The 243,793-nt window shown below is 39.3% G+C and overlaps 2 protein-coding genes and 1 long non-coding RNA gene across 3 annotated transcripts; 1 reads left to right on the forward strand and 2 right to left on the reverse strand.

Annotated features, from left to right (window-relative positions):
* The first annotated feature begins 51,707 nt into the window (after nt 1–51,707).
* Nucleotides 51,708–157,730, forward strand: LOC127635279 (vesicular, overexpressed in cancer, prosurvival protein 1-like). Its single transcript, XM_052115189.1, has 5 exons — nt 51,708–51,877; nt 74,501–74,559; nt 135,197–135,274; nt 140,850–140,983; nt 153,768–157,730. Exons 1-5 carry the CDS (start codon nt 51,815–51,817, stop codon nt 153,974–153,976), a joined length of 543 nt encoding a protein of 180 aa, XP_051971149.1. The 5' UTR covers nt 51,708–51,814; the 3' UTR covers nt 153,977–157,730.
* Nucleotides 125,765–126,590, reverse strand: LOC127635280 (uncharacterized). The gene is made up of 3 exons (XR_007969458.1): nt 126,528–126,590; nt 126,380–126,442; nt 125,765–125,948 (listed from the first exon to the last, which is right to left on the reverse strand). It is a non-coding gene; the product is annotated as an uncharacterized LOC127635280 (long non-coding RNA).
* Nucleotides 157,731–158,676: 946 nt separating the features above from the next.
* On the reverse strand, nt 158,677–231,565 carry LOC127635277 (lanC-like protein 2). Its single transcript, XM_052115185.1, has 10 exons — nt 231,136–231,565; nt 229,633–229,943; nt 210,717–210,834; nt 210,313–210,520; nt 202,508–202,655; nt 177,432–177,578; nt 170,387–170,569; nt 168,250–168,426; nt 162,605–162,677; nt 158,677–159,816 (listed from the first exon to the last, which is right to left on the reverse strand). The coding sequence occupies exons 2-10, from the start codon at nt 229,795–229,797 to the stop codon at nt 159,740–159,742; spliced, it is 1,296 nt and encodes a 431-aa protein (XP_051971145.1). The 5' UTR covers nt 229,798–229,943; nt 231,136–231,565; the 3' UTR covers nt 158,677–159,739.
* Between the last annotated feature and the right edge of the window lie 12,228 nt (nt 231,566–243,793).

Consider the following 243,793-nt stretch of genomic DNA (forward strand, 5'->3'; position numbering starts at 1 on the left):
GAGAGGGATAAAGGCCGTCTGCGGACGGTGGTGTGACAGAGAGAGAATGTTTATGGGCAGCTCTCCGTCCTATGTGTGTGTTTGTGTCTTTTGGTTTCAATTTTACATCAAAATATGATTTATATTTATATAAATCTCGCCTCCACCTTTCCATTGTTCGCTTTACAAATACTTTATTGGCTTATTGGCTATTATTTGTGTGTGTGTGTGTGTGTGTGTGTGTGTGTGTGTGTGTGTGTGTGTGTGTGTGTGTGTGTGTGTGTGTGTCCATCAGGCTCACGTGTAGACCTATTTTTATTGTGCATTGAGTTATATTACAAGTGTCCCGAGACACTTGGTCATGGAGTGAGAGGCAAAACTCAAGCTGAAAATATTCAATACTCGTTCTTCAGCGCAAATTATGGGGGACACTGAGCTAAATTGGTGTACTGAAAAACAGGTAAGACACTAAACCGGTCCCAGCATATAATGGGGGAACAACGTGTAGTACTTGAGACAAAGTGCTTTTGCCCTCCGGATAGAACATTTAGTTGAGAAAACATTTTTTTTTTTTTACTTCATTCACTCGATACATGTTTATTCACACGATACATGTTTCCTTACCTTCCAATGACAATTTCTCTCATACAGCATTTTTTGATGGTGACGTTCACATGCACATGGTCTCTTGCACGCGTTGCCTGCAGAGCTAGGCCTCAGATCATGTGACTCATGCTTTTGCTCAGGGGGAGGGCGACAAATATGAGGATGATTCCACTCCTATCTTCTCAGACACAAAGCCGAAATTCCAAACGGCTCCAGCACAGGGAGCTCCAAATCTGGAGGCCATAGAACTGGAAAAAGTGGGGATAACACATCATGGTGAGAAATTGCAAGCCTCGACAAAGCACTGTTGTCCTCATCAGTCCCTTGTAATGTTTGGAAAAAACACACTGAAATTGCTCTAAAATTCATGCAGTGCCACTCAAAAGGGAGAAATAATAATCCTCACATCAACATGAGTCACTAGAAACAAAATCAGGCTTAGACAATTTGTGCACTGAAGAACAGAAAATCTGACTTGATGGCACAAAAGCGAGCAACTTTATAGAGCCTGTGACTTAGCTCCCTAGGGGGTGTCACTTAAGTGCCAGGCTTCATAAGGGCTTCAGATCATGTAACACTCAGACAGTGTCCCATAGTGATCATATGCAGCTAGAGTTCTCTGAAAGGGAACTGTTTTTATTCAAATACATTTCTGGCAGATTTTTGGACATTAACCTCAATGCCTTGTGCATCAAAAGTAATTATCTGTTCCTCATTAAGCATGTTGGTGGTAGTGATGCTGACAGACTTGTACTGTCCACTTAGTGTGACAGTTGCCTGAACATGTTCATCTTTAGACAGCTCTCTCCACAAGTCAAACCTTTCCCTGCTCGCCGGACCTTTCAAGCTTGTCGACACAAACACATAGGAGGGAGGAAGGCTTACTAGAAAAATGTCCCTTTAAAACATATTTGAAATAAATCCATTATTTGGATGGATTTACATTGTATAGTAACACAACTAGACTTAGATTTGCCAAGTAAAGAAAACATCAACTTAAAATACTATCAGCCCAAAAAGCTCTTAAAGTGCTGATTTTCTACTGACTGCCAAATGGCCAATAATTACAAATTAAATCACTCTGCTTTTAGTAAAATCTTTATAATTAACAAATCAGTGTTGGATTTAAAACCAGCCTTGTGTTTTCAGTAATGCCAATGCTCTTGTATAGCAGATAGGCTGCCTCTGACACTAATAAGACTTGTATCTTCTAAGCCTTCTTATTCTTCATCCCCAGCATCATCTCAAAGACTTTCTCATCACGCGATGCCATAGTGGGGCATACTGATTCTGTGGGAGAACAAATATTGTATTTAAAGCTGATGTTATCTCTATGCCACTAGCGTCAATAGATGAAATAATGAAATGATTATTATCAAACGGGATTCCCAGCATATTCCTTAGCCTGCAATTTGGTCAAATAAACAGATAGCCCCACCCAAAACTCATACCATTTGTTGAGCCAATGTAAAAATTTTAGGCTGGTCAGGATGCTTAAACAAACATGTCAAACACTTCTTCGCTAAAAGCTAGAAAGAAGGGCAAAACAGCTGAGCAACCAGTATCTTTTGTATTCTGACAATTTACTGTTTGCAAACTTTTGGACACTGGCCTGTGGCTGAGCATTTAAATATGAAACATGCATTGTCCTTATAACAGACTACGTGTAAAACCAATGTGATATTAAATTATGTTATCAATTACTACATGCCTCATTCTATGAATAGAATACACATGAGATCAGTAAAGAAGCTGTTGAACCACTTGATGATTTAAAATTGTTTTATAAACTAGGATCGGGAGGAGCAAGGTAATTTAATCCAACCAGTCACATTACCAGAGTAATCGTATATGAACAGCCGCTTACCTCTACATGGCGTTGAGTCCTCCGGCATTCAGCCCTGCCCATTGCCTATGAACAGACCCATGCAATTGACTCAGACCGTCGGATGCAACTTCACTGCAAAGCATTCGCCTTCACAAGAACAGCTCTTCCATCCAAACAATCACAGCAGCTCATTTGCTTTCGCAGAACTGACTGCCACCACATTAAGTGTTACATTTTTACTCTTTCTTTCTTTCTTTCTTTCTTTCTTTCTATGCTCCATTCACCAAAGCAGATTATAGCGTCAAGTTGCTTCCGCAAACTGGCTGCTTTGGCATCGTATACATGTGAAACAGCTTTCTACGATGGCTTACGTGTTCATTATCTAAATTTCCCACCCAGAGCGGCCAGATGCATGAAGTTGCTGCATGAAGCTCATTCTGCAAACTGGCTGCTTTGGCACTGTATACATGTAAAACAGCTCTCCAAGACTGCTCAAATGTTCTTTTATCTAAAATTTTCACCCGGTGTGGTCCATTGTGTGAGCTGCCTCCGCAAATGGGTGCTGCTCCGGCTCATGCCTCTCGAATTCTATCGCAGCTCCATTTGAACAGGAGGGGAACAAAGTTTCATCATCATTCAGCAATCCATTCAGCGATTCTGTTTGTCTACTTCTAACATGAATATCACTATCGTTCTCCCTTCAAAATGACATACGGAGCGCGATTTATCCCATTTGCAACACAGAGGCAATCAGGCAATGGCAAATTCCTTTTAATCGACCTATACTCTAATTTCATCTCCTTTTCAAACCAATGCAGACATTTTCATTTAATTTAGCAAACAATTACGTTCAGGCATCCGCAGACGCTATGTTTTCCACGTTACCATGTTTTCTATTCACTCAACATATCCTTAAGCAGCACAAATGTCATACGGCTTACAAATTTAGTCGCATGGCATCTTTCAGGCCGTACAACTAAATCTCCCATTACACTGTAAACAGTGCAAGTGTCCAAGCACAGCAACTGTGGCATATTTCCGACCATGCAACAAACCCCCACTACACTTCAAACAGCACACATGCTTTCCATGCACTGCAACTGGTCACATGCCACAACCGCAACAAGTCTTTCAGACCATTGCTCTGTAACCCATAGTATGCCACTCAAACAAAATTAACCATCCCCCACATAGCAACTGACAACAATCTGGCTGTTTCAGGTCTTACCTAAACAGCTCACCATAAGCCTGCATCTGCACACCAATCAATGTCATTCGAACATAGTCTATCATATGCCCTCACATCGAATGCCATGCTCAACCCATTTGTACACCAGAGTTTTTTGCTTATTTGCAGCATAAACATTTAACACAAAAGCAAGGACTGTTCCTGTGAATCGCTGCATTTGAGGATTCATCCCATTCATCCAACCATTGTACACCGTGTGGGTCACGCCTGTGGATCCAGCCGCTCACAGCTTCAAGGGAGCTCATTATATTCAGTATAAGCATTCTCACACAAATCATGTGCTCTCCCATTGAACGCAATGCGATCCCGCACCCGAGTCTGTTCATATCACAAATGCCATGCAAGCACGTATCCTGACATGCCTCACATATGTTCCAAATGTCATATGCTCTCTGATGGTTTCAAATTGTTCTACTTTGCACAATTTTGCAAGATAAGTTATATGACATTTTGTTGATCACTTAGTTTCTATTTATGAGTCATTACGGTAGCTCCAGCTGCTGAAAACTCTAATTGGTTTAGAGTTCCACTCCTCTTAACTGTATATAAACTGTATATATAGGTACAACAAAAGTTCAGATTAAATATGACAACTTTTTTCTGAATTGTGCATCTCAGGCATAATTTACAACATTTGCTGCTAATTTTTATGTAGAAAGTGTACTCCTGTCATTGCTAACATATTAACAATGATGGCTGGTACTAGGTATATGAAATCTGGTTCCTGTTACCACTACCCTTGTGTTCCACCCTACCAAAGCCAAGGTTTGGTCCATGAGCTTTGTGGCTTTCCTTCTCACTGGGCATGAATGGAGAAACAAGTTCCCTATTCTTTATCAGGGAGCCCAGATGAGGGATGGTCAAGCCAAAAACGTGTTTTAATGTAATTAATCTCTTGTGCACGAACCTCAACACTAGCATCCACTGCAATGTAAAGATGCAAAGACATGGTCTACAGCAAACTTGATGGCGCAGCCAGACTGTGTGTTGCCACCTAAATTGTTGATGCCTTCAATTGCTTTAATGAGATTATTAGTAGTCTTGTGAAGACCACGAGGGATTTCCAACCTGGGGGTGTCACTGTATTATACTACGCCCACTTGCGAGTAGTGTGAGCTCACATCGAAGCCTCTGGTAACATTTACCAACCAGTGCTTGGCTGGTTCAATATCTTCATCTCTAACACTCCAAGAGCCATCAATGATGTATACCAAGTAATTAACATCTGTACTGCAACCTGCACAACGTGGTAATTAAGCCTCCGAAAGGGAAAAAGGCTGACTGCGGAAGATGGTGCGGGAGAGAGGGAGAGATCGTTTACGGGCATGTCCATCATGTGTGTGATTGTGTCTTTTGTTTCAGTTTATCATTAAAATATTATTTATATTGCCAAGCCGGTTCTCGTCTCCTCCTTTCCATTGAAATGCGTTACACTGGTGCCGAAATCCGGGAAGGAGGAGGGATGCCCGTTGCAGAGTCCTCAACACTGCCGTCGACCCAGGGGAGCGCCGCTGCCATCCGCCGGGGGATGGAGTAGCCCGACCGGTAAACCTCCACCGTTCCACGAGGCGAGTGGGGACTGGACTCCCCAACCGCCTGGCGCAATGGAGCCGCTGCCAGGGCCGGAGGAGTGCCCTGCCGTCCCCTAGAAACGTGGAGGGGTCGAAAGAAGACCGCCGTCCTCGAGGGGAGGAGGGAAGTGACTCCCCGACCACCTGGAGCAGTAGGGTCGCTGCCAGGGGCGGAGGAGTGTCCCCATGAGTCGCTGGGAACGCGGAGGGGCGTTCTGTCCACCGGGGGTCGTGGGTCTGACTCCGGTCCGCTCAGCAAGGAGTGGCTGTCGTCCGCCTGAGAGGGTGGAGGAGTGATCAAGGACCTGAAATAATATGCACTTATTAAGGGTTTGTCATTCATGCATTGTAAAGTTTGGCTTCTTAACTCTAAAACAACTTTAGCTTGGTCAAGTGAGTAGTTATTAATAATTAGATTTTGTATTTATTATTTATTTTTAAAATGTGACAAAATGGGTCAAAATGTGGCAAAATCATATTTATTAATAATTAGTTACTCAATCAAGAATTTATTTTCTCTCTATGTGGCAAACAATATGAATAATAATACTTAAATCTCAACATGTTCATATAAATAGATGCACTTGGTTTTAGTACTACTATAAATTAATAAATACTTTTTAATCCACATTGTTTTTGTTTATTTATGTTATTATTAAATGTATAGTGTGACAGGGCGGAGGGCGGGGCCGGGTCATGATTATACACACCCGGTCCCTTATCAGGCTAATTAAGCCTCCGAGAGAGATAAAGGCCGATTGCGGACAGTGGTGCGACGAGAGAGAGATCGTTTACGGACATGTACGTCGTGTGTGTGTGTGTGCGTGTGTGTGTGTGTTTGTCTTTTGTTTAAGTTAATCATTAAAATATTGTTTATATCGGCAGGCCGGTTCTCGCCTCCTCCTTTCCATTGAACTGCTTTACATATAGTTATTTTAGAAATGAAGGCATTTTCTCTGCATATATCAGCAGCAATACACTGCATTTTGATTGTGTGTAGTTGCAGAATGATGAAGAAACACCAATGCAGACTCAAGTGCAATTCAAACAACCACATAGACCACAACAGAAGCTATGCCATAGGTTCAAGGCAGAAGTATATTTTGGTTTTTAGGCATCATCCAAACTGAAATGAAACCTCTTAGGTAACCGATAAGGAATGCTGTTTATAGGTAGCAACTCTGTACACCATACCAGCGCACTTCATGCGAATGTGACATGTAAAAGTGGACTAGAGTCACAACTGATTTCAACAGAATACGGTGTTAGCATGTTGCTAAGCTAACAACATGATACTTAAATAAGCATTCAAATATAAAGCACACAAATATGTTTTTTGTCAGTACATTTTGATATCGCATCCATTTCTCTCAACTCATCCAGTATGATTTTATTTCACCGAGCTCATTGTATTTCCTTTTCCAAAAAAGGGTAGATGCAATGTTATGTTGTATTTGGCCAAAAATGTAGTTTAGAAAGCAGCTGCCTACCTTTTGAAACTGCCTTCATATTAGGAGCATATCAATGACACCTAAAAATGCTGACCAGGTAGGCAACTCGCTAGGTTTTGGAGCTAAATGTGACTTATTCAACAGAACATAAATACAACAACAAAGGACTAGTCAAAGATAAAAAACTGCCAATACCAGCTCAAATATTATCATCCTCTCCTGCTTGTAAATATACAAGGAAGAACAATGCTGGTAAGGAACTCGAAATCCACAACATTCTGAATAGATGTTTCAGTCCTTTACGAAAAGTACCAATCTTCAGAGGCCTGGTAAATCAGGTTAAGATTATGCTTGTGGTGCATGCCAAATAACATTGCAGTCTATAATTATTGTAAATGTTTGCTTATATAATTACATAAAGATGGCTGATTAATTTGATTATAACTTTGATGTGACACAATCACTTAAGCTAATCAGATCAGTGTGCACATTTGCGCACAGATGTCCGCAGGGGTGTTAAGATGGCTTCTCAGAATCAATCAAGTAATTACTTTGGCGATTAAACATCTACAGTATAAATTGTATGGTAATGGAAAGGCAAATTATGTGAGGCCTTCAACTCATATTCCATAAACCAACATTGCTACATTTCATAAATGCATCCTTCAGCACCGTTTGTGCTATTGACATGAATGATACTTTAAATCATGAAGCTTTTCTTCTGAAAAACAATTTTTAAATAAAAAAATCTCTGCACTTGCTCATTCACATTGCTGACATCTTTTGCTTATTTTTAACTAACAACTGTACCCCAAAAAAAATAATTTATGCATGCTTGTTTAAATTATATGCCAACCAGATGCACCCTTAAAAATCTGCATAAAAATTCTATATATAAAACAACATGTGTCGGATATTTTGCTAACAAATCATTGGCAGATCAACAGGCCCTCTTTAACTTTGTCAACTATGACAATTGGCCATTATATTCAACCTTATAAAAGTTATGTTGGTAAAAGAAACATTTTGCTGTGACATGTGGTCTGAATTTCCTCACTTTACTTCAGTGATGTCTATGTGCTTTTATTTAGCATAGAAGGCTGTAGCAAAGAAATATAAAAACATAGGTATGTGGACTGGACACACCCTTTTAATTAACAGATTCGGCTATTTCTGCTACACCTTTTACTAGTAGGTGCCTAAAATCAAGTATAAAGCCACACAATCTCCATAGATGACAATTTAAGTACAATGGGGAGCCTCCAGTAAACTTTTCACAGTCTGGTGTGGGAGGACTAAACTGGCCTGTTCAACGCCCAAATCTGAGCCCAGTTTGAACACATTTGGCATGAATTGGAAAGGCTCCATTGCCCAACATCAGTGCCTGACCCCAACGATGCTCTTGTGTATGAGAAAATCCCCACAGCCATGTTCCAACATCTAGTGGACAGTCTTTCCAGAGTGGAAGCTGTACAAAGGGAGGACCAAATACCTGTTAATGCCCATAGTTTTGTTAAATGTTCAACAAGCACATATAAAAGTAGTGCTCATGTGTCCGTATAATTTTTGCCATGTAGTGTATGGATTTGCCTTAGATTCAATTGCAAAGAAGGTTAAAATAGAAATAGAAATATTGATGTGAAACCTCTCATCAATTAAAGAAAATTAAAGTAGTACTACTGCACTAAAAGTCCACTTTACAAGGGTTATTTTGAGGTAAAGCCATGGCATTGTCCATGGCAAACAGAATTGAAGGATTCGGCCTTGCTCACACTTCTATAACCTGTGGTGGAGCACTGTCCCATAAAAACATAATGAAATGTTAGAGGCATTGATGACATTTCTTATGAGGGGCACCAAGCTTGGGAACTCTTCGTTTGACCATAGTTTCAATAGCAAAAACCATGATGACACATTGTGGTACATTTCAAACAGTACTTGTGACATTTAAAGAAACTTCATGAGTAGGTGAGGAATACTAATATTAACTAAACCAACAAAACCAGCAGAAGTGCAGATCCCAAAGTCGAGATCTTTGACTTGAGTTCACATAGAACAGAGGGATGCGGTGCATTAAACCTAGGGCTGTAACGATACACCAAACCCACGATTCGGTTCGTATCACGATTTTTGACCCACGATACGATACAAACCTCGATATGGGATGGCGGGGCGGGGCGGGGCAGCGGAGGGGTGGGGACAAAACAGTTCAAAAGATATTTTGAGGAAAAATATATATTTTTATTAAATAACATTTGAAAAACCTGTATAAACTGAACACCAAATAACAATATTAACTATGCAAATTATTAACAATATACCTAAGTAAAATAAATTATATAGCCAAAGCTATAACACTTCTGTTTTCTTTGTAACAAAATACTGTTGAAAAACAAACAGAACTAAAGTCCATAGAGGAGATGATACAAGCATGTTGAAAAGTCTTCTTCAATCAATCTTACATTTACAAAGAAAATGAAATGGTTTCTGTTTTTTCACACTGAGGTAACTGAGGCTTACTGTCTGTGCTGTAAACCACAAATCAAGTAAGTAAACATTAAACAAATAAACAACTTTTTTCTCTTAAGAAAACCAAACTCGTTGTGGATTTGATTTAAGGGAGTTGAAAATTCTTCTTCAGAAACACCATCATGTCCACATTGTCTGGTGAGAGGCTTGCTCTCTGTGCTGTGACAATGTCCCCTGCAGTGGAAAACACTCTCTCACTGGGGACAGATGTGGCTGGGATTCCAAGGTACATTTTAGCCAACTTGGCTAAATGGGGGAACTGATTCTGGTTGTCCTTCCACCACATAAGTGGATTTGACTCCAATGAGAGGCTCTGCACTGCTCTGTAATGCTGCACCTCCTCATCCACCACTGCAGACAAAGGCTTGGATGATGACGATGCCTGTTCCATTGGAAAGAAGTCTCCAAACAGTTCAGCCATCATTGGCGCTCTTTTGGGTGGAGGAGGACAGTTACTGCAGCTTGAGGCTGTCTCTGATTGCTCTTCCGTTGAAATCTGGGCCTAACAGACAAAATCCATTACACAATTGCAACATAATGTTAGATACAATGGAGGATATGAAATCCAGGACAATTACACAAATAAAGTTAGTTTAATAAAGTTAAGTATTTATTATCTGACTATATTTAAATACTGACTTTAATTAAATAAGCCTAACTGATTTACACAGCACTTTTTTTTTAATATATTAATATTAAAACAATCAAATACCTGAACAGTCTGTGAACAATTGCAACATAATGTTAGATACAATGGAGGATATGAAATCCAGGACAATTACATGAATAAAGTTAGTTTAATAAAGTTAAGTATTTTTTATCTGACTATATTTAAATACTGACTTTAAAATAAATACTGACTTTAATTAAATAGGCCTAACTGATTTACACAGCACTTTATTTAATATATTAATATTTAAACAATCAAATACCTGAACAGTCTGTGAACAATCTTCCAGAATTCTCTCAGTCAGACTCTTGAAGATTGTGTCATGGGTGGTCTCATCAAGGAAAGGTAGAGATTTGAAACGGGGGTCAAGTACAGTGCTCATATGAAGAAACTGAATTAGTGCCCTATCCGAATCAGGGTATCTGTCCTCAAAGTCATGTGCAATAGCAGCTTTGATGTCTTTCACTACTGTTGAGTCAGAGACACTGTGCTTCATGGAGGCCAGGATTCTGTGTTTCAATGGCACGATCATTGAAATAGTTGGCATCTGCTCAGTGCTCATGAGGGTAGTCACAGTTTTCAAAGGTTTAAGAACCTGCACCAACCACGTCCTCAGCTAGTTTCACATCATCATCAGACAGAGTGACGATGTCTTTAATGTTCTTCTTGACACTCTTGTCTGTTAATGTAGAGAAAACAGCAGCCTGCTGCTCAAGGTAGCGTTCGAGCATGTCGTGGCTTGAGTTCCACCTAGTAGCCACATCCTGGACCAGCTTGTGTAAGGGCAGCTGTAGCATCACCTGTTTCTCCTTCAACACAGCTGCAGCTGTTGTGCTGCGTTGGAAAAACGTGACCACTTTCCTCACTCTGCCGAGGAGTCGGGACATGTGGTGAACGCCCATCCCTCTCTGCGCAGCCAGATTAACAGTGTGAGCAAAGCATCGTATATGCGGTGAAAATCCGTCCGCTTCGACAGCATTGGCAATATTTCTGGCGTTGTCTGTTGTCACAGGAAAGGGGATGTTTTTTTCTGCTGATTTTCCAGTCTATCACAGCCTCTTTAAGTATTTCCGATAAATGGTCGCTTGTATGGCTCTCATACACAGCGCGTGTTTGGAGGACGGGGTTTGCTATTTGCCAATCGGCCGTAATATAGTGTGCGGTTATGGTCATATAGCTGTCTGTGGCACGGGACATCCATCCATCGGTGGTGACTGCGATGGATTCAGCAGTACTCAACCCTTCCTCCACCTTAGCCTTTGTTTTCTCCAGAAGTTTTGGTAGCACATTTTGAGAGAAATGCGCCCGGCTTGGTAATGCATAACGGGGCTCGAGCACACTAAGTAAATACTTGAATCCCTCGTTTTCAACTACCGAAAAGGGGCGCATATCCAGTGACATCAAAATTCCAATTGCATCAGTAATTTTTTGTGCTCGATCTGAATTGGCTGGAAGCTTTGCTTGGAATAAACTAGGCAGTGTAGGCTGCTGCTGTTGGGTTGTTGTCGGCCAGTTGGGGAAGCTTCTTGAAACACTTACGGCAAATTGTGTGGGTCTTGTCGACAACACGATTGCCATCCTTGTTCTCCACCGGGTAGCCGAAATGTTGCCATACTGCTGACTTAAAAGTATTAGGAGGGTCCGTGATGTCTGGGTTTGTTGCCATGTTTCCTCACGTTCTTCAACTAGCTCGCATGACGCGTCACATGAAAAAGGTTAAGGTAGCACATGCAATTGGAGGACGCTTACAGATAAAATTAAATTTATTAAATTTATACATTTTTAATTTATCCTCAACTAGTTTTGTGGTGTAGGTCTACGTATTTTATAATGTTAACTTCAAATAATACTAATAGTAATTTAAAGATGTGGTAGCATTGGATCTGGACAGGAAGGATAAATCTGGGAGTTGGAAGGGGTGTGTCGATCGCGATTCTGCCTTCTCACATCACGATACAGGATCGTGGACCTGCGTATCGCGATTTCGATTTCATATTGCATATCGTTACAGCCTTAATTAAACCTGTCATGCAGTGGTACCAAGTCAAAGTACCAAGGTACTCGGTGGTCTAAATCAAGCTTCTCAAATATATTTACAGTGTGGTTTCAAGACTGGTAAGCCAATTATCTCCTGCAAATTTCCCATTCCCTGCACAAAGTTCCCTTGTTCATGAGTTCCCACTATTAAACTGGCATTAAAGATTGGGGGAAAAGTCTTGTTTTGAGACAACCCTCCCTCAAATACACCCAAAGACCCTTATTTGGTTCTGATGTGCAGTCCATCAATTCCATTGCCTGATTTTTGGCAAAACAGTTTCTAAAGCTACCGGATTGGCATTCAAATGAATCAGAAATCTAATTCCCACCAAATTACATCAGTGGGCTAAACACTACATCAGCGATAGTTACCTGATTGCTTAAGGAGCACTTGTTTTCATGTAGCTTAGATCACATTCTGTGGTTACAGCCTCTCCTGTGCCCACTGATGAGTCCCTTCATCAGTTAAGAGCTTGTGATTGTGCCACAGATTGGATAGTCCTGATGTTTGCCCCTACCAGATGTGCTGTGGTATAACAGATCCTTTTATGTTCTGCATTGTAGATTAATGCGATTTGAACAAGATTGCTTTAATAAGAATGATGCATTATCTCTTTGATAAGGGGCCTATGTTAGGTTTTTCTCAAAAGTTTAGGTTCCAAACTCACCAAACTTGTAATTTTCCTCTGTTTTCACTGGGTTGGTGGTCTTTTAACATAGTATCTTATTATAAGGAAGGTATTTTAGTGTCAGCCATTAAGTATTCATATGAGAGAAAATCACAAATTAGATTTCTTTACGATCTCAAATGTTTCTCCAAGACATCAGTGAGAATAAATGGAGATCAGATGGAGAATTGCTTCTCAGATTTGTGTTGTTATATATATTTATTTTAGATAAATACAGCTAGTAGTCTTTCATGTGTCTCCTCTAGAGTTTCAAATATATCAGTTATGTCCCAAAATGTGCTCAGATTTGCCAAGATAGCTAAGTCAATTTAGAGATCCAATGATTTTAATATGAACACACACATATTTCTTATTCATTTCTTTCAAGACCAAAAACAGTTTTGCAATCCACATTATGTTGATAATGATTTGTAGTTTATTTTATATATTTATTTTATTTTTTAGTTGGCAATAAACAAACCACTTGACCACATGCTCACTCACCCTAGGGATTACCGCAGCAGTACTGTATGTACTCGGATGCAACGGTTATGTCTATCTTTGGCTGGCATCTAAGAACAACATCCAAATAGATGATTCTCACAAGGCCAGTTCAAAAAAGAGCCAATCTAATTACATAGACAGTTAAAATCTTCTTAAAATTAGGCATTATTCAACCTGAACTGCGTAAGCAAAAAACCTACAAAGAACATAAAACCGAGGCCACACAAGTACACTGTCAGAAAAAAATTTGCTAAATTTGTACCTTTAGGGGTACAACGGCTTGTCACTGGGGCAGTACCCTCAAGGGTACACCCGTTGTACCTTTTAACATGAGTACATATCAGTACCCTTGCAGTATGTACCTTTCAAAGACAAATAAGTACCTCTGGTGACTAAATTGTACCTTATGAGGTGCAATTTGTCCTTTTAAGGGTACTGCCCCAGTGACAAGCATTTTGTACCTTATGATGGCAAATTTGTACCCCATACTGTTGTGACTGAGCAGCGAAGGCAGACGAGGAGATGCGGATCCAAGTGCAGTTCAACTTTATTAATGAAACAAATAAGGCAGGTACACGGAAAACACGGGAACAAGGAAAAACCCTCAATGGGGAAATAAACACAAGACTGAGAAAACGGGCAGGGAACACATACCAGGCTAACAACATTCAACGATAGACCCCGATTGAACAAACAGACAGGGTTTAAATACACTGACAAGGGAAGACAGGAACCAATGAACAACAAAACTCAAAACAAGATAACAAGGTGAATAAACAGAAACCAATGGTAGACTAATGAGGACAGGTGAAAACAATGACAGAGAACACAAACGCTAACAGGGAGACTGTGGAGCTAAACAAGGGACAAAAGTGAAAACTACGGAATTACAAAAGTGACAAAAATGATAAACAAAGGGTAACAGTGAGAACAAGACGAGGTAACCCTAACACATACAGCACATTACAAAGGCCAGAATGCTCTTTATCATTTATTAAACATTCAAAATTATTACATTCTCACATTTTTCGAAGCATGAATATTTTAAGCACTATCACAATGTGTCATAACAGGATGAATATATTGAGCAATTTTTCTTCAAGTTTTTACTCTAAAAAAATTGTAAACAGTAAGAATATTAAGCTAAATATTATAAGCTTTTTTCAAAATCAGTACAATACATTTCATTAACCTTTTTTTACCATGCAATAAAACATGTTAACATCAAGAATCACAAAGAAATTTCATTTAAAAAAATAATAAAATAAATCAGTACTAGATCTCATTTTAAGACATTTTTGTGTCATAACAGGATGTATATATTGAGTAATTTTTACTTCAACTTTTTATACTCTAAAAAAAATTTTAAACAGTTTTTTGTAAAAAATAAAACCATGTGTAGGGTTTCTTGGTTCAGGTTTGGGGAATGTACAATTAATATTAATGATTGTAATCAATGATTAATCATACGGTTTGAACCAGATACCAATACATTCTAAATTGCCCCAAAACAGGGGTTATATAGCCCAAAAGTCTGCTTCAGATATATATAGATAATTAAACACAACGAATTATAATAAATTAGGAATATACATCGTATGCAGACAGGCTGTATTAATTTTCAGAACACCTTAATGGAATTAACCCGTACTGCAACTAACCAGTTCGTCCAGCAAACCACTTTGCTAGATACTCGTGATCAATTCTCCAGAAGGTTTATTCTTAGTATAAGCCTACTTAATCAAAGCACGTTAACTTACTTTGATAATATCAGCTCGTAGCTTTAGATCGCACATTAAAGAGGCTTTGCTTTATGACCAACAAACACAGACAATCAAGCGTATAATTGGGTTTAATACAAGGAACTAGGATATATCACTACACTTAAACAAACATAGAACACATTTAACAACAAACATTTAACATAGAACAAAGAAAGTAAAACAGTAAGGAAAATAAGAGATTTGTTACAACAGTTAAACCTTAAGAGCCAGCAAGGGACTTACACACTTTAACGCATTTGAATTTAGATGGGATAATACTTGCAAAATGGACCTTTGTGTCGCTGAACAAGACTGCGTGTGTGCGTGAATGTCCTCGTTGGTCAGGATATCTGTTGGTACTTCCGGAGCGTGGATCGCTCGAGGGAAGTGCAAAGCGTCTTAGGAGTAATGGTTGAAACTGAGAGAGAGTCCTTTCACCCGGAGGATATCGGACTGCTCCAAAAACGTAGAGTGTTGAGCTTTGTCCGAATACAAGAAACAGACTGAGATAAACGCCAAATAAAACAAAAGACATGTCTGACGAGAGTAACACAAAAAGGGAAGAAAAAGCAAGAGAGCTTGAAGAGAGATAAAAGAACAAGAGGGCAAGAGGACAAAAGAGGACAAAAGAGAGTGATTCCACATCAAATCCTGACTTTTAAGGTAGGGAGGTCACACCTCCTTTGGGAGGAATGACCCAATGAGGCTCCTCAGTTTTGGCGTGAGAAGGTTCCCTTTGTCTTGTCAAGGCTGGTCATTTGCCTAATTTATGACAGTGTCCTGGATGTGGTTTGAATCACTCAAAAGATGGTAAAACATAGCAGAATACATTTTAATGTAACCTTATATATATATATATATATATATTCAGCTAGGGCGAGTCGTAAGGTTTAATTTGATACCAAGAAACTTGTATTTGGTACACTTAAAAGTGAATATATATTTTAAGACCCTTTATATAAGGCCTCAGAGTTTAACTACACAACTAAACAATCTTAACTAGTTTGATATAACAGCAGAGATACCCAAGCATACGGGAATAAAACATATTTCCTTAAAATAAGCCATTTCTTTGGTTTTAAATGGTATGAACGTGTATAGATTTTCAGTGTGTAGATGGCGATATCACTAGTGTCTCTGGAGAGGCTCTTTGGGTTGTAAAAACGTCAAGAAGCATTCTAACTCCCAGACTTGCTGGCGTTACCTGGTGATTTAGATGGAGAGTCACAGGGTGTGGGGGTTTTAGAACCCTTAGTAAAAATGTGTGCCTTACATTCAGAATTAATGAGTTCATGATTTTCTGTTCATACTCTACACATGCAATAAAACATGTTAACATCAAGAATCACAAAGAAATTTCATTTAAAAAAATAATAAAATAAATCAGTACTAGATCTCATTTTAAGAATTTTTTTCTACTTTTAAAACAGTTTTGTACATCAAGAATGACAAAGCAATCTTTCTAGCAGTACACATTTCATAAATTTTAACTTTATACCCTTAAATCATTTGATCAGAAAAACACATTTCACCAAACACAGTACTGCATATTTAATTTTAACTTTTTAAACATTCTTGAGGATTACAAACAATTTATCTTCAGCAGAGTACGTGTCAAGGGCCTGAAAGTCCATCTCTTGCCCTGGTTTCATAATACTCCATTCAAAGTCAACTTTGAATGTATATGCATGGAAGTGTAAATCATACAACACTGGTATTAAAAACTTGCCACACAGAAACCACACAGTATTGACATTTAAAATGTACTTAATTTGGAAAAATAGAGGAATTTCTTCTGCATGGACGTAGTCAACTATGAATACATCTTTTAAAGCATACTTCACACTGTCAACAGTCACTTCTGAAACACGCTGTATGTCTTTGCACAAATCTTCATTTTCATGAACATTTTTAAGAATTTTCTGTAGGTCTAATGGTAGCGATGACAACAGAGTCTCTATACTCCTACCTACTACCATCTCAAATTCATCAAGGATATTGGGAGTGGAAAATTCCCAGCATTGTTTCATCTGGTGCCTTTCGCTTAAAGTTTTGGCAATATTTATGAAGTTTCTACAGCTACTTGCAATGATTTTAAAATACTGATGCTTCACCTCGAAACGCATGCACCAAAGTAAACGCAAAGGTCCATACATTGTTGTTAGTCTTGAGTAGCGAGTCAAATAATGACACTTGGGTGTTACAACATCCCCAAAAACATCACTTAGCTGTGTCAAAAACTCACAAACTAGTATATCTAACATTGCTAGGTTTTCGCTTTTCACCTTTGGGGCAATTACAATGTCAACAATGTCACGACACAACAGATAAACATTCCAATGTTTGCTATTGGGAGGAATACGGTGTGCCATTAAAAATGGAAAAATCCTAAACAGAAACCACTTTTGTGAAGCTGATCCAACAATTCCAGATTTGTGTAAAGTTCGCTCTGACAACTGTACTGGTGTGTTTTTCTTGTCATTTTGACCAATGGAAAGTTGCCTAAGTTCATCGTTTAACTCTTGAATAGTAATATGTTTTTCTTTGTGAGCCCAGCTCAGAACTAGCTTAATTATAAGAGGAATGACTCCCTCCAATAAATCATGCATTATATCAGGCGGAAATGCCTTTGTCACATCAAAATAGTTCAGTTCATTAAATGGTGAAGGATAATTTACACCATACATTCTTTTATCCTCAGTGTTTTCAATACACGCTAGATGGTACTGATGTACCTCTGGGGTTCTTAAAACAAAATCACTCTCTCTGAATTTCTCTTTTATTTCATTGTGGGTTGCCATGCAATAGCGACAAATTCTAGCAGAGTTAAACGACATTGTAAACCCAGCTAACATATGTGCTGAAAGATTGTCTGCTGAAAATGTTGCTAGTGCAGCGTGAATAGTCTGCTCAATCCCACCTACAGTTACCATGAACCCTTCACTTTCAAGTTTTTTAAGATCGTCTAACATTGGTTTTAAGATAGTCGCTCAACCACAGAGTTTTACAAATGTTTGTCATACTAATAAAGCCAGATGAATGTGCTTCAGTTTTGAGCAATGTTTTAGGTTGCCTACCGTATAATAAAAAGCGCAAAGCTTGTGCTTGGTTTTCTTTGAACCTAAGGGGTTCACAACTTCAAATTTGTCTTCATAAAAATGAAGGCGTAAGGCATGCAGATTGACTTTAAAGAAGGGATGTTCCTTGAAATATGTACCATCTGAGTAGTCACTTAAATAATCTGGATCTCTGTCTAAATAGTTGTTTGCTTGAATTTCATCAAATATGTCCTCAACCCAGCAATAGTTACTTAAAACCTCAGTGATGGGTACATATGAATATGTGCCTATTTTGTGTCCACTAGGTCACCTCAAAATATGATGTACCGGTTCGACCAACCTAAGGTTACATTTACAATGTTCTTTTAACATGTATGGAGAGCTCACAATTTTGGAAGCTTCTTCAAAAAAATCCCTTGACTGTACCATTTCTCTTATTTCAGGACATTCTAAAATGTTGAACCCATTTTTTGAAGATGGTAAGTAATAAAAGAGTCGTAATTCTCTTTAAAATAACAAAATAAAAAATTAATGTCATTCACTATTTCCTGCTGGACAGTCTGTGGAATGTGATTTTTTTCTCTACATTTAAGAATGAAGCTGAAGAGATTTCTTTAAAGTTTGTCAAAAGCTCATTCCTACTAGGTGGATGCATTTCATCTGTTCTAGGCTGTAGCTCATTGGTATGCTCCAGATCATTGTGACAGTCCATTTCCTCAAAATCATTGTCCATGTATTCAGTAGCATGCAGATCATCATGACGTAGAACAAGCTTCCTATGTTTTCGATAGACATGACGCCTGAAAGACTCGTAAATTGTAAAAGATGACTTGCAGTTATTCAGTCCACAAGTGATGCTGAAATTGGGTTCATGGTTGTGAACCAGACCAACATGTTGAACTAGTTTCATTATGGTGAAGGTTTTTCTCCTACACCTTGTGCATCGATATGGTTGTGGCATTTTCAGCACAGGATATTAATTATTTGGGTGACAGTTATTGGAAGGGGCTTGCCACTCACCTCCGTAATCTTTGCTATGGCATGCTGCAGGAAGGTCAATGTATTCTTCAAGTAGGGTGGATAAGACAAGTTGAAAACGTAGTAAGCACTGAATGCTGCAACTATCCCTTCTTCAACTCCTATTCCCCTGCACACCTCCACACCATCCACTTTGACAAGGACTTGAAGCCTCTTGGAGAAAGCCAGTTTCTACCAATTGTATGGTTGGGTATGGTGTATCAGCATCAAACTGTGAGAAGAAAAGAAAATGTTAAAGGGGTCATATGATGGTTCTAAAAATAACATTATTTTTGGTATTTGGATATAAAGGAACACGCCGACTTTTTGGGACTTTAGCTTATTCACTGTATCCCTCAGAGTTAGATAAGTCCATACATACCCTTTTTATCTCAGTGCGTGCTGTAACACTGTCTGACGCACCCACCGCTAGCTTAGCTTAGCACAAAGCCTGGAAGTAAATGGCTCCAGCTAGCATACTGCTCCCAATAAGTGACAAAATAACGCCAACATTTTCCTATTTATATGTTGTGATTTGTATAGTCACAGTGTGTACAAATAACAAGGTCATATGAGACACAGGCATCTTTTAACCGTATACATACTGGGAACTATATACTCAGAAGGCGAAGCACTGCTACTTCTGCGGAGGGATTTGCTCGTAGCACCTGAGAAGCGCTGTGGTGAGGAGCAGAGTTCCCTCAGAGTGTTGCGCTAATCACTCCGCCCAAGTAGCAGTGCTTCGCCTCAGTAAATATACATCCATGACATTTAATATTTTGGCTTTCTTCATTTATGTATTTCTTTAACCAGAATAAAAATAAATAAATTCAAAATCAAAATCTAAAATTTTAGCCAGGGACCTCTGGTTGAGATGACAGAGATGCACTACCCAACAAACTCATTCTATCCCTAATCATTTTAGAATGATTAATATAGTCATTCAAGTCATCTGGTGAAAATTCCTGTAGTCTTAGTCAATATATACTGCAGAAAAACTAAATATTGTAATGTTAGTTTTTTTGTTTGTCATGCAGACCTAAAGAGACACTGGTGAAATTGCAACCATTAACTTGAGGACCATAGCAACATTTTGCAGTCTTTTGGCAGTGAACAAGAAAAATGGATCCTATAGTTTAACCCATTTAGTGTTTAACTTTAGTAATGGCAATTATGATTTGTCAATTGTGCAGCCCTAATTCAATTACTGTACAGTTGTAAAATTTTATTGGGATCTTGACTAATAAACCTGTTGAACTACAGGAATACGCTTACCCTTGACAGGCTGTTGGAGATTGTTCAGAGAGTCTCACTCTTGTGTGGCCAAACTTCTGCTTACTCTTTCTTACCTCATCTTCATGGATGAGAGGTGCACGCGCAGCTTTAAATTTGCATTTGAGGGACTGGTGCCAAGTGTGCTAACATATGCGGGGAAAAATATAGTAGCAGATCAGGGAATACAGCCGAGAGATTTTGATTTCCCTTTTTTTTTTAACGCATATAAACAGCATCCACCAACTTCTGTCAATTAAAATCGAGAACATATCATTCATGGAACAATGTCATTATGTAACTCCTATTCACACTGGTAAAGTCCTTTCACATAATGTAAAGTCTACCATTCCTTGTAACTTACATAGCCATTCCCTTCAAGATCCTTTAGGAAAGGGTATTTTACAATTAGTGCTTTTGCCACCTGCACATATTCTGCATTGGTTGGATACCTGAAAGATTCAATTAAAACCAATTGGCCCCTTGGAAACTCCTATTATAAAAAAATAATTATATTTTATTTTTATTAATTTTAAGTAAAATATAATACTTTAAATGCATGTGAACGAAGCATTGCTTCATTGATATGTATCAAAGTATTTATGTTGCTTTTCAAGTTGCTGACTTACATTGTGTGTTCTATCATTGCTTCATGAAGAACTCTAATGATTCTGTGTCTATCCTTAGAGGACTTCTGGCATGGTTCTTTGTCATCAAGCTTGGCCTTAAGATCTCTAGGAAAGGGTGGAATGGCAAACCCAGAAGGCAGTCTACCACTTGTTGCATTTCTGCAGTGAAGATGGGGTAGTAGTTAAGAACTTGCATTAGTAGTAATACTGATAATTACTGGCAGTAACCGATTCCCTAGTTATTTTTTGTTATTGACGTTTTAATCGGGCTACTTATCTGGGCGGACTATTTCACTTGCCCCATCAAAAAACTAACTCTTTCTCTCTTCAGCTCTTTAAATTTTACGCGCTAGTTAGACCAGAGGAAAAAAATCTATATCGGTCGACCACTAAACATAGGACAAATATAATACAAAATAGTCAATGTAATACTTGCATTTCTGTAGTCGAAGTCTGTTGGTGGGATTCTGCTGGCACTGGCTCCAGAGTTAGTGTTATCACCTCCTTCATCTCATGTACAAATTTGTTGAACTTGGACTGTTTTTTAAAGGAGTCTTGAAATAAATATGAGATCATGTTCTCTGTGAGGCCACACTCTATTGTTTCCCCATCCACCTCATTTTCTGAAAAAAAGAAAGATCAACGTGAGCTTGAGGTTTTAAGAACAGAAATAAAATCAATGTCTTTTTTTAAAACAACTTTTAAACTTACAATGGAAATTCATCAGTATACAATATACAATATGACTTTAATTTAGAAAAACACACTATAATAACTCTGTACACACTCTTAAGTGTATATTTTTTACCCTTAAAAAAGGTACAAAGCTGTCACTGGGGCAGTACCCTAAGGTACAAAAGCTAAAAGGTACCAATATGTACTTAAAGTACTAACGTTAGGCCTAATATGTACAGGGAGGGTAAACATACCTTTTTTCTGAGTGTATGATTATAAGCAAACTCATTTAAATTAGCAGCTCAAAGACTAGAAACTTATTTCACGAGTTTTGCTTAACTTACATACGCAGTTTGCTCGTGATGACTGACAGGACTAAATGATCACTCTCATGGACTAACGTTTAGAACATTATTTAATATACAACGTTACCCATTAAAACTGATATAAATCAACTCACACGGATGATATTCGTAAATTATTTAATTCCAGACTGACTAGAAGCGTTAAAATAGAAGCAGGCCATGCGTTCGCTCGCGTCCGGGGTGAACACGGGTAACGTTAGGTTAGAGTTGTAAGAAAATTCTGGGGAAACTGAATTTATAAACTGTTGGTTTATATAGTTTTTTTTTTTTACACAAAATGCGATGGGTTTGGTTTGAACTGTTTCTAAGGCCGTTTCATCACTGACAGCGTCTCAAGCACTGTCTCGCGGTAGAGTAACGTTGTAAATGATGCTAACAGTTATATCTTAATTTAAGGCTAAAAAATACAAATAAGTGTAATAACAATAAGTTTAAAACTTAATAACAATACGTTGGTTTTGTCAGGCCAGTATTTTCGAAGAAAGGTTTTCCCTCACACGTCAGTAACGTTAAGTTAGGCCTAACGCTACAGACGCTATTTCAAGTGCACATAACTCGAAAGGGAACCAACGGATTTTCACAATACTTAAAACTAAACATACCTCTGAATTTTTGTGCTTCGTCTTCGGTGATATTTATTCCAGCTTCTTTCAATTTCTGAAGAAGATCCTCCATCGACAGCGTCAGGAGTGAGACTGTCGTTTTTTGTGCACAGTCCCTCCCAACTTCCTCTTCGCGCGCATAAAGTCGTGCACTGTGCGGGCTACAATCCCATTAGATGGACAAATGCGTATATTTGTACTTTGATGCAAAGTAAAAGTACCCCATATAATTTTAAATAAACGTTGAATAGTTTTCGTCTACATTGCTTTTAAAAATTGCTTTTGCTAAAAAAGATTAGCATGTGTATTTATTTTAACTCTAAATTAGGTAGGCTATCTTAAGTTAAAACAGGTATTATATTACACAGTTTAGCATTACAATAAAAAATACAGACCTACTTTATTACATTTGCTTTATGTTTAAAACTTATCATCTTGATGCTCTGCATAATCAATAGAAGGTCATGTGCCAGCCTGTGTACTGTTCAGAACCAGTGACATCCAGTAAAGATGTGGGCTATTCAATATATTTGGTTAATTTCTGCATCTCTTCTCATAACCAACAACTCATGAACATGGATTTCTTATGTTTAATCTATTCTGGATGATTGAAAATGATGTGTTCACTGAATTGTTGAGATCACTGTGGATGCAGAGCCTAATAAGCTTTTACCACACTTTGGCTTTCTATGTCACAGATTGTACCCTTGTTTGGGGATTAAATGGTCCAAACATGGACCCTCTGACAGTTGAAAACATATTTGTACCTTTTTTACCACTAAATGGTACATATTAGTACCCTAAGGTGTAAATATTACCCATTGAGGGTACAACTTCACCATTTGTACCCTAAGTGTTCACTAATGTACCTCAACCGTAACCTTTTTTCTGACAGTGTATGTTGCTAATACTTGGGCTTGCTTTGGATATGTTCTACCTTTAGATCAGCTAAAATAGCATTGTATCATCATTCTAAGGAGAAGCTTCTGTCATCGAGCTATTTTTTAATAGAACAAAAGTTTTCCAGAATGTTTTTTTTACAGTGTGTCATACTTTTCATAACTTTTACACATTCTTTCATCGTGTGAGCCATCACATGCAAAATGATCCATTCAATTATCAAAATTTGTCAGACATACATGTATATTCCATAAATATATATGAAATGGAATTTTTGTGATGTCTGCTAAATCTCTGTCCAGACCAACAAGAGCGACAGGATGTCCACCAAGATGGGAATTTGTAGTGTTACATACTGTGAGTAGGTTTTTTGTGTACATTTTTTGTTCACTATATATGACTTCACACATAAGAAATGTGTATAAACTTGACATTTTCTGTTTAAATGTAACACATTGCTACATAAATAAATGTACTGTACACATACAAATGTGCATTTGTGTGTGTGTGTGTGTGTGGTGGTGGGGGGGGGGTATATTTATTGTTTAAAGTGTGTTCATATTTATTCTGTTGGTTCATGTTTTCATGTCTTTTATTTTGAAAAGTTAAGTTCATTGTTTGATTACTTTGTTATAAGTTCTAGTTTGTCATTGGTTTTAGGTTATTAGTCTTGTTATCTTGTTTAGTGTTCAGTTTGATAATTGGTTTATGTTCCCCATGTCATGTATTTAAGCCCTCATGTTTACCATTGTCCTTTGTCTAGTATTGTGTGTAAGTGTAACTTTGTTGTTTTGTTTAAACCATGCAGAGTCTAGTTTATGTCAAGCCTCATTTATGTTTAGCCAAGTTTTAGTCATGTTTATGTCTAGTTTATTTCTCCTTTATAGTTAGGGTTTTGGTTTCATGTTTATTTAATAAAACTGCACTTGGGTTCTTCACTCCTTTGTCATTGTCTTAGTCCTTGCCAGCATCATTACAATTGTACAGTATTGACATTTCCCAGTAAACTTTTACCTACTGTTGAAATCAGTATCTAAATAGCTCAGTGTCATACACAATAGCATTCAGCTAGACAAAACTGACATTCTTGTATATTACAGTAAGCAGTCAGTGTCAACAAAAATGTAGAACAACATTTTTATTTGTATATAACAAACATTTCCAAACAATTTGACCAGTACGGCTCACACAATGACAAAAAAAAACTTTTAAATTTGAAGGCATTGGCCGATTTACTGACATAATAACGTCTAGGTTACGGATGTAACCTCCATTCCCTGATGGAGGGAATGAGACGTTGTGTCGAAGAAGTGACACTAGGGGTCTATCTTGACAGCCTTTTGAATCTCTGATCTGTGCGAAAAGGCCAATGAGAAATTGGCAGACAGAATTTGCATGTCCTGCCCACGGACATACGGGTATAAAGGGAGGGAAATGCCTCTGTTTCATTCAGGATTTTTCTGAGGAGCCGACAATGAGGTTCGGCCGCAACAGTGGCTCGGTTTAGCAACGTGGCCGAGAGGACACAACGTCTCGTTCCCTCCATCTGTTGCACACTTCGACGTTGTGTTGAAGAAGCGACACTAGGGGTCCAATTTAAATCACGCCATGCGTTGAGCCGTGTACATGTACTGCTGACATAGGAGCTGGCAAGTATTTTAAGTGCCAAAGCAACCAGCTGTGCCAGGCTGCACGTACCCTTCCCCAATGCGACTTGAGTCGCTGCTGGCTCAAGGGGGGCAAGCTGAATTGCATAACCGAGTCGAATGGTCCTGGCCAGCCAGCTTGACGGATTGGGAAGCGAGAGCCATGCATCCAAGCTTCGTGCTAGGGGCACTAAAGGGACGATTATTTTTTATGTACCCAGTGGTGCTTTGCAGCGGGGCGGAGTAGGTAATGCGGCGTCGGAGGCAAAAATGTGTCTCGAGGCTCTGGTGCTGAGAGAAGACTCGAAGCACTTACCTTGCTCCGAACACCCGGCAGGGGGCAGGTTAGTGACTGAGGAGGAGGTCCTACGGAGGCGTCCCCTAGACTCGTCAGAACCAGCCAGCTGGGGGACAACAGTCGAGGGGCTGGAGGCGAGAGGTCTGCATCCAATGTGCCAGGACTGTTAAAGTGTGGCGGCAGAGTGCCGTGAGAACGGCATTTGCGGGCCAGGTGACTCAGAGACAAAGGGAATTGCTCTTTTATTGAGAATGTGGGTACCGCAGCCCAAAGGGGGTGCGGCAATGTAAGAAAACTTAACTGAAAATTCTCTGCAGAGGGAAATGAAACTCAGAAAGTTCCCAAAAGTCCTTGAAAATATGCTGGAACTAAAATGGATCATGCTATGTTAAATTACAGATCCACACTCTGCACCCTTTGTAACTGCATGTTTGTTCCCTCCATAAGAGTGCTCACTGCTCATAAAATGTATTGCAATGCTTTACTTGTCTATAGTAAGTGAAATTCCTTTGTCATTTAAGTCAAGTCATTTTTATTTGAATTGCGCCTTTCACAACAAACATCGTTTCAAAGAAACTTTACAGAAGATCAGACATGAACAGAAGATAAAACTGTAATATCTATAATGTCTTAGAGTTATCATTGTGATGTTTGATAAAATATGATTGTGAATTGTGTTTAAAAATGAGTAATGGAATAATAATTGTATTTATAACCCCAGTTGCAAGCCGAATGCGACTATGGCAAGGAACACAAAACTCCATAAGATGTTGATTAATGGAGAAAAATAACCTTGGGAGAAACCAGACTCACATTGGAGGCCAGTTCCCCTCTGGCTAACATCATGAATATAATGCCAATACTACTTATGTGTAGTGCAAGTCATGGTTTAAAATGATTAAACTAAGAAAGTGTAAAGGGTCAATGTTTAAACAAAGATATGTATGGACTGTATGAACTGTATGATGAATGATTAATGTCTTTGAAGTCCATCCTGGATTAACTGCAGAAGTTCACATAGATGCAATTGTCCTTGTTAGTTGGCTGATGAAGGCTTATGTTGACAATTAATTGATTGCCTATGTATTCCATTTCAAGAGTGTAGTCCATTATTAGACCGAGGTGATGCAGGCAGAGATCAATAAGGTGCATCGCAGTTCAACCTAGCCAGTAATTTCGGTGAGGTCTATCCTAAGCAATGGCAAATGAAGTATCCTATGTCTTATGGTTGGACTTGGCATCAGTTCATCCTCTGAAGTCCATCGTAACAGACTGAAGTGATGTTTGGCTGGCACCGGCTGCTATTAGTCATCATCACATAGCGACACGTAGAAGTGGAGTCCAACACGAAGCAGGAATGGAGCTGGATCCAGCCGGTTCTGGTGACCTCAGGATAGGAGTCCCGAGGTTGTGACAGGGAAACAAATAAAATAATATTAGCATAGATGCTATTACATTTATTCTAGAGATATAAATCATGATCACTGTTTCTGGTGAAAAAGGTACACTATAGCAGCCACATTTTTTTTTTCTACCAACATATAAATCTGATTGAACAATAATAATACTGGAAAAGACAGGACAAAGGAGAGCACAAAAGAATAAGAAAGGTATGTTAATGAACTCTCTGTATAAACAGACTTCTCACCTGTCCCATAGAGGGTGATAGATAGACAGACAGACAGACGGATGGACGGACAGATCTATCTACAATGTAGAATAATTTTGAGGGTTTTGTGCTAATAAATTAGGTTACAGTTTGTTAAATTATGTTTATACATAATTTTTCAACTAATCATTAGTTTTATTATGAAACTTGCATATGAAAATGTATGAAAGATTTGTGCTCTACTATTGGAAAGGTTCTGCTCTTTTAAAATAGCCTTCAGAAAAGTGAGGACTTGAATTGTGAATGTATCTTCATAAACTACATTACCCAGATAAAGACTTGCTGTCTAAACTGGAGGAGCCATAGCACTTGTCACCTACGAGTCCTTATACAGTCAGTGCTGGTGATGTCAGCAAGACACACCCATAGCTAGTAACTGTTCAAATTAACTTTAACTGGATGCATATTCTTGTAGATGCGCCTACAGTACATACACTGTTTGATCTCCTTTGTTGCTATTTTTTAGAAACCCAAATGTTTATTATCAATAGTATTATTATTTTTGATTGATTTATATTACAGCTGAATATGAATTACAAAAACCTATGCTAAACTTATCACCAAATCTACGTATTATGCATGGCACAAGAGCAATGTTTTATTCCATTGCACTCTTAATGAGTTTATGCTTAAAATATTTGTCTTCTTCAAACCCTACACCATATAGCATGCCTAATAATTAATATTTCAGCCTTATATTTCTCTTTCCTTTTCCTTTTGTATATAATTAGGAAAAACATTTGCAAGTAATTATTAATATCAAAAAGGCTAAAACAAACTCTGTTTTTAATGTTTCAGAGTTGTAATACAGGCATAGGATGATAATTAAAGGGATCGTTCACACAAAAATGAAATTGATGTCATCATTCACAAAAAATTTGATGTTTGTCAGAATGTTAGCCTCAAACCCCATTCACTTTTATTGTATGGGGAAAAGATGCATACAATGAAATTGAATGGTGACTGAAGCTAACATTCTGCATTGCGCAACATCTGTGCACAACACCTTATCCAATTTTTGTAAACTCTGTAATTCTAAGCACTATTTGACATGCCAGTGGGTGTGGGTTTGTGCTATCTGTATGTGTACCATATGCTCGCAAATATTTGGTGTTAATTTGTAAGTTAATAAAGTGGCACAAAGTGCAATTTCCTATTTTACTGAGAGATTAGTAATTACGCTATAGGACGTTTCAAAACCTTTTTGGGGGGGGGGGGGGGCAAAATTTTGCCAAACCCACTTGTGCCTAGACTTAGTGTACCAAAACTTCATGTCCATGTCCGTTGACTTTGGCCTTGTGATTTAAAGCAGAGCACTGCACTTAGCGCTAGTGCTCTTAAAATAGGGCCCAGAGGGTGACTGAATGATGAGATAATTGTTATTTTTAGGGTGAACTATCCCTTTAAACCCCACAGTAACAATGATAACTGAAGGCTTTAAGCTGAACATAAAAAGTATAAGAGAAGAAGACCGCTTCAAATCCCAAATCTCAAATCTGATCAAATCTGCCACGACAACAGTCAGTCTCTGCCATTTGATTGAAGATTGTAATAACGTCTTATATAACCCTCCCTAGATGCATTAACATGGTGGGTGGGCTGTCATTACTGAGGAGTTAGTATTTAAGCATTATTCATGTACAGATTTCAATATTCTGATACTCTAATTAAAATGTTCTGCTTCGTCAAAATGAGTGTTCTTCAAAGAACTGATAAACCCTAGTCTCTTTATCTCAAAATGACCAATCATGGCTCTGCAACATCCAGAACAATAGACACTCAGTACAGAGTTAAACTAGTCTATGTCAGGACCACACATTTAGATGGGATAATGTGCTGTGCCTCGCAATGTGCTACAGAAGTAAAGCAGTTTGATGGTGCTTTACTGCCTCCTACTGACTTGGATTACAATCAGCTGGCAAATCCTCACATTGTAAATGTATGACAATGCATTTTCCAAACAACTCTCAAAATGAATATAAATACTGTGAAAATATCTTAATGATCATTTAATGGTCATTTAATCATCACTCAGAAAGTAATTTATATTTCATTAATATTTGCAGTTTCACTGAAAGTACAATCACCTTCTCCATCTTCTAAGAACGGGGAGGAGAGGGGTGAAAGTGTAAGACTAAACAACATTATATCCAGAACGTTGTAAATTAAGGCAATTTGTAGAGTGAAAATTTTGCACAAAAGTTTAATAGCAAAGCAGAAGTCAATGACCGCACGCTTAACTTGTTTATATTATTCTAATGGTCAAGAACGTTTGCAGTGCAGCTTGTTTATATTACTTTCAAATGGCTTCGGGATGAGAGTGCATATGCAATATTTCCCCAAGATTGATAATTCAGGGGATACTTTAAGGTCCTCAGCAAAACACTTCCCACCCCAAATACTGTACATTTGTCATACTTCATCTCTCCACTGTGGACATCTTGGTGGAAAAACTTTAGGGCGCTTTTCTCAGCTAAGGATGTCCCACTCTTAGCACACTTGATATGTTTCTATCTTTTCCTACTAGTTAAATGCCATTTTGAAAAGGGAAAACATGTGAGATTACTGCATTCTTTTTCTCTCAAAGAAAGATTTGAGAAGCATTGCAAAAAAATGTGTATTTGTCTTGTTTTCCTGTAAAATTATCAAACATTCTTAAAACATGATTTATTCACTTGTCATGCAAAATGGCATAAGATATTAAGTCTTGTTTTAAGAGAAATCTGACAAAATTGAGTGAACTTTAGACTTAAAACAAGAAAAAAATATCTGCCAGTGGGGTAAGAAAAATAAACTTGTTTTCCCCTTGAATTAAGCTTATTTTTCTTGCCCCATTGTTAAACAGTTTAGTCTTATTTAAGCATACATCTCACTAAATTCAGTTAGATTTCTCTCAAAACAATACTTAAAATACTATGCCAAATTTCTTGTCAGGTAAATAATCAAATTTTAAGAATGTTTAGAAATTTTTACAGGAAAACAAGACAAAAATATTTTTTTTTTGTTGCATCAAAAATGTCCTGCATTTGCAGATATTAGATATGTCTAGTTTGTGATTTTTCTATCTTATGGAAAACACTGGTTTCAGAGAGTGTTTGAATAATTATTAAGTATTAAATTACAACATATTTATATAATTAAATAATAATAATAATTATTATTATTATTATTATTGTTATTGTTATTATTATTAATGTTATTATTATTATTATTATTATTATTATCATTAGAATACTCTCTCAAACCAGTGTTTTCCATAGGAAAGAAAAATCACAAATTAGAACATTATAATATATATTAGACAGCATTGCAGTTGAATAGAGAACAAATGCATAATAATAAATAATGATAATAATAATAATAATAATGATAACAATTATACAAGGTTTTGGAACTATTTCAAAATGAGTATAAGAGCTCTAGTTGCATTAAGATTTAAGGTACAGTAGAGTGTTATCATCTTTTCAAATAGGTTACAGGCACTGCACATTATTTGGTCTATCTTCCTTTGTTCATACAAAGTCCAACAAAGTTGTTAACAAGTCCTCTGGTCTCACCCTTGCATGCTCTGCTAGTGTGTTTATTACAATTAGGGTCAGGGTTTAAGAATCGTGTTTCAGTGTCTAAACATGAAAAACATGAAGCATGTCACTGGGTAATGATGAGGGCAAAAGTGAGGAAAGACATTAGTTCAACCATGAAGTTGAATGTATTTCAAATGCAAGCCATTGAACAGAATAATAATAATATTAATAATAATATTTATATGATGCTGACATTAGTGTTAGATTAGCTATGTTTTGATAGGGCAGCATTACCTTGTTTGTTTTCTTACTGAGTTGTTATACGACTCCAACTAGCCTTTATTCAGATGTCTATAAAGGTTTTAGGAGGACTAAAAGTGTTCTTCATAATGGCCATTCATTATGTTCAGTATTTGACAACTGGACATCCTTACTGTATAAGGAATGTAAACGTAAAGCAAAGGTGGCAAAGTGTAATGCACTGACTATAAGAAGGAAAATATTACTCACTTTCATCTGCTTTGCTAATTGGTGCACGATATCTCAATTCACATCACTTTATGCTCAGTGATAGTACATTTAGGAGAAATGAAATGAATTAAAATGGTAACACATCACAATGAGGTTCTATTTTATTACATTAGTCAACTACATTAGTTACCATGAACTAACAATTAACAATATATTTTTTACAGCATTTATTAATCTTAGTTAATGTTAATTTCAACATATACTTATACTTAGTAATACATTTTTAAAAGCAAAAGTTGTATATTCTAACATTAGTTAATGCACTATAAACTAACAATGAACTATTGTATTTGTATTAATAAACATTAACATAGATTAACAAATGCAGTAAAAAGAAATTGTTCATTATTTGTTCATGATACCCAATGAATTCACTAATTTTAACATATGGAACCTTATTATGAAGTGTTATCATTAAACGTAACAACTTATATATATATTTTTTTTTTATTTTATTTTATTTTATTTTTTTATGTTTTTCGATGTTAATGTCGTTTTCTGTGTGTCTGTCTATCGTTAGTATTTATCTATTAATCATTGTTATTGAAAGGCCAATGCATTTATTAACTATCACTACTGCTTCAGGTCTGTTCTTATCTGATTGTAGAATAGCACTCCCATCATTGTCATTATTGCTGTAATAACTTGTCATGAGAGACCATTGCCATTTGCCAAAGAAATTGGCAGAAAAACCTTCTAAAAAGGCACTTTGTTGTACCTCCGATTTTTACCAACAGAGGGTATTGGTACACATCTCTTTCAATATATAAGCTTAAGACTTGGAGTTTGCCATGTGCTGTGACTTGTTGCAAGGGAATGATGCAACTGATTCTTAGCATATAAAAATATATGATATACAGATACCAGCTCTGTGCTTGCCAGTGTTTGACTCAATGTCCATGTAATTCAAACATATAGTTAAAACATACTTTATGACACAAAATACTTGTCTGTGCACCAATAATTGGCCCATCTAATTATGATAAAATGCATGCAATAGTAAAGACAATAATGTCATTAAAATTAAAATGCCTTTAGTCAGAAATTAGCACAAAATAAAAATGTGTTGCCTGAAGACTTTCAGTCTTCACTCTTTACCAGAATTTCACTGAATTTTAAATCTAAGAAACAAAAGGAAAACATTTAATCAAATATTTTGACTTTGACATTTTCTAGAATGAGGTAGTTGTCTCTCCTTAACACACTGAGCAAAGACTAATGCTTTTCCACATGATCAGTAGTATTTGCATAACAACAATGGTCTCTGGGACCAAGAGAATATCCTCCGCATAAAAAGCAGGTAAAAGTGAAGACAAATCTGACTTTTGAGATAGAGGGGATTATGTTCAATAGCAGACTTTTATGCAGCCATGATCTTCTGAGATTTCACCCTACATTAGTGTTCCAAAATGTTTGGACTTGCGCTGAATTAATCTGATCTAATTCAGCTTTTAGCAAAAAACATTTATTCTGACTTGCATTCTCTATCTCTTTATTCAATCACCATGACAACCGGAATATCAGTGTGAATGTAATTGCCAATGAAGGCTTCATGTTTCTGCAAAGAACATTTAGATTTATTCTCAATATGCTGTTTTGTGGTTTTTGTTACTTAAAGAGATAGTTCAGCCAAAAATGCCATTTATTTACCTTTCATGTCACTTCCTCATTAAGAGGAAGCTACAGCTAAAGCTTCACAAATTGTCTTCAGATAATATGCATTATTTATATAGTTTATGTGGTAACTTATCAAAGAACAGACCAGAGGGGAATGTAGTTTATGCTTTTTTTACTGGTCACTTGTTTCATTACAGGGTACAAACACAACAGCTCTACTTCACAGGAACACGAAGGTAAGTTATTTTTACTTTGTATAACCAAGTAGAGCCATTTAGTGGCATTTCTTAGAACTACCAATCTATCACATTCATTCTGGACACCCCTGTGTGGGTCTGGTGAAGCAGTTTTAACAGCTGGATTCACCCTTGTACAGGAATGACATCTCTTGCTCCCCACAGTACACAACCATCTCTGATCACTTAATTCAGTGTTCCTCTGATGGTAATGTTGGAACTCAGGATCTACCTCTTTTGGCCATCGTTGCTGGACATATTTACATACTCTGGACAATGTCACATCTCGCGAAGTCCAACGTCTGGTTTGGTTGGTATCCATAGGTGCATCCTCCAGCACATCCAACTTCGGAACTTGTTCGGATTTTTGACTTCCTATATATCCTCCTTAATGGGCAATATACTCAGTGCATCTGCATTGGAATGGGTTGCACCAGGTTTGTAGACTATGGTGTATTTATAGGCACTCACTAGTATGGCCCACCGCTGCAATCTTTGTGAGCCCATCTGAGGTATGGGTTTCTTCTCGTTATAGAACGAAATTAAAGGTTTGTGATCTGTACAGTAAAGGGCCTTCTATACAAGTATTTGTGGAACTTCTGCACTCCAAACACTACAGCATGTCCTTCTTTATCCAGCTGAGAGTACTTTCTCTCTGCAGGCGTGAGTGTGCGGGAGAAATAATTTTTCATTTCATGAGATAACACAACCCACACTCCATACAGTGATGCATCACATACTAGTATGAGATCTATGCTCTAAGGATGCGGCTCTATTTACAGTCAATTTATAGTCACCACATGGACTAATGGACCTGTCAGCTTTCAGAATCAGAAACACTGGGGCAGCCCAGTCAGAGTACTTTACCGGCTTGATTATGTTCTCTCTTTGTAGTCAGCTTATTTCCTCATCTACTTTTGTGCACACAGCATATGGTACAGCATCAGAGACTATATGAATTTTAACTTGCACTCCTCTCAGTGTACCCAATTTCTCTTTAGAGACTACACTGTTTTTTTGTTAATACTCTCTGTAACAAGCCTTTTTCTTTTTGTACTTGAAGCACTTTCAAGACATGCTTAATCTGATCACATGATAATTTCAGCTCTGCAAGCCATTCTCTTCTGAGTAGATTTTGACCATCTCCTGTCACTACCACTACAGGCAGCTTTTTCTTTTGCATTTGGTATTCCACTTCAACCTTGGCAGCACCCAGAAAATGAATTGTTTGTCCAGCATATGTTTCCAGTTTAATTTCAGTCGAAATAAGTGCTGGGCTTTCATATTGTTTTTTCATTTGTTTGAATGTCTTTACACTCAAAACAGTCAGACTGCACCCTTTATCTATATCAAGCATCACTTGAATGTGATCACTTGAACGTAGCCTTCAATTTGCATATCCACACTATACAGCTGTATTTTCCTCGGAATATGACTGTGCACTTTTTCTATGCAATCCCGAGTGCTGACATTAATTTAGTTCATAGCTGACATTTTTTTTGTTGTTGTTGGTTTTACGTTATTCAGTTGTGGACATCGGATCCACACAATGAAAATAAGTTAATTTTATAGTTTATATTAATAACTTAATATAAAATGTAAATGTCTCGGTTACTGTCGTAACCTCCGTTCCCTGATGGAGGGAACTAGACATTAGTTGATGTAGTGACACTAGGGGTCGCTCTTGGGAGCCCCGAAAAGCCAATGATTGGTGAGTGCAATTTTCATACCATTCCCCGGACATATGGGTATAAAAGGAGCTGGAATATCCACACAATACATCCATTTATTCAGGTTTTGTGCTGAGGAGCCGAGACAAGGTCCCGGACATTTCAGCAGGTAGTACAGCTCTCCTATTAATTCAAGGGTAAAAGACCCCAATGAGACCAGATCCAGCCCCAAAGGGGGGGTTAACATGTGGCAAATACGTCACATGGTCTCATGTACGCACATGGAAGAAGAGCGGTGGACAGGAACAGGCCGAAAGGGAGGACCTTGTACTGATACGCTCGGCCGTCGAACGAGAACTGTAGGAAGGGTCTTAGGACTGCTCCATTCTCGCACGTAAAGTGAACGCCACGGAACTGGGATGGTCGCTTGGCGAACAGAATCGCATAGCCGAGTAGGAAGGTTCTGGCCAAGCAGCGCAACGGTTTGGAGAGCGTTAGCCACGTGTCCAAACTCTGGTGGAGGTGGGGCCTCGTGCCGAAGGGGAGCAGGAAAAGCCACATCGAGGAGCCACACTGAGGCCCTCGTAGCACTTAGTTTTGTTGTCATTTGTAGTTTTATTTCTTGATTGGTTTTCCCCTGATTGTTTCCCCAGGGGTTCCTCATTCTCTTGTTTTTCCTCGTGTATTTAAGCCCTTGTTTCCCCTGGTTTCTTTGTCAGTCTTCATGTGTGTTGTTATGCTCTGTACTTGGTTCCCTGTGTTTTGTTCCTGTGTTTTGTTTCTTTATATTCTTTAGTTTATTTTAGTTATATTTTGTTTATATATTGAGTATTTAGTTTATATTTTGTTTAATTAAAGATCCTCTTTCCTCACCTGCCTCATTACAGAGGGTCAATGATTAAACACCGTTATTTTGTATGAACTATACGTTTTAGTTTTAAAGAATTAACTGAGGAAATGCTCAAAACTTTTTTCTATTTTTTATGTATGTTTTCTTGTTTTTTGTATGAAATGATGATTCAGTGTTTTGAATTAAACAATGGATCAACAAAGACATTGATTGGGCTGATTATTTATATAGACTGATTGCTTTATTTATGTTTAATGAAGTATAAATGTATGAATATGTAAATATAAATATTATTTAAATGAAAAAGTAGCTGGGTTGCTACTTTCTCTTAAGTGTAGCTTTTAGCTTAGTTTAACTAATGTATTTGTCTAGTAGTTAGTAGCTTGGCTTGCAAAATTGGTGGGCAGCTCTTGGCCAGAATGTCCAGTGCCACTTTTTAGTCCCAGTCTGCCCCTGTCCATTCTGCTGTTGGCTTTGCTGTCCAACTTGTGACAAGATGCTGCTACAATTTTATTCTGCAGATCAAGTGCATTTTTATTTGAGCATCCATAGAGAGTGCAATTTGCAAAGCATTATCAAAGGTCAAATTATGCTCCGATAACAAATGTTTTTGGATCCGTGCATCATTAATCCTGCACAAAATTCTGCCCCTCAGCATCTGTTTGTAATGTTTCTTCATAATTACAAGCCTTTGTGAGTTTTCATTACTCTGCAACAAACTAATATAAAGCTGTTTCACATGGGACACAGTCACCATGCTTTCCTTATTCATATTCAATGAGAGCTGGCATAACAGAGGCGGCAGTCGAAGCGGGTCCGCTTTCCAAGCTCGTTCACGAGAAACCTGCCACTTTGTGGTGCACGACTGCTTGAGGCGCACACCGCGCAAGATATTTGTGTATGTATTCTATATTAGCATTATATATAGTGACGTCATTACGTGATGACGTAAATTAACTGGTGAATTAATGAAAACAAATACACTATTTATTTATATTCAATATTCATTTATATTTATTGCTAACTGAGCTGAAGAAGGAGGGAGCATTATTGCACTTCTACTGGTGCGTTTCGCATCACTTCTCGTGTGAATGGAAAACGCTTGTACAAATGAGAAAATCACAAGTAAAGCCTGCCGTACACCGCGTCCTGCGTAAAACCACTTTTACAGTCTCAGTGGGCTTTTGGGAACATGAGTTGAAATTAAAGTGCTGAACTATCTCACTCAGCTTCAGATTTAAAAAAAAAAATTTAACAAATAAACAAGTTGTGCATATGATTTAGGCTTATCAGCACTCAAATTATGTATCAAACTGTAAGTCTTGGGTCCAATCACACTCAGCAGTATCGTCCTCTGTTTCTCGGCATTGTAAATGTCAATTGCTTCAAAAAACTGCTCCAAAATTTCACAGTATTCTTCCCATGTCTGGGTTTTTTCATTGAATGCTGCCACAGTCCCAACAGTAGCAATTTTCCCACTTACTCAGATGGCAGTAAATTTTTCCGCTTTATTTTTTACTCACGCTTTCAAACCACAAACTTATTTATTCACAACAGCCACTGACAACATTTGTTTTCTCGTTGCCAAAAAATATGAAAAAAAACTGTGCTCTTTTACTGATCACTTGTTTCTTTTACATATTACAAACACAACAGCTCTGCTTCACAGGAACTCAAAGGTAAGTTATTTTTACTTTGTATAACCAATCAGTGCCATGTAATTTCCTAGAACTACCATTTTAATCATTCTATCAAAGTGTATATACAGTATGTTGTATGCTTCACACATAAAATGCATTATGTGTTCTCCCAGTCTGCAAGTGTTCTTTGCTGCAGTGTGCTAGGAAACTGGTGGAGTATTATACATGCAGAAGAATTGCAGCAACATGATTTGAATCCAAATCATCAACGAAAATGAACTTTCGACCAAGAGCCAAGAACCAAGCAACACAAAGACACGCAAGTACATCTCTACAATTTGCTCGAAGTGCTGGTGTATTAGTTGAATACTTTGGGTATCAGATAGCAAATTGATGTAGACTCAAAGAAGGATAAATGGTTCTTAAGGCATTGTCAACAGACTCCATAAAGTACATTTTTACTGTATTGATCATTTATTTCACATTCTGGCACTAATCTCACCAACCTGTCTTATGTATATATGTGTTAGATTATATTTATGTTTAGAATAGCAATAAAGTTTGTCTGTATTCAAAGATGATTTGGCTGTGGTATATTTTGATAAATAATCTCATCCCTGTTTCGCTTCAAAGCTGTACCTAAATACGTGTGATATTATTTTAAATAAGTCATGAGAATAATATTACTCCAATAAGTGAATTAATCATAATTCCCTTATTAAAGCTAATTCCTTACAGTAGAAATTGTGAGCAGCAACAACGAGACGTTGTATTACGTTTTTAATGGTGGAGAATTTTATTCAGACAAATAATCAAGTTATTTGTCATTTATCTAATTTATAATGGTTGTCGAACATGACTAATTTCATTATACATTGCATTACCTTATAATAAGGACAGTTTAATTTAGTTCATAGCTCACATATTTCGAGACCCTAAATTCCCTTACATATAATGGTGTGAGAATGAGGACACTTTATTGGTTCCCTTCTAAATTTAGCATACCCTACACTGGGATTTCAGTTACGGATGCCAACAGTTTAAACAAGCTCATCAGCAAAGCAGGTTCTGTCCATGGATAGACATGGAGGTTGTGGCTGAGAAGAAAATTATGTTTAAATTATTGATCAACATTGACAATGTAACCCACAACAATGAAATCATTGTTCACAGAAGCATGCATATACATATATTGTCACATTCCCTGTTGTCTTTTGTTTTTGTGCTTTCGTGTTGAAATTCTTGTTTAGTTCCTGTTTCCTGTTTGTACTCCTTTGTAGTTTCATTTTATGATTGGATTCCCCTGATTGTTCCTCATTCCCTTGTTTGTTCCTTTGTATATTTAAGCCCTTGTTTGTCAGTTCTTACACGTGTTGTCATGTTCTGTGCCTGGTTTCGGGCATTTTCTTATATTCTGAGTTACATTGTTTCATTAAAGCTGCACTTAGATCCTCATTCTTTGCCTGCCTCGTCACAGAAGAACTGACCGAAGATGGATCTAGCAGCGGTCTTCATCCGGTTGAGCTGAGTGAACCTCCATATAATTGAATTCTCTCGTCTGTTCAGCACCATTGCCAGATGCACTGGATTTGCTGATGCCCACTTGAAGTCTCTGTACCAGATCGGCCTCCTTGCTCATGAGTGGAAGGAATTACCGGAGACAGGTGACTACACATGGGAAGAGTGCGTGGATTTAATTTTAGAGATGTTCGCTTCTGAGAATCCTCTTAAAGAGTCAGCACCCACGCCTGCCACAGCCAACGAGCCAACGTCCACGCCTGCCACAGCCAACGAGCTGGAAGCCTTGTCTGTCCCAGAGCCAGCATTGCCAACTTCGGCCATCTGGAGGAGGAGAAAATGAGGAAAGGCTTCTGTTTCCCAGTTTCTGCCTGTACTCTCTTCCATGGCTCTGCCCTCAGAGTCTTCATGGCTCCGCCCCCAGAGCCTTCCACGGCTCCGCCTTCCACGGCTCTGCCCCCAGTGACTATTCCTCCCACGGCTTCGCCCAATTCCCCAGAGACTAATTCCCCCGTGGCGCCGCCCGCTCCACTAGAGACTGCTCCTCCCGCGGCTCTGCACGCTCCCCCAGATACTATTCCTCACGTGGCTCTGCCCTATCCAAAAGAGACTACTCCTTCAGCGGTTCCGTCCGCCTTACTAGTGATTCCTCCTACAGCAACTCCATCACCTGATCCACCCCTTGAACTGCCTGTTTGCCCCTGGTTCCCTCTTGAACTGCCTGTTTGCCCTTTGTGCCACCCTGAACCACATGTTTTCCCTTTCACTCCATGGACAATTAGCCTTTTTTTTTATCCGCTTCTTAAAGGGGGGCACTGTCTCATTACCTGTTGTCTATTGTTTTTGTGCTTTTATGTTGAAATTCTTTAGTTCCTGTTAGTTTTTTAGTCCTTTGTAGTTTAATTTTATGATTGGTTTCCCTTAATTGTTTCCACAGGTGTTCCTCATTCCCTTGTTTGTTCCCTTGTATTTTTAAGCCCTTGTTTCCCCCGGTTAGTTTGTCAGTTCTTACATGTGTTGTCGTGTTCTGTGCCTGGTTTCCTGCATTTTGTTATATTCTGAGTTACCTTGTTTATCTTTTGTTTCATTAAAGCTGCACTTAGATCCTCATTCTTTGCCTGCCTCATCACATATATAGCATATACAGTACATATGGGGAAGAATATACAGTATATGGGCAAAGGTTTCTAGGCCTGAATCCACACTTGGTTAATTCAAGGTTTTCAAAACATTTCTGAGTGTACATGCATTCATTATGCTCACTGTGTTGTGCATTTTATAATGAATTTGTTTGTGGACACAGGACAAGTTGTAAAAGGGGAAGTTGTCATAAGAGTTACAGTATATTTCTGTAACTATGAAGTCAAATGTCAAATTGCACAAATGCGTGTTTTCCCATTCTTGGCAACAGGCTGTTGCATATTCCTTTGAGAAGGAGAAGGCCAAAACTGACAACCAGGACAGCAGCTGTCAATTATCTGCCCTGCTTTTTTTTTACCATTTTTTGCATGGTTTAAAGGCAGAAATGTCCCCTCCGCTCCACACTCCTCCTGGCATTACCTCAGGCCGGGGTGCCACTGGCATGACATACCCCCCCCCCCCTTCCCTGGGGAGGGGCGTGCTTTGCGCCTCGTTGCCTCAGCGGACAGAACGCCCCTCCGCTTTTCTGGCGGCACGTGGGGACACTCCTCCGCCCCTGGCAGCGACCCTACCGCTCCAGGCAGTCGGGGAGTTGCTTCCCTCCTCCCCTCATGGACGGCGGTCTTCCCTCGATGGCAAGGCACTCCTCCGGCACCGGCTCCCTCGCTCCAGGCGGTCGGGGAATCCAGTCCCCACTCGCCCCGCGGACGGCAGCCGTTCCCTGCATCCGGGCGGTCGGGCTACTCCGTCACATGGAAGCGGCGCTCCCCTGGGTGGACGGCAGTGTCGAGGACTCTGCGACGGGCATCCCTCCTCCTTCCCGGGTTTCAGCACCAATGTAACACTCTTGGGTCTGAATGGAGGAGTCAGGAGACAACAAAGCAGTGCAGGCAAGACTTTTTATTTCTCTGTCTCCGGTTTCTTAATACAGTCTGTTCACGAAGATTCAATCACATAACAAAAGAAATGGTTTAAACACTGAGTCAGATCATAACTCAGCAAGTGTTGTGTTTGTGCCCTCTCTCTCTGGGTACTCTGCGTTCCTTTTATGTCTCTCTCTGCATCACTATAACAAGACACAGGTGTTATTGTTGATTATAAACCAGGTGACAAGCCTTACCGCTCTCTCTCTCTCCCGCAGACCGACACATGACCACGCCCTCATGCCACAGTGATTTTATCACACTGAAATCATGTTTACATTTATTGTATTCATATTGTGGCTATACCTTTAACATTTACTGATTGGCTCCATTTACTATACTTCCATTGTAAGTGCCTCACTGTAACCCAGATTTTTGAAATTATTTTTGTATAATCAATATTATGCTACAAACAGTGTTGATTGAGCTTGGCTTGAGCTCAACATTCACACTTTTGATAAAAAAAAATATCTGCTTTCTGTTAATTCTAGAACACACATTCGTATTACTTGCCAGGCCTGAAAAATAGCGTTTCTTTGAAAAAGATATATATGTGGCAGTGCGGAGGGCGGGGCCGGGTGGTGATTCTACACACCCGGTCCCTTATCAGGCTAATCAAGCCTCCGAGAGGGATAAAGGCCGACTGCGGAAGATGGTGCGAGAGAGAGAGATAATTTACGGGCATGTCTGTCGTGTGTGCTTGTGTATTTTGTTTAAGTTACTCATTAAACTATTATTTATATTGTCAAGCCGGTTCTCGCCTCCTCCTTGCCCATCTAAATCCCATTATACTATATTTATATATAATTAATGATCATACTGTTGTCAGATTGTTTTGCTGATCTGAAATTTGCTATACACTCCTCAAAAGAACGTATTAATACTCTTTCTAAACCAGAACAACTGATCAGCTAACAGAGAATTTCACAGTGTAGGTGAAAACATGGTGCATCTATATAGTTCTATTGATTTTTAAATGTCCCTACCTATTTTAACATGAAATCTACATCCTTGCTCTGAGGTCCGTGCTGTTGTGATGTATAGTAAGCTACTCCATATGTAAATTTTCTAAGAATCAAGATGTTTAGATGGGGGCTTTTGAATTGAATTGCACTCGTGACTTCATATACCAGACAAAGTTATAAAACCACACATCAATGGATCTTGGCTTTGCTGAGCTGAATGTGTACTTATCTTTGTGTGCAATCAGTGATATTTCTGTCATTTCTAGATGAATGAACCTCTTCTGTACCAGATGAAGCAAAAACTAAATTCATGCACTCATTTCAGTTTGGATGAAAACCCTGCAAGAAGCACAAACTGAAAAAAAATTAAAAATAATTTATTTTGATTTTTCCTTCATATTTTCTAAGCTTTTTTTGACATCCTTCTAAAGTCATCTTTGAAAATCTTGCACCACTCTGGGGTGCAAATAAATGCTTTGATAAATGTGAATTATGAATACAGATTCAGCATGTAGTAAGAAAAAGAAATGTTCTTGAATATTCAAGAAAGATTTTGATTGCATTGTAAAAATGGCAGAAATAATCAAGGGAACTTGTTTAAAAAACATTTACATTTACGCATTTGGCAGACGCTTTTATCCATAGCGACTTACAGAGCACTTATTACAAGGACAATCCCCCCAGAGCAACCAGGAGTTAAGTGCCTTAATCAAGGACACAATGGTGGTGGCTGTGGGGATCGAACCAGCAACATTGTGCTTAACAGTTTAGTGCTTTAGCCCACTACGCCACCACCACTCCTTGCACTCATTTATTAATTTATTACATGACATGGCGTGAAACATTTCTTTATAAATCAAAATTGCTATACTGCACCCAATGGTAGGCTATGTGTTGTTTTTAAACAAGCTCTGAATAATAATCTATACACCTTGACAGAGAGTGAACAAGTAATGTGATGCCTAATATAGAAACTCTTAGGCTTAATATTGTTGCCAGCCTTAAAGTCAAGCTTGGTTGGGTGATTGTATCTTTCTGCATGCTGAGAGAATATATCATATCATTTATTTTGACTACTATGAAAACATCATTACATTAGCATGGGACATGAATCTTCGCTGCTTATATGAGTGGAGACAGATAACTCCTGATGTTCACATTGTTTTAGAACAAAAAGAAAATTATAGTAGTTTTAGAGTAAGTTACAGATTAGGTTACGAGTCAGGAATTTCTTTGTGTATAAAATAGGCCTCTTCATTCTATATGATAAGCTTTATATTTAATTTTATTAAGCTTTAAAAGTAATTCATAAGACTCCATGTGTTCTGAAGAATTATGATAGTTGTGGGTGAGAGAGATAACATTTAGTTCCTTAAAGTATTCTCCTCCTTGTACAGTAGGTGGCGAAAAGCACGAATAATGTGAATTGCCAAAAACAAAAGAACAATGAAAATGGAGATTTGTTGTAAAGAAAATTAATGACGTACAGTAAATATTGATCTGTTTCTCACCCACACCTATCATCCAACTACCACAATTTTAGATGTTGTTTTGGACCTCCAAAGTTCTGACCACCATTCATTTGGTGAATGTTTGTTTGTAGAACAGCATTCTTCCACCTGAGAAATATTGCTGAGTTGCGACACATGCTCTCTGTTGCTGATGCATGACCTCAAGACTAGATCATTGCATTACTGAGAGGATGACCAGCAAGTTCAATAAATAAACTTAAATTTGTTCAAAATGCAGCTGCCAGAGTGCTGAACAGAACCAAGAAATATGATAATATTAGCGCAATTTTACATTGGCTACCTGTTCAATTTAGTATTAATTTAAAAATTCTGTTAACTATATACAAAGCTTTGAATGGTCTAGCTCCGCAGTACTTAAGTTACCTTCTACCATGCTATATTCCATCATGTTCACTACGATCGCAAAATTCTGACTTGTTAATCAGAGGATGAACTGATGCCAATTCCAAATGTTAGACATGGGATACTTCATCTACTACTGCCTGAACCTTGGACTTAGGATGGACCCCATCAAACCTCACCAAAATGATATAAAGGTTGAACTGCGATGCACCTCATTAATCTCTGCCTGCATCACCTTTGTCTATTGATGGACTAAACTCTTGAAATGGAATACATAGACTATCATTTAATTGCCAAAAAAAGCCTTCATCAGCCAACTAACAAAGGACAATGCATCTATATGAACTTCTGCAGTTAATATAGACCGAATAGACTTCAAAGACATTAGTCATTAATCTTAAAGTTAAAAAAAAGGATGAATCACATCTGCCTCCATGTCTGAGACCATCAACCTGTGCATTTTATCACCTGGCTTATTGAGCGCATTGTCATGGAGACATCCACGCTCAACTCACCACACGTCCCACCGAGAAATAATCACATTCTAACAACCACAAGGAGGTTAGCCCATGCGACTCTACCCTCCCTAGCAACCGGGCCAATTTGGATGCTTAGGAGACCTGGCTGGAGTCACTCAGCAGGCCCTGGGATTCAGGTTAACTAACCTGTTAAAAAGAAACAATGTAAAAGAAAGCTCATCAAACATGTTTTGAAAGTCTGAAAATATGTCTTGCTATTCAACCATGGTCACATTTGTGTTGCATAAAGAGGACTTTTTTTGAATGAGCCACTACAGAACAAAGGCACTTTAAACCTATGAAGGAATAAAGACTTCTTTCATTATGTTGAATGCCATACATCATGTTGGAGATAAATTAGCACCCACAGGTTGCAGGACAGGTTGTTCCTTTCCCTGTGAAAGGGGATTGGAAATAGATTTCTGTTTTCACTAATGGCTTTTTAGTTGTAACTTGCAGCAACAGCACGCTGCATCAGCTTCAATGCATGCAGTCGCAATATTCTGCATCCCTGAGGAGACTGAGTCATCACACTACAGGAAGGCATTATAGAATGTCCACTGCATTCCCTTTCGGAAATAGAAGCATGTGTGCAATTATATTAGGTAGGCTATTAGACTCCTTTTAAAAGTGATTTGTTTAGTTTTCTTTTGTGAATAGACAGGGGGCAACATTTTAACCTTAACTTTTTTAACTACAACATATCTACTTGCCATCTTTTGGTTTAAGAAACATACATTTGCCTAAACAGTAGTATTACCATTACAATATTTACATTTAGAAACACTTTGTTATAATACAGTACATACTTTCCATTGACCATTATCTGTATTTGCAGATCTCTTCATTGTTCTGTAATGTCTTTCCTCTCCCATAAGGGATTTCCAGGTCAATAACCAGGCCTGTTAACAGTCTATACCATTATTCAAAGCTTCATGGAAACATTATTTAATTTAACTTTATTAGATTCATGAGATGCTTTATTGGTGTTTTTCCCCATTTGAATACATCTGTGCCTTCAGTAATTACATTCAAAATGAGATAATGTAGCATTAAGCAACATATATGAATAATATATTTTACTCAACATTTTTGAGCATGCCAGTTCAAGCATGTGACATCACAATGCAGAGGCTAAAGCATCTTTTACCCATCAAAGTGGAATTATTCACTTGTTCAGTGAATAACTGGTGATTATGTGGCACAGTTGTGCGTAGCATTTCACCATGAATGTCACCAAAGGAAGGAACAGAGACATTGGCATGCTGCAGGCCAACCAGACAGTACCTGTCCACAATGCCCTGACTGCAGAGAGGGATACAACAGACTGGCTGGACAGATGACCAATATCCAGCTGCCCTTGAGTGACAACAGCAAAGTAAAGCCAACACATCTGATTGGTGTGTACACGCACTGTCTACAAATGCAACAGTAGATTATTAGACTCATGGACTCTAGATGGTGCAAATCAGTGGTAACTACTTGCAGGGTTGGGAGGGTTACTTTTTAAAAGTATTCCACTACAGATTACAGAATACATGCTGTAAAATGTAATTATTAATGTATTCCATTAGATTTCTCAAGGTCAGTAACAGATTTTTTCACTTGTTTTGATTATAAAAACTCTGCCAGTACAGTAAGACAAAATACATATGTAAAAAATAAATTCTCTGAAAAACCTAAATATCTTATGCAGTGTTGTTTCTAAAACAAGATTAATCAAATTGATCGTGTTTTAAGGATTTTTAGATATTTTTACAGGAAAACAATACAAAAATGATTATCAAGAATATGATTTTTGCCCTAATATCAAAGGATCATACTAGAAAAAGATTAATTATGATCTAACGTGAATTTTCTTGAAAAAAAATATGATCGTGCCTGGTAACATGCATGTAAAATGGCTAGAAATATCATTTTAGCTGAGAGTAAACCTGACAATTTACAGAAGCTTTATTTCTATTTCTTCTGCTCCAAACTTACTTCAAACTTACTTCTCTGTCTGCTCATATGAATGTAACACATCATAAGAAAGTGCTTCAACGATGTTCAAATGCACTTTGGATCACGTCATTTATATGTATAAATGTTTTGCAGATGAAAGGACTGAATATTAAATCAAACAAATGACAATACAATGTAAAGTAATCTGTTCAGTAATCTAAATACTTTTTGAATATAACTGTATTCTAAATACCAATGATTTAAATTGTAACTGTAGTGGAATACAGTTACTTACATTTTGTATTTTAAATACGTATTCCCGCTACATGTATTACATTATTCCCCGTTTAGACAAAAAACCTATCAACGATTATCCCTTGAAATCAGTCTGTATTTTCTTGTTGTCTTCATGATAAGTGCCTCTGTGCTTTTATTCCCAGCTTCCCAACTTCAGCCAGGCTATGGTACATCCTATTGCATTATTATGAGGAGTTTGCTGGTCATTTCCTCTCAGGACAGATTACAATGGTAACTGGGTACATATTTGCATTGACAACAATTCAGTAATTATTCTTTAATAAATCTGGTCATGATTCAGTTTGATTTAATTATTGTGGCATGTTTCACTATATATATGTATACTGTATATATAGAGGCCCTCCTCCTTTTACGTCTCGGTTCTACCTCGACACAGACCCTTCTTACAGTTTGCTTTCGACGACCAGGCATATCAGTTCAAGGTCCTCCTCTTTGGCCTGTCCCTGTCCCCTCGAGTCTTCACGAAAGTCATAGAGGCAGCTCTTGCCCCGTTAAGGGAAGTGAGCATCCGCATACTCAGCTACCTCGATGTCTGGCTGATTCTAGCACACTCTTGAGAGTTGCTGTGTGCACACAGGGATTTGGTGCTCAGGCACCTCAGCTGTCTAGGGCTTCGGGTCAACCGGGAAAAGAGCAAGCTCTCCCCGGTTCAAAGCAGCTCTTTTCAAGCTGTCCTCCTCCACCATGACGTTATATGTAGCCGCTATAGCCCCACACCACGACGCAGTGGATGGTAAGTCCCTAGGGAAACACGACCTGATCATCAGGTCCCTCAGAGGCACCCGGAGGCTGAATCCTCCCAGGCCATTCCATCTCTCCATGGTCCTCCTGGGCCTTCGGAGAGCCCATTTAAGCCGCTAGAGTCAGTCGAGCTGAAGCCCTCTCCTTAAAGATGGCCCTCCTGATCACCTCCATCAAGAGGGTAAGGGACTTTCAAGCATTCTCTGTCAGCGACACTTGCCTGGAGTTCTCACATGATCCTGTGTCCCCGACTGGGCTATGTGTCCAAGCTTCCCACGACCCCCTTCAGGGATCAGGTGGTGAACCTGCAAGCACTGCCCTGGGAGGAGGCAGACCCAGCCCTGTTGTTGCTGTGTCCGGTGCGTGCTTTGCGCATCTACTTGGATCACACGCATAGCTTTATGTGCTCTGAGCAGCTCTTTGTCTGCTTTGGTGGACAGTGGAAAGGGAATGCTGTCTCCAAACAGAGGCTTGCCCATTGGATCGTGGCCACCATTGTATTGTTCTACCAGACCCAGGCCGTGCTCACCCCTTGCGAGTCTGAGCACAATCTAGGAGTGTGGCGTCCTCGTGGGCACTTGCCAATGGCACCTCTCTAGCAGACATCTGCAGAGCAGCGGGTTGGGCAACACCCAATACCCAAGATTTTACAATCTCTGGGTTTAGCCGGTTGAGTCCTGTGTTCTTTCAGGTACGAACAGGTATAGTTCAGTGATACGGAACAGCCGGCTGGGTGTATCGCTTGCGTAAAGCGCCTTTCCCCTTCCCTGAGGTGAAAACTTGTGCTTTTACCCCCAGTCGAGTTTACGAAGTCGTTGACCCAGGATGTCCTTCCTCCATAGCCCTATGGTTTGTGATCTCGGAGGAGGAGTTCGCAGCCAGCTCCACTATGGGGTCTAATATGCCTTGTACTGGGATAGGTGCTCCACAGGTGCCAATTACTCTGGTAACCCCTGTGATGTATATTCTGTGGTACGGTCTCCCTGTCGGCGGACCCACGTCTCCCCTGGTCGCTGTCTTTTTCGTGGTGGGACTTACCACCGCACCTCTTCCATGTGCAGCCGCTGAGCCCATGTGTTGTATTGCCACATGTTGACCTCACCTTTTGGGCAGAATGTGGCGTTTGCGGCGTCCAAATGATAGCATTAGATGGCATTAGAAGGAATCTAATACTCTGTGGAGAGAAAACATAGAGAGAAAATGGCGCGGCCTGCTCCCATGCTAGTTACTTCGCTCCCCCCCTCAGGGATTTGGGGAACTACATGTTGTCTTTTGGGGTGTTGGAGGAGGTTACGTGCTGTCTGATGCACCTGCTGTTATTCACCCAGCAGCTTGCTTGCACCTGCATCGGCAGTTCACATAACACGGTTCAGCTGTTGTGACATTTTTCCATAGGGACCCCTATTGTCACTACAGCGACACAGCGTCGAGTGAGTGACAGAAGGGGAACATCTCAGTTCCGTTCCCTGATGGAGGGAACAAGACATTGTGTCCCTCTTGCCACAAAGCTTTAATAGCCTCTGAAATGTGACGTGTCTCAGCTCCTCAGCACAAAACCTGAATGGATTCACATTCCAGCTCCCTTTTATACCCGTATGTCCAGTGGAGTGGCATGCAAATTCCACTCGGCAATTTTCATTGGCCTTTCCTCAAAGATCTGAGGTGACTGAAGCTCTCAAGATCGACCCCTAGTGTCAATACATTGTCACAAAGCCATCAGGGAACAGAGGTTACGACAGTAATCGAGACGATATATATATATATATATATATATATATATATATATATATATATATATATATTGGGGTTGTATATATGTATATATATATATATACAACCCCAATTATGAAAACGTTGGGACAGTATGAAAAATGCGGTTTTGTAATTATTTTCACCCTTTGCTATTTTGAAAGCACCACAACTACACATAATATGATGTTTTACCTTGTGAATTTTTATTTTTTTTAAATGTACGGTAATTTCAGACAGGGGCAATTTAAGACTAAAAACAATTTGACAAGTTGAAATAGGAAGGTGATGTGAAATAGGAGATGTTACACAGGTGAGGCAATCGTGTCATAATACTGTATATTGTATAAGGTGCCTCCAAAAATAACCTAGTACTTCAAGAGCAAGGATCATTCGAGACTTGTCAATTTGCCAACAGATGCTTCAGCAAATAATCCAGCACTTTGAGAACAATGTTCCCCAAAGATAAATTGGAAGGACTTTGGGCATTTCACCCTCAACAGTGCGCAATATAGTCAAAAGGTTCAAGGAATCTGGTCAAATCCTGGGGCGTAAAGGGCAAGACGAAAACCACTTCACATCTCTGATCCCTCAGACGTCACTGTCTTAAAAATCTGCATTATATGTCATGGATATCATGAACATGGGCTTGGGATAACGTCAGTAATGTCAGTAAACCTTTGTTATACGTCAGTACTATATATTAGTGACGTCGTGCCGACGTCTCTGAACTTGGTCTGTGGTGGTGGTATAGTGGGCTAAGCGCATAACTTGTAACCAGACGGTCGCTGGTTCGATCCCCTCAGCCACCACCATTGTGTCCTTGAGCAAGGCACTTAACTCCAGGTTGCTCTGGGGGTACTGTCCCTGTAATAAGTGCACTGTAAGTCGCTTTGGATTAAAGTATCTGCCAAATGAATAAATGTAAATGCAAATGTAGATGGAAATTTAGATGGAAAATAGAACAGTGGAACAGTGATTTTTGGTCTGAAGAGTCAACATTTCATGTTATCCAGGACAAAGAGGAAATGGATCATCAAAGATGTTACTAGCATCAGGTCCAAAGGCCAGTGTCTGTATGGGACAGGGGTGTGTCAGTGCCATGGCATATGTAACAGGAACATCTGTGAGAACACCATGAATGCAGACAGATATATAAATATTTTGGACCAACATATACTGCCATCCAGCACCGTCCTTTCCAGGGACATCCCTGCATTTTCCAGCAGGACAATTTCCAATCACATACAAGTGCATGACTGTGTGAGCAGAGAGTGTGGGTGCTAGATTGGCCTGTCTGCAGTCCTGACCATTTCCAACTGAGAATATGTGGTGCATTATGAAGCACACCATATGGCAACAAAGACCCTTTACAATTGTGCAGCTCGAATGTCCCAACTTTTTAGAATCAAGTTGCAATCATCTGATTTGAAATTACTGTACATTTCAAAAATAATAATTTATTCACTGGGTAAACCATATAATGTGTAACTATATGTGTAGTGCTCAGCAAAGGGTGATTATAATTCGCATATCACTCCTTTTTGTTTTTAAAAAAATTTTCATCCTGTCCCAACTTTTCGGAAATTGTAGATTCTATAATCAAAACAAGCAAGTAAAATGCATTTTTACCTGAATAAACTTTCTGTATTGTCTTCAGGTAGCTTTAGTAACATTTATCAAGAGTTTAGGGCTCTCACTGGGTAATTTTAGCTTTGTTTTGAAAGACAGCATTACACAAACCAATCCTTGGCATTACATCATCACTTCAGTGACCAAAACCAAGGAATGTTAGATTGGGTTTCATACACAGAGTATGACAGACAGTGAGGACATTCAGCGCAAGTCAAAGCCCACAGAACTAATTGGATTCTCCCCGCCTCTCTTCAAAAACTCATTGCAACATAACACGACAGTAGAGCTGGACTTCAATTCATCATGGCAAATTATCTCAACTCATTAGAGCCTCGGTCATTAGTGAAGCTGCCCAATTAAGTGAAAAAATATCACCAGGAAACAAACACTAGCTAACTCTCTCTCTCTCTCTCTCTCTCTCTCTCTCTCTCTCTCTCTCTCTCTCTCTCTCTCTCTCTCTCTCTCTCTCTCTCTCTTTCTTTGTTTTGATAAAAACTGCTGCCATGACAGTGGACAGGTAAATACACAGGGGATACAGCAATAACGTTGTTCTCATCTTTGTTGCGTGTTACCTCAGATATTAAATTTTTTCATTGCCATTTTGTTCAAAATCATCCTAGATGGTCTCCCTAGATGCACATTGACAAGAATACATTCAAACAGGTGGAACTGTTCCTAAAAGGTTAACTTATGAGGCAAAATGACTACTTAAGGATACAGCTAAAAAGACCTGTCTTGTGTATTATCATTATTGTTGTTGTTGTTGTTGTTAAATTGCACTTCAAGAGCACTTTACAAAAAAAAAAGGTAAATTTCTATATATCATGTTTATATATATATATATATATATATATTATTTTTTATTTAGTTTTTTCACAATTTTACATACTTTTTTGTACATTTATGATTCTTTAAAATAAATGCCACATGGATTGATGTTTTGTTATATAAAGTTTAATGTTATATAATATAATGACTATATAGTATATATAGCCTGTAGATGAGGTTTATTGATTCTGTACATTCCTATCCAGTGAAAATTACTTTTTAAATCAATAAATGATTTTTCTTTTATATCAAGTAACCAATTAACCCCAAAGGGCTGTGGTCTGTAAATCTGTATTATTCCAATAAGATCTTTAAATATACAGTATGGGTGGATAAGTCAGAAGCCTTCAGCTGTTTGTGGGTGGTAATATCTTGTGCTAGAGAGAGAGAGAGAGAGAGAGAGAGAGAGAGAGAGAGAGAGAGAGAGAGAGGAGAAACCCACAGTTGAAATACTGGCGCTGTTCCCCTGCACGGACACACAGACAGCGCTTGCCATACTTGCAGGAGGAGCGTTTGTCCTTTGAAAAGGGTTTCATTTTAAAAGTTTAATGCAATGAATCCGCAGCGCTGACAGCTTTTATCATCACTCTGTGCCTCGGCGCCCAAATGCAGGAGAGAATGAAGCGACACGAAGCGAGTGTGTTGTTGACACTGTGGATGATTTTAGAGGTGAGTTGCTCGGTCGGATGCTGTCAAACAGCACAGTAAGCGATTTTGCTTTAATATTTTATGATGTACGCTGGGGATGAGCTTTGTTATTTCCGATTAAATCGGTGAAAGGTTGGTCTATCCTTAATCAAAAGCTGCATTACAACGATACTGTATTTTATATGTTTATAGTCTAATGTCGTGCCGTTAGGTGAGTCTTTGTCTCTGTTCGCTCCTCCGAACAATACAAGCTCAGCTGTGCGAGATCATTACAGCAGATGGAGGATATACTGTAAATATCATGTTGTGTCGTTTCGAGTCGGATCAGCTGTAAAGTCAATGCAAATGTCCGATTCCTTGTTTGTGGAGCTTTTCTAACTTTATTATTTGGATTGTTTTACTCTGCTTCATCTTTTCTTCCTTGTGTTAAACATCACCAATATACAGGTGAAACTCGAAAAATTAGAATATCGTGCAAAAGTTCATTAATTTCAGTAATTCAACTTAAAAGGTGAAACTAATATATTATATAGACTCATTACAAGCAAAGTAATATATTTCAAGCCTTTATTTGATATAATTTTTATGATTATGGCTTACAGCTTATGAAAACCCCAAATTCAGAATCTCAGAAAATTAGAATATTGTGAAAAGGTTCAGTATTGTAGGCTCAAAGTGTCACAATCTAATCAGCTAAACACCTGCAAAGGGTTCCTGAGCCTTTAAATTGTCTCTCAGTCTGGTTCAGTTGAATTCACAATCATGGGGAAGACTGCTGACCTGACAGTTGTGCAGAAAACCATCACTGACACCCTCCACAACGAGGGAAAGCCTCAAAAGGTAATTGCAAAAGAAGTTGGATGTTCTCAAAGTGCTGTATCAAAGCACATTAAAAGAAAGTTAAGTGGAAGGGAAAAGTGTGGAAGAAAAAGTTGCACAAGCAGCAGGGATGACCGTAGCCTGGAGAGGATTGTCAGGAAAAGGCCATTCAAATGTGTGGGGAGCTTCACAAGGAGTGGACTGAGGCTGGAGTTACTGCATCAAGAGCCACCACACACAGACGGGTCCTGGACATGGGCTTCAAATGTCAAACGTCTTACCTGGGCTAAAGAAAAAAGAACTGGTCTGTTGCTCAGTGGTCCAAAGTCCTCTTTTCTGATGAGAGCAAATTTTGCATCTCATTTGGAAACCAAGGTCCCAGAGTCTGGAGGAAGAATGGAGAGGCACACAATCCAAGATGCTTGAAGTCCAGTGTGAAGTTTCCACAGTCTGTGTTGGTTTGGGGAGCCATGTCATCGGCTGGTGTTGGTCCACTGTGCTTTATTAAGTCCAGAGTCAATGCAGCCGTCTACCGGGACATTTTAGAGCACTTCATGCTTCCTTCAGCAGACAAGCTTTATGGAGATGCTGACTTCATTTTCCAGCAGGACTTGGCACCTGCCCACACTGCCAAAAGTACCAAAACCTGGTTCAATGACCATGGTATTACTGTGCTTGATTGGCCAGCAAACTCGCCTGACCTGAACCCCATAGAGAATCTATGGGGCATTGCCAAGAGAAAGATGAGAGACATGAGACCAAACAATGCAGAAGAGCTGAAGGCCGCTATTGAAGCATCTTGGTCTTCCATAACACCTCAGCAGTGCCACAGGCTGATAGCATCCATGCCACGCCGCATTGAGGCAGTAATTAATGCAAAAGGGGCCCAAACCAAGTACTGAGTACATATGCATGATTATACTTTTCAGAGGGCCGACATTTCTGTATTTAAAATCCTTTTTTTATTATTGATTTCATGTAATATTCAAATTTTCTGAGATTCTGAATTTGGGGTTTTCATAAGCTGTAAGCCATAATCATCAAAATTATATCAAATAAAGGCTTGAAATATCTTACTTTGCTTGTAATGAGTCTATATAATATATTAGTTTCACCTTTTAAGTTGAATTACTGAAATTAATGAACTTTTGCACGATATTCTAATTTTTCGAGTTTCACCTGTAGATGGAAATCTTATGAAATATGAAATAAAATATTTGTTAAAAGTGTTACACAGGCCTTTTAAACAGTGCATGCCACTGGAAATTCTTGGAAGTTCGGGAGTTGTTGTGGTGACTTTTTTATATTATTTATCAATTTGTTTGTTTTTTATGTTTTGTGCTCTTAGATACTTCTTATGTTCCTAACGGAATAATGCAAATGGAATTTCTATAATAATTTACCACTAATCCATGATATAGAACATTAATCCACAAAGAATACTCAAAGGATCTTGGATAAACTGAAATGCCTTTGATTTATTTATTTATTTATTCATTCATTCATTCATTCATTAATGTATTTATTTATTCAATCATTATTTATTTCTTTCATTAAGAATTTCAGTTTATCCAGGATATAATTCTTATTTCATTCTATGATGATTCTGTTGATTTATTTGTTATGATAATACTTATGAGTTTTTGACCATTTCAGCAGGTTTGATCTGCTCTAATTTGCCTTTATTTAAATGTGTTTTATATTGTGGTTTATCTATTAACTAAACATTGGGCTCTTTAATCTGCTATTTCATGTTTACAAATGACTTCCCAACCTTCAATATGTAAAATGTTTAAATTTCAAAGGCATTTGCTAAATTAAGGCACTAAGCAACAGCTGACCTTCTTAAAATAACAACTGTGCAGTTACTCATGATATTTGACCTGATCAGTGCCTCATCAAGATAGTAAAATACTGCCCTGTTAGAAAAGAGAGACATACTTTTCCACAAGCACTTAGATAGGGATAAATCAATATGCCATCTTATTCTCTCACAAATCTTTATGCATAAAGTCAATAAATATCAGACTCTGATCTTATAGCTCAAATGCATCTTGTTTATCAGTGTAATTATGTGCTCATTAGTGCATAGGTGAATAACTAAAAAAAGTAGGACACATCCAAACCTGTAGGAAGCCTGAATCTCCATTCACAAGTGTAATTTCTGTTTCACTACTATATTTTCAGTTTCATAGTGTTGAAATTAGGTCTTCTGATTTACGGAATGAATTTAGTGCAATTGATTATATGACAAATACATATAATCGCTGACGCTTACGCAAATTCCGTAATTAGGAATGTTCCTACCATCAGAGCAATTCAAGCTTGGCGTACCACCTTGATGTTTTTGCGAGTATGGGGCAGTCAGCGCTCCAGCTGGACAGGCAGCAACACCTCTTCAAACAAACAAGAGCAGACAGCACACCCTTCCACTGATGGAAGGGTTCAACCAAGCACAAAAGAATACAGGGTACTTGAGATGCATTTTTCAAAGTTTCAAACTATGGTTAGCCTGACACAGCATCCTAAACTATGATTAGAGATGCTGAAAACTAGTGAGGCTCAATGCAACCAAAGTGAGACACTCCAAACTAACAATTAAAGATGGAGTTAGGCCAATTATAGAGATATTTTCAATTACATGTACATTAAACAAACAATATTTTAACTTTTAAAGGCACTTTTTTGATTAACCTACATTCTTCTTAAATAATTATCCCTATACAATCATTAAAGTATATCCTACAGAACATGTGCTTCACTTGTGCCATGAATGCATCAGTTTGTGAAGCTCCACAGGTATAGAATGGAACTATTAATGCAAATATCATGGATTCAGATCCCAGGGAGCATACTGTATATACTGATTAAATGTATGCTTTGAATGAAAGTATCTTTTGAGTAAATTAAAACCTAGGAATCTTATTTGTAGCTTCATAACTGTGTTGGATCAAGCAAGGTATTGCCTTAAGTAGGATATTTGTATTCCATAACCATCAATTCATTGTGCACAGGGGAACATTTGTATCCATCTAATGAGTATCATATTGTTGTATTTGTTTGTGACAATTACCCCAGTGCCAAGCTTTGTGTTGTGGTTCTGGCTCTATAAAGGAACTGTTAACCGTATTGATTCAAGCCAGCTCTTTCTGTGACAATGAGAAAAGGCAGTTCTGACTGCCGAATCAGTCAGAAGTTGACGAAAAGCAGCAGGGAGTTTGATTCAGCAATGTGCATGTCTTGCAGCATTGATACAGGGATTTTCTCACTTTGTCCTGTGAATCTATATTTACCAGAGACAAATGTATTAACCTAATGCCTCTGGTTAATGCTCAGTTAATGCCAGCTCTGTCCATGTAGATTACCCCTCTCTCAATGTTGTTTCTTGAACAGAAGCCATTGTTAAACAAGGGCTTATGTAAAAAGAGTAAAGCATGGTGAGTTGTCCTCCAACATTGCTGGCATTTGGATTGACGTGTGTTGTGGAAGACTATAACAAAGAAGGTCTGCAGGGAGCCATCAAACTCCTACTCAGTAAACAACCATTAACTTTCAATCAGAAAAGGACTAGTTCTTGGCTATGTTCAAAAGCATTGTTTATGTCTATAGTGTCAGGTTTTGTGTTTGGGTAAGGGATGATATTATTGAAGCATGACATTATTAGCGTGCAAAACTTTGTAGAGACGTATCATTTATAGTCTGTGCTTTCGGCCATTGAAAAAACGTAGCCAAAATTGATCTGCAAGCAGCAATTATAGGGCAAAGCATACAACAATGGCAACAATAGAAATTATATTTGATAGACTTGCAATTTGATTTTACTGCCCTCAGCAGCTTTATATCTCTATAGAACAGACATGACAAATCAGAAATAAATTTAATTCAGTTCTTGTTAAAGGCATGTTTGCACACATTTTAGATGCGAAAATGTAATCCAGTAACTGATCCCAAATAAAGATTAAATACAAAATCTGTACAAACAAGAAATGTGATAATATATTTCATTCATTTATTATTTTATAAAGTTCCCACTGATTACATCAACACTAATGTGTATCTTTAACTATATATTGTCATATAAACAACCAGTCAGTAACTGCAATGCTAGACTAAAGTCTCACAGGTCTGAAGTACAACATTACAAAACAGTAACAGTTTAGACTTTTTAATGTAGCCTAATATTGTAGTTCATGCTTGTGAGACTTATTTTTTTTCCATTTTGTGTTGGGCATTCGTAAATTGTACCTTTAGTATAAGATTATTTCTGTAACTGCTCTGACTTGTGAATAAGATTCACTAAAAACCACTAATAAGATTCATTTGTTCAGGTATCGGACTACACCATAAGCGCCGGATGTTCCTGCAACCCTGTCAGTGATATATCCAAAGGTTCATTAAAGCATTGCTGAGCCTCAGCTTCCAACCTCCACATGAACTATTTCCACTGTATGCTTTAAGACAACAGAGAGATTCAGTCAGTTATTAGAGAGGTGAAATTGGGACACAACACAGGCCGAAATCTAACCTAACCTAGACTATTTTCTCCTGAACCAGTAACGAAGTTTCTGTATGCTCCCAATGGAAAAACCTCCCTGTTGGCCTCTTACCAAGCTGTTACTGTTTCCCTAGATGTGAAGTATCAAGCAAATATCATGTCCCCACAAAAAGTGTCTGTGATCAACACTGCTTCTTTACACAAAATGCATTATTCAAGCCCTGAGCATTCGTATTAACTCAAGTGACAGATTGTGAAAATTATTCTGCTTCTTCCCACCAGATTTCCCTGGTGAGAAAGGCTTGAGATTTGATTGGTTTTAGGCTTGGAGCTAGTATCATTATGCGTCCATGCAACACAACTTCTAGGAAAAATAAATCTTTAGGCAAGCATCCTTAGTCATAGCTTGTTGACACCCTAAATTGCAACCTTTTGGATCTTGAACACAAATTTATGCTCATTATGCACTGTTGATCTCAGCTTTTTATTTGACCCATTTCACCCATAGTTGAATAATGTGTTGTATTTATTACAGGATTGGGCGGAAGTTTTGTTCACACATTTAAACAGTTGGATTTTGGTTGGGTGATTATTGGTGAAATTGTTACACAGCAAGCTAACTTCTGAGTGTAAGAACATTTGTCTTACTTCATGAGCATGCAGATAAGTCATACTTTGTGAAGTGTAAAATTTGAAAGTGAAGACTGAAGGTGGTTACAATCTTTTGGCCACAAGTTTCTATATATATACATTGGCATTAATTCTCTCTTTAGTTCACTATTCTCACAAAGCCAGACACTTGACTTAATGGCAAAAGGCCTTGTTCATATTTCAGCTTATTCTGGCCAAGTACAGTCCTTTTAGACAAGGAGACTGTATGACTTACAAGGAAATTGATCAATCACAGATTGTATTGATTTTAGTGCTGGGAAATTCTTCCGATAGTAGAAAGGTGTCCCAAGTTGTTCCTGACAGGCTACTCAGCCTTACAGGCTCAGATTAGGGTGGGGACGTGGATGGAGCATCTTAGCCAGGCGTGGGAGAGATACGGGCTGGCTGCTGTATCTCTTCGCATCTGTAACATTGAGGCAGGCTGAAGAGGAAGAGATGACATAGATGATGTTAGAACACAAGAACGATTTATTTACAAAGTTCATTAAATCCAACAAATGTGAAACCAAAATGTAATGATGAGAACTAGACTTGACTATAAGCAAAAAAAAAATCATGAACAAGAATAACAATATATTTGATGATCGGAGAGATTTGCCAGTTGCAGTCTGGGGAGGAGTTGAAAGGAGAGCGGTCATGCTGAACCCATGTTTGCTTTCTTTATTGCAGACGTGGAATTCAGAAAGGTAGATGTTTGCATTTTACATAATATAACCAAACATTGTTCATTTGAAAAGTTTATGTTCTGCTTAATACAGTGATTGTTCACTGTATTATGTTTTTAAAAGAAAGTCCAATAAAGGCCTATATAAGTTTGATATCTATAAAGGAGTCAGTATTTTTAATAATCTTTTTTGTTTTATGAATAATCAAGATATTAGTATTACAAACATCATATAGCATGATATAAACATGATGTGCATGAGTCGTGAGAGTCTTTGCCAAACGCGAGGTGTCAGAATAAACACCATGGTAATGGCATACTACCGCACTACTCTTATATTTACATGTGAATGTGAAGTATGCAATTGTGAAAGCAGCCCATGAAACGTGTGTAACCGTTGTCATATTGTGAGTCTGTCCAATTATGAATAATTTGTTGTCATCAGTGCTTGTGCAGCTCCTCTGGAGCAACAGCAGCAGCTGCACCAGCCGGCTGCTCTTGAATTTCTCTCACAGTACTTTAATGGCATACATAACGGTGACTCGGTGGAGGGGCCGTTTCAAGTCGGACAAAATGTATAACCGATATGCACTGCTTAATGTCCAGCGCCAATTGGTCTGTGCAGTGCTGCATGAAGTTGAACACACCTAATGAAAAGACAAGACTAATAAACCAAGAACCAACAGGAACAAAACACATAAAACATGATGGAAACAGGAAACCTCATGACTAAGACACATGACTAGACCTGGAAGTAAACTAATTTCAAAACAAGACAAAGTCATAAACATTATTCAAAACATGAACAAAAACACATAAATGTTACAGATCCCTCCCTCCACGGGCAGCTCCCAATGCCCAATAAACAAACAAAAAACAGGAGTTCAATATGGAGCTGGGTTGGGACGGCTTCAGGAACTAGATGGGGCTGCAGACCAAGGGGGTCCAGATGGGGCTGGAGACCACAGGGAACAGACAAGGCTGGAGACCACGGAGGACCGGGGGACCAGGGCGGAGCAGGCAGAAGTCCAAAAGACCATGGCGGTCCATGCGACCAGGGCAGAACTGGCAGAGGACCCGGAGACCGGGATGGACCAGGCGACCAGGGCAGAGCTGGCAGAGGATGCGGCGACCAGGGCAGACCAGGCAACCAGGGTGGATGGTCTGGTGACCAGTGTGGATCATGTCAAGTCAAGTCAATTTTATTTGCATAGCGCCTTTCACAACACACATCGTTTCAAAGCAGCTTTACAGAAGATCAACATTAACAGATGATAAAACTGTAATGTCTATCAAGTCGATGAATCATCATTGTGTAATTTTGATAAAATACGATTCTTAATCGTGTTTAAAAATAATTTAATAATAATTGTATTAATAACCCCAGTGAGCAAGCTGTAGGCGACTGTGCAAGGAACACAAAACTCCATAAGATGTAGATTAATGGAGAAAAATAACCTTGGGAGAAACCAGACTCACTGGATCAGGTGACCAGGGCAGAGCTGGCGGAGACCTAGGAGACCAGGGTGGAACTGGCGGGTGGCCAGGAGCATAGCCTGATGAGACAGATGCTGGCTGAGGAGCAGGGCCTGGTGAGACCGATGTTGGCTGAGGAGCAATGCTTGATGAGGCATTATTGCATGCTGGACTCTCAGAGGGCAGAGGCACTGGTGACTCAGGGAGTGCCGCCTCTGGAGACTCAGGCGGCGGAGGCTCAGAGTGCGGAGCATAACTTGAAAAGCTTTGAGGTGCTAGCTCTGGGACAGTTGAGGCTTCAGGCGCTAGCTCATGGAAGGGTTAACTGAGGCTTAAGGAGCTGGCTCACGGAAGGGTTGAGGCTTCATGCGCTGGCTCTTTGACTGTGGCAGGCATGGTTGTTGGCTTGTTGACCGTGGCAGGCGTGGGAGCTCACTCGTTGACCATGGCAGGCGTGGGCGCTGGCTCGTGGACCATGGCAGGTGTGGAGGCCATGATGAGGAACTCGGACATGGTGTCCATGATGGTGAACAACTCTGGCATGATGGCCATGGTGGTGGTGATGTAATTCTATGTAGGAGTGCAGACTTTCTCTTCTGCAACTATCTATATCTACTGCCCACCCCGCGCTGCAGCCGCATCACGAAATTTAGAGGCTAATTTAATAAAAAAAAGAGTCTTTGAAGGCGACCTCATTGAAGTTTACCAGTATATATAGTCCACAAAAGTCTTAAACATAATCCTCAATGGAACAATTTTCCTGACGGAGACAAATTAGGACTGCTGGGTCCATCTATGTAGGTCAGGTATTCTGTAACATTGAGGCAGGCTGAAAATGAAAATGAGACGATGAAAATAATGTGAGAATCCAAGTGCAGATAAATTACAAGGTGCAATAAATCCAAAAATGTGAATCCAAAATTAAACAAAACATAAACTATAACGTGAACTAGACTTGGCTTAACTATAAGAAAAAAAAACATGAACTAGAATAAACGGCAACATTACACAAAAAATTCCTGACAAAGGTCAGTGAGGGATTAAATACACAGACAAGGGTAAACTATTTAACAAGACAACCAATGACAGACCAGAACTAATAACATAAGAACCAGTGACAGAACAGAACTGATAAACAAGATAACAAGACAAATAAACATGAAACAATAGGTGTGTTCGACTTGAACCACATCTTGATTTGCCGATTGGCGAGATTTGTCGGTTACAGTCAGGGGAAGAGTTGAAAAGAGAGCTGTCGAGCCAGACATTTTGCACTTCCAGTCGCATTCTGAACTCATGCCAGTCACGGAAGATCACATGGAGTTTGCTTTCTTTATTGCAGACGTGGACTTCAGATAGACAGATGTTTGAATTTTACATAAAATAACCAGACAATAATCAAACATTTGTCATTTGAAATGTTTATGTGCTGCTTAACACAGTGCCTGTTGTCCAATAAATACAATTAAAGCCTGTATTATTTTAATATCAATAAAGGAGTATTTTTAATCATTTATGAATAAACATGATATTGCCAAGACAAACATAATATAGCATGAAATAATCATGATGTACAGTTATAAAAACTGAGTTGTAAGAGTTTTCGCCAAACTGGAGGTGTCAGAATAAACACCATGGTAATGGCATACTACCACACTACACTTATTTCTGCCATAGTCTGACATTGAAAAAGTAGTAAGAGTATTATGGGAAGTATGCAATTGTGAAAGCAGCCCATGAAACACGTGTCTGGCCAATTGTGAATAAGCTTTGTCATCATTAGAGCTTGTGCAGCTCCTCTCTGAAGCAACTGCAGCAGCTGCGCCAGCTGGCTGCTCTCCAATTGCTCTTGCAGTGCTTTGATATAGATGATTACGTAACAGTGATGCGGTGGTACCGCCAGTTCAAGTTGGGCAAATTATCTTACCAACATGCACTGCTTCAAGCTGATTGGTCTGCTCAACACTGCATGTAGTCGAACACACCTATAGAAAAAGCAAGACTAATACACCAATAAGAACAAAACACATCAAACAGGAGGGAAACAGGAAACCACATGATTAGAGAGGAAGGACAGTAAGGTGAAAGTTCTGCTCTGGGCTTACCAAAATTTTAACCACTGCTCCCAGTGGCCAAAGCTTGAAGTGTTATTGACCCTTTTTCGGGTGAAATGTCCATAGGGTGTCACCAGTGATTTTCTATTTTTAGTTCTAAAGGATGTAAAAAAACATGAATGCATGTTTTGTTAATCCTATCCACAAACCCCATCCCAAAACCTAACAGTCAGTGGAATCAAAATATAATTTTAGAGCCAAAATGCAGCCTCCGACTCTGTTGTTTTTAGTGAACATCTCATATTGCAACAACCCAGAATAGCCTAAGAGCAAATTACAAAATGTTTCGACTGACAGGTAGGGTTAATTGTCTGTCTCTGACCTTTCTCTCACTGTCAGATCCCTCTCATTTCTTCTATTTCTATATGGAGTGAAAGGAGAGATGTTTGGTTTCTAGATAATTCCAACCACACACATTGATCCCTCCAACAAATGAAGCAATTCCTCTTATTGATAGATACTGTATTTTGTCTGCCCTAAAACTGAGAGCCTGCTCTGATTTGCCAGTTCTCAGCCTAAGATGACACTGACTACCCGTTTACTGAATATCTAATGCATATTGCTCAGAGAAATGGCATGCTCTTCCTTGATTTGGCAAGCTCTTTAATGGCTGGCTTGATGCAACTTCCAGGGGAAGCTTTTATCAGTCTGCCTGGAAATAAATAGTTTGTAATTAAAGAAAACGAGCTTAATCAGCATGCAGTTCCCATGCTGGTCCAAGCTGGTTAATGTTGGTAAGTGCTGGTTTGGTGCTAGTCTAGTTGGTGGACCAGCATAGCCATGCTTTTCACAAGCAAAACCTAGCTGGTGAAGTTGGTTTACCAGCATGTTCTTTCTGGTGAAGCTGGTTAAGCACGTTATGAAGCCTGGTGGGGACTCCAGCACACCAGCTTCCCATGATGGGGGATCAGCGCACAAAAAAAACATAAGCTGGTGATCAGCATTGTTGGCCTTTGCAACTGGGAAAATACCAAGCAAAGACAATGAGTTCTTCTGATGATGAACTTAAATCTGGAGTTGCAGAAGTTTCTGGAGTGTGTTGCATAAAATATTTGAACGATATTCAAAGTTATGTCTGAGGCATTTAGCAAGTAGCAGTAGCAAGTACACCATATATCCATAACTGTATATTTCTCTGTTTTTATTTGTGTAACATAATGAGTAATTATTTCTTTTGGACAGACAGCATTTCTATACATACACTTTCAACTGATTTCTAGACTTGATATCGGTTTCCTGCACAACTGTTCCCAGGGACTGCTGTTTTTTTTTTTTTTTTTAATGTATTTTTATTGTGATTCCATCCATTTCAGATGTATTAGCCCCTAAACAGCACATAAGAATTGAACAAACTTTGGTGGTTTTACTCACATGTTGGAAGGATATTTACTGTACTTTCTGTCCATTATAAACTACAAATTGGACCTGACTTCATGCCAACAGTCTAGCTCTGCAAGACTATTTGATTACTTTTCTAATGAATGATCTTCAGCCGTCTGTATTACCATAAGCAGCATTAAAGGGATAGTTCACCCAAAAATGAAATTCTCTCATTTACTCTCATTTAGTCTTTCTTCAGCAGAACAAAAATTTATATTTTTAGAAGAATATCTCAGCTCTGTAGGTCCATACAATGCAAGCAAATAGTTGCCAAAAACACATAAAGGCATCATAAAAGAAATCCATATGACTCCAGATGTTTAATGCATATCTTCAGAAGACATTGATAAAACACTGGAGTCGTATGGATCACTTTCATCTTGCCTTTATGTGATATTTGGACTTTCAGAGTTCTGGCCACCATTCACATTGTATGGACCTACAGAGCTGAAATATTCTTTTGAAAATCTTCATTTGTGTTCTGCAGAAGAAAAAAAGCCATACACATCTGGGATGTCATGAGGGTGACAAAATGATGAGAGAATACATTTTTTTGGGAGAACTATAACTTTAAGATCAAATCAGCGGTAAACAAATAACATTGTTATAGTGCTAAGCGGGACAAAAAATGGTAGGTTATGGATTTGTTATTATTTTTGTATCTTATTTTGCATTGCTTGGCAAACTCTCATGTGTATGGTGCAGTTCAAATCAGCACTGTAAACAGTTGAGAAAGATGATTTTTCTTTTTTTCATAGTATTAGTCACTTGCTAACTGACTAACTTTTCCCGTTGTGGATTATAAAAAACCCCATCCATCCATTCTTTCGTCTGTCTGACCATTTATTTGTCTACGGCCATGTACGAGTGACAACCGCCTTTTGAATGCATGAGTGAATCCTCTAAATCATCGTTCCATGTGTGTATGGAATACAGGACTGACTCCCACCAATTGCATTGCTTGACAAGTGTAGCCATAGCAGCGTTGCAGTGTCTCGCGTCTGTGAAACAATGTCACCAGTTTAACTCGTTTTTTGTTCGCTGTTTTTGTGCAAGAGATAATCCACCACAGATGTACAGTATTATCATCTGACAATGTTGAGTTAGCTACCGTAGACCTAAGCACTGTGTTTTATATATGCATGTCTAAACTGCTGTTGTTAAACAGCATGCTAATGCTGGACTCGAAGTTACCCGAGACGCCAGGACTGATGAGAGAAACTACACAGAGAGACAGACTGGAATATATGAATGAATGAAGAAACATTCCTCTGTTTGTGTTATTTAAACCTGGAGAAGAAGCACACCTCTCACATGCACCATTGATCACATCATTAACAACACTTTGCGGAAATATGGGTTTTTAATGTCACGAGTGTAGAGAATGATGAGGCTCAGGACCCAAGCACAGAGTTTAAAAATAAAGGAATTTATTAATTTAAAAAACAAAGGCAAAAACTAACACAAACTCCCACAAGAGGAAAAACTAATATAAACTATCCCATAGGGGAAAAGGGAATCCAAGATGTGGCAGAGGTAGGGATGAGGGAAACAGGACTGACCGGACTGAGTGGAGACCATCAAAAACGGGACCAACCTGAACCGACCAACAAACGGACTGAATGGAAACAAGACAAACTGGCACTGGACAGCAAACATGAGGAGATTAAAATAGGGATAGAAATCAACAGGTTAATAAGATAGGGCAGGTGTGATGCAATGATACAAAAACAAAACAGTCAAGTGCTCTCACAAGACAGAATGGCATGAGTGCACATCGCCAAGAAAATGAGGCAATGCCAACCAACAATAGGGCTGCAACTAATGATTATTTTGAGAATCGATTAATCTAACGATTATTAGAACGATTATTCAACTATTCGGCAATTATTGAAGTTATTATTAATTAGCTCTTAACTGATTATTCAGCTTGTGCCACAACTTAAAATGTTGTAATAAACGTGCTTACTAAGAATAAAGAGGACAAAATAATCTTTTAAAAATACCTCTAAATGACATTCACTGAATTAAAGGAAAAAAAATATTTCATTCAGTAAAGAAATTCACTGCAAAAAACCCCCATTGTTATCGAGTGTTTTTGTCTTGTTTTCCATTTAAAATTGTCTAAAAATTAAAACAAGATACATTTACTTGAGAAGCAACATATAAGATATTTAGACTTGCTTAAAGAGAATGTATCTTAAATATAAGTGTTACAAGTATATTTTGTAATACCATACATTTTTTTTCACTTGGTTATAATTCTGCGAGTGCAGTAAAGACAAAATATACACATATTCAAGATCTATTCTCTAAAAGCAAGTATAAATATCGTATATGCTGCTGCACCTGTTTTTAAAGGATTTTTAGATATTTTAAAATATTTTTATTTTTAATATTATATTCAACATTCTCAATAATATTTCTTTCTTCTGCAGTATAGCTGCTGAAGAAAATGCACATTGTTTTAAATATTTTATTGTAAAACAAGCCAAAACAAATCAAAAACATAGGGCAAAGACTACCCTCTCTCACCTTTCTGTTCACTTTAATCCATCTTTGTTTTTTTTAGTTTTTTTTTTAGTTAATCTCGTATTGCCAATGTTCTTCATGATAAGAAATGCACAGTGACATATATTATGATTCAATAAGTAACGAGCCATCACATTCTAATCTAGCTGCTTTAAGCATGCACACTCGAAGGACGATCATCCCCATGCCAGAGTGTGCATAAGCCGGATGCAGTTCCAATCTCTCCCCCTTAGATCGGGACATTCGTGCAACTCATAGAAGAGGCGCTGACCACACAGAAAAATGCCAGTTTCGGAGTTTGTAGTTATTTACATGACCTGCTTCCGTATTATTTGAACTTTAATAAAGCTATAACACATTAAATATAACTGCATTTAAGATGTAACACCGGAGTGTTTCCTTTAAAGAGCTACGACTCTCACTTATTCTACAATGAGAGTGCTTCTGTATTTACTTATTTGGTATTTCTGTATATATCCCTCATACTTTGCGATCTACATCACCTGAAGCTTTTTGGAAGGTTTAGAGTGCATCTGTGATCTGTGTAATTCTTCCTCTCCTCAATCAGTCATGAACTGCAGTGCTGCTCTTGCGTGTCATCGTTAAAGTTTAATGTGATCTCATGTTGTGTTAAATGAGATCAAACGACTATTCGACAATTAACATTTTTGTAGACATTTTTTTATTGTCGACGTTGCCGATAACATCGAATAATCGTTTCAGCCTTAACCGACAAACAAGACGAGAGAATGTGTATTCTCACACTAAACGAGACCTGAGCGTACATCACGGGGCAAATGCCACATGATGCACGCAGCAGGCGACAGAAACAAGCCAGGACACGTGTGCGAGAGTTCAGGCACAAACACACCCGGCACCTTAGATAGAAATGATCGAACCTCAGCACAACATGAAGACCGCGCACGACCCCGTGTTCATGAGAGACAGACAAACTATTGATGCGAGTGCATGCTGTCGAGATGACATAAGCATAATGCAGCCACGTCAATAACGGACAGACATGGAGCACGAATGTCCGGATCTCGACACAGACCGAAACCGAACCAGACAGGAAGTCAGAAACCAGACACCGTGCTCCAAACAAGTTGGATCGAAGAGTGCACGGCAGGGAATGCAACCAAAATCACATGCTCACACAAAGACAGACAGACATGGGATGATAATGTCATGGTCCTGTCAGACAAAAACTCATACTGACAGAGTGACAGGACCATGACAGAAATACCATATGCAAAAGTTGCACAACTGTTTAGTGAATCTGCACAATGTCTTGAAATTAACCTATATAATTTTTTTGTTTCAGTTGAGAGCAAGCCTGTATCTCGTGCCTCACTTGACAGCTGCCCACAGGTGTACTAACTCCTGTTCTAATGCACACCTCATTCATGAACGGAGAGCTCTCTTAATGCTACTTTATTCTCCTAATTTTTACTTTATTCTCGAAATATTACGACTTTAATCTCATAATGTTACAACTTTATTCTCAAAATGTTTACTTTATTCTCAATGTTATGACTTTATTCATGAAATGTTAATAAAAAAAAAAAGTATTTATTTTTTACGTGGCACTAAATGCTGTTGTACTTTCTAGGAAGTGGCAAGTGTTTGTTTGTTTTTTTTTGGGGCGGGGGGAGTTTTGTCCAAATTGTGCAGACCGGTTATAATAATAATAATAATATATGTTCTCAAAGGAATTAATAATCATGTTTAATATTAGTGATACAATTTTTGAGCAAAATAATTGTGATTATCATTTTCACCATTATAGTACACTCTCATCCCTCTGACTGGATGCTGTGGAACAAATACAGCATCTTCCTCTCTGGCAGATACACCTTTTTAATGGTATGGTTGAAGTCAAAGGCATCCATCCCTAACTGTGTAATGAAGATGCCCCTTCATCAGCTGCCTAATGGCAGGCGTTTGACATCAGCCATATTGTTTATTGAACTGACAGGCTGAGCTGAACTCTGTCATAATGAATGAAGGAGTCGGAGTGTAATGGGATACTGGAGATTTCTAGCCCTCCTGGAAGCAGAGGCAGAGAGCTGTTTAGAATTGACTCTTTATCCAGTTAGATGGAGAAAACTACATCTAAAGCTTCTAAGCAAGCAAATGCTGCCAAAACACGGCTAAACAGGAGAGCTCTGACAGCTATGGTGGTAAAAGCCAGCCAGCTGTTATACAGCAAATAATGATGATAAACCGATACAAATGTTGAAAGATACTCTCTGAATGAAAAGAATATTGTCAAGTAATGTTTAACACCTCCATTGTATTTGTGTCTTATTGGAGACTCAATGGAATGGACACAACCAATTCTTTAAAAGAAAATAAGTTATTTCCCCCTCTGAAAGTAATGTATTTATTGTTTTATTGTTACACAATATAGCTTTACACAATACATCTCAAGTGCATTTTTGAATTTTCTGAAAAAAAAAAAAAAAGTGAGTGGCGCTTGAATGTGCAAATGTTACTACCACAAATTGTTCTGGATACGTGTACTGTATATGGTTGCTAGGGTGTTCTTGGTAGTTGCTAGGTGGCTGCTAACCGGCCCAAGTCAAAAGAGCCCACCCTTAATATTCTGGTCTCCAAATATGGCTCAAGACCTTCAGTCTGTCGAATATATATTTTCACCAGTTTTAATTTACTGTCGCTTAGAAAAGTAGCACACCTCTCCTCAGCTGACATGATTTGAGGGATGATTTGTATCTGTTGCAAATAATGCATAAAGTTGAATATTTAGGGTTAGGGGTATGTTACGGTTATAAAACAAATAAATAAAAATAGGTCCTTAGCACCAATAAATAAAACAATTTCATGGCTAGATTATTTTGGCCACTCCAATATATTGTTTAGTGGGTTAGCATAACAGTAGATTTAACTAAACCTGTATCGTGTTTCTACCTCAAAAGTGTGAATCAATAACAACAACAAAAAAGTTTTCCCTGAGCCATTATAATTAAGACATTCCGATCATGCATTTCAGAAAAATTTCATCATTGTAAGTTGAGGCTTTGTGGCCTGGGACTTCTCATAGATCTTTGTAAAGTTTTAGATGTCTTGGGGATTTGGTTAATTCAACATACATCAAAAGAAGCAAAAGCACCAAAATATTTGGAAGTAATACTGATACACGTTGTTCTTTTCACTGCTGTGAAAGAGCCTCTTGCTAATTTTCTTTTGATTTCCCATGTTATTTTCTTTTATTTGTGCTCCAATAGAAGAAACTGGAAACTGGATAGAAACTGGAGCCAAATTCTAAACAAATTTAGTTGGCAACATCTGCAAACTAAGAACACAATCAAGCAATCACCTCAGGTCCTTTTATCTGCATATTATTTCAAATGTTTGTGAAGTGCTTTTGACCTATGAGGCAATTCTTCTTTGATGACTGACCCTATAGGTCAGAAGAATCTGTATTCTCTTTGGATACTGAGAGTGCTTGCCTCAAATGTCTTGACTGTACAGATGCAAAATAGGTGACGATGCCCTAAATCACAGCGTGCAGCATGTGTTTCAAAATTTTCAGAGGTGCTTGATTTAGCAAGGCACCACTTTTAATATTGGGGCAGTAAGGCAAGTTTAGAGACACCCTGGCAACCACCCACAACACCCTTGAAACCTCCTATCAATACCCTAGCAACCACACAGAACACTGTATCTCTGCACCAGAATATTTTAGAGACATGGGGGTGGGGTATTTTGACTTGGGGTGGTATACTGAAGTCCTTGGTAGGCCATCTTGGGAGAATGCTTGGGAAATGCAAGAAGCTTCAACACCAGAACATTGTAGAGGCATAGGACTGGGCTATTTTGACTTGGGAAAGTGTACCAAGGCCCTTGGCGGAAAAATGTCGAAGTAAGTTTTGCCTCAAAGTCCAATTTGTTTGTTTTTGCTTTTTTATTTCATTGTCATATTTGATTTAATTACATTATGCTATGGCTATTTATTCATTTTAATCATTGGGACTGTAATTGAATCTGTTTTCTGACCAATGGCAGATGGGAGTATTTGAGAAACCAGTTTGACCAGTTTGCAAATCCGTTTGTTGATGCTAAAATTGCAAAATGTAATAAATGTTTGTGCTTATATTATTTATGAACATACTTTATAGGCTTGTTGTGATTATTAAAAAAGCGTCTGATCACAGTTATTTGATCTACTCGCAGTTATTTGAGATAACTGTGATTATTGTGCACTTCAAATTCCAATCACATTTTAATGCTCAATTTGGGACTTTTTAAACGAATATATAAAATGCTCGCAACTGCGCATTTGTGTGTCATTCAGTTGAACTCAGAGCGTCACTGAGCCGCACCGCAGACATCATCCAGAGCAGCTCCTGTCCGGAAGATGCTCTGATGGGCGTGTCGCCAAACTCCGGCGAAAATATAAATGATCAAATATTAACTTGGATAGGAAATGCAAAACGCCCCGACTTCACTTTAAACGATCCTAGAAATGTTTCTGATCATAGAGGGCTCATACATGCAATGTTAATGACACACAATGACATGGAGGAGGAGACGCAAGCTTAATATACATTTTATTTCAATTCTGGCTTCAGTACAATACCAGCCCTGGTTCCTCGGTATCAATATTACATCAATACTATAATCAACAAATAAAAAGCCTCATATTTTTTTGACATTATGCAGTTCTTTTAATCAATAATATTTTTCTGTGTAAAGTCTCACAGATGCAAATTTTACATTTACATTCTTCTGGATTACATATTCAATTTTTTATTAAATGTTATGATCAAATAGTGTTTTTGTTTTTTTTGTTTTTTTTGTTTTTACAAAAAATAGCTTTTTTTTTTGGTAAAATAAAATGCTGTGCAGTATTAATGAAAACCTTAATGAAAAAAAAATCAGATTACCTGTGGCACAAGGCTACTATGGCTGAATCACAACATGCTGATAATAAACTGGCATTTGTGATATTGCTTACAGAATAATAATAATACCATTTAATATTATATAATTATTATACAGTAGATATATTTTTCTGTCTTCAGTTTCATGCATCCAGTTGAATAGAGATTTCATTTTAGCGACTTTTATTTTGACAGACTTTTGAGTTCTTCCTGTTTTTGACGGGTTAGTTATATCAAGGTTTTCATTACTGCTGGGATACTCCCATCGCGATTCTCGAGCTTCACTGGAAGAGTTCAGACCTGTTCACATTCGTTTATACTTTAAACACGTTGCATGAAAATTAAGCACCAAGGGCTGGTTGTGCCAGCTATATGCAAGTTACAACTTAGCCTAGTTGTGGTGTAAATGTGCAGGAAGTCATAATTTAAGCATTACTAAATCAGAGGTGGAAAGTAACAAATTAAAACTACTCTCGTTGCAGTACTTGAGTACAGTTTTCAAATGTTTCTACTTTAAGTATAAATAAATAATATTACTTTTAAGTATTCAACTTAATATTTTTCACCACAATTATAAAGTACAAAAAATACATAATATTCCTGAATTTTTGGGAAATTTTTGGGGACGAAGAGATCAATAAGTTATAAGCGCTAAATCTGTTTATAAACTAAAACATGCTTTGCGCGGCATGACGGAAGCCTGCAGGGCACAGCTTCATGAGCACAGCAGCTTGCATAAACTGCCGCCGGCGTCCTCTCTTCTCTAGCTTCTTCAAGACTTTCTACCCTGTCACACAAGGGGCGGCTGTGACTCAGGTGGTAGAGTGGGTCGACCGCTAATCGGTTCGATTCCTGGCCCATGCCGAAGTGTCCTTGGGCAAGACACTGAACCCCAAGTTGCTCCCAATGGCAGGCTAGTGCCTTGCATGGCAGCTCTGCCTCCATTGATGTATGAGTGTGAATGGGTGAATGGGACACAGTGTAAAGCGCTTTGGTAACCTATAAGGTTAAAAAAAGGCGCTATATAAGTGCAGACCATTTTATTCTTGAAAGGAATTGTTCATTCAGGTACAAGGGAACCGTGTGAACATGTTTAACCACTGATCAAACTTCACTTGTTTTTAAAGGTAGGCAATATTTTAACTGTTTTAACCAATGTTACCCTCCTGGGTATTGGCACCGCTATTACAGTTAGAGGACAGGCATGGAGGAGGCCAGAACTGTATTGTGATTTCCGCATGGTAGCACAACAATTTTCATTCGTTCTAATAATAAGAAAAGGCTCTTGAGTACCAAATTAGCACTTCAGAATGCTTTTGTAAGGAATAGGTGACAGTATATGTTTGCCATCATGGCTATAGTAACAAATGGATTAAATACCACTTAAAACAATTATTTCAAACTGTAATATTAATTTGCAATTAAAGATTTTGGCAGTATTTCCGATCAATTTAATGCATCCTTGGTGAAAGGAAGCATACATTTCTTTCAAGAACAAAAATGTCTCCGTGTTCTAAAAAATTTCATAAAGTAACTTGTAACGTAATTACTCAAGTAGATTTTTTGGCAAACTACTTATTAACTTTTACTAGAGTCATAATATTTCTCAGTTCTTCTACTTGTACTCAAGTGAATTATTTCTTTAGTAGCAGAACTTTTACTTAACACTCTTTCCACCACTGTACTAAATATGTAAGCATTGCACCATTAAACTTTGGTAGAACGAACGTAATAAAAATGCAGACTAATTTAATGACATCAATGAGCTCATGTTTTGTTTGAGAGGCTTCAGTCCTTTCGACATATATGATGATGTTGCCACTTTTTTACATGGAGAAAACATTATGTAAAAAACTTCTTAAGCATGAAACCCATTTAATGGTGCAGTTTCTTGTGTACGCTGCCTGGTGTCAAGTTTCAAAATATACTAAATATATACGGTATTAAAAGGAATAAATGTCTATTTTTCCAGCCTGTTGTATTAGTATTGTATGTATTTATTGCCCTTTATTCACTTTATTGAATGTTGTTATTTACATAGGCTAAATATACCATTAATGAAATCTTTTTATTACATGTCGTATTTCGTTGGGGATATAAATTATTACACCTTACAGTTATACAAGCAAACAAGGTTTGAACAAGCTCAAACTGAAATTCACAGCTGTTTAACACTTCTGTGTACACATTTGAAGGCTGCTTATTGGATCAATACAAGTAAAAGTAATATTATGTTACTACGCATTACTTACGGAGAGCTTTACAACCTACTAGTTAAGTCTTGCCTTAAGAACAGGTGGTGCAACCAAATTAAGCAGACTTAGATACAAACTAACTAGTAGTTATTAAGCCCTTAGCATGACCTTTGCATCTCAACTTAAGTGAGACCTTACACACAGCTGGTGCAACCCTACCCAGTAGTGATTAGGGGTTCTGAGCACATGTACAATCAAGCAAAGTCATACTTACAAGTGGAAAACTTGGAATTCTAGATTATACACATGTTGCCGACATGGGATGTTGGAAGGGGCGTGTCGACAGGAAAGATGATGGAAATTAATGATTTTGCTAAAATATTTCAACTTCTGTACTTTATTTTAATAATATGAATTTGTTATATATGACAGTCAACTAATGACTCCATAATGCATTGTGTATACTATATAGCAAATTAATTAATTAATCTGTTAGATACCATGCATTTATAAATCATATATGTCGTGAATAAGTGATGCAAGTGTATTATTTTATGCTTATTCACTTGTACAAGAGAAAAAGAGCTTTTGCCATCATTAATTGTGTATTTCTTCTTCCGTATTTTGTTTCCCACTTGAATGCGTGACATGTCATTGTAGGTCCACTTGAAGCACGTGTGTGTGGATCATATGACAGAGCACAGCAGCACCTCTCGTTCGTTCTGTAGCATGCAGTGCATTTGACTGTATATATTTAATCAAATTACATCCTTCTGCAGTTTAATGATCACTCTTGGCCATATCCAGAGGGTTTTTTAATTTTATTTTCAAATTGTCATTGATTTAATGGGCTCAAGGGTTTAATCAAAGAGCATTAAAATAATGAGTGAAAGTGACGAAATTAGGACAAATATTTTACTATTGCATAATATAATATTACATAATAAATAATATAAAAGTTTATATTTTATTTTTTATAAAGAAAATACATACAATATGAGTCACTAAAACAACAGTATAAATGTTGAGCAAAAAGAGACATATTTTAAGTACAATATAAATAGATATTTTAATATTTAAATTCGTTCATAAGTTTTTAAAGCCCTAAAAGGAAATCATATATCCTACTTTATTATTTAATGTATATATTTGTAGTTAAACATGCAAAAATTATTTCGTAAGGTATATGAAGCACACAAATTACAATTTATATGACAATTAATCTTAAAAGATACAAATAATCATTATAGGTCTAAAACAGACAATTAATTGTCATAATCACAATTATTAATTTGACAATTAATCGTCAGACACATTTCATAATCGTGACCGTCCTAATACTTTATATGTATCACAATTCTCATCCGTTTCATCTTTTCTTTTATTTCAGTGTATAGAAGCAAAGAAGCATTGCTGGTATTTCGAAGGAGGATCCCCAATCTATTTCATGTAAGTGCAGTCACCTTTTTTGTTGCAAACTGTCTTGCTCATCCAGCCTAATTAATCATCCGAAGACAGTGATTACCTCTAAAATTCACTCAACCATGCCCACATCCACAATTACAATGCATTAAATTAACAGATCTCATGCAGTGTACTGTCACGACTAGCCTTGTTGGCTTGACCCAAGGAAATCTAACATTACCTTCACTAAACCTGCCATCTGTCAAGCTTTCTTCATTAACACTGCACTTGCTTGTGGATGAAAAGATAACAGTGAAGTTAATGTAGAAGTTGGGCATAGAGGAAAATTGTGGAATGAAAATGGAATGCTCACTAGCACTGTGTGAGATGGCATAATCATCATGCAACCTAAGCCAAGACTCTGACAGAGAAATTGGACCAGATTTTTTATATTTTCCCCTTTATGTTTCTTCTATCCAGGATGTTAATTTTCTGTTGAATGATTGGCACCAGCTGACAGTCAAAACTTGTGTCTTGTTCTTAAAACTTGACCTAAAGTAGCTGTCAAAGGACGTTTGGCTGGATAATGTCTTCATGCTGGCTGGACATTTTTGTTCAGATTAGTAATGCTATGTTTGTTCTGCACTCAGATAAACTCTCTTTGTTTCTGATACATTTAGCTTTTACATCTGAACATGTTATGGATGTTATATGTGCCTTGTTTATGTTTTAGATACTGTCAATACTGTATGTCTTTATTGTACATTTAAGCATCTATACAAACTTAAAAAATATATATTTTTAAATGTATAAATAGCTATGAATAATAATAAGATCTGTGGTGTGCTTCCCGTAGAATGACATAACTCACTGCTTAAGCACCATTGCACGATGCATCGTTGGAGAAATTAACTATCTAGTCATAAGTCTCGACTGTTTCTGAGAACCGTAGTAACTATTTCATACATCCATCGTTCGAACCATGTTCATTACACAAAGTAGAGCTGTTGTTAATTAAATTACACAGGGGTTGGAGTAATAAATTCTACGGATATCAATTTATAATAGCTTATGTACACATAAACCAGAAAGCCATTTAATGCAAGAAAGCTGCTGAAGACACAAAAGCTGTGTGTACTGTGCCATGTGACAGATGCTTTGCGCTGTAATAGTGGAGTTTCACTCTACATCAGACTTTGGTGTCCTCCTGACACACTTGAGCATATACACAGATGCGCACTCTTCAAAAGCATATAAACGTCACTTATGCATTAACATAAACATAAAAAAGCTGTGTTTGTCACGGCTCCGGTAAGTTAGCCGGTTTGTTTTGTTTGTGTTTTTTTCCTCTCCCTCATGTCTCGCATGTGCAGCTGACATGCATGATCAGCATTTCCATGGGAACATTGATTGTTCCTGGGGGAACACCAATCATGCCACTGATTAGCGTGTGGAGCAACACCTGTTCTCCTGTAATTCACTCCCTTCTTAATCCCTTAGATTTTTCAGTATCTTTGCTAGATTTTTGTTTGACGTTGAGTACTAGCCTCACTCTCTCTGCCTAGTTGGTCCTGTCTTGTGCATCTGTTGGTTGAACGAGTGTCAGGTGTATGGTTGCCTTCCGGTTTTTGCTGCATGTCAGCTGGTCTTCCACCAAGGATACCTCGTCTCTGCCCGTGTGTCAGGAGTAAGATTGCCCATCTCAGCTGGACTTTGTTCTGCACCTCACTAAGCTTCAACTGAGGATTCTATAAATATATTCCTGACACTCTTCACTGATTGCTCCTTATTTATATAAACTGCTCATATTTGTTGTTTATAAATCATTTGAACTGTTCCTCTGCTCTTGGGTCTGTTTGTCTCACTATGGCTCATTACAGAACAATCAAGCCAAGTATGGACCCAGCGGAGAAATCGACTCTTTTCTCCGCCCTCTTTTAGCAGGGAGCTTTGCTGGGACATCAGCAGGATTAAATCTCTGCTTTGAACCAGTCTCTGGAGATGATTGCTTCGCAGCCTGCCGAGCTGATCATTGTTGGTCATTGTGCAGCAGCTTCTCCTATCTCCTGATGCTAGCCCATCTCAGGAAGCTCCTTTACTGGCTCCGATGGTTCCCCTGGTTCCTGGACACGTTGAAGCCTGCATTTCCCTTCCAGCCCCATATGACATTGAGGCTAAATCCTGTAGCATATTTCTTTCGCAATGTTCCCTGTTCTTCACGTTACAGCCTTCCACTTTCACGTCAGATACTATGAAGGTGGCTTGTGTAATGATGCTCCTCATTGGAAGGGCTGGCGAATGGGGGACATGCGGGAAAACTGCCATGCGGGACAACAGACATCCCTGCGGGGCTTCCTATCATGCCTTTACCACGGAGCTCCGCCTAGTGTTTGCTCGCTCGGCTTAATGTCGAGAGGCAGCAAGGGTCTTATCTGGACTGTCTCAAGGACATCGAGGAGTCTCAAAATTAAATTATTATTAATAATAATTTAATTTTGCAATCTAGCTGCTTCTTGGGATTGGAATGACCATGCTATGTGGGATCGATTTCTGCATGGTCTTTCCGACAACATTCTGGATGAGATTTTAATTGGCCGCTGCTTTTTGATGACTTGATGGATCTGGCTATCCGAGTCAATCAATGCCTGACTCGTCACCACCGTCGATGCTGCTTTCCACCTACCCTTGCAGCTGATCCTCCTACTTGGTCTGTTCTTCAGACAGCTCACTATTATTACGGCCTGAAACTGTGCCAATGCAAGTTGCTGGAACCTAAATCTCACGTAGGGAAAAACTGTGACATCTCATTAATGGACTTTGTTTTTATTTTGCTCATTCTGATCATCTTTCTGCTTCCTGTCTGGTAAAAGACTTTCCTCGCCTGTAGGAAAGGGGTTTCTGGTGAGCGCTACACCATTGGAAGAAACCCCTGGACTTCGGACACTTCTCCTGGTCTGGCTGCAGTGCGGATCTGCCTGTCACACATTGTGGCATGGGGGCGTGGTCATGTGTCCCTCTGTGGGAGAGGGACAGTGGATTGCTCGTCACCTGGGCTGTAATTACTCTAAAACCTGTCTCTCATTATAATGAACGCAGAGGGAGACCTGATGCTCGCCAGAGCATCAGAGATGGGGTAGAGAGAGTCAGTCAGAAGTGAGGCTCAGAGCCACTCAGAAGTGGTGTCTGAAGGACCAGCAGCAAAACAGAAACTGTTTTTAATGAGAGCCCTTTTTGAGTTGGCCACAAAGAGCCATTTCTTTGAAGTGTGTGAATAAATACTCAACTGTTTGCTGTCTCCACTGCCCATGAACTTGGATCATTCACACACTGTTTCTGCCTTGGTTGTTTCCGGAGCTGAAGGAAACTTAATGGATTTCAAATTGACTTTTAAATGCTGACTTCCTATGGTCCAGTTGGATAAACCATCATTGCACACACTCTAAGTGGCACACTGCTGTCCGTCTTCACTCAATCCACAAAGCCAGTCACCTTCATCTATAGGAATCATACAGAACAGTTGTCCTTCTATCTGAACCAGTCTCCATTGGCACTGGTAGTGTTAGGGCATCCTTGGTTGGTAATGCACAACCCACACATAGACTACCAACCAACACTGTTCTTGCTTGGAGTCCTTATTTTTTTCGCACTGTCTCTACTGTTTCCCCTGTCCAGTGTTGTGTTTTGTTACAGGACGAACCAGCGGATTTATTTGGAGTACCATTGACATACCATGACTTGAGGGCAGTGTTCAGCCGGTTCAGCGCTGCGACCCTTCCTCCTCATTACCCATAGGACTGTGTGATTGAACTGCTTCCTGGCACCTCGCCACCTCAGGGATGGCTGTATTCGCTCTCGGCTCCCGAGAGGGAGGCCATAAACAGGTACAGTTGAAGTCAGAAGTTTGCATACACCTTAGCCAAATACATTTCAACTCAGTTTTTCACAATTCCTGTCTTATGTCAGTTAGGATCACCATTTTAAGAATGTGAAATGTCAGCTTTTTTATTTCAGCTTTTATTTCTTTCATCACATTCCTTGTGGGTCAGATGTTTACATACACTTTGTTAGTATTTGGTATCATTGCCTTTAAATTGTTTAACTTGGGTCAAACATATTTGGTAGCCTTCATCATGCTTCTCTCAATAAATTGCTGGAACTTTGTTTCATTCTTCCAGAATGGTGTAACAGGTTTGTAGGCCTCCTTGCTCTCACACGCTTTTTCAGTTCTGCCCACAAATGTTTGGATTGAGGTCAGGGCTTTGTGACGGCGACTCCAATACCTTGACTTTGTTGTCCATAAGCCATTTTGACACAACTTTGGAGGTATGCTTTGGGTCATTGTCTATTTGACAGACCCATTTGTGACCGAGCTTTAATTTCCTGGCTGATGTCTTCAAATGTTGCTTTAATATATCTACAATATTTTTTCATCCTCATGATGCCATCTATTTTGTGAAGTGCACCAGTCCCTCCTGCAGCAAAGCACCCCCACAACATGATGTGCCATGCCCATGCTTCACGGTTGGGATGGTACTCTTCGGCTTGCAGGCCTCACTCCAAACATAACAATGGTCATTAAGGCCAAAGAGTTACATTTTTGTTTTATTAGACCAGAGGACATTTCTCCAAAAAATAAGATTTTTGTCCCCATGTGCACTTGCAAACTATAGTCTGACTTTTTTATGGGGATTTTTGAGCAGTGGCAATGACGATATAGGACTTGTTTTACTGTGGATATAGATACTTGACTACCTGTTTCCTACAGCATCTTCACAAGGTCGTATGCTGTTATTCTGGGATTGATTTGCACTTTTCACACCAAACTACGTTAATCTCTAGGAGACAGAATGCATCTCCTTCCTGAGCGGTCTGTTGGCTGCATGGTCCCATGGTGTTTATACTTGCATATTATTGTTTGTACAGATGAACGTGGTACTTTCAGTCATTTGTAAATTGCTCCCAAGGATGAACCAGACTTTTGGAGATAAATAATTTTTTTCTGAGGTCTTGGCTGATTTCTTTTCATTTTCCCATGATGTCAAGCAAAGAGAAACTGAGAATTTGTAACTTGGAATTTTCCAAGCTTTTTAAAGGCACAGTTAACTTAGTGTATGTAAACTTATGACCCACTGGAATTGTGATATAGTCAATTAAAAATGAAACAATCTGTCTTGTGTCATACACAAAGTAGATGTCCTTTACGACATGACAAAACTATAGTTTGCTAATATTTAATCTGTGGAGTGGTTAAAAAATGAGTTTTAATGACTTCAACCTAAGTGAATGTAACCTTCTGTCTTCAACTGTATATCAATTAAACTCTGACAGCCGGTCTCATCCTCCCTTCTTCTTTGCTGGCAGGGGAGAGGTTTTTTTGTGGAGAAGAAAGCTGGCTCACTTAGACCCTGCATAGATTATCGGGGGCTGAATGACATCACTGTGAAGAATCGATATCATTTGCTGTTGATGTCCTCAGCCGTTGAACTCTTGTTCCTCTTCCAGGAGCATGTGCAGCATGTCAGGCAGGTGCTTCAGCGACTGCTGGAGAATTGGCTGTTTGTCAAGGCAGAGAAGTGTACTTTTTATGCACAGCAGGTTCTGTTCATAGTTTCGTCCAAGAGAGTGCACACGGACCCAGTTAAGGTTAGAGCTGTCTCAGATTGGCCAACCACAGATTCTCGCAAGGTATTGCAGAGGTTTCTGGAGTTTGCAAATTTTGATCTGAGATTTATTAGGAACTACAGTCAACTCGCTGCACCTCTGACGGACCTCACCTCCACATGCACTAACTCTTGTTAGTCCCTGTGGACTGATGCTGCGTTTTCTAAATTAAAGGAGCGGTTTTCTACCGCACCCATCCTCGTAACCCCGACCAGTCAGATCATGGTGGATGTGAATGCATCTGAGGTTGGTGTCGGAGCGGTCCTGTCGCAGTGCTCTCCCTCGGATGGAAAGATGCATCCGTGAGTCTTTTCACACCGTTTAACACCAGCTGAACGGAATTACATAAGCAGCTGAGAATTATTGTCTGTCCAGTTGGCCTTGGGCGATTGGCATCATTTGTTAGAGTGTTTGGGGGTAACTTTCGTGGTCTGGATAGATAATAAGAACCTAGAGTATATTCATAGCACCAAACACCTTATCTCACCTCAACAAGGTATTGTACTGTACAATAGGCTTGCTGGGCACTATTTTTCATGCGATTGAATTTCATTCTGTCTTACTACCTGAGCTCTAAAAACATCAAGTCCAACTCTCAATGTTTTGAGGTTGAGAGCTCCACCACCCCACTGGATACCATTCTACCTGCCACTCGCATGTTGGGCAGGGTATTCTGGGAGGTGTAGGCTGGGAAGTCTGCGCTGCGCTACGAAACACATTTTTTTCAGGGGTGGCCAGGTAAGACCTAGTGATTTTATTGAAAAAAATGCACTATTGAGTGTGACATGCTGTACCAAAAGCAAATTCTACAACAGAAATCCTGTAAATTCTAGGCTGATAATTTCAGAATAAAAAAGCTTAAAGTTGGCAAACAAAAAATCTTATGGGACTCTCATTAAACAAAATGAATAGTAGACAGTCTTCCCCCTGCTTACTCTGTCTATATTATTCTCAAACATTTTTATGAGACTCTAAAATACAAGATCATATACAGTTTTACAACATGAATGCTGCTCAGGTTGCATTGTTTGTTGAAGAATGATGACGAAGGGTAATTTGTTCAGGCGAGATCTAATGTAAACATTGGAGAATATATCAATATTTCTCAGCTTTATCACTTTTATGGACAAAAAGTGTGATTGTATGTTTTTCAATGAACGCTTGTCATGGACAACTGACCCAAGTGTGACGAACTGGATTCACCTGGCGATCGCGTTTTCATAACAAAGGTATGAAGTCCCGTTTTGATATTGCATGTTTTCATTTGTAATCCTGGCACAAATAACAAAATTTCTGTTTCTGGAGCATTGCTATCGTGAAACAGAGATCGGATATCAATGTTGAACCCTTAGACCTTTGAAAAGATGTATAATTTGTTAACATTAATTACATTTATAGACAGTAAAATGCTTTCATATTGCTGACGTGTTACACTTTTCTCCAAGTATTTTCTGCTTATTAATTTATTCAAACTTTTTATATAAAATGAAAAGAAAAAACATTGAAAGTGCTTGAGTAGAGTGACAACTGGGCACAAATGTTGCTATGGTGGTGCAAACACGAAGCAGGTTTCTTTCCAAGTGAATTGGGGTGCGAGAGAGGAGCGGAATATCTCATCTGGCCATCATAATAGCAGTCACACTATACGGCTATGATGTTAAATATCTGCCCAAACACTGCCCAAACTTCGTCGGATGCTGAAGATCATTGCAAAGGCTATTAATCAGCCATCTGCGAACATGTCACACTGAACGTTTTAAGATTGCATATTTCACCCTGCGACGAGAGAAAACCTTTAGGATTTCCGAAATTTGTCTCAGACTGCAGAATCATGGCCAAAATCGTACAGTGTGCACCCGCCTTAAAGAATTCCTGGAAAACATCCTTACGCCCGTTTCACACATACTCCGTTTGCAGTGCGTATGTGGTGCGTATGCAGTGCGTATTTTTTTCCGTTCCCTTGTTAACAGGTTAGAGCTTTTACACTGCACGCGGATGCAGTCCGTCGATCCGTTCCAGTTGCGGTGCGTATACAGCAGTGCAGCGATCGTTTTAGGACCGAGTCTATTTTTGCTGTGCTGCACCGCAGTGAATTAAAGTGACAGCGCATTGTTCACATTAAAATAGACATATATTGTCAAGAAACTGTAATAATTTCATCATATACGCATAATTTCAGTTAATGTGTTCTACAGTTACTAAATTACAGGGTCAAGAAAAACAAAAAAGTATGATTATAGTCCCAAAAGTTGCAAAATGGCATCATATATGATTCGATGGACGCACGATACGTTGTGGTTTGCCTTGTGATTTGCCTTGTGATGTCTGCTCCAACCAGAGAAAAAACATTATCCATCTGTTCGGCACTCATCCGAAAGTACTTTAGGTGCCGGTCACTGTAAAGTCGAAGTTCTGAGACAAGCACCAAACTGTCTCCTGCCTCGTTTGACTGAGTGAACCCAAATGCATCTCGTTCTTCTCCTTCTTAGCAAAAGATATAGCGCGATAGTTTTTCTTCTGTCAACAACTCGAACTACATGTAAAACAAAGAATAACAATGATTAAAATTAATTTTCATACTGTTTCAATGTCTTAAACAATGTCAAAGTTAACGTTTGGATTTAAAATCAAAATTACTAATACATTTTTGATTTTGTGGCACACAGAATCTGCGGATCAGTAGCGCACTGCAAACGCAGCATATGTGAAAGCACTATAGCACGTGCTGCTCCTGTACCGCATACTCACCGCATACTGACCGCATACTCACCGCATACGCACCGCATATGCACCGCAAACGGAGTATGTGTGAAACGGGCGTTATTTGGCTCAACAAAACCAGCTAGGTCTAATATACTGGATGGTTTCTGTATCCCCTGTTTTACCTATCATTCAAAAATTCTATTTACTTGGTATAGATTGTGTACAAGGTCTTCAAGATCAGACCCATACATCCTATCAAATGGAAACAGAACATCCTTTTCACAGAATGTTTCACTAGATGGATTTAGAGCTTGGACATCCATCATTATGTCACAGTTTTGTTCTGAAAATCTAGTCCCATTATCAGCAATACCCAAAACTGATGTCTAGACATCATCAAATACCTGCTCATTCCTATAATGTTCAAATGTGCAAATGAGTGACTCCACTATGTCTACTGATTTTGCCAAATCAAGACATGATTCACAAATAGTTGCAAATGTAGGGACTGTCTCTAAAGATGCAGGCAACATTGGAGCATACATATCCAAAACATTTACAAACATTTCCATAACAGAGAATACAACTTCAGTAACATTTGAAGCAAATTACTTACAGGCATACAACCAATTCCAAAGTGCGCATGTAGGTGTCAGCAATAAGTTAGAATGCTGCTTTCTGCAAAACCCCAGAATAAGCTGTTTTCTTAAATCCATGTTCACGTCTCTTGCTTGGTTTAAATCTCATCTCTCTGGTCGCACTCAGTTCATTAAATTGAAAAATTTTCATTCACAGTGCTCTCCAGTTACTGCTGGTGTTCCACAGGGATCTGTCTTGGGACCATTATTATTTATAATATATCTTCTACCTCTTGGCAGTATTTTTAGGAAATTTGGAATTCACTTTCACTGCTATGCTGATGACACCCAGCTCTATATTTCCACCAAACCAAATTTTTCTCTCCCACTGTCTTCCCTTCATAACTGTTTACTTGAAATACAATCATGGTTTTCTTGTAACTCTCTCAAACTCAATAGTAATAAAACTGAGGTTCTTCTTGTAGGTACTAAGTCGAATCTTGCCAAATCAAAAAGTTTTGCTCTGACCATTGACAATTCGACTGTACTTCCCTGTTTGAAAGTTAAGAGTCTGGGTATCATTCTGGATAGCACTCTTTCTTTTGAAGCACATGTAAATAATATTACCCGGTCTGCTTATTTCCACTTGCGCAACATAAATCGTCTTCGCCCCTCCCTCTCAATTCACAGCACTACAACTCTCATACATGCTCTGGTCACGTCCCGCTTGGATTATTGTAATTCCCTTTTATTTGGTCTACCACAAAAACTTCAGTATAAATTACAGCTGGTACAAAACTCTGCTGCACGGATTATTTCACAAACTTCTAACTCTACACATGTAACTCTTATTCTTCAACTTCCCTGTTAAACTTTGTATTGATTACAAGATTCTGTTATTGACCTTCAAGGCTTCCATAGCCTAGCACCTTCCTATCTTCTAGATTTTATTCATATATTCTCCTACCCACACTCTTAGATCCTGTTTGATGATAAATGCCAAGTATTAATAATAATAATAATAATAATAATAATAATAATAACTTTATTTTGTATAGCGCTTTTAAAAGTTAATTCTCAGAGCGCTTTACATAAGCAGAATTAAAAGTAAAAAAAACACATAAAAAGGCATGATCACACAATACAAAATATTTCACACATGATTACAAACCTAAAAACAAATTATAAATAAATATCAAGACAGATTAAGACCATAATATACATCTCATTAACAGCCACCAATATCACCTCTACCCAAATGCTTCCATAAAATGAGTTTTAAGGGATGTTTTAAACCTTTTCAAAGATGGTGCAAATCTTATTTCGGAAGGCAAGGAGTTCCATAACTTTGGGGCGACTGAAGAGAATGCCCTATCAGCCATTGTTTTTAGCTTCGTTACCGGAACAGCTAAAAGACCGGCATCAGCAGAGCGAAGATTACGTGTTGGGATGTAGGGCATTAAAAGCTCGGCGAGATATTTAGGAGCGAGTCCATTCAATGCCTTGTATGTCAACATCAGAATCTTAAAATCAACACGAAATTTAACCGGTAACCAATGCAAGATCTCTAAAATGGGTTTTATATGATCTCTTTGTCTTGTCCTAGTCAGAATACGTGCGGCAGAGTTTTGTACCCACTGAAGTTTGTTCAGAATAGATTTTGATGCTCCTGCTAACAAGGCATTACAATAATCAATTCGAGAAAAATTTATTTTTCAGCTACAGGAAAGGATAGCATGGTCCGTAATCTGGATATATTTCTAAGATGAAAAAAAGAAACTCTAACAGTATTACATACGTGAAGATCGAATGTTAAATTAGAATCGAAAATTACTCCCAAGTTTTTTAATTTTGATTGGAACTGGATTACAGAGCCGTCCACTTGTAACGCTACAGGTTGCACTCTGCGTAACTGGTGGGGCGAACCAATAAGCATCACCTCAGTCTTATCACTATTTAAGCATAAAAAATTAGCAGACATCCAATTTTTAATAACTGTGATACAGTTAGAGAGATGTAATACGGCCTCATTTACATCAGATTTTGAGTGAACATATATCTGGGTGTCGTCCGCATAAAAATGAAAATCAAGCCTTAGAGACCTCAAGGGTTGGCCAAGAGGAAAAATATAAAGAGTGAAAAGTAAGGGACCCAAAATTGAACCCTGAGGAACACCAAATTTTACCATACCAGCCTCAGATCTGCAGCCACCCAGCACAACAAATTGTTTGCGATCTGAAAAATAAGACTTAAACCAGCTCAGAGCTGAGTCAGATACACCAAAGACAGACTCTAAGCGCAAGAGTAAAGTGCTATGATCAATAGTGTCGAAAGCAGCACTGAGATCAAGCAGAATCAGTATTGATAAGCAACCAGCATCGGAAGCCATCAATAAGTCATTTGTGACTTTGACTAATGCTGTCTCAGTGCTATGCATTTTTCGAAAGCCAGATTGAAGAGGCTCAAAAAGGTTATTTGCAGACAAATGAGAAAGCAGTTGTGAAGCAACAATACGTTCCAGGATTTTAGCAATAAAATGGAGACCAGAGATGGGACGAAAATTTGCTAGATTCTCACAGTCACGGCTATTTGTTGGGACAGGGGTTACAGCAGCAATTTTAAGTGCAGATGGCATGACACCAGAAGACAGTGAGTCATTTATAATACTCAATACAGCCGGACACAAAGAAGAAAAGCATGACTGAAACAACCCAGCTGGTATGGGATCAACACTTGAGGTGGCAGCCCTCATTTTTAGAACCACATTACACAGGGATTGAGAATCTAACATGGAGAATTCTGAAAAACAAACACCAGAAAATTCCATGTATTAATATTGAAATCTCTAGTTAATGACTTCTGATTGCAGACTTTTAAATCTATGTTCTCACAGTTTGACACATTGTTGAGATCTCTCTGAAATTCTAGAGGAAACATGTGATATCTAGTGTCATTTGCTGGAGGTTTCAACAAATGTCTCCATTTGCTCTGTTTAAACTCATTGTCTGGGAGGAACAACTGAGATCATAAAAAGTGATTTTTCTCTTCAATGGTTTGTCCTTTAACTATTAACCTTTATCAGATATTGTGCATGGCTGGTCCTTTGCAGAGGTTTTCAAGTCAGTGCATTTGTTCTTTAGATGTTTGCAGTCATCTTATTTTTGATGATTCTGCTCTCTTTCACTGTCTCCATCCTTTTAGACCCATCTGTTTTAACATATTAAATGCTTACATTAAAGGCTAAGAAACCCATCTCAGATCTGCTCTCGGACAGTTTCATACGAGTATGGCAATGCTGTGCGTCAGTACATAATCACAGCAGTACAGTGCCATATATGCAAGTATTTGTATAAGATTCTATCATGTGGCCATCGTGGGGAGATATGAGAGATTACTGACTCCTTGATGTTTGAGTCACAGCATTTTGAAGCATTATTTATCGTCATGCCAAGCGCATCCTTTCAGAAATGTCTTTACTAGAGCATGATATTGAGCACAAATGTCTTGTGAAGGAGGGCAAACGAGAAATTTTATGTCAACTTGATATATGTTCATGTTTCTTTCTTGGACTTAAAATTCATTCATATGTTTCTGGTAGTCTTGTTTATTTTTGACTTTGACAGGAAGAGACAATCGGGCCAACATGGTAATCAATCAACCACAATTTGTTTTGTTTTGATGCTGTTTAGGGATGGGTTTATCTGAAATAGATTAAATCAAAATAATAGACAGATTACATTACATTTTTGGATTAAATTGTTATATATTGATTGCATTAAATTATTAGTGTTATTGTTTAATGAAATGAGTGTAAATTGGTACTTACTTACACCCCATCAACATCGACTGTGAGCATTATGTTGCATCAAAAGCAGATAAAAGCTCCCATTATAGCCGACAGTAAACAGATGCCCCGTTACTGCCGACACACTGCAGAGCTATTGCAGTGATTTTACTTACCAAATGTCATATGTGGAATCTTTCTGCCATAAATTTTACTCGTTAAATATAAATAAATTCTGTCTGTTACATTAAAGCCAGCTTGTGATGTATCAGGTCTCTGATATGCTAAATGAAATCATCTTTGGTTTCTAAACACACATATAAAAGATTTTTCTCTCCAATGAGTTACACCATAAACTATTAAACTGTGTATGGCTGCTTTAAATACTAGTTTTATCTTGTTTTTCAAGTCACAGCATGTCTGTTTTCATGAAAACGTGCAATAAGTAATCCAAAAGTAATATAAAAATAGTCAGAGTAGATGACCTGAAACTGTAATCTAAAAGATTATGTTACTGATTACAAAATTAGCTGTGTAATTTGAATTTGAAAGAAATTCGGATTGGACAATAAAGTAGAAGGCACAGTTCTGCTCATGTATACTTAATACTAATGCCTTAAACAAAACTCTGAATGTCTTCAAAGATTTTATTCCACTAACCTGGTAAACTCTGGCAAATCCAGTAAGTGCAAGTGTTATATCGTCTGACGGGGGTGGTTGGTGGGTGCGAGTGTTATATCATCTGACCGAGGAGGAACCCCCCCTGTAGAACCACCCTTGGCCACAGGTGAACCATTACACATAACATCTCGGGAAGTCCGCCTTTCCCTTCCCAATGATGCCGCGGTTTCATCTTAACTTTCTGCCCTGCATCAAACCTAGGTGTCATAAACGATCAGCAAACCCTGATCTTCATCCATATTTCAATCACGTAGGAGACCACCCTCATCTACCGCAACTGGAATGCACAACCCGGTGTGGAGGGAGCGTGTTCCTTGCCACAAGGCAGCAGTTGAATCCCATCAGAAATAAGTTAAGTTCTCAATCATATCCATCAAATGCATTCAGAGGATGGGTTATGGGTCTAGGCTTTCTGTTGCTTTTATGTTTTCTGTACATCATAACCATCATCTGCATCAATATCAAAATGAAGAAGTAATATTTCATTTCAATAGAAAATTTTTCTCTCATATTAATGGACGGCGATAGTCATCGCCATGAGGGTTACTCCGTTAAGGTTGGTTGCCCTGTCGCCATAAAATCACATAATGGCTGTGTCTTGTTTGGAAGGATGCGTCCTCCGGAGGTCGCATTTCCCGGCCGCATCCGTCATCGAGGCTGTCTCACTTCAGAAAAGCAGTTTAGACACTTCAAATGCAGCCTTCAAATACGACCTTCTTTCATGAGAATTCGGAGGATGTGTGAGGTGTATCCTTCATGGCCACTCACAACCCACAATGCTTTGCTTCAACGGAAATGTCTAAAAAGAAATGATGCCAATTTGCCGTAAATATGATGTTCAAACGCAAAGAATGTTAATTCCCAATTTGAAGTACCTCAGTAGATTGGTGCAAAGTATATAATATGTATAATCATATAAATATATAATTAAAATAAAGTATTACACTAAAACTACACCTGTAAAATCTATTTCCTTTTCTCTTTACATCATTATAACTCTCCTAAAATGTACCTCATACATTCCCATCTAAAGGGACTGTTTTACTGTCTCACTTGAAGCGCTCGTGCTTGTTAAAGTTTGTTTCCGTTTGTACTACAAAGGCCGTATCGTTTAAACGAGACTTGTTTAAAGGAGGACGCTCAGTATACTGCAGCCTTCAAAGGACGCATCCTACCTAGCATTAATCATTTGAAACGAGACACAGCCACTGTTTCTCTTAATCTATACATTTACTCCCACGTTCTCTATAAGAACACCAAGCGGTAGGCCATTGCATTCCTTATTTCATCAGATAATTTCATTACCAGCGTAATGCATTTTGCTGCCTTATATGATCAAGTCATACATTTACATTTGACATTTTTATGCATTTGCCAGACGCTTTTATCCAAAGCAACTTACAGAGCCCTTGTTACAGGGACAATCCTCCCACAGCAACCTGGAGTTAAGTGCCTTGCTCAAAGACACAATGTTGGTGGCTGTGGGGATCGAACTGACAACCTTCTGCTTAACAGTTTAGTGCTTTAGCCCACTACGCCACCACCACTCCATACAGGGGCATGATTCCTATTTCATAGTATATTTAGACTTTATTACTCATTCAGGCATCATCACAGTGCAGAAATTTGTATTATATTTCTCTCCGTAAATAATGTATTCTTTTATCACTGTTCGGACCATGTTTTAATCAGTGGGGACTTTCAAGCATTGGGGCTTTATCAATGTTCTAAATTTCAAAGCTCGTTATGAGTTTTACAACTATGTCAGCCTAACTATATCACATTTTGATTTACGTTTCAATGCATTTCAGTATTTGCTACATTCACTTTTAATGCGCTCGTGGTTGGGGCTGTTACATTTAGTAGCACTTATGTAAGGTTTTGTTTAATCATTGGATAAAACCTGCCAGATTCGTTTTTCACAACTTTTGAAATTTCAAAATCACATTATTTTCTATTTCACTACTGTCAGGATTGAGGAGTAATGGAATACATGTAACGGGATTACGTATTTAAAATACAAAATTAAAAGTAACTCTTCCACCTACAGTTACAGTTTAAATCATTGGTAATTAGAATACAGTTTCATTAAAATGTATTTGATTACTGAAGAGATTACTTTGTATTTTATGGTCATTTGTTTCATTTAATATTTAGTCCTTTCAGATGGAAAACATTTATACATACAAATTATGCAATCTAAAGTGCATTTGAACAGCGGTGAAACACTTTCTCATGATGTGTTACATTCATACGAGCAGACAGAGAAGTACGTTTAAAGTAAGTTTGGAGCAGAAGAAATCAAAATAAACCTTGTGTAAATTGTCAGATTTACGCTATTTCTAGCCATTTAACTTTCACATGTTAAAAGGCACGATCATATTTTTTTATCAAGAAAATTCATGTTGGATCATTATTTCTATTTTTCTAGTAAGACCTTTGATATTAGAGCAAACATTTTAGTTTTTGTATTGTTTCCCTGTAAAAATATCAAAAAATGCTTAAAACAAGATCAATTTGATTTATCTTGGTTTAGAAACAACATTACATAAGATATTTAGGTTTTTCAGAGAATCTATTTTTAACATGTGTATTTTGTCTTAATGTACTGACAGAGTTTTTATAATCACATTAAGACGTAATCCAAAGTATTTAGAATACATTACTGACCTTGAGAAATCTAACAGAATACATTACAAATTACATTTTACAGCATGTATTCTGCAATCTGAATTGGAATACATTCCAAAAGTAACCCTTCCAACCTTGGCTACTGTAAATATTCTGTTCATGCTGGTAAATCATAAGCTCCCTCTTAAAGGGGTCATGACATGAGAAACCAAATTTGCCTTGATCTTTTGGTATATAAGAGGTCTTTGTATCATTAAAACGTCCTGCAAGTTTAATATTTTAAGACGTCCTCCCCATTCTAAACGAATCATTTATTTAATCAAGCTCAAAATACAGCTCGTTCTGGATTCATGGTTAGAAGTGACGTGTTGGTTAGAAGTGACGTAACAGCGTTTGCATATGACCGCCTCCAGCACAACATAACTACGCTATAAGCGCAAGACAACTACGCTCATTTCATATCGCCGTGCGCCTCACAAGTGTTCAGTCGATGGATATGGACAGCGAGCTCTGACAGAGACTACTTGTGCACAGGAAAATTACGATGCCACACAGATGTGCTGTTCCTGGCTGTGGTCAAACAAAACCTCTGAATAAGCTGCCGAAAGATCCAGACGTCAGGGAAAAATGGATGCAGTTTATTTTTTGCGGACGACCCAGTCACGGCAGTGTTAACTTAAGCGTTTGTTCTGTACATTTTAAGGATGACTGTTTTGAGAACAAATCTCAATATGATGCTGGCTTTGCCAGAAAACTGTTGCTCAAAGATAAGTCCGTGCCGACTATTCTGGGAACAATGACGACGCAAACTGTAAGTAATCTATTTTAAACTTTAAACTACTTTTTAAAGCGCAATTTCATTCATTATGAATAATCACTGTGTTTTTACTTAGTTTACTTGCATATTGTTCTGGCTGGGGGCGTCAATATTTGATACATAGGCACTGACGTTAGCCAATCATAACAGTGGGCGTTAACACTGAAGTCTTAAATGGAAAACGCCCCCAAAACAGACTGTTTGAATCAGAGGATGAGAAACAGGGTGGGAAAAGGTCATAAATCACTAGATTTTAAAAGTTTTTCTTAAAAAAAAATATATTAATACTATAATTGCACCTAAGGGAACATAATAATACAATAAAAAAAACCATGTCATGACCCCTTTAATGCTTTCTACGTTAATTCTACAACTATGTCACTAAGTGATTTAGTGATTTAGTGATTTTTAAAGTTACCAATGTTTTTACTTTTCACTCTGATTACTGTAAATATATTTGCTGTCAGGGCAGCTTACATTTAGGTAGTAAGATTCATTCACTCTTGGATAAAACCTTGCCAGATTAGCATTACCCAAGCAGATACCAAATATCATTCAACTGAAGCTTTACATATCATAATCCATGCATCGTGCTGCTGGTATTACAGGCTTTATCAGGAGCTTAATACCCATTTTCAATGATGCTCATTTCAGCATCATATAGCAAATTGTACTTCACTGTACATCTCACAAATTAAAGTAGTAGTAGTGTACACATTTAAAACACTAGGTGAAGGCTCATGCCAGATCATTCCAATATTTTAAGCTCCCGTCCATATGTACCCGCTCCTATTCTCTGCTCCTCTATTCCCATGCCACTTGAAGCTCCACCTGGATGTTCAAATTGTTTTTTTCACAAACTGGGCATTCCCTCTCCGGTGGAAAAACCATAACCTTTCTACGTTTCTCAATTTCTGCCATCATGATCTCCCATGCCCCCAAGTGCAAGCTTCCCCGGCTCTCTATTAATTAGACAGATCATTAGTTCACATTTCCTTCCTCCCTGCGCAGTATAATTTTCTATATTTAATCTCCTGTCCCATTGGGTCACCTTATTTCACCATGTGCATCATTCATCAAGGCCGCTCCATCTCTCGCCTCCTCATGCAGCTATTTCTTCGATAACACTCTGACAAAGTCAATCTATTGACGAACGTTGTCGATCGGACCTCAAATTTGGTCCCCTTTGCTAATCACCGGAACTGATTTTCCCGTTTCCATAACAAAATTCAAACTCAGACAGCATGTCCTTTTTCATGGACGCCCTCTGAAGGTCTTGAGGCAACTGTATAGGAACGTGATTCGCAGGTAAATGGTCAGACACATTTTTCCCTTGCACCAGCTCCCCTTCATCCGCATATTTGAAATTCACCCCATCATCATCACCAGCATATTATGGGGTCCCCCCTGGGCATGCAAACGTATCAATGTTTTTTGCGACATCACCGCCTTCGTGATCATCATTCTCAGCCGCTGGTCTTCCTCATCCTACCAGAAATATATTCAACCCAACCCTCAAATAAACACACATGCTCAACTCTCCATCAGCCATAAGTTTTCATATCTATCTGGTGGCGGTCGGGTGCTCTCGTTGCTTATCCACATCTTTTCCCATACTATTATGAAATTCAAGCACGTATTGTTCTGCAAGGACACCGCATAACCATATCCACCCTCACCAGGGCTTCCACAATCCCAAGTATGGTTTTTCCTTTACATAGGTACTGCACAAGCCTAGGTCGCCCTCATTGGAAGGCTCATAATCAATAAATAAAGGGTATTACATGACAACATTGCCATTATCGTATGGCTTTATGCATGTTGTTCACTTTTTGGCAAATATAACCATCAAACAACACTCACCCTCGTCAGAGACTCATAATCATCATGGGATATCTTTCAACTAAGGGTATTGCATGCAATGTCGCCATTATTGTATGGCTTTATGCTACGTTGTTCATCTTCCGGCAAAGATAACCATCAAACCATGTCTGCCCTCGTTGGAGGGTTCATAACCAAATGTTGTTTTCTTTCAAAGAAGGATATTGCATGCAACATTGACATTATCGTATGGCTTTACACTACATGGTTCATCTTTCGGCAAAGATATTCCAAACAACGTCCACCTTCGTCGGAGGGTTCATTATTAAATGCTGTTTTCTTTCAACAAATCTATTGCACGCAATGTCGCAATTATTGTATGGCTTTATGCTACGTTGTTCATCTTTCGGCACATATAACCATCAAACAATGTCCATCCTCGTTGGAGGGTTCATAAACAAATGTTGTTTTATTCAACAAAGGGTCACCTTCTATATAATTTTGGCACACAACGTCACCATTATCGTTTGGCTTTACACTACATTGTTCATTTTTCAGCAAAGATTTTCCAAACAGCATCACCCTAGTCGGAGGGTTCATAATCAAATGTTGTTTATCATTCAACAAAAGATACTGCACAACAACGTCAGCCTTACGGTAGGGCCTCATATCACGCTGTTCATCTTTTGACAAAGATTCTGCACAACAACGGGCTCCTCGACAGAGGGCCCAAAATCAAACTCTACAAGGACAAATCAAAACCCAGCAAGGACAATCCTCCAGCCAGGATATAAAAAAAGCCATCAGTTAAATCTTCCTGATAGAAATGTAAGCACAGTGTAGTTCTAGTGGGAATACTTGCAGATGTACCTCATCGCACCATTGGCTTGGTAACTCCTAGCCAATCATGCATCAGCCATTGCTTTATGAGTCTGCTTACAATCTATCACATAGCTGTTAAAGTGTGCCAACATGGCAACCTCCATCACCCCAGCGCCACCAATTGAGTGCCATCCAGCACGGTTTGGTAGGCTCCTCGCCCCTGCCTCCTACCTCTGGCAGAATCTGACAGTTCCGAGTACAGTTCTTCGGGCCGCCAGATGGGGCTTATGCCAAAGAGAGACGTTACATTCTTGTTTCATGTTCATCAAATAAATGACATCTTAAACTTTACTCAAGTCTGCGAGTCTTCCTGATAATTTCAGACAGCGCATGCCATTTTGTATGCAATATGGATAAGACCGTCATAAAAGGATTGTGGGCTATCTGAGGCTAAGACTATGTTCCTGCCAACTGTCTGCTCAAGCATAGAATATTTGACCACAACCCTAGCTTTTACCTAATCTATTATCAATAAATAATTCTCACAGATCACAATACAAACAAAGCAATATGTTATGATTATAATTGCACAATAGGATAACCATTGTACAAAATAATGTTTGCTGCCAAAGAGGGCACATTTTAACTTGTTGGCAAATACCACCTTTTTTAAACCTTTCTGTGAGTTGCTTTGTTTGTGCACAATTAGATAAAGCCATTAATCTTTGAATGGGAACACCTACTTAAATCCATTTGTTTTATATTGTGTGCAATCTCTTTTTTTCCTCTTACAGAGAGGCGAATGTTAACTGTCATCCGTTTTTGATCACATGGGGTTTATGTGGTGCATGATGTAACTTTTTAAATATAGATTATTACTTCGTTTTGAACTACTGTATGTATGGATATGCCCTTCCCCTTTCATTTATGAAAGATTACTCTGTGCTTGGCTACAGCATTGCATTTTTCAATTGGTACAATAAAATATGTTCCTTCTAATTATAGGATGGACGTACATATTTAGACCTACTATTGATTAAATTGTGTAACTAATGGATGTGCCATTCATACTCTGAAGTCAGAACTTTCCATCTTACAAATAATGCTGTGTAGAGGCATAATCCATACAAGCTCTGCAGTTTGAAAAAAAAAAAAAAGGCACTTTACACTTGATGGCAGCCAAAAACACTCTCTTCACTTCAGTGGGCACATTGACCTTTGCCGGCTCTTAACTATGGAGGCAGGAGTGCCATCCTTGAGGCTAAACTTTGCTCATCCTCTGTATCAGTTGATTGAATTTGAAAAATGGGATATGAAGCCCAGTCTGAACACTTGATCTGGTCCATTGACCATCCCTGCTTTGACTGTTGCTCTACATGAGACAATGGCTTAAGAGTTGTTTCCTCTTGGCTGTTTCTCTCATTCTCACTTGACTCTTGGTTTTCCAACTCTCTGTAGATTAAAAATAGTTTAAATTATTGACATCAGTGTGTTTGATAAATTGCTCTGTTTTTCAGTGCAGTGTGTTCTACAGAATCTAGTAATAAAATGTAGGGTTCTTATTCTAAAAAGGTCAGAATCATTTGACAATAATTGTAACACACATTCCTATTGTTTTAAGAATGCCATTTAATACAACAAAATTCTGTTGTGAATGTGTACATTTAACTACATGTTGTCATGTGAACAACCAGTCACATATATCACAGTACAGGTGTCAGTTCTTTTTGAGTCGGAGATGACCAAAAGTGATGACATTTTGTGGTTCACTGAGTTTCACACACTCTGACAATTTAATTGTTAATAGCTAAGATGGTAACCCTTGTTATGTGAAAATCTCGAAAGAGCTCATTTGCTCTTACCAAGAGCGAGGGGTCATTCAGACCAAATGTTTTCTTGTGCTAAATAAAGCTAGATGCAACGCAATGAAAAACAGAATGTAGGTGTCTTGAGATGTGCTTTTAAAAGTAGGGTACAATGGGGCACATGTCACAGGTAGTCACGATTTTGTTCAAAGGACTCTTATTTTGAAATGTTTTTTGTCTTATGTCATCAGTTTGCCATACACTACATTTCCCATGTTGCACTGCCCTCATCACTGCCATCTGTTCCCCATCTAACTCACCTGTTCTCCATTCCCTCATCAAAACCAGTATACCCTCATGTTTTGTTCACTCTTTGTCAATTCTTGTATGTTGTTACATGTGTTAATTTTATTAGAGACGACTGTTCTGTTTTGTAACATTCATCATCATCATCATCATCATCATCTTCATCGTTTTCCATGTATTCTTGTCTTCTTGATTGTGGATTATACTAAAGCTATGAACAGATCCTGCTCTCTTGCCTCATCTCTACAACACGTGACAGCACAACTAAAGGAAATTGTACTTTTTTCTGGTCACAAAGTGTATAAAGTTTCAAGAAATACATACATATTTATTGAGTATTGGAGCAAAATAATTTGTGTTCAAATAAATAACAACAGAAGATTGTTTTGAATATAATTCAAAAACAATGTGTGTCAAAGGAGCCTTTAGCCCCTGCAACAGGGGGGCTTTTTACACCAAAAACGGACCTTTCACTTCATACATGGTTATTGACATATATATATATATACGCAATGTATAGTAATAAACAGGTGTTTAGAAAAGTCCTGTGGTAGTTTTTTCATAATTGCATTTTAGGTCCTTTTTCATAATTGCATTTTTACTAGTAGGATTTCCAATTACAGAGCTCTATAATAAAAAAATTTACTAGTAAGAATACCAATTAGAGAGCTCTCTATCTGAATGTTTACTTTATGTTAGTAAGACAGGAGTAGAGTGTGTGTGTTTTCAGGGGGGGCAAACTGGCAGGTTGTCACTCCAGAAGATCGAGGGAATATGCAGGAACTCGGAGAACGCGGATACGGGATTCTCGGGAGAGAATATAGCTTCTCTAGGGAAGTCCGAAGAGTAGGTGAGTCTATCAGATCCTTTTGGGAGACTAGACAAGGATGGAGTGGCGGGATCGAGTATTTATAGCGATGAGGTGATGTGAGATTAATTGGGATCAGGTGTGGGTGATTAATAGTCAGGAGAGAGGGAGCGGAGTGTGGAGTGAGAGAGGGGATCCGATGTGGATGTGTCAGAGTCAACTATATGTAAGTTGTATGTATATGTATTTTGAAAAAAGTATATTCACTGCGGTTCTATCTGACCGGTCAGACATAGCAATATTAGCTCAACAAATGGAACGAGTATAGGGTTGGACAATCTGTTTTCCTGACCAATGGCAGATTTTTGATTTTTTTTTTGTGTGTGTGTGTGTTCAAATTCAAACAATTTGCCTGCCGATCATGACACTTGTTAGAACCCAATTTTCTATGTGTTTATCTGCTATATCGATGACCGCCCCATCTCCTAAAATACAGAGTCTGGGGCAAAATGAGATTTGAGGGCCCAATACATCACACATAAAACTCTGAACATTTAAACAAAATTCTTGGGTCTTAACACACCACCAAAAAACATGGGTTGTGTCTCGATATTTTGATTGGCATCGCCAGCAGGTGGGTGTGTCTTTAAGACCAAGCCTATACAATCTATCCAATAAAAGTATTCTCAAACCAAAATCTAAAAAAATAGAATCCCATTCTACCTTGTCAAACACCTTTTCGGCATCAAGTGAGATGGCAGCGGCAGGGATCGTTCGCCACTTACCACATGATATTTATGAAATGCCTAATATTATCAGAAGAGCTACGGCTCTGAAAAAAAAAACCCATTTGATCAATATGTATAAGAGATGTCATAACTTTACTTAATTGGTTAGCCAAAATTTTGACAATATTTTAACATCTAGCTGGATAAGGGAAATTGGATGGTAACTCTTATACTCACTTGGATCTTTCTCCTTTTTAAGAATCAGACTGATTCGGGCTTGTGTAATGGTTGGCTGAAGCTTTCCATTCTTTAATGATTCCGTATAAACCTCTAGCAAAAGTGGAGCCAGGTCTGTTGCATAACATCTAAAAAATTAAGTGGCAAAACCATCTGGGCCCAGAGCCTTGCCTGTAGGCAAGGTCTTAATTACCTCGCCAAGCTCCTCCAAGGTAATCTCAGAATCAAGAGAACCTTTTTGCTCAGTCATCAGTTTAGGAAGTTCTAATGGTTCCACAAAGTGTCTAATATCTTCATCTGTAGATGAAGACGTGGAACTATAGAGATCATGATAGAATTCCTTATAAAATTACTTTTTCAAATAGTGATGGTGCTGTTTTTTTTACATCAGTAATGTTCTGACTATACTTTGTGATCAGTAGAATGCCACTTTGGTTAATTAAATTAACAATTTCTTTCCAAAACAACAAATTATTTACATTATTGTAAACTTTTGGCTACCATTGTATGTCCGGTTCATTTTTGTAACATGTTTGCATTTTAGAGTTTAATTGGAAACCCTTTATAAAAGGATTAATGCAAAGGAGGAGGCGAGAACCGGCTTGACGATATAAATAATAGTTTAATGAAAAGCTAAATAAAGAGACAAACATATAAAGGTGTAGGACAGCTGCCCGTAAATCTCTCTCTCACACTACAGCTTCCTGTCGGCCTTTATCCCTCTCTGAGGCTTGATTAGCACGACCCGGCACCGCCCTCTGCCTTGTCACATTCCTCCCTCATTCCCTCAGGCCGTGGAGCCCCCAGCCTGACGTACACCCACCCACCCTTTCTTTCCTGGGGGGGGTTGCCTTCCAGCCCGTCTGCCTGCAGGTCATCCCAGCCTTCCTGGATCTGGGAGGGGACAGGGGGAGGGAAACAACAATAATTAAAAACACATGGGGTACTCCCTGTAACAGTGCAGTACCCCCTAAAAATCTAAGTAAAATTTAAAAGAGAGGGAAAGGCCAATGCGCAGCGAGAGAGAGAGAGAGAGAGAGAGAGAGAGAGAGAGAGAGAGAGAGAGAGAGAGAGAGAGAGAGAGAGAGAGAGAGAGAGAGAGAGAGAGACACTTAATCGCCGCTTCTCTGATATTCTGATAGCTTGGTCCACGGCCACTCCTCCACCCTCTAGCGGATGACAGCCACTCCTCCCAGGGTGGATCGGAGGTAGCCCTGCAACCCAGGCAGACGGAATGCTCCGCCGCATTTTTGGTGGACGGTAGGGGTCTCCCCCACCACTGGCAGCCTTTTTTTAATGTTCCCTCTGTTAAGAGTTTATTGGGGTTCATTAATGACTAATAAATATTTTACAAATCATTATAAATCAATAATGTGCAGTTATATTAACATGCAAAAAAGGGTGACTTTCATGCCTGCCAAAACCTAAATGTAAAATTGACCCATATTGAAGAATTTATAAAGGAGTTGCCAACATTAAAAACCTGTGTACATAAGGTTTATTATGGTCATTAGGCTTTATTATATAATCTATGCTGTGAATGAGCACGAAGACCTGAAAAGTGTTTTTGCAGAGGACTTTAGGTAACTAGGGGGCACCACTCGGAGTAGGTGAGTCAAGACATTACAGTAATTAATGTAGCAAAATGAAACAATCCCTCTTTTAATCTCACTATAATAGTCTATTTTTGCTGCATTGTGGACATAAATAATGAAAACACGCAAATTATCATTATTTAGTAAGTATTACATGAATGTAACCCTCTAAATTAATTGAGTTATAATGACCTATCAAACATTTATATTGCATTTGTAAATGACATACTAGTCATTAATGAACCCCTTTATAAACCCTTAGCAATGGGAACATTAATGTAGTGTTACCGTTAAATCCTTTATATTTGTCAAATATGATTACAGCTGGTTCATTTTAGAGGCCAGTGAAGGCATTCTTCAATTGGATAGCCCTCGCAGCATTCTACATTACTGACATCTTGACACTTGCTCTCCCAGATATGAAACGCCTTAGAAGAAAGTGCACTACCACCCCACTGTTAAAATCACCTTGTGTCAGAATTGTTTGTCAACCTGTACATGTACTTTAAGTTCAAAACCTAAAATATTCTGACTTGCATGTCTGTTACCATTACTTCCAGGTAAAGGTATTTGTCAGAACAGAAGAACAGAGTTTCCCCCACTCAGTAGATAATTGGATTTTTACACCCTTCTTTTTTTATTGTGAACATGTGGAAAAGTGCTGTCTCAATTTGATTCTTGCTGAGATAGTTCTAGAATTATGTGAATCACAACCTATTCTATTCCATTAGGCCCTGAGTGAATTCATTGTTAAAGATGTTTTTAAGAGGTTTGATTTATTTTAAATTGATGCTTTCACCAGGAAGCCAGGAAGTTTCATCTGTAAATATCTACTTTACATTAGCAAATTTTTTATCTTTAGGTGTACAACAGCTTGTCACTGGGGCAGTACCTGGGGCAATAATCTGACTAAATTGCACCTTTAATAACAAAAAAAACTCAGCTCTACCTCACAAGTACAGCAAAGCAGACTGTTTATATAATATATGGTGGTTTGCAGGTTTTTAAGTTAATATCTTACTTTAGTTAATCTAACTCCAATTTTAGCATGTGTTCCTCTGGCAGCTAACAATTTTAGGTGCAGAAAACTTGAACAGTGCAATAAGTGTTTGGCAACTTCAGTGGACTCTATTTGCATTACACTGTAAACCCTAATGCTCAAAATAATTAAATGTTTTCATACAAATTAGTTCAAATAAATTAACCTTGATGAGTATTTATAACTTTCTCTTTCTTTTGAGTTCACGAAATGTACACCTATTAAGTTACCTGATTTGTTTCATGTTTTGAGTTTAATTAACCTTAAATTTACAGGAACTTACATTTGACTGAAACTGGGAAGGGGATTTTTATTTCCCAGCTTGCTTTACATGGCACTCGACAGGAAAGTGTTACATAGTGTGTTTTTGTGCAAGATGAATGTAAAGGGGGATACATGTTAATGTTTAATATGTTGTTGTGTTGTTTAGAAGAGTTCCTGTCATGTTTAAGCTAGTACTAGCTAGTTAGGTTCTCTCTACTTGACATATTAAAGGTGAGCCTACATGGTAATTTCAGCCAAAGAGCTAAATTTAAAGATAAGTACATTAAAATGCATGAGGTAGCTTATTCAATATTTCAATTTAAGAAAAAAATGCATGAGTAGTACAAAATTAAAATCTGACATTTTTGCGTAATCAACTGTTTATTAGATGTATTAACTTAAAAAAAATTAATTATGTGACTGATTACCTCAAATAGTTTGAGTTCTGCTTATTCAGGTTTACAGTGTATCTGTCCTGCTGTGTGGATATCAAAACTGGTTTGAGTGCTTCTGGGCCCAATCAGTAATCTGTCTGTTCATTCCACCTGAGAGAGGAGACTGGCCCAAAGGCGGCATGCTTTGAATTCTGAACATGTTCCTGATGCTTGTGATATTATAATATATTACTATACAGTAGACCTTGACAGAATATGTTGACTTTTGGTTGCATCTTCTGCTGGGATTTTGAAGGAAAATATGTGGGATTCTGCAGAATGATTTAAACATATAGATGTGTTAACTAGATCTATAATACAACACTCAAAATAGCCAAAATTATATTAAATGAACATGTAAGATGCAAGGAATGAGTAAAGGTGCTGCGGATGCAGATTAATTAATTAGTTACAAATTAGGCAATAACTAATATGGAACAGCAAAGATGAAACATTATTTCACTCCAACTGCTAGCTTCTATCATGATTTTCATATTATATAAAGAGTCAAGTTTCTGGTGTTTACAGCAGTCTTTTCTTAAGAATGTTAATGCACAATAGCTGGACAAGCTGGAGAAAAAAAAGCTTTTAGCTTGATTCAAGCAAAATCAGCTAAATTCATGATTCTATTTAGCATGAAAATTTACACATTTCAGCTTTAAATCAATTAATAGATGAAAATTGTCCTGCTAACTCGTTGACATATTTGTTTACATGTTGCTGATTTATTTCAATCTGTAAGTTGCAGAGTGCATTGGGTCTGTGACAGGGCGGAGGGCGGGGCCTGCTTTCAAAATTGCATAGAGTAGCCTAAAACTAGGGATGGGAGGGTTACTTTTGGAAAACAATTCCAAAATTATTATCAAGAATACGATTTTTGTCCTAATATCAAAAGTCTTACCAGAAGAAAATTAATTATGATCCAATGTGGATTTTCTTGATGAAAAAATATGATCGTGTCTGGTAACGTGCATGTTAAATGGTTAGAAATAGCATTTTAGCTTAGCATAAAGCTGACAATTTACACAAGGTTTATTTCTATTTCTTCTGCTCCAATCTTACTTTAAACTTACTTCTCTGTCTGCTCGTATGAATGTAACACATCATAAGAAAGTGTTTCACTGCTGTTCAAATGCACTTTGGATCACATCATTTATATGTATAAATGTTCTCCAGATGAAAGGACTAAATATTAAAAGAAACAAATGGCAATAACATGCAAAGAAATCTCTTTAGAAATCAAAATACATTTTGAATATAACTGTATTCTAATTACCAATTATTTCAACTGTAGTGGAATATAGTTACTTATATTTTGTATTTTAAATATGTAATCCCATTACATGTATTCCATTACTCCCCAATCCTGCCTAAAACATTAAATATAAAATGTTGTTCCTGCCAGCATATACAGTTTGGAGCTGTCTTAAAGCTAATATGTGTAATTTTTTTAATTTCCCAGTGAGGTTAATTTAGTAATTGCTCCACTCTTAAGAATAATTCCTTTGAAAATGGAAAGTGCTTGTTTTGGAAGTTGAATTGCTCTTCTACATCCAGCTTTCCTCTTACACATGTTGAGTGTTTAGGTTTTGTGATTCCTCAAAAAGTGAGCTTTATTTCTGTCTTCCCCTCTTTGTGTACCTCTTTGATTATCAAGTCTTAGTCATTAGCAAGCTGCTGTTGAGGTAAAGCTCCCAGGCAAAACATCCTTTGCTGCAGCCTCCTTGTCATTTTGTCATGCTGAACAGCTCACCCGGGAGGGGAATGATTCTGCCGCTAATCCCCGTTTTATCCTTGAATATGCACTCTGCTTGTCTGCAGTGTCGCCTGTCATAGGGCAGAATACCTAATGAAGAAACGTTCATTAAATATGAAATCAGTACAATTCTGAGGCCATCGAGGTTATAGATGTTATATACTGTATGTCTTTAATTGGGTTTTAGACTTGAAAAGAATGTGCCAGGCACGTGCTGTGGGCTTTAAGGCTGGGCAAGCATAAACGATTTTTAATACATATTATTAAACGCCGTGCCCAAAACACATTATACGGGTGAGTGTAATGTCACGGAAATCTCATTGACATAAACTGTTGCCTTACAATCCACCAGTCAATGAAAAAATGATGTCACAATGGCGAACTTCTTGACCAAATTGTATCGATTCAGGACAGTAATATTGCTCATATTGGACAAATTAAAGATTGTCATATATTGAGCAGAGCGTGTTTATGTCCATTAAATCATGCAATGAACCTTAGTGCCAGAACAGCTTGTTTTGACATACAACAAAAATAAAATATTACCAGTTACTAGTTTCAAATCCTTTACTGGAACGCAAAATTAATGCGTCTCTCCTTGCGAATGAATATCTCTGTCACCTTGTTGTAAAAGTCGCCTGCTTCTTGAAGATTCGATAGCCTCTCTTTCTCGGTTTTTAGTTGAAATTAACTTTGCCAAATCCACTTAAGTCTTCGATGCTTATAAAGCAGATATCCATTTTAGTGCTTAATAATGCATTAGTTATGTGAATTTGAATGTGTTGACACAAAACTGAATTTTAGCCCATCAGATTGTGACTGAAGGAAAAAGCTTCTGATTGGCTTACTCATTATGGTAATCATGCATACCTTGACCATTTGTAGTAGCGGGCGAGATTCAATTTGAATGAACTTAGTGATGAATAAAAGGGCAGTAAACAATGGAATCAGAGAAAGCATAAAATAAAGTGCTTATACCTGAGGGTGGTGCTAAAGTGAATACAGGAATAACTGTTTGTGCTGCTCAGCTGAGATTAAAGTTGAAGAATTTGAAAGAAAACAGTTGTTTATATTAACAATTATATTTAAATATATCATAGTGTCATTTTCCTTTTAACCCTTCTGTAGGTAAGCACTACTTACCTTGCTTATCTGGACGGCATGTCCCTGGAATGTGCATATTATATTTATAATAGCTTGTGCCTATTATAGTCCTTTAAAGAAAATATAATGTCCAAAAGACTTTCAGAGTGCAAGATCAGAGTAAGTTTGCTTATGTTTTGCTGGCCAATACAATATGCTCTTGGAGAACTGACACGTATCGACATGCATTGGCCCAAATCAATCTGATCAAAAGATTTGACTCTTGATTCATTTAATTTACATTTGTAGCTGTATTATTTTTCAGTAGCAAAATTTACAAACTGTGTGTAGAAATGTATCGGAGCAAAATGATACATTTTCTCCTTAAAATACAGTGAAGTAAGTAAAAGTCAACATCTTTATACTTAAGTACAGTTTTTGAATATTTGTATTTATTTAAGTACAGTAATGAAGTAGGCTAGTTTTACTTTTTTACTATACACCTCTGCCATTGTAGAAATACCCTATTCATTGGCACATCTGCAACCAAAGATAAAAGGAATATTCAGGGATATTTAAGGTTTATAATAATAATAATAATAATTCCTTACATTTATCTAGCACTTTTCTAGGTGCTCAAAGAGCTTTACATAGCATAGGGATGATGCGACAGCAGCCATAGTGCGCCAGAACACCCACCACACACCAGCTATTGGTGGGGAGGAGAGAGTAGAGTGATGTAGCCAATTCAGGGATGGAGATTAATACAAGGCCATGATAGATAGGGGCCTATGGGGGGAATTGGGCCAGGACACCAGGGTTACACCCCTACTCTTTACGAGAAGTGTAATGACCACAGAGAGTCAGGACCACAGTTTAACATCTCATCTGAAGGACGGTGCGTTTTTACAGTGCCTAATTTGTTGCATTAGGACCCACAAAGCCGCAGGGTGAGCACCCCCTGCTGGCCTCCCTAATACTACTAAACCTTGGTTTTCCCCAGGAGGTCTCCCATCCAGGTACTGGCCAGGCTCAACCCTGCTTAGCTGTAGTGAAAGTTTAATCTCTTCATGACAAGCAGCCAACAAGGTATTTGTTTTAATTGTGGAATGTGAATGAAAGTGTTCATACTAACGCTAATTGCCATTTTTGTTTTCAAGCTGTGTACTGTATAATTTGCTGATGTGTTTTGTATTATGTTCATTTACAAATATAGTTCTCTCAGCTTGAGCAAGGCATGTAAAAGGTGTGACTAATGTGTGGATACATCAGAGAGATAAGACGTGCCCAAGCATTAAATGCCCATTTCATAGAACCAACCTATGTCTGTGTTGTTGTGAAGAGAGCTACAGGCCCAATTCACTTCCATTGTAAGTGTCTCTCTGTAACCTCGACTTTTGCTTTATATTAAAAGAAGAGAGGGACGAGTCAAAATAATTTTTTGGTGGTAATTTACATTATGTGCCAAATGCCGTCATTTGATCTTAACTTGTATTGGAGCCGGAATATTCCTTCAATTTATAACGCAAATGAAAGTGATGCAGTGTCTAATAGAATGTTATCAGGATTAAGTTAGTAGCATTTGACATGTCATGTGATCTCAACATGGGGATCATACCATGAGGGGTGACACACATTATTGTAGAAAAACATGGCTTTCTCTAACCTAGAGCACTGGTATGAGAAAAATTATGATTTCAGATACAGATATTGTGTTGTATGTCTGAAGTATGGTTGATAAGCAGAGTGTAGACTCCATAACATAAAACTGTGATGACTCCTTCCAAGTCTGTCCTCTGGACACTACATGACTGCCTTTAACAGTTTTGGACCACTGGCCAGCTTATCTTTCACTTGCATTCAAGACAGTAAGGTCTGATAGGGTCAAACCCCAGGACTTTAAGGACAACATCATAGCCACCCTTAAATCTCCCATTTGTAAGTCAGCAACCATACCTCAGCACGCAAGCTCATGCTAATGAGATTGTAGTCCTCCCCTAGCATTGCAGATACATTTATAGAGCTCTTAATAAGAGTTAATTAAGAGATTCATTGAATATCTTTAATGGTATTACATTTTATTTAACTCTTAAGCACATTAATTTGACATTACACATTTTCTGTTCTGTTCTGTGGAATTTATGTGCAGAGCAGAAATCAAAATGGGACTAACTAAGCCTAGCAGGAAAAATCTTTAGCTGCGCCCCAAATGGTGTACTTCTGCACTATACTATGCCATGTTGTAGTGTAAACAGTGTGAGTATTGTTTTCACAGTAAAATGCAAGGAAAAGAAGAATACTACTTGTACTTGGATGATATACTTCTTTATCCAAAAAAATAAATAAATAAAAAAATGAGGAATTTTGGACACTTCATGCACTCTGAACCTCTGTAGCTGAAGGGGTAGGGTTACCTGGCTGCCATGGTGGCCATACAAAACAATTGTAATTATGACATAATTTTTTATCCATAACTGTACTCATCCAGGTTTAATGAGGATGGGAGTTTCACATCATCTCAGAATGAGAAATTGCTTTTTCAGTTACATAAATCATCTCTTAATGACAAAACCCTGTGATTGCAGCACAACTTCAAATCAAACATCCGGTTCCCAGCAGTAATCTTTTGAGTGGGAACTCTAGGGAGCTTCCACAAATAAACCTGTGCTTGTAATAATCATTATAAGGGACACCACAAAGTGTTCTGTTGTGCATCATCTTTCCAAACTAGGCAGATGCCAATATGGACAGTCTGGGGGCAGGGGTAGTTCTAGAGTTAGTGGGTATTTGAGGCTTAAGGCTTGTTCACACCAAATCCGTGACAATTTTGTGAGACTAACATCCAATGGAAGGTCTGATCACACAGTCTATAAAATATTAAACAAAAAATGATTTAACTCCAGTACAGTACATATAAATACATGTGGATAAATGTACATTTAAGTGGTATGTTATAAAATATAATGCATAATAGTAAAAGAATATAAAAGAATACCCCGTCTCACTGTCTTTTCTTTATTAAAATTAGTGCAAAACTTGCACTTGCAATAAAAATAGCAGTGTGGTTCTGCAATTCATTTGACTACAGTAAAATAAAACGTAAAGAGTCTTCCAAAGGGATTTTACTGAAAACGAACAGGCCTTTAGCCCTGGCCTTTGTAAATATGTGTCTATTATTTGATGAAATATCAATATATCAGCCCAGTTCTTGCAAAGCCCATGTCTGAAGGGAACGTTTCCAATTTTTCCAATTGTGGTTGGTGTCGCTAGTGGCGCAGAAATTATATACGATGAACAATTAATATCAGCAATAGATGGATTAGAGTTCGGTGCTGATTGTCTAAGAGCCAGTAGGGCTCACTGTAGGGCTGATCATGATCAGTGTTGGGGTAATGTGATAAGTGTAATGAGCATTATGTAATCAGATTACTTTTCAGGGTAACGAGTTAAGTAATATGTTTTAATTTTAAACCATAATATCAGAGTTACTTTTTAAATAAAGTAACACATTGTTTTTGTACACCTCTACTGTCCCTGTATTGTGAGAAATAAGTAATAAAAATGTACAAACATCGGGTAGGGGAAACATTGGCACTGTAGTTCTATAGCGTGTGAGGCCAGAGACTATTTAGCAGAGACAAGTCACCTTAAATGAATGGGTGAAATTGGAATGCCTAACCAAGAAGCTCTAGTACCAACAGTCAATAGATGTATAAAGGAAGTCCCGCCTTGCAGGTAAAAGAGCCAATCATCTTTTAGATACAGACATCGCCTGTCAATCGACTCGCTAACATGCATGCGCATTTCCTGTTTTAACGTAATATAAGGTCAACATTTGGTTTAGTGAAACACGTTTGAGTCATATGTTAATACACACTATTAAAAAATCAGTGTAAAGGGTTTTGAAGGAGAACACGGAAGGCGAGTTGCTCCTCTCAGGTAAGGATTTTTAATCGACCCACTGCAGTGCTCACGGCTTCACAACAGTGACTCTTCAGCTGCACAATAATACTTTACAGTCTCACAATAACACTCTTATATATATATACAGCTTCACAATCGTTCAGGCCCCAGACTCTCTCCCGACAGCTGGTGGCGTGGGTTGTTTTATCCACTCTCCCCGTGCTCGCTGGAATTAGAGACAGGTGTTAGACATAATTTAGCTCAGGTGTAAGTGCCCTTACCTCTTCTCTCTTTCCGGACGGGCACTTGACCATGCCCCCGCTGCCACAATCAGTAAATGCATTTAGGCAGAGGGATTATAAGACTAATCTTCCACTGGACAAAACATGATACACTGGGTAAAATACTAGTCCTCTGAATGTGGACAAAACAAAAGAGATGGTTGTTGACTTTAGGAGAGCACAAAGTTACCGCTCTCCGCTGAACATCGACGGCTCCTCTGTGGAGATTGTCAAGAGCACCAAATACTTGGTGTTCACCTGGAGGAGAACCTCACCTGGTCCCTCAACACCAGCTATATTACCAAGAAAGCCCAGCAGCATCTCTACTTTCTTCGAAGGCTGAGGAAAGCACATCTAACACCCCCCATCCTCACTAAATTCTATAGCAGGACTATTGAGAGCATCCTGAGCAGCTGCATCACTGCCTGGTTTGGGACTTGCACTGTTTCGGACTGCAAAGCCCTGCAGAGGATAGTGGTCGGCACTGCACTGTCTCTCACTGTGCCTATTGTCCTGTTAATTTTTTGTCATTTATTGTACTGTCCCGTACTTTTTGCACACGTTTGCACGTGCACTTTATATAGGTATGTTATTTAGTCTTTGTAGTCTCATGTGGTTCTGTGTTTGTCCTATGTTGTTTTATGTAGCACCATGGTCCTGGAGGAACGTTGTCTCGTTTCACTGTGTTCTGTACTAACTATATGGTTGAACGACAATAAAAACCACTTGACTTGACTTGACATATTTCTTAAGATGGGCTTTTATCTGCATGTGTGCTTTATACACCTTAAGAAGTCATTTTTACATATTTAACTTCAAATATCTAAATTATGATTTTCTTTTAAGGCTTTAAAATATTTCTCCCTTTTTGGTAAACTTTAGTTTTGGTCAATTTTACATTTACACCTGTTTTTTAAACTCATATATTTTATTATTTTTTAATAATAAAAATAAATGAATATATATATATATATATATATATATATATATTTTATTATTATTATTATTTTATGCAATAGTAAAATATTTCTTTCCTAATTTCTTCACTTTCATACATTATTAAACTCATGAGCTTAATATCATTTGTCTTAATATCATTTGAGCTTAATATCTCATTTGTCATGAAACAAAACCCTTGAGATTTCATTTCATCATTTTATCACTCCAGAGAAATAAAGAAGCCTAAGCATGCATCACCTCCTCTGTCACTGTATGTCATTAACACCATGTTATAATTGCCGAATTCAGTTGATTGACACACAAACACCTCATTCATGGCATTTATACACTATATTCACTTAAAATTCCCTTATTTGGGCATTAAAATGTGATTGGAATTTGAATGCCTAATAATCGGTTACATCAGCTAACCAAGATCAGACAGTTATTTAATAAAGGTGTCAAGCCTACCTCACTATGTAATATAATGGGGTTAACTCTATTGTCCTGGAAACCGTAAATTGGATGGCTTGTCCTTTAATAGCATGAAAGTGTAACGGGTATTTGGGCCTTGCTAACCAATAATAATACTTCATTAATATTAACTATAATGAATTAAATAGGTAGCTATAGAAATAAACAGTATAGGCTAATTAGGTCACAGAAGTCTAAATTCGACTACAGGAGCTGGTGGTCAGTAACAACACAGAAACATAAATGTTAAACTTGGTGCAGGTACCATATATTGATAAGTGATTAAACAAAATATTTACTGACAAAAATAATAAAGGACAAAAAAATAGAAAAAACCCAAAATATTGACAGACTACAGTTGAACTGGTTATAGTTAAGTGCACTTTGTGGTTATTGTTCAAGTAAAGTATGATAATGAAAATTACAACAAATGCCATACACAAAAACCAAAAACCAAAATAACTGTCCCAGCGATGTTTGGTTTCTTCAAGACCAACGCGACAACCCACAAGGGTTTTATGAGAGTTTATGTTAATAAGTCCATACGTTAATGTTCGTCAAAGGGAAGAATGTGCATGTGGGACTGAAGCGCTGGTCTATGGAGAAGTGTGTGGGGGCAAGCTACAGACAACCTTCCTACCAGACCAGTAAAGCGGCTATTCAGTGGATGCTGCGCAGATGGTAGGCTCCCAGCCATAGTAATTCAGCTCACCATCATTCATCTCCAAACAGAGAGAGAGAACCTGGCCTATAGTGCAACAACAGGGCCAGTAAATAATAAAGCTGAGTTGGAACTAGGTTTGCATTAAACTTTAGCTAATTCCACACTCAGGTGGTGTCCAGGTATACCCAAATCTAAATCATTACAAAATAATCAATAAAAAAGTACAACATACAAATAATAAACATTAAATGCAATATTAAATTAATACAATCAAACGTGAAATATTAAAGTTGCATTACCCACACAAAATTCAAATAAATAATCAAACAGTACTGCATGTAAACACACCTAGTGCAAACAAATCTATCTGTAATCTGTAAACCAAAAGAAATTGGCAGACTTCACAACAGCATAAAATGAATCAAAACCATTTGTTTAGAACAGCCAATATCAATGCTAACGTTCTTAATGACTTAACATATTAGCATGTAGTTCATTCATTCAGATTACTCACCAGTTCCTCTATACAAACATACCCTGATGGCAGCGACGGCTTCCCTACAGCCAGTAAGTTGTTCTAAAAAGTGATATTACAACGATATGCTTAACTTATAAGCATGAATAGAGCACAAGAGTGAATAGTTTGTAAAACACAAACCTACCCACAGCTGTCGATCGGCTTCCCCACACCTCTGAATGAGGAAGACGCCGCGGCCCAATTAAACACTCGTGCTCCAAAGCGCGATTGGCTGAGCACAATCACGTGACTGGAGTTACGTGCGGTCGCAGGGCACGTACTCACGCGCAGATATATTAATATATAGGGACAAGGACAGCCAAACCAATATACAAACATTTAATTTAATATTTTAACCTGGGTTACACCCTCCCCCCTTAAACCCATGCACGTCCCGTTGCATGTTAAACCACATGAATAACTGAACTGGTGGTAGGCGCAGGATTTAAGCGTCCGATATACTGTGTAAAAGAGTTTGAACCACAGATATCAGAGGATTACCAAGCAAACTGTATTGCAACCTTTTAGGTGGTAATCGTTGACGCTATCAGAACGTCTTAAACCGTGTTCTGGTTCTACCGAATCAAAAGTTAAATCAAAGTTTAAGGGCTCAGAAACACTAGAAACTGACGTCTCAAGATCGACAAACTCTTCTTCCTCGGGTTCAGACTCAGGTAGATGTTCAGATAAGTCGGTTTCAACAGGTACTTCAAATTCTTCAGCTTCAGGTAAGTGGTCAGGTATGACAAGTAACGTCTCTTCTTCAGGTAAGAACCCACTTTCTGACCCTACATCAACAACGGCTGGCTCACTCACAGATGGAGAAAGATGGTCATTGGCAACACTTGCAGGTGAAGCTCTTTTGGAAAACTTCTCCACAGTGAACTTCATTGGATTTGGGTCCAAACAGAGAACTGTTGGTTCAAGTGAAGAGTCTTCCTCTTCAGAGACCTCAGAGTCAGGAGGAATCTCACGCTGCTGCTGCGTTCTTGACCTTGAGACTGGACTGACCTCAGTGAACGGCTCTTCAACAGCAGGTAGAAACCCACACGGTAATAAAAGATCTCTATGAAGAGTACGTTTAGGACCATCACGACGCTCTGGCTTCAATGTATAGACTGGTAGGTCTCCAGTTTGATCCACCACAACGTAGATGTCCTGCTCCCACTTATCACTGAGCTTGTGTTTCCCTCTCAAGTGAACACTACGCACAAGCACTCGGTCCCCTGGCTCCAACTTTTAAGGGGTGACCCTCTGATCAAAGCGGACCTTGTTCTTTTCAGATGCTTTGGCGGCATTCTTCGAGGCAATATCGTAGCTCTCTTTCAACCGGGACTTTAAATTTTGAACATACTGTGAATGAGGTTGGTGGGTTTTCCCACTCAGCGGTAACCCAAACGCCAGATCGACCGGAAGACGAGGAGAACGTCCAAACATCAGTTCATATGGTGTATATCCTGTAGTCTCATTCCTTGTACAATTGTAAGCGTGTACCAAGGGTTTGACAAAGTCTTTCCATTTAGTTTTCTGGTTTGCTTCCAGAGTCCCCAACATGTTGAGCAGGGTGCGGTTGAATCTTTCTACCAGATTTCCTCGCGGATGGTATGGTGTAGTCTGACACTTCTTAATTACAGCCAGTTCACATAATTCCTTGATCAGTTTGGACTCAAAGTCCCGCCCTTGGTCTGTATGCAGTCGTTCTGGTATTCCATAATAGACTATAAAATTGTCCCACAGACATTTGGCCACTGTCCTAGCCTTCTGATTTGGAGTGGGAAAGGCTAATGCGAATTTGGTGAAGTGGTCTGTTAACATGAGGATGTCTTTGGTGTTGCTGGTATCTGGTTCCAGGCTGAGAAAATCTATGCAGATGAGTTCAAGTGGCCTGGAAGTGTAAATACTAATGAGAGGAGCAGCTCTCTCAGGAAGAGCTTTACGACGAACGCACCGTCCACAAGTCTTTATCTTGTGCTCTACATCAACAGACATTTTTGGCCAATAGAAGCGAGTGCGCACGAGATCTAATGTGCGCTCTATCTCCATATGACCCATATCATCATGGAGACTCTGCAAAACAGTGGAACGAAGTTCTTCAGGCAGAACGAGTTGATATGAAGTCTGTTCATTGTCCTGTCGTGTTCTATAGAGAATATCTTCTACCAGTTTAAGCTTGTTGAGCTCCCTCAGCAGCAAGGAGATCTCAGGCAGCCCCTCCCTAACAGTAGGAGGAACTTTCTTACCTGTCTCTATCTGGTGTATGACTTCCCGGAGATTTGGGTCAACCCTCTGTTTGTCCCGAAGCTCAAGATGGGACAGAGTCGGAACCACAGGCAATCCAGGATCTTCTGCATAGCTCTCAGGAAGAACACCTGCCATGATGGACAGGGACTCAATCCAAGGGCTTGCTGCTTCCGCTCGGATGAGGCAACTCTGACAAATAGCATTAACAACCTCAGATGGAATTGAAGGGGCACCAGAATCGGGAAGATGTTGCCTGGTGAACTGATTGAGGAGTTCTTGATCGGATTCGCCACAGGGCAAGTATTCCTGTGGTCGGCGGGAAAGTGCATCCGCATCCAGATTCTGTTGTCCAGCTCTATATTGCAACTTGAAGGAAAACGTGGAGAGCGCAGCCAACCACCGATGGCTCATTGCATCCAACTTGGCTGATGTCAGGATGTAAGTAAGAGGATTACTGTCGGTAATCACGGTAAAATTGGTCCCGTACAGATAGTCCTGAAATTTTTCTCTCACGCTCCACTTTAATGCTAAAAACTCAAGTTTATGAGCCGGATAACGACTCTCGCTTAAAGAGAGTCCTCGGCTTGCGAAAGCAATAGCCCGAAGCTTAGAATCTTGCTCTTGATAAAGCGCTGCACCCAGCCCAATGGTGCTCGCATCCGTATGCAGAATGTAAGGGCATTTTGGATCAGCGAACCCCAGGACTGGTGCACTGATAAGTTTCTCAATCAAGGTAGTAAAAGCAAGTTGACAATGAGGACTCCACCAAGAACCAGAGGGTTGCTTTGGATCAAACTGGGAGACCTTTAAGCCAAGAGGTTTTAAGTTCTTTCTTGTGGAAGAATATCCACGAGTCAGGTCGTTGAGAGGCTTTGCAATGGCTGAAAACCCCTTAATGAAACGGGAGTAATAGCCTGCAAATCCCAGGAAGGATCTTAAGGTCTTGAGATTAGTGGGAACTGGCCAGGATTTTAGTGCAGATACCTTCTCTGGGTCGGTCTCAACACCATTTTCAGAAACAATGTGTCCTAGATATTTGACTGATGTCTGGAAAAATTTACACTTTTCAGGCGATAATTTCAATCCGTACTCTCGTAGACGACTCAGCACTCTTAGCAACCGGCTCTCGTGCTCCTCAAGTGTCTCGGAAAAGATGATCAGATCATCCAAAAACACAAGGACCTCTTCCAAATGGAGGTCACCCATACACTTTTCCATTAACCTTTGGAAGGTTGAAGGTGCGTTGGTTACTCCCTGGGGCATTCTGTTGAATTCCCAGAATCCAAGAGGTGTGACAAAGGCTGTCTTTGGCTTATCTGCTTCATTCATTGCAATTTGGTAATAACCCGACTTGAGGTGTAGCACCAAAAACCACTTGGATCCAGTGCAGAAAATGATTCCTCCAAGTTTGGCAATGCATATGCGTCCTTTACAGTCTGCAAATTGAGCTTACGGTAATCAATACATAGTCGAATATCTCCATTTTTCTTCTTGACAACAACTATAGGCGACGAGAATGGTGACTCTGATTCTCTAATAACACCGGCATCTAGAAGCTCTCTCAAATGTTTGCGAACCGCTTCTATATCCTGAGGATGAATTGGTCTTGCTCTGTGTTTGAATGGAGTGTAGTCATGGAGATTAATATGGTGTTTCACCTGACTAGCGCAGCCAACATCCATGTCATGCTGGGAAAAGACATTGGACATTGCATTCAACTTGGTGGTGATTCTTTCCTTCCATTCCAGGGGTAATGGCGATTCCCCAAAGTTAAAAACTAATGGAGAGCCGTTAGTCCCAGGGGCTGAGGAACTGGTCACACGCTGCTCTGAAACGATGCATTCATACGCTCCCAGCTCTGCTATGATGGTCGAAGGTGGTATGTAGATGTCTTTCTCTGATTCGTTTCTCACCATAACAGGTACTTGGTGAGGGAATGTGTTGGCATGTCGACAAGACAGCTGCTAACGCACAGACCACCCGGCAGGCCTGAATCCGGATGTTGGACGACAGCATACGGACTTGCTAGAGCAGAGACTTTAGCAGAGCCTTTCAGCAATACGGTGTGGCCAACAGGAACGAGCACAGAGACTTTACTGAGCAGAATTACAACTCCAAGATGGCCGCTGCAGCTTTGTTGATAGGTCACTTGGAGAGTTTGTAGTACAGCTCGGTAACTGGATGCATTTGGTTGGAAAGAAGAATTGTTGCTTTGCCGAAACAGGTCGTAGAGCATTTCGAGAGTGTTCATGCTAATCAGGATTGAGGTAAGAAATCCTGGTCTGACGTCAGGAACAATGAGTGCAAGAGTTGGAACAGTAATGATGCTTCCCACAAAGTCTTTAGGGAAAGTCACTGTAGTTTCAATGTAGCCAAGATATGGAACATTTTGGCCTGCCGCTCCTTCGACGTGGAATAGCTCGTGCAGAGGTTGAATTGGTTGATCGGAGAGACGTTCATTGTAGAAGGAAACCGGAATGGTCGTAACTTGGGACCCGGTATCCAGAAGACCAGAACCGTGATGACCGGCGACTTTGACATCAGCAGTACATCTGGATCCTATAAGTCCTTTTGGTACTCTCCTTGATGTAGACTGCAGCTCAAAACAGTTGACAGGAAGCTCACTCTTGGCGGGACAAATTTGGTCCTGCTCAGCCCCTGGGTGTCCCACACCAGGAACTAGAGCTAGTTTAAATGCTTCTTTGCAGATGGATTTAGTCTCTGCCACTTCTGCTGCCTGTCCTGAAACTGCTTTCGCTTGGCACTAACCAGTGCTGAGTTCGGATCAGAATCACACTGAGGCTTAATGTGGCCATCCTCCCCACAGCGAAAGCAAAACCCAGGTTTCGAATTGAAAGAAGCTAATTTGGCATTTCTCCCCATCTTCCCGGTTTCAGACTGCTTTGAGGCAGAATACGTAGCTGCTGGCTGATACCTGTGGGTCCGACCGGCATTGAGAGCAGCAAGCTGTTGTTGAATGACTGTCATCTGTTGTGAAAGCTCCTTGGTGAAATTTGTTATCGCAGTGCACAGATTTGGTTCTTCATCCTGCTTGTTTACAAATTGAGCATGAGTGGTTACCTTTTGTTTGGTTCCTCCAAGGTGCTGTTTCATTCTTTGCTCCTTTGCTGCTTCTCTGTCCTCCTCTGTTCGCAGGAGTAATAAAAGTTCAGCAAAAGATGGTGGACTTGATTTCCTTTGTTTGAGTTGAAGTTCTGAAATCAGTCCATTATCCCAACACCCTCTGCAGAATTGAGCCAATAAGCGTTTATCCATATCTCTCTCAAATACTCCTCCCCTCCTCACAGCATGTTGCAGTGCCACCTGGAGTCTCTGTAGGTACTCAGATGGCTTCTCTCCATGGTTTTGGTAAGTATCCATGAACTTGGCGTAAAGTTCTTCACCATCCTGGACAGTGCCATACGCCGACTCCAACTGCCGCAAATACACATCAGGCAGCGCATCAGGGCTTAGATGTTTCACCATATCACAGGCAGGGGATAGCAGGCTGTCACGAATTAGTCTGGTGCGTTGGAGATCAGAGATGGCTGGATCACGCAACACTAATTCGACGCCAGACCGCCAGGTGTCGTAGTCCATTTCATGGGTTGATCTGGGCACTTTACCAGAGAACAGTCTCAACCGGTGGCTAACATGCATGGATGTATCACTGCTCCGGACCACATGCTCCACAACATAGCGCTGCACCTCAGGAGGGTTAAGATCACCAGGTGCAATCGATCGTCCCCCAGCACTGTTCATATCGGCACTGTTAGAGGCAGAAACAGGTGGGGTGAGAGAGTTTTGTAAAGGAGCATACCCGGAGCCAAAAGTTCGACTTGGTACAGAAGGAGGTACAGATGGCTCTGGAGGTTTTTTCTGTTGGTCAGATATCTTTTGTTCTATTTTTGAGACATTTACAGCAATGGGATGAAGTTGTGCTATAGCTTGTTGTATCTGGAACATCATTTCACCAATGTAGCGAATCAGCTCTATATTCTTCCACCATTAGGTAGCGAATCAGCTCTATGAAATATTAATAATCAATCATAACTTGTTATAATCGATTATGAATATTTGGATCAGTTAATCGGGTTAACTTGATGTAGCTACATTAACATTACAACCAAATACTCGGTTCATCCCGTGAACACTCAATTTTGGTTATTAATTAATTAATTAATAGAAATGTACATTTCGGGGCAAGGGAAATGTCTTTCTTACTAAGTATTAAGAGCAAGTAGTCAAAATCTATGATTAGTGACTTTAGATATGAGCTTGAGACACAGACAACTTTACATGTGACATGAACAAGACTTTATTAACTAGACTAAACATTTAAACTACTCTAACATACATATACATACATTCATACAGTTTACCAAGGGAAAGAGGGCTGAAGCAGAATACAGGAAGGCAAGAAGTTATAGCATTGTTTGAAGTTCAGCAGATCAACAGCCTGAGCAAACCATCATATTAGTTCTGACACGCCCTTTTTAGAAAGGGGTTAAGGATACTTAATGTATCAAATAATGAGACTAAGTTTGATACTTGCATGTCCCATTTGAATTAAACTGTCCTGATACAATTTGTTGAGGCTCCAGTTGATCTTTGATGATGTTGTCTTGATGAGAGAGAACCAGTGAGAGTCAGAGGATCTTGGTGAATGGAAAGTCAAGGCCGTAGCCTGGCACACGCTTGGGAGTCCTTGGGGCCTTCTAGTTTGGCATCATTCAGCGAGAGAGTGAGAGAGCACAAGGCTCAGAGAACCAGAAAGCAAGAGATAAGAGATAAGAGCTAAGAGAGAGGGCTAAGAGCGAGGGCTAAGAGAGCGAAGATAAGAGAGAGGGCTAAGAGGCGAGAGCTAAGAGCATTTATAACCTTATAAAACATGTCCCACCTCTCATTGGCTCGACCAATGAGAAGGGTTTGGGTTCCAGGCAGGAATTTGGTTTATTGCTCTTTGTTCTCACATTTCTCATTGCATGAGCAAGAAAGAAACTAGGAAATATACTTGTAATACTAATATGTTGTTGTTATCGACATATCATGTACACAGTCATTTCGATCTTCAAAATACCAAGTTATAGAGACCAAATATGCCACACATATGATTTTGGTTAACCATAGTATGCAAAGTCTGAAACATTAACCCATTAGTTTGCAAGAAAACATAGATCAAGCACATTTAAGGGAAAATGTGAGATGGCACATTAGATACATGTCAATATTTATCACATGGATATATAGAATATATATATAGGATTAACAGGGTTCATTTCTCTTTCTCAGTAAGAGAATGAAGTGAGGGTCAGCACTTCTCTGAACATTCCTTTGGAGGTCGTAAAATTCTCCTTCCATTGGGACAGGAGAATGATTCCTTTGTCAAGGCTCATTTGCATGTTTATGACAGTAAGAGATTTTGGGCTGAATGACTCAAAAGATAGTAAAACATCGCGTAATATCATTCTACAGAGATCTTATATTCGAATTCAGCTCGGACAAATCGTAAGGTTTAATTTGATACCAAGAAAGGTATATTTGGTACCTTTAAAAGTGGGTTTAACATTCTTACACTCAGGCTTATTAAATATAAAGCCTCTTATTAGATATAATGAGTTCTCCTACACTACTAAACAATTCTACTAATTTTGATCTACACCAAAATACATAGCACACAGGGATTACAACATATTTCATTAAAACTAAGCCCTTTTAGGCTTTATAAGAAAGACACACATTTTTACGTTCAAAAGTTTCCCCCTTCCTGTCCACACGATAAGCACGTGGTGAGCATGCGGATGTCACATGCGGTTCTCTGTCAGTAGTTCATTGTCTCTTTGTCAATACATTTATTGTGCTGGTGGAGACTGGTTGGCGCTATTTCAGTAATTAGGGAGTTTTTAACAGTAAGTTCTTGTTTGTTCGTGAATCTGTTAAGGCCACTGATCCTCCGCCATACCTTACAGTCCCCCTTTTTCGCCAGGTGGTGTCCCTGTTGGAGACATCATCGGACGACAATCATCACAATGGCGGATGGCAGGTGAATCATGAGGGTTTTGTAGCAGGTGGTTGTTCCACGGTGGGTGATGTAGACAGTAGCCACATCCAGGTCTCTGCAGCAGGTGCAGAGGCAGCAGGTGCAGAGGCAGCAGGTGCTTTGACAGTGTGTCACCTGTCATGATGAAGTCAGTCCGTTTGAGGCAGGTGCTTGTTTGTGGCTGCAGGGAGTGGTTATGGGCATTGTGTAGTGTGGAGAGAGTTTCAGACTGACCTAGTACTGGTAGCAAAAGGGCAGCAGGTGGCCGTTCGCCCTTGGTTCGGCACCCAGTCACCAGGTGTCTGAAGTCTGCAGTGTTACTCTGCTCTGGCAGCAGTGCTGACTTGAGCTTGCCTGAGTGGTGTTGGGCAAGAGTCAGAGGTTTGTTCTTCCCAGTACTCCTCAGGGGAGTTCTGTTCCAGGAGCTCTTTTGCTAGTGCTAGCAGCTCTTGTAACTCAGAAACAGGCGTTTCTAGCTGTCTTTGTGCAGCCTCTGTTTGGCACCTGTTTGAAAGGTGTACAGGAGGATGTTGTTGTAGACTGCTGTGGGACGTCCTGTGGTGTTTGCTGGGTGAGGCCTTGTGTTTGTTAAAGGCCTTCTGTGTCAGGTCACGCAGTTGTTGGATAGGCATTGTGTGGGGGCAGGCCATAATGCCTAAATGGTGACTTACCATAGGATGGAGGTTTTGGAGGAAAAGGCTCTTGAAGCTGGTGTCCTCCTCCATCCCAGGTTTGTTGCGAGCTCCGAAGTAAGCTCGTCTGAGTCTGTGGTAGTAAACATAGGGAGTTTCATGCCGACCCTGTTTGGTGTCTAGGGCAGCGATCAGTCCGTTGTTAGACTCTGAGAATTCCCTTATGATGGCTTGTTTCAGCTGCTGGTAGTTAGACTGGATGTTTTCTGGCTGTCGAGCCAGAAAGCGTCGCAACTCTGGGCTGGACGTGATCCAGATCAGATGGAGTCTATCTTGATGGTTCACACTCATCAAAGACTGCAGGTGAAAGTCAATGTCTCGCAGGTAAGCGTGGACGTCGTGGTCTCCTGCAAGCTCTGGTGTAAATGCAGGGATATGTCTGGCCATTCGGTTGAGGTCTTTGAGTGTCGCTACACGTGTCGTTTCAAGATTCGTCTGAATCAATCCTTTTCCTTCCGCGGCTGCAGAAGCTTTAAGGAAACTGTCCGATGACGTGTTAAGCATAGGGGTTTGTCTCCCCTTTGTAAATCTGTGCTTGGCTGGGGAGGTTTCTCTGCTGATTGCAAGTGGGGGAGTGAGATGTCTCTCCTGCTGTGGTTCCTTTTGCAGCAGGTAAGAGTGTCTCAGTTCTCGTTGGACCATGTCAAGTTCATCTTTGGTGTTGTCCAGCTGCTGAGTCAGCACTTTAACTCCAGCTCTGGACACATTCAGTTGACCTTCACAGGCCATGATTCTGGCATCTTTGTCCAAGAGTTCAGAATTTGCTGTTTTTAACAGTGAATCTTTGTGAAAGAGTACCTTTTCCAGGTGCTCTCTGGCTGTCTTTTCCAACTGCTCTTGTTGTTTAGCAGCTGTCAGAGCCGTTTGAAGTCTGTGGATTACCTCCTGTGACTCCCTTCTGCCAGGGTCCTTGTGTCTGTCCTGAGCCTCCATCTCTAGCTGGTCTATGCGGCTTTTAGCATGTGTCAGCTCCGTTTGGGACTCAGTGATCTGGCGTTGGAGGTTGTTTACCTCCTGTTTCAAACCTGTGAGGTTGTGGGCCAGGACGATAACCTCAGTCAGATATTTGTGCTCATACCTCTGGTTTGAGTCGTCTGTCATTAGTTCTTTTCCCTCGTTTTCCAGTTGCTTTTTGTTCTGTTGCTGAAGGTCGTCAGCAGCCATGGATAAAAGGGTGTTCCTCAAAACACCTAGCCAGTCCTTTTGGCCTGCCATCTGGGCAGTTAGGCTAAGCATCTGCAACATTTTGGCACACTTCTGGTGAGAGTAAGGGCAAGAGACTAATGCAAGATCAAACAGAATTTGGAGCTAAAGGCAAAGTGAGACAGCAAGGTGTATAATGTACAGCTAGGTTTTGCTAGGTGTGGTTAACAATTGAAATGTGTTCCTGATTATTACTATCTTAGCTGCAAATAGCAGGGTGCTCAGATTTGTGTGGATCTGAGTGGCTTTGCTAAAAGAGCGTAAGCCTAGATTTAATAAATGACTTAAGATGTTTCTTTGGGTCAAATTATTTATCAGCACTTACTGATAGCATACAACAGGCTTGATCTTTGAACACATGAAGAAGAGAAAGAAAGAGGAAGAAAAGAGCTTTCCTATTAGATTGTGTCTATTAGTGGTGCTCAAAATTATGCCATAGAAATCGTCTAGATTACTAGTGTAGCTGGCTCATAAAATTTAAGCAACTTGTTGCAAATAAACACAAAATCGAGAAGAAAAGTATGTCTAGTTACTTTTGCAGTTTTATGGGGAAATAAACTACACTAGACCAAGAGGGTTAAATGGGAAAATGAATAGCTGACTTCTATTATTAGTAAAAATAATAAAAAGACTTGAAGAAGTGATTAAAATAGCAGAATAACCTTGTATTGGGAATAATCAATAGCACTGATGATTAACAATTAGATTTGCTTTGGACATCATTCTATAGTTGGTCACAGCTGTTGCGTGTTCAAGACCACACAATGTGTTTGTCCCTCTATAAAGTTTAGTCAACGTGCCATTGAAAGTTCCCAATAACTATAAAAATTATTCTCTATCTAAACAGTTTACATGTAATTAAGTTTTTAGATTTAATTAACAAAGTAACTGCAAATTTAGCTGAACAGCGTTCAGTAAGGGATGCACCTGAAAGGTGCAGGTGAAGTTAGATGAGAAGAATTAAAGTTAAGGAAAGAGAAAGTGAGAATTCAGAAACCAGAAATGGGGTTAAAGGAAAATGGTTTAGATCACTTCACTCTGCATGCACACAAGCTGTAGATAAAGGCTTCATGTAAATTATGCTAGCAGCTAACTGTTGAAGCTATTAGTTAGCTTAGCCTAAGCTAAGGGGCTGCTAAGTTGGGTTAGCTTAGCCACCTAGGCTGGTTTGTTTACAAAATGGCGTCGGAAGGAAACACATGTGCTATCTGGAGTGAGCACTTCCTGTGACAAGTCGTTGTCATGGGAACCAATGCACTTCAGAGTTTCAGTGAGTGAAACACAGTTTTGATCACCAGGAAGCTAAGCCTTTTAGATGCACAGATAAAGTTTAGATGAAGGACATCAATCTAACTATAATTTGTAAGGCCTTTATACTGTGAAAAGGGGAGCATCGCCCAAATCTACATTTATATAACACTGTACTGAGATTTCTTCATCAGAAACAGGTTAAGCAATCAATTCTGGTACAGTTTACATGCCGCTGAGCTGAGATTCCTTCATCAAAACAGACTTACACTTTAATACTGAAATTAGGGTTTCTTCGCTAAAATCATATTACTCGTACACTGATACCTTTTGAAAATATGCTTAAATGTGTTAAGACTCTTTCAATTACAGTAGAGATGTCAATTCAAGCCATCACTTTATCCGCATCCAAACAAGCCAGCAACTAGTGAAGCAAATGCCGTTTCGCATGTCATGTCCTATTCTGACCGGAATTATTCAATGCACACTTTTAGGTTGACAGTGGTTCAAGCTCATAACCTTTGTTTAATCATGCCCGCATTCTCCACCATTATGTAGCGAATCAGCTCTATATTCTTCCACCATTAGGTAGCGAATCAGCTCTATGAAATATTAATAATCAATCATAACTTGTTATAATCGATTATGAATATTTGGATCAGTTAATCGGGTTAACTTGATGTAGCTACATTAACATTACAACCAAATACTCGGTTCATCCCGTGAACACTCAATTTTGGTTATTAATTAATTAATTAATAGAAATGTACATTTCGGGGCAAGGGAAATGTCTTTCTTACTAAGTATTAAGAGCAAGTAGTCAAAATCTATGATTAGTGACTTTAGATATGAGCTTGAGACACAGACAACTTTACATGTGACATGAACAAGACTTTATTAACTAGACTAAACATTTAAACTACTCTAACATACATATACATACATTCATACAGTTTACCAAGGGAAAGAGGGCTGAAGCAGAATACAGGAAGGCAAGAAGTTATAGCATTGTTTGAAGTTCAGCAGATCAACAGCCTGAGCAAACCATCATATTAGTTCTGACACGCCCTTTTTAGAAAGGGGTTAAGGATACTTAATGTATCAAATAATGAGACTAAGTTTGATACTTGCATGTCCCATTTGAATTAAACTGTCCTGATGCAATTTGTTGAGGCTCCAGTTGATCTTTGATGATGTTGTCTTGATGAGAGAGAACCAGTGAGAGTCAGAGGATCTTGGTGAATGGAAAGTCAAGGCCGTAGCCTGGCACACGCTTGGGAGTCCTTGGGGCCTTCTAGTTTGGCATCATTCAGCGAGAGAGTGAGAGAGCACAAGGCTCAGAGAACCAGAAAGCAAGAGATAAGAGCTAAGAGAGAGGGCTAAGAGCGAGGGCTAAGAGAGCGAAGATAAGAGAGAGGGCTAAGAGGCGAGAGCTAAGAGCATTTATAACCTTATAAAACATGTCCCACCTCTCATTGGCTCGACCAATGAGAAGGGTTTGGGTTCCAGGCGGGAATTTGGTTTATTGCTCTTTGTTCTCACATTTCTCATTGCATGAGCAAGAAAGAAATTAGGAAATATACTTGTAATACTAATATGTTGTTGTTATCGACATATCATGTACACAGTCATTTCGATCTTCAAAATACCAAGTTATAGAGACCAAATATGCCACACATATGATTTCGGTTGACCATAGTATGCAAAGTCTGAAACATTAACCCATTAGTTTGCAAGAAAACATAGATCAAGCACATTTAAGGGAAAATGTGAGATGGCACATTAGATACATGTCAATATTTATCACATGGATATATAGAATATATATATAGGATTAACAGGGTTCATTTCTCTTTCTCAGTAAGAGAATGAAGTGAGGGTCAGCACTTCTCTGAACATTCCTTTGGAGGTCGTAAAATTCTCCTTCCATTGGGACAGGAGAATGATTCCTTTGTCAAGGCTCATTTGCATGTTTATGACCGTAAGAGATTTTGGGCTGAATGACTCAAAAGATAGTAAAACATCGCGTAATATCATTCTACAGAGATCGTATATTCGAATTCAGCTCGGACAAATCGTAAGGTTTAATTTGATACCAAGAAAGGTATATTTGGTACCTTTAAAAGTGGGTTTAACATTGTTACACTCAGGCTTATTAAATATAAAGCCTCTTATTAGATATAATGAGTTCTCCTACACTACTAAACAATTCTACTAAATTTGATCTACACCAAAATACATAGCACAGAGGGATTACAACATATTTCATTAAAACTAAGCCCTTTTAGGCTTTATAAGAAAGACACACATTTTTATGTTCAAAAGTTTCCCCCTTCCTGTCCACACGATAAGCACTTGGTGAGCATGCGGATGTCACATGCGGTTCTCTGTCAATAGTTCATTGTCTCTTTGTCAATACATTTATTGTGCTGGTGGAGACTGGTTGGCGCTATTTCAGTAATTAGGGGAGTTTTTAACAGTAAGTTCTTGTTTGTTCGTGAATCTGTTAAGGCCACTGATCCTCCGCCATACCTTACACCAAGAACCATCGAATAATCTTTTCCAGACATTTTAGCAATTTCTTTCAGGTCAGATAGATAGGTGTCAGTTTTTGAACCCCCCAACTTTGAAGTGTAAATTTGGGATAAATTCTTAATATGGAATTCATTATTTTCATCAGAAATAAATGTATATGGCAATAGTGACGACAGTTTTGCTACTGATGCTCCCGACGCGAATTCAACAACGAGCATATGATGAAATTCGGATTCGCTATCATCAATAATGTTATCATAATTAATATCGCCGTATTGATCAAGAAAATCTATAACTTCAGAGGAACTCTCTTCAACCGGCCCATCCACTAAGACGGCATTAGGAATTTTTATCCCGAGATTTCCAAAAACTTCCATCACAGAAACCAAAGCGGACTGGTGAGTCTGAATGCACTGTTTCTGTTGTTAAAAATGTTAATTACTGTACAAACCGGCTCCTGGCTGGCTCGCCAATATGTAACGGGTATTTGGGCCTTGCTAACCAATAATAATACTTCATTAATATTAACTATAATGAATTAAATAGGTAGCTATAGAAATAAACAGTATAGGCTAATTAGGTCACAGAAGTCTAAATTTGACTACAGGAGCTGGTGGTCAGTAACAACACAGAAACATAAATGTTAAACTTGGTGCAGGTACCATATATTGATAAGTGATTAAACAAAATATTTACGACAAAAATAATAAAGGACAAAAAAATAGAAAAAACCCAAAATATTGACAGACTACAGTTGAACTGGTTATAGTTAAGTGCACTTTGTGGTTATTGTTCAAGTAAAGTATGATAATGAAAATTACAACAAATGCCATACACAAAAACCAAAAACAAAAATAACTGTCCCAGCGATGTTTGGTTTCTTCAAGACCAACGTGACAACCCACAAGGGTTTTATGAGAGTTTATGTTAATAAGTCCATATGTTAATGTTCGTCAAAGGGAAGAATGTGCATGTGGGACTGAAGCGCTGGTCTATGGAGAAGTGTGTGGGGGCAAGCTACAGACAACCTTCCTACCAGACCAGTAGAGCGGCTATTCAGTGGATGCTGCGCAGATGGTAGGCTCCCAGCCGTAGTAATTCAGCTCGCCATCATTCATCTCCAAACAGAGAGAGAGAACCTGGCCTATAGTGCAACAACAGGGCCAGTAAATAATAAAGCTGAGTTGGAACTAGGTTTGCATTAAACTTTAGCTAATTCCACACTCAGGTGGTGTCCAGGTATACCCAAATCTAAATCATTACAAAATAATCAATAAAAAAAGTACAACATACAAATAATAAACATTAAATGCAATATTAAATTAATACAATCAAACGTGAAATATTAAAGTTGCATTACCCACACAAAATTCAAATAAATAATCAAACAGTACTGCATGTAAACACACCTAGTGCAAACAAATCTATCTGTAATCTGTAAACCAAAAGAAATTGGCAGACTTCACAACAGCATAAAATGAATCAAAACCATTTGTTTAGAACAGCCAATATCAATGCTAACGTTCTTAATGACTTAACATATTAGCATGTAGTTCATTCATTCAGATTACTCACCAGTTCCTCTATACAAACATACCCTGATGGCAGCGACGGCTTCCCTACAGCCAGTAAGTTGTTCTAAAAAGTGATATTACAACGATATGCTTAACTTAAAAGCATGAATAGAGCACAAGAGTGAATAGTTTGTAAAACACAAACCTACCCACAGCTGTCGATCGGCTTCCCCACACCTCTGAATGAGGAAGACGCCGCGGCCCGATTAAACACTCGTGCTCCAAAGCGCGATTGGCTAAGCACAATCACGTGACTGGAGTTACGTGCGGTCGCAGGGCACATACTCACGCGCAGATATATTAAAGGGACAAGGACAGCCAAACCAATATACAAACATTTAATTTAATATTTTAACCTGGGTTACACCAGCACTGTGTCCATTTTGCTCTGTGAGGGAAATAAATATGCTCTGTGATCTTTTTCAAGACCTCAATAGCCCATTCTAATAAGAGAGATCTAGATAAGCCACTGCAACCTCAATATATGCTGCAGTTCCTGCATCTCATTCACGTTTTAGTGCAACCTTTGCCAGTGCTAGGCTTGTTATTTCTCCTGATCAGATATACAATGCAATATGTGGATAGCTTAATTGAGAAAAGCTGAATAATGAATGCTTTTTGGCATGTTTCATCAGTTCCCTTAAACCAGGTAATATCAGCATGCAATCAGTTACATGTCCTTAAATAAATAATGCATGGCAGAGAAGTGCAATTCCAACATGTTGTTTCTTCTGAAAATCCATTGTGTGAAATAGAGTTTTACCTTAGAAATATCAGATGGCTCGAGCAGTGGGATTTGCCTTTAGACCCTTTTTTTAGTGGCCAATGCTAGAAAGAACAAAAGAAAATGTCTACTCTAGATGGAGCAATCATAAATAGAACAATTTGATTCACTTTATTGACCTGACTACAGAAATAGAAATAATGGAAAAGAAGGTGCCGTATTGGCTTACTTTAAAATGTTGCGTAAATAGCTTTGGCACTCAGTAAGAATGCACTTGGAAATTTTTAAAAATTGATTGCTGGAAATTTGTTCTAAATATAAACATCTGTGAAAGCAGCAATGTCCTTGGTTTCTGGCCCAAGACACAACATGCTTTTAAGAGTCCTCCAAAAAAGCAGTCAATTCTTATGGTTGATCCTAATTGTTTAGTAATTTTTTTAATGCCTATTAGCTGGTTGCACAAAGTGTATACATGAACATTCTGCAATCATCGTGGAATGAGACCAGCCCTGTTGGAAAGAGAATCGTTCTACTAATGATTTCATCATCATTTAATGATTCCAAGTCCAACAAGGACATATCAGCAAGAGATACATTTTTTTTATCTTTCATTTCGTAATGTGTATTTCGAGTATTCAGTGGATCAGCAGTTCGGTGGATTTATTTTCATTCTAAGTCAAGTAATTTTTATTTGTATAGCGCCTTTCACAACACACATAATTTCAAAGCAGCTTTACAGAAGATCAGGAATTAACAGAAGATAAAACTGTAATATCTATAATGTCTTAAGAGTCATAATTGTGTAGTTTGATCAAATACAATTGTGAATTGTGTTTAAAAATAAGTAATTTTATATTAATTGTATTTATAACCCGGTGAGCAAGCCGAAGGCGACTGTTGCAAGGAACACAAAACTCCATAAGATGTTGGTTTATGGAGAAGAAGAATATTAGCATATCAATTTATATCAGATTTATAGATCATGATCACTGTTTCTGGTTCTGGCAGACCTAACAAAAGCAGCCTAATTGTGAGTTCAAGGATAAATTAGGTGTGTGCCTGGCTAAATAGTCTTTTTAAATAGTGTTTAGTCTAGACTTAAACTGAGTGAGTGGGTCTGCTTCTCGAACAGTGTTAGGGAGACTATTCCATAGTTTAGGAGCCAAATATCAGAAGAATCTACCACCTTTTGTGGATTTTTATATTTTTGGGATTATTAACAGTCCAGAATTTTGCGATCGTAATGAACGTGATGGAATATAGCATGGTAAAAGGTCACTTAAGGACTGCGGAGCTAGACCATTCAAAGCTTTGTACATATTTAACAGAATTTAAAATTAATACGAAATTTAACAGGTAGTCAATGTAACGATGATAAAATGGGGCTAATGTGATAATATTTCTTGGTTCTCGTCAGCACTCTTTTGAACCAATTGAAGTTTATTCATGGATCTTGCTGGACATCCTCCCAGTAATGTATTACAATAATCTAGTCTTGAGGTCAAGAATGCATGAATTAGTTTTTTGGCATTAGCAACGGAGACCATGTGTCGTAATTTAGCATTATTTTTTAAGTGGAAGAATGTTGTTTTACAAACATTGGTGATTTGATTTTCAAAGGACAGATTGGTATCAAAGATAACAACAAAAGTTCTTCGCTGTAGAAGATGATGTAACAGTACATCCATCAAGAGTCAAATAATATTTTAGCGGCTTATTTTTAGAGGTTTTTGGTCCAACAATAGTTCAACAATAGAACTCCGTTTAGTCGGAATTGAGTAGAAGGAAATTTCTGGGCATCCAATCTTTTATTTCATTGATATACTCTGCTAATTTGGAGAATTGTGAAATCTCATCAGGTTTTGAAGAAATATAAAGTTGGCTATCTTCAGCATAACAGTGGAAACTTATTCCACGATTCCTGATAATAGCTCCCAGGGGAAGCATATACAAAGAGAAAAGCAGAAGCCCTAAAACTGATCCCTGTGGCACTCCATACTTAATATTTTTTTAGTTTGAAAATTCCTCTTTTACTTTGACAAAGTGGTAGAGGTCTGCTAAATAGGATGTAAAGCATGCTAATACAATTCCACAAATGCCAACATAATTCTCTAGCCTATTCAAGAGTATGTTGTGATCAATCATGTCGAATGCAGCACTAAGATCTAAAAGCACTAGAAGAGAAATGCAGCCGTGATCAGATGATAAGAGCAAGTCATTTGTAACTCTGATAAGTGCAGTCAATGTACTTTGTTGAGGCCTAAATCATGACTGAAATGGTTAATATATTCTATTTCTCTGTAGAAATGATCATATTTGGGAGGATGCTACATTTTCTAGTGTTTTCAACATAAACTGAAGATTTTAAATCGATTCCCTGAGATTACAGGGAATACCTCTTTTAAGAGCTTAGTTGGTATTGGATCTAACAAACATGTTGTGGCTTTTGATGTTTCAATAAGTTTTGTTAGCTCTTCATGACCTATGACTATGGATTGAAGTTGCACATATGGAAAATTATGAGACACTGTCTTCTTATGTGTTATGACAGATGATTGCATGATTTAAATTTTATTTCTGATTATTTCAATTTTATCAGTAAAGAAATTCATTAAGTCATTACTATTGTGCTGCGACAGAATATCTGGTTCTGTTGAGGCTTTATTCCAAACCAATTTAGCCACAGTACTGAATAAACTCCTAGGATTGTTGTGGTTATTTTCTATGAGTTCACTAAAATATGCTGACCTGGCAGCTTTTAGTGCCTGTCTGTAGCTACAGACACTATCCTTCCATGCACTGTGAAATACCTCTAATTTAGTTTCCCCTTCTGTCGCTCTCTCCACGTTGTGTCGGAGTAGCGACACTAGGGGTCTCTCTTGAGTGCCGATATTCACCTCTGACCTATTGAAAAGGGCCAATGGGAGTTGGCAGTCAGTATTTGCATACCCCGCCCCGCATACGGGTACTTAAGTGGGGCAAATACGGAAGTTTGGTCAGAAAATTTCTTCGGAGCCGATGGTCTGTCTGCAGTTTGCTGCGAGTTACACACCACATTAAAACGTTCCTGTTTCCTCTGACGATCTGCATGCATGTAGGATCTTGACGGCGCACAACAGCAGCTTTCTCCTTTACATTGCACGGCGTGCATTGTTGCCCCTGAGTGCTTCGACAGCGCAGACACACACACACACTGTGTATTAAAAGAGTAAATTCCTATTAAAAGAGTAATTTCTCTAAAAGAGCAAAACACAGCGGCGTTGAACGTTCTTTTCAGAACGCGTCTTTTTCAAGATGCCCTTCCGCCCCTGTGTTGTTCCTGGATGCAGTAGAGTGCTCTCCGCTTCAGACGGCCACAGGCGCTGTCTCGTGTGTTTGGGCCGCGATCACACAGAGACGGCGTTTGTGGATGGTTCATGTTCTCACTGCGAGAACATGACCATGACCACGTTGCGGTCGCGGCTTGCTTTCAACAGAAAGCAAGCCACCCCAGCTGCACCCCGCATTGCTCCTCCTTCCCACGGGATTGAGGACGATGCGGTTGGCGCTGGGGGCGATTTGGGGGCGGCAACGGGTGCAGTTTCGCCGGGTAGCCCCCCGCGAACCTCCCGTTCCCCGACACGCTCGCTGGTCCCCGTCCATGCTCGCGGCGATAGCGGCTCGCCTCACGGCCCGGCTGTCTATCCTCCTGAGCCCGAAGCAGATGAGCTCGCCGCTGCATCGGAGAGTGTGATGTCTGATGCCGAGGACTCCCCTGGACTGCCGCCTTCGGGCCAGCAGGCCCAGGCTGAGGCCGACGCTCAGATGTCTGACATGCTTTCCCGGGCCGCCGTGAGCATGGGGTTGGATTGGAACCCTCCATCCTCCCCACAGCCTTCACGGTTAGATGACTGGTTCCTGGGGGCAGCGCGCCGTTTGCGGCCTCGCATCCCCCTGGTCCCGTTTTTTCCCGGAGGTGCATGACGAGCTGACGTCTACGTGGAGAGCCCCACTCTCTGCCCGTCTAGGTGCCACCCGCTCCACTCTCACCACCCTCGACGGCGGAGAGCGCCACGGATACGGGCCGATTCCCCAGGTCGATAGGGCAGTTGCGTACCATCTATTCAGTTTGCTCAACGTCATAGCGGACGCGCTATCACGACAACGCCTGCCCGGCGGGGAGTGGAGGCTTCACCCCAGTCGGTCCAGCTGATTTGGGAACGGTTTGGTAAGTCCCAGGTAGACCTGTTTGCCTCCCAGGAAACCTCCCACTGCCCGCTCTGGTACGCCCTAACAGAGGCTCCCCTCGGGACAGACGTGCTGGCACACAGCTGGCCCTCGGGGCTGCGCAAGTACGCATTTCCCCCAGTGAGCCTTCTTGCACCGTTGCTGTGCAAGGTCAGGGAGGACAAGGAGCAAGTCACGTTGGTGGCTCCCTACTGGCCCACTCGGACTTGGTTCTCGGAACTCAGGTTTCTCGCGACAGCTCCTCCCAGGCGAATTCCCCAGAGAAAGGACCTCCTCTCTCAGGGACGGGGCACGCTCTGGCACCCGCGCCCAGACCTGGAACCCCCACGTCTGGTCCCTGGACGGGATATGGAAGAGCTAGCCGGCTTACCGGCGACCGTTGTGAATACAATCAACCAAGCCAGAGCCCTCTCTGCCAGGCACCTTTACGCCCTAAAGTGCGCGCTTGTTCGCAGATTGGTGTTCTTCCCGAACTGAAGACCCGCAGAGATGCGCGATCAAGTCAGTGCTCCTGTTCCTATAGGAGAGGCTGGACAGGAGGCTGTCCCGTCCACCCTCAAGGTGTATGTTGCCGCCATTGCCACCCACAACGATCCTGTAGACGGCAAGTCTTTGGGTAAGCACGACTTGATCCTCAGGTTCCTGAGAGGCGCCTGGAGGTTGAATCCCTCCCGGCCAGGCCTAGTTCCCTCCTGGGATCTCTCGGTAGTCTTGGCAGGACTCCAGAGACCTCCCTTCGAGCCGCTTGAATCAATTGGACTCAGGGCCCTCTCTCTTAAGACGGCCCTGCTGATCGCGCTCGCCTCTATCAAGAGGGTCGGGGACCTGCAAGCGTTCTCTGTCAGCGACACTTGCCTGGAGTTCTACACTTGCCAGATACGTCTGTGATCCTAAGACCGCGACCGGGCTATGTGCCCAAGGTTCCTACCACACCCTTCCGAGATCAGGTAGTGAACCTGCAAGCGCTGCCCCGGGAGGAGGCAGACCCAGCCCTTTCATTGCTATGTCCAGTGCGCGCCCTGCGCATTTACCTGGACCGCACACAAAGCACCAGATGCTCTGAGCAGCTCTTTGTCTGCTTTGGGGGACGGCAGAAAGGGAATGCCATCTCCAAACAGAGGCTCGCCCACTGGGTTGTCGACACCATCACACTGGCTTATCACACCCAGGCCATGCCCTCACTCAACAAGGGGTGTTGCGTCCTCGTGGGCACTGGCCAAGGGCACCTCCCTAGCAGACATCTGTAGAGCCGCGGGTTGGGCAACACCCAACACCTTCGCGAGGTTTTACAACCTCAGCGTTGAGTCGGTTGCGTCTCGTGTTTTGTCAGGTCCGAGCCCGTAGCTTGCGCCCAGCGCCCTTTTCCTGACGTCAAGGTAAAGCAGTGCGCCTTCTTCCCAGGGCGCTCCACTCCGAGTCGGGACCCTGGTCGATTCCTCCCCAGCCCTCCGGGTCCACGGTTCAGTGGAGGAACTCGCCGACCCAAGCCACTGCGGGTACCCTGATGGCTACCCTGTACCGGTATAGGTGCTCCACAGGTAAGGCCTCCTGCTCGGACTCCCCCTGTGTGTATTTCCATGGTTCTGTCCCCTTACGAGCGGACCCCCGTGTCTCCCTTAGGCAGTTACAGCTGCCCCGGTTGCCGTGCTCTAGCAACTCCCCCCTTTTCGAGGCTGGATCTACCACCGCACCATACTTTCCACACGAGCCCTAAGACGGCCATGTGACGTGTCTACCACTTTTCCTCCCCAAGAAAAAGGGCAGGTGTGGTCTCCGCAGGGTCTGGGTAAGGGTCTGGGTTACACGCATATATTCCCTATATGCGTGTATGGGCCCCGGCCGTGATTGCTCTATGCGAGAAACATAGAGAGAAAAGAGGCCCAGCCAGGCTGGCCCGTTCCCATGTTGGCAAACATCGCCTTGTTCCCCTCTCAGGGTAACTAGAAGGATTCCGATGTTCTTATGGGGCATTGGGGAAGGGTACGTGCAGCCAGGTACAGACGATGCGCAGCACTGGATGAAATCCCTGCCCATCTCTGTATCGGCGGTTCACGTACATGGTTCAGCGCATGGCAAGATTGGAATGGGTCCCCTAGTGTCGCTTCTCCGACACAACGTGGAGAGTGCGACAGAAGGGGAACGTTTGGTTACGTATGTAACCTCCGTTACCCGAGGGAGGGAACGACACGTTGTGTCTTTCCTCCGCCATGTCGCTGAACCGAGCCACTGTTGTGGCCGGACCATTCCGGCTCCTCAGAAAAATCCTGACTAAACTTCCGTATTTGCCCCGCTTAAGTACCCGTATGCGGGTCGGGGTATGAAAATACTGACTGCCAACTCCCATTGGCCCTTTTCAATAGGTCAGAGGTGAATATCGGCGCTCAAGAGAGACCCCTAGTGTCGCTTCTCCGACACAACGTGGCGTTCCCTCCCTCGGGGAACGGAGGTTACATACGTAACCAAACGTTTCTTCCACTTGCACTACATTTTACGAGCTTCTCTCTTGAGAGCATGAGTGTGATAATTGTACCATGGTGCAGGGCTTTTTCTTTAATTTTCTTTAATCAAAGGAGAGCTACACTATCAAGAGTGCTTGAGATGACTGTATTTATATTTTCTGTTATTTCATCAAGTTCTTCTAGGCATTGGGGTTTACTGAGTGTTTGAGAAAGATCTGGAAGATTATTAGTGAAGCTATCTGTAGTGGTCAAAATAATAGTTCTACCTGAATGATCCGAGATGTCATTGCACTGCGGCAGAATTTATATATTATCAACATCAACTCCAGATGACAGAATTAAATCTAGCATATGATTATGGTGATGAGTCGGTCCTGTTACATTTTGTCTGACTCCAAAAGAGTTGAGAATATCAATAAATGATAATCCCAATGTGTCATTTTCATTATCTATGGGAATGTTGACGTCACCAACAATTAAAGCTCTATCTACAGTAACTAGAAGATCTGATCAAAAATTTGCAAATTCACCAAGGAAATCAGAATAAGGCCCGGGTGATCTATACACTGTGGCAAGGGTTAAAGACGACAGTGTTTTTTATTTATATCTGATGGTGTCACATTTAAGCATTATTAGTTCAAAAGACTTAAATTTATATCCTGTCTTCTGATTAACACCACAAATGTCACTGTACATTGTAGCAACACCTCCTCCTTGACCCTTCAGATGAGGCTCATGTATATAACAATAACCTGGTCGAGTAGATTCATTTAAAATAATATATTCATCCGGTTTAAGTCAGGTTTCAGTCAAACAGAGCACATCCAAACCATGATCTGTAATAATTTAATTAACAATTAGTGCAAATATTGGTAGAAAGAGATCTAATGTTTAGTAGCCCTACATTTATATGATGTTTATCTTTCATTTGTTTGTTTGTTTTGTTCAAGTTTGACCTTAATACAATTTTTCAAAATTAATTAGTGAGGGTTTTGTGTTTGGTAGTTCAGGGAACAGACACAGTCTCTATGTGATATCTAGGTAATACAGTCTCTATGTGTTGTAGTTTGTGTGACCTGTGTGACATCTCAAGGCAGCTAGCAGATGTTTGGATTAACCGGTTTGTCTGCTTCCTGACCTGGGCCCAGTTAGTCAAATACTATAATTATTAAGATTATGAGCCAAATTACTAGAGAGGAGAGGGGCACCTTCCCTGGAAATTTCAAGCATTCTAAATCCATGCTGCCCCATCTGTCAAGTCATTTACATGTTTTCAATATGCAAGATAATATCGGCTCTCCATGAAGGGTCTGGGATCCTTGCACATGTTTTGTTCGTAATTAAAACGAAGTGATAGCATATTTCAATCTCTCAGTCTTGACCTTGTTCTCATTTTGTTTTTCCACAGATGTCGCTCTTACGAGGACTGTTGTGGGACGCGCTGCTGTGTCCGAGCCCTCTCCATCCAGAGGCTGTGGTATTTCTGGTACAGACTATGGTTTTCTTCTCCTTTCATTTTTGCTGGGTTTTTGTTGTTGTTGTTGTTGTTGTTGTTTGTTTTGTTTTTACAAAGCAGCCTACTTTTCGGTCATTGACCAAAATGGTGCGATTTGTGATAGATATTTTCAGATAATTGTTTTTTGTTGTTGTTGTTGTTGTTTTGTTTTTGGTTTTTTTCAATCATTTAATTTCTGCTGAACTTCAAAAATCATATTTTTCCCCCTCAAGCCTTAAGTACCAGTTGCCATCAGTGTTGGGTATAATGCATTATTAAGTATTTAATTAATGTAATTAAAACAATTTTCATTGAAAATATTAAAGTAAGGGATTACTGTTAATTTTTCAGTAATTTAATTAGTTACTTCTGATGTAATTACATTAAACAATTCTATATAAAACAATAGTGAATGTAAAATAAAAATGTAACGTCTAATGTTAAAATGTATGATTTCTAATTTAATGGAGCCCCCTTAAAGGTGGGGTATGTGATTTTCTTTTTTGACCATTTTTTCAAAATAACTTGAAATCCTATTCCTAACCCACTTACTGGCTGTAAATTAGAAGCACTGAAATGAAAATTAAGCAATTTAATCATCTGTGGAACGGGCAGGACTCGAAAAACTCCAGCCAATCATTTTCAAGACCATCTAGAATCATTGGACAGAAAATGTGTCAATCAAACGGTCGTACCATGCCCCCCTCCCCCACCACCCTGGCTGGCGTGTCCCGTTAGTGCGCATACTCAAAGCTCGTGACCCAGTAACAGGAAGCGATTGTATTTATGTATGGAGAATAGAGCTTTTATAGCTTAGTGGGGTTGTTCCACATTTCTATGAATCCTGTTTTGAATAGAAGGCCGCTGTACAGACGCCAGGGCTGGCTATGTTCTTTTTTTTACAGTTATGAGAAAATCAGCTCTACACCTTTCAAGAGTGGTATGCGAACCCCTCCTCCTGCTGTGTCAACAATTTGCTCTGAAAAATTGTCTGACAGGTGAATGCACTGTTTGACTAGTGAGTCTAGAACACTGCTAGAACACTGCGCATCTGAGTTTTCGGCTCGTGCATGATTGCTGGCGTCCATGTTTTTCGAATGGGTGGAGTCAGGGCCAGCGTTGGAGGAGAGAAGGTAGGACCTTAGAGTTGTGTATTTTCAAAATCTGCCGGCCGTTTTGCAAATCACATACCCCACCTTTAAATTATTTGGCCAATTCATGCATATTTAATTTTATATGATTTATAAGTAATTAGTAATAAGTAATGCAATTACATTTCAGAAAGAGTAATTAGTACAGTAATATAATTACACTGTAGAAAATGTAATTAGTAGTTAGCATATAATTAGAATAACTTACCAAACATTGGTTGCTGTAAGTGCCATTGACATTCACTGTAAATTCTAATGTTCAGTTTACTTTAAAAAAAAAATTGGAATCCAATTGCCTTATTTTTGCAAAGCAAACCTAAAGGTAAAATTTAAGTCAAGTTACTAATCAGCTAAAAGTATAGAGAACATGCTATTCCTGGGTAAGTTAAGTAAAAAATATCAAGTTAGCTGAATATGTCCATTTCAGTTAATATACACAATAATGTGTACTAATCTTACTTAAGACTTAGCAGGAAATAAGCAAAAAAAGTATTTAAAGCTGTGGTGACTAGAAAAACTTCAATTTCCTGCCTTTCATCAAGTAAAGTGAACACATTTATTAGTAAAACTAATGCAAAAGGCACTTATAACAAGTTTGAAATTCTCAAAAGTTTATTTTTTCTCAATAAAAGCTAGACAGCTCTTGAATGACCACTGAGGGCATGTGGAGTTTGGGCAGTCATGTCTTCAGGGACAACACCAGTCTGAAGTCTGCATCTACATCTAAATCCTAAGAGTAAAAAATTGAATTTTTTTTTTTTTATTTAAGTCGTATGGACTACTTTTATGGTGCCTTTTTGTAGCTTGACAGCTCTAGGCCAGCATCTACCTTATTAGTATGGAAAAGAGCAGCAGGGACATTTTACATGACATGTCTTTTTCTATGTTCCATGAAATAAATACGGTTCCCAATCCATGTGACTTTATTTTGTACGTGGAACACAAACAGTTGATTTTTTAAGAATATCCTGCACTGTTAGACACCACTGTGCTTTTTTTTTTACAGTAACGTACTGACAACACTGTTGCTAGCTTGTTAATGTGGAAATCTTATTACAGTAAGGTACTGCCATTGCTGTGTACAGTAATTACAGATTACTGTAATTGATAGCTGAGGTAATGTATATTACTGTAAAAATATAAATTGTACAGGAACTAGCTATAATTATGTAATGCATTATTTATTTTTATGTTTTATATTATTAAGTATATATAATTTAATATTAATAATAATTTTAAAAAAAATGTATTATTATTATTGGAGCATGGCAGCAATAGAGGAATTAAAGCATAACTATTTGTAGGAGTAGTCATTGTCACTGTTCTAACATTTTAACAACTTTTGAAAGTCTATAGTAACTTAGTAACCAAAATGTAGTGTTTACTACATTTTGGTTACTAAGTTACTATGATTTTCATAGCATGGTAAACTATTTGCTTTCACAGTGTTGGGGAGTACTATAGGGAGATGCATTCCCCATTATATTTAGATTTGCGGTCAATAAATATGCATTTTTAATGGCCAATTATGAAACTATGAACCCCTAACCCTAGTTAATCCAGTAGATGTGGTGACTCACCCTCATGCCATCCCAGATGTGTATGACTTTCTTTCTATTGCTGAACAAAATCGAAGATTTTTAGAAGTATATCTCAGCTCTTTAGATCCATACAATATAGGTGAAGTGAAGGGGTGTCAACATTTTTAAGCTCCAAAATCCACACATGGGTACTCCAGACAACTCTGGTGGTTAAATATATATCTCCTGAAGCGATATGATAGGTGTGGGTGAGAAACAGTTCAATATTTAAGTCCTTTTTTAACTAAAAATGATCCTCCCTGTTCAGTAAATTTCCACTTTATTTTCACTTTCTCATTCTCCATCTTCTGTTTATGGTAATTCACATCCTTCTTGCATATTGCCCCTTATTGGGCAGGATGAGAGAATTTATGACAAAAAAAGACTTAAATATTGATCTGTTGCTCACCCACACCTATCATATTATGTCTGAACACATCTTAACCACTGGAGTCGTATGGATTACTTTATGCTCCCATTATGTGGATTTTGAGTTTAAAAATGTTGGCACACATTCACTTGCATTGTATGAACCTACAGAGCTGAAATATTCTTCTAAATATCTTAATTTGTGTTCAGCAGAAGAAATAAATTAATACACATCTGGGATGGCATGAGGGTGAGTAAATCATTAGAGCATTTACATTTTTGGGTGAACTATCCCTTTATGTATTAACCCCAAACTAAACCCTTCAATATTTCAACCCTGTCACAGTAAGAATGAATATACTGGTATACAAATGTTGATATTATCAGTCAGTTTTGGTGTGCCTTGAATTATGTCACATTATACTTGAAACTAAAAATATATTTGACATTTCAAGCATGAAACTGAGACAGCCTAAGATAATAAATATTATCACACCACACTACTGTGCATGATTTTCAACCAGTATGCTTGTGTTTTGTGCCAATAGCAAAAAAAAAAAAAAAAAAATTTAAATAAAAAAACATTTCTCACCATAACAGAGATCTTTTGACTTTGACAGGGCCAACATAAGTGTAAACATAAATATTAAATATTGATAAAGACTGTACAACATAGGCTTGTATAAAAGATGGAGAAACTTAAAACTGGTTGAACCTTATGGTCAAAAAAAGAGAGAAAATGTGGAATGGCAGTCCTCAGAAAGATCAAAACATTATTTTTAAAAGGAAAAAAATGTCCCAGCATAACAGGGTTGAAAAGATTGCAGGGACACAGATAAATTCTGCCTTTTCTCAGAAAGTGCTAAAAAAAAAAAAAAAAAAAAAAATATATATATGTATATATAATTCTAAATAACCCATTACAATTAATTATAGGGACATGCAAATCGTCTGATAGAACAATGCAAAAAAAAAAAAAAAAAAAAAGATTTGAAAGGAAAACTTGTGCATTGCAAATATTAAGAATTGAATCTATCAAAAAAATGTTACAAATCCAGTTTATTGAATCAGTTATACCGTAAGTCATGGGGACACAAATGAGGCTCAAATGGCATGGTTCAAAGGGTCCAGAGTGAGACCTTTGTTCTCAGGGTACAGATCAGTCAACATGTAGCTTAACCCAGTAGTCTTATTTTTCCAGGTCAGGTCACAAATATATTGTGCATTGATGACACACATAGTTGTCTAAGATATGTAGTTAATGATATACAGTAGTTCCCCCCAAAATACTCCAAAAGTTCTATCATCAATTACTCACACTTCAGTTCTCGTCCCCCATGAACTGTGTACTGTCGTACTGTGGTCATTTGCATTGCAATCAGTTGAGCTACCTTCTAAGTCGGGCTTGAATAGGCTTTTAAATGTAGTTGGTTTTTGTAATGCATACATGAATGTAAAATGTATCACCTGACAAGTCATACGCTATAGTAAATGTGTTTAGATGTCAAAAGAGAGCATTGTGTTACATAAGAGAGTGAAAATTATGTTTATGAACTAATAATCAATTTTTTTCTATGAAAGGAATGAAAAGTTATTGTTGTTGCATCACCTCTAGTGTTTGTTTCACCTGGAAATTGCTGTGATACGTACCACGAGTCACGTAAAAATAATTTAGCAGAAATGTAGGTAATGTTTTTCTTTGAGACCAGGAAGGAACTGTCCCTTTAAGAACAAAAACAACGCAGCTATGGAGCCTTTTTTTGTTAGTTTTTTGTCTTTTTATATTCAATATGAATCTGCACCTTCATGGCCCAATGACTTTGCCAGCAACACTCAGAAAAGGCATATTGGGTCTTTTTATGGGCTTCAGGTGTCAACACAGATTTCGGATAGCATCAACCTCATTTTCTCATTTCATCTTTCACCATCAGCTTTTATTCACATCAGCATTCCGAAATTGCTATTCAGACCTACCACTCTCTTTAGAGCAGGGGTCATTGGTTTGCCCTTCTGAATCAGTGCCCAGTGTCCATTGAAACTGTGTGCAAACTTCAAGTGATGCCACATTAAACCAATTCCCTTCCATCAGTCATACCTTGGATGTCTTTGAACAGTCAGTCATAAGACACATAAAAGAGGTTATATAGGGTATACACTTAAAAGAGGGTCTAGATTTAGCTAGAAGTGTGATCAGTAGTGCTCAATCGTGCTTATGCATGACACTGATTTACACTCAAAGGGGGAAGTTCAACAGTTGCTCCACTTTTGCACTCTGAATTTCACTGCAAAAACCTGCTTCTTATTCACTAACCACCACCAAACCAGTTTAACCAGGCACTGTTTGTATAGTGGTGTGGCATGCTTATTTAATTTGGATAATTTATTCAAAAAGATTCTCAGTTTTGGTTGATACTGGTGGTGATTCTAGAAGAATATGTCTATTAGATTATTCCTTCTTTCCAATAGGCTGTTGCTGATGATGGGAGTGCTCTTTTGCTGCGGTGCAGGCTTTTTCCTTCGCAGACGGATGTATCCTTCTCCGCTCAGTGATGAGCCTGCTTTTAACGTGTCCTTCACCAGACAGCCTGTCGGCACGCCTGGTGAGTGTATCATTGTCGTTTAATTCCCACATGTCATTATGTTCTCTTGAATGCATATATGCACATAGACATTAGTGTTGGGGAGTAGTTAACTAAAAGTAACAACGCTACTAAACTAACCACATTTTTCACGGAACCGTGAGAGTAGTTCTGCTATTTTAACAATAGTGTAATGTTTAATATTTCCAACAACTAGCGATGTAGTGTCACAAAATGCTCCTTTTGTCATATTGTATTTTGAACGCAGCAATAGAGCCGAGGGAGTTATTAAACGCGCTCACCTAAACCGTCCTCTCTCTCATATAGCGCTGGGACAGCCAAATCATTTAAGTGAAACAGTTCTTTCGGACAGTTCATGTAAATGATACCGTTAAAAAAAGACAATTCTGTTATATTTAGCTTTGGGAACTCTGATTCATTATAGTGAGTCGGTTCGTTCGGACAGTTCATTCTAATGAACTATTTCAGATAAATGATTTACTAAATATATGATTCAAATATTTAGTGTATTGCTGCTGTTTATCACTATATTTCAGTTCAGTTATATGAAATAGTTTTTTTTCCTAGTTTATTAGTTTATATTAAGTATACATTTATGTTCAATTTGTTCATGTTGTCACCCTATTTGTCTAACCTTTACAAAAATGAACCATGGTTTTACTTTAGTAATATTGTAGTAACCATGACTGCAGGTAACATGGTTAATTTGGGGGTAACTATGGTTTTACTTCAAATACCATGTTTAAGTTATGTTTATTCTCTCCACATGCCCCTCACAAAGTGCCTTCCAGAAAGGTCATGTATTTGTCCCATTTCTTACCATATACAACTAATCTACCAAGCATCTTGACATCTTTGGACATCTTTAGAATGCTGTCACCCTGCCCAATTCGGGGAACCATTCTTGAAATGAAAGATCAGGAAGCTACAATTTTAAAGTAGCTTCCTCAACACTGGAAATATGCTATAATTGATTATATTAATTGTAGCAAATGTTTAGAGAAATAGTTTACCCAAAAATTAAAATTTTGTCATCATTAACTGACCCTGATGTCATTCCAAACCTGTAGGTCTATGACTTTCTTTCTTGTGTGGAACACAAAATGATGAATTTTGAAGGACGCCCCATTCGCTGACTTTAGGACATTCATAACTTTAGTAGTGTCATAAAAGTAGTCAATGTGACTCCATCATATTCCAAGTCTACTGAAGGCATTTCCATGAGAAACAACCCAAAATGTTTGCGTCGCACTTGTGACTCACCATTGCTGGAACTGCTGCACACGTGGAGAGTTTCAAATCAATTTAGGCTCTATTTGCTGCTTTAGAAAGCAGCTGTCCATGTAGGCAGTAGAAATGGAGGCATTTGTTGCATTCAGCGATGTCAATACTCTTTCTGGCCAGCAGTTTCAGTCATTATATCTATGCTGCTGCTACAAAAGATGGCAAACATTCACAATTGGTGTTTTTAAGCAGCCGGATAAGGTTGAAATTAACTTATAGAATCTTCCTCACTACTGGGGTCTTAAACAGACAGTTATTATTACTGTGCTCTTGCTAGAAGCCAAGGCTGGCACCTCACCACAGACTTGATTTATTTCACCATCTCTCTGTGCCAAACAAGCAGAAAATTGCAAATGAGCCACACTTGTGTGTGAGCAGATATGTTGCCAACATATGGCCTTCAGCATCCTGCTGTTCTGAACAGATGAAGTAAACAGTATTTCTGGACAACCAATTTTGTAAGCTGCTGCATTTATTGCTAGCTATTTTTTCACACGTTTGGTGCATCACGTTCTATTATAACAATCAGTGCTTAAATTGGCAGCAAAATAAGGGTATAGTTTGGATCTTGAAAGTAATATTCTGAGGTGTTTTTAAAGTAGACCATGGGTCAGCACGTGTGGCAACATTGGCACACGGAGGGGTAATCACTGGCACACCAGCAACAGTCAGAGAGAAGTAGACTATTTTATTTATATAAATTCCACACCTGCATTCAAATCTACATCTTGGTGTAATCATTTCTCATGATCAGGGAAGGTGTTTTCTTGAGCTGAATTGTAGTCTAAACAAATAGTTAAAATGCTACGAGACTGCAGTATACCCAGGGCTGCATTAATGCAAGGGCTTACCTGGGCTTAAGCCTGGGGGCACAGGTGCTGTATTTTCCTTTCAACTTTCTCGGAAGGCATATGTAAAAGCGTTCAGCGGGTCATATAAATAAAACAGCCAGTCTCGCCATACAGTTAAAAGAGCCAATCATCTTTTAGATACAGACATCACTTGTCAATCAACACTAGAACACACATTAGCTATACAAGCCAACAAATGTGCATTTTTTAGCTTAATATGAGGTGTAAAAAAAACACACAATTTATGATTCCAGTATAGCTTGTTTGCACATGACGTCACTGCATTGCTGTGGCGCAAAATGTAGATGGAGGGCAGGAAGTAATTTTCTACATAGGAAGCACTATCATAAACTCAAAATGCTTATGTTTTGCGTTGTTTACTGTTGCTCAAATTGATCAAAACGAGAAACCGCTAAGGAGATTTTATCGTGTACCAAAAGTTGTTGTTCATAAGGGGAAAAATGCAAGAAATTGACTGAAAAACGTTGGAAAATATGGCTTGTAAACCTGCGTCTGCGGTCGGGAGGAGGCGAGTCGCATAATGTGCAGTGACCACTTCGTCAAAGGTAAGTTAATACAACTTATGTCGCTATGTTTTTGTAACGTTAGCTTTTTCCATACTTTGTAAAGTTAAATTCATAGTTTTTCTTTGTTTATACCCCTGTAATTGAACAAAAATATTAGCAAAGCTAACTACAAAGTCTTTGCAGGGTGCAGCCTTATTGCTACGGTGTTGTTCTCTATAGGCTGCCCTGGTGCTTTAAATGATTTTGAGTTTGTAGACTGGGTTATCCTCGGTTATCAGAAAGGTAAGCCCATGTCAGAAGCATTGCATATACGAGAGGAGAGGATGACATCCAGAGAGTCCAGACGGAGCCCGACATGCTGAGACGATTCGGGTCTGGCTCGGGCCAATTTATTTTTTAATATATAGGGCTCCCTTTAACTTCTCTCCTTTCATAGTGCCCATAATCGCGCACTAAAATAATACAAGTAATATATAGCCTATAATTATAAATAAAATCATATATTATAATACTATAATATTATACATAGCCTATAGGCATGTACATGTGCATTAGCATACACGTGACAGTTCACAGTTGACCATGCAGAGCATCAGGGAGAAGTTGGAGCTTGGGGAGTTTCTAAAACTTCCTAATGCTTCTGGAAAAGCATCATTTTGGAAGAATTTCGATTTTATTACCACAAAAAACAAGAAGCCAATTGGTCATGTGCAGTGCAGAATCTACAAAACTATTCTTGCTCATGACAGCAAAAAAACAGGAACATCTCACCTACAATGGCATGTCGAGCACGGCTGCACTACAGCTAGCTCTATTACCACGAGACAGTTATCAATGTCTGAGTTCTTCTCGAAGCCAGTGCCAGCTAATGCTAAATCCCAAGTCACCAATATGTGTGTGGATTTCTGCTGCGAAGACATACGGCCATTTCAAACGGTGGCTGGAGGCGGATTTATAAATTTAGCCCAGGAACTAATTAACGCCGGGGCAGTCTATGGTCGCTTGTCTGCTGAAAAGTTGTTGCCTGAATCCACAAATGTCTGCCACGAAATGGCAACAACAAAAAGAGAAGTGATTGTTGCTGAGATAAAAGAGGTAATATGTTCAGTTAATGTTGGGATGACCACAGACATGTGGACTGATGATTACTGCAAGGTCAGTTACATGGTGATTACATGTCACTATATAACATCAGATTTCAAGTTGAAGAGTAATGTACTCACAACTGCCATGTTCCCTCACGATGATGCTAAAACAGCTGAAAATATCTGCAAGGAATTGCAGAAGCAGCTTGTGTCAATTCTGAAGTTTGATCCCTCTGTAATGACTAAGGTGGTGTGGGTAACAGACCAAGGTTCGAATATTGTTGCTGCATTATGACCTTACCGGCGCTTGGACTGTCAGGATCACATCTACAACACGGTCCTCCGACATGCCTTGGACATCACTGAGTTGTCAGAAACAGTCCCAGAGGTTGGTGCAACGTTGCTGGCTGTTAAGAAAGTAGTCCGGTTTGTGAAACAAAGCCAACAAAGGAGTTGGAAGGGGATCAATATCCAACTTTGAACCTTGTTGTGTTGTGGCACGAGAAGCTGACGCATCATTCCCAGCCAGTAAGCACTGACATGCCTTATCAAGCTACCATCCGCCAGCGCCACTTGGAGTGGATTGGCAAGAAGGTCCAGATTCAGCCACTCCATAAACTGGCAATATTCCTGTGGCCAAAATTCAACCTGTTGCGGATGTTCTGTGCTACTGAGAGAGATACCATCCTGCAAGATGCGAAGAGTTGGATCGCAAGTTATCGAGCAACCGGTGGAAATGTGACTGAGGAGTCAGCTAGCTGCCCGCCGCCACCGGCAGCAAAAAAGAGAATACTGTCAAACTTCGAATTTGAGTGGGAGAATGTCACCCAGGGTGATGAGACAGCTGTGGATGAGGTTCACATATACCTCAACCTTAACCAGAAAATGGAATTTGACGATGAAGATTTGCTGGGTTGGTGGAGTGAACATGAGAAGACCCTTCCTTTGCTGTCAAGTCTCGCCCGTCATGTGTTGAGCATACATGCAATCAGCAGTAGCAGCGAACGCATTTTCAGCACAGCAGGGAGGACGCTGGAGGAGAGGAGAACCGCTCTGAAGCCTTCAACGGTGGATGTGATTCTTTTTCTTCACAACATCACCAATAAACAGTGACAGTTCAGCCTGTACTCAGTTCAACAGATTATTATAAATTTTTTACGTTAGCCAGTTGGCGAAGAGTTCTTTGAAACATTGTTCTCCAGTTTCTGTAAAGTTACTTCACATCAAAGAAAGGTAGGCCGTACATCTTTATTTACTTGTTTGCTGCTGGATCACGTAGCTTGGCTATTATCTACTGCATGCTTTTACTTTTCTGTAATGGATAGTCGGTAATAATATTTCTGGGCATGATTGCCGGTGGCACTGTAACTTTATATTTGAGGCCTATAATAACTTAACCTATAGATTAGAGAGAGCGCGCGTCAGAGAGCTTGAATATTGACTTCGGGCTCGGGCTGAATAATTGCAGATGTTTTCGTGCTGGGGCTGGGCTAGGGCTTGAACCCTATGGGCCAGGGCCGGGCTAGGGCTGGAGTTTTTGGCCCGTGCAGGGCTCTAGTCCAGAGACGATCAACATAGACACGAGGAAGGCAAGACCCAACCACTAACAAAAAAGTTGTATGCTTCCATACTTTTGTATGCTTTCATTTATTTTCTGGAGTAGAATGAAGGTAGTTGCTTATATCTACTGCCTCGATGGCAGGTAAGTATTTCAATTCAGCTGAAAAATCGCTCCTCTTCATAACATAAGGATCACGTCCAACATATGTTGTGATTTTCTGTTTATATCTTTCTTTCGTAATCACGTCTAAACTAGTACAGTACTTACTTTCCTCCATCTCGTCCATTCTGCATTTCACTTCCTGCCCTCCATCTGATTTTCGTGCATCATCAGAATAACGTGAATGCAAACAAGTTCGATTTTTTGGCTGATTTGAAATCTTTGTAATCTTGACCAACAGAACAAAATCTTGATTTTGGTCTTTCTCTATTCAAGTAGATAGGAGCTAAACTTGCATGACTGGAAATAGCCTGCCGGGAGCATTCCTAATGGCTGACAATGGACTGACTTGCTAGAAAGACTTTGAAGTTACTCAACACAAGAATCTGTCCAATCTGTTGAATAGCTCATCAAAGATATGTACTCGTCATGACAACAGTATTCACAGGAAAAATAACCGCTTTTCTGGCACGCAAATACTTTTCAGTGATCTGTTACAACCCTTATGTTTAAAATATTTACTAAAAGGGATAGTTGACCCCGAAATAAACATTCTCTCATCATTTCCTCACCCTCATGCCATCCCAAATGTGTATGACTTTCTTTCTGCAGAACACAAATTAAGCTTTTTTAAATAATATTTAAGCTCTTTTGGTCCATACTGTGCTAGTGAATGCTGGTCAGAAATTTGAAGCTGCAAAAAGCACATAAAGGCAGCATAAAATAATTTAACCAGTGGTTAAATCCATATAATCAAAAGCAATATGATAGGTGTGGGTGAGAAACAGATCAAAATGTAAGTCTTTTTTACTCTAAATCTCCACTTTCAATTTCACATCTGACTGTCACATGCAGCACCTGTTTAGTTTAACTTTCACATCTGAAAGAGAAAGTGGAGATTTAAGGTAAAAAAAAAAAAAAAGCCAAGGACTTATATATTGATCTGTCAGAGCTGAGATATTTTTACTAAAGAAATCATAATTTGTGTTCAGCAGAAGAAAGAAAGATATACACACCTGGGATGGTATGAGGGTGAAGAAATGATGAGGAAAATTTTAATTGTTAGTTGAACTATCTCGTTCTACCAACATTCTTACTATAAAAATGTTAATTTATCATTATAATTATATATATGTATATATATGTATATGTGTGTGTGTGTGTACCAAGAAATTGGTACTTTCATTCACCAAAGTGGAATTCAACTGATCACAATGTAGTCACGACATTAATAATGTGAAAAAATTACTATTACAATTTGAAAAAATATGTTCAGAACTTCTTAAACTATTTCAAAGAGTTCTCATCAAAAAATCCTCCCCATGCAGCAATGACAGATTTGCAGATTCTTGGTATTCTAGCTGTCAGTTTGTCTAGATACTCCGGTGACATTTCACCCCACACTTCCTGTAGTGTCTTGTCGGGCACTTCTCACGCACCTTAAAGTCTAGCTGATCCCACAAAAAATATCAATGGGGTTAAGATCCAAAACACTCTTTTCCAATTATCTGTTGTCCAATGTCTGTGTTTCTTTGCCCACTCTAACTTTTTGTTTTTGTTTTTCTGTTTCAAAATTGCATTTTTCTTTGCACTTTTTCCCATAAGTCCTGCACCCCTGAATCTTGTCTTTACTGTTGTGCATGAAACTGGTGTTGAGCAGGTAGAATTCAATGAAGCTGTCAGCTGAGGACATGTGAGGTGTCTATTTCTCAAACTAGAGACTCTGATGTACTTATCCTCTTGTTTAGTTGTACATCTGGCCTTCCACATCTCTTTCTGTCCTTGTTATAGCCAGTTGTCCTTTGTCTTTGAAGACTGTAGTGTACACCTTTTGTATTAAATTTTTGAAGCAATTTCAAGCATTGTATAGCCTTCATTCCTCAAAACAATGATTGACTGATGAGTTTCTAGAGAAAGCCGTTTCTTTTTTGCCATGTTTGACCTAATATTGTCCTTAAGACATGCCAGACTATTGCATACTAGGGCAACTCAAAAACAAACACAAAGACAATGTTAAGCTTCATTTAATGAACCAAATAGTTTTAAACTGTGTTTGATATAATGGCAAGTGATTTTCTAGTACCAAATTAGCAATTTAGCATGATTACTCAAGGATAAGGTGTTGGAGTGATGGCTGCTGGAAATGGGGCGTGTCTAGATTTGATCAAAAATTACTTTTCTCAAATAGTGATGTGCTGTTTTTTACATCAGTAATGTCCTGACTATACTTTGTGATCAGTTGAATGCCACTTTGGTGAATTAAAGTACCAATTTCCTTCCAAACTTTTGGACACCAGTATGTATATATATATATAACCAGTATATACACTACCGGTCAAAGGCTTTGAAACACTTGCCTGAAATGTTTCTCATGATCTTAAAATTCTTTTGATCTGAAGGTGTATGCTTAAATGTTTGAAATTAGTTTTGTAGACAAAAATATCATTGTGCCACCCTATTAATTTATTTCATTATAAATCTACATTATATATATATATATATATATATATATATATATATATATATATATATATATATATATATATATATATATATATATAGTATATATATATAGTATATATATATGAAAATGGTTGCTTCTTCAAATGGCACAAATTGCACATAAATATATATGACTGTGCATAATAGATATGATTTGTGTGCCCTGAAACATTTACATTATGTAGTTAAAATACTAATATATTTTTGTCAGTCTCCTCAAAGAAGTGTCTTTTAGAACAATACTTATGATTCTTTTAACCATTGTGAAGTAAAGAAAAAATGTTCATAGAAAATGGTCTACAGATAACAAGTTATTTATACATTTCTTGGAATATTCAATGAATCATTTGAATCAATCAATCATTCCCTAGGATTTTATTTCTATGATAAATTAAGGAAAGGGTCTCTCTCTCATTTGTTTACAGGAAATAGTTGAATTGAAAAAACTAAATAAATTGGTTCAGTTGTGTTCCATTTTAAGACTAAACAAAGCCACCATCAATAAGAGATTCCCAGGACTTCTGTTTCATTAGCTGTGTGTATGTGTGTGTGTGTGTATATATATATATGTATATATACATTTACAAAAATATAGCAAATACTGTATTTTACATAGATAGAGGTCGACCGATTAATCGGCCGGCCGATTAATCTGCCGATTTTTTGCATTTTTTACATAATCGGCATCGGCCAATATCCACGCATATCAAGCCGATTATTAGGCAGGCGCATCTGTGGGCAGCCTAGTGTTGTTGTGGAACACGTGTTCGACGCACGCTGCCCCTAGAGTCATTTTCCAGCAGAGTGAGCTGACCTCATCCAGTGCCTAAGGAAGGAGCTAAGTTTCTTGGAGAAAACAGTAAGGGTTACATTTGTATAACTTCTTTAGATTTAATTAAAAACTTTTGATATGTTAATGCCAACTTCAAGAAAAAAACGTGACAAACGCGATAGTTGACATGACGTTCGGCTACTTTGGATATTGATAGCGTAGTTGAAGTTGCATTATCACAGCAGAAGGGTTGCTCTCATGTCACAATAAGTAAGCAAGAATTTTGCAATTACAGACAGTGAATCTGAGACTTTTATTTGTTCTGTTTGTGTGTCTTATATTTGAGAGGGTTGTCACTCAATGCAGATAAATAAGTAATAAAAATATACCAACGCACTATAGGCTAGTGAAGGACTGGCTTTGGTAAGCTCGGACGTTATCGGTTCTGCTGTCGGTACTGGAGAAATTAAGAAAATACATTCTTTATTGCTATAAAGAGAAAGTTATTTTATCTCGCCAGCCATTTCTATGTATAATAATATGAAACCATTCGTCTGTGATGCAATTTAGCTATTCGCAGTCAGAGAGGGAGAGAGAGAGAGAGAGAGATCTCGCGCACAGCGAGCACAACAAGAGCCCTGCATAATGAGTGACAGAACTAAACATTCAAACATAGCCTGGTTTAGATCTGTGATTATTAGTCTGATTTTATTTTAGATTTCGCCTTCCAAAGATTATAAAAATAATATTTATACATAAGCCGCATTCTGTCTAGCACAACTTCCTTCCCTTCACAGCGGTGCACTGACATTTCTCCCTAAAACTCAAACTTAACGTCAGAATCAGCACGATCGGTGATTGTTGTAAAATGCAGTCTAGCTACTGTTGCTAAATTGTGGGACGCATTTAATAATAAAAAGAGCGCAAGAGATACCGTTCCCAAGGCGGCGCGCGCTCCGAAACACACCGCAAAGAGACAAGCAACGTATAGGCTACTTTGGGTTTCATGCGTCTAAACGATCAACTATACACAAAAATATGTCAAAACGACCGGCTTGGAGATTCACTTAAACACAGTTTATGTCTTAAATGGACGTAGTTATGGAAATAGTTGGGGAGAAAATATGCTGCATCAGGAGCCTATTAGACTCGGTCTTAAAGGAGAAGCTGTCTATTAAACATGTGACGATTGAGCCATTACTGCGAATCAAACAACAAAAGGCAAAGAGAAAATCACTTACAGCTCTTGAATGAATAACTTCTGCATTAATCTATCTATGATAAACTATGCAGTGTTATTTTACAATTGATTACTTTATTAGATTTCTTTTTAGACCACACCTGAACAGTAATGTTAGTAGACCTTCCTGAAATAAAATTATATATATATAACAAAAAGAACCGTTAAGAATACCGTTAAAGTACCGGATCGATAAGCAGTATCGTTAAGATAGTAATACCATTAAAACCTTACCGATACCCATCCCTAGTTATGCCTGTGCTTCTCTTGGATGCTCTGAATATTGGATTACCTGTCTGGATTGCCCCTTAATTAAAGCTGCATTTGGATCTCAACCTTCATGTCTCGGAGCAGTTCGTAACACCTGCTTTGTTTATTTAATATATTTGTTATACATTATTTATACAATATGTTTTTACATTATACATTTTTAATTTTAAGTGTACAAGTGCAGATTGGTCAAGTGTTCAATAAATGTATTTGTTGAGAAATGTTGTCTATCTTAAGTAATTATTTGTGTTACATTTTATCTTTCAAATAAAAGGTTCAAATAAGAGGTTAAAAACAAGCACATATCGGCCAAAATAAATCGGCAGCATTAATCGGCCATCGGCCGACCCGGATTTCAAAAGATCGGCATCGGCCTGAAAAAACCAATATCGGTCGACCTCTATACATAGATCTAAATATAAATTATGCCAATGTAAATCGGTAATTAAAATAACACGTATTCCATAAATCTGGCCTGTAACTCTAAACATTTTACAGCTTATACTATAGGTTAATATTTCATAGATTAACCAAAGAGGAAAAATCGAATTGATGTAAGATATTTCAGATATATCAGTTTCTCCACTTCTGCTTTTCTGCATTCACTTGAGCTCATTAATATCAGATGCGGCTCAGATTTACCTCAAGCTCTGTGTTAAGAAACTAATGTGTACGAACTGTAAAATGATCCAAGTAAGAATTAGGCTATAAAAATGCACATAGTACTGCAATACAGAACATAGTTGGAAAATATTAAGCAGCTTGAGAAGTGTCCTGTGGTGCCGCATATCATAATCCATCTGTTATTTATGATCTATATAATAAATAAAATCAGTAATGGATGCAATTCATCAAAATTATATTAAACTCACAGACACACTCATGCACACTGACATACACTGTATATATATTTATGGAATGGAATGGAATGGCATTATGGAATATTTGATGACAGACCATTTAAGGTGGTAATGTGGATGTGCAGCGGATGTGCATTATTTTTCAATAATTCAACGTGTTGGAGTCAATTATTCTGGTTATAACACGGTTACCACACCTTAATACATCGTTCAGTTTTATCTCAAGACATTTTCTGGTTTTCATCCCTACTCTTGAGAGTGGAACTACTTTCTTCCACCACAGATTCAGCGTCTTGCTTTGATACAGTCCGAGCCTTCATTATTAGTTTAAAAACATCACTTTAGAACTAGCAACGGAGGATAGTGAGGCTTGCGCTGCTTTACTGGAGCACTTACTGAAGTATTAAGGTAGTGCATTTGTACGTGTGTATGTGTGAGTTTGTTTTTGAGGGATCGAAAGAGATAAACTCATAAAATGAGAGATCGCTTCGGGGATTACCTTTTTTGTTGCAGCTCTCGTCAGAAGTGCAAGGGTTTTTCCCACAGATATTTCAGATAATATAAACCTGTTGTATTGATCAAGTGTATCTAGCTTTGATACAGCATAATCCTTCATTGCTAGTTCAAAAACGTCACTTTAGAACTAGCAACGGAGGATGCGCTGCTTTTCGGCAGTAAAACGTTAGTAAGTGTGTGTGTGTGTGTGTGTGTGTGTGTGTGTGTGTGTGTGTGAGGGTTAGGTTTAGGGGTAGGGTTAGGTTTAGAGGATAGAATCTATAGTTTATACAGTATAAAAATCATTATGTCTATGGAGAGTCCTCATAAGGATTGCTACACCAACGTGTGTGTGTGTGCACGCGCACTATTACCTGTTTAAAGTGGCTCTCATCAGGAATAGCATCGCTTCAAAGTGCTAAAGTGTAAGTTTAAGTCTCAGCAGCAGCGATTGTAGCCATTCTTGTATATAGCTTTTCTATTGCTAAACAACTGTTTACAATCCCAGTGAGTGCAGGGGAGATAAGGGAGCGCGAGGGCTCTTTTGAACTAAAATGTTGTATATTTTAGACATTGTTTGATGTTTTTAACTGATTTACTTGAACCAATGTCTTTGTTTTAATTGGTTATTTTGTTGTGGTAACATGTAGGGCTCTTTGAAATAACTGAAATAATTTGGCGAAGAGATATGTAACCGTTATGTGGTCAAGACCTGGAACTACTTCATAGCCATGCGTTTACTTAAAAAAGGTCTGTCAACCAATCAGAATCAAGCAGTTAACAGACCCTTGGTATAAATAATATAATTTAATATAATAATAATACTACTACTAATAATAATATATATATATATATATATATATATATATATATATATATATATATATATATATATATATATATATATATAAATAGGCTTAATGGGATATTTGTACTTTAAAAACAAAATTGAACTGCAAACCCCAGTGCTATTTAAAATTAACTAGTGCAGGTAGTTTAAATTGATTAAAAACTGTGATATTTTTTAAGAAATGGTGATAGTCACTTGCACTCATACTTATATGTAAATTCTAACCTGAAAATGGTCTATCTTTAACATTTATTATTCCTATCTATCTTCCTTATCCTGAAAGTAAAAATACTGTAGATATAAATTGCTCTCCATCTTTCTCCAACAGTCTCCCAGCAACCAGGCGTGCAAGGCTACGTTGACCCTTGCAGCACCATGACAATGGCCTTAGCCCCTGCCTACTCAGGTCAGCCCACCCCAGCCCATATGATGAGCTTGTACCCACCGCCCCCTTCCTACTGCAATCATCCTCCACCTTCATACGACCAGGTCTTCAAGACAGCCGAGAAAAAGAACCACAATGAATCATCGCAATGAAAGAGGCCACAAGAACAGTCCACATGAACTAGAAAGCGACCACACCACTAAAAAGAAGCTCTGACAGTTTCCAGTAGCTTTAAGTGGGTCTCAAGAAACTGTTTTCTTTTTAATTTACTTGTTGTAAGTTTGTCATATATCACTTGATAGGTGCACTACAGAGGGGCAACAAAGAAAACTTATACTTGAAAGTGGGATTTTAAAAAACGAATGAAGAAATTGGCTTCTCTACTTAACAAAGGTTTGAAGAACCTGTCAGAATGTGAAGTTCAGAAGAGAAATGGAAGCGCTTCAACTCTCTTTGAAAAAGCGTGTATTCTCATACACAGTGTGTGAGACACTCTCTTGCTTTACCAGTGGCAAGTAAACCTTGGAAGGTAGTTACAAAAAGAAAAACATGCTGAGACGCCAGGTGTAAGCAATCCATTGTCCTTTGGAAAATAGCTGCTCCCACGGCGACAGATGGGATGCCATGGAAACCAATGAGCAGATTAATGCATGACATCAATTCAGTCACCCTGTGATGTCATAGACCCATAAAGCAGGGAGTTGCAAACTGTAGACACTGACACAGATACTAATGCCAAATCAGTCTTGCATGTATCTAAGCCAGTGAATATCATTCAATCATGAACATGACAGGTCATGGAACAGTTTATTCATGCTACCTAACCTTCAAAACAGAAACAGTTGCTTTGATCACATCAAATGGTTTAATGGGTCAAGACTCTCTGCACTGGGTAAATGGGACGGAACTAATTGGTTTCTTAGTTGTGTTCAAAATTACCCCCGAAAAAATGTGAAATAGAAGATGAACTCGTGAGGAGGGAGTCTATTAAAGCCATGTTAACCGTTCCTGTTACAGCAAGAGAAAGAAAATGTATTAATGTCTTTCATTACACTCATAGAGCCCTGATGTTGTCAATGGGTTATAAAAACAATTGCACATTTTGGGTTAAATGTCTTGTTATGAGCTAAATCCTGTTAATTGCCCTTTGTGAGTTTTTTGTGAACTGTTGGAATTTCTTTGTACAAATTAAAAATGTCCTTCATGACAGATTTTATTGAAATGGGTTTTCTGAGAAATCCCACCTGTGTCTGTGAAATTCAAATTATAAATGAAATTTAAATGTAGGCCTGCTTTATTTCTACATACTTACAGCATTTTCACACTTTGCTCATTTGGAGCATTTGTTTTGGTACCTGGTGTATTTTTTCCCCTTTGTTTGGTTCATTTAGGCATATATGAACACAACAATTGCACTCGGATTTGCAATAAAACAATCGGCCCAAGACCACCTTGATGAAGTACACTTAGTCCAATTTCATATGAACGCTGGAACGGTTCACTCGTGGTAAGAATGCAATCCGATCGGCAGACCAATGAACCGACTACTATTCCTATGATAACAACGAGTATACATGATGGACCTTTGGAGAAGGAATCTATGGGTTAGCACATCACAACTCTCCATTAAATGCTGGAAACTTTTTTTGGTGGCTATATATTAGATATGATTGCATGATTACTAAAATTGTTATAGGTAATGTAGAGGTAATTTATCAGTGTGATCGCTTCTGTGTTTGTGGCACAACAAGTAGGAAAACTTGGTGGCGTTAACAACTTTTTCACAGATAAAAACAAGAAAGAAAATGCATGAAATCCCACGAGTTTTCATTTTAAACATCTTTACGTGGCTTCAATCTTTATAATGCACTATTTAATGCAGAAATTATGCAAAATGAACTATTGATGGATGAAAATAACAATGATAGAAATGTTTTCAACTCTCATCCTTCTGAGTGATGGATAAGGTTTATTTGTAAGAGCAACCTCAAATTGCAATTCTCATTCTGTACCATATGGCAGCATTTTGCATTACCGTGATATAATCATTACTCGAAAATGTGTACTTATTGACATTTCTACCAGTATATTGCCCACATATTCCACTATGAGCTAAACCCCTGAACAGCACTCAAACATTCTGACCTATGAAGGGACGGTTTTCTTACATGCACTGATATGTAATAAAGAACTGGATTGCTCATGACGTCCTATCTGTGAAGCCACTGCGCCGCCATATTGCTATGTCCAAACATTCCAATGTGCCTATTGACTTAATAGGAAATGATCTAATTTCATAGATTAAACATTAATCATTCAATCACCGATTTTATATCTGAAATCTGCATGTACATTCCTTCAACGCAAATGTCCTACACATGTAATTATTTATTTATATAAAGACAGGAATTTTAAGGTAAGATGCAAACAGACATTTTCAGACTTATTTATTGTGATAATTGAAGTGTTTGTTCAGAGTTGCTTGTTTAATGTTTTCATCAAAAAGTGCCTTTTTCTCACATCAAATAATTGATGTGAGAAATATTATACTGGTGGCTCATATTAGCTTATCACAGCCCATTCGTTTCGCGGCCGATACACCGGCCCGCTCAATTCTCCCGATGGCCAGTCTGCTCCTGATCCACTGCAGTCTGCAAATTATCCATAATGAGCAAATAAAAAATGTAACATGTTTGTCAAAATGTGACTGTCGTATCCGCAGGTCAGAGATGGTGAAACATGGGTGTTTTAGCCTGTCAGTCGTTGATGCTCAATGAGAGTTTGAGCATATCAAGATGGCCGCTCGAACACTTATGGTGGCTTCACCTTCTGCAGGCACCCTTGCATCAGTGATCCAGTTCTATACATATATCAGTGCTTACATGTGACTTTTAGAAACACATTTTGGTCAGTGTCGAAATGCTGCCTTGTAAAAGCAAACCAAACCAATGAGTAAATGCAAAACTGGAACCATTTTAGACCCAAATCAAATAAACCAAAGGTCTGAAAACACCCTTATTCAGCATGTTATTGAAACAGAACTAAGTTAGATCATTTGAAATACGAGTTACTGTATAGTTGAGTGTTTTGCCTACTGAATTCTTACATTTATATATTGGATTTTGCTTGCTGGTTTAACATTTTGACTGTAACTTAATGTTGTGACCTTGAGTAGACTGTGCCTTTGGGAGTAGAATTGCATCAGGCTTTTTTGACACAAAAATTACCACAACACTAATTAGGAGAGAATCACAAAATTAGGAGAGAATCACAAAATTAGGAGAGAGACTGGACTTTTTGCCCAATCATGCAAGTATGTGAAGCTGAAAAAGCAAGAGCTCCCCATTGGAGACTTAATATCTACTGAAACTGTTAGGTGACCATAAATAGATCCTGTTATATTTAAAGTTCATTGGAGAAAACATGTTGAAAATGATGCTTTTTGTAGTTGTGGATATTCTTAATGGTTTAATTTATTTAATCTGCTTGCTAAACTATGCAAAGGAGAAATGGTGTCTGTTTGCTAAATGTTATAATTGAATTGTTAAGATTAGGGTTAGTGTGACTCATTGTTTGAGTCATGGTTGGAAAGATGTTAAATAACAGGATAGGTTCTAACATTACACATTATATATAGGGTGTCAAGGACAGCTGTGAAATTTGATGGTGCCAAACATCTTATGCATCTCAAGCCTCAAGAGACAAATTAATAATTATGCAGCCCTAGTAAGATGTGTGAGCTGTCACTTTGATGTTGGACATGTAAAAATGTGTGAAGATGTGACAATTTTGTTTAGTATTTGCACTGTTATCTACACCATCATGGACACATCAACAACCATGTCATAGTGAAAACCTTTTAACAGTTGTTCATGAACTGTAGTAATAAAGTACACCTCTGTTTGAGACTTTTGTTTTACCTTCAACAAATCCGATTTACTGCATTGCCTATGTTTATATAGATTTGTTTATTGGAGAGTTATTTTTGTCAGGCACAGAAGCAGCACATTTCTAAAGAGTTTAGTTATAGTAGTAGCAACCCCAAAAATCTGAATTTGACAAAATTTGGTACATATCCTCAGATTGCCCTGGCGTCCATACCTACCAAATTTCATTAAGTTTGGAAATTGCATTGAGAAGATACGGTACAATTATCCAGTATGGGCCACACCGAAAACTTTCAAATTTGCAATGTAATTATTAAAACATTTGCAAAATAACATTGTCAAGAGGACCTCTAGATGATACACACCAAATTTTTGTGCATATTGGACCTATGGCCTGTGACCTCAGGGTACTGGCAGTTTTAACACTGCAGTGAAAGGTGAAAACATTTGGATTCTAAGTAACATACAAGCCATATAAGCCAGTATTAAATTACTGGAGACATATATCAGTGAGTATAAGAGTGTTTCTTAAAGAAAACCGTAACATCATATGTACTCCTTGTAAAGACACTTACCTGCTGAAAGAGTTGGACGTAATATTCAGGTTACCAACACACTTTGAAACACTAAGCCAAATAAGTTTTCTTCTAATGTTTTGAATTAATTCACTCAAAGAATTGTACCTGCTTAAAGCGTTATTTCATTTCATATGCTGTCTGCATTGTTTCAGCACCTCATTTGGTAAAGGAATTATGCAAATCTGGTAATGGCAACTGAATCGGTTCTCTGAAATACTGTGTCACGTGTCTGGATATATGTCTGGTTATATCGCTCTTTTCCATCATTTGATGAATTATTACGGTAATGATAAATGAAAAGAATTGCTGTAAATATGACAATTACTTTATTTAAATATGCATTGTGCAGCACAATACCAGCACAGACTGCACATGTTTTAACTGGATTGCAACTGTTTAGTGAATTCGTCAATTCAAACCCTGTGAAAAAACTTAAAACAAAGGAAAAGGAAAATGGTAGCTATAACTTACAGTACACAGTACATATTCTGCTGTATTCATAGATACAGTATATTCAGACATGTTCATTTTTTACCGGTTCCAAAAAGCCCAGTTTATTGCAACATTCTTAACACAGTTTGCCTCAGAAAAATTTCAACAGAACAGGTCATTCTTTCAGGTACAACTGATTCTTTCTTTTATTGAGACATGTACTGTACCAATGGCGACTGGAACGAAACACTTGGACACAGAGCATACAAAACAACAATATTTTACCTAAAGGCACACATACACTGGCACATTCACATTCCAACATAAACACGTGTTGCCATCCTCATGCAAAGACAACATAGACAGGTCCTGGACAAGTAAACCACTTTCACATGGGCACAAACGTCCCAGTGCATGACAGAAACAATCGAATCGATGCAGATGCCAGGTTTTTTAGCAGAACATTATGACATAAAACCGTGTCCTAACCAGACAAGCGAGATCATTTATTTTTCAATAACTTAAGTTTCTTTTTCTTCGGCATCATGGTGGGTTGCTCAACTCACTATTAAATCTCACTGGTCCAAAATCAAGCTCCAGATTACAACAAATAAACCTAAGTTTCTACTGATCGGCTGTGATTCTGCCGCATCTCACAGCATTTTTGTGTTCTTGCTTGTCGCTGGAATTGTCACGTTGCACCTGGTTAGGACACGATGGAAGATGTTAAAACAGAAATTAAAAATCTAATCTTTGCATAAAATAGTCCAAATGAAAATACAACAACAACATGTGGATAAAGACTATTAGCTACAAAAACAGAACGCGACAGCAATGTTTGAAGTTATAGGCTGAAGTTTGGATTTTTTTGCGTCTGTTCTGATGAGGAAGAAATTATTTTGTCTTCTTCATGTTAAAGGGTCATTCCAGGGCAAAGTAATCATACCACCAAATGTGCACTGAAAGCATGTAAAGCTCCAGATAAAGGAGTAAGAGTCTATGCTTCCAAACGCACAGGTCAAAGTTCAAAAGCAGGGAAGCAGGAAGCCTCAGGCTGGATTAGATCTGAGAGATAATGGATGGCTCCGGCCATACCTACAACCAAGAGTTAAAAAGCATTGTTAGATTTGGTTTTGCAGACAGAGAGATTTGCAAGATCTTTACAAAGCAATAGTTGTATTACTTAAGGCTGTAAGAACGTACTACACGACCATTATTATAGTTACAACCTACAAATTCAAAGCAATACCTCAATAGCACTTTTCAGTTTTTTATTATATTGTTATTTTTTTTTTCATTCATATTTTCCATAGCGATTTAATGAAATCCTTCATAAAAGCATTTTAAGCCGTGAACAAAACCAACCAGCTCTGGGGTAAATCACAACATTGCAAAGTTTGAAGCAAAAACATTTATTTTATTTTATTATATGTAAGGTATAAGACATAACATGTGCGTAACATATTTAATAAAGGAATGAGCAACAATCCCATTTTGCATTGTGAATGATGCAATCAAATTGAAAACATTGTAAAAATCTAAAACTACTGATTTAAAGTTGCTGATTACAACTATAAAAACAATATATTTTCATTTTATTACAAAATATTCTATATATACAGATAAAAGTAGTTTGACAGTGTAGGGAAATCTACTTGATTGCATAATTCACAGTGTGTCATGGAAGTAGGCGGTTGCTGCAAAGCTCTTTTGGCACGTTTATTTGGCCGTGATACTCTTAATTTGGTTCTCTGCAGCATCATGGGTAGTGTAGTTATTCACAATACAGTAAATTCCACAAATAAATGCATTTTATTTATAAACGAAGTTGAAATAATGCAGACTAATAGCTTCAGTAGAAGCATATATCATTGATTAACAACCTCGGAGCTCACAGTAGGTCTGTTTTAAAAGCTTTATAAGTTGGTGTTAAAAATCTATTCTACAGAAATAAAATGAATGGATTTTTTCTTTCGGAACCAGACTGTTGTGCTCCATTGTTAGAATGTTACTCTTAAATTCATAGCAACTATTCTCACCTAGAATGATATTATGCGTTACATACAGAAATATAAATAGATGCATATTCTTGTTAAAACTACTTGTTTTGTCAGTGAAAATACATTTTAATGATCATTTAGATTGAATAAATTACATGTCCTGTAAATGTGTTTGTGGGTTCGCTTCGCAATTCTATGGGAAGAAATTTGTTCTCAGATGCGAGCTAAATCTGGGGGACATTTGGAGATCTCCTCATTGGAATTTAATCATAAAAATAAATAAATAAAACAACAAAAAAAATGATAATACTACATGAATTATTTTTGGGTCTGGGTTAAGTTTAGCCTATTAGCATTTTAATTAGCTTTATATAAACACAACAGAAGTCTAGCTATACAGCATGTCATCATTTAGGTTTGAAATCAGGTTTCTCCAGGGCGACTGCACTGTAATTAGTACAAGGCAAATGGCTATGGATGCAAGCATCTGCTAAATGACAGCTTGTTTATGCTAATTATTCATATGATGATGAAGATGATATTTAACATTTCTTACATCCCTACACATAGATAACAGATGGAACATTTGACAAATAAATACATTTTAAAAATACGGTTTGATCTACTTCTGAAACTAGGGGTATTAACATTAACTCCCTTTTAATAAAAATAAAATAAAAAAAAAAATGCAAAAAAAATTAGTTGACATGATCAAAGACACCATTTTGAAAAATGCCTTTATTGTCAGCTGAAAAGACCACACCATGTGAAAAAATGTGGAAGCCTAACATATGCATTGTAAATGACTAGTGAATTATAAACTAGCCAGCAATCTAAATTACTGTTACTGGTACAGTGATACAATGTTGTATCAGTGTTGTGGAAATGCTCTGTGTGGGAGTTGGGAAAAGGTCCATATCTAACAACCTGCTACAAAGAAAGTGGCGGGAGATGCCAACCGACCAATCAGAGTGTGACTTTAATAAGACTTGGAGTGCAGGAAGTGGGTTACCATGACAACAACAAGGTAAAGCTTGGTAAGGCTGGCAGTTAATTTGGGCACAGGCTGGAATGGTGACAACAGTGTCTGTGGAGAGTTGAATTTCTTCATAAAGCCTCAGAGATTCAGTTCAATGTGAGGACATTAGAGAGAAGACAGGAAATAATGGGGACAGAGATAGCCGAATCAGGATTGGGAAATGTTGCAAGACGGATGCAACTCGCATTGCTTACTTGAGCATCCTAGCTCAATACTCCAACATATTCTGGCTTCAGCTGCATCTTTACTGAACCAACGCTGTAAAAAATGCTTTACAAAGTTTTAGATGCAAGTCAAGTAGCCAAAGAAAATCCCAGTCTTAGCAGAGCAAAATATATTTAAAACTATTAATGGTTTATTAATTTTTTTTTAGAAGACTAAATATATTATATATTGTACATTATATAAACTGAAGTCAATCATATCGTAAATCATTGTGGCTTTTCTTGTAACACTCTGTGCAACAGGCCTTCATTACAAAAGCATGGTCATTAGTTGCTGGATACTGGGTAGTGTACACAGTACACAGCAGCTACACAACAGAAGGATTAGAGCAATCTCTGTCTTATTTCCCCCCAGAGATTGACAGACATTGATTACGTCTAAATGGGAGATACTACTTCAAAGTTGAAAACAGACTGGGAAGCCTTCGTGTATTTGGTCTTTTCTCGAGTAAACAAAACCTTGTTACAACTGAGGACAACCGCCTAGCTTTAGTAGACCTCTGTATATGCAGAGATGTTCATTTCATTGATTTAATAATTATGTGTAAAGTGGAAATGTGAAGATAATTCATAAGCTGTTTGAGGGTATTTTATCAGTGAGACATGACAATTGGTTTTACCTTCAAAAAGAGAGTAAGGCCGATCAGGAATACGGCAGCCATGGGTTCCATAGTCTAGACACCATTCAGCAAACTAAAAAAAAATATAAATAGATGACACCATTAGAAAATGTGACATTTAGGGCACAAAATGCAAGCTTGTCCAGGACCTGTCTGTTGTCTTTGCATGAGGATGGCAACACGTGTTTATGTTGGAATGTGAATGTTCCGAATTTCTAACTTTTTTAATTATCACATCGGCTGATAAATTATCCACTTTGGCGATTTGTTTCTTGAGGGCGCCGAGAAAACGCCTGCTTGCATGTGAAGTGACTGAGACATGTAAACGACCAGTCACGGTTTGTTCTGTTGTTACGTGCCATCGTGTTAATAAAATAATAGACCAGTGTGCAACACAGTGTCATTTAAACAGTCCACATATCAGAGCGGCGTTTGAGCTCATAATGTTAAAGTGCTCGCCTGTTTCTTTGTCCCTCTCTCTCCTCAACAGTTCCCATTTAACAGTCTTGTCTAATGATAAAAAGGCAAATATCAATCAAATATAAATCTTCCTCTGAAGCATGTATTCTAACAGTCTCTCAACATTTCCATGTAACTTTTCTAATGATAAATGGCAAATATAATAAAGCTTCTATTAAATACCCTCTGCAAATACGCAGATATTTCGTTTAAACAGATGTCAATGACAAACCTCGCGAAAACCCAGTGTTTTCTTCCAGTCGAGCGCTCATCTAATATCTTCCTCTGAAACGAGTATTCTATCAGCCAGAATCCAAAACTTCAGGATCAGAATCAAAAGTTCCTCTGATTCACAAATCATTATGACAATCCAAGCAGGCGATCCAGACCGTTTAAACTGTCAGGAAATTGCTGCTGCTCACACTATATATTTACAATGGATATAAAAAGTCTACACACCACTGTTAAAACAGCAGGTTTTTGTGATCATATCAGACTTTTAGCACCTTTTAATGTAAAAATTACAACCTATGCAATGCCACTGAAAACCAAAGTGACACATTTCAGAGAAAAACTTAGAATAACTTCACTGCATAAGTGTGCACACACTTTTATAATTGGGTATGTGGCTGTGTTCAGAATAGGGCAGCAACTAATGATTAATTTGATAATCGATTAATCTAATGATTATTAGAGAGAGAGAGGAACTTTCTCGCCAGCTCCCAGACGTGCTGTCACCCACCTAAAGGATTATTAGGAACACCTGTTCAATTTCTCATTAATGCAATTATCTAATCAACCAATCACATGGCAGTTGCTTCAATGCATTTAGGGGTGTGGTCCTGGTCAAGACAATCTCCTGAACTCCAAACTGAATGTCAGAATGGGAAAGAAAGGTGATTTAAGCAATTTTGAGTGTGGCATGGTTGTTGGTGCCAGACGGGCCAGTCTGAGTATTTCACAATCTGCTCAGTTACTGAGATTTTCACGCACAACCATTTCTAGGGTTTACAAAGAATGGTGTGAAAAGGGAAAAACATCCAGTATGCAGCAGTCCTGTGGGCGAAAATGCCTTGTTGATGCTAGAGGTCAGAGGAGAATGGGCCGACTGATTCAAGCTGATAGAAGAGCAACTTTGCCTGAAATAACCACTCGTTACAACCGAGGTATGCAGCAAAGCATTTGTGAAACCACAACACGCACAACCTTGAGGCGGATGGGCTACAACAGCAGAAGACCCCACCAGGTACCACTCATCTCCACTACAAATAGGAAAAAGAGGCTACAATTTGCAGAGCTCACCAAAATTGGACAGTTGAAGACTGGAAAAATGTTGCCTGGTCTGATGAGTCTCGATTTCTGTTGAGACATTCAGATGGTAGAGTCAGAATTTGGCGTAAACAGAATGAGAACATGGATCCATCATGCCTTGTTACCACTGTGCAGGCTGGTGTGGTGGTGTAATGGTGTGGGGCAGGGGTTCTCAACTGGTCCCACCCTGGGACCCACATTTTCCCATGGTCATTAAGTCGCAACCCACTTTTTTAGAATTCAACCAACAAAATTTATTTGAAAACACTCATATATCATCTTTTTAAAAACATAACCCTACATACATGCATATATTATCCCGTGCAACGTGCATATCAGAGCATATTAATAAGTAACTGGACCCTGACAACCGCATGTACAAAAGTTAATTAAATAAATAAGGCCACATAACAAGATATTTTTACTCTATTCAGAGAAAATTAATAAGAAACTAAGGAGGACCATGACAACTGCATGTACAAAAGTGAATAAAATCAATGTCAAAATCTCTCAAAATAAATAAGGCCACAAAACAAGATACTTGTTTGGAGCAAGACGCTGTCAGACACTTTTGTGATGCCCTCAGCTCCTGGAGACGTCTTTGAAAAAACTCCACCGGCTTGTCTTTCGATGCGGGATGTTTGGTTTCTAAATGGCGCTTCAGTTTGGACGGTTTCATGCTCTCATTGGCAAGCACTTCACTACAAAGCACACACTGGGGTTTCTGTCCCTTTTTATCCTCAATGTACGAAAATCCATTTTTTTAAATAGTCTGGGTCATATTTGCGCTTCGCCATCTCGAATCTGAATGTCAAAACAACGTAAAGACAGGATGGTTACCATGGCGATGGTTAAACTACCACACGTATCTGACGAATGCCTGTCAAAATAAACCTTTTTTCAAAATAAAAGACCAATCAAACATGAGACGCACATTACATTTTTTTTTTTTTTTTTTGACCAGCTTACCGAGACCCACCCAAAACAGGTCTGCAACCCACTTTTGGGTCGCGACCCACCAGTTGAGAACCCCTGGTGTGGGGGATGTTTTCTTGGCACACTTTAGGCCCCTTAGTGCCAACTGGGCATCGTTTAAATGCCACGGCCTACCTGAGCATTGTTTCTGACCATGTCCATCCCTTTATGGCCACCGTGTACCCATCCTCTGATGGCTACTTCCAGCAGGATAATGCTCCATGTCACAAAGCTCGAATCATTTCAAATTGGTTTCTTGAACATGACAATGAGTTCACTGTACTAAAATGGCCCCCACAGTCACCAGATCTCAACCCAATAGAGCATCTTTGGGATGTGGTGGAACAGGAGCTTAGTGCCCTGGATGTGCATCCCACAAATCTCCATCAACTGCCAGATGCTATCCTATCAATATGGGCCAACATTTCTAAAGAATGCTTTCAGCACCTTGTTGAATCAGTGCCACGTAGAATTAAGGCAGTTCTGAAGGCGAAAGGGGTCAAACACAGTATTAGTATGGTGTTCCTAATAATCCTTTAGGTGAGTTTATATATATATATATATATATATATATATATATATATATATATATATATATATATATATATATATACACACACATATATATATATACACATACATAGGCAATAAAAAAAAATAAACGTATCGGTCAACCACTAATATATACACACACACACACACACACACACACACACACACACCGATCAGCCACAACATTAAAAACCACCTACCTAATATTGTATTGGTCCCCCTTATGCTGCCAAAACAGCACCAACCTGATTCTGAGATGCTAATATTCTCACCACAAATGTAGAGAGTGGTTATCTTGAGTTACTGCGAGTACTGTGGATGGAAATGTCTTGTTGATGAGAGAGGTCAACAGAGAATGGCCAGACTGGTTTGAACTTACAAAGTCTACAGTAACTCAGATAACCGCTCTGTACAACTGTGGTGAGAATAATATCATCTCAGAATAGCAGGTTGGCGCTATTTTGGCGGCACAAGGGGGATCTACACAATATTAGTCAGGTGGTTTTACTGCTGTGGCTGATTGGGGTATATATATATATATATATATATATATATATATATATATATATATATATATATATATATATATAAATATCAAGACAATTTAAATGTGACTATTTGCATTGTCAATTATAATTCTTATCTATTTTGATTTTGGGGTGAAATACAGCTGGGACATGTTCTTAACAGTTTTTGAGACATCCACTGAAAAGATCATCACTTTGAAATAAAAACTGCATCTTAATATAAAACTAAAGCATTGTAAAATTAAATTATAACCAGTGAGGTTTATGTCCTGTTGTCTATGCAAATCCATAATCTCCACAGTTTCTCTTCATCACATCGCAAAATAAAAACATGAGCGACGGCAGTGAGTCAATTGTTTTGACAGGCCAATTTCAATCACCTTTTCATTACAGCCTGAGAAACCTTTTTACTCAAACTGTTACATTTTCCACCAGCCGGAGTTATTCACTATTTCACGAAGGCAATGTAGAGGCCACTTTAGTCACGGAGGACAAAATGAGAGATTGTGTCTAGCGGCGTTGGTTAATCTGGACTGGAAAATGAAAAGGTCAGAGTGGTAGCACGAGAACAGCGGAGCAATAAGGTTTTCATTACTTTCGCAAGATGTCCGGGCCGATACAGACATCAATCTCACTGAAAAGTCGGCTAGGGCCGCACTATGGTTATCAGTGATCAGAAATATATTTTGCCCGCACGTTAGTAATGGCTAAAACGATTATTAACAGAACAGTTGACCCCGGAGTACTAGTTCAGAGTCAGTAATGTACTTCAGTTCTGTAAAAAGTTAAGCATTATCCTGTATTTTTTCAATGCTTATAAATCAGAATTGATAAAAATGGTTAATAAAAAAATACTAAATATAAAAACTATACACAAAAAAAAATAGTACAAAAGTATTTTATTTTAAATGATATTAGCATAATAGTTTCCAATACTGATAACGATATGAATGTAATTATTAGCATAACAAAGTTGAATTGTATAATTAACATGCAAAACTATATTGTATCCCAGCATGATTTGAGAAATTATAAGGATATCTCCTTTTGTACACAGGAGTTAACATGTCACAAATTTGCTTATGTGAATAGTGACCTAGAAATAGTGCAGAATCTTAAATATTTAGTTTTCATCTTGTGTCACAACATTTGGGTTTAATTTTTTCAAAAACCTAAAACTTTGGATATTTCCAGGTTTAAATTACTGTAGATTTTAAATCTATCCTTTTTAATGAGTTCTCAGACTTTTGGCCCCTGCTGTATCTCCTGTATATAAAGTAATGTGTGCTGTAAAGGGGCATACGGACAAGCAGTCATGTGACTTTATCTATTGAAGTGCTGTTTCCATGACGTCAGGTTTAATAATACGGTTCATTGGCTCTAAACAGCAGGTGGCGTCTGTAGTGAACAAAGATGGAGCGCACTGCAGAGTGATGTATGCTCCCTAAATGAGCTAAATGTGTAAACATGTAAAAGCACCTTTTAGTAGGTGCCCAATGTAGATTTGATTTGTAATTTTTGTTCGTTTTAAAAGGAATAGTTCAAACAAAAATGTATAATTTGCTCAAAAAGGACACACACAAATAAAAACAAAAGTGATTGAATGGCTTCAGAAAACTTGGAATATAGCACACGAGTCATCTCAATTGATTTTGATTAATTTGATTATTGTTTTTATGGTGGGTTTTTTAATCCTTTTTGGATATTGACAGACTTTTGACAACTATTCCTTTAACAAGCTAGCTAATCAAAAAAGTGTGGAAAAGTATCATCACAGGTTGAAAATATTTTATCAACAGTTTCTACAGTAGGATTAATCACCTTGCAGGCACGATACAGATACTTCTTATCCTGTGTGATGTGGTAGAGGGAAAGAAAGGCGTATCCGTTCCCAGCAGTGCCGTGGCAGATGCCGTACCCTTTCCTCAGTAAACCTCTCTGCCAGACCACCTCTCCACATTCAACAGCATCTTTCAGGTACTTATCATCCTTGAACACCTGACCATAAAAACACACTTTTACAATTACAAAAACACAATTACTAGTTCTACTTCCTGTTGGTGTTGCCGCAGACTCAGTGATTCAGAATCAATACAGAATGTCAAACCGTAGTCAGTAATTACAGTCCAATTAAATAATTATAGTGAAGCTTACAGACTGTGCCCTTGGATGTACACCACCACATTTTTCTATTATTAATATTTACCGCATTTTACTATTTATTTTACAATTCAGGTCAATAAATTGAAATAGCACAAATGGAAGTATTGGAATGTCATATTTATTATATATTATATTATATAATTATATAATAATAGTAATATTTAATATTATATAATCATATAATAATAATAATTGTTATTATATCATAATAATCATAATGTTTTCATAAATATAAAACACGCTGATTTCTCTTTTTTTCTACTTTTTAACTGGTAGCAGTCATGTGACTTTATCTATTAGAGTGCTGTTTCCATGACGTATTTTCACTATTATAAACATTTTGTGTGTGTCTGCAGTGTATATGATAAACTCAGCAGCCCTCGGTCTGACCACCATCGCATCACAACTAACCTTATATATTGAGAGGTCTGCAGAGGTACTGTATAATAATTTGGTCCACATACATTCATACAGCTGAAATAACCTAAATTTGTTTCACATATTTTAGTGCATTAGGTAGAGTTCCACTCAACACGCCGGTCCTGGCATCTGGTGTCATTTATCAGAGCTGCAATGCTAACCACGCTGGAAGAAAAAATCAGTTTCCAAATACAACATATGCTAAATTTTCCCTTCCAGCCCAGAGGCTACCCACTCAGACAGAGATAAAGAGAGAGAGAGAAACGGCCAATCTGTCATGCTACAGAGATTGGGGCAGAGAAAAATTAACCCATAAGAACTGTGCTGACACTTTTACACAATAAACTTCTTTATATTTCTTTTAAACTCTTTTACACACTGAATTATGCCATAATAAAGAAGTTACACTTTTATTAAATATTGTATTTGTTTAAAAAAAAAAAGTGCTGTTGTTTCATAGAAAGACTTGGATCTCTAAATAACCACTAGATGTCACTGCAGGATGATTTATGTTGAAGGAGAGACGGAGAAAAAAAATAGCAAATAACTAGAAACTCTGTGACCTGAAGAACATCATCAGCACAGGAGACAGAGAAAAAGAGAAAAGACAGATCCTTTGCCATTTAGTGCTTCCTTTAAGAAAAATAGTGATTTTGTTGGAGTGAGCAGTCACTGAAAGCTATTTTTTTTAAATGGCAGATTTATTGCTTATAAAAAAAATATAAGAGATGGTTTTATTTACTTCTATCCATCATATATTATTACCACACCCAATCCAGCATTTCCATTTCTATGGCTACATTCAAACAATTCCAAATCTATTAAATTACAGTTGTATGACATTTTTTAAGAAAAAAGGTACACATTTACAAAGTAGCTTATTGAATGTTTCCAGTGCTATGAGAAAGGATGGTTTAGGTGGGCACATTTGACTGACACACCTCTCAGCTCCATTGCTGTGTGCGCAATATAATGTGACAAATGTAGCATTCTGTGATCGCTACTAATTGGAAAATTAAGCTAATTACTTGAAAAGCTACACTATTGTAAAAATAGCTGAGCTGCTTTACGATGTTCAGTATGAATTGTAGTTAGTTACTCCCCAACAATGGACAAGTATGGAACATTTACAAACAAGAATGAGAACAGTATCTGAAATACAGAACACACAAACATTAATCTAACAATTCTATGCATATACATGCAATATACATATACTGTATATGTTTTCAAGATGCATTGTGTAAATGCAAAATGTAAAGATTTGTAAATTTTTCCCTGTGTATGAGTTTAAGAAGTGGTAAGAATGTGTGTAAAGTGATGATGTCTCCAGATTGTGTGGGATGACAGTACAGCTTGTGTGTTTGACACTCACTGTATGAGCCATGATAAGCATATGCACCACCCCAGGTGCTCCATGACACCAGTGTACCAGTCTGTCTGTCTCGTTGCTCAGGGATGATGGGTAATTGCCAGAGCGGAACTTCTTGTGCCGCAAATAATCGACACTGGGCCGGACCAGCTCATTCAAAACATCCTGATTTATTTTAGCACTGGGCTGCAAAGTAAAGAAAGTGAGAACTTAAAATTGTGTGGGAATTTTCATTGAAATACTTTCTCTTATCCCAGTTTAATATGCAGAAACACCTATACAGTAAACAATTTAAAGGTTCATTTCCCACAAAATTGTAAACAGTTGTCACTCCAGCATTTTTAATATTGCTCTTTTTGTTTGAGCAACCCAGCCAGCCCGACACATCAACAATGACTCAACCAATAGCTAGAGTGTGGGGCAGGACAACCTGTAAGTCCAACAAAAAGTTGTTTGAAAGCAATGTTTACAGTAACTTTGCAATTCTGTTTGGTGGCGCAAGTGGCGCAAAATGACACGCTTCACCTTTAAGTTTACATACAGTACAGCAAATCAAAGCTCTAGTTATGAAATGCACAAATTTACGTCAAAAGCCAGATATTTATTTGATAACCTTCAGAATAGCATCATCAAACCTGCAGCAAGACACACATTTAAACGCAGCCCATTTCTGTTAAGACCCAGACACATAAATATTTATTATACCTACCTTGCAAATTCTCATTCATAGTGACCACTTACAACAGTTAAAGACGTAGTGATGTGTCAAAGTGAATTTAAAGATGTTAGGCTTGATAAACCACTGAAGGCTTCCACAGAGCTACAAGACCTACTGCTGTTAGGGCAAATTAAAGAGAGGGCGGCATTTTAGCAGGCAGAGTGTCTGTGATATTCCAGCTCGGCTTGAAAACCAGTGGACTCGTCACATTTCACAAATGTGCTACTTCCACTGCTGGTGTTACCAATTTATGTTAATAGGAAAAAATATGAAGGTTTTCTGCTGGTTTTATACTTGTTAAATGGTACAATTTGAAAGTGTCTTTTAAGGAAGCACAATTATGCTGAATAAAAAAAATGGACATTATGATTAATAGCTGCTGTGATTTTCTATAATCATAAAAATGTCAATTATAGCATTGCACTTCGCTCCACTCCTGTTGCATCAGCATTTCTATTTATATGTTTTACAGTGGTTGAGAATTGTAACCAATCACAGCCATTTGCTAATCAACAAGACATAGTGTAAATGAGACATTTATTTTGCAATGTGGACAGCTTCGTTTTTGTTTTTCATTACTAGTATGAACTGAACTGCAAGGCAAGGTAGCGTGAAACTGTATAAACTTGTATCAATGGCTTTGTTGATTACAGATGTATAGAAAAACTAGGGATGTGTGGAACTAGGGCTGGGCAATATGGCAAAAAATATTATCACAATATTCTTTTTCATATCATTCGATATCGAGAGAAAACAAAATCCTAAACAGTCTAAATAATCTTTACAAAACTGCGTTGGGGTCCCAGACACAGTGGCGTCTGAAGGATCTTCTATTAAAATATTACAATATTTTATAGAGTTTATCAATTGAGTGCAGTTGGATATGAATGTTATAAGATGATCTGTTCTTTTTGAATCATAATGAAGGTAAATATATATTTATATATTTTTTTACATAAAAAATTATTTTCATATTTCTTTACATACAGATATCCAAGTATGGGGGCGTAGAAGCCCTTGTGACTGAGGAATGATACTGTATGGGGGTTCAGGGGTACCTCTAGAGAGAAACATTTGAAAATGTAAAAGTCTGAATGGACCATTTTTCTATTTTCATTAAAGTGAGAAAGACTAGGATACAAAATAGTAATTGTTTTGTCTTTCATCCTTGTCAGAGATGATGAAATCTGAATCATTTCACAAAATTAGAACTGAAATCTATTTGTTTATTATTAAAGGCTTGGAACATGCTAATTAATAAAACTAAATTTAGAAAGAAAAAACTTTATGGTCTAAAGGCACTCTGGAAACACGCACCTCATGTTTACTCACATGTGGGGAAAAGAGGATGCGGGTGCGGACCGGGACAGGGCATCAGTGAAGCGTGTTTCAGTGCAAGAGAAAAATATTCAAGAATAGAGTACAGAAAGATCAGATATGATGTAACCGGCACTGCTGTTTAGTCGCGCTGCTCACTAGAGACGAGGAGAGGGCGTAACCGTCGTCATGATATCTTGCAGTCAAAATGGAATCAATCTGGGATCCGGAACGCGGTGACCTGTGTAGAGGGGGTAATAGCAACTTCATAACCTCCGTGAAGTTGGCACCCCATATAATTAAATGATCACCAAAACGGTTTCATTCGTTTGTGCTGTGTTTGTGCTGATTTGTGGACCTAAATTAACGTTTGTGCTGGTTTGGTGTTTGAGATATTAAGCATTCTTTTTTGGGCTGTGTGACATCACTGTCCACCCCATCTAACTCAAATCGATCCAAACCGGTGCTGGTCGTTTGTGCTGGTTTGTGCCGTTAAAACAAACGTTGTAACTATTTCCCTTCCTTAGATATAGCAAAAATGTTTTCGGGAGTGGTGACGTCATTCTCCACCCCATGTCGTCCGAATCGCTCCAAACTGGTGTCGTTCGTTTGTGCTCGATTTGTGCCGGTTTGTGCCGTTAAAATGAACGCTTTATCTATTTCATTCCTTAGAAATAACAAATATAATTCGGGGCTGTGACGTCACTTTCCAACCCATGTCATCCAAATCGTTCCAAGCCGGGGTCATTCGTTTGTGCTTGATTTGTGCTGTTGAAAAAAAAATCTGTAACTGTGATTACAAACCGAGCACAAACAACCAACACCGGTTTGGATCCTGGATTATAGAGGGTTGCCATATAGTGTAAAAGATGGTTCTTGGGATTTAAGAATCGATATCGAGATAATTTACATTTTTATTATAATGAGATAGGAGTGTTCTTGTATTGTTGCTCGCTTGTGTATTATTTATTCAAATTTTGCATGACAATTTTGTTTTACATGCTGCTAAGAGGGTCAATGTGAAGTCTTGGCTGATGTAGAAATGGCAATAATATAATTAGGAACACAATGTTTTAGATGTGTAGCCTACATAGAGAATATGTCATGCAGTTGTCCTGCACACAAAATAAGCATTTCAATGTAACTTTAAATTAAATAAAAAATAAATCTAAATTAATAATTGTCATTTCAATATCAATGTGAAAATAATCAACAACACTGTTTTTGATATAATCTTGCAGCCCTAGTTCCTTTTATAAATCTCAGCTGGCTTACAGATCTTGCACTGTTCCTGATATATTACACGTAAATTGCAAATGAGTGCAACTCCACAGGTTGCCAAATGAGTGCATCATCAAAGCAACACACGCCTACACAAAAATTACATAGACACTTTTGTTTGAGAGCAGCAGCACTTGTCCACTATAATAGCGGCCACTGGACCATGTCCTCTTGCGTCACCATGACGCACATTCCCGTTACCTTGACAACTGTACGCAAACCACACCCTGTCAGCTTGTAGCATGAATGTCTCTGCTGGCCTGTGCTGCCCATCAGCCAGCTTCCTCAAATGCACACAGCTTTGTTCCACTTGTATCAACGTGCATGTATTATACATAAGGGACGGAAAGGACATTATACGTAAATGTATATTGCCAGCTTGTTAGTATGTTAGTATTGTTAATAACTTAAGGAAATCTTAAACTTTAATAAAAAATAGAAAATGCAGAGCTAAAATTGATATATTTTGGGAGTTATGTCCATTTGTCACAGATAAAGAAATCCACAACATAGCACTTACATAAATTATGCAAATTGAGTGCCTTGATCAGGAAACATAGCGAAACATACTAAAATCAGTGACATGCACCATAATGGCCAAAGGCGTCTGTCTTATCCATATTTATATATATATATATATATATATATATATATATATATATATATATATGCACCAACAATAAATAAAATGCAAAGACGGAACTTAAGAATGTGTACCGTGAAATCGACTCCTATCACTGTATTTTGTAAGACAAAACAAAGTAGATGGGATCCAAGGAGACTAACATGTTCCTGCTTCCAAAGCATGGGGAGATTTCTGAACAGAGGCTTCGTGCAGCCAGAGACCAAGGCAGAGAGGATGAACAAAGAGGAAAAGCCAGTAAGAGATACTTTCTTCTTCACACAATTGCCCCTTCTGTGATACCAACATTGGATTAAAACACAGAAGCAATATTGTCCTAATGCAGCAAAACAAATCCCATTAGAGTGTGCAATTATTCATTTATCCTGTGTAGTTATGTTTAATGTAAGAACTCAGCCAAAACGGCTGCACACTGCACCCTGGCAGCTCCGTGAACTATTACTGTACCTTAAATTACATCACAGGCCATCAGGAATAGATTCTGAACAGCCAGCTCAGAAACAATCCAGAAAACACCATGCTATGTCTCTATTAGTGTTGCTGTTGGAACGGAGTAGATCAAATACCACTAGTGCATACGCAGTGGCTGAAAAGACATCTGCCTTTATTGCATGGGATAAAAGATGAGCCATTTTAATGCTTTTCACCACTGCTTTTTAGGGTAAAACATAAATATGCAGCTTACACACTGTAGGAGCAGACTTTATATGTGGTCTTAGAAGGCTCATGAAAACCCATTAGAGCAGCTGGCAATTGCACAGGGATTATCGGCCAATGCAAGGACTTATGCAGAGAGAAAAAATATACTGTAAGTTATAAAAAAATTCAAACTAGTCAAACATACTTCTTTGAATTTCAGCTACTCATCTTGAATTCCATTCTACAGAATAGACTACAATAGAATAGAATAGAACAGAATAGACAGTTAAAGTGCTTCACCAGAGATAAGGGTGTTCAGGCTAGGATATACTGTACTTCATTTTTCTACATGCCGTTACATATCGTGGATAGTCGAGTGCTCTAAACTTTCAACATAATTCTTTTGACCGTGAGTTCGTACAGACACAATAAACACTTTGACTGCTTTGTGATACTCTTCAACAGTCAATTCAAGGAGCATGTGTATACATCGCACATAGGTGTCAAATGTCATAGTTTCAAGAAAAATGGCACAAAGACAGTCCATGCATACTGTGCTGATGATGAAATTTGTATCACGTGACACTTTGTGACTTTGGCCTTTACTAAGAGTTCAGAGGGGGTATTTTTCTAACTAGTTTTTATTAATCCCTTTATCTTACACTGTAAATGATATATAATTATTATTATAAATTATATAATTATTACAAAATATTATATAATTATAACAAATAAATGATGTAATCTGTAAAAAATTATAATCATACATTGATTTTGCTGCCATTATATAATATCTAATAAATGTCGTTCATATGTTGTGATAGTGGTAATAAAGTGTGACATATTTTAAGATTAATTAATATTATTTAATATAATAAATATTAATAATTTGACTAAATTCTTTCACCAAGTACTGGTTCATTAATATTTAAATAATATATAACACTTGACAACGTAGCAACTTGGTGCCTTAATATAGAATGTATATAGTCACAGGTGTGCATTCATTGCCATTTTAAATGACTTTAAATATGTCTCATTTAATCAGAATTGATAATTGGAACTAACTGTTATAGAATTTAATATAAATAAAAATTAGTTGTTTTTAGGCACACTGTGAAGTGGATTCATACAGAATTGAAATGATAATCACAGTGTAATATATTGCTTAAAACTGGGCACTTCACACACACACACAACATAAATATATTGTGTGTGTGTGTGTGTGTGTGTGTATGTATATATTTATTTATTAGGGCTGTCGATTTAACGTGTTAATTCAGTGCGAGTGGAGTATTATCTGTCTCACAGAAGGCAGAAGTGTGCTGATTCTGCACTAAAGTCTGGGCCGACATTAAGTCAAGGCAGGTCCTCGACATCACAAATTGTGTTTACAGCTCAATATTTTAAAGTTCAAGATAAATTATTCTTCAACTCTAAGGACCTCCAATCAATCTTGTAGTGACTTCTGTTACGATTAGCTCATATGTGCAAGACTAGGCAGTTATTTTTAAAGAAATAAAGTAGGGAAGAACAAACGATCACAACCCTACAATTTATTCCACTGTTTTTAAGTGCTTCATGCAGTTGGTTATGCTAGAGTAGTTGACTCAGTAGTGTACAGCATATTTAATTGAAATTTTGTAGTATGCGACAGAGAACACTCCATGATGGAAAAGTAAGGTGGCTTGGAATTATTATTTTTTTCATTCTAATCTCCCATTATGGAAGAGAAATTTAATAGAGCAGTGTTCAGAGAAATTAATAGTATCAGCATGTATTTTTTGGATGGTTTGGACCAAATTTTTAATACATATGTTATTCCTATGTATCCCAATATCACTTTCCATCCAGCAGCCTTTAGTAATATCCCTTTATATAACAAAAGCCAGTCCTTAATGACATCATCCTCCAGGAAGTGATGTCACTTTGGTGGGAAAAGTATAGCAAGAACATCTGCAAGTTTTTGCAATGGATTTTATGAATAATTTGGTTTTATGTGGCATTAGTAGGTTTGTCTCAGCAACTCAGCAATCATTAACTTTACCAATCTATTTCCACCCTGTTAGACATAATTGGAATGTTCTTGCTATTGTGTAAATAAGTTAAAATTAATAAAGTTTACTTTCCTAGCATCTGAAAGTCTACTATACCCTTTTATAGAACAAATTCCTTAAACTACAACACTGTCATGTTCATTGTACAAGAGTATATACATTGCTCTAATTAAACTATCACATGAAGTGTGATAATGTAGTCTTTAAAAAAGGGAAAAACAAACAGACCCAGACATAACTTTATAATTTTCCAAAATTCAGGCCACTAATATCCATTTGTCAAAATATAAAAATATTTGTATTTTATGGCACTTCATGATGCAATAGGCCTACAACCACATAAATGAAGAGACACAGACACAAATAAACACACAAATTAAATGTGTGTCTTACCTGCATGAGCATGTAGTAGATGCCTGCCAGACCATGGGCTGCTCCTACATACTGTTTCTTGTGCCACTCGTAAAGCAGCGGGCATCGCTCTGTTTTCTTCTCCTCTTTGGACAAGTTCTTCCCCGACTCCAAAATAGCAGTCACCACCTTGGAACAATAGAGTGTCCACTGGGATTAGCTAATAGTACTTTAATGGATCAATGTATTGGTCATTTTACAGTGATCAGCAGGTTTATTCACAGTGGTTCAGCAAAGGTTAAAGAGCAGAAGAAAACACTTTGTCAGAAAATGCTGAGTAACCGAACGACTGCACTTCAGTAATGCCACTGTAAAATGTTCAACATAGCCAATAAACACATGGTGCAAAGTAGTTCAGTCAACAGGGTTGAAACTAAATTCAAATGTTTGACTGAAATATTTCCAATATTCTAACAATTTTTAAGACATTATTTCAGTAGTGGTAAAAATCCACTACTGAAATGCACTTCAGGAGGGTGCAACAAGAAAAAGGAAAAATTGATGATTTAACAATTGAATTATAGAAAAATAATGCCTACCCGAGGTGGTAATGCGGCCACGACATGCCTCGGTCCATTATTCCGCTTATCCCACGGTTGCCAAACCTTAAGACATCGTTCAGGGTTTTATCGCAAGACATTACTGGTTTTCATCCCTAAAACGCACTTTTGAGTGGAATAATTGGCAAAACCAAACGAAACAAACACTTATCAAACCAAAACAGAAAATAAAAAAAGGCAAAACCCAAAATCTCAAACAAACAAACTAAATAAAACAAAGACCAAGCAAAAAAATAATTTCCACCACCAATTTATGCTCGTTTTTCACTGCAGGAACTATCTATTCAAACATACCAACAAAAGGTTTTAATTGTGTCTGGCAAAACATTTTTGGAAATGAGAGGGAAATGAAATAACACCCACAGTTTTATGAAAGTCTTATTCTCAGAGTTGCGCTGCCCACTACTGTATGCATAACTGATGGGATTAGACATGACTCGCTTCTACAACAGACATGTCTCCTGAGAGTCTAGATGGCAGCAGTGAGACGCAGGGCAGTGCTGAAAGATTAACCCATAAAAGAGATGTGTCATCTGGGGAGCACTGCAGCGGTAGAGAAAAGGACAGATGAAAAAATAAATGGTAAAAAGCAGAGGAGAGAAACTAGAAAGTGATAGATGGACAAGATTGTAATGAGGAGGAGAAATGAGACCAGTTATTGTTAGGTGTAACTGATTCAGAACCACTAAGAGGCTAATTGTGAGTAATTGCATTTGAAGTTCATGTCTCAAACCATCTTGCTGAGACTACTTCAAACAATGGATTAGAGTGATGGGAGAATCGTTGATTCTTAAGTACGTGAGTCTTTCACTCAGTATAGGTTCGGTCATTATCTCCTAATTTTGATGTACTATTTAAGGGTACGTAAAATAGTCTGAGATTTAGATTTGCATGGCTTTTTTTTTATCTTTTGATTTGTCCATGAATTGTGTGTGTTGCTGTATTGCAAGAAGTGGAGTTTGCTTTGCTCTTGTTTAAAAAATTTGCTTAGCGATTTTTTTTGTGCTCTTTATTTCTCATTCACTTTTATTAGTTTCCCATGTTCGATTTAGTTTATCGCAAACCCCAAGCAAGCGGAATTATTTCAAATAAATAGAGTCGATCTTTTGAAAATTAAAGAGCTGCAATTGGGAAAGGGGTGTGACAGGCTCTTTTAAAGAACAAGAGGTGGATACTTTTTTGCTCTCTTTGAACACATTGCAGCCAATCTGAAGTTGCTGAAAGAAGTCTGACCTATGTTATCGCAGTGCATTTTTGTAGGTAAGGCTTAGGAAGCATATTCTACGTTTTCAATTGATGAGTGTCTTTATTACAAAAAAGTGAATGTGGCCGTTCTTCGAATTTATGATCAGGTTCCCAAAGCTTACGATAAACTTTCGAGTTTGTCAAGAGAAAGTGTCAATGTTTGATTGGTGGTGCACTTCTCTAAAAGCAAAAATATTTGAACACCTTCACAAATTGATACTTTTAGAAGAATTTCAAAAAATGTCTTCCTGAACGTGTTACGACCTAAAGTCGACCTACAGACTTTGTCTCAGAAGTCTCCATCTTGTAGTAGTAGTAGTCGCAGATTTGCAAAGCGTAGTCCGGATCATGCTTCATCTGCTGAGAAAATGCCAGAACATTCTGACAAGTCCCTATCCTCATCTGTTTGTTTCTATTGTAAGACACGTGGACACATTATTGCGTAGTGCAATGTACTAAAAAAGAAAACAAAAAAGTATGACAAAACCAGTACATTTGCTAATGAGGTCCTTGCCACAGCTGGCTGGACAGGAGATGTTGGCTTCAAAAGTTGACACTTGTGGAGATCAGGGGTATGTTTAGTTCTTTATGGATGGGTTTTTATCTTTGGCTGGTGATTCTAGCTCTCGAAGACCAGTCAATATACTTGATAAACTATATGATGCTCAAAGCTTTATACTGGATACATGGTCACTTGAAACTGCTCAAGGTCCGAAACCAAATAACACTCTTGAGGTACAGCTCCCACGCCACTCTCAACATCAAGGCAAACCTCATGTGCATACCATCCATTGGCACAATGGACAGTTTACCATCACGTCCCGTGTTTATGATTCTGAGTATCTGGTCTTGTCCAGTGACCGCTGTGAAAGGACAGCTGACAACATAGGAAAGTCTGTGTGACAGCTTGGAGAGACAGCTGACTGGAGGGAATAGTCCCCACTGGGGCTGTCATGGGCTAGCTACCCATGGCGGCAGTCTCCGACACTGCTTCAGTTTGTTGGAGACACCCGCCAAATGCTACAGAAAGTGAACAAAGGAACATACCCCCAGAGCCTGTGAGAGCGTGGGCGCAAGATGGCTCATTGACTGACAGCATGGTTACAGACCCAGGAACGGACATGACTATGAGCAAGAACACGGCACATGAGACAACCACAGCAGCATCTGGACACTCTCTTCAAGTGTGCACCTGTGGCTGGGCAAAAAAAAACATCATACAGGGGGTTGAGGACCCACCAAGGAAAGAGAGGGTGCTTGAGAGAGCAGAAACAATGGCCTTGCATTGACCAGTACTTCTTACGAAGCAACCAGTCAAATCAGTCGATTGAAGCACAGCGACGGGATAAAAACCAAAGTTCGCAGAGCATCAGCACCATTGTCACTGAGGATGATAAAACAAGCACAGAAATGCTGGTGGAGGAACCCACTCAACCACAGAGACCTCCCAAGGAGGAAAAGATCAAAGGGCACAGACCGAGTGTGAAGTGGCCCAAAGCTGTTGAAAAGAGAGAGTGGGAAATAGTGAACAACGATCTGACAAAAATCCTGGAGCAACAAGTGGGCACAGCAGAGAAAAAGCTGGAAAGGATGGGTGCCATCATTTACCACTACGGAGAAGAGCGCTTTGGAGTAAACACAAGGAGAAGTGACAAAGCAATACCAGCACCAGTCAAATCCAGGAGGCAGCAGGAGATAGAAATGCTGGTCAGAGAGAGAAGGCACCTGAGAAAGCAGTGGAAGAAGGCCTCTGATGCAGAGAGAGAGGGTCTCATGCTACTCCAGGGGGACATTAAATGTCGGTTGGCAACCTTGCGAAGAGCAGAGAACCTGAGGAAACTTCGCAAGAAGAAGGAACACACAAGAACAAGGTTCTACAAAAACCCCTTCAAGTTCGTTAAAGATCTCTTCGCTAAGGAAAAAAGCGGAATCCTGAAAATTCCAAAGCAGGAACTGGAAGAACATCTGGAAAAGGTCAACCATGACCCAAAAAGGCATGAACAAATAGTTATCCCACATGACATCCCACCTATTCAACCTCCTGAATTCAATCTGGAGACTGGCCCTCCAAAATGGAAGGAAGTAGAGAGTACAGTACGGCGTGCAAGATCAGCATCAGCCCCAGGGCCGAATGGAGTACCGTATAAGCTCTACAAGAATGCACTAGATGTTCTACGCTATCTTTGGAGGCTCATGAGGATAGTGTGGCAGAAGGGAATAATACCTAAGGTGTGACGAAGGGCTGGAGGGGTGCTGATTCCCAAGGAGAAGGATGCAACAGACATTAGTCAATTCCGGCCAATCTGCCTTCTCAACGTTGAGGGAAAAACCTTTTTCAGCGTGATAGCACGGAGGTTATCCACCTACCTGGAGAAGAACAAGTACATTGACACATCCGTACAGAAGGCCGGCATTCCTGGGTTCTCTGGTTGCTTAAAAGGGACAGCTTAAAGATGTGAAGTTCTGCATTGGTGATGACCCAATACCAACAGTGTCTGAGCAACCTGTCAAAATCTTGGGTATATGGTACAATGCAAGCCTCAGGGACAAAGACCAAGTGCAGCAAGTAAGGCAGGACATTACCATCAGTCTAAAAAACATCAACAGTACCCTTCTGCCAGGGAAGCTCAAGCTCTGGTGCCTGCAATTTGGACTTCTCCCTCGGATAATGTGGCCATTCACTATTTACGAGCTCCCAATAACAACTGTGGAGAAGATGGAGCGAACCATGACTTCATACGTGAAGAAATGGCTCGGCGTCCCACACTGTCTGACTAACATCAGCCTCTACGGCAAAGGGGTCCTTGAACTTCCCATCACAAGCCTCACCGAAGAGTACAAGTGCTCTAAAGTGAGACTCCAGATGACTTTGAAGGACTCCAGAGACCAGACCATCAGCAATGCCGTTCCACCTCTGTTAACTGGACGGAAATGGACACCATCCGATGCGGTGCAGCAAGCTACGTCAGCCCTGAGGCACAGCGATATTGTAGGGCACGTCCAGTTGGGAAGAGGAGGCCTTGGCCTTACGACAAGCAAGCCAACTTGGCGTAGTGCCTCAACATCAGAGAGGAGGAACATGGTGGTCGAGGAGGTGCGCCGTCAGGAGGAGGCGGAAAGAAGTGCAAAGGCTGTCTCTCTTGCCAAGCAGGGACAATGGATGAGGTGGGAAGGCCTGGAGAGGAGAAAGCTTAGCTGGAGGGAGCTCTGGGAAATAGAGGCAAGCAACATCAGCTTCATCATCAGAGCCACCTATGATGTGCTCCCATCTCCAAAAAACCTCCACCAGTGGTATGGCAAGGACCCAACCTGTGCCCTCTGCCCAACTCCAGCGACTCTTAAGCACATCTTGGTCGATTGTAAGACCAGCCTCACACAAGGTCGTTACACCTGGAGACACAACCAGGTCCTCAAGAGTCTGGCAGCAGCTCTTGAGAGCCAGAGGAATGCCACCAACTCCTTGCCCCTGAGAGCAATCAAGTCCATCACGGCCCCAACCTTCATCCGAGAGGGACAGAAAAAGCCCAACCATCCCCCTACCAAACCAGAGGCTGGACAGCTAGCCATGGCCCGGGACTGGAAGATGCTAGTCGATATAGGCCAGCAACTAATCTTTCCACCTGAAATTGCAGTCACCACCCTTAGGCCAGACTTGGTTCTCTGGTCCCCTTCATTGAAGTCTGTTTACATCACTGAGCTCACAGTCCCATAGGAGAATTCAACAGATGAGGCCTATGAACGCAAGAAACTGCGCTATATAGAACTGGCAGCAGACGCTCAACAACGAGGATGGAAAGCAAAAGTCTATCCGGTTGAAGTGGGATGCAGAGGTTTTGTGGCTTTTTCTACCATCAGACTGCTGAAAGACCTTGGCATCCGTGGACAGGCTCTGTGACAAACAATTAGATCAGTCTCTGAAGCGGCCGAAAGAAGCAGCCAGTGGATATGGATTAAAAGGAAGGACCCTTGTTGGGCTCAAAGAGCATCAACATGACCCACTCACTAATCCCCCAACCCTATAACCCACTTGAGAACCCAGGTCACAACCCTCCATGAGGAGGCTGAAGGTATGCAGTCAGCCTTATGCTTGACTCAGGGAAGAGGACGCCTCCAGCCTTGCATAGTCCTAATTTTCATGATTGGGCATGGGACACAAGATCAGGTTTGATCACCCTGTAGCTGGCCACCTTTGATGAGGGTGTCTAGTGTTGAAAGGCCGAAACACACCCTGATTCAAAGGTACATTACTGATGATGTGTCCCGAAATGTACATCTTTCCCATGACTGAGGTACAGCTCCCACGCCACTCTCAACATCAAGGCAAACCTCATGTGCATACCATCCATTGGCACAATGGACAGTTTACCATCACGTCCCGTGTTTATGATTCATTCTTCTTTGATTATGTTTCAGATTTCCATTTTAAGCTGCACTGAAAATCTATAGATGTCACAGCAAAAAGGTAAGGGATCTTGACTGTAATAGCATGACAGAAACATGACAGAAACAAAAAGACTCTGCTCTATCATATTAAGATGCTTAAACCTTTTTTTAAAAGACTGCTAGTTAAGATTGTGCAGAAGTCGGCTGCTTTAATTTCTTCCAAGACAAGCTGTTTGATAAAAAGGATCTTCCTGCTGTTGTCTGACCTTCCTTCTGTCCTGATGTGAGAGATGGACAGGTGATGTCACTGTCTGGTGCTGCATCTTTCATGTGTACCACAGTGGTTACTCATCACATCCTAAGGAGGAGGATGTTGATGTGCCCGCTGAAAAATCTTGATTCATGTCCTTCTCATTTGTCAATGCCAGAACAATCTGGCCTAGTTAATGTGATTCGGTCTCATAACAGCCTGTTCTCTGATGTTCCTTCTCGAACTTCCTTGGTAGATACAATATTGATGTTGGTGATTCTTCGCTGATTAAACATCATGCCGACAGGGTAAGTCCTGAGAAGTGAGGTGACCTTGAAGGAACACTTCACCCAAAAATTAAAATTCTCTAATCTTTCTTCAACAGAATACAAATGAAGGTTTTTAAGAGAATATTTCAGCTCTGTAGGTCAATAAAATGCAAGTGAATTGGGGGCCAAATCTTTGAAGCTCCAAAAAGTACATACTGTATTGCCATCATAAAAATAATCCATACGATTCCAGTGGTCTAATTAATGTCTTCTGAAGCTAAATGCCAAGTTTAAAAAATAGATCAATGTTTAAAATTGTTTTACTAAAATTGTTTGCTTCCGGCCAGCTTGAGGCTTGTACGTTGATGAGGGTGGAGTTGAAACTGCCTCTCGTGTGACGTAAGCCTCCTCTGCATATATATTCATATATGTGGACGGCAGTACTATTCCGACACAAAAGGAGTTTATGCAGCAGTATGAGCAAGGAGCTCGGTCTGAGGCATCTCCTCCACTCACTTGCATTCAAACCGATTCATGCAGCTCTCTTTGTTCACTGTTCCAAGATGGCGCTTCAGTTGATGTATCCAAATCAGCCAAATGAGGCATCTGTGTATGATTGTCTATGCTACTCTGTTGTTAACAGCACTGCACTTCCGTTTTTTTTTTCTGTATTTCATGCGTCAGTTGTCACGTGAACTTGCCAAGGTGGTTGACCTCGACCCTCGTGAATTTTTTGTGAATAATTTAAATATTGATCAATTTCTTACACACACCTAGCATTTTGCTTCAGAAAATATTTATGTATACACTGTAGTCGAACGGATTACTTTTATGATGGCTATTTGTGTTTTTTGGAGCTTAAAAAATGTGGCACCTATTAATTTGCATTTTATGGACCTACAGAGCTGAAATATTCTTCAACAAATCTTTATTTAGGTTCTGAAAAAGAAAGAAAGTCATACACATCTGGGATGGCACGAGGGTGAGTAAATTATGAGAGAATTTTCATTTTTGGGTGAACCATCCCTTTAATACACTAAAAAAAGATTGCCGAGTCCAGCTCAAGCGCAAGGAGCTCACTCTGTGTGCTTGTTAAAAAAACAGATAAAACGTTTCATTTTTGCAATGATTTTATTTTTAAAGACTGCATTGATCATGTTGGAAGTGCTGTTTTTGTCACAAAAATCAATCTGCTAAAAGGGTACCTTTGTCAGCACGTACAAAATAGATTTCGGAGTTTGAAATGCTTGACAATTTCCTCCAATATACCGAGATGGCTTTTGGTTTACATAACGCTCCTTCAAACTTTCAGAGGTTGGTAAACCGAGTCATCACAGGGGTTGTGGAATTGTTAGCCGTATTTAGATGGCCTTGTGGTCTATGGTGTGTTGGTAGGAACATTGAGGAAATTAGTGCTTTGCTTGATTGTTTTTCCAGTGCCAACCAAGTGTGGAAGTGTTGCTATTCTTAAAATGAATAGCAGGTATATTTGTTGGACATGTTTAGTCTTGCTGAACACATTTTTTGGACATGTTCCTCAAGAACCAGTGTACCAAAGTACATTCACCATAGATTTGCCTTGGGCAATAAAGTTGACCTCAAGTGAGCACAGATGAAGTGATCTCTCTTTCTCTTTCTCTGAAATTGCCCCATCACCAAATGAAGAGACACTGCAGCATAGTGCATGATAGAATCCCTGGAGATCAGAGAGTGTGCGTTCAATATAGAAAGTCATAGACGCAGATTCAGATCTTTACCCTAATTATAGCTCTATTCTGCTCCAATACACCACTAGTTACATTATCAGCAAGTAACACTGCTCTACATTTGCCATCTCACTCACTGTTGTACTCCCACTTCCTAAACAACATCACAAAGAGAGAGTCATCATAAATAATACAACACACCCAAACAGAGACAAACTGGTCTGATGTACAACCACAGAGGGTGGCATCACAAAACCACACTGTCACCATCTGTGCCCATAAAGCTCTGGCACTACAGTCCTGTATCAAATAGTACTTGTTCGTACAATGTGTATAATTTAACAAAGCAAATACATAAACATTTTAATCTTTATTTAATATGGGATGTGTCCATATGGGACTTTGTCTTAATTCTGAACAATACATTGTTTTTTTTTATTATTATTACTTTTCATTTGAATCCTGAAATAATTATTTTAGTAATTTTTTTTTGCCTGAAAAGTGTTCTTGTGCTATTTTATTTAAAATAAATGCCACTTGGTTTGTTAATTTTGTTTTTATATAATACATAGACATTAATGGATTTTTAAGCGTGGCTTAACTGTCCAAATACTTTTTGGAGCCACTGTATAGCTCATTTTATTTCCATTATATAGCACTATTAACCTGTAGCACTATCTCCGAGCCCCAATGAGGAAAAATATCAGTGAGAATTCCTTCCTTAATCTTTAAAAGTGCCCCAATTTCAATACAAATCTTATGATAAACTTTTCACCTCAACTCTGGTTTTATTCTCTAGTTTATTTTTTTTTTCTGTAGAACTAAGAACAAAGATACTAACTGCATGATTATGGAAGCAAAACTCGAAATACTCTTTTATTTAAGTTTTGAGTAATATTTCCCCCAGATAATTTAGATCAATGCTGTCAGAAGATAACAAACTGAAGACACATAAATAGCAGGATAGAGCTATAAAATTCAGACAGAGTGTAGCCTACAGAGAGATTGGATGCCAAAGGTGTCACTAGAGGAGTTCTCCATAAAAATGCATATTTTCAAGTGCAGCAAATGTATATTTTAAGACATAAAATATATAAAATGCACTACAGTGCATAAAAGACTACTACAGTCCTATCAAGTCTGCTTTTCCCACACTATAAAGACAGTAGTATGCTACTGATGAGCTAAAAAAGATGGTCACAAAACTTGTAGAATGGTGGAATGACCTTCCCGACCCAATCCGTGAAGCTGACTCACTGTCTATCTTCAAAAAACAGCTAAATACCACATCTTTTCCAAAAGCACTTAACCAGTAACTAAAAAATGTAATAAAATAATAATATTTACAATTCTTGTTGCACTTAAATCTGTTTTGTATACTATTCTGATTAGAGGTCGACCGATTAATCGGCCGATTTTTCAAATTTTTAAACATAATCGGCATCGGCCAATATCCAAGTATATCAAACCGATTATTAGGCGGGCGCATCTGTGGGCAGCCTAGTGTTGTTGTGGAACACGTGTTCGACGCACGCTGCCCCTAGAGTCATTTTCCAGCAGAGTGAACAGACCTCATCCAGTGCCTAAGGAAGGAGCTAAGTGCCTTGGAGAAAATGGTAAGGATTAAATTTGTATAACTTATTTATATTTAATTAAAAACTTTTGATATGTTACTGCCAACTTCGAGAATAAACGCGACATGACGTTCGGCTACTTTGGATATTGATAGCGTAGTTGAAGTTGCATTATCACAGCAGAAGAGTGGCTATCATGTCACAATAAGTAAGCAAGGATTTTTGCAATTACAGACAGTGAATCTGAGACTTTTATTTGTTCTGTTTGTGTGTCTTATATTTGAGAGGGTTGTCACTCAATGCAGAGAAATAAGTAATAAAAAGATACCAACGCACAGTTGGTTAGTGAAGGACTGGCTTTGGTAAGCTCGGACGTTATCGGTTCTGCTGTCGGTACTGGAGAAATTAAGAAAATACATTTATTATTGCTATAAAGAGAAAGTTATTTTATCTCGCCAGCCATTTCTATGTATTATAATAATATGAAACCATTTGTCTGTGATGCAATTTAGCTATTCGCAGTCAGAGAGGGAGAGAGAGAGAGAGAGAGAGAGAGAGAGATCTCGCGCACAGCGAGCACAACAAGAGCCCTGCATAATGAGTGACAGAACTAAACATTCAAACGTAGCCTGGTTTAGATCGGTGATATTAGTCTGATTTTATTTTAGATTTCGCCTTCCAAAGATTATAAAAATAATATTTATACATAAGCCGCATTCTGTCTAGCACAACATCCTTCCCTTCACAGCGGTGCACTGACATTTCTCCCTAAAACTCAAACTTAACATCAGAATCAGCACGATCGGTGATTGTTGTAAAATGCAGTCTAGCTACTGTTGCTAAATTGCGGGACGCGTTTAATAATAAAAAGAGAGCAAGAGATACCGTTCCCAAGGTGGCGCGCGCTCCGAAAGAGACAAGCAAAGTATAGGCTACTTTGGGTTTCATGTGCGCATCTAAACGATCAAATATACACAAAAATATGTCAAAACGACCGGCTTGGAGATTCACTTAAACACAGTTTATGTCTTAAATGGACGTAGTTATGGAAATAGTTGGGAGAAAATATGCTGCATCAGGAGCCTATTAGACTCGGTCTTAAAGGGGAAGCTGTCTATTAAACATGTGACGATTGAGCCATTACTGCGAATCAAACAACAAAAGGCAAAGAGAAAATCACTTACAGCTCTTGAATGAATAACTTCTGCATTAATAAGCATTAATCTATCTATGATATACTATGCAGTGTTATTTTACAATTGATTACTTTATTAGATTTCTTTTTAGACCACACCTGTACAGTAATGTTAGTAGACCTTCCTGAAATTAAATCACTGTGCCTATATAACGTTTATCTTTGTGTAATATATATAACAAAAAGAACCGTTAAGAATACCGTTAAAGTACCGGATCGATAAGCAGTATCGTTAAGATAGTAATACCATTAAAACCTTAACGATACCCATCCCTAGTTATGCCTGTGCTTCTCTTGGATGCTCTGAATATTGGATTACCTGTCTGGATTGCCCCTTAATTAAAGCTGCATTTGGATCTCAACCTTCGTGTCTCGGAGCAGTTCGTAACACCTGCTTTGTTTATTTAATATATTTGTTATACATTATTTATACAATATGTTTTTACATTATACATTTTTAATTTAAGTGTACAAGTGCAGATTGGTCAAGTGTTCAATAAATGTATTTGTTGAGAAATTTTGTCTATCTTAAGTAATTATTTGTGTTATATTTTATCTTTCAAATGAAAGGTTCAAATAAGAGGTTAAAAACAAGCACATATCGGCCAAATATCGGCCAAAATAAATCGGCAGCATTAATCGGCCATCGGCCGACCCGGATTTCAAAAGATCGGCATCGGCCTGAATAAACCAATATCGGTCGACCTCTAATTCTGATGATAGTGAAACTTTGTAATATGGCACTTTTCGTACCACTGTCTCCTTAAGATGATTCGCTGATGTTTTCCTCTTTTGTAAGTCGCTTTGGATAAAAGCGTCTGCCAAATGAATAAATGTAAATGTAAATATTTGTGTCCAAACACTTAAAAGTTCACAACAAATAAAATGTAAGTAAGTTTTATAAAAAAGTAAAATGCAAAATAACTAAACCCTAATTCTGAGAGGTTATTTATATAAAACAAATAATGATATTTGCCGATTTTGAGATTATTAGCATTGGTGCTAATTTGGCACAAGAAATATTATATTAAAAAACTAGATAGGTACATTTCCTGAAGAAAATGTGAGTGGTGCTTGCCGTGGCAAAACTCGTGAAATAGCATTTTATAACTGCTGAGATATGTGTTTTTTTACTCGGTTGCTAGGGTACCCCTATCTGGTTGCTAGGCAGTTACCATAGTGATATTTATGAAGTCTCCTTGCTATCCTGAGTAAAATCAGTCAACCCGGAAGTCTCTACGATGTTCTGATCCAGAGATATGTGATATGTTACTCGGTTGCTAGGGTAACCCCATCTGGTTGCTAGGCAGTTACCATAGTGATACTTATGAAGTGTTCTTGCCATCCTGATTGAAATAAATCAACCCAGAAGTGTCTTCGATTTTCTGGTGCATAGATATGTGATTTGTTACTCGGTTGCTAGGGTAACCCCATGTGGTTGCTAGGCAGTTACCATAGTGATACTAATGAAGTGTCTTTGCCATCCTGATTGAAATAAGTCAACCCGGAAGTCTCTACGTTTTTGTGATGCAGAGATATGTGATTTGTTAGTCGGTTGCTAGGGTAACCCCATGTGGTTGCTAGGCAGTGACCATAGTGATACTAATGAAGTGTCCTTGCCATCCTGATTGAAATAAGTCAACCCAGAAGTCTGTACGTTTTTGTGATTTAGAGATATGTGATTTGTTACTCGGTTGCTAGGGTAACACCATCTGGTTGCTAGGCAGTTACCATAGTGATACTAATGAAGTGTCCTTGCCATCCTGATTGAAATAAACCAACCCAGAAGTCGCTACGTTTTTCTGATGCAGAGATATGTGATTTGTTACTCGGTTGCTAGGGTAACCCCATGTGGTTGCTAGGCAGTTACCATAGTGATACTAATGAAGTCTCCTTGCCATCCTGATTGAAATAAGTCAACCCGGAAGTCTCTACGTTTTTGTGATGCAGAGATATGTGATTTGTTAGTCGGTTGCTAGGGTAACCCCATCTGGTTGCTAGGCAGTTACCATAGTGATACTAATGAAGTGTCCTTGCCATCCTGATTGAAATAAGTCAATCCGGAAGTCTTTACGTTTTTGTGATGCAGAGATATGTGATTTGTTAGTCGGTTGCTAGGGTAACCCCATCTGGTTGCTAGGCAGTTACCATAGTGATACTAATGAAGTGTCCTTGCCATCCTGATTGAAATAAACCAACCCAGAAGTCGCTACGTTTTTCTGATGCAGAGATATGTGATTTGTTACTCGGTTGCTAGGGTAACCCCATGTGGTTGCTAGGCAGTTACCATAGTGATACTAATGAAGTCTCCTTGCCATCCTGATTGAAATAAGTCAACCCGGAAGTCTCTACGTTTTTGTGATGCAGAGATATGTGATTTGTTAGTCGGTTGCTAGGGTAACCCCATCTGGTTGCTAGGCAGTTACCATAGTGATACTAATGAAGTGTCCTTGCCATCCTGATTGAAATAAGTCAATCCGGAAGTCTTTACGTTTTTGTGATGCAGAGATATGTGATTTGTTAGTCGGTTGCTAGGGTAACCCCATCTGGTTGCTAGGCAGTTACCATAGTGATACTAATGAAGTGTCCTTGCCATCCTGATTGAAATAAGTCAACCAGGAAGTCTCTACGTTTTTGTGATGCAGAGATATGTGATTTGTTAGTCGGTTGCTAGGGTAACCCCATCTGGTTGCTAGGCAGTTACCATAGTGATACTAATGAAGTGTCCTTGCCATCCTGATTGAAATAAGTCAACCCGGAAGTCTTTACGTTTTTGTGATGCCGAGATATGTGATTTGTTACTCGGTTGCTAGGGTAACCCCATCTGGTTGCTAGGCAGTTACCATAGTGATACTAATCAAGTCTCCTTGCCATCCTGATTGAAATAAGTCAAACCGGAAGTCTCTACGTTTTTCTGATGCAGAGATATGTGATTTGTTACTCGGTTGCTAGGGTAACCCCATCTGGTTGCTAGGCAGTTACCATAGTGATACTAATGAAGTCTCCTTGCCATCCTGATAGAAATAAGTCAACCCGGAAGTCTCTATGTTTTTGTGATGCAGAGATATGTGATTTGTTACTCGGTTGCTAGGGTAAGCCCATCTGGTTGCTATGCAGTTACCATAGTGATACTAATGAAGTCTCCTTGCCATCCTGATTGAAATAAGTCAACCCGGAAGTCTCTACGTTTTTCTGATGCAGAGATATGTGATTTGTTACTCGGTTGCTAGGGTAACCCCATCTGGTTGCTAGGCAGTTAACATAGTGATACTTATGAAGTCTCCTTGCCATCCTGATTGAAATAAATCAACCCAGAAGTCTCTCTGATTTTCTGGTGCAGAGATATAGTTACTGCTAAACGGTTGCTAGGGTACTCTGTGTAGTTGCTAGGGAGTGGCTTGGCAGCTGCCAATCATGAATCTCCAAAGGCTGCTTGTCAGTATGAATGATATAAACCAACTCCCATGCCTCTGTGACATTCAGAATGGAAGATATCCCTCTATGGATTTTGGTTGTTAAGGTGCTCGACAATGGTTGCTAGGGAGGGGCTAGGAAGTGTTGAAGTGATGCATGATTGGCTGTTTGCTGTCCCGAGTCAAACGAGACCACCCTTGTGTTTCTATGACACTTCTATCCGGAGATATCCCTTTGATCTTTTTCAATAGAAGTCTATGGGACTTGTTGCTAAGGTGCTCTTAATGGTTGCTAGGGCGTGGCTTGATAGCTTCACAATGATCCAGAGAGACTGATTGGTTGTCTGAGTAAAATGAGCCCACCCCCTCGTCTCTATGACACTGTGATCCAGAGCTATGTTCAATACAAATCCCTATGCCTTTTCATTTCATGGGCCGTCCTACACCATTATAAGTCAATTGGGGCATTTTTGGGCAGCTCCTGCCCCCCAGGGGTGCAACTTTTACCCCATATTGAGGTATGCTCTTACAGAGCCTGCCAGCCTCTTCAAATGTGGCAAATCACACGTTTCTACGAAATCCTCGCTTGGAGCTGTGACGCGTCAAAGTTTGTCGCAATGTTAAGTCTATGGGATTTTTCGGCCGCTTTTTTGCCCCTGGGGCAAATACCGTACCCCCGATCGCTTATAAAAGTCATAGCACACGTGTCCTCAATAGGCCGTTCGATTTGACACCTCATTCATGGGTCTACGCCAAACGGTGCGGGACGAGTTAGGTGCCGAAGTTTTGTTAAGAGATATAAAAATAAAAACTAGATAGGTACATTTCCTGAAGAAAATGTGAGTGGTGCTTGCCGTGGCAAAACTCGTGAAATAGCATGCTTGAAAAGAACAAAAATTATGGTCATAAATAAATCAACCCAGAAGTCTCTACGTTTTTCTGATGCAGAGATATGTGATTTGTTACTCGGTTGCTAGGGTAAACCCATCTGGTTGCTAGGCAGTTACCATAGTGATAGTAATGAAGTCTCCTTGCCATCCTTATTGAAATAAGTCAACCCGGAAGTCTGTACTATTTTCTGGTGCAGAGATATGTGATTTGTTACTCGGTTGCTAGGGTAACCCCATGTGGTTGCTAGGCAGTTACCATAGTGATACTTATCAAGTCTCCTTGCTATCCAGAGTAAAATCAGTCAACCAGGAAGTCTCTACGATGTTCTGATCCAGAGATATGTGATTTGTTATTTGGTTGCTAGGGTAACCCCTCCTTGTTGCTAGGAAGTTACCATAGTGATACTTATGAAGTGTCCTTGCCATCCTGAGTGAAATAAACCAACCCAGAAGTCTCTACGTTTTTCTGATGCAGAGATATGTGATTTGTTAATTGGTTGCTAGGGTAACCCCATCTGGTTGCTAGGCAGTTACCATATTGATACTAATGAAGTGTCCTTGCCATCCTGGTTGAAATAAATCAACCCGGAAGTCTGTACTCTTTTCTGGTGCCGAGATCTGTGATTTGTTTCTCGGTTGCTAGGGTAACCCCATCTGGTTGCTAGGCAGTTACCATAGTGATAGTAATCAAGTGTCCTTGCGATCCTGAGTGAAATAAATCAACCCGGAAGTCAGTACTATTTTCTGGTGCAGAGATATGTGATTTGTTACTCGGTTGCTAGGGTAACCCCATCTGGTTGCTAGGCAGTTACCATAGTGATAGTAATCAAGTGTCCTTGCCATCCTGATTGAAATAAGTCAACCCAGAAGTATGTACGTTTTTCTGATGCAGAGATATGTGATTTGTTACTCGGTTGCTAGGGTAACCCCATGTGGTTGCTAGGCAGTTACCATATTGATACTAATGAAGTGTCCTTGCCATCCTGGTTGAAATAAATCAACCTGGAAGTCTGTACTCTTTTCTGGTGCCGAGATATGTGATGTGTTTCTCGGTTGCTAGGGTAACCCCATCTGGTTGCTAGGCAGTTACCATAGTGATAGTAATCAAGTGTCCTTGCCATCCTGAGTGAAATAAATCAACCCGGAAGTCAGTACTATTTTGTGGTGCAGAGATATGTGATTTGTTACTCGGTTGCTAGGGTAACCCCATCTGGTTGCTAGGCAGTAATCATAGTGATAGTAATCAAGTGTCCTTGCCATCCTGATTGAAATAAGTCAACCCGGAAGTCAGTACTATTTTCTGGTGCAGAGATATGTGATTTGTTACTCGGTTGCTAGGGTAACCCCATGTGGTTGCTAGGCAGTTACCATAGTGATAGTAATCAAGTGTCCTTGCCATCCTGATTGAAATAAGTCAACCCGGAAGTCTCTACGTTTTTCTGATGCAGAGATATGTGATTTGTTACTCGGTTGCTAGGGTAACCCCATCTGGTTGCTAGGCAGTTACCATAGTGATAGTAATGAAGTGTCCTTGCCATCCTGAGTGAAATAAATCAACCCGGAAGTCAGTACTATTTTCTGGTGCAGAGATATGTGATTTGTTACTCGGTTGCTAGGGTAACCCCATCTGGTTGCTAGGCAGTAATCATAGTGATAGTAATCAAGTGTCCTTGCCATCCTGATTGAAATAAGTCAACCCGGAAGTCTCTACGTTTTTCTGATGCAGAGATATGTGATTTGTTACTCGGTTGCTAGGGTAACCCCATCTGGTTGCTAGGCAGTTACCTTAGTGATACTAATGAAGTGTCCTTGCCATCCTGATTGAAATAAATCAACCCAGAAGTTTCTCTGATTTTCTGGTGCAGAGATATAGTTACTGCTAAAGGGTTGCTAGGGTACTCTGTTTAGTTGCTAGGGAGTGGCTTGGCAGCTGCCAATCATTAATCTCCAACGGCTGCTTGTCAGTATGAATGATATAAACCAACTCCCATGCCTCTGTGACATTCAGAATGGAAGATATCCTCTATGGATTTTGGTTGCTAAGGTGCTCGACAATGGTTGCTAGGGAGGGGCTAGGAAGTGTTGAGGTGATTCATGATTGGCTGTTTGCTGCCCCGAGTGAAACGAGACCACCCTTGTGTTTCTATGAAACTTCTATCCGGAGATATCCCTTTGATGTCTTTCATTAGAAGTGTATGGGACTTGTTGCTAAGGTGCTCTAAATTGTTGCTAGGGCGTGGCTTGATAGATTCAAAATGATCCTGAGATACTGATTGGTCGTCTGAGTAAAATGAGCCCGCCCCATTGTCTCTATGACACTGTGATCCAGAGCTATGTTGAATACAAATCCCAATGCCATTTCATTTCATGGGCCGTCCTACACCATTGTAAGTCAATTGGGGCATTTTTGGGCAGCTCCTGCCCCCAGGGGTGCAACTTTTACCCCATTTTGAGGTATGCTCTTACAGAGCCTGCCAGCCTCTTCAAATGTGGCAAATCACACGTTTCTGCGAAATCCTCGCTCGGAGCTGTGACGCGTCAAAGTTTGTCGCAATGTTAAGTCTATGGGATTTTTCGGCCGCTTTTTTGCCCCTGGGGCAATTACCGTACCCCCGATCGCTTATAAAAGTCATAGCACACGTGTCCTCAATAGGCCGTTCGATTTGACACCTCATTCGTGGGTCTACGCCAAACGGTGCGGGACGAGTTAGGTGCCAAAGTTTTGTACGGAGATAGAATAATAAAAAGTATAAAAATAAAAATAAGTATGTGAGATTACAATAGTGATGCTTTGCAAGCACCACTAATAAAAATAAAAATAAAAAGTATAACTAGATAGGTACATTTCCTGAAGAAAATGTGAGTGGTGCTTGCCGTGGCAAAACTCGTGAAATAGCATGCTTGAAAAGAACAAAAATTATGGTCATAAATAAATCAACCCAGAAGTCTCTACGTTTTTCTGATGCAGAGATATGTGATTTGTTACTCGGTTGCTAGGGTAAACCCATCTGGTTGCTAGGCAGTTACCATAGTGATAGTAATGAAGTCTCCTTGCCATCCTTATTGAAATAAGTCAACCCGGAAGTCTGTACTATTTTCTGGTGCAGAGATATGTGATTTGTTACTCGGTTGCTAGGGTAACCCCATGTGGTTGCTAGGCAGTTACCATAGTGATACTTATCAAGTCTCCTTGCTATCCAGAGTAAAATCAGTCAACCAGGAAGTCTCTACGATGTTCTGATCCAGAGATATGTGATTTGTTATTTGGTTGCTAGGGTAACCCCTCCTTGTTGCTAGGAAGTTACCATAGTGATACTTATGAAGTGTCCTTGCCATCCTGAGTGAAATAAACCAACCCAGAAGTCTCTACGTTTTTCTGATGCAGAGATATGTGATTTGTTAATTGGTTGCTAGGGTAACCCCATCTGGTTGCTAGGCAGTTACCATATTGATACTAATGAAGTGTCCTTGCCATCCTGGTTGAAATAAATCAACCCGGAAGTCTGTACTCTTTTCTGGTGCCGAGATCTGTGATTTGTTTCTCGGTTGCTAGGGTAACCCCATCTGGTTGCTAGGCAGTTACCATAGTGATAGTAATCAAGTGTCCTTGCGATCCTGAGTGAAATAAATCAACCCGGAAGTCAGTACTATTTTCTGGTGCAGAGATATGTGATTTGTTACTCGGTTGCTAGGGTAACCCCATCTGGTTGCTAGGCAGTTACCATAGTGATAGTAATCAAGTGTCCTTGCCATCCTGATTGAAATAAGTCAACCCAGAAGTATGTACGTTTTTCTGATGCAGAGATATGTGATTTGTTACTCGGTTGCTAGGGTAACCCCATGTGGTTGCTAGGCAGTTACCATATTGATACTAATGAAGTGTCCTTGCCATCCTGGTTGAAATAAATCAACCTGGAAGTCTGTACTCTTTTCTGGTGCCGAGATATGTGATGTGTTTCTCGGTTGCTAGGGTAACCCCATCTGGTTGCTAGGCAGTTACCATAGTGATAGTAATCAAGTGTCCTTGCCATCCTGAGTGAAATAAATCAACCCGGAAGTCAGTACTATTTTGTGGTGCAGAGATATGTGATTTGTTACTCGGTTGCTAGGGTAACCCCATCTGGTTGCTAGGCAGTAATCATAGTGATAGTAATCAAGTGTCCTTGCCATCCTGATTGAAATAAGTCAACCCGGAAGTCTCTACGTTTTTCTGATGCAGAGATATGTGATTTGTTATTTGGTTGCTAGGGTAACCCCATCTGGTTGCTAGGCAGTTACCATAGTGATAGTAATCAAGTGTCCTTGCCATCCTGATTGAAATAAGTCAACCCAGAAGTATCTACGTTTTTCTGATGCAGAGATATGTGATTTGTTACTCGGTTGCTAGGGTAACCCCATGTGGTTGCTAGGCAGTTACCATATTGATACTAATGAAGTGTCCTTGCCATCCTGGTTGAAATAAATCAACCTGGAAGTCTGTACTCTTTTCTGGTGCCGAGATATGTGATGTGTTTCTCGGTTGCTAGGGTAACCCCATCTGGTTGCTAGGCAGTTACCATAGTGATAGTAATCAAGTGTCCTTGCCATCCTGAGTGAAATAAATCAACCCGGAAGTCAGTACTATTTTCTGGTGCAGAGATATGTGATTTGTTACTCGGTTGCTAGGGTAACCCCATGTGGTTGCTAGGCAGTAATCATAGTGATAGTAATCAAGTGTCCTTGCCATCCTGATTGAAATAAGTCAACCCGGAAGTCTCTACGTTTTTCTGATGCAGAGATATGTGATTTGTTACTCGGTTGCTAGGGTAACCCCATCTGGTTGCTAGGCAGTTACCATAGTGATAGTAATGAAGTGTCCTTGCCATCCTGAGTGAAATAAATCAACCCGGAAGTCAGTACTATTTTCTGGTGCAGAGATATGTGATTTGTTACTCGGTTGCTAGGGTAACCCCATCTGGTTGCTAGGCAGTAATCATAGTGATAGTAATCAAGTGTCCTTGCCATCCTGATTGAAATAAGTCAACCCGGAAGTCTCTACGTTTTTCTGATGCAGAGATATGTGATTTGTTACTCGGTTGCTAGGGTAACCCCATCTGGTTGCTAGGCAGTTACCTTAGTGATACTAATGAAGTGTCCTTGCCATCCTGATTGAAATAAATCAACCCAGAAGTTTCTCTGATTTTCTGGTGCAGAGATATAGTTACTGCTAAAGGGTTGCTAGGGTACTCTGTTTAGTTGCTAGGGAGTGGCTTGGCAGCTGCCAATCATTAATCTCCAACGGCTGCTTGTCAGTATGAATGATATAAACCAACTCCCATGCCTCTGTGACATTCAGAATGGAAGATATCCTCTATGGATTTTGGTTGCTAAGGTGCTCGACAATGGTTGCTAGGGAGGGGCTAGGAAGTGTTGAGGTGATTCATGATTGGCTGTTTGCTGCCCCGAGTGAAACGAGACCACCCTTGTGTTTCTATGAAACTTCTATCCGGAGATATCCCTTTGATGTCTTTCATTAGAAGTGTATGGGACTTGTTGCTAAGGTGCTCTAAATTGTTGCTAGGGCGTGGCTTGATAGATTCAAAATGATCCTGAGATACTGATTGGTCGTCTGAGTAAAATGAGCCCGCCCCATTGTCTCTATGACACTGTGATCCAGAGCTATGTTGAATACAAATCCCAATGCCATTTCATTTCATGGGCCGTCCTACACCATTGTAAGTCAATTGGGGCATTTTTGGGCAGCTCCTGCCCCCCAGGGGTGCAACTTTTACCCCATTTTGAGGTATGCTCTTACAGAGCCTGCCAGCCTCTTCAAATGTGGCAAATCACACGTTTCTGCGAAATCCTCGCTCGGAGCTGTGACGCGTCAAAGTTTGTCGCAATGTTAAGTCTATGGGATTTTTCGGCCGCTTTTTTGCCCCTGGGGCAATTACCGTACCCCGATCGCTTATAAAAGTCATAGCACACGTGTCCTCAATAGGCCGTTCGATTTGACACCTCATTCGTGGGTCTACGCCAAACGGTGCGGGACGAGTTAGGTGCCGAAGTTTTGTACGGAGATAGAATAATAAAAAGTATAAAAATAAAAATAAGTATGTGAGATTACAATAGTGATGCTTTGCAAGCACCACTAATAATAAGTATGTGAGATTACAATAGTGATGCTTTGCAAGCACCACTAATAAAAATAAAAATAAAAAGTATAATAATAAGTATGTGAGATTACAATAGTGATGCTTTGCAAGCACCACTAATAAGTTCAATTAATTCCAGCAATTTTGCATATCTCAACTGATTTAATTGTATTACACACATTTTAGTATTAAGATGGCCATCGGCTACCCTACTCTATATTTATGGGTTCTGGCATTGTAAAGTCATTTTGAAAAAAACTAAATTGACTGAACACTTGTTATTTTTCAAGTAGATATTACAACAGAATATAATATACTACAGTTACTGTATATTCCTATATTACTATAAATTCTAAACATAATAGATATATAAAAATAGGGAGAGAGGTTATTCAGTTTACAGAACAAAAAACAGCCTTTTTGCTGTTTTAGTGCTTATCCATACATAATTTTAATAAGGGATTATGAAGTTCACCTACTCTTCAAAATACACATTACAACAAAAGAACTGCTGAGATATATCTTATTTTTCTTGAGATATGAGCTATGCCTCAAAACCATAGTGAGCTGCCTACCTAAACATAATTTTTGACCAATGCATCTACAGTAAGATACCCAAAAAATTGTATAGGTAGGTGTTAAGACAGAACCCATTTCTTTGTGCTTTAATGGGTTCTGCTTGCATACTGTTTGCAAATAATTGGTGTTAATTTGTGAGCGTGTACGTGTGTTAGACCCATATTCTTTCAAGTGACTGCAGAGCACTAGGGCTGAAATGATTAGTTGCACTAGGGCTGAAACTACAACGAAAATTGTCGAATAGTCGTCTGATTTCATTTACCACAACATGAGATCACTTTAAACTCTAATGATGACACACGAGAGCAGCACTACAGTTCACACCTGACTGAGGAGAGGAAGAATTACACAGATCACAGTCCAGATGCACTCTAAATCTTTCAAACAGATTAAAGTGATGTAGATCGCAAAGTATGAGGAAATTATGATGCAAAAATACAAAATAAATAAATACAGAAGCATTCTCGTTGTGGAATAAGTGGAGCTGGAGCTGCCGCTCCACTGAAGCAAAACTTGCGTGTCGAGCGTCTTTAAAGGAAACACCCCAACATTACATCTTTATTGCAGTTATATGTAAAGTGTTATAACTTTAATAAAGTTAAAATAATGCATAAGCAGATCATGTAAATAACCACAAACTCCGAAACTGCCATTTCTCTGTGTGGTCAGCGCCTCTTCCGCGAGTTGAGCAAAGTGTCCCGATCTGAGGGGGAGAGATTGAAACTGCATCCGGCTGATGCACACTCTGTCGTTGGGACGCTCGTCCCTAAAGCACGCACACTTAAAGCAGCTAGATTATAACGTGATGGTTCATGACTTATAGAATCATAATATGTGTCACTGTGCATTTCTTATTGTTAAGAAAATTGGCAATACACAGCTTTATTAATACGAGAGAGTTTGTTTTTGTGAGTTAAAGATGGATTGAAGTGACCAAAAAAAGTGAGAGAGGTAATCTTCGCCCCACTATATATACTGCAACAAAATATGTTTTTGATTTGTTTTTGTTTCAATTTATTTTTGCTCTTTTAAAACAACGTAAAACATTTTAGCACCTATACTGCAGAAACAATTGTTATCTGAGAATGTTGAAAATAATATAAAAAAAACACACATATTTAAATATCTAAAAATCCTTTAAAAAAAAAAGATGTTCACCCGAGAAGCAGCATATATTCAAGATCTATTCTCTAAAAGCAAGTATAAATATCTTATAAGTATATTTTGTCTTTACTGCACTCGCAGAATTATAACCATGTAAAAAATACACTTACATACAAAATACTCTTACTGTATATTTAAGATACATCTCTTAAAGCAAGTCTAAATATCTTATTTGCTGCTTCTCAAGAAAATTTATTTTGTTTTAAGGATTTTTAGAAAATTTAAATGGAAAACAAGACAAAAACACTTAATAACAACAGGATTTTTTGCAGTGAAATTTGTAATTAAACAATAAAAATCCAAGTAGTTTTTCCCTTTAATTCAGTGAATGATCATTTAGAGGTATTTTTAAAAGATGATTTTGTCCCCTTTATTGTTAGTAAGCACATTTAATACAACCTTTTAAGTCTGGGCACAAGCTGAATAGTTGGTTAAGAGCTAATGATTAATCGTTGTGATAAATCACCTGAATAGTCAAATAATCGTTCTAATAATCATTAGATTAGTGGATTATAAAAATAATCGTTAGTTGCAGCCCTACAGAGCACACATACCACACTTTACCAACATTGCCACATTCTCTATCTCCTCCCTCGTCAAAACAGCCCACACAAACTCACTTATAAGGTGTCCACTGCTTGATAATTTCCACCTGTGAGGGGTGCAGTGCAGCAGAGTGGAAAAAGTGCTGCATACTTGTCTTGCTGCCTTCAGTCTGAACTACTGCAACACACACTCCTTTTCTCCGATGCCTTTTTAATAACTATCAAGTCTATGTATGCTGGATTTAAGTCAAAAGCAGTACTAATGTGAGATAATTACTGCTATTATTTCCCAAACATGCCAAACATGAAATACACAGTGTGCCAACAAACACATTTTTCTCTTCTTTGGCTGCATCCCTATTTGTCCTGCCCACACATACACTGTAAAACTGGATGGTGGCCATCGCACAAAGACTATAATGTATGGCACGCAGTTAAGCAGCCCACAAGAGGCTAAACATTTACAGTTCAGGTCAGTGGGTTTAATGCATCTGGTGACACTTCTGGGAGATATAGACACACAAACACTCACAATGTCCCTCTGGAGATCCAGAAAAACAGAATAAGCTGCAGATTCTTATCAAAGCGGATACGTGCCTGTTATGTCCCAATGTTATGTACGTAAATGACCACATTTTGTGCTAAGAATTTTAATGTATTAACAGTAGTCTAGTTTTGCCACTAGTCTCAGTCAGCATTATTATGGTATACCTCAGATAACCCCACACTTAAATTGCACATAATATCAAAATCGATTGCGATTCATCACATTACATGTCAACTAGATAGGTCTTTTGGTCTAAACAGGTGTTTCTTGGCCAGTTACACTGCTACACAAGGCTAAGTAACCTACAATGGCTAAAAATGTGAGCAGTTAGATGAAAGTGAAAACACAGTGATCGCAGATTTCTTACGGTCCACAAAAAAGTGCTATAAGTGAACTGCACGGGCACGGTAGACATCTGAAATGGTTCGAATTAATTCAGAATAATCACCTACAAGTCAAAACCGCACAATGTTTCATGAGTCATTGCGTAAGGTAAAAATTGAGCTGCCAACTAGTCAAATTATTTTCTGGACGTCTAGTCAACTACTAAGAATAGCAGTTGTGGAGTCCTAATTTACAGTGTAACATAAAATACAACACTCACCTTAGCAATGGTGGTCAAGTCCACCGTTTCAGGTCCGATTTCTTTGTTGACGTAAAGCAGGGCATAAAGGTAGCCGGCCCGCCCATACAGAAGCTCGTCAGGAATGTCGGAGTCGGGACTGAGGACTGAACGCTGGAGCTGGAGCAATCTGAAAAGAGAGGAAAGAGAGATGGGAGAAAGTTTTAGAGCTCTAAATCTTCCTACTTCTACAATGTATAGCTATTATTTGCAACCGCTGTGTGTAATTTCAGTGTCACTCGCACCAAATGGAATAGCTAATTGCTACGTTTAGCAATTAGCAAGAAAGAAAAATAGGCCTACTGAATGCACCTTTAAGTAAACAGTAAGAGGGAAAAAACAATAGTTAATAAAGGAAAATTAGTAATAAAAGCAAGAGGTACAGGATTAGTTAGAAGTTCAAATCTATGTTATCTTTGTATAATAGCTCTATTTTATTCAACAATTTTCAGGGTTTTTTATTTAGTTTTTTTGCACCGAGTCATAACTGAAACCCCTGTGTGACAAGCACAATGAATTGAGAGCAAAATAAAGGCAGCGTTAGATCAGGCTTTACAGGATAAATAATCAGACTCATGCTGAGAGCTGCAGCCTGGCAGACCATCCATCAGAGGAAAGGATACAGAGCGCACAGCATGCAGCCTTGCGAAAAACACGCTCCACACTGACTGCATTAGTGAGGCTGAGGATATTTCAATATAAAAATGGTTGTTTCGAAAACAACTCAGAGTAGCAAAAGCAATCTCTAACACCAGCTCTACAATTAATGTATAATATATATATATATATATATATATATATATATATATATATATATATACAGTGGGTACGGAAAGTATTCAGACCCCTTACATTTTTCACTCTTTGTTATATTGCAGCCATTTGCTAAAATCATTTAAGATCATTTTTTTTCCTCATTATTGTACACACAGCACCCCATATTGACAGAAAAACACAGAATTGTTGACATTTTTGCACATTTATTAAAAAAGAAAAACTGAAATATCACATGGTCCTAAGTATTCAGACCCTTTGCTGTGACATATATTTAACTCAGGTGCTGTCCATTTTTCTGATCATCCTTGAGATGGTTCTACACCTTCAATTGAGTCCAGCTGTGTTTGATTATACTGATTGGACTTGATTAGGAAAGCCACACACCTGTCTATATAAGACCTTACAGCTCACAGTGCATGTCAGAGCAAATGAGAATCATGAGGTCAAAGGAACTGCCTGAAGAGCTCAGAGACAGAGTTGTGGCAAGGCACAGATCTGGCCAAGGTTACAAAAAATTTCTGCTGCCCTTAAGGTTCATAAGAGCACAGTGGCCTCCATAATCCTTAAATGGAAGACGTTTGGGACGACCAGAACCCTTCCTAGAGCTGGCCGCCCGGCCAAACTGAGCTATCGGGGGAGAAGAGCCTTGGTGAGAGAGGTAAAGAAGAACCCAAAGATCACTGTGGCTGAGCTCCAGAGATGCAGTCGGGAGATGGGAGAAAGTTGTAGTAAGTCAACCATCACTGCAGCCATCCACCAGTCGGGGCTTTATGGCAGAGTGGCCCGACGGAAGCCTCTCCTCAGTGCAAGATACATGAAAGCCCGCATGGAGTTTGCTAAAAAACACCAGAAGGACTCCAAGATGGTGATAAATAAGATTCTCTGGTCTGATGAGACCAAGATAGAACTTTTTGGCCTGAATTCTAAGCGGTATGTGTGGAGAAAACCAGGCACTGCTCATCACCTGTCCAATACAGTCTCAACAGTGAAGCATGGTGGTGGCAGCATCATGCTGTGGGGGTGTTTTTCAGCTGCAGGGACAGGACGACTGGTTGCAATCGAGGGAAAGATGAATGCGGCCAAGTACAGGGATATCCTGGACGAAAACCTTCTCCACAGTGCTCTGGACCTCAGACTGGGCCGAAGGTTCACCTTCCAACAAGACAATGACCCTAAGCACACCACTAAAATAACGAAGGAGTGGCTTCACAACAACTCTGTGACTGTTCTTGAATGGCCCAGCCAGAGCCCTGACTTAAACCTAATTGAGCATCTCTGGAGAGACCTGAAAATGGCTGTCCACCAACGTTTACCATCCAACCTGACAGAACTGGAGAGGATCTGCAAGGAGGAATGGCAGAGGATACCCAAATCCAGATGTGAAAAACTTGTTGCATCTTTCCCAAAAGACTCATGGCTGTATTAGATCAAAAGGGTGCTTCTAATAAATACTGAACAAAGGGTCTGAATACTTAGGACCATGTGATATTTCAGTTTTTCTTTTTTAATAAATGTGCAAAAATGTCAACAATTCTGTGTTTTTCTGTCAATATGGGGTGCTGTGTGTACAATAATGAGGAAAAAAATGAACTTAAATGATTTTAGCAAATGGCTGCAATATAACAAAGAGTGAAAAATTTAAGGGGGTCTGAATACTTTCCGTACCCACTGTGTGTATATATATATATATATACATACATACACTCACCTAAAGGATTATTAGGAACACCTGTTCAATTTCTCATTAATGCAATTATCTAATCAACCAATCCCATGGCAGTTGCTTCAATGCATTTAGGGGTGTGGTCCTGGTCAAGAAAATCTCCTGAACTCCAAACTGAATGTCAGAATGGGAAAGAAAGGTGATTTAAGCAATTTTGAGCATGGCATGGTTGTTGGTGCCAGACGGGCCGGTCTGAGTATTTCACAATCTGCTCAGTTACTGGGATTTTCACGAACAACCATTTCTAGGGTTTACAAAGAATGGTGTGAAAAGGAAAAACATCCAGTATGCGGCAGTCCTGTGGGCTGAAAATGCCTTGTTGATGCTAGAGGTCAGAGGAGAATGAGCCGACTGATTCAAGCTGATAGAAGAGCAACTTTGCCTGAAATAACCACTCGTTACAACCGAGGTATGCAGCAAAGCATTTGTGAAGCCACAACACGCACAACCTTGAGGCAGATGGGCTACAACAGCAGAAGACCCCACCGGGTACCACTCATCTCCACTGCAAATAGGAAAAAGAGGCTACAATTTGCAAGAGCTCACCAAAATTGGACAATTGAAGACTGGAAAAATGTTGCCTGGTCTGATGAGTCTCGATTTCTGTTGCGACATTCAGATGGTAGAGTCAGAATTTGGCGTAAACAGAATGAGAACATGGATCCATCATGCCTTGTTACCACTGTGCAGGCTGGTGTGGTGGTGTAATGGTGTGGGGGATGTTTTCTTGGCACACTTTAGGCCCCTTAGTGCCAATTGGGCATCGTTTAAATGCCACGGCCTACCTGAGCATTGTTTCTGACCATGTCCATCCCTTTATGGCCACCATGTACCTATCCTCTGATGGCTACTTCCAGCAGGATAATGCACCATGTCACAAAGCTCGAATCATTTCAAATTGGTTTCTTGAACATGACAATGTACTAAAATGGCCCCCACAGTCACCAGATCTCAACCCAATAGAGCATCTTTGGGATGTGGTGGAACGGGAGCTTCGTGCCCTGGATGTGCATCCCACAAATCTCCATCAACTGCAAGATGCTATCCTATCAATATGGGCCAACATTTCTAAAGAATGCTTTCAGCACCTTGTTGAATCAATGCCACGTAGAATTAAGGCAGTTCTGAAGGTGAAAGGGGGTCAAACACAGTATTAGTATGGTGTTCCTAATAATCCTTTAGGTGAGTGTATATATATATATATATTTTATTAAATTTTTTTAAGCAATATCACACAAGCAAGAATGCGATATGGCCCAACATCAGCACTGCTGTGATTCAGCCGCAGGCTGAGTGCCGTAGGTAATTACAGCAGTGCTGATAGAGGGCCATTTAGCAAGATTGTGAGTGTGATATTGCTTATACACAACAGTTCAATGAACAAGTCAATTTTAACAAATTTAGGAAAAACCAAGTACAGTCATAAAAACGCATTTGTGCATGGAACTACTTTCTTAAGCAACGGATCAGAATCTGCTGTTGCTGGTTCAAAACAAATGATGAGTCCAAGACTTCATTAGTAATTAAAAAATGTCACTTCAGAAATAGTATCACAGCTTGTGCAGTGTCTACCAAGTCAATGGATAAACAAGGATAGGCCGATGGATGTGTGTCTGTGTGAGAGAGAGAGAGAGAGAGAGAGAGAGAGAGAGAGAGAGAGAGAGAGAGAGAGAGAGAGAGAGAGAGAGAGAGCGCTGTGGTCAGCTTTCTCAGCGGGGGTATTCCTCCCTATTTCACAGTAGCCGGTGTGCAAGGGTCATTCACTATAGAAACTGCGATGTCCTCTGCGATTTTAAACAATATGTATCCAATGTGAAAACTCTGATTAAAATGTAAGCACCTTGAGTTCTGTAATAAAATCTGTTGTGTCTCTCAGCTGTGATGAGCCTTAATCCTGAAGTTGTTCATTTCATTTCCTAGCTTTGGTAATGTATTAGTAATACCAGCGATCACAGAGCACTGTTCTACGTAAACAACGACTAACGGATTCACTTTAAGTCACCAACTGGCTCATATTACACACAAAAATGATCTTTTGCCACCACCTGCTGACTAACATCTGGAATTTCAAAAATAAAGACAGTAACAACTAACAGATCTGCACTGCTCTTATACTTTAGTTTAGAACAGCATGAACACAAGCAGACTGATACACACACAGTGAAGTGTCCGAGTGCTGATGGTGTCAGACCATCAGTCCCCATGGAATGTCTCTCGTCCAATCAGATTCAAGGACCGGAACTAACTGTGGTGTGTATGTGTGTGTGTGTGTGTATATGTATATATATATTTATTAGGGCTGTCAATCGATAAAACATTTTAATCGAATTAATGACATGGTGTCCCGATTAATTAATCGCATATGTGACCCGTCACGGAAACCAGTGACACAAGTCGGCAGCACAACTTGTGAGCAAAATGAGAAACAAGTGTTTTTTCCAAAATTGGTGATTTCAGCTTTTTGCAGAATCTGTTAGTTGAGATCATGAAGAAGCCTCTCCATGTTTGAGATAACAGTATTGGTATATTTAAAAGCGTACATTTTGAGGTTGAAATCGACTTGTTTTTCGGAGATTCTAGCATGCAGTAGGAGCGTGTCATTGTCTGTGTGTATTTCCGTACTGAATAGCCGGCGCTTTTGCCCCGCCCCTAACAGCGTGGCTACTTATTATGCAGCGCTCTAGCCGGCTCTATCTGATATCAAAATTCAATGAAGATGGACGCCGCAAAGAATGTCGCAGAGCGAGCTGAACCGTGGCGTTACAACGAAAATGTTTTGAAGTACTTCTTCGACAAGCCGGATGCTTATGAACAAGCGTTCACTGATTCTGAAGACGATCTGAGCGACGATGAAAGTGGCATGATAAGACTGAATAATATCCCTAATCTACAACTGAGCCGAAGATGAAGACGAGGAAGAATGTATCGGACTGGCGTCATGCGAATTATTGGACATTTAGAGGCAAACAGACGCACAGTGCAAACTTCGGAGATGGTTACATCCACAAAGAAGACCCCGACAAAGAGAAAGTGTGCCCGAACGACTTATTTCATTTGAGGCAACGAGATCTGCAAGAATACTTTTCTGTTTCTTATGGGGTGAGTTTCCATAAACATCAAAGTTTGTCGTTTTTTGTTCATTCTAAGAACACGTACACGTTATCTCATGTCAATCATTGGCATACAGTTCACAGCAATCCATTTCACAAGTGAATTTGTCAATCAGTTGGAGATTTATTATGAGGGCTTGTTTAAGGACCCGTCAATGTACACCTGCGTCAGACATTCTGTTTTTTAGAAACAAGCCAGGGGTATAAATAGTACATAATATTACAGATATATTTTACAATGATGCCAAGACATTATATTCATTATATAGTGCAATGGTTTTCAATGCTTTGGAGTTGTTGGAGGTACAAATAATTTAAATAATGATTTAAATAATATGTTAAGTCTTTACAAAGAAGTGCAAATAGGGGCTTTATAGACATAAATTTACACTTATGTATAAACAAATCTTGGCAAGAAAAATAAAAAGATTAATCAGAAAATATTAACTTAAAGATATCAAATCTGTGAAAACCAAATAAAACGTCTTTATAAAGCAAAGAAAATCTAGTTAAAATAGAGGTACATACAAACAAACAAAATGTTCTCCAAAATACTACAGCGTGGACACATTCCCAAAAAAGGTGAGGGGCAGATTCATCTACAGCATTACAGTAGGAGCAAAGTGGATCTATTTCAGGGAGCATGTTTCTTAAATAAAGATTGACTGGGTAAAAACGGTGTAACAGTTTAAAGGACACCTCTTTAACCTTGTTGGTAATTAAATATTTGTGAGGTAAAGACCGTACGACCTGCGTTAGAAATGCTTGTGTCGCGTCTCGGGTGTGTTGCATCATAAAAGTAAAATGTTTAGGTCACTGCTTCAAGTTAAATATAGTTTAATACTCAATCTTTAAACACATCTTGAGATCTCTTGGTTCGCATTTGCGCTCCTTCAAGTGTTTTGAACGCAAGAATGTAACGCATGTTTGTGTTGTGTGTCTGCTGATGGGTTGTTAATTTTTTGTTCACTGTAATAAACTGTGTGTTGCTCATACAGCTGAAATTTCACTTACTGCCCTCTGGAGTAAACAGGTGGTACTACAAACTTGCATTTCTCAGGAAAGCATTGCAATTAAATGCATACATTTTTTTACGCATGTTATTAATGCATTAAATCTACAGCCCTAATATATATATATATATAAAATGACATCCAAACCAATGTTCTTTCTAGTTCTAGAGTTCAGCACCAGCAGTAGTTTGAGTACAGATGAAGTGTGGAAATCTGAGTGGTTGAATGTTATGAGTATTTCAGTGGGTGATGGCCAATAATCAACATATATTTACATATTCAATGTTTGGACACGCTTGACAGAATTAATTTTTCTCATTATATTGAAAACCTTTTGATCAAAAGGCTTATGATTGAATGCTTGACATTAGCTTTGAAGACATGTATAATTTCAGCCTACATATGAATTTCTTTTCAAAATTACAAATTATTTTCTCTCAATTAATTCCAATTGTACTTTTGAGTCAGGATGGAGTAGTACAAGCAGCCAACAAGTGACTAGCATATTTGGGAACTTCAATACTGCACTAAACAATACTTCAATAAAGCACCCCATGTGGCACCTCATGAAGAAGGACGCAGGGAGGCACAAATGGGTGCTTGGGGAATGGACATTTTCTGATTAAAGAACTTGTGAAACATTTTAAGTAATAAATGATGATGATACTTTAATTTACCAAATTTGAAATGAAAACTGTTTCATCCTGTTTGTTTTTGTTATCTTCTTTTGTCTTTTTGTTGTCTTTATAATTACATGCTTACCATTTTTCACACTCAGTAAAAATTACATATGATATTTATAGAAAGGGGACACTCACAAGGGAATCATCATATTTGGGGGTCCTTGGAATCAAAAAGTTTGAAATTTGAGAAATTTTAAACATAAGACCTAATGTAACATTATATATTCGTCTATCACTACTCTACTTGCTAGAGTTATTCATATTTTCTTCATGTTTGCATTGTTAAGAGAGAGAGGGGATAGTGTCAAGACATGAAGCAGACTTCGAACCTGCATCCCCAACACAGTGCTAAAATGTCAAGCACATGCACTAAGTGCTGCACCTTAGCTCTGATTGTGTGTTCTTGACAATAGTGGGAGAAACCAGAGAAAGCAAAAAGAAAAGGAGGCAAAAAGAGTGTCTAAAATGGTGAGGCACTTACTTAGTGAGGCACTCCTGGGACTCAGACTGTTTTTTTAATCGGTGGTGTACAACGGCGCCTACGGCAAGAGGCCCGGCGTCTCCACATAAGAAGGTGACACGCCGGCCGTTCAGGTTGCGCAGTGTGCGTCTGACATAATCCAGAGCACGCTGCAGGTGCGAGGCCTCGTGGGTGACACGATGAAGCTGCAGGTATAACAGGGCTATGCCTGCAGATGACAATCACCTTTCAAAGCACTGGGACTCCAGCATTTACACAGTGAATGTTCCATTCTAGGACCATATTATGCCAAATGTACACAATATAAAATACCTCATCACATCAAAACGTATTCAAATATATTCCAGATAATCCTTTTGCATTAACTGTGTAAGCATGCTGGTTAGCCTTGTTTTGATATTTACCTGTCCAGCCCGTATATGTGGAAAAATCATGTGGATCTGCAGTCTTCAGTCCCTCCTCCATTTGTTGTAGAAGATCTCTGATCTTGTGCTGCATTTTGTTCTCAAAGGCATCACTGATCTATTTTCAGAGAAACAAGATTTTCCAACAACTATTAGAAACAAATGAATGTGGTCTTGTTCCAGAGACATACTCTACACAAGTATGCAAACACAGAGAGGAAGGCTTGGCCAATGCATTTCAAGTGTGTAGTCCAATAATGTACACAATTATCCTGCATTCCTGTGGTTTAAACAAACTTTAGTTAATTGGAATTACCTTCAAATATCTGTGCCTCTAAACCAAGTGTTAGAATTTAGTAAGCGAGCTTTAATGTCAACAGTTTAACTAACATCAACAAGGTTCTCTTTGAAGTGTTGCTCCGTGATTAAAGTAGTTGACCTGAAATATAAAAATGACCATAGACCTTTATGCTAATGTCCACAAGAGCGCCCCATGAGAGCATTGCATCCTTAAATTGCATTATGAATTGCGTCACATTTCGGAATGCATCAGCCCTTGAAAATTAACTTCGCTAGAAATCTTTGCGTTCACATATCTACGCAGATTTGGCTATGCTGACAGTTTAGTTTGGCGAACAGATGTTTTACTAATGAGTTCACATAAAGAGATACTGGCTCTGAGGAACGCAATACATAAACCCACTGTTTTTCAAAATGTTATGGACCAAGCACAGCAGGGCATTTGACGATTCATCAACATAATCGATTACAGAAATACTTCGATTTGCATAACATGCGTCGGTGCGTCGCAATGGAATAATTAAAATGGAATCACCCGGTTTAAGCATGGATTCTCTGAAGAACAAACTGCAGCTAAAAAAACTTGCCCAATGTGATCTAAAGCGTGGGAGTATTTTAGCCGGAGACCCAATGATGTGGTGCTGTATGACTTATCACAGCCGTACAACCGCCATGAACGAACACTTGAAGCGAATGCATCCCGGAGCGCTTGTCAAGGCGGCAGCACCGTAAGTCCGGTTTACTTTTTGGACCCACCCACCCAAACATGATATAGTATTACAACACGTGTTTCTGTTAGTAGTAGTCACTTAAAATATATTTTCTAAATGTTTCCTCATCGCCCCCATGTTAAAAGTAATTTCTGCACCGCTGCTAATGTAACTTTACACCATGCGTCATCTAATTTTGTTATTTGGCCGTTTTATATTTTCTGTTTTCTTTAACGGCCATGCAGCCCTCTACATTGAGAGTAAATCACTCGCATATGCGAGTAAATTTCGCACTATGTAACCAAAAACTTCTGTTATTAGCAACTGGTAAGTAAAATGTAACATTTCACTTGCCAGTGAGCACGGAGGAAAAAGCACTTGTGTCTCATTCACTTGAACTCCAAACATCTCAGGGAACCGCACTGCTGACGTCACAAGAGCAGCTCTCTTGAGTGTGTGAAGATGAACCACTTCTAAAGCGCTCTGATGAGCACGCCTTCTACAGAGGCATGCGCAAACTCCCACGAAAATATAAACAAGGTATAAATGTATTCGTTTTGTGAACGCAAAGCACTCTGGATTCACTTTACGGCCATGTAATGTCAAATATCCGTGGTCATTGTGGGTTTATTTACGCAGTGTTACAGTGAGACAGAGGACATGTCCTGCCCTATTTCTGTGGAGATTATCAAATGCAAGAAACAGAATCTCAAAGTCTTCCTTCATGAGAAATAAGGGCTTGTGAGTTAACCAGACAGCCTTAAAATAATGTGTGAAAGTGAAGAATTTAAGGCAGAAATATTTTACTATTACTTAATATAATATAATATAATATAACAGCTATATAGGTTAGCTGGGTTACAAAAGAAGCTAAAGAAAACAAAACATTGAAAAAGTTAAATGGATCAAAAGTAAATCGGACAAATAGACATATTTTGATAATTAAAATATTATTTTAATTATTTTATAATTTTATTTGACTGTCATTCATACATTTTTGAAGCCTGAAAAGGAAATCGTATACCCTTATTTTATTATATGACCCAATCTAAATTAGTGTAAATGACTTTGAGTGCATGAAGCACACATAGTGAGTTTGTTTGGTATTTAATCATCATATTCGTGAAACACCTAAAACAGATAATTAATCATCATAGTCCTAAAACAGTAATCATAGTCATAATCACAATTATTTGTTTGACAATTAATTGTCAGCCAAATTTCACAATCGTGACCCCTAATTTTCATTATTAGGGTCCAACCTTGTGAATTGTTTTGTTACAAATGTTTCTTTTACTGAGAGTTGATTAAGAATGCACAAGTTTTAGTTATTCCTGTTAGAAAAACATTTAAGTGTTACTCAAATTGCACTAATTTTACTGTAAAATAATTGTATGTTGGACTGCTAAACTTGAGGTTGCACAATGTTTTGATATTCCTCCTGAAAGTGACTTGAATTTTACATTTTGTTTCATTTATTTTGTTGTTGGATTGCTAAAGGTAGATTGCACTTTTCTAACAAATTATCGTTAGGTGCAGCCCTAAAGCACAGAGACTTGTGGGACCCCCAAAGAAGAATTCACTGATCAAAGACTTCATGTAGTGAAATCCATATGACAAAGACACACTTTTAACTCTTAAATATTAAACTGTACATCAGATGCCTCTTGACCCAAGTGCACATAAAGAGTATAAAATTGAGAGGACACAAAGCAATTTCACAAATGCATGCAAACGGTTCACAATAAAGTCACGAATGGTCCTGACAATGGTTCAAAGGTATATTTGGCAGCTTTGGGATCTTGGTGCTCACCCAAATTCTAAAACTCTTTTCACCCAAATTCAAAGTCTTTTGTGTTTTGTTTATTGTAACAATGGGACATTCGTAATGCATACTGCCATTTCTTCTCCCCACACAGCTGATGTCACCTCTGGAGGTCTGGGTTCAATAGTTTAGGAACCTTGGGCAAAAAAGAGGGTGGGTTGATCGAATCCAAAGTCTTTCTTTCAGCTGCAGCAACGTGTTTGTGAAACAAATCCTAATGGAGACCAAACCTCACCTCAAATACAGGAAACTCACCAATAACTAGCTTCTCTGATAGACACTGACATACCAAGTCCAAATATAGGCCATATGGGTAATACAATGAAGTGATGATCTAAGACAGTAATACTATGGTAATTTGAAATACCGTAGTACTGGTTGCCATATTCATGTTCCATTGTAAGTACATGGTCATCATGGTACCAGGTTACTTAAAAGAATATTGTGGTTCAAATAAATATTGTATCTAATCCCTTGTGCTAACCTCAGCACGGCACCTTTGGACTAAAACAATGCCAATAAACAAGATCTAGTCAGTCCCCTGTGGTGCTCTAAAATGAGTGAAACAACCTCCTTCCTGTTTGCTCACTCGCCTGAAACAACAGCCAGCTGCCTGCTCCAACAATGAGAGCATAGAAGAAATAAGCACGAGTGGAGATTACAATTGTTTGATGAACCGTGACGTGCGGCAGTGTGAATCTGGCATGCTGAATTTGAACTGGTGAGGATTCTGAGGCAAGTATCAAATAAAGAAATGATTTGATCATGATGACATTTCCATAAAAACCTAAATTTAGCCCATTTGATGTTTGCTTCTTTTGTTCCCTTCTGTCCAGACCTTCTTCATCCAGGAGAGAATTTCTCTCTTTGACCATACAGAAATATTTTAGTTGAATCACTGCCAGTACTCTATATAGCCTGACCATTACTTAAGCTACAGAATAATTGAACTGACTAGATCTCTCTGATCTGTGTAGCAAACTGAGTGCAGATCTTTAAAGTCCTATGTGTTGTGTGCATTACATTAATACCATCTCAGCACCATCTCAGTGTGTATTATCAGAAACTGGGATGTACCTTTTTTGAGCTTGGTGAAGGACTACCTGTTTGATGAAGACGAACAATGGAAGACAAAGGAGTTTTTTTAAAACATTTATGGAGAAAAAAAAAAAAAGACGTTTTGTTGCCGCTTGCAGCAGCATTAACTTTAAAAGAAGTTTAAAAAAAATGCTTATATAATACTATTTTGGGTAATTATACACAAACTGTGAAAATGTAGTTGTTGCTCATTAAACAAAGATATTACAAAGCTTAACTACAACCAATTTAGGGATGTGGTAAATCTCACCGTAAATATTTAGTCCACAGGGAGCGCTGTGGGTGTGTCGAAGAGGCGTTAGATGAGAGAACAAGATATAATGCGGCTGTGCTTTCAAAAGTAAAATAAATTCTCTGTATAAAGGTTTAGACAGAGCATGCACACAATTTTTGAATTGTTATGTATTTGTCCTAGTGTTTTACACTGTATGCCACCATTTTCCAGCTAAGCTAGTTGTTTTTGTAAAGAACTTAAAAAATGATGTTGTCTGAAAGCAAGTCTAAATGTATAATATGTTGTTTCTCAGGTAAATGTATCTTGATTTAAGGATTTTTTGATATTTTTAAATGGACAACAAGAGAAAACACTTGATAACAAGAGGATTTTTTGTAGCGATTTTATTTTCTTTAAAAAAAAAATGTTTTCCTTTAATACTGTGAATGTCATTTAGAGTTATTTTTAAAAGATGATTTTATCCTTGTTTTTGTTAGTAAGCACGTTTAATAAAACATTTTAAATCAAGGCACAAGCTGAATAGTCGGTTATGAGCTAATGATTCATCTTTGCAATAATCACTCGAATAGTTGAATAATCGTTCCTATAATCGTTCGATTAGACGATAATCAAAATAATCGTACTGGTAAAACATGTAACTGAATAACTTTTATCTTGCTCTGCTGTTTTGACACGCTCTAGTCATTCACTCCCTCTATCTCTTATACACACACCAGTGGCAAATTCTCAGGGCCAGCAAAGCCTTCTCTGCCTGCCTAATAAGAAACTGTGTTTTTATACTTTTCTCATTCACCTTTTTGCCTATTCATTTCCAATCGCTTTCCACTAATAATTCACCTACAAACAAATATGGAAAATCAAAAAGTTTATCCAATCAGAATTTAATCAGTGATGGATGTAATCGCATTGCTCCACCCCCTTAAGCCTTCAGAATTTCCACTGAATCCCTCAACAATGCAAATGAATAGGCATCTAATATAAGATTGTCAGATTCATCAGCCCATCAGATTGATTTATTTGTTCTCGGTGGGTGTGGTCTTTTAGATATGTCCCGGTCAAGGCCTTCAAGCTGGCCTTGAGTGACGCAATCACGCATTGAGCGATGTACGCAATTCGAAAGCGAAGAGTGCAAGACCTAGATGACAGAGTCGGCTGTCATTATTGCTGCTATTGCCATTGACAAAAGAGATCCTTATGGATTTAAAAACCTGAGATGTTCTGCATGATGATGTGATTGATTAATTTATTAAACAGGAAAGGAGGACTAATTTTCACTTCAAGTAATTTGGGAAGTGCGTTTTGCATTATTATAGCAACATCAGGAGTTTTCGAAGTGTAATTTAGGCTGCTTGGGAATTCAGAGTACATTTAAGAAACTACATTTATTGCAAGTGACATTTAAATTAGATAGGTTTTCCTGGTATTGTAGAACTCCTTGGTAGATTCATTTGAAAAATTATAATTTTTGAATGTCAGTTTGGGAGATGTATCTAACTCTTTATCCGTTAGTTTTCTTTTTATTATTATTAGTGGTGCTTGCAAAGCATCACTATTGTAATCTCACATACTTATTTTTATTTTTATACTTTTTATTATTCTATCTCCATTACAAAACTTGGCACCTAACTCGTCCCGCTACCGTTTGGCGTAGACCCACGAATGAGGTGTCAAATCGAACGGCCTATTGAGGACACGTGTGCTATGACTTTTATAAGCGATCGGAGTACGGTAATTGCCCCAGGGGCAAAAAGCGGCCGAAAAATCCCATAGACTTAACATTGCGACAAACTTTGACGCGTCACAGCTCCGAGCGAGGATTTCGCAGAAACGTGTGATTTGCCACATTTGAAGAGGCTGGCAGGCTCTGTAAGAGCATACCTCAAAATGGGGTAAAAGTTGCACCCCTGGGGGCAGGAGCTGCCCAAAAATGCCCCAATTGACTTACAATGGTGTAGGACGGCCCATGAAATGAAATGGCATTGGGATTTGTATTCAACATAGCTCTGGATCACAGTGTCATAGAGACAATGGGGCGGGCTCATTTTACTCAGACGACCAATCAGTATCTCAGGATCATTTTGAATCTATCAAGCCACGCCCTAGCAACAATTTAGAGCACCTTAGCAACAAGTCCCATACACTTCTAATGAAAGACATCAAAGGGATATCTCCGGATAGAAGTTTCATAGAAAAACAAGGGTGGTCTCGTTTCACTCGGGGCAGCAAACAGCCAATCATGAATCACCTCAACACTTCCTAGCCCCTCCCTAGCAACCATTGTCGAGCACCTTAGCAACCAAAATCCATAGAGGATATCTTCCATTCTGAATGTCACAGAGGCATGGGAGTTGGTTTATATCAATCATACTGACAAGCAGCCGTTGGAGATTAATGATTGGCAGCTGCCAAGCCACTCCCTAGCAACTAAACACAGTACCCTAGCAACCCTTTAGCAGTAACTATATCTCTGCACCAGAAAATCAGAGAAACTTCTGGGTTGATTTATTTCAATCAGGATGGCAAGGACACTTCATTAGTATCACTAAGGTAACTGCCTAGCAACCAGATGGGGTTACCCTAGCAACCGAGTAACAAATCACATATCTCTGCATCAGAAAAACGTAGAGACTTCCGGGTTGACTTATTTCAATCAGGATGGCAAGGACACTTCATTACTATCACTATGATTACTGCCTAGCAACCAGATGGGGTTACCCTAGCAACCGAGTAACAAATCACATATCTCTGCACCAGAAAATAGTACTGACTTCCGGGTTGATTTATTTCACTCAGGATGGCAAGGACACTTCATTACTATCACTATGGTAACTGCCTAGCAACCAGATGGGGTTACCCTAGCAACCGAGTAACAAATCACATATCTCTGCATCAGAAAAACGTAGAGACTTCCGGGTTGACTTATTTCAATCAGGATGGCAAGGACACTTGATTACTATCACTATGATTACTGCCTAGCAACCACATGGGGTTACCCTAGCAACCGAGTAACAAATCACATATCTCTGCACCAGAAAATAGTACTGACTTCCGGGTTGATTTATTTCACTCAGGATGGCAAGGACACTTGATTACTATCACTATGGTAACTGCCTAGCAACCAGATGGGGTTACCCTAGCAACCGAGAAACACATCACATATCTCGGCACCAGAAAAGAGTACAGACTTCCAGGTTGATTTATTTCAACCAGGATGGCAAGGACACTTCATTAGTATCAATATGGTAACTGCCTAGCAACCACATGGGGTTACCCTAGCAACCGAGTAACAAATCACATATCTCTGCATCAGAAAAACGTAGATACTTCTGGGTTGACTTATTTCAATCAGGATGGCAAGGACACTTGATTACTATCACTATGGTAACTGCCTAGCAACCAGATGGGGTTACCCTAGCAACCAAATAACAAATCACATATCTCTGCATCAGAAAAACGTAGAGACTTCCGGGTTGACTTATTTCAATCAGGATGGCAAGGACACTTGATTACTATCACTATGATTACTGCCTAGCAACCAGATGGGGTTACCCTAGCAACCGAGTAACAAATCACATATCTCTGCACCACAAAATAGTACTGACTTCCGGGTTGATTTATTTCACTCAGGATGGCAAGGACACTTGATTACTATCACTATGGTAACTGCCTAGCAACCAGATGGGGTTACCCTAGCAACCGAGAAACACATCACATATCTCGGCACCAGAAAAGAGTACAGACTTCCAGGTTGATTTATTTCAACCAGGATGGCAAGGACACTTCATTAGTATCAATATGGTAACTGCCTAGCAACCACATGGGGTTACCCTAGCAACCGAGTAACAAATCACATATCTCTGCATCAGAAAACGTACATACTTCTGGGTTGACTTATTTCAATCAGGATGGCAAGGACACTTGATTACTATCACTATGGTAACTGCCTAGCAACCAGATGGGGTTACCCTAGCAACCGAGTAACAAATCACATATCTCTGCACCAGAAAATAGTACTGACTTCCGGGTTGATTTATTTCACTCAGGATCGCAAGGACACTTGATTACTATCACTATGGTAACTGCCTAGCAACCAGATGGGGTTACCCTAGCAACCGAGAAACAAATCACAGATCTCGGCACCAGAAAAGAGTACAGACTTCCGGGTTGATTTATTTCAACCAGGATGGCAAGGACACTTCATTACTATCAATATGGTAACTGCCTAGCAACCAGATGGGGTTACCCTAGCAACCAATTAACAAATCACATATCTCTGCATCAGAAAAACGTAGAGACTTCTGGGTTGGTTTATTTCACTCAGGATGGCAAGGACACTTCATAAGTATCACTATGGTAACTTCCTAGCAACAAGGAGGGGTTACCCTAGCAACCAAATAACAAATCACATATCTCTGGATCAGAACATCGTAGAGACTTCCTGGTTGACTGATTTTACTCTGGATAGCAAGGAGACTTGATAAGTATCACTATGGTAACTGCCTAGCAACCACATGGGGTTACCCTAGCAACCGAGTAACAAATCACATATCTCTGCACCAGAAAATAGTACAGACTTCCGGGTTGACTTATTTCAATAAGGATGGCAAGGAGACTTCATTACTATCACTATGGTAACTGCCTAGCAACCAGATGGGTTTACCCTAGCAACCGAGTAACAAATCACATATCTCTGCATCAGAAAAACGTAGAGACTTCTGGGTTGATTTATTTATGACCATAATTTTTGTTCTTTTCAAGCATGCTATTTCACGAGTTTTGCCACGGCAAGCACCACTCACATTTTCTTCAGGAAATGTACCTATCTAGTTATTATTATTATTCTTGCTGGTAGTCAATGGCAAATTAAATTTGGCACACTAATAGGGGTGGGCATGAATAGCCTCCATAGCAAATTTGGGGTCTCTAGGACAAGCTCGACAGTGCCACCACCATGTCAAAAATTAACTTTTTTTTTTGTGCATATCTTTTGAACTGTATGTCCTAGAAACTTTTTTTTTTGCATCTGATTACACTTCAAATGGATCACCTAATATTAAAACTCTGCCCATTACAGTGGCAGCAAACTTGGATTGTGTAATTTTTTTAAAAACATTTCATACCCTGTAACCTTTGCCCAGTTGTGCCAAACAAGGTCTCAAAATATGACACGCTCCCGTATTATATTAACTTTAATTAAGGATGAAATAACGATATATCGGCAAGCTGTGATCTGTGTTATTTTTTCTGGCCACCAGTTCAGTGTCGGTCTGCTTGGCGTCCATTTTCTCCTGATTTCCATGCTGCACACCGGAAACTCACACGTCATCACCACACGTGCCACTTCCTAAACGGAGACTGACTGGTCATCTTTATTAGCGGTGTAGAATGGGCAAACAGCTCTCAGAGAGAATGGGCTATCACGTCCACACATGCATTTATTTATTTTATATAATCGCAGCATTTTGCCGTCATATAATCGCACAGGCTGACATCGCGACTGCGATATGATTTGTCGTGCAGCACTAGTCTTGCTCTTTTTTTAAGCGTTTCTCAGATTAAGCAATGCGTTTTTTAAACGCTTTGTGAGGAAAGATGCACAACTTGGAAATGTGTGTCTCAAGATCTTCGCATTCCGTTTCAGTCTGTTGTGTTCCATCTGTTTGAACAGCCCCTGGCCTGTGCTCATAGTCTGAGCCGCTTCACCACCGAGTTCAGCCTAATACCACTGCTATCTGTGAATATTGCTACTCTACATACAACTTTACTGAATAATAAACAATGTGGCATTTCACTGTTATTATGAAGCTTGAGTCTGGAATAGTATACTGCGGCATCAGTTCAATGTAACACCATGTGTACTGTCTATTGAAGTGTCTACCCCCCTCATTTTACTTTTGACTTAACATTTGAGAATATGGACCGACTAAACTTTTAATTAATTTTATGCACATTAGTTGAAAATGTAATGCCTTTTTTTAATAGCCAGGAAAGTTCTTTGCAATCATATAATGGTGCTGTATGGTTTATGTATTTAATGCACCCTCTTGTAGACTAAGGAAACAACGTCAATTTAAAAATCAGCTAACTTTAAAATTCTAATATTATCTGAATTTATTTAATATTTAAGGTAAAAATTTGAATTTAGTTTCTCTGTCCAACTGACAGCCCTAACACACACACACGCGTACAGTATTTTCACTCATTCTGTCTTACACCATCAATCAGTGATTTGTTTTACATTTCATTTGGAATGGGTATAGAGTTTTGTTTGATGTTCAGTTGTCAGAGTTGCGACAAGACTTTCTCATGTCAAATACACTAAAGAGGACATTGTGGTTAAAGTTAAGTAAAAAAAAGAAGCATTCTTAAAATCGGTCTTATTAAAATGAAGATTTTTAATACACTAAGTATTATTTACAAACTGTACATTTGGGTGTCCAGTTATACGCCCACGATGCACAAATGCCTGTTTTCCCCATTCTATATGTATCACTTGATTTAAAAACTAAAACAAAAACGTATCGGTTACCTAACGTAACCTCGGTTCTCTCTAGATGAGGGAACGAGTATTGCGTAAGCTAGCTTACGCTACGGGAAAGATTCATCTTTTCTGAGATATTGAAGCCAAAAAATTATCCTTAATTTTTGTATCCATTGTCAACGCAGTGCGGCAGCTGCAGACCTTGAGCGGGCTAGCTAGCGAGCTCATAGGTTGCTCTGCGGCAACTGCTGCAGCCTATAGACGAGCTTGGGCGAACTCGCATCCAATGAGAGGCGTCCGCGCGCTCACTGCATCAAAGCCCGCCAAAAAGGGCGTGACTAGAGTGCATATAAGCGTAGTTCGTAGGCTGGAACCCTGGTTTTCATTGACTGAAGCGAAAAGTCGCTCGTGGCGCGAGCACGGCCGGCTACGCAATACTCGTTCCCTCATCTAGAGAGAACCGAGGTTACGTTAGGTAACCGATACGTTCTCTTACGAGAGGTTCTCTCGTATTGCGTAAGCTAGCTTACGCTACGGGAACCCATTGTCAACGCCGTGCGCGCCAAGCATCCACTGTATAAGCCCCAGGGAATTAAGGGGGACCCGGGGGAGCCCTTATGAGTGGGGAAATAATATTTGGCCGGCAAGAATGCGGGTCATTGATTGTGTAATACATAAGCACATAGTAGGACGGGAACGACAGAGCGGCGGTGCCGGTCTGTGTGGAATGTGTCCCATCAGTGCAGCTCACCAGGGGAGCTGTAGCGTATTAAACCGCTAGTAGTTTTGCCTGCAGAGCGGGCACTTCCATATTGTAAAATCTGACAAAGGTGGAGGGGAAGTCCATCCCGCTGCCACACATATGTCGTGAATGGAAATTCCGCTGGACCATGCCCACGAGGATGCCATGCCTCTAGTGGAGTGAGCCCTAATGCCCAACGGGCATGGCAGGTCTTTTGACGCGTATGCAGCAGCAATAGCGTCCACTATCCATCTAGATAGTGTCTGTTTCGAGGCGGCGAGACCTTTGGTGCGCCCTCCGAACGAAACGAAAAGCTGCTCGGAGCGTCTGAAAGCAGCGGAGCGTGCAGTATACAATCTCAGTGCTCTGACCGGGCAAAGGAGATTGGCGTCGCGTTCGCTATCCGGTGCTGGCAGCGCCGATAGGGAAATGACCTGTGCTCTGAAAGGAGTACCGATCACCTTGGGAACATAGCCGTGTCTAGGCTTTAAAATGACCTTGGAGTCACTTGGTCCAAACTCAAGACACGCAGCGCTGACAGACAGCGCGTGAAGGTCTCCCACACGTTTGACTGATGACAGGGCAGTCAGAAAAACGGTTTTGAGTGAAAGGTATTTCAAATCCACGGATTGAAGTGGTTCGAAAGGGGGGCTTTCATAGTTTCGAGAACTATAGAAAGATCCCAGATAGGAACCGATGGGGGCGCGGGGGGTTCATCCTTCTAGCTCCCCTGAGGAAGCGGATGACCAGCTCGTTTTTACCCCATGACTGGCCGTGCAGGGGTTCAGCGAACGCCGCAACGGCCGCCACATACACTTTGAGCGTGGATGGGGATCTGCCCTCATCCAGCAGCTCTTGTAGAAATACGAGCAGCGACGACACCCCACATGTCCGTGGGTCCAGGTCTCTGTCGGTGCACCATTTTGAGAACACAGACCATTTTGACGCATAGAGTCTTCTCGTGGAAGGGGCTCTAGCGTGTATGATGGTGTTTATTACTCCTTCTGGCAGAGCGACGGGTAGTCGTTGATCACCCACGCATGCAGCGCCCAGCGCTCTGGGTGGGGATGCCAGATTGTGCCGCGAGCTTGAGAGAGGAGATCTGCTCTCACTGGGATGGGCCACGGCGCTGTCAGTGACAGCTGCGTAAGCTCCGGGAACCATGTCTGATTCTCCCAACGCGGGGCTATGAGGAGCACCGAGTGACGCGTTTCCCTGATCCTCTGCATTACCTGTGGCAATAGCGAGACGGGAGGGAAGGCGTAAAGCGGGCGTCTGGGCCAGTCCTGGGCCAGCGCGTCCTCGCTTTTCGAGAAAAATACTGGGCAGTGAGAGTTCTCTTTGGACGCAAAGAGGTCTATCTCTGCTCTGCCGAATAGGTGCCATAACGTCTGGACTGTTTGAGCGTGCAGGGACCATTCCCCTGGGGGAATATTGTCTCTGGACAGTCTGTCCGGGCCGTCGTTCAGGTGGCCTGGCACGTGCGTCGCCCTCAGCGAGCGCAGGTGGCACTGGGACCAACTCAGTATGCGTTTTGTCAGATGGAAGAGGTTCCTGGATCTGACACCGCCCTGACGGTTTAGGTAGGATACCACAGATCTGTTGTCCGAACGGACCAGGACGTGGTGACCCTGAATGACCGGGAGAAAGCGCACGAGCGCGTACTCGACCGCTATCATTTCCAGACAATTTATGTGAAGGAGCTTTTCCTGAACTGACCATAGGCCGAAAACCGGAGAGCCCTCGCAGACCGCGCCCCAACCCGTGTTGGACGCGTCTGTCGAGATGACTTTTCGGCGAGATACAGCTCCCATTGTCACTCCCCGCTGATACCATTCGGCCACTGTCCAGGGCTGCAGAGCTGATATGCAGGTCTGAGTCACCTTGATGGGCTGGCGGCCTGTGGCCCAAGCCCGGCGAGACGCGCGGGTGTTTAGCCAATGCTGAAGCGGGCGCATGTGCAGTAAACCCAGCTGAAGTACTGCTGCGGCTGAGGCCATGTAACCTAGCACTCTCTGGAATTTCTTCAGAGGCGTGAGGCTGTTCATCTGAAAAGATGCGGCTAGTCGCTGAACACGGCGTGCGCGCTGTGTAGATAAGCGAGCCGTCATTGCCACGGAGTCTAGTTCTATTCCCAGGAAGGAAATGGTCTGACTGGGCTGTAGTGAGCTCTTGGTCCAATTGACTGCAAGACCCAAACTGTTCAGATGGCTGAGGAGAACTGCTCTGTGAGACAGAAGCTCCATATGTGACTGAGCCATAATCAGCCAGTCGTCCAAATAGTTCAGAATTCGCAAACCCTGACTCCGCAGGGGTGCGAGCGCCGCATCCATGCACTTCGTGAAAGTACGGGGTGCTAAGGACAGGCCGAACGGAAGGACGGTGTATTGATAAACCTGGCCGTCGAAGGCGAATCTCAAGAATGGCCTGTGACGGGGATTTATCTGAATCTGAAAGTATGCATCTTTCAGATCGAGAGAAATAAACCAGTCCCCCTGGCGCACATGCGCGAGGAGTTTCCTGATTGTAAGCATTTTGAACGGTCTTTTTGCAAGCACCTTGTTCAAAACCCTGAGATCTAATATGGGTCTGAGGCCGCCGTCTTTCTTGGGAACAAGAAAATAACGGCTGTAAAGCCCCGACTCGCTCAGAGAGGGTGGCACTTTTTCTATGGCCCTTTTGCACAGAAGGCTTGCTATTTCTGAACGAAGCATGCACGCTGCTTCCGTGTTCACAGTGGTTTCGAGCCGCGCTCTGAAGCGAGGGGGCGGCGATCGAACTGTAGCAAATAGCCCTGTTGTATTGTGCTTAACACCCACTTGGATATCCCTGGAATAGCTTCCCACGCTTTGAAGCGTAACGCTAGAGGGTGAATGGCCAATTCGCTCTGATTGCCGCACACAGAGCGCTGAACAAAATGTGTGAGCGCGTTTAGTGTGTTCATGCATGATTGCTCGCAGACAGCATGAACAGGCTGTTTTGTGAGTGACTTCCCGATTGGAATGAATGGGGAAAGAGTCACATCTGTTACGTGATGCGCAAGCATAGTCATGGGCACGGGACTTACACACAGAGGAATGGTTGCTGGCCGTGTAACAGAGCGGGCAGAGAATGGGCGCGCGCACGCATTTGCGGGCGCATTTATTGACTCTAGCGCTCGAGCGGTTCGTAACCGCTTTATGTGAGCGTGCTCTGGTGGGGACACGAGACATGCAGTGCTTGTGTGCAGAAGTGAACACTGGATTGTGGGCACATTTTCTACACATAGGGCTGGTCGTGTGACAGAGCGGGCAGAGAATGGGCGCGCGCACGCATTTGTGGGCGCCTTCATTGACTCTGACGCTCGAGCGGTTCGTAACCGCTTTATGAGAGCGTGCTCTGATAGGGGCACGGGATGTGTTATGCTTGTGTGTAGGGGCGAACACTGGGTTGTGGGCACTTTTTCTACACATAAGACATGTTTGCTCTTTACAAGATTTATTTGGGTCGCCGTGAAAACGGCGTTTGAGTGCAGGCAAGCGGGCAGTGTCACCGGCTTGTTGGCTGCTAAATTCACCACTGTAGTAGCCTGAGAGAAGGGGACTGACAGGGGGTAAAGCTTTGACAGTGGTCCGGCCGCGGCGGGACTGAGCCGTCGTTTGTTCAACACAGTTAGGAAGACTTCGGCTGCTCGGGTTTCAGCGTTACCTTAGATCGAGGCCCGCGGGGGCGGCGGTCTGCGGCGGCTGTCTGAGCGCGATCGAGGGCGGCCGCCCTGTCGACGCTGAGAAGTCTGAGATTGTTGAACTGGGCGCTGTGAAGAGGCTCGTGCAGGAGGCTGATCACGTGAGCGGCCTGCAGAGGAGCTAGCGCGACGCGGCAGGAAGAGGTTCATGGCTTGGGTGGCTTTCTGGACTTCTGAGAAGCGGTCAACAATGCCACTCACCGCGGAGCCGAAGAGACCGGTTGGAGAGAGCGGTGCGTTGAGGAACGTGGAGCGCTCTGCTTCTCCCATGTCGGCTAGTGTTAGCCATAAGTGTCTCTCGGTCACAGTCAGCGAGGCCATGCACTTCCCTAGAGCTTGGGCTGCAGCTTTGGTAGCGCGAAGGGCGAGGTCTGTCGCGCTTCGTAGATCAGTAACAGCCTCTGGGTGCCTGCCTTTCTCATCCCACTCCCGAAGAAGGTCTGCTTGTAGGATCTGTAAAACGGCCATTGAGTGCAGAGCAGATGCGGCTTGGCCGGCGGCGGAATAGGCGCGGCCAACATAGGCGGAAGTCGCTCTGCAGGCCTTAGACGGGAGCACAGGCTTGGAACGCCATCTCGCGGAGGGCGGACAAAGGTGTGCTGCTACCGAGTCCTCGACCGGGGGATGGAGGAGTAGCCTCTCTCAGTGGCGCCGTCCACCGACGCGAGAGAGGTGGAGACGTGTGAACGGGTCCTGGCTGAAAACGGAGCGTTCCACGACTTTGCAAGCTCCGTATGTAATTCCGGCAGGAAGGGAGCGGCCCGGGCCGCGGGTGTAGAGCGGCGATGGCTTTGAAGAAAGCAGCCGTCGAGTCTGTTGGGTGCCTGCTCAGGGGGCGGTGACCACTCGAGCCCGAGGCGGTCGACGGCCTGTGTGAGGAGGCGTGTTAACTCCCCTTCGACTCCGGCGCGGGTCCTGCTGGATTCCTGGGCTGAGGAGGAGGCTTGGGAGCCTGTCCACTCCTCGCTGTCCGAAGCCATGATGGAACAGCAGCCCTTATCCTCCGCTTCGTCATCCGAGATGGCAGCAGTGCGGCCGCTCGGCGGCAACTGCGCGTCCCGGGGGGCGGGGAGGGTGAAAGCGATGCTCGAGGGAGAGGCTCCGGCGAGGCAGTCGCTTCAACCACAGTTTCCGGCAGCCTTTGTGAGCGGCGCTTCTTCCTGCGCGGCTGAGGGTAAGGCGGCGCGGCGGTTTCTGCTTTGACCGCTTCGAGTCGAGCCCGCAGGGTCGACATCGGTAGCTCCTCGCAGAAATCGCATCCGCCCTCAGTGAGGGCGAGCTCTGCGTGCCCCAGTCCCAGGCAGAGAGCGCAGATGATGTGGCGGTCTCCTGTGCTGAGAAGGGCGCGACATGAGGCGCAAGTGGAGCGAGGCATCTTGAAAAAGACGCTCGTACTCTTTTGTGAATAGTTCTTGAGAACTAGCTTGCTTAATAAAAGGATACGTCGTCGGATGGCGTAGCTCGCAGGATGGCTGAAGGTGGCTGAGACGGCCGGCTTCTTCTAGCGCTGTCCACGCTTGCTAGATGCCCCTCAAACGGCGACGCGGCTTCCAGGTCAGCGATGCGGAGAGCTTCGCTGAAGAGATGAAAATCAGGGTTCCAGCCTACGAACTACGCTTATATGCACTCTAGTCACGCCCTTTTTGGCGGGCTTTGATGCAGTGAGCGCGCGGACGCCTCTCATTGGATGCGAGTTCGCCCAAGCTCGTCTATAGGCTGCAGCAGTTGCCGCAGAGCAACCTATGAGCTCGCTAGCTAGCCCGCTCAAGGTCTGCAGCTGCCGCACTGCGTTGACAATGGATACAAAAATTAAGGATAATTTTTTGGCTTCAATATCTCAGAAAAGATGAATCTTTCCCGTAGCGTAAGCTAGCTTACGCAATACGAGAGAACCTCTCGTAAGAGAACTAAATGTAATGAAAAGCTCAAATTAAACTATAAAATATTTAAAAACTGAAAATAAAACTAACAAACAAAATGAAAACTAAATTAAAATGAGCGAAAAATGTAAAACAAAATAGAAATAAAAAGCCATTTCAGCTCTCTGCCATTTTGAATTATATAATAAAATGTATCTTTTTGCTTTGTCGGATTTGAATGAAAATTGAAATGCATCACCAACATCATGTCCTGAGGATACCTGAGCAGTTTGGAGACAGCTTAGTCAATGTAAACATAACATCTGATCTATCATTGCTTCATTATTTTAAGGTTTTAGAAAATGCAGAGAGAACATTCTAAATTTATTTATACATTTTTTCAATTAGCCAGTAAAATTATCCAATCTTCCCATCACTAATGCCAAGTTTACTCTACACGATTTTAAGCCCGATTTTCGCTCGCCGACAGTTTTGTGGTGATCGCCGACAAAAGCCTGAAATCGTAGGCAAATCAGAGCTCGCTCCCCTGAGCCACGATCGCAATGTATGAATTATCAAAGACGCGATCTGAGAGAATCGCATACGCGTCGCCGATGTCAGCGAGATATTTAGAATGTTAAATATCTGTATATATACCAATAAAATATATGATACCTTTAGGCGATTAAAAACATACACATCATATTCTGAAACGCATAACATGTGATCATGTATCTCATTTCACTTCTCGCGTGTACTCTGTTGTGAAACATAATTTGGAGTCCAGGCAGTCAATAGTGAAATGTTTTGTAATGTGTTCACCCCTGTCGCCGATTCCTTGTGTAATTTGAACGCTATGACTTATATGACAAGACAGACAGTTGTGTAATAAGAATAGTACCACAATCCGAAGTCTTTGAGAGTCCTGTAGTGTGTAGGAGGCATAACTGATGGCAAGGGCAAGACAGACACCCGACTCGGCTGATCCACCAATCAGAGCGTTCATTTCAGACACGATTGGATATTGCTAACAAATCCTATTTTCCATTTCAATAAGGGGCGGGTCCTTCATATATTCACTGGATGTGTCTGGTTTGGAAGGATGCCTCCGGAGGTCGCATACGTCATCGAGGCTGTATCGTTTCAGAAAAGCGAGCAGGACACTTCGAATGCAGCCTTCGAATGCGACGTTCTTTCACGGGAATTCGGTGGATGCATGAGGTATATCTTTCGTGGGAGAATGTATGAGGTGTATCCTTCGTGGGCACTCATAACCAACAATACTTTGCTTCAACGGAAATGTCTAAAAGGAAATGACGCCAATTTGCCCGTAAATATGATGTGCAAACGCAAGGAATGTTAATTCCCAATTTGAAGTACCTCAGTAGATTGGTGCAGAGTATATCATATGTATAATCATATTAATATATAATTAAAATGAAGTATTAGACTATTTCATTTCTCTTTACATCATTATGTCTCTCCTAAAATGTACCTCATACATACCCTTCTAAAGAGACTTTGCTCCCTTCTCACTCGAAACTCTTGCGCTTGTTAAAGAGTGGCGTGCTGTCATAGCAACCATGTAATGTTCCGTTTCTACCTAGCATGCAGCCTTCCAAACGAGACACAGCCACAGTATGCCCACCTCTTCAGACGCTACTACAGTCGCGCCAATGCGTACACATAGAGCACCCCGCAAACTCAATTTAAAGGAAAATCTCAGCTTTAGTGTGCAAATTGGGTCAGGCTGACTTAGCCTACTATATTTTGACTTAATATAAACTTCAGAATAACACATTGTTTTTAAACATGTAAACAAACATCATAAATTATAACTTTTTGCTCCTCTATTTGTGACAAATGCTGTGTGTCAAAACCTACAGCATGTAAACACAGACCACTTCTGCAGCAAACATGCAAATAAATCGATCACAGTCACCTTTCCATTCGCGTCAAAGGGGTCGTTGCTGTTACTGTCAGCTCCTGAATTTGACACAAGCACTCCCTGGTCCCAGTCCGGAAATGGGTTTATGAAACTGCGCTCCTCCATCTCTGACTCTCCGCCTGTGGCCAACTTCAGTCTCTTCGACACGTTTTCTCCCATCTCAACGGCGGCCCGCCAGGGACCAACTTTAAACGTCTGGCGTGCGCCGAAAAAGCGTTTTCGTTTGTTTTTCTCGTGTCTGGTCCTGATGCTGATCCCACTGTTAAAGTTTAGAAATCTCTCCCAGAGTATTCAGGGCTATGTCCCTTTTGAAAAAAATAAAAATATATAATTACTATTACATGGGTCGATCACATGACGCCCATTTTTTGTCTGGATCTAAGTTATCCAAAAATGCATAAACAAATGCAATTCACACAAAACAGTTCTTTATATAAATCTTTACAATTATGAAAATGTTTAATTTTCGTAGTTCAGTATAATCTTGAATTTTAAATTTTTTATTTTCATTTTTTGCTGGGGCTTAAAGTAAAAAAAAGAAATTGTCTAAGTGGTGTACCTAAGTGGTGTACTGTCTTATTAAAAGCTGAAAGTCTTGAATTATTATTATTATAATTATTATCATTATTATTATTATTATTATAATTATTATTATTATTATTATTATTATTTTAAATAAACAGTGAAACGATTTGTAAAAAATAAAATCAAAGTCAGATTGTTTAAACTACATTACCTGACTATTGGTTACACAAATGCCATTCAGTTGTCACGTGACAAAAAATATAAAAAAATAAAATCGTAAGAATCTTTGCACCCAAATGTTTTTTTTTTTTTTTTCTGATATTTTGACGTTTTTATAAATGCACGATCAAATGGAGTAACCCTAAGAAAACTTGATATTTGTGACTCAAACTTCATGAAAATTATTGTTTAGCTAATCTCATGTGTATTGAAGGTAAGGGGAGCTTAGGCTTACATTTTTAATAATATAGAGGTATTTTAATACCTTTTACGTATTTTTTAATTCTATAAATATTTGATTATGAATATAAAAATGTAAATTATATATATATATATATATATATATATATATATATATATATATATATATATATATATATATATATATATATATATATATATATATAAATACATATTTACTTAAAAATATTTGACTAACATGGACACGAAGGTTACATTTCTACGAATTAGACATGTGTGTTTAAAATTTGATTTTTAAAAGATACTTGTCAATGATCCATGAAAATAGAATTCAGTTAAATCAAGTCTGCTGTTCAATGAAATCACTCATTTAAAAAGTTACATTGACGTGCACGTCCAAAACAAGAGCACAATGCGTCGTCGTAAGACTATTTCACTAGCAAAGCAGTACATGTCCATGCAGATCACAGTTATGAATGCAATAGTTTATATTCGTTGTAAGGCATTCCATTCATAAGAAACGAACACGTTTAAAAGCAAACGAGCACTTACATTTTTAGGCTACATTTCTCGTTCAGTGCAGCATCATCGAGGGACGCAGAGCTTGAAGTGAAGCAGGATGATTTTAGTCCTGAAGAATACTGTCAGCCTGAACGCTCTTCATTCAGCATCCTCCAAAAGAAGCGATCAATGCGATCTGATCAATTAAAGCCGGTCTGGATGCATTGTCTTCTATTGCAATTCCCATATGCCATTTACCAGTCCTTTCCTTTCTCATTTCCGGGCTTTGACTTTCTCTTTATACATTCACGCACTGAGGGGATCTCGTTACCAGAGAAGGATAGATTATGATGCTGCTGCATATAGCCTATCTTGAGCACATTTAAAGCATAGGACAAAACAGACGGAGATTTCACTGTGTGATTTGCTCCACCATCCAGAATTATACAGCACACAGATCCATAAACCTCCCTCAGCCGCGTGTTTTCTCTCTCTCTCTCTCTCTCTCTCTCTCTCTCTCTCTCTCTCTCTCTCTCTCTCTCTCTCTCTCTCTCTCTCTCACTCACACACACACACGCTTGATTTCAACTGGACAACAATCCTTTCACACCACATCAACAGAATATGACATAATTAGATCTTGATTTAAGAAGGTGTGTGTGTGTGTGTGTGTGTGTGTGTGTGTGTGTGTGTGTGTGTGTGTGTGAGCGTGTATTTATCACTTTGTAGGGACCAAATGTCCCCATAAGGATAGTAAAACCCGAAATTTTTGACCTTGTGGGGACATTTTGTCAGTCCCCATGAGGAAAACAGCTTATAAATCATACTAAATTAAAAATGCAGAAAGTTTTCTGTGAGGGTTAGGTTTAGGGGTAGGGTTAGGGTTAGGGGATAGAGTATAAAGTTTGTACAGTATAAAAACCATTATGTCTATGGAAAGTCCCCATAAAACATGGAAACACAACATGTGTGTGTGAGTGTGTGTATACAGCTCTGGAAAAAATTAAGAGTCCACTGCAAAATAATCAGTTTCTCTGTATTTACTATTTATATGTGTTTGAGTAAAATTAAAATTTTTGTTTTATTCTTTAAACTACTGACAACATTTCTCCAAAATAACAAATATTGCCATGTAGAGCATTAATATGCAGAAAATGACAACCGGTCAAAATAACAAAACAGATGCAGTGTTTTCAGATCAAAAATAATGCAAAGAAAACAAAGAAAAAGTTAATTCCTTGTTGAAGCACCCCCAGATATTCACAAAGACGAATCTGTCCAATTCCAGCCTTGCTGATGCACCCCCAGATCATCACCGATCCTCCAACAAATTTCACAGAGGGTGAGAGACACTGTGGCTTGAAAGTCACTCCAGGTCTCCGTCTAACCATTAGACAATGATGATCTGGTGCTGCTTCAGCAAGGCTGGAATCGGGCAGATTCGTCTTTGTGAAGGACGCATTAATCAAGCCACATACAAGGTTATCCTCCTGGAAGAAAACTTGCTTCCTTCTGCTCTGACAATGTTGCCAAACTCTGAGGATTGTTTTTTTTAATAGGACAATGTTCCATGCCACACAGCCTAGTCAATCAAGGTGTGGATGGAAGACCACCAGATCAAGGCCCTGTCATGGTCAGCCCAATCTCCAGACCTGAACCCCATTGAAAACCTCTATAATGTGATCAAGAGGAAGATGGATGGACACAGCTGCTTGAATTTTTGCACCAGGAGAAGCATAAAGTCTGAAAACACTGCATCTTTTTTGTCATAGTGACCAGTTGTCATTTTCTGCAAACAAATACTTTAAATGACAATAATTTAAATTGGAATTTGTTATAAATAGTAAATCAAGAGAAACTGATAATTTTGCAGTGGTCGCTTAATTTTTTCTAGAGCTGTATATACACATACTGGTGGCCAAAAGTTTGGAATAATGTACAGATTATGGAAAGAAATTGGTACTTTCATTCACCCTGGAGTGGCATTCAACTGATCACAATATAGTCACAACATTCAACTGATCACAATATAGTCACAACATTAATAATGTGAAAAAAATTACTATTACAACTTGAAACAAATGTTCAGAACTTCTTAAACTACTTCAAAGAGTTCTCATAAAAAAATCCTCCACATTCAGCAATGACAGCTTTGCGGATTCTTGGTATTCTAGCTGTCAGTTTGTCCAGATACTCCAGTGACATTTCACCCCACACTTCCTGTAGCACTTGCCAAAGATGTTGTGCACTTTTCATGCACCTTAAAGTCTAGCTGACCCCACAAAATCTCAATGAGGTTAAGATCCAAAACACTCTTTTCCAATTATCTGTTGTCCAATGCTTGTGTATCTTTGCCCACTCTAACTTTTTGTTTTTGTTTTTCTGTTTCAAAATTGCATTTTTCTTTGCACTTTTCCCATAATGCCTGCATCCCTGAGTCTTCTCTTTACTGTTGTACATGAAACTGGTGTTGAGCAGGTAGAATTCAATGAAGCTGTCAGCTGAGGACATGTGAGGTGTCTATTTCTCAAACTAGACACTCTGATGTACTTATCTTCTTGTTTAGTTGTACATCTGGCCTTCCACATCTCTTTCTGTCCTTGTTAGAGCCAGTTGTCCTTTGTCTTTGAAGACTGCAGTGTACACATTTGGATGACATTGTATTGCCTTCATTCCTCAAAACAATGATTGACTGATGAGTTTCTAGAGAAAGCTGTTTCTTTTTTGTCATGTTTGTCCTAATATTGACCGTAAGACATGCCAGTCTATTGCATACTGAGGCAACTCAGAAACAAACACAGAAATACAAAAGGAAATGTTAAACTTCATTTAATGAACCAAATAGCTTTCAATTGTGTTTGATATAATGGCAAGTGATTTTCTAGTGCCAAATTAGCAATTTAGCATGATTATTCAAGGATAAGGTTTTGGAGTGATGGCTGCCTGAAATGGGGCCTGTCTAGATTTGATCAAACATTACTTCTTCTCAAATAGTGATGGAGATGTTTTTTTACATAAGTAATGTCCTGACTTTACTTTGTGATCAGTTGAATGCCACTTTGGTGAATTCAAGTTCCAATTTCCTTCCAAAACAGCAAAAGCTGAACATTATTCCAAAGTTTTGGCGGCCAGGGTATATATTAAGCCCCATAAAATTGGAGGGACCCCCCATAAGGCCAAATAATGTGACATCAAAACTAGAATAGGCCTGATAGAGGCAGATAGAACATTGTTTTGTTTTTTTGGTGAAATGTTTGCAGTGACACAATGGGGCATTGTCCATTATCTGTCCCAGTTTTTAAAAATTATCTAAATTAGATTTGTTTACGTCTGGAAAATTCTAAACACGCTCGTGTGTGCAGCATGTGGTTTTCTAAAGAAATTTACAGACATTAACTGAGTGATACTGGCAGAGTGAGTCCTCATTTTCAACCCACAATAATGGTAAGACATACTTCTTTGACATACAGTATTATTGTTGGTACACCTAAATTACTAACATTAAATCATCTTTTCTCTTAAAACTAGAGGTTAATTCAAATGCATGCAGTTAATATGCAAGTAGTTCTGGTGGTATTTGTAACACAACATGTTAGCTCACAATCAAACTGTTGTAAAGTTATTACATGGATGCAAGAAATATAGTTATTTATGCTTTTGTAACCAGTCCTGCTCGACCTGCTCCGATCGAGATTGGAACCGGTGTCTCCGGCACGGGAGGTAGGCGCGCTTACAAGGAGGCTAAAGGCCACTGCCTGTAGCATCATTCGCTAGTGCGCTTCTTGAGGCCAGGTGAGTGAGGTTTACATACTGCACAGCTACCTACAAGCTGACTCCCATTACACTGTGCCTGTGATGAGAGACCCTCCTTTAAAATATTCTCAAATGCAAGCCATGCTGATAAACAATAATGACAACCGAGAAAACAATTAAGCAAGGCATTGAATAATATACTGATATGAACTACATCGTATTTATAGCTTTTCCTTATACCATGCAGCCACGGTGACACTAACAATCATCTATTATTGAACCTGACATCTTACTATTGTCTTACAACACATTAAGATATTAAAATGACTCATTTTAATCAATGTTTCAAATTATTCTTAGAATATTTGGTAGGAATTCCCATAGTGATACTTGTGGAGTCATGTGTGCATCTGACGAGATTATTCAGTTCAAACGGAGTAGACAGTCCTGTGCTTTCACAGCTACCAGCATTTTTCTGCCAGAAAAGATCGGTGTAAGGGGACCCCAAAGAGCTCGGATGCCGTTTGCAATTTTGAGAGATATTTTACTTAACTTAACCTTCCCCAGTTTTCAATATTCTAACTTTCATTTTGTGCTCCATCCTGAATACTTGTCTCTCTCATTTGAGACTGAAAGAAACTCATATACTGTAGAGGGTGGCATTGGTAAACCACATTACTCCTAGATGCCTTGGAGCTGAAACATTTAGTTATAACCAAAAAGAAGGTCATACAGGTTTTGATTGACATGATTTATTGACTAATAATTCATTAAATTTTTTGGGTGTACTATTCCTAAAAAATGTTAGAGAGAGACAGATTTGGAACAGCGTTCTTACTCATGTCATGTGCTCTGAATAATTCTATCTCTAATTTGAGACTGAAAGAAGTTCATATAGAGGGTGGCATTGGTAAATCACTTTGCTCCTAGATGCCTGAGGGCTGAATATTATTGTAATAATATTGTGATTTTTCTAGCTTTAAATTATGCTGTCAAATCCTAACCAAGAGAAGAAACTCATTAATTCTGTTCTCTAAGCTTGTCCATGTGATGAAAAAGATCAGTAGCCTATAAGCCATTATAAAGGCTGATCCTGTTTTGGTCAAAGTAACAGCGAATAGTTGGCCTCTAAATATAGACTCCATCTGTGCTTGGTAGCCAGATAGATCCTCAGTGGAGCTTCTGTTTTGCACCTCCCTATTCCTTGTACATGTTGCATTAATATTTGGCTGAATCAATGCATAGTGTGTTAATAATTCTTAAAGACCCTATGAAATCAAGATTAGTTTTGTAGTAATTAGTCCATGTCAACTGCTGTGCTCTCAAAATTAGTCTTTAGATATACAATTTTAATTTAAAAAGTACATTCTTTATCTTCTAGAAAAAAGGGCCAAAATATTGATGACATGCTGACCTAAACAGATTTTTCCAAACGCCCTCTACTAATGTCTATTGCAAATTTTAACAAAAAGGGATGAGCCGTTCAATATGTCTTCCCTCTTCCATTAAGCCTTTAAGTACAACTAAAACTGTACTAGAAGTTAGAAAATAAACTCCCATATCAGGGGTGGACTGGGACTAAAACTTGGCCCTGGACTTTCTGGAGCGGCCCATCAAACCTGGCATGCAACCAGTGTTGGGTGTAACCCAACTACAGTTAAGTATCTAATTACAGTTACAGACATGAATAAAATTACGTTACTTGGATTACACATTTATTTTTAAGACAATAATATTAATTTATTAGAATGCATTTTAAAATGTTGTAAAGGGATCAATGGAAATGAGGAGGCGAGAACCGGCTTGTCAATATAAATAATAGTTTTAATGACAAACTTAAAAGACAAACACACTTGACGGACATGTCCGTAAACTATCTCTCGCACGATCCTCTGCAGTCGACCTTTATCCCTCTCGGAGGCTTGATTAGCCTAATAAGGGACCGGGTGTGTAGGATCACGACCCGGCCCCGCCCTCTGCCCTGCCACATTCCTCCCTCATTCTCTCAGGATGGGGAGCCCCCAGCATGACATACACCCCCCTTCCCCTGGGGGAGGGCGTGCCCTAAGCCCCGTCTGCCGGCAGGTCATCCCCATCTACCTGGACGAGGGAGGGGACAAGGGGAGGGAAACAGAAATAATTAAACTGGGGGGGGTACTTCCTGTAACAGTGTAGTACCCCCCAAAAAAAAAACAGTGTAAAATTTAAAAGAGAGGGAAAAGGCCAATGCAGAGCGGCAGTGAGAGAGAGAGAGGAGAGAGAAAAAAAACTCACTCGCCAGTTCTCCGATACGCTGCAGCTTGTTCCTCGGCCACTCCTCCACCCTCTATTGGATGACAGCCGCACCTCTCCAGGCAGATCCGAGGCAGACCGCCAGCCCCTGGCAGACGGAACGCCCCACCGCGTTCTCGGGGAACAGAAGGGGTCTCCCCCGCCCCTGGCAGCAGTTCTCCCGCTCCAGGCGGTCGGCAGCGAGCCCCTCCCCGCTCGTGGTCGGCGGTCTCAAACCCCGCCGAGTTTCAGCGGCTGGTATGGGACTCCTCTGCCCCTGGCAGCGGTCCTGACCGCTCCAGGCGGTCGGTTAGGAGCCCCTTCTCCCCTCGCGGTCGGCCCGTTGGGGTGGACGTTAGTGGCGAGAACTCTACTACGGCGTATCCCTCCTCCTTCTCAGGTTTTCGGCACCAGTGTAAAGGGATAAATGGAAAGGAGGAGGCGTGAACCGGCTTGTCATTATAAATAATAGTTTTAATGACAAACTTAAAAGACAAACACACACATGACGGACATGTCCGTAAGCTCTCTCTCTCTCTCGCGCACGATCCTCTTGGAGGCTTGATTAGCCTAATACGGGACAGGGTGTGTAGGATCACGACCGCCCGGCCCCGCCCTCCACCCTGCTGGAGTGTTGCTGTGTCAGCTAATGAGCATGCGCTCTAACAAACCCCCATGTCATATAGAGGACACGTATGGAGGGTGACGGCAGATGAGTGAGCGCCGTTACTATGGACGCAGTGGAGTGTAGTTTTAATTTTAGTCAAGTTATAATGCGCTCACAAACAGTCTCAGCAAGCCCAAGGCTGGGCCACCGACAAATCCTCCTCAAATCTCAATGAGTATCATGGTTGTCCCTCTGCAGCTGCCAGGGGAGAGAGAGGATTGGTTGTGGGTGTATAAATAATGCTCATTCCTGTCTGACACAGGAATATATGGCTCACCAGGTGGGAACATTTGCAGAACGGCATCTTGAAAAAGACATCGTTAAGCCAACAGATTTTTAAATTCTTTATGTACAGTACACAATAAAACACAAACACAAATGCACACGTTACAGATGTGCAAGTGATAAAGGATACTCAATTTGTTCGAGCACAAGCAGGTAGGTAGAAATAATCCACTTGCTGTAAAGTCATGTAAACACACACATGCTGCACATGTATACAAACAAACAGACATACTCTACATGCATGAAGCAACACACAAGCAAACCTGTATATTCACACAGAAAAGAAACAACAAGCATTCAAATACACAATGTTTTTACTATCAAACTGTCTGCAACTGGGTATTCAGAAATGTTTTCAGTTCATTAGTATTCGTTTTCTGTCTTTCACAACAACACAAACACAGGTAAACATACATGCCACACACAGCTAAGAAAGTTGTAGATAGCGGTTACAAATACACTCACACACACATCTGAAGACACTTATCTCAAATATGCTGTAGTAGTAAGTTAAGTTGCATTTTTAGAAATGCTTTGGATCTCTTTAGCAAAGTTGCTCTCTTTGTAGTTTTCAGTCAATATTAAAGTACAAAAGCAGTTTTAGAAAGTAACTTCAAAGTAAAGTAATTAGTAATCAGATTACATTCCACATGAAGTGATTAGTAATCTAATTACAGTTTTAATGAAGTAATCAGTAGTGGATTAATTTTTTGAAGTAACTTACCCAACACTGGCCGCAACACTACACCTTAACATCACCTCATTGATTTAATTTTCCTGCTCAATTTCACATTTTTGGGCTGAGGAAAGACATTTCTATTTACTGCTGGTCATGACAATGGGACCCACCAGTGCAAAAATGTTCATAACTTTAAAACATCTATAGAACCACTGTAAATGTGATTTTTTTTTGTGAGAAAGCACTAATAATAAGCACTTTATAGCTCTTTATATATAATAACATGTCTGAGAACTTTTTCCCAACATGCAGATGTTAGTTTAAAATGTACACGAACAAGGGAAAGTGTGTATTTTAGGTGCTGTGTGACAAGTCAGCATTTCTTCAAGATTTTAAAAAGTGAATCACCTTACAACCTTTTTCTAGAAGTGCAAATAAACTATTGTCTTAGTTAATATGAGGTTGTGAAAACAAGTCTAACACTAATATATTATATATAGCTATACAAGATCAGAAAATGTTAGATAAAATAGTTAGATGAAGAAAGTGTCACACCACCGACTGATGACAATGCTTACAATTTCAAGTTAATTACACACAACTATGTGTAAATGTTTATTTAAATTAATAATCAACAAAAACAGAAAGTTGGCCAGAATATGTACAAATATAAACAAATCCAAATATATGCCAAATATAAACATACCTCTTAAAGTGTAGACCTTTGCAGATTAACTGTTCATATTTTCACTTTAAAATATGAAACAATTAATATCGCAGTGTTTTCATTTCTTTCCCAGATTATTCTTGAGAAAAAGTGAAAAGACCGATGCTTTTACAGACGCAGATTTTTCCATCCTTTAAACAAAGTAAGCCTCAAATAGTCACAAAGTAATATTTTTAATGACTTATTCTCTGCATTTCTGTCAGACGTGGGCAGTAGCAGATCCTGGCATAGGTGATATAGGCAGGTGCCTAGTGAGGCAACTCTCTCTGGGGTGGCACGACAGAGTACCTGCCTGGCGGCCGCCACACAAAGCTTGCACTGTTTACAAATAAGGAGGAACGCTTTACAGTAGCTTGGTTGGTTTTGGTTTAGATCTGTATTTACCAGTTTCTTTATTCACAATGGTGCATTTGTGTCCATACCCTGGATGTCTCAACCAAGTGCAGAATGTGAGATTACCTCGGTATCCATGGCAATGTGAATACGTCTCACGAGAGACCGCTTGGACTCCACCCTCTCATGAAGCGTTGGATTATAGTTAACATCCACAATTAAACTGGTGTGATCATTCCAGAGTGGTCCCTGGGGCGTACAATGACACCAATGAGATTAGAACATTTTTGTCTGACGTCATCGACTTCAACAACATTTAACAATTTACTATGTTTTTGTTTTTTTTAAGCAATTTGAATTATGGGGACACTAGAAATGTCCTCATAAACCACATTTATAGCATATTATCCTTGTAATTACCAGTTTGTAACCCCAATTTTTTTCTCGTAAACCACACACACACACACACACGCTCTACCTGCTGGAGGACCAGCAATTTTACCCCTCCTGGATTTTAAATTTGTTTTATCCTGCAAAGTCGGGAGTTCAGACCTATGGCGTTATTTCCCTGTCAAATGTCGAGAGCGCATTATTGTAGCGCGAAAGTACATTAATGTTATGCGCGAGCGCGAATCCCTCTGCTCGCGCGCGGAATATAATGCGCCGAGCACGAATCCCTCTGCTCGCGCGCGGGAACTGGGCGCGCGCTCTCAGATACACGCTGCTCTTGAAAGAATTTCTCTGCGCTCGCTCAGAGAATATGCCTGCACTTAAAACGTGTTCATTGCAATCGCGAATCTCTCCTCTTCGCTTAAAGTAAGCGTGTTTGTGCTTAGACTGTGTCCCGTGCGTTCGCGCATGCCCAAGTACTCTTCTCTTCGATTTCTTTCTCTTTGCTCTTGGCATAAACGCTGTCAAAACGGCAACAACCAATCAGAAAAGGCTTCAACGACTGACCAATGAAAACGCGACATCGTACATGGAATCTTATTGGTTGATATTGAACCGCACATGTTCATGTGTTCAATCAAGACGATTCAATTCAATCAAGACGAGCCGAGATGGATCCGCAGAATCGACGATCTCAGGTAAACAGTTTTATTTGTTTTGATGTTAAATATGTCAAATGTATCTTAGAAATGTCTGGGAAGAGGGCGATTGGATTATTTTACATATAAATGACCTAGACTGTCAACCACATTCATACTACAGGCGCTATGCTCATTGTAGTGAGATTTTTGAGCCAAATAGATTTGAAAGCCGATTCCAAAAGGCAAAAATAATATTTTACGTCTGATAATTAACATTTAAAGCCCTGTTTTAAGATCGTTTCTGATGAAATAGAACGGTTAAGATTGAAAGATTGGTTAGGGTTAGACCACTAGGAGGCCTTCTGGCCCATATATATCTGTGTCTCATATTGACGCTAAAGGGTGCCATGTGCGTTGGTTTTATGACGCCTTGGTCCAAATTTTAATCTTAACCGTTCTATTTCATCAGAAACGATCTTAAAACAGGGCTTTAAGTGTAAAATACCGAACTTGTCCTTTAATCAAAATGCCTCTGATTGGCCAAACTGCATTAATTAAGCTCAACAGAAAGTGGGTGATTGATTAACGTTATAACACTCAACGCTGCAATCCGCGATAAAGAAAATCTATTGCAGATGACACTTTTCATTTCACATCACTTCATTCGTGACAACCATAATAGATATAGGACTAGCATAATTTTACGGGGGCATGTTGCCACCTTATCTTTCCCCAAGTCTTTTTTCAGATTTTAATTTAGCAGTTGATCTCACTCATGTACTTAATGTTTAATCACTGGTGTGATTGCACGAGACAATGTGTTAATTATCAGACTTAAAATATTATTTTTGCCTTTTGGAATCGGCTTTCAAATCTATTTGGCTCAAAAATCTCACTACAATGGGCATAGCACCTGTAGTATGAATGTGGTTGACAGTCTAGGTCATTTATATGTAAAATAATCCAATCGCCCTCTTCCCAGACATTTCTAAGATACATTTGACATATTTAACATCAAAACAAATAAAACTGTTTACCTGAGATCGTCGATTCTCGCGGATCCATCTCGGCTCGTCTTGATTGAATTGAATCGTCTTGATTGAACACATGAACATGTGCGGTTCAATATCAACCAATAAGATTCCATGTACGATGTCGCGTTTTCATTGGTCAGTCGTTGAAGCCTTTTCTGATTGGTTGTTGCCGTTTTGACAGCGTTTATGCCAAGAGCAAAGAGAAAGAAATCGAAGAGAAGAGTACTTGGGCATGCGCGAACGCACGGGACACAGTCTAAGCACAAACACGCTTACTTTAGCTAAGAGGAGAGATTCGCGATTGCAATGAACACGCTTTAAGTGCAGGCATATTCTCTGAGCGAGCGAGAGAAAATTCTTTCAAGAGCAGCGTGTATCTGAGAGCGTAGCGCCAGTTCCCAGGCGCAGCAGAGGATTCGGCTTCGGCGCGATTATATTCAGGCGCGAGCAGAGGGATTCAGGCTCGGCGATTATATTCAGCCGAGCAGAGGGATTCGGCTCGGCGCATTATATTCACAGCGAGCAGAGGGATTCGGCCGCAAGCATAACATTAATGTACTTTCGCGCTACAATAATGCGCTCTCGACATTTGACAGGGAAATAACTCCATACAGACCCCACCTGTATCCCCATCAGAGGTCCAGTGTTGTAAAATGTTAATGACAGAGGAGCTTGTTCAGGAGATAGTGGTTTGATTCCTGCACTACGCTTTAGAGAAGCTGGAGAAAACTCCACCTGGATTGAAAGGAAAGCTGGCAAAGTGGATTATGACTAAAATCAATGAGATGTACTCATTTTTATTGACAGTTTTCCTTATGGAAATTGTGAAAATGAACTCACTCCATGAGTACTGGAGCAGAGACCTCATGCTTCAGACCCCATTTTTCGAGTCCTTGTTCTCCCAAGACTGCTTCCTCCTCCTACACTTTAGCAGCAGTGCTGGTGCCAGTGTCAGCGATCATCTGCATAAAATAAGAAATATTTACAGCTGTCACTTCCTTGTTGTGTAACATCTTTGTGCCATTTAATGATCTTTGTGTGGATGAGTCACTTATGAATTGGAAGGGCAGGCTGGTGTTCTGACAGTTCATATAGCAGCAAAGAGGCGTAGATTTGGGATCAAGTTTTTAGTTTTGTGTAATGTACTCACTGGTTACGTGCAGGACATCATCATCTACACAGAATCCACCACTGACATCCATCACTATGAAGGGCTTGGGATCTCTGAGTCCGTCATCATGTCCTTATTGGCCCCTTACTATCATTAGAACACAACACTGATTCCCTGCAATTTAGGATCAACCTGAGTAGAGGGCTGCTTGAGGAGTACAGTTCACCATGGTATCAGTGCAGTGGGGGGGCCGTCCTGCCTCAGACAATTCCCTGCATCTGACAGCCAGGCATTTCCCCTCTGAAGTTCCTCAAACCACTTCCCAGGGCAAAGTCTGTCTCCCCAGCACACGGAAAACAAAGGAGAAGAGCCTTACAAAATACACGCAAAATACACGGCACGTGCAACACTCTCGTGTGTTACTCCATGCTATGAGGATTACCACACACTCAAACATAATTGAACCTATAAAAGGTTGTTTAAATGTTCTTTAAAAGTTAACATTTCATCATTATTCAATTTGTCATTCATTATGCCTCTTGATAAAGCAGAGCATTGTACTTCAAATCATGCAGACTCAGGACATTTACAACTTACAAGTGAATAACACTCCTTTCAGTGTGTTTCTTTTTCCATAAATAACTCTCCATGGATGAATCATTGACAAAGTGGAAGCTGGCATTTCAACAGTTTATACCTGTAAAAAGAAACATATGTTTTTTGTGTGTGTGTGTGTGTGTGTGTGTGTCTGTGAAATGCACACTGAGTATTTGCAAGACATCATTATTTATATTGGATCCACCACAGATATTCACCAT

The sequence above is a fragment of the Xyrauchen texanus genome, chromosome 42 (assembly GCF_025860055.1).
Source record: "Xyrauchen texanus isolate HMW12.3.18 chromosome 42, RBS_HiC_50CHRs, whole genome shotgun sequence".
NCBI lineage: Eukaryota > Metazoa > Chordata > Actinopteri > Cypriniformes > Catostomidae > Xyrauchen > Xyrauchen texanus.

What these genes read in the sequence shown, in the direction of transcription:
- LOC127635279 (XM_052115189.1), top strand. Translation starts at nt 51,815, where the DNA reads ATGCAGGAGAGAATGAAGCGACACGAAGCGAGTGTGTTGTTGACACTG. An exon ending in GGATCCCCAATCTATTTCAT is followed by an intron (nt 74,560 to 135,196) that starts GTAAGTGCAGTC and finishes GTTTTTCCACAG; the next exon opens with ATGTCGCTCTTACGAGGACT. An exon ending in CAGAGGCTGTGGTATTTCTG is followed by an intron (nt 135,275 to 140,849) that starts GTACAGACTATG and finishes TCTTTCCAATAG; the next exon opens with GCTGTTGCTGATGATGGGAG.
- LOC127635277 (XM_052115185.1), bottom strand. Translation starts at nt 229,797, where the DNA reads ATGGGAGAAAACGTGTCGAAGAGACTGAAGTTGGCCACAGGCGGAGAG. An exon ending in TCCCAGGAGTGCCTCACTAA is followed by an intron (nt 202,656 to 210,312) that starts GTAAGTGCCTCA and finishes CTCTCTTTTCAG; the next exon opens with ATTGCTCCAGCTCCAGCGTT. An exon ending in ATCTGTATCGTGCCTGCAAG is followed by an intron (nt 162,678 to 168,249) that starts GTGATTAATCCT and finishes ATTTTTTTTTAG; the next exon opens with TTTGCTGAATGGTGTCTAGA.